The sequence below is a fragment of the Sander lucioperca genome, chromosome 18 (genome assembly GCF_008315115.2).
Source record: "Sander lucioperca isolate FBNREF2018 chromosome 18, SLUC_FBN_1.2, whole genome shotgun sequence".
Taxonomy (NCBI): Eukaryota; Metazoa; Chordata; class Actinopteri; order Perciformes; family Percidae; genus Sander; species Sander lucioperca.
In genome coordinates, this window is record NC_050190.1 from 20,173,882 (window position 1) to 20,444,770 (window position 270,889).

Genomic DNA, 270,889 nt, shown 5'->3' on the forward strand with positions numbered 1-270,889 from the left:
TCACAAAATGAGGATTTTTTTTCTGAAACACAAATCTATTCTGAGGGCTAGTTTGAAATTACGGAGTGTGTGGTATTGTTTCAGTAATGCAATAGCCTATAATGGTTAATAAAAAATGAGGCATGAGATTAACCTCCCTAACTACTAAACACAAGCAGGGGTTTTGATACAAGTAGTCATATAGTTAAAGCTGCCCCACCTTGCATCCCAAACTCTCTCTAGGCAGCTGGAGCACCCACCAAAATAAAACACCCTCAGAGACAACCAGAAAAATCCATGTATGCACCTATGAATCTTATTTGTAAATGTGTTAAAAGCCTTGCAGAGCGAATCGTTGGCCTGGTTGCGTAAGACTTAAATGCTATTGGATTTCTGTGCAGTGTGGAATGGCAAGAGATCAGACTAAATGATTCTGCCTGGTTGTCATAGTGACAGCATGTTGTGTGAGAAGTTTCTTTGTATTTCTCTGGCTTTCATGCAGCTTGTGCCACATCCTTATGTTGCAGCCATATAAAACATCCCTCTGTGTCACTGTATAGATAGCCCATGCATTCAGGACCCTGACATGTGCAGCCCTGACACATATTGTGCACTTCCTTTTGTATTTGATTAAATTTCCTGTCTGAGGTGTGTATTGCTATCCTGATGATTGCCTGAGAGCAAAGGTGAATTGTCTCTTGGGATTGTGCAACTCTAAAAAGTCATACATAGAGTAATCAAGTTACAGAACAGACTCTGTCCGCATTTTACTAAACGTGGCCACTCGTCTTCACTTCTTCTTTTTGTGAATTAGGTTATCATTGTCATGATCAAGCTCACGTCAAGTCCAAATAAAGTGGCTCTTGTTTCAAAAAGAGCAGAAAAAGCAATGACCATGAGTTTTCCCACTAGCATGTTTGAACCCTTTAGAGTATTCAGAGTTCAGGAAGTCGGCCTTCATTCTAATTTCACAAATGTGGATGGCCCGAGTGTGCATTTCCTGTGTTTTTCACACACTGAACACACTGTAGTATACTTAAACAAGGCAACAGGATGTTTGGCTAACAGAGGCATCCCTTGACTCCCCCCACTAAGTGCAATCAGGGTCATCACAATTCTCTTTAAAACGGTAAACAAGCTAACATTCCAATACTGCCAACAAGCAACCACAGCATAAAGGATGTGTTTAGCTCAAACCTCATTCAGCAGAGTCCAACACAAAAAGAACCTTACTTGACTTTCAGGAAGATGGCTGAAATGATTTGCAGATCATAGTCTGTTGTGATTTGCGTTTGGTCACATTTCTTAATTTTCACTAATGACTTTAGTACTGACACTCATATTACAAACGTATTCTTTTTCTTGGATTTTACTTTTTATTCTACTTATGAACTTGAGAGCTTTAATTTCTGACTTGAAATATGAGTTAACATTTGAAATGCATAAATTAAAGCTTACTTGTGACTGACCCCTAATTAACCTGTTTAGACCTGTAGGTGCGTAGGGTTGGAGAGGACTGTAATACTTATTTTGAGTGGCTGTTTGCAGATGATAAACAAAATGTGTTGAATAAATTGAATTACCAAATTGAAAATTCACCGAAGAACTTGATAACATGATAGTGATGATAGTATGAGATATTTTCGAAACTGGAAATTCACCATGAATAATGATGAGGGACAAACTAATCTACCTTACGGCAATAAAAACAAACAAACTCCTCCATGGCCACTTTTATTTATGATATCGCAGGAGATTCCTCACTAGAATTGGACCATGATGACTCGAATCACATGACAACCTCAAAACACAGGTGATGTGATCACCAGCTCCTATCAGCCCGGTCACAAGAGAGGAGAAGTGAGGGCCTCTCTTTGTACAGCAACTATGGAAAGGAAATCAGTCTGTGTAGTTGCCGCCATACAGTCTGCGAGACCTCAGGGCATGAAGGGAGAAAGACTGGAGATGGCTGATGAGCTCTTTGTAAATAACCTAATCTCAGGATCATCTGCCTTACATTTGTTTTACCTCCGTCTTTTTTGTCAACACGTTTAGGTTATTGTAACTTTTGTTGAATTTCCTGTGTTTCCGAGTGGTAAAAATGTTGTTTCTTTCCATTCTTAAAAAAGCATACACCTGTAGAGTGTACCTCTCCTGTTTGTCTGTGGGACTCCTCGGACAATGTCAGTGGAATCACTGCGTTCTGGGCCAAAAGGTGTGGCTTAAACAAGAGGTGCTGATTTTTAAAGGCCTGGCAGCTGAACAAAACAATGCATACCTATGATTAGTGTGGGCCTGGCCTCGGAAGCCTGGAACTTTTAGGCACGCTAATTGCAGGGTGGTGAGTAGAAAAGGTGTAGTGGCTAGAGTGGAAGGAAGTGTGAGGGCCTTCAGGCATGTTTGACTATGTGCGGTGTACTTGCACTGTCTGTCTCTCTTTCATACTGTGTGTATATGCACACGACCAGTGTGGAAGATGCAAACATTTACTATATTGCTTAATTGTCCTCAGAATACTGGTTGAGAAATCTTTTAAGTTATTTAAGCAGCATGAGGGGATTTTCTTTTTCAAGATTTAGTTTCAAGAATGTGTTGGAAGATGGATGTGGATAACTAGATGAGTAAAGTGTGTCAAGCTTAAAGAGCCGGTCTTGTGACCATGCACAAGGATGTTGGTTCAGATGGAAGGTCATTATGGTTGCAAAGCCCTTGAGAGAAACACATCTCTGGGATTGTTTAAGTTGTGTAAATGCTTAGAATTTGAACTATGTGAGCATCTAAAAACCACACTGGAGTGTGTTTTAGAGGGGGAAATACGTTGTTGTGCTTAGAATGAACAGAAACCAAAAGTGTGGCACTATACTTTCAAGTAAATTGTGTTTTATACCATATAGCTTTCTGTACATCATGCATGTGTCATGAGGGTAAGACTGACAGACTGTCACTCCATTTCAGATTTGCTGTTAGGTTTGAAACTAGGCGTGATTACAGTTAACGCTCAAGATCAGCTTGCCAGTAAATTTGTACCAGCCGCTAACATCTCAACTACAAAAATGGGAAACTAAATTGGTTTCAGCCGCAGTTAGCTTTTTCAGCGCTCAAGACTCTGTTACTTCCTATTGTTTGCATGTTGTGCGTGGGCTTGATTGAAACCTGATCTAGCTGGGGAAGCTGTGTTTAGGGTGAGGTGGACAGGCCTTTGTTGCTGCCTGAGGGGTGTTTATTTGGGCGGCTTCAGTTGGCTTCCCTGTAATCATCATCCAGCCCCACAGGATAGAAGGGATTAATGAATATGTTGGAGGGGAAGTTGCAGATGACTATTTACCATTCTCATGGGGATGAGTAGGAACAGCATCCGAGACGCGGGAGAAGTTGGCGTGCATGTGTGTGTGTGTGTGTGTGTGTGTGTGTGTGTGTGTGTGTGTGTGTGTGTGTGTGGGTACGTGCATGCTTGTGCGGTTGTGTGTGTGTACATTTATGTATATAAGAAAGAAAAATGAGGAAAAAGAGCTAGACAGCTTGTTTCTGCTACCATGATCTCATATTGGCATTGGTAAAGGAATAGTTTTGAAAATATGCTCATTCGCTTTCATGCCTAGAGTTAGGTGAGAAGATTGACACCAATCTTGTGGCTGTTAGCTTAGCACAAAGACTGAAAACAGGGGAAAACAGCTAGCGCCGCCTGGAAATAGTATCGCACATACCGTAAGACCATGTGTTATTTTTACGGTTCAGTTTTTGTACAGCTTTACCAAGTGTGACATAATGTGTTTAAAAGAGATGCTTGTAGGCAGATTTTGGTGATTTTGGTCAGAGCCAGGCTAGCTGTTTCCCCCAGTTTCCAGGCTTTGTGCTAAGCTAAGCTAACCGGCTGCTGGCTTCTTGCCATACAGACATAAGAGTGGTATCTATCCTCTCATCGAACTCCCGGCAACAAAGCAAATAAGCTAAATTCCCAAAATGACAAACTATTCCTTTAAGCAATACCTTAAATATCTACTCTTTTTTTAAACAATTGCATGCTTTATTTTCCAAAATTGCAAATATGACTTTAGCATAGAGGCTTTAATGTTTTTTCTTTGAAAATAAAAAGATGAAAAGACAATGAAAAAAACTTTTTTACTGTTTTGTTTTTACTACTATGTTTCCATTCTGCATCAAACGAGAAGCAATCAATGACTGTAAAGCCTCAGAGTCAAAACTACCTACACACACATACACATATTTTGCTATGAAAATCTAGTAACTAACAATAAGTTAGTGTGTAGCCCCCATCCCTCTCTTTCTCTCCCCTATGGCCTCCTCCACTTAATCCTCCCGCTCATCTGGGAACCACCAGCATCCCTCCATGAAGAGATGCATTGTGCCCAGATTATTTGATTGTTTTCAGATGTGTAAGCTTTCCTACACAAAAGAGGAAGGACAGGGTTTGTCCAAAGCCCGAGGCTACTTGGCCAATGGACGGACACACAGAGAGGAGGGGGGAAAGAAGTGCTCGGCGCGGGGCTCAGGGAGCGGACACACGAGTCAGGAAGTGACCCCTGCAATGCCAGATTACAAACAATGTGTTCTCTCAATTTCTGCAGTCCTCGCTGTGGAACATACCACTTCTGTGACAGCCAAAGGGGTGGCGCTTGTAGGAGGAAGGAAGGACGGTTTCAGCCCTCTCTCTCCCTCTCTCTTTAATGCTGCATCCATTCAGTGAGTGGTGGAGGGAGTAGGTGGGGTGGGGGTAGTCGGGCCAGGAAGGCACTTCACTGATGAAAAGTCGCCACATGGAAATGGATGAGAAGTGGGCTGAGGAGGGTGGGGGGTGAGTGGGAGAAGGGCGGGAATTGGCTCACGCTACCAGCAGACATGAACTGGGATGTAAAGGGGAAGAAAGGGAGGGAGGTGAAGGATGAGAGACAAGGAAGGAGAAAAAGGATAAGGATAGCGATGGGGAATGTAAGAATAGGGGAAGTAAGCGTAACGGTGAGGGAGGAATGCCAGAGAGTAATGGTCTGATTCATGGCTTGTCAAGCATGGAGTCCCGTGCCTGTCAAATAGCATGTAACCAACAACCTTTTCCTCTGTCTGATGGTGGAATAGTGTGGAAGGGAAGCAGCGCGTTTACACTGAATGGAGCTTTTGTTCTGGGGTTGTTGTGTCTTTACATTTGAACAAGCCTGCAGATTAAACTGACTTTGCATGAGGACAGCATCCCATTCTCTCTCGCATCAAGCCATCCGTCTCTCCATCTAATTTTTTCCTGCAGTTGTCTCCCAGTCACCTCTTTAATCCTCTTAACTGGCCTACCTTACCCTTGAGAAGAGGTGATTATTGTCACATTATTCCTATTGGTGCTGTGTTTGTTCACATTGACAACCTGGCATTTTCCGTTTATTCTCGTCTAAAGAGAAAAGAACCTAAGCAAATTGCCTGATAAATGAAGAAAAGACCCGGATGGGGACATGTGCACACGCACGCGCACAAACAAACACAAGCACACACACACACACACACACACACACACACACACACACACACACACACACACACACACTCCACCCCCATCTGCACTGTCATGTGTGACTCACAGTGCATCGCAGCACCGTATGAACTTCAAAAAGAGGCTGGCTGTACATTCAGTGTATTCAACCCTGCTCTTTAAATAGCTCAGCATCCTCCAAACAGAAAAGTCCATGCATTAAAAATGACTGAATCATACAGGAATTAAAGAAGCAGAGAACATATTTTCACATAATGTAGCAGCACAAGAACAGCACTGCACAGACAATGCTAGTTTGTCTTGGTTCAAGCCTACATGTATTCATGTGAGCAAGGTAACACACGTATGTATGTACAGAGAATATAGATCAGGGGTGGCGAACCTGTGGCTCTTGAGCCATATGCGGCTCTTTGCCTGCTCCTTTGAGGCTCTTACTGTGTGGCTGGGGGCTGTGTTATTGATGGATTTTTTATTTTTATTTTTTTAACTTTTTGAAACATTTCAGATAAGTACAAAAAAAAATAGAATGCACTTGCCAATACATTTGCCAATTATTTTAAAATAAAAAATAATTCAGCAGAGTTTTGAGGACAAATTCTGCAACCCGAGGAAAAAAAATCTGCCACAGATCACCTTCCTCATTAACCCTTTCACTGCTGAATCAGATTGTTTGAAAGCCCCTCTAGTGACAAACGAGTGAAAGAGTCAACCGAGTTCTAGCAAGACCTGAAAAGGATTGTGGATAACAAAGACTGTCAGATTTCCCACTGAGTCAGTCTAAGTAAGAAAACAAAACTATGAAAACTGCTATGTATTATGACTGTCATCAGATCTGGAAGTCACTGTTGCTGTTGTAGTGTGGACGTGCATGTGTTGTGTGGCTTTTTGCTATGGTGCGGGGTTTTTTGTGGCTCTTTATGCTGAACTGGTTGGCCACCCCTGATATAGATTAATGTGGGTGGTGGGTGTTTTGCAGAAGTTAATAGGTTAGTTAATATTTGGTTGCCTTTTTTTTTTAAATGCCAACATACATACACATAGATGTTCTGTATGACCACCTATGTGCTTGTATGCACACATGGGTACGAACGTACATGCCGACACATTTTTGATTGCGCTTAAATGTGTGTGTGTGTGTGTGTGTGTGTGTGTGTGTGTGTGCGCATGCTGGAATGCACCTGGCCTGATAGGCAGGCAGAGGAATGCTGAATACTGTCTCTCGCCCAGGGAGGCAGGGCTGGAATGTGGCCCAGGCCCTATTCTTCTCTCCACTGCACAGCACAGGGGAGCTGCAGGTTCACACACACACACACACACACACACACACACACACACACACACACACACACACACACACACACACACACACATGATTGCACATCCAGTCCTGAGGCCTGGTTCTGCTCGCAGCCAAGGTTCCACGTGCACCTGTGTGTCTGTGTGCATATATATGTGTGTTGGTGGGGGCTGTAAAAGTGCTATCCTGCCTGCCCATGTGTGTGTGTGTGTGTGTGTGTGTCCATGCACGTGCTTGAATGAACAGACTTCTCTAGAGTGCAACCAGAGAGCAATTAATTTTTCCTTTTGAGCAGTCGCTGTGTAATTTTCATTGCTTCACGCATTGTTATTAAGTCGTTCCATGGTGCTGCAAATTCCAACCAACAAAGTGAGCTTGTTGCTCCTTTTAAAACTTGCCAGATCTACTGTGCCTTCACTTCAACCCCCTCAAATCTAGATACACTCCACTGACGGTCAAGTCCTTAACTTAACACACAGCATCTGATTAACCCAGTTTGTGTGTTGTAATTTTATTGAATGGCACTGAAATGTAGACTTTAGATGCGACCACAATGCAGATGTTGCTGTAGAAACTAACAATCACACAATGTATCCACAGGCATAGAGCTAACTTTATATGCTGCATACAGTACAGCGATCAGTGTAAATCACGTCAACATTTCCCTGGATTTACACATAGCCAAACTAGAATCAAAGTAAAATATAAAATAAATATAAACTTTCATTTAGATCCAAACAGGAGTATGTCAGCATTTTCATTTCTTCCTGTTGTGTTGTGCTGTACATGAAATGCTATCCATTCTCTCCTTGGCCCTCGGAGCTGCCTCAGGCCTGAGCTCACTATATAGCACTCAGATCAAAGAGTTAATTAAAGAGCCTAGGAAGTATGGGGGAAGTTGGCCTCTATGGTTTATATGTCTGTCACCCGCCAGCACACATGCAGACCGGAAAACTAGGCTTCCTAATTGATCGGGAAATTAGCCTGTTTCCTACAGCAAGTATGGCTTTTCAGGGTCTTGACAAGTTTGACTATCATGATGAAATTCAACTTTCTAAGGAGTCAAATGTATAAAACGATGTGGGCATGGATTTGTCCAGAAAATTGAGTTGATTTAACAAAACTATTACTCATTCCCGTAAGCACTGTCAAAAACCACAGAAGCTTGGTTTCTGTAAGTTTGGCCACTTGGGAATGACAATACCACTAACCCAATCACATGCTTTCAGTCAAAAGTCCCTTGGCATGATTTATGAGAAAGGAAGACAACAGTTGGTCACTCTAAATTCACCAAAGTTTGCTTTTATGTATGTATATATATATATATATATATATATATATATATATATATATATATATATATATTATATTAGGCCTTTATTTGACAGGACAGCTGAAGACACGAAAGGGGAGAGAGGGGGCAACGACATGCAGCAAAGGGCCACAGGTCGGAGTCGAACCCTGGCCCGCTGTGTCGAGGAGTAAACCTCTACATATGGGCGCCTGCTCTACCAACTGAGCTATCCAGGCGCCCTTTATGTATTTTTTTAAAAAGAGGAACTATTAAAAAAGACGGTCCACATAGTGCTGTCATTCAGAGCCAATTTACTGCATGGCAGTCTTGAGACTTGCAGAGCCAATTGATTTTTTCCATTGCTTCTCTTACACAGCGCCAGGATCTCTGGACTGTTTTCTCAAATGGGACAAATAAACAGGGTCTGTATGTTTATTTGGAATGGGGCGAAGGAAGGAGAATGGGAGAAAAGGGAAGGGAGAAGACAAAAAGGATGTGGTCGAGGGTGAATGGAGGAAAGTGGGAGATGAAGGGGTAAAAGTGGTGGGAGTAATTCTACTATTAGAGCCTGTTGCATTGACTCTGACCGTGGCCTGAAAGCCAAATCAAAGCGTTTCCATTCACACTGAAAGTGGCTTTATGTGGGCTGACAGTAGTGCTGGGCTGTACGACAGAGCTCTGGTGTCACATGGACACAGCTTTTTCCGAGCACTACTGCCTGTTCTATTTGTCTATAATGATTTTTAACTATTTTTTTTTTTTATTGTTTATTGTTTATGTATGCAAAAGCCCACTGTTTATCTGCACACATGTGTTAGCGTTTGCAGATGAATAAGGTGTATGTATCAGCCTATATGCAATTGTACCTGAGCTAGTGTGCTTGCATGTACTTGTAATGGATTGTTTGCACATGTGAAAGTGGAGGGGCATCACATGTAACCATGTAGGTGTGTGAATGAACAAGCAGCAGCCCTGTTGCTAGGTGAAATTTGAACCGCTTCATTGCCAGTGCCTTCTTTTGGTCTATACTGCCATCAAGTGGGGGAAGGTAGTACATCTTGTGTTTATCATGTGCAATAAAATGTTGAGGCACAAGTCTGTGAGCCACACACAGTTTTAGTCAAGCTCTTTTCTAGAAGGAGGCCAAGTAGAGACTGAGTCATGCCCGAGACCAAAGAGAGGTTAGGTCAAGACTCAGGGGTTGTAATATATTGTGAAACTGTAATGTAACTATAGTTTCTACACTTTGCATTGGTATGGGGTTGAGGTGCATAATTTGACACAAAAATATTCATGCTAGTCCACAGTCAAGACAAGTCTGAAACATGGCTCCAGCGCAGGGCAAGAATCAGAAGAAACAAGCCGGAGAATAACAAAAGGTTCTTATCTATCTTCAAAAACAACACACAGCTGACAGTTTTGTGAAATAAGTGTGCTTGGCTCCCCCTTGTGGCTGATGATGGTCTCTGCCCAAAGTATGAGTGATGTATTTGTCTTTATCAACCTGCACTCATGTATGGCAGGCAGCACAAGAAAGTTAATGATAATCTTAGTTTGCCAGATTGTTTATTATGTTAAACATAAAATAAGCCTGTTTTCAGTTTGAAACGGGTCCAGGCCATTCTGAAATAGGACTCCAGCCCTGTAAATCTGTATGTGTGGATGGTGTGGATACGCTTTCTGTTACGTAACACAAACAAAACAAACCAAAAATGTATGGGCAACTGTTAATATCCAAACCACAAAACAAACAAAGGTTAGCACTCACACAGAAATAGAAATAAATAAAAAGAAATATAGGCTAGTACAATTCTGTAACAGAAATACACATTTAAAAGCACATTAGTTTAACTTAATTGTTTTTTAGTAGCCCCCCCCCCCCACCCCCACAATCACCAAATCTGGAGCACTATCTAGCACTAGAATAATTCTAAACATGAATAGCCATCAATTAAACACATTGATCAACATGTTTTTGTAGCAGACCAAAACAGGTCATCAACAACACCAAGTTTCCTCTCATTAATGTGGACAATATGTTATTTAGTCTTCATGTTCAACATGTCTGAAAACTTGTATTTGCAGTGCAATCCAGAACATTTTGCATTGAATGTAGGCCTACCTCATGCTTTTATATCTCTCAAAGAGCATGGTTCCTGGACAAGGTGGCTTCTGCATCACTCTCATGATTTGGAGTTATTTAATGTTAAGAAATATGTTTAACCCTCATGTTGTCCTCGGGTCAAGTTTGACCATTTTTCAAAAAGTTTCTATATCAGAACATTTGGGTTTCTTTCAACCAAATTTTCAAAAGAAATAACGTGGATGCTTCCCTACAATGCTCTTCACAAGTTTTATTCAATTTCATAGCATTTGAAATTATTATTATTTTTTTTTATAAAAGAACATTGAAAAAAGTGACAAAAATGTCGGGAAAAGCTTGAAAAACGTGGGGGAAAAAACACACAAAACGTCAAAAAGGTGCAGAAACAAATGTTGGGAAAAAAATGACAAAAACATTGGTGGAAAAGCAACAAATGTGTCAAAAAAGACGTCCAAAACGTTGAAAAAAAGTTCAAATTTTGACCCAGAAAAACAAAAAGTTGCACTGTCGACGGGAAGACAACAGAAGGGTTAAAACTGTAGGCTACCAAAACCCCCAATGATAATTTCCATATTCATCTTTTAATCTTTTAACAAGATGCCAAATATTTTGTCTAACTAAACCTTGAATTTCATTATTGCACCTATGTGTATGAGTGTGTGTGTGTGTACGGTATGGAATACAGCTATACAGAGGACAGATGGATTCACTGTGTGTGTGTGTGTGTGTATGTGTGTGTGTGTGTGTGTGTGTGTGTGTGTGTATATATATATATATACAGTGCTGCTCATAAGTATTCATACCCATGCTAAAGTTGACTAAAAAGAGGAATAAAAAAAATCATCTTTTGGAAATTGATCTTAATGCCTTAATTAAAAATTGAGGAAAAATCCAACCTTTTAAGGACACCAATTTTTTTGTGAATGAATAATGTATTGTAAATAAATAAATGTTCTTCCTTAAAATACAGGGGCCATAATTATACATATCCCTATGTTAAATTCCCATAGAGGAAGGCAGATTTTTATTTTTAAAGGCCAGTTATTTCATGGATCCAGGATACTATGCATCCTGATCCTGCCTTTGGAATTAAAATAGCCCCACATCATCACATACCCTTCACCATACCTAGAGATTGGCATGGTTTTATTTCAGTTAGCCTAATAGCTACTGAGATAAGATCCATATCAATGCAAATCAAACCAGCTATTAGACTAACTGAAATAAAACCATGCCAATCTCTAGGTATGGTGAAGGGTATGTGATGATGTGGGGCTACTTTAATTCCAAAGGCCAAGGGAACTTTAACAGGATGCATAGTATCCTGGATCCATGAAATAACTGGCCTTTAAAAATAAAAATCTGCCTGCCTCTATGGGAATTTAACATAGGGGTATGTATAATTATGGCCCCTGTATTTTAAGGAAGAACATTTATTTATTTACAATACATTATTCATTCACAAAAAAATGGTGTCCTTAAAAGGTTGGATTTTTCAGACCGCGCGTCCAACAAGTGGATCCTATGAAACGGTCTAAAAAGGATGCATTTTGTCAAAATAGTTATTACGATAGCTTTATATAGTGGCGTTCAAAACAACAAATAAGGACATTTTGAAGAAAGAAGTTTCGAAACTAAAGTTGTGTTTGATTGCCCGAACCGTCATCTGAGAGCGAAGAAAAAGATGCTAGCTACTAGTAAGACGATTCGCCGGCTAATGGTAAGTTTAATCAAATTGGCTGCAACTACTTGATTGTGTTTGGTGTGGATGCTACTCTTACGTATGAGATATGTCCCTTGTGTATACATGCAGCACCATGGATGTATTATGCAGCACCCGCCGTGGTGTTCACTTGCATGGCTTTTTATTGCTTGCACGGCAACTTCTGATACCTACCGTTAACCTTTAGCTAGTATGTTTTTGGCATTGTGCATCTCTTGGATTTTGTGAACTTTAGACAGTTGTTTTTTTGATACTTGCAGCATTAATATTTACTGTATATTTGCACTCTATTTACATTACGTTCTATTTCTTATTAAATAACCTGATAATTAGAAAATGCTTTGTTATGACCTTTACTTAGTTAATGTCAAGGGGAACACTGAGTAAGTAACCCAACATCTTTTTTTGACAATTAGTCAAAGGAAAAAGGTTAGAGATAAACCAACTACTATTGACTACGCTGAAGTTGGCATCCGATTCGCAGCTTCCGATTCGGCAGTCTACTATTGCAGAAATGGTGGCAAATAAGGAGTCAGGGTTTCCAAATATTAAACAAAGAGCTCTTACAAACAAACAATACTAATCTCCCTTACTGACCCAAAAACAGGAGAGAAAAGGGAGGCAAAATAAAGGGCAGAGAACCCCTAGAGCTTAAGGCTTTCTTAAAGTTATCTAGACTAGTCTATATCCACGACGTTCCACTTCCGAGATTGTTCAGGTGCCGCTGGAAATTCTGCCGGATGCCCCTCTTTTTAGGCCAGATGTCCGTAACCTTCCGCTTTCTTTGTGTTGGCATTCTAAACTCTGGTCGATTTATGAGGACTAGGGTTAACTGCTCCTCAGATCTCTGCAGGGTAAATCCAGACAGCTAGCTAGACTATCTGTCCAATCTCAGTTTTCTGTTGCACGACTAAAACAACTTTTGAACGTACGCTAGTTCCACCAAAACAAGTTCCTTCCTGAGGCTATTTTACAGAGGCACCGACAATTGTGATGCTATGTGGACTAGCCAGACCCTCCTCCGCAGCGCTTTGGAGGAAGGTCTGGCAATGCGAGATTGTATCTAGACTAACTGAAAAGACACTCCTACAAACTAGTCAGCAAAGACAAATGATAGGTTAAACACAACTGTATCAAGGTACTATCAAAAACAGAGTTTAACCAATAATAATAAACTCAACACCAGCAGCACCAAACAAACAGCTCTGAGAGGCCAGGAACACTGCTTCTGACAGTTGATATGCTACAGCTCCACTGACAAACCAAGGACGTTCAGGTGTGGGTGATTCAATTCAATTTTATTTGTAGTATCAAATCATAACAAGAGTTTATCTCAGGACACTTTACAGATAGAGTAGGTCTAGACCACACTCTATAATTTACAAAGACCCGTGGCGAGCCAGTGGCGAGGAAGAACTCCTTTTAGGAAGAAACCTGGGGTGGTGAGAAAAACTTCCTTTTTAGGGAGAAACCTCAGACAGACCCAGGCTCTTGGTAGGCGGTGTCTGACGGTGCCGGTTGGGGATGTGATGAACAATGGCAATAATAGTCACAATAAAGATACTGGAACAATGACCAGAAATAGTAGTTGTAGTAGTTCATGGCGTAGCAGGGCACTGCAGGACGTAGCAGGTAGGGCTGCAACTAACAATTATTTTAATAATCGATTAATCTGTTGATTATTTTTTCGATTAATCGATGAATCGGATAAAAAAACAAAAAAGCATTAATTTACATCAACTCAATACATACTTACATACATACTTGTTGTTTTAGTTAATAGTTGTGTGAAGGTAAGTAACCCAAAGAGCAGATACACACACACACACACACACACACACACACACACACACACACACACACACGTTCACTTGAAGCTTATTCATTAAATTATTACCATCATTGTAGTAAGTGCAAGTTAAGTTCATTTGTACACCACATTTAAACACAGCTTAAGATGACTAAGTGCTATAAAAGAACTTTAAAATGAAATTAAAAAGTACAACACACAAATATATTTGTCAACAATAACTGATATGGGACAAAGCACAGAATATATACATGACAATAGATTGAAAAATGAATGGGCCAAAAAAGGCGAGTGAATAAAAACGTGTCTTTAGTCCTGCTTTACTACTGTTATTAACGAGCTAACGCTAGCTTGTCAAGCTGGATAACGAGTAAACCACACCAGCACCAGAAGAGAGACGTTACGTTCCTCACTTCAAAACGGAACAAAAGTAGGATTGTGTAGTGACTTTACCCTGCTGTTGAACTCCCTTCCTCCTCATCAAGGACTCCAACATGTTTACGTTTTAGGTGCTGAATCGTCACCGTGGTGCGCCCGTGCCATGACGTGTCGCTTTTGCTTATCTTGCAATTAACACGTTTTCAATTTATTTAGTGTGAAATGTTCCCACACCTTGGATGACTTAGGTCGTACTGATTTCTCTGCCTCCGCCATGTGTTTCAGAACATTACGGGTCTCCGGTCTCTCTCCGTATTTCCTCTACCCCCGCTCTGCTCTTTTTTTTTCTTTCTTTCGCTCCGCGCCGCTCCGCACGGCACTCAACTCAATTGCTTTTATCTCCGCGACTGAGTGGCGTGTCGCGCGACACAACTAATCGATAATGAAATTCGTTGCCAACTTTTTTTATAATCGAATTTTATCGATTTTATCGATTCGTTGTTGCAGCCCTAGTAGCAGGGCACAGCAGAGCATAGCAGGGCACAGCAGAGCGTAGCAGGGCGTAGCAGGGCACTGCAGACCGTAGCGGGGTGTAACAGGGCATAGCAGGGCACGGAGCAGGACCACCAGGACAGCTGCAACCATGATTTAGGTGCCACCCTAGTCCAAGGAAACATGCTGGGCAAAAGAAACGCATAAGGACTCCGGGGAATAAGCTCCCCAGAGCTAGGTTAGATGCGTGATCCAGCCACTCAGAGAGAGGTGGCAGATGTGGGACTCTGTGTCTCTCGTTTATTGGCTGTGTCACAGGTGATCCCCAATCAGCAGCGACGTGTCTGTAAACTCGTGGTAATAAAAAGGCAGAGTGCTTGCGCACGCAGCAGGGTGTTCAATGCACCCCCGTTTCAGTTTAAAAAAACTTTTGTCGGGGGCTGAACGTGGCCCTGAAACACTGTGCGAGAGCTGGCTCCCATCAAAATAGAGGTCAGAGGAAAGTCGGGATGTATATGAAGCTGATGAAGCTTGCTTTTCTTGAAAAAATGTAAGATGTATGGCTTTTCATGTGAGAATTTAGGCCTATAGCTTTCCCCTATGTTGTAAATTGGAATAACTGAATCGATAACTAAGTGTCCATTTTTTGTTTGATACATTTTAGATTTTAAATTAGATTATATGCTTGATTTATGTTGTTTGGAGCTAGCATGACATCCGCTAGCTTTAAAGTGCCCATATTATGAAAAAAACACTTTTTCTGGGATTTGGGGTGTTATGTTGTGTCTCTGGTGCATCCACACACATACAAACTTTGAAAAAAATCCATCCATCCTGTTTAGAGTGAGATACCGTTTCTGAATGTGTCCTGCCTTCAATCTCTGGGTGAGCTGTTCAAAATCGGCACGGCTTGTGACGTCACAAGCCGAAACGAGCAGGCTAACCGCAACCATTAGCTCGTAGCGTTAGCGTTAGCATGCTAACGCTAACGCTAGCATGCTAACGCTAGCATGCTACCTCGTTCTCAATAGCAAAGCACTGCTACAACACCACACAAGTTCACCATAATCTACAAAAGAACTACTTACATGTGCGCCCTCATTTAGAAGTCTCCCAGCTACTCCTGCCTTGTAACTGACCGAAGTTGTAGAAACAGCCTTTCTTTTACTGTCTATGGAGCTAGCTAGCTGACATGATCTACATCTGAGCTACTGGGCATGTGCAGTGCAATCAAAGATGGTACAGAAGAAGAAGAAGAAAAGAGGTCTCACTCTGTAGCTAAAACAGAGACCAGCTGAAAAGAGGATCTGCAGCAGTGAGAGAGAGCACTGCAGTACAACAAAAATATGGTGTTTTTTGAAAATTAAACCATGTAAACCTATTCTGGTACAACCTTAAAATACAATTATGAACCTGAAAATGAGCATAATATGGCTGCTTTAAATGAATAGTGGCCCAGCTATGCTGGATATTTTCAGATAGCTGTTCATAGCTGTTTTATATAGGACTGACTGTAATGTAAATGTAAAAACAATCATTCAGCTGCTGTCCTCCTGGAAAAAGCAAGATACAAACTTTTCTAAGCCACTTTTTAAGGGAATTGGAATACTCAGTCCCTCAAAAGAGACTTTTTTTGTGTGGAATATTCTTTAAAAAGCCATGTCGGGAAATAATGCATTACATATTACATACATTTTTACAGCTGTTGTAGCATTGGCCTGACCTAAATAAACATAAATAATATGATATTCAATCTCTTACCTTAATGAGCTTAATGACAGTTATAGGCCCAGACTGTTGGTATGTCTTTCAGCTTCTATTTATGTGCCTGGACCTGGCCTGCACTTTAAGTGCACATGCTGTGTCTCATGTTTCACAAACAACATTTAAAGCACAAAAGTGTCCTTTAAACCAGTGGTTTCCGACTAGGGCTGGGATGGTATGGATTTTTTCTTACCGCGGTTGAAAAGCAAGAAATTCCCACAGTAGAGCGGTATACCGCAACCCCCTTAAGCGTGTTTTACAGTAACCGCAGCCCAGCTGGCGCGTGCATATGTGAATATAAATATATGAAATCGAAGATCTACGTCATTTTGACGTCACAATGGCACGCGCCAGGTTGGGAACGGCCAGTATAATTCACCTCTTACGAGAGTAGCGTAACCCCCATTTTCCACCGGCTGCAGAACGTCTGTGGATCTGCTCCGGAACGGCAGCGGAGTCAATAGGTTTCCATTAAAGTCAATGTGTGTATTTCCACTGACTGCAGAACGGCTGCGTTCCAACTCCGGCACAGCTCCGGCGATCCGCAGCCCTCCGGAGCAGATACGCAGAGCTTCTCTTTTTGCTGGACGCCGGAGAGCTCCGCAGCAATTCAGCACAGGGCAGATAGTGCAGGACAGGAAGTCGAGCACAGAAACAAAATAAAACATCCGGTTCATTTTCAAAATGAAATACACCGTGCTCACGTCCGATCATATTTCCCTACACTACACCTTGAAAACACAGCACAGAGTTGTTTCCCCTCTACTCCTCTGGATGGAAACAAACTGTTGTTGTTCCGCAGTTGGTGGAATTTCGGGGTAAATTAGAGCGAGAATGGCAGGGTGCCTTAAGTGAGTGATGTCAGTGCCCGCGTGGTCGTGCAAGGAGAGCGAGCGGTAACGGAGAGCAGCATATGAGTGCCGCTGTGAGGAAAAGAGAGAAAAAGAGATAGCAAAGATTATGTAAAGTGAGTTAAAAGTGAACAATTAAACAACAAACTAGAGCTTCTCAAGACACGGTGGCTTTATCTATTGTCAATACTGCCGGTAAAGTGAATGGCATTACTCCCGAAAAAACATCGGCTTAAACCTTACAACATCTTGCTGCCCGCGAGTGCAGTCCCTCTAGCAACTGAGCAGACAGAGAGCAGAGAGGGCGACAGACAGCTCTCTCTACCAATATAAGCTGCTCTGTTTTAGGCTACGAAACGTGCATGCAGGCTGAAATTCAACCGTGCCGTTTTATCGGGATAAAACTATAAACAGAAGGAAACTCATGTGCAATGGTAAACACTGCAGCTGTAACGTTAATGTGTCTACCTCAGCTGAGAACGGAGGAATGTCTTTGCCTTTCCTACCGTAATACACGGTATGAAAGGCAAAGACATTTCTCCGACATTACACAGGTAGGCTACTCTCGCATATAGGCCTAATAGTCAACACGAATGGAATGTTATGTGTCATGGAATATTGAGCTCCCCAACTCGAGAAAGGTCGGATTTGCTCCATCTTTTGATGATCAATTTTGTTTAGAAAACCTTGAATCCATGTAAGACACAATGTCATCAGACACAATCCATGTCATTAGAATCAATGAATCCATGTCATTAGACACAACGTGCACACATGTGCAGGCCAATGTTTTTTTGCGGTGATGACGGTGACGAGCTCAGACCCGCGGTAGTCGTCACGTGACCGCGGTATTGCGGTAATGCGGTAACCGTCCCAGCCCTATTTCCAACTAGTCCAGCTTCAGGGTCCAGATCACTCCTTAGTCATTAGTTCAAGGTTCACACATAATATTAATTAACACACATTACATTCTGTTTCACTATTAAACATGTGGGCTTAAAACACAATGAAATAAAACATATTGCAAGAAAGTGCAAAACTTAGCACTGCAACCAAAGAAGTGCATATTACAGCTTAAAGACCAGTGACATAAAAACACTGCAGCTGGACCACGACCCACCAGTTGGGAACCACTGGTTCAATATGACCCTTTTCCATCTTTGCTTTTCTGTCTGCTTTTTTCCTGATGGTTGTACCTCTGTAGGGCTGCAACAACGAATCGATAAAATAGATAAAATTCGATTATTAAAAAAGTTGGCAACGAATTTCATTATCGATTCGTTGTGTCGCGCGACACGCCACTCAGTCGCAGAGATAAAAGCAATTGAGTTGAGTGCCGTGCGGAGCGGCGCGGAGCGAAAGAAAAGAAAAAAGAGCAGAGCGGAGTGGAGGAAATACGGAGAGAGACCAGAGAGACCCGTAACGTTGTTCTGAAACACATGGCGGAGGCAGAGAAATCAGTAAGACCTAAGTCATCCAAGGTGTGGGAGCATTTCACACTAAATAAATCAAAAACGTGTTAATTGCAAGATAAGCAAAAGCGACACGTCATGGCACGGGCGCACCACGGTGATGATTCAGCACCTAAAACGTAAACATGGTGGAGTCCTTGATGAGGAGGAAGGGAGTTCAACAGCAGGGTAAAGTCACTACACAGTCCTACTTTTGTTCCGTTTTGAAGTGAGGAATGTAACGTCCCTCCAGTGGTGCTGGTGTTTACTCGTTATCCAGCTGACTAGCATGACAAGCTAGCGTTAGCTCGTTAATAACAGTAGTAAAGCAGGACTAAAGACACGTTTTTATTCACTCGCCTTTTTTGGCCCATTCATTTTTGAATATATTGTCATGTATATATTCTGTGTTTTGTCCCATATCAGTTATTGTTGACAAATATATGTGTGTGTGTTGTACTTTTTAATTTAATTTTAAAGTTCTTTTATAGCACTTGGTCATCTTAAGCTGTGTTTAAATGTGGTGTACAAATGAACTTACCTCGCACTTACTACAATGATGGTAATAATTTAATGAATAAGCTTCAAGTGAACGTTTGTGTGTGTGTGTGTGTGTGTGTGTGTGTGTGTGTGTGTGTGTTGTCTGTATCTACTCTTTGGGTTACTTACCTTTACACAACTATTAACTAAAACAACAAGTATGTATGTAAGTATGTATTGAGTTGATGTAAATTAATGCTTTTTTGTTTTTTTATCCGATTCATCGATTAATCGAAAAAATAATCGACAGATTAATCGATTATTAAAATAATCGTTAGTTGCAGCCCTATACCTCTGTATACACAACTGTTTTCATTATTTTGGATTTTGTAGCGGTTACCTAAAAGGCTGGTATTACTTATCGTTATCAGCAGTGTCGGTATCAAAACATAGTTGATATGATACCATATTGTATTTCCTAGACTTGTTTGAGTGGTACTGCTTCGTTTTGGCATGGATGGGTGAGATTTAAGATTTCTTTTTATGTTTTAAACGGATTAATCAGTTGAGTTGTGCAGCATTATGTGAAGAGCTCTCAACATGCAGTAGAAGTACACAGATACAAATAAGAGAGGGAAGAGAGTGTTAGAAAGCGCTGACCTTATCAGAGACAAACATGTTTATTGATAGTGAGTGAAAACTTTATGCGAGTTGTTTTATGGATACCAACCCCAACACATAAAGCACACATCTGTCTCCTCAAGGCGTGTCACCAGTGCTTTGATCATTGTGATGCGTTCATCCTGTCACCATGAAGGGATGAGTGTCATTGGCATTTAACACGGCAGTGTGTATCCCAGATATTTGCAGACAGAGGAACTATGATTCCACCGTCAACTCTGTCAGTTTGTGGCATCTTGGCAAAACATTCGTCCATCGCATCAACATCAACAAGTCCTTGTTAAAGCGTTAAAGCTCTCGCCAAAATGCAACCTAGGGTCTTTTTGTGAATGTACCCGAGGCAGACTTTCGTTTAAAAGCATAATTAGGACGGAAACGCCACTTTTAAGATTTCGTTTTTTTCAGTCAAATGGCCTTTTGAATGGGAGTCCTATGGGCACTTCTATGATAGCATCAAAATCACTATTTTTAAAACACTAAGAAGATTCAACACAACATTATGTTTGGGTCCTGTACAGTAAAATAGTGTTTTAGACGGCTAGCTGTAGTATCGTTAAGTCCCATGGGAATTCAGTTGTAGCAGGAAAAAGGTAAATAGCAAATTCCTCTGTACAGGTGACACAGTTTTCGTTAACTGGCTGTATGAGATCCCACTCTTTACAGCACAGGCTTTCTTCCTCGGTAGGAATTGGGTCACAACACCAACACAAACACCACCAGTTGCCCGAAATCCGTGTCCTTGAAGCAGATGCTTCATCTGCCAGTTGCCCCTCTGTCTGTCTCGTTCTTTCCAACTCTTGTGAGGCTAGTTCTTCGTCTGTATACTCGGGTTCGAATAAATAAGGACGACCATCAAACTCAAACGCCTCTTCCATGTGTTCAGTGTCTTCTATATTCTCCAGTTACGTTACTCCAAACTTCTTCCCTTGTGAACAACTCCGATCTTCACTCTTCACACACTACGCTCCTCCAACCTGCACACTACTATTTACCTTTTTCCTGCTACAACTGAATTCCCACGGGACTTAGCGAGACTACAGCTAGCCGTCTAAAACACTATTTTACTGTACAGGACCCAAACATAATTTGGTCCGTTTCCATGTAGCATAGTCACTAATATGGTCATAACCACTACAGTGCTCAATTACCTATTTTTGAGGGGGAAATAAAATACAATTTTTCGCGGCGAAGGCTTAAACGGTCTTCTGGAAGACATCCACCAGACCAGCGGGCGTTCGTTGGATTGTTGTCGGCCGCATGAAGCAGAGGCAGGGACGCCGGCCGGGCATGCTAGTCCGGCTAAGGAAACCACAATGATCGACACGGACAAGACTCCTACTCACCAACGCCAGATGGATTGCACACTAAATGGATATTTATGTTACAAATACACACGGGACTGCAGCGTGATGATTATTACCGGAGCCTGGCTGAACACACTCACTCATCCCAGACGGCAGCTAGCAGCTAACAGGGTATGTGAATTTCAACAATGGCTAAGTTGCTAAACGCATCTTGTTGTCATGTAAGCGCCCTGTTCATGTTGCACAGACATTTTAATAGCATTTTGAGTCTGTTAAGAGGCACAAAGGCACTCTTTAGCTTATGCCCCCATAACTGCCGTTTTAGCTAACGGGAGCTCTGGGCATTAGCTACAGAAGCTCCATGTTGCTAGCACCAATTCGGCTCATGGTTTTTGCTATAGACAGTACTCAAAAAAGTATAGCGATCAAGATTAACGTAAAAATTGCCCGGAGTTCTCCTTTAAGAAAATTACTATTGGCCGATATTTTATCATAGATTTTTTTTTTTAATCCCAAATATTGAACAGTAAATGCCTTTAAAAATCCAGTATCGGTCAGCATAGGGATAGGCTTCTTTTCCATCATAGAATCAGAAACACGTTTATTATACAATACAATACAATAATAGGTTTTCTCATACAAGGAATTTGCCTCGGTATTTTAGTGCACACCGGTCACAATATACAGTACATAGTAAGAGAAAAAATAAAACAGGTACTGCAAAAGTCAAGAATCATAAATATATGAAATAGACATTCACAATGTCAGCATTAACGCGTTAATCGCGATGCGATTAAGGGCCGAGCATAACGCTGGTCAACGCATTTTTTATCGCATGCCGGCATTTATTAATTTATTTTACACTTCACTCGTCTTTGCGTCGTGCCTAACAGGCCACTATTTTGACCCTTTGCAGCACCTTTATTTATCATCAAGCTGCCACTTCCTCGTAACATCCTGCTGCTGCAGGCTGCAGGCATGATGGAGAAAGACAGCAGCAATAACTCTAAATGGAGCTTTTTATTTTCCAAAACTCCCGGACGGCTCGTAGACAAGTCGAAAGCCATATGCACATTGTGTAAAGCCGAATTAAAATATCACCGAAGCACGTCAAGCTTGAGCTACCACCTACGGAGCTAAGCATATAGTTCAGTTAACGTGATGCTACCCGCTAGCATGCTACCCACTCAGGCAAAGCACTATTTTGGAGAGTGCTACTTGCCGACCTGTGGATGAAACCAAATCCCAAAAAATTACTACAGCTCTTGCGAAACGGGTGGCAACTAACTGCAGACCTGTCAGCATCGTAGAAGACTTGGGTCTTAAAGACGTACTACGGTTGGCATGTTCTGACCCGTCTCATTGCCGTCGAGGGGGACAGCAGCCCCACACAAGCCTGTATGATACGGAGAAAGCAGCCACACTGGAACAGCTGTAAGGTGCTGCACCGCTGTCTCATTAACCGGTGATCACTGGACGTCAGTGAGTAATCAAAATTATTTAGGAGTTACTAAACACTATATTGACTCTGGTAAAGATAGGGATTTTTAGTTTTTTAGTTTGGTACTTGGAGGAATTGTGCAATAATGACAGATTCACACATTTTTCTTTTGTTTACACAGTAAATAAATAATTACAAATCTTAAAATCAAGTTCATAAAGTAACTTTCTTTGCATTAATTTGATTCCCAATCAAGATACACTGGTAAGAATTGCTTTCGATTGTTAATATGTACTTAAAAACTGTTCTGAAATGCAAAATAATAGAATTTTAATCATGTGATCGTTTGACAGCCCTACAACAAAGATAATTATTTTAAATGAAAAGAGCTGCACAGTGTTTTAAACGAAGAGGATGGAATGTGAAAAAATTGACTAAAGTGTGCAATTCTTCACAGTATAAATATGTGCAATGTATGAAAATAATAACCCAAGAGAAAACAACTAGGGCTGTCAAAATAACGCGTTAATTTCGATTAATTAATCTGAGAAGAAATAACGCGTTAAAAAGAATAATGCAGATCAATCCATTCCATATTGACGTTTGAGCAGGAGCCGTTATAGCCACCATTCGACTGTAAAATGAAGGAGGGAGGCGAGAATGTGCTGCCTGGATCATTGATTGGAACATTTACTTGTAAAAATCTTCTTCCTGCCAACCCTGGCTACCGAAATCTGGTGCCACTGATATGTCTGCACTTCTCTCTGATGCTCTAAAGAAGACACAGGCAACACAAACACCGCTGCACGTGACGCTAGTTAACACTATACTCAACAGCAGCTAACGTTAGCCTACCGCTAGCTAGTAGCTGGCTTAAACACGGTTAAAATGCTGACAGCTAACGCTAAACGGTGTAAAGTTTGACTGTGTTTTACTGTAGAGGATTCAACGCCGGTATGTAACAATCTGCAGCTGCCGTCGGAGAAACAACACAGACGGTGCGTTCAATGAAACTGGTAAACTACAGCCTCCTGGTGCATTTGAAGTTATTGTAAATGTCCATTTCCCCATCTGTTGGTTGTTTTTGTCGTTCAACAGCAATTTACTAGTGAAATAAGTTATTGTTATACATTATTATTAAATTTAATTTTGACCATATGGGCTTTATAAATAAACAAGCCATTCTTTAATGTCACCGACTGTTGTTTAGTACCCTTTTTTTTTTCTTTTCTTTTTTTACTTTCTTAAAAAGTATCGGTTCAGGCACCGTTAATTATGTATGCGATTAATTTCGATTAATTAATCACAGAGTATGTAATTAATTAGATTACATTTTTTAATTGATTGACAGCCCTAAAAACAACATAAGAATTTTACTCAGACTTACTTTGGAGCTTGACTACCTTTTTTCTTTTGAGGATATCTAGTTCCAACTTGGCAGTACAGTAGTCCCTGTGACAGATTCTGGGGTTTTGTTTGCAGTGTGTTTTACATCCCTAGGTTAATTGCAAGCTTCACAATAATGTTATTAACAGAATTACAACTTTTAACGTACAACTTGCACACTTTGTTGTATTAGTACACAGAAATTGGTGACATTTAGGGCTGCATCTAACAATTATTTTCATTATTTATTAATATGCAGCTTATTTTCTTAATGAATTGATTGATTGGTCTAAAATAGGTCCTTGTGACATCATCTAATGTCTTGTTTTACCCGACCAACAGTCCAAAACTCAAAGATATTCAGTTTACAATGATATAGCCTAAAACAGCAAAAAGCAGCAAATCCTCAGTGGAGAAACTGCAACCAAGTAATGTTTGGCAGTTTTGCTCTAAAAAAAGACTTAAAACTTAAATGATTAACCAATTATCAAAGTAGTTGGCGATTCATTTTCTGTCGATCAATGAATCCACTAATCATTGCAGCTCCAGTGACATCATGCATTTCTCTGCATAGCTTTACCCAACCTCACCCTGAGCAGCTGTTTAATCAGCCACAATAAATGAAAACACCAGTGTGTGTCTGCAGGGCCTTTAGTGGAGGCCTTTTGGGATCTAACCCAGAGATCTTCAACAGGGGGTCCTCAGAAATGCTGCAGGGGGCCCACCAAATTACTGATCGATGGTTTTTTTTTAATTTGTTTTTTTTTTTAATTTTTTGGGGCTTTTCCCTTTATTATAGTGATAGTGGATAGACATGAAAGGGGGAGAGAGATGGGGGATGACACGCAGCAAAGGGCAGCAGGTTGGATTCGAACCCTGCAGGACTCAGCCAACATGTGGCAAACACTCTTACTGAGTGAGCTAAAGGCCACCCCTGATCGATGGTTTAAAGAAAAAATATATCTGAAAATATACATTAACATGAATCCAACATATTATTAGTAAAGACACATCTTTTTTAAATGTACACAACAATGATGATAGGCTTACTAGCCTATAGGTAAGGTAGCCATCAGGTTGCCTTCTACATACAGTTAAGCTTAAGTATTAAGCTGTGATAAGTATTCAATGTGCCACATTTCAACATTAAAACTTGATGTATAAATATATGAACATGCCAACAATTTTTATTTTAAAAGCTTGGTATTGTATGCACCATTTAAAAAAATAAAATAAAAAGGTATGTGTATTGGCTTTAAGCCGCCCTTCACGTTATTGTAGGCCCAGTTTAATATGCAACTCAATTTTATGCAATATATGTAGTAGGGGGTCCCTGCTTCGTCTCTAATCAGCTAGGGGTCCTTGGCCTAAAAAACGTTGAAGACCCCTGATCTAACCTATTGCCTGATGTTGAAGTACACATATTGTTGTGATGGGTGGAATCACCAGAGGACTTTGGTACATGAGCCTGCCGTTTATTTGAGTTTACTTTATAACTTAACTCATTTTGAAAAACCAACTGCATTCAGCAATACTTGCCGCTGACACCAATTATGATTGATGCAAAGCAAATGTCATGTCAGTTTATACACAACAATAAAAAATTAATCACATTAAATTAGATCAAATTCTTCCAACTTTGGCAGTAGGAGTTGTTGTGATTTCAGTTAAATTATGGTGGAGAATTTGGTTGCCAAAGAAATATGCAAATATGCTACTTGGGTGGCAGGAGTTTGGCTTCATTGTTAGCTTCTCTGTATGGGCAAGCATTTGTTTACTAGAGAGATTTGGATTTTTATGAGGCCTAAATTTGGTTTTGTTTACCCCTGCGGCATCAAGACTCAAAAGGCGACATACGTTAGTTAGATCTGCGATGTACTGAGCAATTCTTTTTGTTTAATGTTTCCACTTTTCAAATGCGGCTGGCAAAGTTTTTGTAATATTTTCCTTCTTTGTTTCAAACTTAAGTGTGTGAAATCATGTGCTTCTGCATAAAATATTACCATTTCAGTACTTGTATATGCAAACCTTTTTGTCTCATATTGTTGTGTTAAGTTTATGTTCAGTTAACGTTTTTGTTCGCAAATACTTGATTGATCCCTTTGAGGAATTTGTCATCTGCAATATAAGCTGCTGTCCGACCAAGTAGTTACAGGAACGTAGTTATAGGGAAAGTCCACTTTTAAGCAGATCTACTAACTACTCTCCCCCAAAACCGTTTTTTCCATTTGCATTCACACTGGCCAAGTGGCCATAGGGACTATAGGAGGGCGGGTAAGGGAGTGACGCAAGCACGGCAACGGTCTTTATAGCGTTAAAATCAGAAAACAAATACACCAAAAAAAGTATGAACTAAATCTAATGTATATAGCATATTTGTCATAATTTAAACAAGTCTCCCGAAGAGAAACGGGTATCTCTCTCTCCCCCGCGCGCGCGCATGTGTGTGTGTGTGTATGTGTGTGTGTGTGTGTGTGTGTGTGCGTGTGTGTGTGTGTGTGTGTGTGTGTGTGTGTGTGTGTGTGTGTGTGTGGAGTTTAACTCCGAAAAGACAGTTAAACACAGGTTCCCGTTAGTCTTATGATGGACATGTGTTGTGATATTTAAACAAACGAACCGTCAATGGCGAAATAAAAGCCTCTTATTTACGAGAGCAGTCTGAGAGACCTCCAGCTTACAGCGGGGTCTCTGAGCCAGTCATGGCCGAGGGACGAGCTAGCGGCCCCAGCAGGCGCCTGCTGGCTGTCGCCTCACTTCATGGAGCTTCTCAACTCCGAAAACTTTGAAGCAAATTGTCAATTCGGCATCAATTTTCGCAAGACTGCCTATATTAGAAGAAAACAGTTCATTTCTCGCCTAAAACGTTGTCAGAAGTGAATTTAGTGATGAATAAGATGGCGGAAATTGTTAAAATTGTCCCGTTGTTGGTCTGTCTGTATAAACCTGACCCTCGTTGACCTAGGTTCCTATGCTGAAAAGGGAACTGCGAAAAGACCCTGCCCTGAAGTAGGAGCAGTTACAGGAACTGCGGCCAGAGGAACTTAAAAATCCCCAAATTGGTCCAGTCGGAACACGAGAAAAAAAGGGTTCTAGGAATTTTATGTTCTAGGAACCGCAAAAATCCCTCTGGTCAGAAAGCGGCTATTGACTTACCTTATCATGTAGTATGAACCAGTACTGCGGTTTTGAACAATAGCAGCATTTAAGGTAATTATATTAGGTTAAGTAAAGCATTTGGTGGTGTTTGAGGGAGAACTTACATTTGTGTGGTAGTTTGACATCCTCTGATGTGTTTGTTCCTCCTTTGTAGTACCAGATCCTGTTGGTTCCTCCTAATTTTTGGATGCATTAGCGAACATACTACCATTGTGGCAGTGATGCAAAATGTCCACTAGAGAGCAACATTGGTACTGGATTTAAGTGCTCTGTTGCTGAGTCTTATCTGATGATGACAGTTGGATTAGCTCAGCACTGTTTTACATACTATTAGATCTTATATTGTTCTGTGATTAAAACATTTTGTTTGTTGATACAGAGCTGATCTGTTTTACTTATTGGGTGATCAAATAAGAAAGGTAGAGAAGCAATAACCTCGATTGCATTACATTATAACTGTTTATGAGCTATAAATGAAAAATGAGGTTTTAGTGTCAAAGTGTAAAACCTACTCGCATCACATGTTATTTTATGATTTTATGTTTTTTTTAACTTAAACCAACTTCAGTTATTTTTGAGAAAATATCAAATAGGTGAAAACCACTTTAACCACACCAATACATAGGATGCTGTTAAAAAAATATGCGACATTGTCTTGCGGAGTGCAAGGAGGGGAATTCTATCTATTAGTCTAAAAAGAGACTTAAAGGAAACAATAGGACAGGAGCAATTTAGGAGGTCAGGTATTACTTGAGATAGCCTGTGTGTAATATTAATCATATTAAATCGTAGCAAGCGATTGATGCCAACTGTCATATTGTTTTGTTCATGTTAGTGGCCCATTACAAGTTCATTATTTAATTTCCCTGGTGCAAATAATCAAGGTGGTTTCGAAGTTTCCAGTATGATATTCTATAGTTGAGTTCCCAAACACAGATACTATGTAGGCCATGCTCAAAAAATCCCTAATATTAAAGCATCATACATTCTCACTACTGTAAGTGTGCCACAGCGTCTACGCAGGGACCAAACCCTGAGCTCCCAAAACCCTGAGCTTTGTGTGACTCAGGCGACGGCTGATCCTCTTGCTCTCTGAACTCGGGTGCGTCACCTTCAGCTACATTCTAGGAGGATAGGAAGGAAAAAGGAACAGAGGGAGGAGAGAACTGGGGGGGGGGGGGGCGGGCCACATTAAAAGAGGAAGTTCATCCTCTGATAAACACATAGCTACGCATCCCACTGGACCCACTGTCTGAGATGGCAGCCAGTGCTAAATGTGAGCTTGTCTGAGCAGCACCACTACAAGGGGAGAAACCGCATGGAATTCATGTTTTGTCCCTAGGTTGTTCGTTTGAGAGCTTTAGAGGATTTTAATGTGCCTCTCTGTACCTCACAGTTTCCATTCAAGGGGCTCTCCAGACGCAGTGCAGCTCTTCACAGAAGACATGCATAATCATGGCAGAGGGGAGGGGATGAAACAAAGGAGAGATGTGTAAAGCATCATATACATATGGCACTTTATATTGTACCCCTTTCAGGTATTCTTATGGGTGTTTTGGTTTTAGGTTTGATTTTTTTGCGTTGCTACACACAAAGGAAACAGCCGTAGCTCAGTACTTCAAAGGGGCCCCGGCAATCCCACGTAGACAGACCACATTTCAGCGGAGCATGCTGTGCTGTGCTGTGCTGTGCTACAGGCAGACAAGAGCTGTTATGAAGAAGAGCAGACCATGGCTTCTCATTAAAAAAACACTACTGTTTCCTCCACAGATTACACTGCTATGGGAAAACTACACAGGGAAGACACCCTTGCCACCTCTACAGCTGAACAATGCAGTGTTACATGATTGAAACTGTCAAATAAAGCATACAGTTGGAGAAGTCTCAAAACAAGTGTTCGCAAAAAAATGACAAAACATTTTTTAATGGAAATGATTGACAGGTTGTTTACAGAGAAACCTCTGTTTTATTGATGTTGAGAAATGTCTAGCCTTTTTGTGAGGGCTGCTTACTTTCAGCTCGTTGTTGTGCCTTGCACCTGGTCAAGGCCTCGTGGCAGATCCTAATGGTTAAAAGGCCAGGAAAGTCCACAGTCTTGTATACACCAAGTACAGCATATGCACACAGCTGGTGCCCCAAGGCTGCATGACACAAAAAGTGGTAATGTGTAGCGAGGGAGTTGTGTTTGGAAATCTAATGGGATTCTGGTGCCCCTTTTCAAGGGCTCCTGATGTACACCTAAATTTGACAAAGACATTTTATACATTAGCCATGTAGGTCTGCTACTACATAGCTACATGGCAATTATGGCTGACCTTCAGTCAGCAGGCTCTGTGCTCCATTGGGTACACCTTACTTTTGTTTTAAGGCCTCATACTTCTATTTTAGACCAGTCTAGTCTTGAAACTGCAGTTTCATTGTTGCAAGTTTTGTCATATAAATTTAACTTGGGGAATAATGTATTGATGTAGATATTTAAGCTGCAAAAAAGAGTGATAGTGTGAAGGGTATTGCATGTAAGCTCTTTCAGTCATATTTTATTTGCCATACTTTACACCAAACAGTTTTTGGTGCATTACTTGAGGGGAGACATCAGAGCTAAAGTGGGATGGCCAGGGTGTATATTGTGCCTCCAGCAAGGCATTCTTTGGAAAGTGCAGAGACATTTATTAGGAAAGCCAGGGGTGGTGCTCTTTCATTTCCTGGTTTTAATGGAGAGAGTCTCTGGGTCCTCACATGGGTCAAAATTAAACTTTATTTAATGTTTTTTTTTTCTGCAGCTTTTGAGGACAGTGCAAACTGAAAATGGGACTGAAATCCCAAATTCATGCTCATTTTGAGTTTTTTTTTGCTGTGGTTATATAGTTTAAAGGTGTAATTGGTAGTTAAAGGAACATTTGTTTCTGTCATTTTTCACTGTCAGTGAGGATCAGACATTGTCATCTGATGGGACTTAAAACCTGTCTTGCATTCATTCTTTCTTGAAAGGCACAGATATCAGACAGTGTCCTAATCCCTTTGGTCACAATGCAGGTTCTCTGTATGTGAGCAGCTTACCAATTTCCGTTTTCCCTTCTACTCAGATGAGCGAGTAAAGGTTGTCTCCTGCGACTCAGGGCTGAGTCGTGCGCATAAATAAAATACTGTACCATGCCGTGACATTATCTAGGGCAGCTCCACTCTACAGCCAATGTCCTCTTACATTTACTGTGGTGCCTGCGACTCGCTGTCACACAGTGACCTGAATTGAAGGACTGCGTGTGACAATGAGGTTGGCACACAGGCATTAACTCACTGCTTTGCAATTAAGGCAGATCACACTTGTAAACACATACGTACACCTGAGACCCCACGTGCACAATACTAAAACTGGTGTGTGACTGGCCTTTTGTATAAAAGAATTCAGAAGTGAATGGTTTGTTTATCATATTTTCATTTTCTTGTCAAGATTGGTTTAAGTGCAGTTTCTCTGATAATCTGCAAGCAATGCAATTTAGTACACGTCAAAGAATCACAGAAGTGGAACAAGTGTAAACATGGTAATTGACTGCCATACCACAACTGCATTACCCAGAGTAGCCTCTGGATGGCAGTGTCAGGCTGTGTTACCCGCTGTCAGCCTCAGCTCTCTCATTAGTGAGGTCTAGCAGGCCCCCTCCGACATGTCTCATAAATGTCAACACCAATACAGCAGGAGACAGTGGGCCTGGATGTAACAAACACAGACGCCATGAAAGTCCACTCTGTCTGTCAAATCAATCACAGAGGCAAGCCACAAGCTGCATGTTCACACCTCACATGGAAACTACCTGCAAGTTGGCATTTGGTTAGTTTAAAGACACAACGAATAAATCCCTGTGGGGTTGTTAGGAATTATTTTGATCTTGAATGTAAGATGGCATTTGTCGCATAGTGCACAGGCTTTGACATTGGTCTTTGTAAATTCCTTATATGTACGTATGTGTATGCCTGTAGTGTGTTTCTTGAAGTTATTGTCACCTTGCTGTGGTCAGTAAGTCCCCTTCACTATACCCTCCATCCTACCCTCTCCCCCATCCTCGTCCCCTCTTCATTCTCCTTTACATTCTCTTCTCCTTTCCATTATCAAGCCATGTGCTGCCTGCACTCTTTTCTATTCTCTTCCAATCGGGCCACAGGAGCAGGTGGATTGGAGATAACTTGCGCTGTGCTTTGTTTTCGCCCTGACACTGTCATTAATCATTGCCCAAGCCACACTTCAACATATAATAATAAGGACTGGCTGCTGTGTGGGGGCTGCCGCCCAATTGCCTTTCATTGCGCGGATGCCAAATTGGAGGTGAACGGCCATAGCCAGACACTACTCCCCTGTCCCCAGACTGTCTCATCATTTAGGTATTTATCCATCTCAGCCTTGTCTGTAGAGCTTCTCACTGCCCTCCCAAGAGGCCCAAGATTGTTAGGGGGAGGATCAGATTTGTTGCTCAGGCTTTTTGGCTTTGATTCTGTGCCGATAAGTTAGGGATTAGAAGCAAATTTCCCACAGGGCAGTGCTGGATTTGTTGGTGTTTAACTGTTTAACCTGTCTTAGTCTTGTGTTGCATAGAGGTGTGGAAGCGTTGGTGGGGGTGAGAGGAAGCAGGGTTTGGAGAGAGACTGGTCAACAGGCCCAGAGAGACCCAGTTGGACTAAGCCAGAGCCAGGCCAGCATTGATAATACAGGCTTCCTTATCCATCACATCGCCAGTGGAGTTGTTAAGCACTAAAGTGTGTGCATGAGGCAGAGGCTGAAAATGCATAAGAGGTTGTGTGGGTTTGTGTGTGTCTGTGAGTGGCTTCCCATGGGTACATCAGACTAATAAATCAGAATCATGTTGATCCTCCCTTGGTTACAACCCTCATGCCTTGCCTATAATACACAACACGTGAGAATAGGTAGCTACGGTGTATTTTGCAAATGGGCCAGTGAGTTATCAATTATACAAGGGCCCCAGACATATTTACAGAAACTTGATCTGTGGATCAAGTTCACCTTGGTATTTATACGTAAACTAAACATAAACCTAAAATAATCTCCATGAGGAAGTCATGCACACATGTATATCAATTATTTTGTGTTGCAGATTGAGTTGTGTTACTCTGTTAATTGATATAGTGTGTACACATACTATATTAACATTTAATGTAAAATTATGCAAAATGTTAAACTCAGGCTATGTATAAAACAAGAAAGCAAGTGGTTGAAGATACTCAATCATAAAATTAATGTTTTTTTTTTTCTTCCTCAAAGCTAATTGAAATGGGAATTAGAAAAACCAAGAATTTCAGTAAATGAATACACCAGTTTAAAGGTTCATGTTCTCAAGCGTCTTATGGACGGAGGCAGGTTAGTCCGTGAGTTGGGTCTGAGGTTAGGGTTTTAGCTGTAGCCACCCTTTGTGGACTGTACCCCGGAACGGACAGGGGTGCAGACCAGCAGGAGGATCTCTGTCCTGTCAAACGTAATCCAGGCGGATTACGGTGATCTGAGGGGAATTTTGGAGCCTTGAGCATGAAGGTGTGCTCTTTGGGCGCTGCCATCTTTACTTCTACCAAAGAAGGACTAAATCCCAAGGTGTGCACATCTGGATGGCAGTTGAGGGAATGGTCTCGGCTTTGATCTCAGCCATCACCATCGCTGCTCACCTCCTTTTGCACAGTGCACAGGTGTCACAGGTGGTATCAGTAAGTGATGTTAGACAGGCGAATGTCAGCAAAGACTGGAAGATTGGCTGGACATTGTTGCTGCAACCATTAGCTCTGATCTTAATGGGTTTGTGTGTTTGGAATCAAGCTCAGACCTGCAGAAAGGTGAACCCACATTATGGCTATAAACCTAACTCAATTCATAAATATGGTGTTAATACATCTTTCACACCATCACTTTAGCAGTTTGACATACTGTATATCAACTCACTGTTCTGTACTTGCAAATGTTCTCATTTTGCACTTTGAATCTCTGTCTATACATATATTGTGAACTTCTATATCATTCTGACATGTAGACAGTAAAGAGCTCCATGTCTCCTTTGGTGCTGTAGAAATGTACTGCAAAACCGTATTGATCTTTAATTAAAGAAGCTCTTAACCTTGGCTGGGCAGAGGACCCCCAGGCCAGTGAGTTAATTAATGTACTAATAGTCATAATATTTGTGCTGTGCACGGGAGGTACATAAAAGATTATCTATTGTATGAGCAGTTTATCAGCCCAATGATGCTAGAGCCCCGTGCTGTGCATATATCAATATTATGGGCAAAAATCTGCAATACAGACAGAAGACGAGGGAGAGTCAGTCTTTTAATATCTCCCTCGGTTCATCAGCAGTTTAGCAAGACCCCATTTTACCTCCTGGGATTCTCCTCTGATCGTAAGCAGGCGGCATCGATGGGCCTTTACAGGCACGAATACCTCGCTACCTTGACAACACACAGCAGCTATAAGCCCTCTGAAAGATCCACTTCTTTTTCAGATGAGTCAGGGGTCCCACTCCACCGTTTACCCCACGCTCCCAAGGAGGGCGTCTCATCCCTGGATCAAAACCTCATACTACTGACCTTTCAGTTGCTCCCAGCAGCCACCAGACCCCCTCATAAACAGGTCCCACTGAGGGAGGGAGTGAGGCGGAGGGAGGGGGAGAATGTGTGCGTGGGGGCCCAGACGCACTGTGATATCACCCTTTATAGCTTTATTGATTTCCTCTCAGGATGCAACTATTAACATTGAGCTGCTACGGTGGCTGCTGCTGTGTTGTTCTCTGCAGGTAAGAACACTGGCTCACACCCCCGGCCTTGTGGATTGTATATAAGGGGGGAGGAAAGTGGTTGGGGGAAGCACTGGGGAGGCACATGCTTTTATAATTAAGGTCAGCTGGGATGCATTACAGCATTTGGAGGTGTTAAAACAGGCCCTCCTCAGAGAGTATGTTGGCATTGCCCACGCTCGTAAATTAGCCACACTCCCCGCTGATGTTAGGAACAGGAGGAGGTGGTGGAGGGAGGGAAAACGGGGGGGAATTGGGTAGATGACTGGATGTAGACATGAGGCTAGATTTGATTGTATTGTGTTTTTATTTGATGTCTTTTTTTTCCCCCAAATCATTGATTTTATGTGTGTGCAAACCGGAACCATAAGGAACTTTGCAATTAAAACAGGTGGAGTCCAATGAGGTCTGTTTGCTGTATGCAACCAATACATTTCAATTAATTATGCATATGGTGCTTTATTACGCTTTGTGGTTTAATCAGAAAATACTGAACCAATACTACTATATTCTGTTTACGAATATATATTTAAAGATACAATATCCTACATGTTTAAACTACAGAAAAGATGATCAAATATATATATATATATATATATATATATATATATATATATATATATATATATATATATATATATGTTTGTAAAGTGATAAAATAAGACAGCAGTGGTGCTGGCAGTTACATGATCATTCCACTTCCAAAATATTTTTATTTAAATATAATTTAGGTATGAACTAACTCTCTATAATAATGGTGTTTAATATAGTAGCACAAATTCAACAAAATGATATGCTCTGCACGTGTAACGCCCCATAACCTCCCAGAAAAGGTCATTAATAGGCAGGAAAAGTTAAATAATGGGCAGGTAAGTCAACAGATGCTCTCACAGAATGAGCAGAGGTGTGTGCAAGCTCTCTTTGGACCAACACTGGCTCCAATGAGACGGGCAAAACAAAGCAGGGCCCTTCAGATTCACAATGGGGGCACTGTCAGTAAGGACAGGGGAGGGGAGAGGGAACAAACAGAATGCAAGAGTTTCACAAACAACCTGTCATAAGGCATTCAGCAGGACAGGTCTGACTGGGACACCCAGCTCACACCCTGCACCAGGGGTGAGGCAGGGGTCACCTCTCTGATTCATAGTGGGAGAAGTATGACAAGCAGAGGGAGTGGGAGAGGTAGAGACGAGGAGGACATATCAGTGCTTGGTTACGTGGCATCTTCATATTGCTGACTTCTGACATTTAAGGTTTATTGTCTAAGGTCGGCTTTATGTAAGATGTTATTATGTCATAGTTATAGAACATGTTTTACCTGAAAGACACGGGGTGTTTAAGCTTTACTTTCTAATAAAGGTTTAAAGGGGGGACTAATGGCTTCATTAATGGTTAATAAATAAATGGGCCATTCTTTATAAATGAGTAGTAAGACATTATTAAGGACAACTTTTCCCTGGATGTAATAAAACCAATCAGTTGGTGTATATCCTATGCAAACATAATTTCTTATGTATCGACTTATGGAAGACCACTCTAACGGTTGCTTTTATTATCGCTTTATCTGCCAATTATTTTCTCTGTTAATAAATGTATCATCTGGTGTATAAAATATCAGAAAGTATGGAAAATGCCCAAGTCAGCAGAGCCCAAATTGACGTCTTCAAATGTCTTGTTTTGTTCGGCTAACAGTTTAAAACACAAAAGCGAAGAGGAAACTTACCATGACAAAAAAGTCAGCACATATTCCCTATTCAGCTGTAACCAGAGGATTTATGGCAGTCTTGATTTAAAAAAAAAAAAAAATTTAAAAAACAGCTTTTAGAAAAATGCTGCAGTGCATCTGGACCAAAATGCATTTATTAATGGCTTATTACTGATCTATAAAGCAATAATGGATGATATGTTGATGATTGATAAAGTATACTTTATTTGAAGTTACCATTAAGACAAGCAGGATTTGAAATACTGCTCGACAATTCAATTGTTTGAAAAAAGCATCTTGAAACCTCCCTATAAGTTAGCCTTTAGCAATGCCTATACACCTATATACCTATACCTATATATATATATATATAGTGTAAACTAATGCTAAATCTCCCTTTTAATGACACAGCCGTTATTGTCATTTTGATTTTGTGGCATTGATTTCAGTTTTTAGTTGATAATTCTGGCCTACTTTGACAGCTTGTAGATACCCAGTCATCACTCTCACCCTCCTGAGACTAAGCTGAGTGCCAAAAACCTGACAGAAACCGAGTAATTACAGCCTGTGCCACTGACCATTGTTATGTGTGCTAACCAGAACTGACCTAGTCTCTGAGTTTTGCTTCTTTTTTAAACAACGGACACCTCTTTGCAGAAGAGACACACTGAATCACACATGGCACAGTGACAAGTTTACGTCTTCTGAAGGTTACCTGATTACCATCTTCCCTCTATACATGCTGCATACCATTCACCTTTCAATTCAGAGTAGGACTTTGGTAGTTTTGTGATAGCATGATTTAGCAGTGTTTGCGTCTTCCTGTTTTCCTGTTGTTGTCAAATTCTTGTTTCATAAAGAACACAAATGGCTTGGTGGTGTTCGTCCTTAGTTGAGTCTAAAATTGAGACTTAAGCTGAGAAGTCATCAAGTCCTAATAGATATTCCTCTAGAGAGTAATGAGTATGCGAATGATTAGAGAGTATAATGAGGAACTAAGAGTAGAGTTTCTTATTATTTTCCCAGATCATTGCATTTCTCGTTGCATCCTTACCTAGCCAGGTTCACTGAGCTGTACTTGCACTGCATTTCCGATCCAGCATATAAAACCAGAATGCGACCCTCTGCTTTAGCAAAATGGAATGGAATCTGTTGTACACCGCTGAACTGTCACACAAAAAATATAGTAATGGGCCTCAACCTGCCACCACTGTTCACAGGTGTTTTTTTACAACAGTATTTATTTGACCATTATGTTAAATTGTCCCCATAAAGCCGCACTTGGCAGCGCCATCCTCTGAATCTCTTTGTGAGCCACTTAAGTATACCACTGGGGGTTAGTGTGTTCCATGGACCCAATATGGTCGCTTTAAACTAAATAAATAAAGCCAGTTTGGTAAGGCTGTGCCCCCTTTTTGGGAAAGCAGTATTACGGAAGAACAGCTCTCAAATTTTGTGGGTTTTCATGCAGGTTATAGGTAATGATGTGAGGTGTACCTCGAGAACATGGTTATGTTTAATGTAGTATTTGTCTCCTTGCATTCTAACTGGGTAATATTGATTACATCGCTAAGGTCAGGTTTTGAGATTTAGCGTTTAAAGCAGATAAGATCTCGTTATCTTGAACTTATTTGTAGCCACTCTTTGATATAGACTTCTGGTATGCCTTGTTAAATAGAGCATAGGGAATCAGTGTATATCACAATATATTATACCGTATATCTCCATACATTTATGTGGCAAGTTACAGGTCTGGAGTTGAGACTTTCTCTCCTTTTTGTGGTGCTGTTGTGATCTAGACCTCTGTTGACCCCAGGCAGGCAGCTATAAAAGGAGGGGGCCTGACTCTGTTGAGACCACCTCTATTCATGGCCCCAGAGCCACTGGATGCTAAGTGGCAGCCGGAAAATCACAGCTGTGGGATCAAGCACGCCACATTAGGAGAGGGAGTCCTACCCCAAACAAGGGTACAGTGCAGCACAAATAGAATACCGAAGGCAAGTTGATCTTCTCCCTGATGCTGAGTATGTATGCTCCTGCTGAGGCACCAGCACAACTTTCACAGGTTAAAAGACTTGGCGATACTTCGAGCAGTAGATCGTGATTCCCTTGCAGAAAACAGCCGTGACTTGGCTTAGTTTTTGCCCCTAAATGTTGCAATATAAGATTGGAAGTTATTGGATATACTATTGTTGGACTGTCAATTATTTTGGGAAAGGAGGGAATGGAATATTGTGTTACATTTACTTACTTTGCATCTGTTTAGTTTAAAAAAAACAACTAAAAAAACATGCCAAATAAGTTTCTCGAAATACTATTGTTGTACTGTCAATTATTTTGGGAAAGGAAGGAATGGACTATTGTGTTACATTTACTTACTTTATCTTTTTAGTTTAAAAAAACATGCCAAATAAGTTTCTCAAGTCTTTCTTTTCTGCTTACACAAAGATACACTTGGTCCTTCATTATACTCTCTGGACAGAGCCTCACCATGCATTTTCACTGAATTTCAGAGACAGGGCATTTTTCTGCAGCAACTGACACTCCTACAATTACAGCGTTCTGGTGCAGATATGGTGTCAGCCCCTCCTCCTTGACCTCTGCCCTTTGCGAAGCAGGCGAAAGTGTGTTTCCTGATTAACGGCTGGCTGAGGTACATGGCTCCAGCACCAGCACCTTGTCCTCCCAAACTGAGGTGACAGTCTCCTAGGCTCTTTATGGAAATTAACTGCAAAACATAGCCAATTAGACCTGCGTTATTTAGAACGACTCAGCTTTTCACCCTTAATAAAAGCCGGCCCAGATAAGACCTGTACACTCAGACACTGCAGCAAATTAATGTGAAGTTGGTGGCCTGCCAGTAAGCCAGTCCATCTAAAATGGGGACATTAAAAAGCATGAAGGCAAGTTTTTGTATAACCTGTAAATTACTGCTGGATAGAACACAGGAAGATTTAAAGAGCGGGGTTTGTGAATAATTTCAATTATAAATTGAATACATTACAAGTTGTAAATGGTAACATGTTTTAAAAATTAGCAAAAGATTTTGATGAAATGCTATACGATCATTTATTTATTTATTTATTTTTTTAACAGCGTAGTTCCTGGACAAAATTTTCCCAGGTTCTGCACCTTTTTATTCCAAATGTGTAACTGGGAAATTAAGCATCTGTATAACGTCTTTTCACGCCACCAGCTAAAGATAGGGCTCGTAGCCTGATACGCTGTCTTAATTTTCCCTTTCTCAGGTCACTACAGAGAGCGACGGCATTAGAGTGAGGAGGAGGGTCCTTACTCTATGTGCAAGAATACACTGTGGAAGTTGCAAAGGGCAGAGTCTCTAGGAAATCTACTCTTTCTTTGAAAAAATGTCACGGGAGAGATAGGAGATTGGCACCACAAAGAGCCCAAAATAGCACGGGCTGCTACGCATTGTCAGACAAGATTTGGGCTGAGACATTGACTTTTGTTCTGCAAAGTACTGGCCCCTGAAAGGGAGATGGGAGGTGTAAAAATTGTGATTTCTCCTCTTCCCCTGGTTATGTGCAATACATTACCCTCCTAATAATGAACGCTGCTGGGACTGAGGTTCGTTATGTCACAATTATTCCTTGTCTGCAACAAAAGATACTGTGTACTTAGGTTTGGGATAAAGTTGGGAAGTGGGTAAATATGGACACTAGCTTTTCCCTTTTTAGGTGAGTGGAATCAGTGGTTACAGAGGCAGTTATTTATCAAAGGCATAGGGCCTGGTCCAGAAGATTAGGACAGATCCCTAACCCTCCTGCTTTCCCATAACTGAAGTGCATACAACATTTCTTCCTTTTCGCCTTCCCCATGATAACAAAAGACTCATATTTTTGGCAGGTTTGCCCCTTGGCCACATAATAGGATTATGAATAATTTCTACAAATTTACAAAAACAAATCACATGGCACGGCTTATAATTTGCTTATAATTTCTCCATAGCTGATAGATCAAAGCAAGGCGCAGGGACTGCAGAGCCAAGCAGTAGATTGACCCTGGTCATGCACTTTTAATGAAAGGGTTAATCTCCTCAGAGGTGACTATTCAGGAGCAAGCAGTGTGACCAAATGAAGAATTTAGTTCTGGGATAAGAAGGAGAATAGTGGTCTTGCGGGTGCTGTTGGGTGACAGCAAGGAAGCCCTGAGCTAAAACCGTGTGATGCTGTATTTGAGCCCATCTGACCACACCTCCCCAACCCACCGCTAAAAGAAAGCGAAAGGTGGAGGGGGAAAAAAGTCAAGCTGTTTGAAGAACCTATGGCGTGTAGGCCCAATTCTATTTCATGGATGACCACAAACAAACCTGCTCTATTGGCTCTGAAAGCCCATGAAAAGAAATGCACAAAACACACACACATGCATAATGTGTGCATACTCATACATAGAGACCAATCAGGATGTACACACACACACACACACACACACACACACACACACTCGCACACACACACACACACACACACACACACACACACACACACACACACACACACACACACACACACACTCGCACATACACACGTACACTTTCCCATTAGGACAACTGCTTTTCCTCTCACAAAATACCTGAATGTACTTTGAGTCCTGGCTGTTAAACTTTGTTGTCAAGCACCTCTTGTGCCACTGTAAGCACACATGCCCTCTTGTGAGTAATTAGACTTGAATACCTTCCAAAAGGAGAGCGGGAAAGAGAGAGAGAGTACAAAAAAAAAAAAAAAAAAAAGGATGCTTTTATAAATGTATAAGCCTTGGCTGGTTAAGGGGGTTTAGAAATCTCATCATGACAGTGGCAAAATGGGCCTCTTAGTAATTAGGAACAAAAGAAATTGCTTATCACTTATCGAGTTACTGTGCCAGCCATTTGGCTGTGTTCAGAGGGATTAATCAGAAGGCTATTGGCATTACATTGTTCCACAGTTATCATTCATACGTTGAATGGTAATTGGGCATTTTTTCACTGAGGAATTAAGGTGCCTACGTATTTCCAGACAAAATGAACATACGCAAAAACAAACATTAATCAAATCCCTGAAATAACGCGGCAACATTTCAGCTGCTGATAATCACGCAACAAAGTACTGAAATGAAACGTTAAAAATGAGGGTATCAGTCGTCTCTTTGAGAGAAACTGAAATTCCATTTTAATAATTATTTTATATGCATGATAATTCTTCATATGGAGTTATATTTACTCTAGGTAATGCTATAAAATTAGCAGTTCATTTCAGATTTCTTCATAAGCCTGGTTGCCGTGTTGCATTAAGCCCTCTTATTAGGATGACAAAAAAAACGCAACGTGACATCAACCTAATAAAACCAATAAAAAAAACTCTGTTCTAAATGCAATCGAAACTTAGACGTGCAACTCCTCCCGTGTGCTCGTTTTCCAATACTTTCCCTTGCTCACCTACATGTGAAAATTACGTGCCGTTGTCTTAATGGCCTTAGGGGCAGTTGATAAAGGAAGACTTTGCCTAATGCTTCCATAAACGTGTTAGGCAAAGTCCAGCAGGATGTAATTGCATCTAATATATTTACAGAGGATTGATTTTTCCCTCCCACGACCCACCCACCAGGCAGCAACAAGCTGCGGTCAGTTCACCCAGGTCACTGTGGATGAGTTCTGTGTCCACTCTGTCCTCTTTACACCGAGCAACAAGGCCGAGCCACAGAGACCATGGGAAGTATTGGAGTGCGGCTTAATGAGGTAATTAGTCAAAGGCCGTGACGGTTCTAGGAGGCTAATACCTGTGACCTCTTGATCCTGGATTCCTGACACACGTCTCTGGAGACTGTACAGGAAAGACTGCTGCAGAATCCAAAACTGTCACCTCGGCCAGACACTCCTGCCAATTTTTTTTTACCAAGAATGTGTGATATTACACTTCAAGTAAGGAGACTTGGGATTCAAGCTGAGCAACCCCCCTATAACTCTTCTTTTTTTTTTTTTTTTTTTTTTTTTTTTGTTTAATCACTCCCACAATGCTGTAATGGGCCTGCCCTCTTTCCTTCCCTGAAGAAAAATAAACCTTAGTAAACTTAAACTACTTCACCTGTTTACTTAGAGAAAGAAGTTCTGGTGAATTGACAAAGGCAGTGAAAAAGCAAAAGAAAGGAAAAAGGATGAAGAACACAAAGCAGGCTGATATTTTTCCCCCTCTCCTATCCCTTTCTTTTCTTTTTATCAGGTTACGTGACTGGAGGCTTCATTAATCACCACCTCGACAGCCTCTGCCAGGGGGAACTAACTGCATTTGGCCCAATTAGGCGCTGTAGAGACAATAGGAGCAGCACAAGTTGTGCCTCTATGCCAGGAGCCAAGCATTGCCTCCCTGTCATTACCTACAGAAAGGGAAAAATTAACCCCTACCAGCTTCCCTGCTTTCCTCCATTGATCCGAGGCTTTTGTGGTGTCCCTGGAGCGTGGCAGACAATTAAAGATATTATTACATCTGCATTGATTTTTTTTAAAGAGAGCAGAGTGTCTCCAAGCAATTTAAAAAAATTACAGTTCGGAAGTGGGCCAATTAAAATGCCCCCGGCCCTGGAGGGTGGCTGTCGTGTTGGTGGAAATGGAGGGACAGACTTTTTTTTAAAAGACAATAATGTGCAAATTGCATTGCACTTGCATTCAAAATTCTGGTCTTGGTTAGGTCAAAGAAAACACTTAAGTTTATTTTTACAAAAAAAAAAAAAAAAGATGTTTTGAAACGGTGACTAAAGTCTGGAACATGGATAAAAATAGTGACGGTTACACAAATGTCTCATTAGCCTGCGCTGTCCATCGAGATTATCATTAGCACAAAAATAGCTGTTGAGTATTCCATCTGTATATTTCGGTCCAAGTTTAGCCTCAGATGTCTGTTTTAATCCATATAGCTATTGTGGAGAGTTCAGCATTGTCAGTTTTACTTTGTAAAAAAAGTAATCATTCACTGATTTAGTTTTTTAAAATTTCTGGACATAAAATATATCTTTCCACTCTCAAATGTAATCAAAACTCCGTTCTCATATCAAGTCTGATTCATGGTATATTTCTGGGAGTATCAGACACGTTTAGTAACTAATGAAACTTTTCAGCAGTGGCTGTATTTCTGTCTTGACATAACTGACTCTTTACTTTTGGTTGTATGAGTGTGTCTCCACACAGCTGCCTTATAAATATTCATCTGAAGTCTCTTCTGATTCATGCTGTTAAAGTATCATACCTCTGGCAATCAGCTCCTCTGTCATCTTTTATCCGTCCGACCAAACCCCGATACTCATGCACACTCTCTCACGCTTAAATTCTCCGTGTCTCTACATCTGTCTCTCGCTCTCTTCGTTTCTTTTACTTTCTCTCTCCATCCTTCTGTCACACACATGCACAAGCGCGCACACACAAACTTCCTCCTTTCCATCTTTCGCTTGGACCTTGGCGTTGATTTCCCCCACGGAGCAAAGTTGGCCTTTACCATGGCCATCTGACCAGACTTCCTGAAATCACAATGAAAGGGAGAGTGCTAATTGGAATTACGGGTAGATGGAAGACCGGCAGTGTCGAGATAAGGGATCAATGTGATGCAAATAAAGCCTGCATCCAGTGGCTGCACAGCCTCCTAAGAGCCTATTGTTTTCTTGCTCTGCAATTAGAGCTAGAGAGAGAATTACTGTGTATTATTGCAGTGTTTGGTAGTTCACAAAAGCACACACAAACACCTACCTGGCCCTTTTTTATTTTTTATTTTGGAGCGGTTTGAATTGAGCAGGTGGGCTCTGGGATTATTCAAACCAGCTTTTGACTAAGGAGGTAAACAATACCTCCAAATAAAAAAAGACCTCTATAGAGAGACACACAGACACTTGGAAACCAAAAAAGAAAGGGTAGAGTTTAAATAAACAGCATTTGGCGCAGGAGGAAAAAGGACAATGAAACTCTGGTTCTGAGCTGCAGTCGTTTTATCAGCCGACACGCTGCATGTTTTTGAAGTGGAAAATCGCAGTTTCTTTAATCCATGGAGCATTCAAATAAGTTTATTTCTTCAGGATTAAAAACAGTAACAATAGCAGGCAGTTAAAAACAAACCGCTCCAAACAAATGGTGACGAGGCTGAGGCGCTCGGCACGGGTAAGCTTCTCCATACATGGTGGTCCGTTTCATTAGCTGAAATGTATTATTATTGTTTATCTATTGAGCTTCCTGATAAAAATGAGCCATGCTTCCCCCTTTTGGATTACAGAGTTGGAAAGGTTCAGGGCTGGCTTGCCGGTGTAATCCACAGAATTCTTTTCCAACAACAACCTCCAGTAGATGGGAGAAAAAAGAGTTTTCAACACCTGAACACCGTGGCACATTTGATTAAAGAGGGCTAATTTCAGAATATCATCAAAGGGGTGTGTGTGTGTGTGTGTGTGTGTGTGTGTGTGTGTGTGTCCTGTTCATTGTGAAATTCTGGCAGCTGTTTAAAAACAATAATAAAAAAGCACAATTTTTCTGGATGTACATTTGCTGAGAAAAGCACAGTTTCAGGTTTTCTTCATCTGTTCTCTGCTATCTGAGAGCCACACAAATGTTTAATAATGTTGTCTTTAACTGTCAGAGTTGCATTCCATCAGCGGTGGTAAATGTGAAATACACAGAACAAAAAAATATCAGAAGATAACCCGATAAGCTAGGGCTGGGCCCTAGCAGATCAGACAAGCCTTACATTCCACCGGGGGCGATGGAGGGACGGGGAGGGCTGCAATGATTTTGGCAGAGTGAATATTCGGAGATATAAATGAGACAGTTGGCTCGTTAATAATGAAATATCAAAAATTCACCAGGAATTGTCGCGTTGGGTCCTTTTTAGGTGGCCAACTATGAAAGCTATTGGTTACAATTCAGCAGTTATAGATTTATGATGAAGGAAGTGATTTTAAGAGGAGCCTAACTAAAAGTGTGCAGAATATTCCTTTTGGGTTTTATTCAGACGATAAGCTGTTATCAGACAGCTATGATTTACATTTACACTTTGAGCCCACAATTATTAAAAACAGTCACCTCTGAGAAAGCCTCCCCACTGAATTGAAACGCCCCAAAAAACATGAACATGTAAATGAAATCATGGGACCTGCCTCTCCCGACAGTCAGTGTGATGACACGCTTTCAGATCCTATTGGGAAGGGTTTGAATGTGCTGAAATGTAAATGACTGGACGCATGGAGGCCCAAATGGGAAGCTAGATTCTACATGGGTCAAAGACAGGAAGACTATAGAACTAAGATAAACGGAGGGAAGAAGGAGGGAGAGATTCTCATGCGAATCATTTAGCAGTGGACACACCGTGCCACATGCATTATGGTAACTGTTGCATCAAGGGGCAATGCAAAGGGGCCCTTTTTTTCGCAGTGCACCCCAGGGTTTTTGGTCTCCTCTGAAAAAAGGAACCAACCACATTTAAGATTGAGCTGCTAACTCATGCTATGGAATCAGATATCCGATTTGCCAAGCAAAATAACCTTATACACCTTAAGTGCATAGAAATGAGCTGACTTACTAACATTTCAAGCGACGAACAAGAATATATTTTAGAATTGCTTAAGAACCAATGTCAACATAGAAAAATGTGAAAATATGCAAGTATATTAAGCATTTAGTATTAAAGTTTGGTGTCATACAAAGTATCTGATTAATGCCCGAAGCTCATGTTTATGTCATGCATCTCACCATTTTACTGCCTGTCAATGTCATTATATCTCCCTGTGCAGCTCATTCATGGTGTGTGACATGTCTTACTCTATCAGTCTGGTGAAATACACACTCTGTCCTCCTTGGAAGCTCAAAGCAGCCTTTTAATAGCAACGATGGCTTCTTGTTAGCCAAAAAAAAAAAAAAAAAAGAAGGTCGTGCAATTGGATTTCCGAGTTCTTGAAATCCCTAAATATTTACCTCCAAACATGGTGTGCGCCTTGCCCTCTCAGCTCACCTTTCATTTTGCTCTAACTGCTCTCATACTGATTTGTCAACCATTGATAGGATCAATTAATCTATTGAGTCTGAACAGCATGGAAGATTCAAATTGTCCATATACACACCCATGTGGCCAGCAAGCCCATTTTGTCTATTTATAGTCCTCGTCAGTCAGTGCAGCGGGTGCTATAGACAAAGCCTGTCAATTAAAAATACCGTCATCTTTTTTTGGAGTCTCTGGGAGAAATGTGCATCATTTACCTTGAATCTCACAGTAGCTGTTTTGTACAAGACAATACAATGACTGTTTTTCTCTCTCTCACAAAAAACCAGAGATGTACCTTAATCTTACAAAGAAACTCATTTAACTCGGCATACGTTTCAAAACTCATCCCATGTTTTTCACAGCAGTAGTAAACAACTTGCATTGTACATTGTGACTGCTTTGAATATTCAGTACTAAGACAGTAAGACTGTTGTTTCTTTCAATCTTAGAAGAGAAGATGAAGATGAAAAAGAAATCAGTGATTCTCCACTCATTCCTTTCTTCCCCCAAGAAACAGGCAGGTACTGCAGCACGAGATTCATGTAGAAGTTTCCCCTGCAGCCAGCAAGTGCCAAGCTGTGTCAAAAATGACATGCATCTCCTGTTTCCATGTCATGCCATGCATGTGATGTGATGGGCGAGTGAAGGCAGTTCCTGCATAGAATAGTAGGGGGTCATTATTAAGCCTCTTAAATTAGCGCCCCCCCACACAGCCCTTGCAATTTTCTAAGACCCACAACCACACGCACACCCGCTGAACTCAACACATTAGACTTGACAAAGAAAATCATTTCCAAAGTTTACTTGCAGCAAACTCATTTCATATGTGATTGAATTGTACCTGCATGGTATGAACCATTTAAAGTCAAAGTCACACATGGACGCTTTGAGAACCTATTTGAGCCGAACCATGCTGTTAGTTAGCTATAGACTGTGCCAATTGCATGTCCTATGCAGTGCAATTTACATGTCTCTCCATCACACTCACTTATATGGTTCAACTCACAAGAGCTACCTTTTAGATCGCTCATGGGGGAGGGGAGAGGGAGCGAGCTACTTGCACAGCGCTGGTACAACACCATATGTATGTACTGCAGTGGTATAGAGTGGGTGGCAAAAGCAGCAGAAAGCTTAACCTCTGTTGCCCCTCAACTCCATCCTCAGTGAAACACAAATGACACCATGACAAACCCGGCTCGTGCCCCCAGCCCTGGAAATGGACTGCTTCTGGTGCTTCTCCTCCCATTTTGATAGGCGGGTCCCACCACTCCAGCATCTGCCTGGCCCATCAAAAGGCTCTTAATATCCCCAGATTAAAGCGACCCCAGCCCCAAGGTCAGCCTCTGAGGAAATGACTGCCTCTTCTTGAGAGCGAACACCGTTTTTTTGTTTTGTTTTACTGCACCCTTTGTCTCACTTTGATTCCACTCCCTTTCACCCGTTCTCTCTCCCTTCCATTTCTGTCTTTCGATCTGTGCATCGCAGCCTTTTCCCTCTTTCTCTCCCGCTATCGTGTATATGTATATTTACAAGAGTGCACATAACTGGCGTCTGGGGAAGGGTAAGGAGCAGTGGGGAAGGGAAACCATTAGGGGAATAAAGAGAGGTGCTGCCTCACAGCCGAGCTTCACAGGCCAGTGAAGCAAATCAAATTGGGTCTTGTTCTGCAGCAGCGCGCGCGGACACACACACACACACACACACACACACACACACACACACACACACACACACACACACACACACACTACACTTGGTGACAGTGGTGGAGGCACACAGCTGACAGGAGGGCCTTTGGGACATAGCAGGGCTGGGCATGTCTAGTGCTGGCCCCACTAAAGGATGCATTCATGACCCCCAACTCTCCTGAGCAAACAAATTTTACGATGAGTTTATGATTAGTTAATATTGCTAATATATACAAAATAACAGTGTTTTTTTTAAATGTATGTGATTGCAAATTGTGTTGTAAATCTTTAAAAGCTTGATATAACGTATTTCTCTGTACTAAAGACTGTTGTCCAAAGGATATAAAAAACTAATTGGTGAGCCACACTGTTGCAATGGGTGACATGTTCCTTCGTTAGGATTAACATGGGCACTGTAGTTTAATTTGAGTCAATACAGTGGTTACTCCTGTTTGAGTAATGCTTCCTAATGTATCTAGTGACCAGCTGATTTGGGAAATGATTTAGCCTTTTTAAAAATGGAACTAAATATTTGTGACCTGTTAAAGATTTATATATTCAATAGGAATGAATGGGCTCGGGATTCAGAGCTACAGATAAGCTGAGGAAGTCAGAGAGTATTGAAAGACAAACGGGTTGATTTTGTTTTTTTCATCAAAAATATAGAATATCTCCGGCCTTCTCAGCTAAGTGTTGGAGCCAGAAATTTGGGTAAAAAGGTAAACAAATAGTCTCTAATGTCATAAACAAACACTGTCATATATTGTTGACTTCCCCTGTGACAGTTTTTATGGCAAGGAGCAATATCCGTCCACCCTCTCTGCACTAATACCTCATTTATAACTGCTCAAATCCTCCATTCTCATAATGTTCTGAATGAGATTTAAGTTATTAGCAGGCTCGTAGCAAAGCTGAAGAATTGGCAGAGGACTCCAGGTAAAGGGCACTAAAGCTAATGAAAAATGAGATGGAGAGTCATCCTTAAGGCTTTAGTTTTATTAGAAATACATGATAATAGCCACCAAACCTTAGTCAACATAATGTTCGCTGCCATCTATACGATACCAATGCCTATAGGGCACTATTCATCCACTGAGGAATAAAGGGAGATGGGTAAAAAATACATGCAATGCTTACACTTCATTCAGTTTCTCAAAAGGATTACCACCACAAATCACTTTTACTCAATGCATTACATGCCTGCAGAGAGGGGGCAGATAAGTGATGGATGGTTGTCTGCAAATGGACTTGTCGGTAACAGAAAAATGCACACGCTTTAATTAAAGAGGGCTGGACAAGTGTTTCCAGAGTGGATTTGGGTGTCTCTCCACATCTGTACAGGCAGGGTCATATATCAAAGGGATCTCGAGGCATGGGGCAGTAAGCACACGCTGTATATGCTCATTCTTGTATGAAAAGAAAATATTCATCATATACTATAGTTCAGTAATCGCAAAGACAAGAACATGAACCAGATTGATACAGTATATGACGAAGACTGGATATAGAATGCATTCCCTTAGTGAAGGGCAGAATAGTCGGGCAATGAAGAGTGCATTCCATACTGAGGCCGTGTTCCCACTAATACAGATTAAGTTCAGTGTTCTGTAACAGTAGCGTTATGAGATGTCGACACCTGAATTCTAAAGCAAAAGTTGCATTTTGGCCATATCAAAATGGCCAATAACATACGCCGCTTGGTTTTTAAGAGGCACATTTTTGTTTCTGTTGCTTCTAACACTCAGTGTGATTGCTTTAAACTGTAGTTGTGCTCATAGTGTAGTTGTGTGTCTAAAAGGTTAGAGTTTAAACTGAAAACAAAATGTTCCCTTTATGTTCTCACCATGCCTGTTGTTATCCTTCTATCATTCACTATAGCCCGTTGCGTTTCACTCCAATGACACAAATCCTATGCAGCTACTTTTGTTTAAAGCAGGCCATTAATGAAGAGCTCTTCACCTAAATACATCTTTATTCTGCGATTAACGGCGGTGCTTGAAGTAAGCACTAGTGTTAAAGGAGGCTGAGGCCCTTCAGCGTCCAAGCCTTTACAGCCAGTCTGCCATCAATCAAGCCTTGTGTCCAGTAAGTGCTGCTAACATTTATGAAATATTCATCAGCCATTCACTTTTGCCTTCCACTCACCCTAATCATTGCGTTTAGGCAGCATTGTGTCACTTCTCTTCTTAAAAAAAAGAAGGAAAAAGGCTACAATCATCTTGCTGAGGGGAGGTAAAATAGGGAATGTGTTCTTGCTTTTATGGCAGGCTTTCCATGGGTGGATATTTTCATTCTGGAATAAAAGTGTCAGTCCAAGGTTTTCCCCTTCTTCCTATAATGTTGCCTTATGTTTTCAAGGACAGTTTACAGTCCACGCTTTAATGAACCAACTGTGTTGACACATGCATGTAGTTTATATGACTTCAAATACACTACTTCTGTGAAAATATAACTTGTGTCTGGGTACAAATTGATAAATACATTACAATTAAGGCATGTTCACACATTAAGCTGTGGTTGAAATTAGGCCTCAAACAATTATTACATAATTGTCAATTTTTTTAAATCGCCATTTCTTTGTTTAACCGCAATCATTTGCTAACATTAGCTAAGGTCTAAGGCGTATAACTGGTAATTGTTGGTTTAGTTTAGATATGCCAAATTGTAATTACATAAGTGATTATTGGTCGGACTATTTATTTTTAATATAATTCCAACTACTATACACCTTCACAGAAACAAGAATGACAAGTGGGGAAACAGTTACAAAAAAAATTGTATGATAATAAACCGGCGTGGTTTACTTCATAGGCTGTGTATTTGTGTTATTACATTATCTGGGTCACATAACAGTGATATAAAGATAAAGATGTATCCTGGGATTCATTCAGAACTTTAATTTGTTTAAAAAAGTAATACATTAACAAAACGTTTTAAATTTGACTGAAAGAGACAATTATATTGTTAATTCGCAATTATTTGTGGGACAGTTAATTGTACAGCAAAATTTGGAATTGTTACAGCTCCAGTTGAAACACAAGTACATGCACGGTCAGGGGCGGACTGGGGCTAAAAAACAGCGCTGGACTTTCTCCCAAATAGGCCCATCATCCAGCCATTTGCCCCTAGCCGTGCGCGACAGACACTAGCCAGTATGGGTGTGCAAAAAAATCGATTCACATTCGAATCGCGATTCAAGTTCTACCGATTCAAAATCGATTCATACTTTTTAATCATTTTATTTTTTTTTTTTAATATTGTATGTCTACTGCAATCACATGGGAAAAGTACCTACATTTACATACTGTGTATTGTATTTTTTTTTTTAATCGAGAATCGTTTTTGAATCGAAAATCGATTTTGAATCGAATCTTGTCATTTTCTGAATCGTGCACCCCTACTAGCCAGGATGTCCTGATACTATGCCACAATACTGTAGCCTATCAGACAAGGTATTCACAGCAGGTAACATCTCAAAACTAATGAAGATAATTGGGGTTATGTTTATTAATGAAGCCTCAGCCTTCAAATAAAAACAAAATGTACAATGCCATTACATCTGCATTGAAAATAAATACCCCAAATTAAACAAACTTGTAATTATAAAACAGTACAGAGTATTACTGACAACACTTTCAGAGATAAAGTAGGCTACTTGCTGTACCTGAACATGGGGATTAGAGATTCTGTAGGCCTATACCAAAACTACACTGAGAGTGTTAGAGAGAAGACACACCAGCCCGATAATCGGCCGTCTGGTGAGGTCTGTGACTCGAGTCTGTTCGGTGTGTCCCGTGCCGTGTTGGGCCGACCCAACATGTTCAGTCGGAGACAGGGCAGTCGGGACTCCCCGGAAATGGCGAGCAGATGAGCCTCTCAAAATCTGACGAAAATCTTTTAAACTGACCTTTGTCAATCTGAAATGAAGATGGATTCAGAAACTGCATGGCCTATTTCTCGCTTAAAATGTTTTCAGAAACACGTTTCAGTGAACTATTTTAGTACAATATGAGATCGTATTCTGAACAAGCCGCCATGACAGTCTGGCTGTGAATTTCCGGAGAAAAAAGAACCACATGATGCGTTCGTCCAATCAGCTGCCGGTTTTCATTTTCTGGTAAATAATCAGACTGTTAATGGAAACAATACAGAGCAGCACCGCCTGCTGCTATGGAGACGTATTACGTTTCGCGCACGCGCAGAGCGTACGCTCAAGTTGGCGTCACCTCAGTGTGTTCTGAGACATTTTTTGGACCTCGGGGACCCGACTGATCAGTCTGACTGCCTTTTCTGCCGAAGATCGGCCCGTCTGGTTGGTGTGTCAGGGCCCTTAGTCTTCTTTTGTACTGCAACTATCTTCAACCTGAATAAACAAATGATTTTAAAGATAGGTTATTAGCTATTATTGATGATATATGTGTTGCTTTGTGTTAAAGAATTAGCATTGAATAACCTATTTAATACGTATTTTGTCAATGTCATATTACACTTTTGATTCATATAAAGGCTGTGAAATGATGAAAATGACTAGGCCCTATCAATTTTGTCTGTGAAGCTTTCACAAACAACCACCAGGTCTTTGCCAGTTCCACAATAGTAAATGCAAATATGAAAGACAAGGAAAAACTGCACTTCTGACGGACAGAAAGTGCAAGCTAGGATTTTTTGGTTAAACTTTTGGTTAAATTTGGTGAATTATTTAGCCCCCTTCCCTGCTTGTTAGCACGTTTAGAGTGGTACCAAAGCATGCCTGATGTTTTACCGTTTAATTCAATGCCATAGTCTTCATCCTAGCAGCAAAAGTGAGCTCACTACAACCTCTCGGTCAACCTGTGATTCATTTGTAACGCGTTTAATGTTTCAAATTAACCTAACAGAAATTATTAAACACGTTAAGTTTGACAGCACTAAATGGCACGATAATTTTCGTAATCATGATGCACACCCATGTTGATAGCTGACTATGCAATTTGCTAAGATAGGGATACAGGCAGCCTATTGTAATGTGTCCTGCTCCTGGCACTTACTAGTACCTCTTGCTGATTTGAAATTAACTCTGTGAGCTTTTTGCATTTTGCTGCATCAGTCTCCAGAGACTTTGCCCTCTTTTCTTTGAATTTTTCTCATCCACCTTTCTCCTTAAGTTTTCTACTAGCCAACTAATGATGTAGGCCTATAGACTGGGTAAACCCAGCCCGATCTGCCGGCGATTTGATTTCGCCTTGCAATGTTCAAACTTAAAAGATTGAGCTTGGTCTGGTGATAGCTAGACTAGTAGGCCAACTCTTCTTCCTTTTTTTTTTTTTTTTACATGTAGCATAATAGTGATCGTATTAGCGCCCCCCCTGCTGTTGGCTTTTAATATCGCTTTATTAGATTTTTTTTTTGTGCTGATGGCCGTCAGTTGGACGGCCGTTCTGGACTTTTCCCAAACACACAGATTGTCAGTCCATCCCTGTGCATGGTACAAGTATTACATAAAAAGCTGTACGTCAAAGGAAACTAACAGAAATATCTACTTTGACTGTTTTATATCTTTAATCAGTTTCTAATATGGCCCACTAACACAAACCAATTTTAGATGTTGCTGTTAACCTGTCTCTTTCTCTCTCTCTGTCTCTCTCTCTCTCTCTCTCTCTCTCTCTCTCTCTCTCTCTCTCTCTTTCTCTGTGGCTCACTTACCTTTGACTGTGATTAATTTCATTATAATACAATGAGTATGATGTTCCCATCACTCATGTTCAACCAATCCTAGACCCCAGCCGATGAAAGGTTGTGATATTCATCACCATCCACTGGCTGCAGTCAAACACACGTCTCACTTCACAATAGCAAAGGGAAATTCCACCGTATTCTTCACCCATTTGCAATTCTTATTGCTATGAGAAAGTTAATCTATCTCTAGCAATAACTCATTGAATGTTACAGTTTAAGCGAAGATGTCCTCAGTTGCCCATCTTGCATTTTAAACAGTGGGCAAAGGGCGTTGGTACAATTTTCTAAACACAACTGAGCTAACACTGATTTATTGCTCCAGTTTATATAACTCATATTAGGAATTCATGGACCTGGCAAAAGGGATTAGAGCGTTTATTTCAGGCAGGGAGATGATCCTGTCATTAATGGTCGATACTTTCATCATCGTTTAAACCAGAGGAATTTGCCCGGTGACGAATCGTGGCGGACATAGCTATCAGAGTTGTGCAGCTGTACTCGTTATCTGCTGAGGACCTGCTCTGCTCGGTGAACGTGGACCCGCGCCCATCAAACTTGGATTAGGCTGTCAATCAAGCGTCGGCCTCGTATATTGTGTTACAATTTCTCCCAAATGTCACCAAGATCAGAGTAATTTCTCGGCTAATTGCATTTCGTCTCCCTTTAATGCTGCACGTTTAATGGTTTTGTTACATTGCGTGACAAGATGGTGTTTCTCTCATATTGGCACGGTGATGAGCATAAAGAGGGCCACGCTTTTGTTTAGAGAAGGAAATGAAAGAATAAATGACTGTTAAAGTTCAGAGGGCGTATTTCTGAAATGGCAGCAAACAAAGAGGAGAAACTGAGAAATGATCCCAATCTTGCCATAGCGTGACATCAATTACACAAAATTCTCATTAGAAAGGGTTGCTCCAAAAGTCTGCTTGCTTTTGCCTGCGTTGTTTTATTCTGGAAGTGGCAGCACGTTATGTTGAAGATCTGTGTCAAAGCCAGCTCAGAGCAATACTGAGGATTTTCTCTCCTCTGACACCTACTTTTTTTTTTTTTTTTTTTTTTTTTTACGTGCCACTGACTTGGTTTAAACATGACAAATACAATTTCATGCATTTTGCTATGTCCATGTGCTTCGCCACAGCTAACAATAGTAGCCACAATACATCCATTAATTTCCTCCTCTCTGAAATCTCTGCTAGGGGAAATGCTATTAACCATGTTAAATAAAAATACTAATTCCACTGCACATCATCGGCAGGATTACATTTACAATACATGTCAAGTTTTACTGGAGGGAGCTGCACAAATAATTACTTAAACTCTGTTTCTCAAATTCCTCAAAGGCCAAACATGCACGGAGGAGGGCTCGATTCATTACTGTACTATTATGATGGTGTTGCAATGTAGGCAATATGAAGGTGCCATGTTCAAAATAAAGGCCACTTACGAGCCAGTTTGCACAGGAAACGACATTATAATTTCAGATATTTAGCTCACATTGAGACTTTACTGTATCGTGTATAATCCTGTGTAAATTTAAATAGTATGACTTACAGATGTCCTGTTGGATGTATTGTACATTGTACCTCTGCCGTCTTAACGCCACTTAAATTTATTGTCCATCGCACAAAACCAAAGCACTGCAAGGACAAGGTAGCTGACGAGACAATGAAGTGCACTTAACAGTACACTCCAGCGCCATTTATTATTGGATGGATGAATTAAAGAATTGCCATTAAAACATTCAAAAAAATGTACATCTACGAATACAAACCATAAATATAGAAGAGAAAAGAAATAACTGAGCAACAATAACAAACACTTAACTGCTTTCCATTAGTGCACTTAACCTCCTCTTCATGGTGAGCAATCCCACTTTACATTTCCTGTGGCTAAATGCGTGTCTCTAATTCACAAATGAGGGGACGTTTTGAGTGGCCCTCTGTCTCCCCAATGAGCAAATGCTGCAATTAACTTTTCCTCCTCTTTTCTAGGGGGAGAAGGTGTTTTTTTAAAAGACATTAGCTTTCAGTCAACAGCATCTTCTGGCTACTCTTGAATTTAAGCATATGTTTTTTTCTATTTTTCTGTCGAAGATAATAGCCCATTTATGCGGTATTATTCAAGGATGATTTAATGGAAACATCTAAAGGAAGATAGTCATTAGACATTATTACTGTCATCAATTGAAATGCATATGCAACTTTCAACTAGTTTCTATCCAAAACTATGTTATGCTTTAACATGCACCATTATTTCTTTCCTTTTTAACAGACCGCTATTTTAATACAAAAATATACTAAGACTGCCTTGTGTGAATGCTGAAATGAATCTCACGTGTACACAAGGTGTATAGGGGAGGACCTTGATAGGGATTAGTGGTCGAAATAGCAGTAATAAGCAACATCATGTCTTCCTGGTGTTACTGCTGACATGACACTTTGGTAAATAATAAGCATATGTCAGGATTAAACCTGATTTAGTCCTGTAATGGTGTCATTGTATCTGTGTGTGTGTGTGTGTGTGTGTGTGTGTGTGTGTGTGTGTGTGTGTGTGTGTGTCATTACAACAAGAGCGGGATGCATCCATGAGCAAAATGGCTGCATAATTGGAGATGTCCATGACACTGTGCTCTCTGTAGGTGTTTTTTCTGCATGTTGCCCAGACTCTAATTACTGAGGTTTCAGCAGGGAGGTAAGGCAGGCGATGAGGAGAAGGCGCCTGTACTGCCTGATTCTGTCAACTGAAGGGTTGTTCTGTCTGCGGCACAGTCAGGCAGCCCAGAATCCCTGGAGTGAGTTTGGGAAAGACCCAGGGACTGGTCATATCAACAAATCTTAATCAAAAGCCTGAAATTGTCAGCTGTCATACACTTTTTGTGATCTTTGATACCTTGCCCCTCCTCTGACCCAGACCGGCAAATAATACCTACCTACACACACGCGCACTACATGGTGGGAAATTAACTTTTTTGCCCACCAGCCACAGTGGCTGGTGGATGCCCAATTTTACCAGCCACTTATATATTTTACCTGCCACTTTTTCCGGAATTGAAATTTATAAAAGAGAGTGCACTAGCATATTTTGATTTGCTTCAATACATACTTTTTTATTATTAATACATATTTTATTAATATAAAAAAAAGCCTGCGTAGAGCAGATAGCCTTTATTGCCACAATCTGCTCCTGGGGTCCCGTCTTCGCCAGCTGTATGGTAGTGCACTTGATATGAGACTTGGATGACACCTGGTCTTTTATTGCCTCTAATTTAAGTTGTTCCTATAATGAACGAATTGCTTGCATTTTCTGACGACGCGTAGGTTCGACAGTAAGTACAGTGCATGGACTGGTCGTCGTGAAGGTAGGCTAACCATTCCCTCGTTTTCCCTTCGTCATCAATGCGCCACTTGTTCGAAAAGTACCTTCTCTTTTTCTTTACTTCGCCCTCAACAGTTTGTACATTCATAGCTACTGCTGACTCCGCGGCGGGCCTCTTGACACCGGGAATATGTCGCCACGTTTTTTTAACCGATAATTTTCCTTTCGTCTGTACCTCAGCTCAGCTATATGTGTCACGGTCCGTTCAGCGCCGTGACACACGGACTAACGCTGTGTTCACGACTCACGGACTAGCGCTGTGTCCGTGACTCATGGACTAGCGCTGAAAACCAATCAACAAAAGTGCATTATTGTTACTTAGCAACAGCATTCTTTGACAAAAGCTGTCCAATCCGTTACAAGGAATGTTTTAAGTAGTAACAAATAAAAATATGTTTTACAATCCACCTGCCACTGTGGCTGTTATACAAGGCAAAGTCACCCGCCACTTTGAAAAAGTACCCGCCATTGGCTGGTGGCGGGTGCTAATTCCCCACCCTGCGCGCACATACACAGAGAAGCACGAGCATAGAGCGCATACACACATGACTTACACATGCACCCTCTCTCTCTCTCTCTCTCTCTCTCTCTCTCTCTCTCTCTCTCTCTCTCTCTCTCTCTCTCATATACACAAACAAGACACACAGGGCACATGTGCTTTTACACTGATGGAACATATGCTTGTATACACACACACACACACACACACACACACACACACACACACACACACACACACAGAAAAGCAACAACCTGCAGTATGTTGTTTTAAAAAATGCAGACAGGCACTCAGGTTCAACATAATGTATTATTTTGATAGCACTTATGGCTCATGGCTTATGGTAAACGTTGTATGTCTAAGTGTAATCCTGGTAAAAATACAAAATATTTTCTCTGTTAAAGGAAATAAAAATGAGCTTTTCTAATTGCCCTACCATTAAGGTGGAACGGTAACACCAGTGCTCGGTTCACTGCAGTGTGCTGTCTGACTTTTTAACATAACACAATTATAGTGCAGAGTTTTGGATGACGTCCAACACTTTCAACACCAAACCTTTAGTATAATGAATGAAACCAGCACTTCTAAGTTCCAACGTGATGTGCTTTAGCCTAAGAATGGCACATTTTGGTTTACTGAGTCAGGTCAGTGGCAAACAATGCCATTTTATTTTGCACCAAGTCCCCTTTCAGACAATCTTAAACTTGTGCTTCAGTTCAGGAGAGGATGGAAAGGCTGTTTTGGCTTTGATCGACCGACTGTTACTAAGAAGCTTTATGGGGGTTTAAGGGACCTAAAAAGTATAAAATGGACGGATCAAGAGCAAGCAGAAATTTGACGGTTCAGAGGCAGGTTAAAAAAGTGAAAGCATTCCCATAGAATATATATCCAGTTAGTGCATATTAGGGGACGGCGGATGACAAATGTGGAATCCAAGAGCCGATTAGCACGGAAGTTAAACCTTCACATGAGCAGAGGGTAAATACAGCTCCATACTCTGTACTTCTCGTCTTTGAAGGGCAAGATGGAGGCCTATTTATGAGTCAAAAAAAACTTGAGAAATAAAACTATCAGATTGCCAAAAAAATAAAAGATTGGTGATTACTGTGCTCTCGATCCTTAACTAAACCATGGAACAGTGTGCACATGGAAGGAGGGAAGTGTGAACGTGTTAAAGACAATCCAGTGTGATAAGCGTAACACACAAAGCCAACCCAAATAAACAGGGTTTACAGGCTAATACTGTCCTGAACAATGTTAACCTGGACAAGTTGGCAACCGATTGCCTTAAAAAATGTAAGTAATTGATAACAGAGAAACTAATTTGTTTGAATAATATAGGTTTGAATGCTCATAGATTGGAAGTAACAATTTCAGTTTAATATACTAAAAGGTTTTTGCTTAAAGTTACAATCTTGAAGATCTCCGTTTCGTTGTCTTTGGCGGCACTCATGGCATGTAATTGCTGGTGTGTTTTTGGATCTCACTTCTCACAGATCCAAACAGGGTCTCAGGCTCAATCGCCATTGTGCTACCTCATTCGGCGATAGATAGTGACTTGATATTTATTTAAATGAAAATCTTTGAGATTTAAGTCTGCGGTAAAATCAACTTTTTGTCCAACTATTCAACTCAGCTTTTTAAGCTACAATGACTAGGTTTCCCTGTTTCATTTTGTGTTCTTTGTCACTCCTTTACATCAAATAATTAAGCTAAGAAAACTCAAAAGATGTTGTCGTTCACTAATAAACACACAATGCAGTACATTTAATGACATTTACTGTAAAATGACATTAGAGCATAAGTGGGTGTGGTCCAGGCTAAAAATTGATGTTTTTAAGTCTGTTCAACTCAAAGATGCTAGTAAAAACAATGATACCTTCATAATAGAATAATATACTAAGATTGGTGAAGTAATTCAATCAAACTCAATATTTTCAAGTAGACTTTAATTGTATTAGAAACAAATGATGGGCTAACAGTGAATAAGTACACTGTACAGCCTGACTAACATTTTAATTAACATTTTTTTCCACATTACTTAAGATCAGTTGCCGTGCCATGATTGAAAAAGAAATTATTTCTTGATTAGAAGGCATGCATGATTAAGTAATTGTTAAATTAAAAAAAATATATATATAAAAGACAGAATGTTATTAGTGTAGTTGAAAATACTATCATCACTTAATTGGCAATTCATTGATAAGGAATTACAGAAAAAACATTTCTCTTTTGTTAATGGGGACACATCAACAGAGGCCCTGCCCTCAGTAATGAAACAGGCTTGGACTGCCAATGATAACTGTTATTTATTTCACTGCTACCCAGGTTTATTTTGGCCAATGTGGCACCATGAACCTCTCTCACTTTGGTAATTAAGCGTGTTGATACTGCAGGATGCTTACCTGCAATTATGCCATTTTAATGAGCAGCAGCGGATGGAATAAGGGCAAGGCGAGGTCAGCCAGAGGCAGCAAAGCATTGGTGTTTTAATAGATACTTAAATGCTGTTAATTTAGCTCCCGGTAATGGAGAAGCCTGCTTGTAGAAAATGTCTACAGTTCCAGGCGTGGTAAGTCACGGGTGAGTGACTGAGGGGCTTTTTGAGGGAAAGATGAAAATTCTTAAAACTATTCAGAGACTTCTGTTACTGCCCAGAGGAGGATCTCCACATCTTCCGCTTGTTATCGGAGGCAGCCTTGGCATGTTTTCAACTCTCAAGACTGTTGATGGGTTTAGGCAAAGGTTTGGCAGGCCCTCACCTGTTCTCGCCTGCAAAATGTGTCAGTGTCAGGCTGAGTGCAGGATTCTTATAGAGCAGATCCAAGGTTTATGAAAAGAAGAGAAAAAATAAAGTTAAGAATGTATAACATAGGGCATAGTGTGTATATAAGAAAGAACTAAGCAAGAAAAGCATGTATGCATTTTTTTTTATATGTGGATGTTAAAAGATGATTCAACAACAGTCTCGTTTATCTAAATCTGACATGCTTTACATTTTTCATGGCTCCTCCCTGGGTTCAAGACATGGATCTGCTGGTTTTCCCTCATCCCTTGCACATGAATCAAGTATCACCTGTGCGACTGTGTAAGCACACACACACACACACACACACACACACACACACACACACACACACACACACACACACTGCAGTGCTACAGTACGCAGGTTATTATAACTCCTGAGCTGGTCTCTGCGAAGGTGGTGTGATAACAGTCATTAGGGTAGCTGTGGGAGGAAACTGAGTCTTATTAGAGGAGCGTGGAGATTCATTGGAAAAACAAGCAATTTCATTAACAGGTGTGAAGCTATGCAAATATATAAACACACCATGGTAGCCCTCCGTCCTCACACCTGCATGTGAAAAACGTCTGCTTATTAACACAACAACCCTGCAATTAGTTTAGAAGAACGTGATTAAATCAAAGTGGACCAGAATGTATGTGCAAAAAGATGCCAAATTGATCAGGTGCAAAGACATGCTGCATGGTATAGGTTATAAATACAGCGGCCTTGCTGTAATGCTGATTTGTCTGTTCAGAGGATAACTAGAAATTAATTACATTTTTTCCTTCAATGTTTATTCTTTTTTGAGAGTGAGTAATACCTGAACTAGAATGGGAGCAACAATAAAACATGTTTATTAAAGCATTTAACGAACATTTGTATTAGCTTCAGCTAACTGACTTATGATAAGTTAAAAGGGTATAGTCACAAGTAATCTTTAATGGCATAAATATTATACAGAAACGTTCTTATTACTTGTAATGATCCTAGTTAACCTAATAAGCAGTTAATAGTTAATGTTATGCATTTTCTATTCAAACGTTATGACGCTGCTATTTTCAAGTCTTTGTTTATGCTAATCTTTGTTCTTTTTCTCATCTTTTTGTTTTGTTTTAATGAAACCAGCACAAGTACAAGGCAGTAGCAGTGAGGTCTGGAATCCGATGGATCAGACGACACTTTCCTGTGTGACACATTTAATGCATAACATGCTTCCAGTGAGAGCTCTTGAATGGGTAGATTTTTGAAATGTGCCAGAGTGGCTCCCTACTGAGCAGTAAGCTAGGTCTTTGATGTATCGCGCTGTAATGTGGTTGTTATCCATAATCGGCTTGAATTCACGAGGGCCACGGCTGAAAGAGGTACAACGGTAACATGTTCTAGTGGTACATTAAAATGTGAGTCTTCCCATTAAAAATCCTCCACCCTTGCCCACTGTGACCAGAACTAAACACCCTGAAAATCCCTACTACCTCATATGCACCCAACAAAACACAAAGATTTGGTAAAAGCCAAAATACTTGTGTTTTTACAGGTTCCGACAGGATAAGGTATAAAATTAGTAACAGAACATTGTATATCATTTAAATCCTGTAAACCCGTAAGATGATGCGTGAATGGAGCTTCTTGATGCTTATGCAAATTTCCTGTTTCTGCACGTTTGTGATACCATAAGTTTAAACAAGAAATAATCCTGACGCTATCACATTAAGCTGTGCTGTGAAAGGTGGGAGGCAGACAAGAGTTTGTGATACGCATCAATGTATGCCTTGCAAGGAATATGAAGATGATATTTTGCATTGCATGAATAACAATCAACAGTTGAGAGAACAAAGAAGTGTTTTGAAATATGAACCCTATTACGAACTAAAATGAGACCCCTAGTAATGGAGTTTTAATGTTGCACCACGGAGCAGTGGATTTTGTGAAAAACAACCATGGAAGTAACTTGGACCATAGAAATCTGAACATGTAATAATCATGAGTTGCTTTGCTGTCATACATCTTCCAAATAATACGGCTGCTCTCCAAAAATCAAAAGCCATAACACTGCTCCACATTTACGCTCATGCATATGGTTCAACAGATACTAATCTACGTTACCTGTAATATACATGCTGTAATAAAGACATTTTGATGATGCTGTTAGAGCTCGTAAAAACAGTCTGCCTAGTAAAAAATAAATAAAGTTAAGCACCCAGGTTGTGATTGTTACTCTAGAGATCTACAATATTATTACCATCTAGCCCGTGCTTAGGGTTTTAATTTAGCAGTGATAATTTGCTTATGCAGGCCTCCACTGATTAGAGTTCTTTGTTGCACCAACTGTTTTTAATATAATGAGCATTACCCACTGTGCTTGTTTATGCCACCCGAACAGGACTGAAAATCAGCAGCGAGCCTTGTTGAAATTAAAGATAGTAAAGGAACCAGAGAGACAGACTGAGAGAGAGAGGTCTGGTGGAGATGGACAGCCAGACAGAGGGAAATGGATGAGATTGTGTGTGTGGTTTGGGGGGGGGTTGAGTGTTTGTAATGGAGAGTAATCAAACTGCAAAAAAGACCAAAATATAATATTGAATGCAGCTGACTCTCTGACATTTGCTAGACTATAATAGTTAGGTTTGCGAGGCCATCCTCATTGAGGCTCACGAGAGTGAATGGAAGTGTACTAGTTATGCATCATTACAGGGGGAAAAGCTGTCCACTTCCTGCTGAGACGCGGTGCCCTCTGCTTTCACACTAAGCGGAGTAGTTCACAAAATAACAGCATACCAAGTGTCTGTCCCCCCTCTCTTTGACAGAGGGCTCATATAAAGAGCCCGTGGAAAAGGATACGCCTCCATTTAAACTTAAAAGCAGGCATCTAATTCACAGCTTACAAGAGAGAAGTCATAATAGCGCACGGTCAAAAGATGGCAAAGGAGGAAAGGGTGTCAACAGTACGTAAAAATGCACAATTACAATAGTAAAACATGCAATTTGATGTTTTTCAACTGCAAAATGGCAAAGATGCAAGATTTTAAATTCAATTATGAGAAAGATTGTTAAAGAAAAAAAAAAAAGAGAGAGTTCGGTTTTCTTTTGTGTGAGCAGGCACAAGGTTGCCCTACGCATCATCAATCTGTATTGTGAAGAGCTCCTGAGGTTTTTTTTTCATCAAGGTCTTATCCACTTCAGAGGTTCAACAGATTAGCGATCCACTGGGGTGCAATGGCTTTTCAGCGCCGTGCTTTACGTCCAATTTGAAGTGTCTAAGAGCATTCTTGTCATTAGTGTTTACTCGAGACAGTTTTTTAGAGAGCCCAGATTGAGTGTGACATTACAGACAAATAAAACCACATCAGCCGTGTTGATCGTTTTCGAAGGCTCTGGAGAAACAGGCCCAACATTTTATCTTTGTAGACAGCAGTTTCAGAGGTTATAGATAGGCCAGCTAGCTGACGCTATTATTTACCAATGGAGCAGAATGTCAACCCTCCTATATAACCTCTTTGCTTTTCTCTCTGTATTGTTTGCTCCCTGCCTTTGTGAAAAGCCACTTTATGGAGGTTAGCGGTGAAAGAAAATATTTCTATCTTGCCATCAATGGATCAATGGAGATGTGTTTACCTGTCTAGGGGCCCAATGTTCACTCCATAATAATGGATATTAAACAGCTTGTTGACTGAGTGCTTTTGTCCTGGTCACTTGTCAATCCCTTAAACACTGCTGGCCAGTGGAGGGACACACACTACCGCTGTGGGGTTATCACAGACACCTCCAGCCACCAGCGTCTGTCAAACCGTTCATGGACACCCCTCCCTCGCTTGCTGGACAAAAAAGGACATGTCGGGTCAATGAGATTCTCAGTAATTAAACTGAAAGGGGTCGTTTTCAGTGCAAACTCTGAAGCCCTTTAGCTTTAAGTGGTAGGTTGAAACGTGCTGGCCTCTGCACACACTCCCTGGTCGGCCTGAGTAAGCAGACTTGCTCAAGTTTCTGAAAGGACAGATTGATCGGCACTGAATGTATATTTAAAACAATATATAATCCTCGCTACAGAAGACGGCTCATCTCTTAAGATTAGAACTTTTGATTAATTGTGCTTAAATAGCGATCAAACCATTAAGATTTCACAAGCCACCAATTATACCTCACATAAACTCAACTTTACAAATGTTAAGCTCTAGGGGAAGTATTAATATGTTGCCAGAATCATGATCAATGACAGATACCTGCTGAATATTAGCGCAGTCAGCTAAATCCTCCACCCCCCTCCAGTTAGACAGAACTCAGAATGAACCACCCCTTTGTTTTTAATCATGACTCCTTGCCTTCTCCATAATCCAAACTGTTCTTCACTGTGTAATAACTGTCTCTCATGTGGAGCGGATTTTTAGCTCATACCTCAATAAAACAGAAACCTATGGTCATTTTGTGGCTGTTGGGCTACTTTGGGGAATGCAGAGTCTGGCTTTCTAACCGCTGCGAAGTGGTGCGATGGGAGCAGCAGAATGAAAAGGCTGGGTTTGTTTTACATAAAGGCTGCAGCCATCAGGACTCAGCAGGACAGGCGGAGAGTGGCTCTCTGGGCCCGATAAATCATGACCTGCATTCATTCATTCAGCACATTCAGACCCAGACACACATTTCTCTCCTAGCCATCTCTGCTGACTCCTCATTTCTGCTCCTGTTTAATATGTGACCTTATGCTAGGATTATAGTTTCACTGTTCAGGGGGAGAAAAAGTGAGATGGCTGACGGTACAGCTGTGAGATGCTAGTTTTGGATTTACAATACTTGGAGAAAGAAAACATTAGCTCAGAGAACATCGTCACTTTTTTTAAAACGCAACACACATTTTAAGTTGTGTGTCACAAATGCTCACCAACTATTGGTGTATATTTTTCCATTCTTTCAGGTGAATGCACAGCGCTCTTTAGGTTAAATGGAATTCATAGCAGTGAGTGACAGGGTTTGAATAGGCTGGAGAAAATGGGGAGGTAAAAGGGGCATTAGGAGTAGCTAAAGAGGTGGGGGTTGGCTAAGGACTGACACCATCTTCTGCCTGTGACACGAGCACACAAACACTCACACAGATATTCAATAAAGGGTCAAGGTACAATAATTTGAATACGTTTGTGTCTTGTGTGCACTTGCGCGTGCACGTTTATGCATGTAATGTGCAAAAAATAAAAACCTTTTCACTCTTTGTTTCAGTGCCTGAAAAGATCTGCAAGGCTAAAGACGCAAAGCTATTTTAGCTACTGGTTATTCACACACACAAGACATCAACACAATTTGGTGTGACTACCGGAAAAAAAAAGAAGAAGAAAAAATGGAATGCAGAAAATAAAACTGAAAAACACTGCACTTAGAAACATAGTAGTCCAAGTAGCTCAAGTAACAGCATAAGAGCTCAATACTTTTCTTCCTCTGTATTGATGGAACATGGTTAAAGAGGTCAGGGCAGAGGTTCGTGATGCTAACAGGACAATGCTTACTTCCCATAGCACATTGGCTAATAATGTCTTCCGACTGAAGGCAGAGCTGATTACCACATGACAACCAGACTTCCTCACTTGTCATTAGCACCGCGTGATGGCAGACAACATGTGAATGCACTCGCCTTTGTCTGACTTTGGCCAGGGATAATTGTGCCACAGAAATCACCTCAGCAGCAATTTTTCTAGCAAATTAATGATGCCAATGAGACAAACAGAGGAGGAAATAAGAAAAATGCAGCAGTCAACTCCTGACCACATTCTAAATATGCTTGGAAGAGACAGACGTTTCCTTGGATGGAGCTCGTAACAACGGTTAGGTCTTAAATAAACATGTTACACTGTATGTGCAAGTGTTTAGGACTGGCAGACGTCTGTATTCCTCACACACTAAACAGACAGCAGTCTGTGATAAGCAAAGGCTTTCCATTGTTATTAATTTGTTATTTCTACTCTGTTTGGTCTCTGGCTGGATTATCGTGTTGAACACACAGTCCAACTTCCACTGTAAACATTAACAATTAATCTTCTCACCGGCTCTCCCCCCTCAAATGACTGTTTTACATAAAGCTGATCAAATTAAGTTGTTTGCAGTGTCCAAATTCTGTTGTCACTTTGTCTGGAAATGATACAACATTCGTTTGCTGATGATAGACGGTTGTGCAGTTCTTTGTTACACTACCTAACCATCATCAGAATACATTTTTTTTTCCTACTCTTGCATGTCTCATGTGTAGTCGACATTCTCAGCTGGAGCCCTAAACCAGAATGGGTGTGCATAACAGAAAACAGCCAGTGCAATTTATATTAGAGTAATCCTTTAATTGCTTCATGGCAAAATGTCTACACCATATTAAGTAATTCAATACAGCCAGTTAATGGAAAGGCAGGGAGAGATATCATGTTTTGCATAAAACCTTTAAAGCCACTGCCTCACAACGTGGTCTGCCTTTCTCATTTTGATTACATTGACGTATTCACTTCCAAGGTAATCCCCAATCTATTTTGGGGCTAGGACTCAAGATGATCAGACTCTCTGAGAAGGCTAGTGCATTACTTAACAAAACCACTGTTAGAATCACATCATGTTTATAAAAAAATACCTTATACTTTTGTTGGACTGGGAAGCTCAACATAAATAATACAATAATTCCTTGTTGAAAACCAGAGCTATGTTAACAATAAGTAACCAGTGCGCATCACATATTTTATTTTTTATTTTCAGTCAAGCATACAATCTTTTTTTTGTTTTTCACGCTACGTCCCGATTCATAATCTTTGACACAAACAAATGCAATCACAACTTCACATATGATTCATCAAGTAAGCTTAGATTTATTTGACACCATTGGGATTATTGTGACAGTATATGCGGTCATGTGTTGAAGAACAGAGAAAATTCTATATCTTCAATATTCCTATATGTTTTGAAAACTCTGTCAGTTTGTCATGTGCAGGCCCCTTGTGATGGCCTGAGGGACATTTAGAATACATGAAGACATCACGAACCCTATTGACTAATACCTGGAGTAGTATCTTTACCTCATAGCCATTTTCTGAGAATGACTGACAAAAACAAAGAATCTATGGGCGGAGAGTCTTAAAAACCATCTGACCTGCATCTGCATAGCAAACCCTTTCATGTCATAATGAAAGTTTTGACAATATTCAAAGAACACATGATGAAGAGCAGTAAACCATGAATGCTGTTTGAAGATGTGTAATGCTCTCCTGGGAGAGGGCTGTCTTGTGGTGGACCTGTCTTTGCTAACATCATTCAGAGGGACTGGTGGGCCTGGATGTTTTGGAATCATCAGCTCTTCAAATGTATGAATGCGTGGTGCATAATGAGCTCCAATTAAATTGTTTTTTCTTTACTTAACATAGAGAGCTCAGTTTCTCTTGTTGTAACGTGGGAGGATGAATTAAGTGTTGTGGAACAGTTTTTTTCTTGCTAAATGTTTCCATGTATTATATGCTAAAGCATATGTACATAGAACTCAAATTCCACCAAGACGATATACCCATATTTGCAGAATTTAGCAGTGATCATTCAAACACGAGACAATGGCATGTTTGATCAAGGCTTTAAACAAAACTAAAACAGAAAAAAGGCTGACAATGGACACTGTGAGAGCAATGGCTTGTTGACACCGTTTGACTGCTGGCACTTAAACCGTCCATTGTCAAGGCCAACAGGCAGCCATTGGCTGCATTGATCAGCATGTGAAACAAGCTTAGAACGAAGGTCCAGCGAAGCTTTCTCATCAATGGAACTCCTTCGGCCCCTGCAGGACTCAGGGTCTCAGGGGTCGCAGCTACGGGCACCCCAGTCCAAAGCTAAGGTCAGTAGGGCTGACTCAGGTTCATACTCCAACAAAAGGGTGCGGACGCAGAGAGTGAGACTTGCAGGTCAGATGGATTACTAAAGAGAGTTCAGTCCGTTTGTTGTTTGGTGTTTAATCCTCTGGGAAAAGAAAATGGCTAGTGTTGCCCTATATACAGAAAAGAAACAAGTAAATATGCCATGCAACTCAGTTAGAAGTGATTTATATGGGAATCAAACCTGTCAACCTGTCTGTAGGAGTTAAGATTCTTGAGCTGGGTTTAACAGCAGTTGATTTATAGTTGGATTTCAACAGTTGATAGCACCACTGCAACGCATGCACAATTGATCAGTCTGTCTGTGCGGCAGTGCTTTTAATTATATTATATGCACTGTTTACACTGTCTCATATACTTTATGATATAGAGCGACGGTGGGTTACACACAACCAGCCCGAGCTGACCAATCACAGTTAATTGCAGTCTCCACATGATATCCCTCTAGCTTCTGTAGCCTCTGTGTGTAGTTACGTTTTTGAGGCTTTTCACGTTGTTTATGGCATAACTTTGGCAGCTAAGTATAAACCCTCTTTACACCCTCTGATTTTGTAGACCATGATTCTGGATGCACAGGCAACGTATTTTTCTTCATTGTAACAATACTAAATGCTTACCCAAGGGCTTTTTTTCTGGCATGCACAATTTTTGTAGCTTAAAGGTAAAGATCTCAATCTGCAGTGGATGAGTAAGGACATGGAAGGCCAAGAAGACAAGGGATACAGGCCAGGGGACAGGAATCTCATATTTAGCCCGTGATTGCACTCAGGGTAGACAATAAGTAAGATTCATTAGGTCATTTTTTACATGCGTCTGCCAAGATCTGGAATGAAATGTTAAATGTTTCATGGGCTAAGAAAAGGGCAGAATTTGTCTTTGTGTTGAGAGAGAGAGAGAGAGAGAGAGAGAGAGAGAGAGAGAGAGAGAGAGAGCGAGAGAGAGAGATGGGACCAAACAGAATGTGAGGGTAATACTGCGAGAGCAAGAGTCTGAGAAGGCAGGAAATGGGAGGGAGGGTAAAAAAGAAGGGAAGTAGTGAAAAAGGGAGAGTAAGTGGCTGAGGGAGTCAGGAGAAGCAAGGAAAGGAGGGAGCATGGCTGGGTGTTTTGGGCTGTCTGATGGATGAGGGTGTAGTGGGGTTGGTGGGGGCGGTGTCTCCTGAATGATGATGGCCTAATATCATCATCCCCCTGTCAGGCCTAATAGGCTTTCCTTGGTAGAAATCACTCACACAGAGCCGCCATAATGCCCAGGCCCCTGACAGCATCATCCATCCACTCAAGCCAAGCGAACGTCTCCAAACTAATAAGGAAATATATGGTTCAAGGAGATCTGAAAAATTAAACAGGTAGCTTATGAACAATTTGTTTCACAGGGATGTTTATTATATTTATTGAATGTTGTAGCGGTTGAGGTGTCTCTCTCACTGCGGTTTCATGTTTGAGACATTGGCTCGGAGCATGATATGCTGACAAGGCAGGTCTGTAAAGTAGGAAATAAACACCCTCTCTTACACCTCCTCTACCTCAGGGCTGGCCTTGTCCTCCACTGTTGCCTGGCCTTACTTGTTGTCATTCCTAAGCGAGACAGAATAGCTCCTTCATCTTGGTAAAGCTATATTTTCCACCATTGTTGAATTAACAGTATGCGCAAGCAGGGAGGGTCATTATCAATTGGAATAAAAATACTTTTTTTTTTTAATCCTTAATCCCCTGATCTAACAGTCCATTGTTCACATCTTCTAAAATATTCTAATTTTAGCGGCAGAGCTTTAGAGGAGTCACCCATTCCTGTTTTCCTCGCAGCAAGCCTATCTACAGTACACCTGTCATTGCTTTCCCTCATGCAATGGCTGATCACAGCACACTTTAAACATGGTTACTCTTCTCTTATCTCTTCCCATACCCTACCGATCCTGCTATCTCCAATCGCTGCTTTAATAATGTGGCACCTTCTCAGCAACCCCCCCTCCCCCTCCTGCATCCACAAGAGAAAACTGCCGCCATCAATAACGACGACAACTTTTTCAAAGTCTGCTCTTAAAAGCCCCCGTTCCATCAAAATGGTCATATTTCATTATCGATTGAGCGCTATGAAAAACAGACTCTCGCTCGCACAATAGGCAATCATTGTTTTGCTATACATACATCCCTTACATGGCGATAATACATATACCTCACAAGTCCTCCACTGTCTTCCTTATGCATATAAACTAATTACTTGAATACTCTTCACTCTTTCTGACAGTCAATATTTGAAGTTGGAGGGGGATGGAGTGGTGCTTATATACAGTCACAAACATACACATTGTTTGTGTTACACTTTGCATAGAGGGATATTTTGCAGTGCTATGACTGAGAGATTTTGCGAACGAGGGTATCTTTACTGTTGTTTGAAGCTGTAATTCTTGTTTTGCTTCTCCCATTTTTGGGAATCCGATTCTGTATGTTGTTTTTGTCGTCAAACATGGCAACTGATGCTCCTACAAAGATATGGCCACAGACTCATTAGTAGCCTGCTTTTTGGTTAACATCTTATTTTAAATGAACCTCTGTGTAGTCAGCTGCATCTCAATTGTGGTCAGCTTTAATGCTGACGTACACACATCTGCAGGCATGTTATCATTGTGCACATGGCATGCAATCCACCCTCCGTACGCCCCTCTCCAGTTGTAGGTTGAACCTGCAGCATGAAGGGTGTGTGTTAATAAGAGAGGGCTCGGTGAGGTGCGTTGTGAGGCCATTGTGGTCTCCATGCTCGCTGATTTTCTTTGTGCCATGAAAGCCTGGCGATACAGTAACAGCCAGAGGCAGAAAGGAGCTGTCTGTCGTCGAGACGGCTGGTAACACTTGTTTCACCCACCCTTCCAGGGGGCCGTGGAGAATAGAGGAGAGGCAGCTGGTAGGCTTAACAGGAAATGCAATGGTAACAGTGTCAACAGCTGCCTCCATGGCCACGCAAGCCAAACGGCGGGCAACAACAGGCCATATGAAAAGCTACGTGTTTGGATAGCTGCGGGGATTTGGTTCATACTGTATCTCTGTGTAATGCTGCAATGCCAAATGAGCGCCTTTGTGTGTTTTCTCATTAGAGCTTTATACTCGGAGCTTAGTCATTTCACAGGTGATGACAACATGGACGCCAGTGAATGTTGAGTAAACAAAACAAAAAAAGACAAAAACAACAGCTGAAGGGGAGCAGGCCTCTGCTGAAGAGAGAGGCACTGCTGCTTTGTAACCTTTTAAACACAAGATTATCAGTTTAGTTTTTTGGTTTACTCATGCTAGACTGAAAGCCTGTTTTAATTTTTTTATTTAATAATTTTGACATAATGTGTAAAAGTGTAACATTTTAAAGTATAGGTCATGAGTTGTCCTGATGAGGTTTTGCATAACGCATGCTGCACAGTTTGTGTAAAGTGAAGATAAGGGCACGAAAATTCCCATTACCCGTGGCTGTCACAGTGAACTCAAACTCGGGTCAAGATGACCCCCCTGAGGAGTCAATAAATCACAATGTCACCTCTGCTGCCCAATCCCCTCTTGCTATCACTAACTTTGAGTGTCCTTAGCATTCTTTCACTTCCCCTGCTCCTTGCTTGACCCTCCCGTCCAAACAAACCGCCTGTCAGCGCCGCAGCGACAGGTACGACAGCTCCAGCTCAACGTGAGGAGTGATCTCCCCCAAAAAGTAACACTCTCCCCGTCCTCGACTTTCTGTCTCCAGCGCTGTCTCTCCTCCCTCTTCCTCCCCCTATCTCTCAGGAACAACTCAAGCCTCACTTTTTGATGTCTTTCCCTTTCTTTAAATCATAGTTGAGCTGTGAAAATATGTAATTATCACATGCACACTAAGCTATTTGAAGATGGAATTTGTTTTTAGTCTATATCCAAATTCCATATGAGAGCTTTCAAATAAGGAGGACAGCAGTATAAATTTCAGTCTACAATATCAGAGTCTTTATTTAAGTCTTAGTTACATCCAATGGCCAGGAGCTTTAATTCACCCTTACAGGATCATTGTTGGACATACGTCTTTGAATCTTGTGGTATTATCTACCATTTGCTAACTTTAATACCTTGCTGGGATTGCGCTGCATTAGAGCTTATTCTACGTCTGACTAGAAGATTTGGAGCTCCTTTTATGTACAATTCATTACTTTAATATGAAAGACTCATTGGGGTCATCTTGGAATGAATGTAGCCATCAGTTTACATTCTTACTCATCATTACACGAATAAATATCAATGAGATTACCTCATAAGCCTTGGGAAGTCGTCCCCCCCCCCGGCGACCCAATCCCTACCAAGTCTTCTCAGACATGGGGGAAGTATTAAAGGGCTATTTCAGTTTGCGTGTAAAATCTTAGCTGTGAAATAGCCTCCGTTTTTGAGCCCTGGGTGAATTATCCAAGATCTTTTTCATGTTGCAAGAGAGACCAATGCGCTTTCTCGAAACATGGTTCTGATAATAGTAAAGAGGACGACCAACAGACAGTGGAAGCTGCTTTCAATGACCTTAAATACCTTATCTGCACCTTTGAAGCCAGGGCGAGGTGATTGGCAGGTCAATTTGTGATAGTATCGGTCGATGTACTTGGCACTCTTAATGCTCTTTGCCGCAGATAAGTCTGCTTAATATGAAAACTGTCATAATTCATCCGCTTTTTCCGCAATGTACATTTTCTTGTGGAATCATCAATCCGGTCACCTGTCAGAAAAGACGTGTCAGGATTCCCATTCCACCATCCGCCCTTGTGTGATTTCACTTTATGGAGATTATCCCACACTATGAAGCATTTCGGATTATTCCTCTGGTATGTTGAATCAAAGTTAGTTTTTCCCTCCCTGAACACTGTGTGGAACAGCTATGGGGGGAGTAAGCGAGGCTCCCGGGCCCCGCAGTGTGGATGTTTTGATTGTGTCCGCTCTTTGTCCAGTCCCCTGTCAAACCCATCACAGTCCCATCCCCTCTCAGTCGGTAGTTTCCTGTGTAAATTAACAGACTCAGTGGTGAAGTAGATTCCAATTTTGAAGCAAAGTAGAGTGTGCAAATTAGCCATGTTTTTTAATTAAGCCCAGTGCACAGTGCGAAGGCAGAGCGCCATTGTTCCGGATGGACCAGGTGCAAATTTATTCTCTGGGGAAGCGCCACGATGTCCGTCCTCCAGCCGAGTCCCATCCTCAGCCTAATCAGTCCCCAGCTTGAAAAATGTCCATGTTTTGCACCCTCTTGCTGAGAGATACTGCTGAGAGTGGTCAGAAATTATTCATTATTTGAGGGCCTCATTTGTAACATTTCCATTAAAAGTTGCCACCATGCAGTCAGGATCAACATTTGAATTTTGATAATTATAGTTTGCTGGACAAATGTATCATTCAGTCTTTCCAAGTCAATTGCCTTTCTGTGTGTTTCTCTGTGGCGGCCCTTTAGGTGGGCCATCGTTTTATTAGTCCTCTGTCCTGCCAATGTCTGTCAGGTCCTAGGATGCATTCAGGGTCTCCCAGTGGGGAGGTATGTTGGAAATGTAAAGCATTGTGTTGTTTTTTCTATGTTTCAGGTGTTATGAAGACATTAAAAGAGCTAAAACAATAACTTGATAAATCAATTAGTTGATCAACAGAAAAGTAATCCTCAACTATGATAATCTATTAATACATTTTAGTAGATTTGCTGCTTTTCTTCGTCACATCATTGTGAATCGAATATCTTTTGGTTTTTGACTTTTGGTCAAACAAGACATTTGAAGAAGCCATCTTGGGCTCTTGGAAGTAGTGATGGGTTTCAAAGACTAAACAATTAATCTAAAAAGTAATCATCACATTAATAAAAAAAAATATTGATAATGAAATTGTTAGTTGCAGCCCTAGTTAACAGCAAATTAGTTATTTGAAAAAATCTTCCATTAAGAAACAAACCCCTCACTATGAATAATTAGATCATATGTTAGCCAAAATAAGTAATGAAATTTAGCATCCAACTCTGGTGTGGGTGGGACCTGAAATATGAAAAAGGCAGATTCTCTTTTGGGCGACAAGGACACAATTGTGCATCTCTTTGGGTTGCACACATTGCTCTGTGGGAGCTTGAATCAGACAGAGAGTAGCCACAGATAATGAGCTGTCTTTAATCATGGGAGACAGTACTTTGAGATGCTTTGCATCGCATTTGCAGGGAAGAAAAAAAAAAGGGGGAGAGGGGGTCTAATTACTGTACTACAGAAAAATCACAGGGCTTCCTGTCCATTGCAACTGATGCTGAGTCCTAACCAACCTTGACAGGAAGTGACATCAAAGACTGTCTCTGTTCTGAACACCACAAAACAAAGAAAAGAAAAGTAAAAGACAACAAACTGAAGACATTCATGATTGGAGGATGTAGATTAATAAATCCTTTTCTATTTCAGAGTGGAGCCACAGTGATTCTCATTTACGCTTTTCTTTGGAAATACAGATAACTATGTATGCTGATAAGATGCAATGTACTGCTTACAGTTGACAGCATATAACGTATACTTTATTTATGTTTCAAAAATGCAATTCTTGACAGCTTTGTGCGAACATTTCCAATGCATATCTGTGATGCAGTACCCTTCCTGCTGACAGAATAAAGATGAAACAGTGTACATCAAAATAGAAATGCATCAGAATGTAAGCTGAAGCTGACTTTGACTCAAACCAGGTTCTGACTGAAATTGGCAGGAGAGGATTCTTGTACAGTTCTGGATTAGTGACATAAAAACAAAGCACACTCATGTACTCCCTCAGTGTCTTAAACGCTAATTGCAAATGATACCTTAAGATGTTTTAAAAAATGAAACATGACTCACATCATTCCTCTGAGATTTTTAAACTCGGTCAGTGCATTAAATCCAAGTTTTCATCAGACCACACCGATACAAACATTTGTATAATAAAACAATCTTGATGGTAGAATCCACTTTTCTTCCTCACCACCATGTGCATTCCATTAAACTAAAATAGCTGCCTGAGATAAGTCCTCCAATCCCTCCACTATTTCATCCTTGTCCATATCCATAAGCAGCAAAAAAAGAATTGCCCCATAACCCCATGTGATCATTTGCATCTAAAACGATATTCGACATTTGTTATTCCATCAATCAATACCATCTCTCCCATTCTCTGTGTGCATAATCTCAGAACCTGCATGCAAAACGCTTAACAATAACATGTATGTTATACAAGAAGCCGTATATCATCCCTGGACGCATTTACATCCTGTTAACAATTTCTCAGGGCAGATTAGAGGGCGCTGAGACAGCAGCCTAGATCCCATGAGAGGTGGGCTTTGGGAGCTGATAAGGCCAGCCATAGGAAGGCAGGATTAATACATATGACCAGGACACATGGAGGCCCTCTGATTATTCCGGCAGAAAAACGGCCCTATCCCATCGGCCCCCGCGTGATTAAATACAGCCCGAGTGCGGACAGGGAGGCAAAGGGATGGGGAGATAACTGATTTTATTTATGCAAGCCGGTTAGCCTGGCAGATCACGTCTGAGGATTGTTCACGCTACAGGGGTGAGGGATCGCACCAGGGGAGCTCACCCCTGATCACACACAGGGCTGCTTTAGCTGTCACTTTTCCACCTTGCCTTCTTCCCTCTGTAGAATATAGATCAGGCATTTCCAAAATGTTTCATGTCAAGGATTGCCAAATAGAAACGTGTAATGCTACAGACCTCCATTTGATTTTTAGTTTTTTTGCTGCTGAGGAACAAATTGGCTTAGATTTTTTTCCCATAAAGTATTATTAGGTGGAGAATTAACATTAGAACGTTTATGGTCAAACTTAATATGTCCTATTATCAAGCAAACATTTATTTCTTTATATATGTATGTCTTATTGTCAAGGAACTTCTGAAGTTGTCAGACCCCACTTTGTTTTGGTCAATTATCACCTTTGTCAAACCTGGACATATTCCTAATAGAAATACAAGGAGGTCTGACTGTCCACTGAACATGTAGGCTACATAACACACATTCTTTTCCCATATCAAGAAGAACTATTTAGGCTACAGCCTTGACAACAACTTCAGCAAGTTTTAGCAGTAATTGTAGTTCACATTAGATTCTGTACACAAGACTTTGTGGGAGCGGGGATTACCTAATTAACTTCTTCAAAAACATGTACTCATTATAGATTGAATTCCTTTTGGTTGTTAGAGGGTGCGTAATTAATTAATTGTGTTAATGACCCATTAATGGTGGTGCACATGGAATTCTAATGAGCCACCTCAATTAAATATTATCTCACTGTTTAATCAATGCGTTTAATTATTCACATGAAATTTTCTGTGGAATCAATTTGGTCCTGGGTCGCAGGAGCAAAATGCTGATTGTGTGCTCTCTCACTGATTCATCACTGAATTAGTCATTCAGTTCAAAATCCTCTTTTAATCATGGGGGGAAATTAGCCATTTGGCTCAGATCCATACATTTTTGTGTAAGAGAGTAATTCTGATCACTTGGATATCAATTTTAATTGACCCCGGGTCACATTTTACATCTGTTTGAGAGACATGTTTTAATTAGAGATATGGGATGCAATTACATAGCCATGTGTGTTCCTAGCCATTAGAGAAGATAAATAGTAGGATTTCATATATTTTTTAAATAATAATAAACAATCTACCTGTAATGTTCTCATTGTACAGCATGCAATGTTATGTTAATGACAATTCTATATGGCTTTTTGTATTTCTCTCAGACCTTAACACAGTGTGGCTCCACCATGTAAAATCTCTATGCTTCTTCACAGACAAGCTCTGGACAGATTCCATGTGGTCTCCAAGACACATCTGCATGCAAATTCACAAAAATGTGTAATTTTTAGGGCGGGACCACATCAGTGAAAGACAATGCATGTTATCTAAAATGGGATTCATAGCCATGTCATCACCAAGTTTCTCTCCATCCGTGTCCGTGAACCTCTGCTGTTCCTCTCTCTCTCTCTCTCTCTCTCTCTCTCTCTCTCTCTCTCTCTCTCTCTCTCTCTCTCTCTCTCTCTCTCTCTCCCTCCCCCCCCACACTTCTCCAGAGCAAACTGGAAGACCTCAGTCATCATCCTCGTTTTAGTTCAAATTTGGTGGGATCAAAGGTGGCCAGCTGGGCGTGGGCGGGGAGCAGATGGTTGCATGCTCAGTGGGGACTAGGCAAAGGCCCTTCAGGTTTTAACACCTCCTCTCCCCTGGGTGCCCGGGTGGGGGGGATCCGGCTCGGGGAATTTACCTGGGCTCAGTGGCATGACCAGCAGGCTTCCACTGCACCACCCCCTACTTGGCTCACATATGGCGCCAGCCATGGGGGCCTTGAGCTGGGGTTCTGACCTGAGGAAAATAAACTGTGGAAGGGCAGGGGAAGGTAAGCCTCACTCATTAGGATGAGTGCATGAGAAGAAGTCCATTCATTAACAAGCCAAGAATGAACTTTGAGTTCAGGGAGTTGTGGATTAGAATGAGCATGAGTACATGCAGTAGCTCAAAAGTTATGTTGTTGATAAATAAATATTGTAGGCCTATATTTACATGAAACAAAAAAACATAAAGTGAAATGTTATGACACAATTTGAAATGGATTGGAATGCTTTATTTGTTGTTGATATCAGTAGTTTTACCTCTGGTAACTCGCTGTTGTGAGGTCTCAATGGGACAGGCAGTGGCTGGTTACAGAGACTGCAGGTGCTGGGGCAGATTAATCCCTTGCCAAATCAGCTCCGCCTCAGCAATCTCAAAGTTCCAGGAAAGGAGCCTGCTGGGAACGTGAAGTGGTACTTGTGGTCTGGGATTATGACTTTCAGACTAGTTGGCCTTGAGAACACAAATGTAGCCTCTTGAATTGAATTTGCAGAGGGAATAAGTTCTGTGGAGAGAGGGGGGCTGGCTGGATTCATCCTCTGACCAATGTTTTTTTGGGGATAACTATTTTTCCATAAATCCATCTTAAGTAGTCACATTCTCCCTGTGGCTAATAGGATCATGATGGGAATAATCTTTACAAATCTGACAGAAAAAAAGAATGTCCTGGCCTTCAACTTCTTCCTCTCGGTAAATGAACAATTTCAAGAGTCTTTCCTGTGGGACAAGAGGGGGGGACGGACATTGGCAATGAGACAAAAAAGTAAGGGAAAAACAACATAATTTTCTCAGGAGAAGGTTAGGCTACTATTACTGAAGCTTTATAGCTATATACTTTGTCCTTATTTCAGCTGCAAATGTGGACTATCGGTATGCAACGGTAATGGAATAAAAAAAAGTAATCAAATAACTGAAAATGTATGCCTCAACCGTAAACGCTAGCATTTTCCTGTTTTCTTGTGAAAACTATGAATGTTGAATTTTTATAGATTCATAGAAAATTAGCCTTAAGAAAAATACAAGTGACCCATAGTTGACTCCTTTTAAAATAGAACCACATCCTGTTCATAGTGGATTGAAATTAGAATGGTGCCCGATCAGACATTTGCTCCCCATTCTCATCTTGTCACTCACACACGGTTCTACATTGCCCCACAATAGCCCTGGACGCACACAATATGATCAAGCAAACCTCTTATTGTCATATCAAACTCTGACAGCGCTGGTATATGGATCTGCTCTGTATTTACCCACCTGCTCCAAAGTACAAACACAGATCATTTTTAGCCTTCACAATTCCAAACAACAAAAATGACTCCAGAGATAAATCTGTAATTTATTGCTGATATTAACGAATTTTCCCCTTACATGCCTGGCCTCTTTAAAGCAGATTAAAAGCGGTGATACTATCAGTTTTCTTTAAACATAACATGAAACAATTGCGAATGTGATTAGTCAATTAATCGATCAACGGGAAATCATCTGTCTAAATAATTTTTAAGACAAAATGCTTTTCTCAGTTTTAGACCTTTGTCAATTATGATTCCAACCAACAATTATTTTTTGTCATTGATTGATCTGATGATTGTTTTTTTTCTTGATTATTCGCTTAGTCCATGAAATGTCGAAAAATTGTGTGAGGAAAATACTCAGAGCCCAATGTGACGTCTTCAAATGTCTTATATTGTCCAACTAACAATCCAAAACCCAAAGATATTTAGTTTTAAAAAGACATAACACTGAGAAATAATAATTCTTGCAACTTTATTGTCAATTCTGTATCTTTTGGTTGTGGACAAAACAAGCAGTCTATAGACATTGAGGCTCTGGGAAATATCTATTTTAAGATATTTTTTGGGGCTTTTTAGGCCTTTATTTATATAGGACAGCTGAAGACATGAAAGGGGAGAGAGAGGGGGAATGGAGTCAAACCCGCAGCCGCTGCCTTGAGGAGTAAACCTCTATACATGGGCGCCAGCTCCACCAGGTGAGCTACCCAGGTGCCTGGAAATATAATTTTCTATAACATGGCTGTATTCTGTCATGTTATAGCGATTAATACTTACTATATTACTAACTATATACTACATAACAGAGATATTAATGACTAATAATTAATAAATAAAAGTAAAGAAATTCCTCAGCATTGATCCGGCTGGTACTGGCGTTTGGTATTTTACTTGTGTCTGACTCGAAGAAAGTGAAGGTATTGGCTGTGAGATCCACAACTTAACAAAGACCCTCATGCTGCTGGCCCTATTGCATTCTGGGACAAAGGTGACATCCCAGGACCCATCTATCATACAGGATCTCAATGAAAGCTAGCGAGTTGATTTAGCTGGCATGTGTGTTTTGTGTGTGTGTGTGTGTGTGTGTGTGTTGTGTGTGTTTTGTGTGTGTGTGTGTGTGTGTGTGTGTTTTGTGCATGTGTGTGTATCTTTGAGTGACCCATTGTGGCCAGACACCTGCCCACAGGGCTCCTTGCCTGACTGATGAATCAGTGTCTTCAAGGTGTCTTTGAAGAAGTCTATTGTATGCCTTTGTTCTACAGTCTTAAGCATCCTGTCCTGCATCTCCCTTTGCAGACTAAAGAGAAAATAAATCCACTGCTGACACCGACACAATGAATGGCCTGGGCCAGCGTCCCATCAGCCAGCTCAGAACAGAAGGAGAAAAGGATAATAGATGTTGGATCAGAGAAAAGAGAAATAACAAAATAAGAGTGTATACAGAATCTGACAATAGACCTCCATCTTTTCTCCACCTACCCATCATTTCTAAGAATAAAGTAAAAAATAAATAAATAAAAAAACTCCCCAAAAACTTTTTCTTATTTTTATTCAGTTTTCTCTCTTTACTCACTTCATTTGATTTCTCTCTTATTTGTGATGTCACACCTGCTATCATTCATGTGCTGCATGGTCTGTCAGGGCAGATTAGAAGCAGGGGCTTGTGCCTCGACAGCCATCGTGCAGTATCAATATTGTGACGGCTGAGGAGCCGCCCGTCCTCACATCTCCTCGGAGTGCAAAGACAATTGAAAAGAGGAAGCGTCACAAACCTGACACCCAAGTCACTTCAAGGAATCCCTTTCAAGAAGAAATAAAACCTCACCTGACAAAGCAAAGCTAGCCCAGGACAAGAGTAAATAGCATCAAACAGCAAGGGTATTTCCACTTTTAAGAAAAGGAAATGCACCCGCTGGAATCAATTAGGATGCAAGAAGTGAAATTAATAATATTCTTAAAAGTTTTATTTTGCTAAAGGAATTTTGATTAAGTTGCTAGTGGTCTATTGTGCATTTGCTTTTTTTTTATATATAAATAAAACTAGACAAAAGCAGTTATTGGCTCTGAACAGATGCCTAAAGTAGGTGCTATCATTGAAAAGTTGAGGTGATTTCAATGGCAAACACTAGGGGTGTGCAAAAAAATCGATTCACATTCGAATCGCGATTCAAGATCTACGATTATTATTTTTTTTAATTGTATGTCTACTGCAATCACATGGGAAAAGTAACTACATTTACATACTGAATCGTTTTTTTAATCGAGAATCGTTTTTGAATGAAAAATCGATTTTGAATCGAATCTTGAGCCTGAAAAATCGATATCTAATCGTGACATTTTCTGAATCGGGCACCCCTAGCAAACACAGTGTCATTAAGCATCATAAAGCATTTTCTATAAGGGCTAATGCATGTTGTAACATTAGGCAGAGTCGCTTTGGATTTTTCTTTGTGTAATGTCTGCCACTGACATTTTTCATTGTAGTCCAAATGTAATAATTTCCTCTAATACAGTACCACTCATTAACCCCAATTACTCTTCCAGGAGGCTATCAAAATTACTCTTTTTCCAGTGTTCTCATAACTCCAGCTGGTCTCCTCATCAACCAGTTTAATCTGGGCAAGTTAGACTGGGATGTAAGCCAAATGAAAAAATGTAACATGAGGTTAATCACCCTGAATACATTCTCCAAGTAGTGTAATTTGTCTATTTTCTGCCTTTTTCTTAGTTTGTGCACATTCCCACCCTGCTGAATGTGTCATTAAAAGTTTCCCAGTGCTTGCTTGTAGCAGATTAGCAGAGATTGTGACCCAGTGACTTCTGGGAGTTACATTTACAGTGCCAATAACAGAGCGAAGGAGAACTGTCACTGTGATTTTTATGCTTCTTTTTTTTTTGGCTTGCTGCATGTGACCAGCCTGATTTTAACCATAGACTGTAAAAACCAAATTCCCTACTTTTCACCAGAAGATTTAATTGACCCACTGTCTACCCCTGGTAGTTTTGATCCACAGTCTGCAGAGCCTGGTGAGAGATATGCAAGCAATGGAGTTTGTGCATGCCACTTAAAATCTCTCTGCAGAAAGCAACAAAGGTCCAGAAAGATTTCAACAAGATTCAACAAATAGAGAGAGAGAATGTGACAGAGAAAATAGATAAAATACCCAGCAAAAAAAAAAAATATCCCAGGGTGATTACAAGATCAGCATGCCACGGTACAATTACCATCACTTTGAATTTGAAATGGCCATTTAAAGGGCAGTAGAGCATCCTGGAAAATTAAACTGGAGCCTAATTAGCACACTCCAACCTGACAACGGAGCAGCTTTCAGCCTGGCTGAGCAAAGCAGTCAAGCAAGAGGAAGTGACTGACTGAAGGACCAAGGAGGCCCTGCCACTCCTGCTCTGAACCCATCACACACCCAACTGTGAGACACACTTACACACAGATACGCATGTGCAAACACACACATGCACACTGCACTAGCATACACACAAGCTCTCTCTTTTACAGACACACCCATCTTCATAGACAGAAATGATCTCATCTACTGTATATCTGTTTTTTTTGTGCTAAATTCATATAATTTTCTGATATTTGTGGATTACTTACACTGTAGTGTACTTTATTTTTTAACAGAATGGTGGCACTCAAGCATGTCTTATAGCCCTCTCAGTGTGCCAGCAGTGGTTGGGTCCGGCCTGTGACCCTTGACCCCTCACTGTTAAATTAACTCTGCCCCCAGTTGGGTGTTGTGCCAAATGTCAGGAGCGGCCTCTAATCCTGTCTCACTGTCTGGTTGGCCACTGAGCACCAGACTACCTTTCCTGTCCAGACCAATCTACTTAGTACATACAAACCTTAGCTCAACTCTGCTGCAGGCTCTCCTGCACGGAGAAAGGACTACCTACGACTTGGTCGTACAACTTAGATTTTTTTTATAGCACATACAAAATGATGCAGCAGAAGAGTTTTAGTTTTGAGCTGAAACTTTTGACCAACAAAGTGGAATTGCAAAATTCTGCCGGAGGGATGGAAAAGTGCTGAGGGGAGGTGAAACTAGACACTGTCAAGACAGCTCTGTGTGTGTGTGTGTGTGTGTGTATATGTGTGTGTGTGTGTGTGTGTGTGTGTGTGTGTGTGTGTGTCTCTCACCTCTGTCTTTCCTGAGCCCTGGGGTCTTTACTGAGGTCTGGTAAAAGAGAAGGAGAGCCCCATGGCTATATCTGTCACAGAGCACAACAGGTTGACTTTAACTTCCCCTGAAAACTTAGCACAGTGCAACTGAGTTTGATAGTTAGGTGTGACCCAGATAAAGTTGGAAACACAATGTGAAATAATTTAGCAGTACAAAGAATATGACTGACGAGGAATACCATCGGTGGAATGTCATGTATATCATTGTTGCGATGTACTTTTTGCCATATTGATTGTGCCTTAAGCAGGAGATAATTTCCTCCGGACAGATCAATCCAAACCTGTTCCAGAGACCTATGCGACCTCTCCATACCACAGTCATGGAGCACCGACATTGTCTGAAGGCACAGCTAATTTGATTTGAGTCAAATGTGGGGCTCAATCACTGCCTATTAGCTTAGATTTAATTAACCCAAATCGTGTTATTGTGTTTGATGACAAAGAGGTTTCTGTGCGGGAACCTCATTGTCAGATCATTGTTCTGTTGTCTCATTCAGCTCAGTCAAAGGTTGACAAAGAAAGACCAGCTGCTAATATGGTCTATAGAGGGAAACAAAGGTCATTATTGTTAATGGAGGCTGGCTACTGGATACCTGGTCAGAGAGGCCGTGTATTGACCACAAAATGAAGAGCTTGATTGTATTTTGAAGTTCTCTTTTAATGCAAATTAATCAGACAAATAGGGCATGACATCTTGAATTTAAGATAAATGGAAATTGGTTTCAACATAGAACAAGAAAAAAAAACTGTCTGTATTGCCTCACACCACTTCCTTTTTCACATTTAGTATCTTGACTTCACTGCCACTAATGAGGACAATATATATAGCATTCAAGCAGTTTTAACTTGTCTTGCTGGCTTGTCACAGAAACAACCTATATTTGAAATCAAGTTTTTGTTGCAAGTCAAATTAGCAGGAAAAAAGCCTGACATGCAAAGAATGAAAAGTGCAAATCAATCACCTTCAAATCAAATGACATAAATACCATTAGATTCCATAAGATCTTATTTTACCTCACTCTGCTCTTAATGCCTTTCTCTCATCTGGAGTGACATGATATTTTTTCCCTGTGACACACGCTGTAATTGACAAAGCCTTTGCTGCACTTTGCCAAAGCGTATTGAGGCCGCTATCTGGTTGAAGAATACAAATTCATCCTGAATCGGAGGAGCTCAACAAAACTGCTGCCAATTATCTGAAGCCCTGTAAATGATAACTCTGTGGCCACTCGAGCATAAAACAAGGAGATGAAGACGAATCTTACTATTCCCCATCATTTCATCCCATTTAATTGACAAGCTCTCACGTCGCCGTTAAATTTGGAAGATTACAAATATGAGCTGAATCTCGAGCACCCAATCCACCCGCTCTAATCACATGCAGAACCAGTCGCAAATTAATCTACATATTTTAATAAGGTGCCAGTAGCAGGGAAGGTGTGTGCAGACATTTAACGGATTATCATCTGCCATCCCAAGTTCAGAAATTGAATAAATATCTTTCATATAAATACATAGGAACCTCAGCTGATGGTGAGGAGCTTTTCTCTTTCCAACTTGCTCATATTCTCGTCTTTTTTCCCTCTTTTTCCCCTCTCACAGACAAACATATGGACTCGGCTTTCAGAGGCTTTCACTTCACTTGTGGGCCATAGTCTTATACTTGGGCCGATTAACAGTCCAAGCACTTATTGAACAAAGAAGATGTAATTTCCCCAGCCCTGCTAATACCAACTGCTCCTGGGTTTCTTACTTGCAATGTAATCTTTATGAGCACAGGAGCGAAATATGATGGCTTTATTAAGAATTAAACCTGCTCTGAAGATGAGGAAGCCTTTGAGTATAAAAATGGCCATGTGTAAAACACTATTATAACTTCCAGTTTTAAAAGTTAATAAAACTAAAAGCTTATTGGGGTTGACTCATGCCTGTGTCGAACACTGTACAGAAAATACTGCACGCAGTAGCAACAGCCTGATTAAGCTGCATCCAATGAGGTAAGACTACAGTGTTGGACTGTTCTGAACATTTTTCACAGTTTAGCTGCAAATATATTTTACTATTCCTCAGTATAGTGCAAGCTATCCACAAAAGCAGGCTGGTAATATTATATGTGTTACTGTCAACAAATCCTATGAAGTCCATCTCTCAACACTTTTAAACTTTCCCATATGTATCTCTCAGTATATAATATATTTGTAACCCAAAAATGGGTCATAAATATATACTTTTTTTTAAAGTCTAAATAATTTCCCATAACAGCTGGGCACTAGCTTTTTGCAAACGTTACCAAATGGGAGTAAATACTGCATTTCTTGGGGACTATTTTCACCTGCGGATAAATACACATTTAGTACACTTGTGGGCAGGGGCAGACTGGGACAAAAATTCGGCCCTGGCAAATTCCGTCCCTTACCGGGAAGGCTCACGTGAGATTATGGCACTAGCAGCATGAGGTGCACTTACAGGCTTTCATAATTAAATAATACACACACTGGAGCAATTCTTAAAACCTTCAAATAAACTACCATGGCACAATCTTAGAATAGAATGGAAATGCTTGCATATTTAAAACATATTACATGCTTTTATTTTGAAAAGTAGAAGCCCGATGGCACCAGATGGTTGGCTCCAGGCGGCAGCCGTAAAGTCTTGCATATTTTTGTCAAACTACTGTGATACGCCAGTGTTGCAGCATCTTTTTCTTTTTTCCAGCGGCCCAAATTCGCCTGAGTTCATCGGCACTTCTGGCATTCGCCAGAACTGCCTAAGCTTGTAGGTATTTGTGGTAGCAGAAGACTGTTATGTACAGTAGGATTGACTCAAAATAAATTACGGTGTGGCTCATTTATGTGTTTTTAATCTCTTTTCTTTGCTTTTTGGTCTTTAGTATTTTCATGGGACTTTGACAATACGATGTAGAATATCACCAGATGTATCCCTTAACATTTGCAGTTGACAATACAGCTATGTTGACCTTTATAGGTCACACGTGTGTCCATATTGTCATTACATGTTTTCATTGTGCTCATCTTTAGTCCTCGCTCTAAACAAACACAAAATCACGTACACAAGAGCCGTAAAAACACTAACCCTTAACCTGCTATTCACCCTCTTAAATATACCTATTTTCCTGGAGAAACACTGAAAATTACAAGCTTCCTCATTCACCGCAAATAAACCAGTGATGGGAGTCCTTAAGTGGCAGTACAAAGAGTTATAAATTGTTTTTTTTTCACCTTTTCACAATGCCAGGAGGAATATAGCCCCATTACACTCTTGAGGGTCACTTTTAGTGTCTGAAGGTAGTGCTTACACAGACTTTACAACGTGTATCATTATAGCTTGCCATATAAGGAAGCGGCTGGGATGTGAAAGGGAACAAAAGAGGAGGTCACCAACGCTGTCAGTTTTAAAGGGAAAGGGAGGACCAAAGATCAGCACTCAATTATCACCACTTAACTGAAGTGAATCTTCTAGTGCTTTAAAGTTCCCTTTTGTGGAGGAATTCTAAACCCAACTAACACACAAAACTCACACATATCACTCCCAACCAAACACATATTTATCCTCAATCAGTGATAGACATATCTCAGTACCAAGACAAAACGGTGATAAACCACCACCACGACAGTGATTTGTCATTTAGAAGTGATTCGTCTGGTGCTGTCCCATCTCCTGGCTGAGTAAGACATCACATGTCAGCGGTGATTGACAGATCCCAGTTCTGTCAGTTAGCTGCGGGGGAGCTGCAGGGAAAGATAAGGACATCTATCTGTGTAGTCCCCAATGGCAGGCTGGGGTCACGTGAAGGTTCCCTCCAACCATGATGATATCTGTATCTAGTAGGCCTGGATTTACTCCTACTATAACACCTGTCCTCAGTTGACCTTTAAACTACCTGACCCCTGCCACATATCGGGATCAATCTGTATGATCGCTTATTGTTAAATACAGTATGTGGATAGAGTTAACATCCCAAAGTGAAGCAGGTGTGGAACTGCAGAACATCAGTAGATGAGTTTTTTTAATTTAGAAAAAACAATTACCTATATGGCAAAGGTATATGCTTAGCAAAAACTCAAAATCTTTGGTAATTTGTAGTGTAAATTAGTCTGTCTATCACCAGACCAAGCTCAATCTTTTAAGATTGAACATAAATCTGGGGAGTCTGTTCTGTATTTTCTCTGCACAAGAGGCGTGATCAACGAGCATTGTTCAAATGACTCTGTACGCAATTGGATAGTCCTTCAACCAATCAGACCAACGATCCGGGTGATGTGGCAGCGACAGCGGCATCAACGGGTTGCTGCGCTTTGGTGGCCGTCATGTTGAATGTAAACAAAAAGCTGCTTGGTCGCTTCTCTATCGTCATCGTGTTAAACCCGCCAATAGCGCGTCAGGTGGATAAGCCAGTTTGTGATTGGTTCCCGCAAATTTGTAACGGAAGCATGATAGATAAACGTACACGTTTCCAGCCTGAGCTGCAGGGCGAAATCAAATCGCCGGCAGATTGGGCTGGGTTTACCCAGTCTAAGTATAAATCGTAAAAAATGTAAGTTTTCCTCAAATTACTCTGTTTGTGCACATCTAGGGATTGCTCTATTTATGGTTCTCAACAGAACATTGCTTTCTTCACCTCCTTCCTTCATCTGCCATGATTAACATGTAGTTAGCTGCATGTGTCAAGTCCACCATCTGTTTGTATTCACTGTCAGTTATTGTAGTAAGCAAGGTAATGCACACTAAAATCACACTGTACATGTTATTCCTATCCTTTTGAAGGTATTAAAGGAGCACCCCACCGATTTTACGCAAAGGTTCAGTTTCCTTGTTTGAGTCTTCTGTGGCTCTGAAAGGAAGCTTTTCAAAATTTGACATGTACTGCACTGTACCAGACTGCACGATACTGTTAGTGTGTTAGCAGATTTAACTTCCCTTTACTTTTATCTCTTCAAATCTCCTTATTTGGCTTTATACAACAGCAAATGGGGAATCAGGCATTGCAGGGGGTACTAGAGGTGGAGGGGCGAGCCCTGCACCTAATCTTAAATCACCTTGTATTTAAATCCCTCAACATATGTAGTCTGGACATAAGATCTGTGTCAGAGTTTGTTTAAATGTGTTTAAATGAATAGCTCTTTCATAATGTGATTGGCTCAGCATTACCATGTTGACTGTTAACAGTAAAGAGGTTTGGGTGCCCTGTACAGTAAAATACAGTACAGTGTATGCTATGCAGATAAACATGGAGCCATCTGAGGTCAAAATAATAATAATAATAATAATAATAATAATAATAATAATAATTTTATTTGATATAGCAGACAGAGTCACAAAGTGCTTCACATGATAAACATTTGTAAAAATACAGTAAAAGCCAACAGAAAATAAGCAAGCAAAAAAGAATTGAAATTGAAAGACCAATGAAAATCATTTAAAAGATTAAAACCTAAAACCCAAAGTTACAAACATGAGTCAGAAGCGAATTTAAACAAAAGACTTTACCAACGTATAAGAAGATTGGTGGGCTTTGAGAAAAACAGGACAGGAACACATTCAATTACAGTATGGGTTTCACTGTCACAATATCAAGAAAATCCTGTCTGATGGAGGTCTGTGGACATGTGTTGGCATGTTTGACTGTTTGTTTCTGAACAGGACAGCCCTCTGAGGTCAACCAGGGTACTTTAGTAAACTGACTTACCCTGTTCCTGTTCTTACGTTTCACAGGTAGTTAGAGTCACCAGACCACAGCCTCACCATGAGGTTAAAGGATATTTTGGCATTTAAAGATGCATTTATGAAATAGAATTTAAGATTAAAACTTGTAGACACACGATTCTCATATTTATACATAGTAGAAAAATGGACTGATAAGGAGTGATGCAGAAAACTACAAGCAGCAGCTCGGAATCCATAAATGACCTTGTCTGTGAAAGAAGAGAGGGCAAAATGCAAATAGCAGTGGGAAATGACAGAGTGGAACAACAGGACATTCAAAGGAGAAACGAGACAGAAAGAATCAGGGGCGGGGGGTGTAGAGGGTAAGAGAGAAAGGCTTGATTATTATCTCAATCATCGAGCGGAATAATAGGACAACAAAAAGCCTGAGTATGCCCAAACCTACCAGCCTGCTTGCCTGCCAGTCGGGCCTGATGTGGTTAAAAAGAGTTTGGCTAATCGACTAAGCTCTCCCCGTCCCCACCCCAGTGACCCATAACAGCCATCTTCCTCTCCCCGCGAGACCCCTACAGAGCAAACACTGCAGGGACATTAAACACTCATACACATTTTTAACCATTATCCTAAATGGCAAGGACTGTTCTTTTCTCCTTCCATAAGGTTTGAGCCATTGAATAAACTCAAATGACAATCCATCAATTTATTTCTACTTAGGTTGGTGAATAATGGTGCAATATCAGTCCTGGAAGGAGCATTAGGGAGTACAGATAAGTTCATGAAAAATTGACATCATTTGTTTCAGTAGGGACCTGGATTTTCTTCTCCTGCTGCACTATTTCACCCTCCTACTAAACACTCACACATGGCTATGTGGCAGTAACATGGGCAGCATGCCAGGCCCTATTGTTACTGTAAATACTCAAGGGCTAGTGGTTCCCCAGAGGAATATCATTTGAATTGTGGCTATATCTTAACCACCTGTAACATGTGAACTAAGTTTGATCCCTCAAACGTTTCCTGTCCCAGAAGAGAACATAGGGCTCGGTGGTGAAAGGAGGGTAAAATCCCCGTGTGCGGATTTCCTTTAATTACAATAACATTTGCAGTTAATTATGTAGTAAGTATTTTAACAGCACAGGTTGCCTGACCTTCTGTGTCCTAAACTATTGAAGGTTAGGCAATATGATAAAACAGCAAATGAAGACAAAAAGAACAGAGTCAATTATATACAGTATATTACAAGAATAAATAAGTCCATATATATTACAAAAGCAGCCACCGTATTATTATTATACCAAATTGTTTAAATAAAATAAGACAAACTTCCACTTTGAAGACTATTACTTTTGGTTACACTGTACAATTTTAAGGTAATTATTCTTGACTTGAGTATTTCCATTTTATAACATTATAATATATAGCATAATAAGCAGGACAATTTTTGCATTGTGGTATTGCTACTTCTACTTCCTGTTGAGTTTTTGACCACTAGTAGTGCTGTTGAGCAATGTTTTTTTGAGTGGATTCCTGTATTGTTTGTATCATGCATGGGTGTGAGTGACTTGATGTGCCAGTTTCCATCTATTCCACTGAATAGGAGAAGTTGAGAATGAATACCATTTTCTTTTGTATTGACCTTATTATGATGAGTTAAGATCACCCATCATAAATGAAATGTCTGTTCAAAATCCAGACATATTTTGGTGTACTGATGACGACAAAATGGAGCAGTTGTTTTTAATTTAATATATATAAGTTGGCGACCTTTGTCTCTAAAGCATGGGGAAAATGCCAAGGTTTATTTGTTCAATATACCTATGTCATTAGGGGTCCAAGGTTCACAGATCCAGCAGAGCTGTGGAACCCTATTGCTTTCCTAAGGATTATTATTTTTCTCCGTGTAAAACTGATGCTACAGCCTAAACCGTACATGGTGGGGGGGGGCTGAGCTGTTAAAAGCTCAGGAGTGGTCCAGAGCCCTGCACGGACCTCGGACACAAAAATTCAGCCACTTCCACCGCTATAGCAGAATAAACGCGTAGCTAGCTACAAAAACACAAACTTTGCCATATCTCAGCCAAAATAAATGCTATCAAAGCCAAACTTTAGATTCTTGTTTACCCTCTGGGGCTCCAAAACAAATTGGCCACTAGGGAGCGCTACAAGTACAAAAACTTTATATCTCATGAATGGCTCATCCGATTTTTACGAAATTTTGAGGGTACCATCGAGGGGCACTCCTGAGGCCACCCCTACAGTGGGGTACTGATTTATCAAAGTGGGCGTGGCCTATGGGACCCAGGTTTGGATTCACCAATTACACTAATGTGAGCAACTTCAAATTTACAGTGTAGATGTTCAATGGTTCATGGACCTCATATACCAAAAATTACACATATGGACCACTAGGTGGCGCTATAATGACATAAAACGTGTTTTTGCCTATAACTCCCACATTGCACATTACAAAACCTTACATCCACGTGTTCCTTCAATCGAGCTGAATCTGATGATATAGGCCACGCCCATTTCCGCTAAGAAGTTTTTTCGCAATATTGCACAATGCGCAAAACCAACTTGCGACCGATCTGCACAAAACCTGGTACGTAGCATCTGCATACCGACCTGACGAAAAGTTATCAAAAGAATTTTGCTACGTTAAAGTATGCACAATTTGGTGAAGATCGGCCATTAGGTGGTGGTATAATCAACGTAGACACGTTTTGCCAAATAAGTAAATGCATTTAAATGTTTGCGATTGATTGCAATTTCTCTGCCGTAGCAAATGCTATCGACACGAAATTTGTGATGCTCGTTCGGCATGCCGCTCTGAGGTACTGTACCAAATTTGGCAAATATCTGCCATTAGGGGGCGCTATAATGAACGTAGACGCGTTTTGGCAAATAATATTATTTAAATGTATTTAAATGGGAAAATTGCAATGACAGTATCTCTGCAGCAGTAAATGCTATCATCACAAAACTTGAGATTATTGTTCGACATGTCACTCTGCGGCTCTATACCTGATTTGGTGATGATCGGCCTTTAGGGGGCGCTATAATTGAGGTAGAAGCGTTTTGGCCTTTTACTCAATGAATGGGAAATTTGCTTTTGCATTTCACTACAGACTTTGGAGCTCGCACTTAGTCAAATTTCATGACTTCTGCCTTGCCGCCTCCGTGCTTTGGGTTCTCCTTTCGCGGGCTCCGCTTTCGTGGGCTCTTAGCGGTTTTCAGGGGCAACTTGCGCCGGGGGGGACTGGTGCCGGGGAGGCTTGGACCCCGTCATAACTGCTTACAGTTCTAGTTTATGTTGCTATTCTGGTATCTGGTCCTTTGTTGTGAATAGTGGTATCTTGTAAGCCTGTTTGGGTTGGGCAAATGTTTTTTTCTGCATGACACAATAATAAAAAATTATTCATTCATATTAATTATTTCCACTGTTTAAACGGACATTTGGAGGTAGTTATTAGGGATGTCCCGATCAGGTTTTTTTACCCTCGAGTCCGAGTCCGAGTCATTTGATTTTGAGTATCTACCGATACCGAGTCCCGATCCGATACTTCTATAATAATTCAACTTTATAATACCTCCAGACTGCAGACATACTCGCGCTTTCCACTTCAAGCTGCTTCTGTGTTCTACTTTGCCGGCATTTAACCAATAGCGTCTCTGCAACAAAGTGATGTCATGCCGCACGCGTTGCTGTTTCTGTGTGGAGTTAAAAGGGTCTAACTCTGTGCCACTGCATAACTATAGATGTGTTAAAAAATAATGAGAATATATATACATATATATCCGAGTCCTGATCGGGAGGTAACGTCCGATTCCGATCGAGTCTGAAACCACGTGATCGGGCCCGATTTCCGATCACATGATCAGATCTGGACATCCCTAGCAGTAATGCACAAAGAACCAAAGCAATGCGCTAGCAAAAGCAAGGAAGAAGAAAAATGCAAGGCAGTGCACATAAATGTAGACAAATCACAGTTTAAGATAAACCTAAAAATGTAAAAAATAACTTTTGTTTGTTGACAAGAAAACTCTACAGGGTACCTTTAACTAAAAGATCAGAATACATCTTCCACCACTGGCTGCACGTCAGGTGAAACAGTTAGCTCTTTCCAAGTGGGGCTAACTTTAAATGTCTACAGGGCAGCTAAGAAAACAATGGCCCACTTTTGTCAGATGCTCCTGTAAATCCCTATTGGCTTGACCGAGGGAGCAAGTTGGCGTGCTGACTTCCTGTGTGTGTGTGTGTGGGTGGGTGTGAGAGTGTGTGCACATACAAGTTTGTAATAGCGAGGTGATTGTTAATTTACATCCGTTCATTGCCATCCCCTGGTTTTAATTCCGCTATTAGAGCATTAAAGGCGCTGCTGGCAGAGGTCCCATTACTCTGTTACTGGGGGATGTTGGAATGAAACAGTCTTATTATATAAATACCATTGCACTTTTGACTCCAGGAAGCTACTTCCTGAGGTGTAACCCTTAGTCATTCAGGGACCTGATTTATAGTAACTAGCCAGGGGTGGACGTGCTTCTTTAACACTTTATTTCACCCCTCTGCGCTCCTTCCCTCTTCTCTCTCCTTCCTCTTCCCACCCTTCACAGACACCCAGGTTTCTTATCTAATTTTAGGACTGGAAATCTCACTCTTTGACATGTCCTGGGGTTGATTTTCACCTCGTCCACCGGCACAGCTGTCCGTCCATGTGACGTCCAGAGGCGAGATGTTCTGCTTTATTAAAAAGTGTGAATATAAAAAAAAAAAAAATAGGAGAGAGGAAAAGAGAGTGAGACACGCACACAAAAGAGGTACAATGGCAGAGACTGTTAACATGCATCTGTCCAATTTGTACATGCAGAGATACAGCCTTGCACTAGCTGAGGGCCGAGGTGTGTTTGTTTGAATTATAACTGGCCATCATGCATTTTGTGGAGTGTACAAATCTATAGAAGAAAGTGTGCTGTTGTGGATCTATTCATCTGACAAACTTCTCAGGCAATTTGAGGTAAAAGACAATAACAATTTACATGACATAGAGAGAGAGAGAAAGAGAGAGAGAGAGCGAGGGGAGAAAAAAAGATGCAAACTCCCTGCCAATCAAACTTGCTTTTGTGTACACCACAGCAGATAAAAAAAGAACCTGACTTTGGAATCAAAAGATTAAAACAAAAGCTCCCTTGTCGAGTGTCTGTAATAGCACCAACTCTCTGGCTACTGATTATATAGAAAACAACCGCAATTACATTTCTGAGCTCACAAGAGAGAGGCGAAGAGGCAAAACCAGGCCCAGGAGAGATGATTAATAATTAAATTTTCATTCAAACGCAGCCAATGCACTGACAGCCACACCATCTCACTGGTTCCCTCGTCAACCAAAAGCAAAGCATGGCCACCAGGAGAAAAAAAAAAAAATAAAGTGGCTGTGTTTTTCTGGCACAAAAAACACACTCCTTTTCTTCTCGTCTCACATTTGATGAGAGAGCAACAGTGGCGTTTTGATTTAAATGGGAAAATCCCAGTTCCGGGAAAGAGAATGATGCTATTTCCCCCCTAGTGAGTCTTTGGAGAAATCCTCAGCTCCCCTGTGCCTCCGTAACTCCTAATTTATTTCAAGAGTGTGTGTGATTAGAAAAACCCTCCTAAATTACTGTATCGCACAAAACAGTATAATTAAATTAATATTGGATGTAATAATTACTTTGTGGATTCTCATTTTTCATAGACACAGCTGCTTTGTTGCCTGAACCATTAGCATTTGTCTGCTGCAATTAACAAAGGCTCTAATGAGATTTCTGCGTATGTACGTGTGTGTATGTGAGCGTGACTTTATAGGAGCCTTGTTTGAGTGTGTGTGTGTGTGTGTGTGTGTGTGTGTGTCAATGCTTATGCATGCAGATTTGACTGCATAGTGTGGGTTAGCGGGCACTTCACCTCACACTTACAAATATATAACAGCTCGGCGTTTCGTGACACGTTAAAAGGGTTTTGTCATTGCAGGGTTTTTTACGAGTATCTTTGGACAAGTAATTTAGCTTCAATGAGAACATGAACTTTAAGGAAAAGGTGGAAAAGTTCCCACTTCTTAATGACTAAAGGTTGAAGAATCTCAGTGGTGCCAAGAAAGGTACATTACTCTCAATCTCAACTGTAATGTATTCCAGTACTTGTGAAAAATAGCTACATTTGTCTAATGCATGTCATGGAACTGACTTAATTCTGAATGATGATCCTGGCCACCGATTTCATTCACATTCTCACGCTTTCCAAGGACATGAGTCATTTTCTTTTAACTTTTATCGTTCAAATTTTATATTCACGGTTACTTGTACTAAGAGTTTGATGTTTAGGCTCGGTTAGGGAAATCCAATTCAAATACGCTCTCCCGAGTTTCACGTTGCAACAAATAAATTCCATTACATTAATAACGTGGCTAAATATGTCAGGTAGTCAATAACTGTCACATGCTGTTGGCAGGTTTGGGACCTGCTCAACCTCCTCCAGTGGTCTTTGAGATAACCCTGTCCATTTGTAATGACTACAGTGAGTGTCACAGTCATCTCTGTGGATTCTGACTGGCAGGTGAAGCTCTCTTTTCTTCAAACAGGACAACAGTCTCCTTCCCTCTCTCTCTCTCGGTCTGTCTCTCTCTCTCTCTCTCTCTTTCTCTCTCTTCTTCTGTCTACAGCACTTCTGTGCCAGTACTGTCACTGCGGATGAAAATGTCCCCTAGTTATCTGCCTGTGTAATTGCTGTCCTGTTTGGTTAGGAGATTAGAAGGCTGAAACTCTTTGTGTGGTCTTGCAGATTGAACAAACAGGCACCAGTAAGAAACCCTTGTCCAAAAACCACAAGACAGACTCTTGTCTGTGTGACGATAACGAGCCAGATGGACTGGCGCAGGTGATAATTGTAGAGGTTGGCGTGTTGATGGGCCATGTTAGGATTTGACGATGCAGCCTCATTTGAAAGCCATTCCGCTCCGTGCTATTACGTCTCCAGATATGAGAGCTGAAGTTTCTTTCTGCTCATGAATACATAAACATCACACCTGATGACTTAGACTTTTAGATTTTCTTTTTTGAAAATGATTGTTATAGTTGAATTTCTCTTTTGCGTTCTTACAGGGCAACATTCTGTCTGTTCTCTCTTCAGTGTACTGTATACAACTGCTGCACTTCTCCAAGCGGTGAAGTCTGGTTTCGTCCTCTGTGTGCTATCGCTAGTCAGAAGTGACAGCCTTTATTTCAGCAGCCTGCACTTTTCCTCCCTGTCTCTGAGGGTGGTATCCCATCAACAGCACAGAATCAGCCTCAGCCCCATACAATACGACACTCCTCACCATTAAGGCCACCTTTCCATCCCAAGCCCTTCAATCTCCTTTGGCTGAACATGCTTTTATTTCCCCTCTTCTTGCTCCTTTTCGCTTTTTCTTTCTGCTGTCCTCCCTTCTGTGAGCTGAGAGAGGATGTCAGGCTCCTCTTGTCACGGTGGTTCCAATCAGTGGGGCAAAGCTCAGGGATCATGTTTGATACTGTCAGATGGCCTGGAAAATTAAAAACCCAATTAAAGTGGCAGTCCAGAGGTCAGCTCTTCTGCATATCAAAAGCTCTCCTCTGGCTATTCTACACAAATTATATCCAGCTCACAGCTCACTTTGCTTAGGCTGCACCAGCACAGCACTTAGGGAGTAATAAGTGCTTTCCCCTCTCCCTGTTCCATTTCAAACGTAAACCCCTGCGCTTGCTCAGCCAGAAGAAATAGAGACGAACAAATAATCATTACCAAATAATTTTTCGTTGTTTCTTTCTTTGAGCAAGACACAAAGTTCTGTCGTGGGTGTGTTATTAATGTAGCAGGAGAAAGAGAAATACATCCAGGAGTTTATTTTTAGATATGTTACCACCTAACTCTTTTTCTCCTCTTTCTCCTTTGTCCACACAAGACATGCTACATTTCTGCTCGTATTTATCTTTTTGCTTTTTTGAGAAATAGCCACCGACCAAGCCCCCTCATTTCTTTCTCACTTTCTCTATCTCTCTCGTTCTTTTGTGCTCCCTGTTTTACCCACGATTCATTAATTCCTGTACAGTGGTAGGGAAAGGACAGAGAGAAATGGCCAACCAAGCTTAATGGCATACGTCTCGGGCCAGGCCATTAATATTCAGCTTAATGTTTCTGATAACAGGGCTGGGGGCCATGAGGAGCCGCTGGCCCAGACAGCCTTATTAAGCAGCTGAAGTGGAATGATGCTCGCTCACGTCAGGGATCAAATGCAAGAGTAAACACATATGCACGCACACACACATACATACATACACACACCCACTCACAGTCAAGACAATTGTGTTTGGGACTTCAGACAGCATCAGGATCTTCCCATTAAATCGCTCCCACCATCCGCCCTCTCCTTATCTGCGTGTCAGTAGCAGCCTCAAAGGTTTGGTAAGTTGCACAAGCTGTTTGTAAATGTATAGCACCGATGTTCAAATTAGTTGTCGCAGCCTGGTCATCTTATTAAATGTTTATGTTCCCACATATGAACATAGCCTTGATAGCCTTGACATTTTTCTTTTTTTATCGTAGAATTTTCGTTTCTCCCCCTCCCCTTTCTTTTTCTACAGCAAGACCCAAGTCCTCTGCATTGGGTCTTTTAGCTCCATCTCATTTACATTTAATGACATGATAATACACATTAGCAGACTATTTCAAATAATTACAGCCTTTCAATCGCTTTTTACCCTCACCTCTCTCCCCCAAATGTTCTTCTACATCCTACATGCTCTGTTCATTTTTTTTTTTCTTCTAAACTTTCATATTTTTAATGGCAATAATAGAAAATGCTTTTCCTCAGAAACAATGTATAATAATATGGCATGGGGACAGGGGGAAAAGAAAAGATTGAGCAATTTTCGAAACAGTGCAGGGCGGAGGGGTGAATAGGACATTAAATTCTTTTCTCTGATAGTGGTGGTGTTTTTTTTCTTCCTGTCAATGCTGATGGGTCTTACGTTAAAGATAACAGCGGCCGGGCAGACGGGACGGTGACAGCTCTCCTGTCAGGTCAGCCATGGCTGATGGTGAATAAGAGCTGCTGTAATTCTCCCTTAAGTTAAAAAAAAAATCCATTCAGAAAACCTTGTTATATGACGAAAGTCAGACATGCTGCGGACGATTTTAGATGGAGCAGGAGAGAAAGAGGGGAGTTGAGAGACGTTTCTGGTAAGGTGTTGAGTGCCAGAGTTTATGAGTAAACAATAAATAAAGGAATTGGTTTTGGCAAAATGTAGGTGCTACACATAATCAAAGAATAATTGTGATGTAGTACAACTATTTTTTTTTTTATAGTTTTGATCATCATTTCTATCATTTATAATCTTCACAGTAACTGCTAAGATCTGGGAACATGGCAACATGGCTTTACAACAAAGTCTAATGTGAGAGGAAACGAAACGAACAACACACGGCAGCTGTTTAGCCAACACAGGCATGCATTGTCATATACCAATAGATCGTTGAAACGTTACCACTTGGACACATGATTAGAAACTAGAAAAGGTATATTTCACTGTATCAATTAAATCTGATTATCTGACTAGAAGTAGGAATGATCACCCAAACTACAAACGTTAGACCCAAGCTGTAATAATCCAAAGTTTAATCTCTCACATTTTATCTTCATCTCTTCTTTCCAAAATGTCCAGTGTTTTCCAGGATAAAGGCTAAAACATCATTATTCTTGGCTCTAGAAACCACCCTTGAATCTATTTAGCCATGTGTATGAGGGCCTTATCAATTTTGGAAACATAATGAGAGAACAGCGTTGGCACCCAGTGGTCCCTCTAGTCCTATAAAATGGCTTCATATCCCTTTGCAGTTATGGTACCCTGCAGAGTGATCACTGGACCTAATGACTCTGAAATGTTGGCTGACCATTCCGTTACAGGCCTACACCTTGTTTAACAGACAGTGTGGACTGAGCCTAAATTCATTTGAGTTCAGGCAAAGGCGTGAAAGATGACTCATCATCAAGCCAAATTACTTTTCCTATGACTCCAGGTGTGTATATGCCAATGCATGTATTATACCGGCTAATGGCTTTAGATGCAGGTGCTTTCAGGCCATGGCATTTGTTTCTGTTTAGCATGTAATGTCATGATTTCTGAGGCTGCTGCTTCTGCCACTTTTGTAGTTTTAGTGACAGATGCATCAGCAATTTAGGCATCGACTGTTTTCAGTCTTGTGTTGCAGACGAAAGTGGTGATTGTCAGACGTCCTCAAGAGTTGACACTTTAATAACTGACATTTAACTTAACATGGGCTGCCTCTGAAGATGCTTTTTGTGATTGAGACGGACAGTATTACCTTTAAGTTATGGATTGTCTACCCCACTCAGAAGTGTTTTTTTTTTTCTTTCCGTTTGTTGTGTGCACCAGCTCTGTAAATGTCCATACTCCAGCTCCATGTCCCATATGTCACTGTGACTTCAATTCTTTTTAAGCTTCATGTCTGAGGCACATGAGCATCAGATTTTTGTTTTATATTTGAAAGCATGTCTGAATTGTCTGACGATGGATTGAAGGATTTCTAAAGTATGGAATCCAAACAAAGGGAAAACGAGAACCTGAAACATTGTAATTCTCTATTGTGTGCTGAAGTAGCTTAATATGTACATTGTCTTATTAGCATATGACAAACACACCGTTATCTTTGTATTAGCACGTGCTTATGTATGAATTAATTTGCATGTATGTGCACATGCATGTGTGCGCGTGCATCCTCGTCTTAATGTGTCTTGACCGGGAAACGGGACTTGTAAATGAAATCAAGGTTTCTATAGTGTCTCTATTTTTTCCCCTCATAATATTGTGTGAAAGAATTAGCCATGTGGAAGAGTAAGCAGAGCTCCCTCGTGGTGCATGTATGAATCTATTCCTTGCAGTTGCACTGTACCGGTCAAACAAATTAAATTACCACACCAGTATGTAAGTAATTTTATGTAAATGATGGTGTTAATGGTGTTAATGTTCTGCGTCGTGCTGTTGATGATTGGCTGGTGTGTTCCTCCTCTGGTGGCTGTAGTCTGCGGGCCCGGCAGTCACCGACTGGAAATGAACACATACATTTGCCAAGAACAGTCGACAGTCTGCCCTAATTCTTTTCTCTGTACTGTCTGTACAATCAAAAGGATTTAACATATCTTAGTTGGCTTGAGGCTAGAGAAGTAGTGGGACTTTGTAAGAACAGTGGATAGGGTGGTTAAGATGCACAGGCCTATTGCTGTCAGTACAGATATATCTACATTTGGGATTTTCTTTGGCCAGGAGGAACACTTGTATACTGTAGAGGCTTACAGCAGAATCCATTATGTTGTTAATATTATTGAACAATAAATATTACATATGATGCATTATAATGAAAAGCAATATATCTTAATTTCATACGTTTCCAAGGTGTTGTTTAGTACAACTTTCAAGCCAGGAATGCAGCAATTACAAAACCCATTCGTGGACTTTCAACACATATCTACCTCCATCTCCTTTCTCCCTCACCAAAAGTCTCCGCTGTCATCCTCCCTCCCCTTACGTTTCCTCCTCTGGCTGCTACAATTTATAGAGCCACAGAGGAGTGCAGGATTTTTGTTTCAGCCATCTATGGAATTAAGAAGTCTATCCTTGCATTTCATTAAATCCTGCCTAATGAGATGACTGTCTCTCCCCAAAGAGCAGATGATAAAGTACCCTATGCCATGGTGCATAAATTAGTATGGTGAGGTTAAATGCTGGAACTGACTCATGTTTCACAAGAGGACCCTATCCAGCAGTTAAATCAACTTGCATAAATACTGCCAACTGCAGGCTGAATTCAGCTGCCTACTTGCCGGAGCTTGCATCCAAAACTAATGGATCATTTGTTGGGTTATAATAAAATCAAAAGGCAAAAGAATGGCGTTAAGTAGAACTTGACAACTTTGCGCACTGCACCTGCACATATATAGTGTTGTGATTTTAAGTTGCTGTGTACTGTAAGGAGTAGTAAACGGTATCAGCAACAACACCACATTGTACAAATACTCCATTGCTGGTAAAAGTCTTCCATTTGAAATTTGATTTAAAAAGTGTAAGTCTTAATCTAGTAACTAGTTACTATAGCTGTTAATGAAATGTTGCAAACGTAAAATACACAATTACTCCCTTTGAAATATAGAGCAGGAAAAGTATTAAGTAGCATAAAATGTGAATACTCAAGTAAAGTACACTACTTTTCTTTTTTTTCAATGTTTTATTGTTTTTTCAGTAATACAATAATACAATTATTTTAACAAAATCTCTCTCCCAACATCGGCCGTATTACAAAAGCTAAAAAACAAAAAGCAAACTATATGACAGTATCATATGCACAGAACAATGGCACCTCCAACAAAGCTATGATAAGCACGAATACAAAAGCAAACAAGAATTGTACCTCTGCTATTACTCTCCAATACATGCCCCAGTCCTTTCCCCTTCTGGGGTTCACCACTTATTGAATTTTAGATCTCCTGTCCCGCATTTTCCCTCTGTATAAGCTCCCATATGTCTCCTTTATTTTTTTTATTTTTTTATAAATAAATTGGTCAAATGATTTCCAAATTTTCTGATGCATACATTAGTATATAGGTTAATCTCTCCATGGACATTAATTGCACCATATTCTTGATCCAAGCACCAATTGTAGGTGCCTCCATTTTCTTCCGGTTGAGAGCTATAGTCCTTTTTGCCTGTAGTATAGCGAAAATACACTACTTAGGTAAATTAAGTTAGTTGCTCACCACTGCAAGCTGTGCACGCCTCTCATTGTATTGACCCTCTTTTTGTTACTTAAACTATAGGTTAAAATATTCAGTCAGAATTTGTTACAAATCTATTTATTACATTTTTCATCCCTGTTGCTATTTCCGTGGCTACATTTTTGAGAATAAACCATGAGTGATGACAATCAGTTTGATATACATTTCAGCCAAACCTATCTTATATAATGATGTGCCCCACATGGGTCTTTGAACTTTGAAGGAGGCATTTCCAATGTATTAGTATAATTACCAGTGATGAGAAAACAAACCAAATTTCCTTTCATGAATTCATCTGAGCTGCGGGCACGCACACACACACACATGCACACACACACACACACACACACACACACACACACACACACACACACACACGTTCAGAGTGAGAGACAAAGAGAGAAAAAGAGAGAGAGAGAAACCATCAAGAAGAGGTTCATGCCTGATTTGATCATCACCTCTAATTGGAAGATCATTTTCATAAAGCCTTTAAAATAGCTGACAGCTTGTGTCCTTCATTTCTGTCTATCTCTTACAACTCTTTCACCATATTTTTCCATTTTTGAAAAGATGCCTTCGGCAGATGGGGAGTGATTGGAGGGGATGCTGGGAGTTTGCTGATATTCCAGGTATTTTAAGCTTTTGGGTCCACATGGGTGTAATGGACTTATTCTCAAGCAGTTCTTGTCTCTCTAATTAGTGGTCCCCCCTCGAGCCTTAACAAGGGCACTGACGAGAGAGGCTTTTTCCCAATGATAATGTGAATGGATACCTGCAGGGGGAGATTTCTGCACTGTTCCTCATCCTGTCAGCCACTCTGGGTAACACAGGGGCTTAATGAACCTGAAAACAAGACTGTGTGTGTGTGTGTGTGTGTGTGTGTGTGTGTGTGTGTGTGTGTGTGTGTGTGTGTGTGTGTGTGTGTGTGTGTGTGTGTGTGTGTCTGTGTGTCTGTGTGTCTGTGTGTGAAAATCCAGATGGGAACTGTACAGTACCTCAGAGTTGGCTGTGGTGTATTTTAAAAAACACAGTACATCTCTGGTGAGAAATAAGCACTCTGTGTTATGATGATGAAGTCAATTATTTGTCCGTGTGTTTCGGATTTCATGGAGTACAGTATATCAGCTGTAAAGGTGAAACAGGTGTCGTCACCTCGCCACGTTCACAGAGGCACAGTTTACCTTGCTTGAAAGAGCAAGAATCCGAGTCAAACCGTACGTGGAACACGAGCTGCCGAACATGTAATGTGATATGTATGTCCTGCCTGTGAGACAGTTTGACTGGTAAGTTGACACCGCAGAGATGCATATCTAGGATGCATGCAATGTCACAAATGTCACGTATGATCGATCGAACGCCACACTGTCTGAGTGAGAGGTCATTGCTCTCCATATACAGCCGGGGGGTGGGAACGGGACAGAATGCCTGGTCAGCACATGGTCACATTTTGGACGCACCATTTTTCCCCTCCCTCCCCTCCTGAGTGGGTAATGAGCTGAGTTGTTGTTGGTGGAGCACACGTCACTCCTTGTGACATTAGACTCACTCAGTGCTGCCAGACCCTACCCTGTGCTTTATCTTGGACACTAGGCCCTTCCAATGAGATGCTGCCACTACCTTCTCAAGCTTGCTGACATTGAATGATGTGTTTGTTTATTATGTCTGATAGGTGTCATGTTAGACATGCATTAGGTCCTTGCAAAGTGAGCCTTGCAATTTTTTTGTCTCCCTCCGGTAATAGTGCTGTGGACCAAAGCAGGAAAGCACTTGCTTGAGGACGGAGCGATGGGGAAAGTCTATGACAGACTAAGCAAAGTGAGAAAAAAAAACGGAAGGGAATAAAGTATAAAGAGGAGAAATATGGGCAGGTTGATTGTGAGGGATACAGAAAGACAAAGAGAGAAAGACTGAGAGACAGAGATAGAGGAAGGGAGCCACAGATGTGGCGGGGCCTCGGGCGATACAAGTCATTATGGTGTAAACTGCTCCAGTGGTGATGTTGTGGGGAGAGCAGAGAGGTCACCAGCTCGGGGTGTGTCAAGCAATACATGCAGGCATACACATAAGTAGGAAATTGAGACACAGAGGAAATTGAGAGAACATCTGGATATGTGCCACCTGCCTAGAGGAAGTCATCTAGTTTACACGCAGTACAGGAGGGGGTTTGTCCCTTCCTGGATGTGCAACCTTCATGCTAGCCTGAACCACTGGGAGAGGATGGAGGACGAAGTGGAGAGTGAAGAGCGTGCAAACCAAATGACACACTTTACAGGGATTAAGTGTTAAAGTAAACACGGATATCGTGAGTTGGGACAGGAAATGGGGAGAAATACACACCGCCGTCTCCTGTGCAGACCCCTATGATGTCACCACAGTTGCTTGTTTTACTCAGCTGCAAGGCCCTGTTCCAAGGTGCCGGATGGATGCTTACCGACAAGCTCCCTGCTTTATCCATTGCAAACCAATTCACAGGCATTGAGATTTTGGAGTTCAACAGCAAATATGAAATGTAGGTTAAAGAAACAAATTTACAATTGGAATTTGATTTGTTTATTGGGCTTTTTATTTCTTTATGGCTTCTTGTGCGTAAAAGCAAGAAAGAACGGAGGAAAAGAAAATGACAGGAAACACAAAACACAGCGCTAAGTATTGACCATCTGGCTCCAGCCCAAGCTAGCGTGCCACAAAACAATTGCATTCATTAGGTTAATTTATCATGGTGGTAAGCTCAATTTACTTTTGCTTGTGCGAGCGTGGCTCATTAAGATTCAGTCTGCCGTTTCCTCAGGCCGTCTTGTGATCATTCATACAGGGTTAACTCATTTTGGACCAGATAGGAAGCACTCCAGGGTTATCTGCCAGACCTAAACTGTTTAAATAAAGGCAGCAAAAGAAGAGGTGGAGAGAGGGATTACGGTGGCAAATGAGAGAATGAGAAAGGGGGGGGGGGGGGGAGGGGGAGTGTGTCAGCGGAGGAGTGATCTGAAGAAGAATGCAGTTGAAGAGAAGTGGGGAGAAAGAAAGGCTCAGCTCCTCAGTTGACAGAATGGATGTTGCGGGGCCGTGGTGGAAGAGGAATGGAGAAAGAGCGAGGGAAGGGAGGCACGTGACTAAATGTATTCTGATAACTGAACAGCAGATGTCTCGCATGGAGCTCCTTTGTTGCCTGAACAGCAGGACCCTGCACTTCAGTGGGCTCACTTCACACCGCATTCATTTGCCTGCCAGCTGCCAATTTAGTCGAGAGAGAGTGAAAAAGAAGGAGAAAGAGAGGGAGAGAGAGACAGGGAAGGGAGGGAGGCTCACACCAGTCCGTCCTTCCCCTCCCTCGCCATGTCTTGCAGAGAGGCTGCAATTCCGTTCTCTCCTTCCCCCGGTGGCCTGTACAATTAGTGATCTGCATAACCACCCACACCTCCACGCACTGCTCTCACAGAACAGAGAGGGAGCTGCCTTTGTCTTTTGGCTGCTGTACAATGGGTCGCTTTAGACTTGGCTGGAAGCCAGAAGTCGTGGCACAAAACTGCATGTTCTTGATGGATGATGAATACTCCCAGAGTCTTGTTTCCTCATGCAGCTGATTTGGCAGGTTAGAGATAAACTGCAGCAGCGGCAATCAACAGCCCTGAAGTTAAAACACTTCCTAAACTGTGGACAAGGAGAAGTTTCTGAATTGTGAACTCTTATTATCCTCCCAGGTACCTTTGCTCAATAGAAGCACGCGCTCATTAAGCCCACAAAGCCCACAGTTCATTAACGCCTGGGTGAAAACAAATTCACACCCCTCTGCTAAGTGATGCGGGCCGAGGCGTGATGGCTCGGGTGACTTAAACCACAACTTCACAGCTCACCTGATGCTCGTGACCTCGCTGAGAACCAAATCACATCTCACTGCATGCTACACATCCTCCGCCTTATGAGCAAGAAGAAAGAGACGAGTGTGAAGTTCCTGTTTTGTTCATATAATTGTGTATGAGCAGATTCCTTACGTAATATTAGAGGTAAACCTGAGGCAAAAGGCTTTATTTTTCTCTAAACTCCTTTGTCATTACGTTGTCCCTCATTGCACAGCAGCACTGTGAACTTCTGCTCTGTTTGACTTTCACCATGTCATTATCTTAATTGTAAAGGCCATTCAGTGATGGTGGGCGCTATGGAGGTTTGTAGGGATTGCAAGCCCCATTATTAAGCCTTGTGTGGTCCATCGTATGGGAGATAATGCGCGTATTGATCGACGGCCACCAGCTCATCTAAATTGTGCTCACTTGTTACAGTACAAAAGGCAGCAAGAGCAGATCCCTCTCATCACCCTCCCCAATGTCAATTCACAGGACGAGCAATGGAACGAGCATTATCCCCACTTCCTGAGTTGGAGAGAGGGGAGATGATAAAAACTTTTTGATTAAGGGAAGGGAATGTTCTATTTCATTCTGATTCGGGAAGCAGGAGAAAGAGCAGAGGATTAATCTTAAGGCCGTCGTTTTACTGCCTATCCCCACTCCTGTCTCAGAGCTGAAGAAGCGCGAGTGAATAATGGGGTGTCCATCAGCCGTGGGCTCAAACCCAGATTGGGATTTTCTCTGGGGATAATACAAAGCAGGGCGACAATTGATGATTCATAATGTACAGTTTTAGCCTGGCGATAGCGCCAGCTATTGTGGCGGGCTTGGCATTAGTATTACAGTATCTCGCAGTGAGGTGTTCCCGCCTGACAGCAATCTTTGGAAGTGTTCTTTTGCTGAGGATGGGAGAATCATAAGTTTATAAATATGGATACAGAGAATCATATATTCTGTAATTCATATATGTGACAAATTGCACTTTTAAGTCGTCTGAAGAAACATCCTCATTTAGTCATACATGCACCATATTTAAGGCTCCTTTTGAAAGGAAGGGAGGATCCAGCCATGGCAGGAATCAGCGAGGAATAATGGCGCCTTGTTGCGTTCACTTACTTGACTCCCTCATTTTGTTTCATCGCAGGTTTACCTGAACCGAGAACAATCCTGCTAACAAAGTTGTCTGGCTCTCCAGTCATGTGAGCAGCACCTGTCGTGTCAGGGAGGGGAGGCAGAGGCGGCGCTGGGGATCCATAGAGGGGACGCTATCCATCAGTGGTTCCATTTGATATTTAATTTAGACTTTTATGAGCCTTAGAGGATGGGCCATGTCATTTTTCTCTCCCAGGCTCTCTCTATAGGGATTGAGGATAAATTCCTTCCATCCGTGCAGCAGCCTAACCAAGGATCCCTCAGATTTATAACTGAATGTGATAGTGGTGGTGCTGGTGGTGGACGATGACTGGCCCACACACAGGAGATAGCACATGGGTCTCTGTCCGGGGTCATACCTCTATACTTGCTCAAACTTTGAAAGAAATTTGATAAAAAGTAAAAGACGCACTGATTCATTGCAGATTTTAGTAGTTGCCATAAAAGGTGACTGTGGACGTTATTGCATTGGCATTATATTAGTTAGAAAGAACTGTTATGATGATGTCATATCTGGCGTCTTTAGAAAATATTCTCATCTTAAAGCAGCAGAACAAAATCAATTAATTTAGCATTAATCAACAGAGTGTGATATTATGCATACATGTTTTTTATTTCCATGAGTTATGGATGGAGTAAAATACGCAATATTCTGAGAGGGTAATTTTAAGGAGCAGCAACGAGTTTTATAAACTAATCCTCTCCTAATGGTCTGTTTTAACGTAATTTATAGCTTCATTCATTACCCCTTTTGTATCAGTAATTATTTCTAAAATACCAAAGAGCCATCTTTTCGTTCCTGGTTCTTCTCTGGCTCTGATTTATCACCCCGGCTCTGGCCTGATGCTGTCTTCCCAAGGTGTGACATTTCAAAATATTTATAGCTCTGGCACATTAAAGGCCTTCCTTTGAAGGTGACCGACCGCTCTTCCACACCAGTGTAATTAATGGAATCTCAGCTTGTTCGCCTTGTGTTATTTATCCACTGTATTCTGCAGAAACACTATGGAAAACAGCAAGGTGTTGGCTTAGCTACCTCAGCTCATAAACGGGCATTTTATACCCTCCGGTACCAGGATGCATTGCACCGGGGGCGACAGGGAGACCATTCCACATCAAAGCCCCAAAAGTTTAATATTTTATTGATTAGATCTAAACCTTCTGTCCAAAGTGGCAATTAAAATTCAATTAAACTGACTGAAAGCATCATATTAAACTTCATCTCTTTATGAGCTCCAAGATAATGCTGGAGGACAAGACTTGAATATAATCACACCCTTTTTAGATTATATTATCCTTTTCAGTCACTATAAAAGTGACACTTTTAGGTATACTTTCAATATTTCTTATCTATAACATTCTAATGAACACATTTTATAGCCATTGAATCAACTATTATTGAGCATAGTAAAAAAGAGAGATGGTTACTTTTTGTTCTGCGCTGCACATTAGAAAATAATTAAGTTGCACCAAATTTCTTCACACAGGTAAATGAAATGCTATTGAACCAGTAACCTATAAACAAATTGATTTAGCATACTTTTAAAACCTCAATAATACTTACTAACATTGGATAGCTAATAAGGCGGCCTCAAACTTTTGTTTTATTGAAATGCGCACATCAATATTATTGTTTTAAGTCCATCATCAACAAGACTCAAGACTACAGCCTATGATAGTGGGCACAGCGATGCATGCTAACATATGCACACAAAGACAATATTAACATGATAATGTTTAGCAGGTATAATGCTTACCATGCTCACCATCTTTCAACATTTGCTAAATAACTTAAACACAAAGTATGCTACAGCTGAGGCTTATGGGAGTGTTAGATTTGCAGAACCAAAGTATTGGACAAAGATTTCGACCTCACTAGACGAATAATCAGAGGGACGCAATAGTTATATGCAGTCCATCCAGTAGTTCGTCGAGAAATTTCACTCTGAATCAAAAATGTCAACCTCATGGTGGCGCTGAAAGAAAAGTCAGGGTGTCAAAGTGACAAAGTCATTAGCCTCCTCCTCTGGGAACCTTGAATGTCTGTAGAAAATGTTGTGCCAACCCATCAGGTAGATGTTGAGATAATTCACAGAATAAGTCGACACTTTGACCTGCTGGTGGAGCTTCTTTTGGCATTATGGATCTCCATGACAGTCCATGCAATAGTTGTTGAAATATTTCCCAAATAAACCAAAAATGTCAACCTATAGTTAGGGCTGTGCAATTAATTGTAATTTTAATCGTGATTACGATTTTGGCTTCTAATTATCACAAAAACGATATAATAATAATATAATCGAATAATCGAGCAAAACGATTATTTTGCACATTACGATTTGCAAGTAAACTCTTATTTTGTCTTGTGTTCTGAATGGAAAAAAAAAGTTAAAATGGGAAAAGTATTAAGGGACATTTCACAGTTCAAAATGTGGATTTGTTTAACTTTTTTTTAATTTATTTTAAGTTCAATAATTGCAACATCTTTTCAAAAATCAATGAGTAATCGTGTTAAATAATCATGATTTCAATATTGACTAAAATAATCGTGATTATGATTTCTTCCATAATTGAGCAGCCCTACCTATAGTTGCGCGAAAGGAAAACAATCACCGACATCAGTAGATGTTATCCTCTGAGAAACATGAGTCTGTGTAGAAAATTTCATAGCAATCCATCAACTAGTTTTTGTGATATTTCAGTCTGGACCAAAGTGGTGGCCAGACAGACTGATATTGCCATACCTAGAGCCATGTTGCTAACATGTCTCAATTCTAACAAAAACAATAACATGTATATTCTATTTGTTGATCAAAAATAATGTCAGAACTTGTGTTGTAACTCCACCGTATATTTTCAATTTCTTCCTAGGGGCTCATTAAAGGTCGAAGGTCAGCGCTAAGCCACAGGAAGTCCATTGATCCCGCAGCATCCACTACAGTAAGCAGGCTATTTAGATGTACACAGAGAGCAGTGTGGGAGACTGAGAGAGGTTGTTATTACCGAGTGCCTTTCTGTTTCCCCAGGACTGTTTGCTCTGTGTGATTATTCTCTCCCGCTCCCTGAGCATCCAGGCTCCTGCCTCTGTGATAAAGATATTCATTTACCTGATATGAAAATCTTGTTCATGCCGATCCCAAATGACTCTAGATAGAAGAGGGAGAAAGCGGGGAGGTGAGAGACAGCAAAGTGGAGGTGATAGGCAGGAGAGTGGCTGGAAAGAATGACATGAAATATTAATACGTCCTGAGCCAGTGTGACACCTAAAGTTTGCATGATAACAAAATAAGGCTTTGTATCAAATGTGTGCCCAGGATTTCTTTTTTATTGATTTGTGGAGAAACCATTACCAAGACATACAAGTCAGTGGAAGTGGAGAGTATAAACTTCCCATAGGTTTGAATGTATTTGTCTGATAGGGATTCTGGGAGATAATGAAAACAATGTATGGATAGAGGTTGTGCATGACTGACTGTGTGCGCAATTGTAGGAATGTGTGTATGTTTTGTCTGTTCTTGACTATGTCAAGGAGTGTGCCACAGTACACTTCCTCCCCTTTCTGCTGATGAGATTCATATCGTTTTTACTGCCTCTGAATGAGGAAGCTTGGCATGCAGTGCTATCCATCCACTAACTCTTCCACCGATATGAAGTACAGAGATAGATATTTAACGCATCTTCATGGTTAAAAGGGTAAAATGAGATGCGGGCGTAGTCACTCCCCCTCATCATATAGCCAGCCATTCTTCTCTTCCTTTATTTTGTTTGAGTAAATGGCTCACTCATCTCAGGTTTTATTGTCTCTATCTCGGGGAGCGCTGCTTTCCCTATAACACGGTCACCATGCGCGGCACATCAGGCAAGTTCTTGATTCTGTACTCAGTAATTTAAAGCCTTTATGGAATTGCAATTTCAGGGCTCAGTGCTTGTTTTTCTAAAATGTACTCAAGGAATTAGCTACTCCAGCCACAAATCAGTTGAATTTATGCACAGTTGTAATACACTTTATGGGCTCATGGTACATTGCTTCAAAAACAGCAGATGTGAAATTATGATAAATATAATGAGGGATTTCTTTTTTTCCTCCTCACTCGCCTCTTTCTGTCCCTCACCCTCCTTCCCTCACTCTCTCTCTCTCTCTCTCTCTCTCTCTCTCTCTCTCTCTCTCTCTCTCTCTCTCTCGACTGTGAGAGAGAAGGATGTGAAGCGTGTTTACTTACCCCATACAATACATTTAATGTCTTAGTAAGGGCCGCCAACAAAACCTGATTAATGTCCTCATCTCTTTTATTAAAGATAAGAGTGGCACTGCAGTCAGGAGATAGAGAGAGTGCCATAAATCTCAGGCAAAATGAGCAGTCAAATAATCACTCATCAGAAATGAAATCTACATACATTAACACTCGCAGACATTCTGCGGTGAATATAAACACAGGGCTACGGGCGATGAAGCCAGCTCCATTTATCCACATATTCACAGTTAGGGGGAGGTAAAGGTGTCTGGAGAGGGTAAGCTCTCAGCTGGTGATGATGTTTAAGGGGGTCCTGTCCTGCTAAGCTGCAGTCCACCAGACTAACCATGTGTCCAGAGAAGCAGACGCACAATCATTAGGGCAATGGATGAGTTGGATGGCGGAGGCAATTAAGCATCACCCTGAATAGGACATAATGTTGCTCCATCCCTACGATTAATCAAGGCATGCATTAGACAGTGATGGGCGACCCTGTGCCTTTGTGACAAAATGATTCTTCATCCCGTGTTTGGGGATTGGGATCCTGAGGTCCCTAATGCGCCTTAGAGGCGCCCCAATGAAACCCTGTCATTTATTCTGTTTCTGCCCCTGACAACTATCAACCTGTCTTCTGCCAGCCAAGGAACATTATCTGAGCTCCCAAGGCGGTTAGCGACAGGGACTTATGAGTGGTGATAGCAGACAGGCCGATATGTAAAGCAATGATAATGGTACTTTTCTTTTGTACTATCGCGATCAGCAACCCAGGTAAATGTACAGTAATTGCTAAAAGTAACACAGTCTGATACAAAAGACCTGCAATAAATCCTCCTTTCACATTTTTTGTTGAGACTGTTTTAGATATTTATATATTCAACTGTGTGGTCATTTTGGAGGATTTAGTTTGTGCTGTTGAATTATGTTGCATTATACAGAGAGGCGTTTTTGCTATTTAGCCTACCCTCATTGATACAAATGGGGTGGACAAAAATAACACGTCAGTATAATGCAATACATTTCAACAGCACCACAAACTTGCAGCCTCCAGATTCACAATACAGTTGAATTAACACCTTTGTAAAACAGTTTCAACCAAAACAGAACAGTAAAGCCTTCATGAATCAACAGAGTGAGTGTAATTATATTCCTATATGTACCAGCATAGACAACAACAAAAAACATCTATAGATGCATGCAAACCTGTATGTACTGTACACATACAGTATACATTAGGGCTGGGCGATATGGAGAAAATCAAATATCACGATATTTTGACCAAATACCTCGATATTGATACCGCAACGATATTGTAGAGTCTATAGAGAGACTATTGGTGCTTTCACAAAATATTTACACAATGAGATTTTTGATAAATAATCATCAGTAATGTGGATATAATGACTAAGTGGGTAAAGGAAAATAATAGAACAGCTAGAGCAGTCTGGTAAGTTCAGAAAATGACAACTTTACTGTAATGTAGCCTTTAAAACCAGGAAAAGACAACACTTATGCCATATTACGATATTAGGGTCAAAATCAAAATCTAAGACGATATCTAGTCTCATATCACGTTATCGACATAATATAGATATATTGCCCAGCTCTAGTATACATGTGCAAGCAGTTATTTGTGCACACATGCATGAGGCCATATGTAAACTACTATACTACTATGCATCCACCACAAATAGAGCCACAAGTGCTTATACCATCTCACTCACATCACAGGCCTCCATGTGACAGATGTCATATGTTGTGATTTAAAAACAAAAACAAATGCCCAATTCACTATGACTGCTCTTTGTTTTGGTGTCAATCGTATCCTAATAATTAAATTTTTTTTTCTTTCTCATTTCATTTCGCTCAATCGCCACTGCTGTGGCACCTGGCAGGGACAGGCTGACGCGGTGTCTTTACGGCGGAAATTACAAGAAATGGATTTTCCATGCTTGATAGGAGTGTCAAATGACTTCATATAGAGTTGTGCAAAGTACTGCAGCTCAACTCAAAATATTGACAGGGATGCGCAGCAACGTCAGTGGTCTCACTGTGATAATGACTTGCTTACAAGCTAAAACTGTACATGTGCCTCAGTGACACGATGCCATAGCACATTTATTGTTGTTTATCCCTCAGAATTAGTCACTCGTGATCTAAATATCATGTCCTCTTTGTTTTTTGTTTAATTTTATAGTTGTCTGTGTGTTCACCCTGTAGCTTTTTGAAAAGATTCAATAGGTAGAGAATATGATAGAAAAATCTTTCATCATTTACTGTAATTTAACACATTATTTAAATGTATAAGATGTCCAGTTGTTCTGCTCCACAGTTTTCTGCCTCTCTGTAGCCTCCCTCTGTCCATATGTTACCTATTCACCTGTATTGCTGGATCATGAGAATGTCATTACCTCCATCATTAAGCCCAGGCATCTAAGAGCCTGTTAACCTGGAAAAGGCTTGGCTTTGCAGCCCTGTGCTGATGGTACAATATGCTCCTTGTTATTCTAGGATCATTGACGCTAAAGCCCCGGCAATCAAGTCAGTTTTGTCGAAGCTCATTGGCTCAGTGGGGTCTCATCTCATCTGCGAGCTTGGAATGAGGTAAGGAGTGTTCGGGTTAGTTGGGTCGTTAGGTAGAAATTCTTTGATAATGGTGCATGTTACATTAGAGCCTTACAAACCAAGGATAAGGGTTTCAGAGTCTGTGTAATGTAATTTTCAGAATGGTTACGGTAGATAAGAAATTCTCTTGAGGTGTGAAGTATGGAGATGAATAGTTCCTTATTAATCTAGACTCATCACATGCTATACAGCCAAGACACACTAGTTACAACATGAATAGATTCATGCATATCCATGACACTTTTATTGCAGATGATATATAGCCATATGCAGACCTTATGTAGTTAGTATAGGAGTGTGGTTGTTTCTGCTATTATCTTACTTGTTTAAAACAAGTGTCCAAACAACAGCTAATTTCATGTAGCATTAAAAAGACATTCATGCATGCCCAGTAGTTGTGAGCAATCTCTCAGCATTAACAGGAGACTGATGAAATGTTCACCCTGAAACAGCTGAACAGCTGAGGCCAGAGGTGTGACTTGCAGCCACCAGATCTCCCTCGTATGAAACTGTGTGGTGGTGGGACACTTTTTCATTGGTCCCCTGTGAGACCAACATCACACATGAAACTTTTGTCATGCAGCTTGGTGCAACCAAAGTTGCAGATAGCAATACCAATAGAGTACTTGATTTGATACTTTTTTTTATTCTACATTCGATACCCATCATGTGAATGGAAGCATTCAGTTGGGTAGAATGTCACCACCACTCAACCACTAGCTGCTGTGCTAGTGGGCCAGTCACATGTGAACAGCTCTAAATACTAAGAAGCAACCGCTCAGAGGTGCAAATCACAGTGGCAGCAAATTCAAAACGCTTCGTTGTTGAAGTTGTGAACAAAACATGGCACCATAGATTCTGAAGTCATCCAAAATTGACCCAGAATCCACAAGTTGATTTAAGATGCAGAATTTAAAATCCGTTTTCTCAACACCGCTAGCTTTCAGCCACCGTCAGTGGCAAAGATAATGGGATCGTAAGCTCTGTATTGGACGTTTCTTGCCAAAATGCACATTGGGAGTCGTAGTTAACTTCTCACCTTATGTTTGTATGTACACAGGCAATGTACCTGCAACTTCTTATAAAAGAACCAGGTATTTTCTTGCGCAACTGCTGTGGAGGTACTCCAATAATCACCTATATTGTCTATGGCAGGGGTCTTCAATGTGTTTTAGATCAGGGACCCCTAAGCTGAAAGAGAGACCAAGTAGGGACCCCCTACCCCATATATTGTATATAATTGAGTTGCATATTAAACTGGGCAGAATGGATGAAAAGAAATGGATATAATTTATGCATCATGTTTTAATGTTAAACATACATCTGGAAGGCACAGTGACTCCTTGAGCTCAACTGTATGGCTACTATAGTGGCTAACTTACCTATAGAAAGCTTGCCTTCATTGTGTAAATACTTTTTTTCACAAATAGGCCGATTTATCTTTGCTATTAAAATTTTGCAATCATATTAATGTATATTTTCAGACTTCATTTATTTTTTTGAAATGTTGAAATGAAATGTACATAACTCTGAGGAACCCCTAGGGGTCCCGGACCACCTGTTAAAGATATCTGGTCTATGGAGATAATTGTAATGTTTTTAAAAATGAAATTTATTGAATTCAGTTTTATTAAACTTTGTGTATGTCGAACTATTCCTAAATATGAACTTTAACTGGCAAATTGGATATATGCAGTATATGACAGTAAAATCACACAAACTTTATGAAAACCTCCACGATCAGGTTGCAGTTGCAATAGTTTTATTTTCACAGTTCAACCTATACGGCAACTTCTATGTGGTGCATGCTGGCACAACACGACTTTAAGGAATGTAAAGTAAGGATAAAATGTTACCACTATGATCGTATTTAGTATTGAGTTGTGCTGAAATCCTCAGCAGCATCTCTAGTTTATCCCTGTGGGATGTCAGCCTCTCAGAGGAAGAGGGGGCCATCTTTGAGGAGGTGGCGTCACACAGCTGCCATAGCCCAGCAAAGCTCCTCGAGGAAAGACATGTTGTCAGTGCACATTAATCATCGGGCCCACCATCGGAAACAGATTCCCCTCATAAGCAATTTCACTCATTAGAGTTACGGTGCTGATTTGCTGATTGGAGTTACGCTGAGGCTACTATACTGTGAGGGAAAGAGAGGAGAGCAGGAGTGAGAGGAGGGAAGGGGGGGGGGGGAGAGAGAAAGGGTCTGACACATTTACAGTGATGTGAAAGCTGAGATGTTGATTAATGTGCATTGTTCCTGTCACATAGACTGAATAAATAAATATCTAACAAAAGCAGAGGGAGAGACTCATTTACAAACCAGGAAATGAAAGTTCCATTTAGTTAGGGAGTAAGACAGTCTGGGATGACAGTCTGTAGACATGACTGTAAACAAGAAATCACCACAGTGTAAGTCAGGGCCATGTGTGCCCACATGCACAAAGCACCTGGTGTGGCTGTTTCAAGCATTCCTGAAAGAGACTCGGTTCAATACTTGTGGCATAGACAAAACATTAAGAGGAGAGCCCCACTGCCCTGTCAGCTCCTCTGCAGTCCACCTCTGTGATAAGTGGACTTCCTGGTTAACATCTTGCAATCAGGTTTTGAAAGCCCTTGGGCTGTGATTGGCTTCAAAGCAATCTTGCAGCTCACAATTCAAGCAGGACATGAATACTAAAAAAATACTATTTATTTATTTATTTATTATTTTACAGAATTTAAAAGCCATCTTACGTGCTCCAAGTGATGCATGGTGATAACAGAATATTCTACAACATCCCCATCCCCGTTTAGGTCATATTAAGGATAGGCTGTTTATATTGATCTTCATATCCCATTCACAAACACCCTTGTTTACATAAATAAACAACATTCTGTTTGCTGCTATGGAAACAGAGTTTACACAGGCCGCAGAAGCACCATTTAATGGAGTAAGATGTTTACATGCCTGAGAATGCTGGCTAATAATGGCATATCTCAGCTGTCATACTCTGGTTTCTCATAACTGGGATATGTGTTTATCCAGGCTATTGGCAGTGGAATATGGTGTTTACAAGCTACAACTCTTAAACGTAACACTTGTGTATTCCAAGTAATTTCAGAATATTAATGTGAACAGTGGTTCTGTGATAATCCTCTGGCAGTAATAGATATGGAAAATACCAAAGTTGTTGCTCATCATTTCATGTTAAATTCCAATTATTGTTTTTACACTTTCTGACATGAAATCCAAGCAGTTATGTTCCTCCAGTAGCAGAACTTTGTGAACAGACTGAATCCATTGTCTAACAGTGCCAACTTTGTGCCGTGTTTTGGTTTGATCCTATCCATTACATCTTCTCAGTCAAGTCCCTGCGTGACCCCCCCCCCCCACACACACACACACACACACACACCCGTTAGATCATTATTCCGTTTTAGGGCGCAGCAAACATCTGAGGCCGACTAAACTTTCCCTGTGGAGTGAAGCCAAAAACCACATGACTTAATGGTGACAAACATTAGCCAGCGCTCACTTCAGCAACATTACATGCTAACAGAGACATGGAGCAAGTTCAACCAAATAAATGGCCACTACAGGTTGTGTGTGTGTGTGTTTATATGTATTTCTGTATACTCTCCTCTGTCACGCCTGCATCATTTCTGTACTTTGATCATTTTCCTTGTCATGTCATTCTTCTTTGACTATGTACAGAGATACACAGCGTGCGCTAATTAGGCGGGTGTTTTTTTTTGTCAGGTGAACGATGGCTACCGATACACCCCTCTGTCATTTTCTTCAAGAGAAAATGCACTCGTGCAGGAATTCCTCTGTCTGCTTCCCTCGGCTCCTTTTTTCTCCCTGCATTTGCAGATTCCTCCGTCCGCCCGGGCAGCCCGGGAGAAGTCGTTTTACAGTTCAATCAGGAATTCTAATAAACTGACCTGTGCTTTAATGACTAATTCATTGTCTCCTTTACTACCTTCATGGGTATAAAGCGGATTAATGACTTGAGCAAGGTTAAAAACAGTACCACTGTGCTTTCCCTTCATCTATTATCAATCATCCTTTAGATTCTTAGGAGAGCAACGGAAATTGAAGGGAAATTAGTAATCCTTTTGATGGATGATAGCATAGGTAGGAGTGTATGCGTAAGATATAAGTGTGGCTATAGTATTAAATAGAAATCGCCTGATAAGTAGCATCGCATGAGGAGCTTGCATTTTAAGACATGCCACATATATGGAGCAAACTGTAATGCTGTATGACAGGAGAATTGTCATTCTGTGACAACAAAGCCACCACAGTTTTAGACAACCCGAGAGAGGAAAATAAGTCATATTTTTGATTATCCTCTCAACGCTGGACTCATAAATACCTGTTATCAAAATGGCCCAGAGACATAATCTCCTATATTGCACAGCACAGTTCTTTACAGTGTGTTTACAACAAAGATTTTAGGAAAGAACTCCAAGGAAAAAACTCCACAGCAGTTTAGAGAATAGAGGTTAAGAATTTCTCGCAAGTTGTTAAACTTCTTTGACAGTTTCTTTACTTTTCCTCACGCTGTACTTCTTTCTTGTTGTTCAGAAATCCCATGGAAGAGGAATATAAAAAAAGGGGAGGCAAAAGGGGAACGGAGAGGAAGAGGAAGAGCGGGTATAAGGCTGCCTCTCTTTGTTTACCATTCTATATTCCCAACATACGTACGTACGCCTCTGCTGCATCTCTGGGCTCTTCCCGTTCTTGGCCCAGTCATTTCTGACAATGTTAATGATTTAGTAGAGAGCCCTCCACAACGGATGATTTGTGACATGTAGGAAGGCTCGAAACGGGGGAGGACTAGGCAGGTTTCTGTGGGGAGTGTTTGGGATCCAGGGATGCCTTGAAGATAGTGATTCATTATATTTAAGACAAGTGTGACATCCTACTTCAAGGAAGCAGCACACATATGTATGGAGGGAGAGATTTTTCGGGTGGCCAAAGTGGGGAGGGGTAGGCAAGTACAAAGGAATGCCGCAGTGTTTTTTGAGATGACATAGGAATAGGAGGCAGGCATATGGAGACGGCAGACTGGAAAATAATGGGTAATGGAGGAATTTAGCCTCGGGCTATGTGCCTGCTTTGCCTACTTCTGTATAACTAGTATATTTATAATTCAAATACATACCTTTAATAATTAACAACCAGTGAATATTAAAGGAGAATGCAGGATATCTTTTCTACAGATGGAGTCAGGTGAAAAATAGTATTACTTTTTAAATTTGACAACAACACGGAACAAAGGCCCGAAGAGCGTAAACAAAAAAAGTTGGCTGCCATTTTGGGCCAATTCTTTATCTTGGGCTCATGCAAGAAAACAAAAGGCGGCCTTGTATGAGTGTGAGATTTATTTTTAACACATGAGTGTGTCTTTGCAATACAAAAATAACTTGATGTCACTGGATTTTAAAAGCTGGTTACATATTTGTGTTTGTCATCGATTACAGTACGTTTAAATTAAACGACATTCAGTCACTGGCTGCTTTAACAGTAGGCTTATTGTTTGTTTGGTTTCTGTCAGTGAATCATTCTGTAAGTCAGTTGAGGGCAACTCCCTGGAAACTTAAGTGTGCAGTTACACAAGCAAACATCTCACAGATTTTCCTGGAGTGTCTCGTTCAGTATTCAATTGTTGTCTGAGTCATAGAGAACTTTTTGCATGACAGCACCAGTATTAGTCTTGAGTTGACACCTTTTTGTCTGGCCAAATTGTAAATCTGCGTTGCGACATACACGTGACATGGAGTATGACATTCATGTGACTGAGTGATAATGATCCACTCTCATTATACACACCCTATACTTTACATAGAATTATGTAATTTCAGACACATTAAGGCTGTGGCGAATTAGAGCTGTGTTACCAGATGCATTGAAATTCAGTATATTTATGCAGAGCTCCAAGTGTGCCTTTTAAAATAAAATATCCCAAAGGACAGTGTGTTTTGTAGTCTGTACACAAGTGGCACAGAAAAGCTCTCATAGACTATGTCAACCCATGTTATGCAAACACCAGAGTTCAACAAAAACCAACACATTTGCATATTGTGGATCTGAAATGTGTTCCGCTTTTGTGCAGGCCTCATTTCTATCTCTACGCTTTGATGTAGCTCATACATATTGACGACCCGCCGAAGAAAACCAACCATGTTAACTAAAGCATGAGCTCAATTTGTGCATCCCGTTTATAAAAATGGTGCATTATTTTGTCCCAGTTATATTTCCAGGGTTAATTAGCAAGTGAGAGATTGGACAATTAGTTCATCCATGCTAATTGATTATAATATTACAACTAGGTGATGATAGGATGAATGTAGACTCCTCGTTCCATATTCCTCTAAGGGATTCGATAATATATACAATGCTTCTGTGTAATGAGGGTTTTAAAAGACCAACTCAGCTAGGGAAATTGTTAATTCAATTCCACTCAGATGACACTGAGTTTTTCAGGGCGCAAATGAATTGAATTGAATCGCAGGGCTTTTACGGAATGGCAGTGTCCTTTTTGATTTTGACTCATGTCAACACAATTGATGTAGATCACTGGTTCATTTCTGTCACTGGCACAATAGGATGTGAACTTTCAAAGACCTGATCGTATCTAGGTCATTTTTTCCTTCTGCTTGTAATTGGAAAGCCCATTCCGTTTCATATCTGCAACTTTCAGAGATGCGTGCAGCTTCGGAGGGAGAAATGCTGTGAATATAGAAGGAAATGAAGATGTATGTGTTTTCCTCAGGGGCAAACGTGGTGTCTTTAAACACGATGCCTCCCCGGCACAACACTGCCAGTGTCCATATTAAACCACAAGTATAGAATTACACATTCTTTCCCAATTCACTGTACCTCCCCATATCTAACTTTACAGTCATATGTAGGACCACTTCTCTCCTCGGGTGTCAGATGTGTGGAGTGTGAAGCTCAGGTATGGACCTCTAACCACCTCTCGCTGGTGGCCCCACTCCAGCTCCATCACACTGTGACAGTCTGTCATGAGGCACAGCTGCAGGAATGAGTGCTGATGTAGTTCACCTGGAAAGTTACAAAGGAAGTGCTCAAACTCCCACTTGAGATACGACAAATCAAAGGAAATTTAAAAAGTTGCAGCAGTCATGCCACTACTTTTGATATAGCAGAAGAAAAATATATTTCTGTGCTCAGTTATATATTGCCTTTTAGCTTACATGTTAATTATGTATATTCTCACACATTTCTCGTGTTCAATTTGAGAAGTATTACTTTTTATATCTTGTAAGTCATCATTCTGAAGCACTAACACCTTATACTGTATTTCCAGAGAACCATTTTGTGAAAAATGTCTCCTCGAAATGTTCATCCTCAGGTGCAGCAAATAAAAAATAAGATTCATGTTTTAAATGCTGAAGTATTGCACTTCTTTACCGTGCTTAATAATTAATAGCCCATCCCATCACCCTATGAATATTTACATGCAAAGTGTCCCTGGGAGCCTTCCACATGCCAGAGGGAGGGAAGCCTGTGTGTTTATAGCATTAAACACTTAAACATCGTCACCAACCCTATTTTGCCTCCAACCACGAAAAGCAGACACTAAAGCATTGCGAGCATTTTATTTGTTGTTGCACAATGTAACCTATTCAACTTCCATTTAGACGTGGCAAGTCAAATTACAGGTACTCTCTCTGTGCTCAAGTGAAATCCCAGGATGCCGCTTGTCTGGTTCGAACGTAAAGGGAGCAGAAATTAGGTTTTGCACGGGTTGTTTCCAGAGCGATGACATTGCTCATTGAGATCACCTTCCACTTACTGTGTCAAAGTGTCAAAGGTCTTGTTGTCAGCCCTGCTTGAATCAGGGCGTCCGCAGGAAGAAATTACATTTTATATTAGATTATGTTGTAATGCAGTGGGAGAAAAGGGGTGCACACTGAATTCAAACGTTCATTTGAGCCCTGTGCAACTTTCAGCAAGAGGAAAATAAAAATACAAACTGCAATTTATAAATGATTGCTGCGGTTATCTCAGCTAATTACGCTGAGGACTTTGGACTTTTGCAATGCCAGACATTGACGTGATATTCAAGTCTAATCTTGGCAACCAGTTTGTCTTTATTCCTCTCGTCCGATCCAGAAATATAGAATGAATGCTGTAACAGAAGTTTGGAAACATTGCATGACCGCCTTGCTTCTGACAGCTTCGGATTTCCAACCTCTAACGTTTGAGAGGGACTCAGCAGTGTGCACATCAGTAAGGAGCAGGAATATAGCAAAATCCCTCTTGTTGAAGTTGCACTGCAGCCACTATAAAGGATACCACAAGCTAATAACGGACAAGTAGAATATGTAATACAAATAAATCCGCTGTTACTAGTGAACCTGGGCATGTTTGGCTCTGTTGCTTCCATTGGTGATATTTATCTAGGAAGGGAAGGCTGAGTGTTGTTGTTGCGTCTCTGCAGGTCCCCGAGCTCTCAGATCTCCTCTCTGTCTCCTGTGTGGATAAGTAGTGGCTGCAAAGGCAATGCCGGTCTTTGATATTTCACTCCTCATTTGAATCAGTGGTCGCTTTATTTGACAATGCCAGGTAATTACCTGGGTACCTTGCTTGATCATGTGAACTCCTGCAGAACCAGAGTGGAGGGAGGGAGGGAGGGAGGGAGGGAGAGTTGGGCTGTGGGTTTCAGAGGGGAGATGGAAATGGGACCACGTAAACAGGAAGAAGAAGAAAAAAAACAAACAAACCATCTGCATTTGCTTAGCTGCATTGTTTTCGGCAAGTATTTCAAACAAGCAGAGTCATGAGTAAGGCTGTGTTGTGTTAAGCAAGTCGTGTGTGTTTTGAAACGTTCAGCAGTGGTGTTTCTGCTGGGACGGTCCCATGCTGTGAGGGGAGGTCAGACATAGACAGGTTACTACATAAATGCTTTTACCAAGAGAGAAGATACACTAAGTGCAAGTTTATTATAACTGAAATTAATAGTTTTTATCTCTTGGGTTCAGTCCTTTGATTAAGTGTGTGTGTGTGTGTGTGTGTGTGTGTGTGTGTGTGTGTGTGTGTGTGTGTGTGTGTGTGTGTGTGTGTGTGTGTGTGTGTGACTGCGTGTGTGAGAAATGATTCAGTGAATAGAGTGAAAATTGTGTCTGCACACCTTTTGAAAAAAGAGAGCAGAGGACCGGAGGGGAAAAAAGAGAGGAGCAAACCTGAAAGACAGTTTAAAAATGATTTAATGCCATTACATGAAAGCATCGGGAAATTACAAAATGTACAATCAATTTTCAGGGAACAAAGTATAATGTGTTACATGTACCTGATACATGCGAAAAAGATATTCAGATTATTTATGTTTAAACAAAAATGTAACTGTGATTTTATTCCATTCACAAATAACAAAAAATGCCGATACTGAATGAGGGTTAAGTTCAGTATTTGGAATAGTTGGATATGGAACCATGTCAATGATGTTTATTGAATAGGAGAGCAGTGTTTACTCTGTTGTGTGACTGGAATATCAAAATCCGTCACTCCATGTGAATGCAGCTGGTTCAGGCTGACTGACTGAGCTCTCCTCAGAGGAAACCAGTAGACAACTTAGGCTTGGCCCTGAAGTTTAACTGAAGCACTGTGGCAGCATTTCTTAAAGAAAACACAATATATATCTCTTCTGTACACAAATATGAAATAAAAATAAATTTTAGCATTGAAAGCATTATCTATAAAAGCCTTCTTTTTTTCCAACACATAAATAAGACTGATGTTTTAATGGCCTCCCTTTAAAGGACAAATAAAGGAGAATGACGCAAGTCACAGAAGACAGGCTAAATATATCCCAACTTTTCACAAAGACGGTTTTCTCACCTTTTAATGAATTGGACTATATGAATCAAGGAGTATCCATTCGTGTAGATAGTTTTTGCCTGGTATCTTCGGCGTGAGTTGGGATAAGATATGCAAATCTAGTGTCTTTACAGCATGTTGGATGGCTCTGACTCTCCCGAGTTTGAACGCGGCATGCATTATTTCGCATCTGGACAAGTTTAACAGTTTGCATGGCACTCGGAGGCAGCGTGCTTCAACAATTTTATTCACTTTCTAATCATAATGGAACCATGAAAACATTTTCCCCGCTTCCGGACTGGACAAAGAACACACAAGTGGAATTACTATTCATTTCAAAGTGGAGAGGGGAATTAAGACAATTTAATAAAGGCTTAAACCTTCGGGGTTGTCTCTGCAGCGCCTAAAGACATATTTTCTCTGATCAGCGGAGGAGGGCGACTTTATTGGACATGTTTCTATTTCCAAATCCGCATAACCGGCAACGATGCGTGTATTTCCTATAATGTAGATAAGGGAGAGAGGGTTTGATATGTAATAAAAGGTGGGTCTGTGCTGCCTGTTTAAGCCCCTTAAGCCTGATAAATGATGAGCGACAGAGGCACAGCAAGAGGGTCACCGCTATTAACTCCTCGCTTTCCCGGCCTCCACTTAAACTTCTCTCAATTACATCTGGTAATGTGGCTGGAAACGGGCCTTATAGGCTTCGACCTGTTCAATCTAACTGGAATAAAAAAAAGAAAAAAGAAAAGAACGGATACTCAAATCTCTACAAGCGCCTTTGTGGATGTATAGGCTGTCCCTAAAGCCACGTGTTAAAGGGGAAACACAGGGATTATCGTCTTTGGCGTTACTAACATGCACACCAGGTATTCTGGGACAAACACCCAATGCAAGCTCATTAAATCAGCATTTGGTGTATCCGCACAGGCGTTAACGACGGGCTCTAATCTCGGCGGTGACCTGCTCCAACTGAGTCACAGCCGAGCAGAGCCGAGAGGCTGCATACAGGCTGCACACAGGGCGCAGAGCACAGAGTTTGGCAAGAAAATATTTATTTTTTACACGTTAGGAAAATGCACTCAGCTTTAAAATTAGATTGGGGGGGGGGGGGGCGCAATATAGCTTTACACCTGAAATAATTTTATTGAGAAGATTAGATAGAAAGAATTTTAAGATTATTTTTAAGCATTAATATGTTATTATAACAATGTTTGTTACTTCGACGCGCTGTTTCCAAATTACAATATGAATCATTTTAATGTTTTTTTTTTTCTTTTTAAAATGTTAAGCTTCACTTGATTGATATTGTAACTCTTATATTATCGTGTAATAGCAGATAATAAAAGTCGTCCAGATTATATCAATATTAAAATAACCAATAGCCTAAACATCAGTGTGTTTTGGGGTTAGATAAGGCTGCCTATTAAATAATTATATAGGCTATCTAATTGATTTGGATTTATATATATGAAGGCAGACTTGCATTCAAAATGAATTAATTAAAAAAAACACACATAAATTCACAAATTAAAAAATAGTAATTGCACACGTCATTAAAGACAATCTACGACTAATAAAGGCCACATTTTTCTAGTTTTTGTGACATTCACAATCCTGGAACACGATCAGCTGTGAACGGTGTAAACAGTTAAACCGAATTTATGGTTGCAGCATTGCTGGCAAATAAATTAAGAATCAAAAGAAACAAATGCACGGCACGCTCGATTTGGACACTAAAACAATCTAAAAAAAAATCTGCGTTTTATAATAGATTTCTATCTTAGATGTACGTTTCTGTGTTGTCAGAAATTAATAACTTGATTGCAGTCCATTTCATTTTAATTTTAAAATACGGTTTTGTTCATATTTGTGGACATATTTTGTTTAAATTGAGTCAATATTATTTTTTATTTCGTGGGCCTTCTCTCGTTTATTACAAAGCTTTGGACAGCTCGGCCTCCGCGGCGGCCGCGAGGTGTCGCTAGAGGGCCGCATAACTCCTCGAGACTATGAAGAGAAAAGACACAGTTACATTTGGTGTTGGCCTCCTCTCTCTCCCTCTCTCCCTCTCTCTCTCTCTCTCTCTCTCTTACTCTCTCTCCCCCTCCTCCCTTTACTAACCCTCTGACACCAGACTCTGAGAATCGGTGGAGGGGAAAATGAGGCTTTGGAGCTGAAGAATTTACAGTTAGTCGCGAAACTTTTACAAGTATTTGAGTTGCTCACTCCACTTTCTGAAACCCTATAGTCACATTTCACTCGGGGAGGGGGGTCAAAAAGAGTTCAGATTTAGATGACTGAGGTAATGCGTTCTGCAAGAAGCACTGAGGAGCGAAGTTAATATAAACAAATCATAAATAAAATCATCTAAAACATGTCTGCCAAAGAGGAAAATCAAATGCAATTTGTGGAGATGATCTGACCCGTTGCCTTCTTTACAGCTGGAACAAACACAAAGCTGCATTACATTCATTTAGTGCAGAAAGTAAACTTTTAAATTACATTACGCATCAGTAGCTGTATTTCTTTCAATTTTCAAACTGCTGCTGCAAAAAAAGAAGAAGAAATGGACAGGCTGCAAGCTTTTTTACTTCCCGAGCCTCTCCAGTAGTCTATGATCCAGTCTTATCTCAGCGCCTCTGTGCATTAGCTCAGCTCATTTACATAATCTCAAACATTGAAGAGGGCCAAAGAAGAACAAAGTTACAAACAAGATTAGGGCGATTTTATTTGTTCCTGTGGTTGAGCGCCAATTGTTTCTCCAGGAGTGTTTAAGGTCACTAAGAGGATTTGAAGCTCGTTTCATATCAGTGATCTTTTTGAGGGAATTAAATCAACAATGCTTTCTCTCTCTCTCTCTCTCTCCATATTTAGCAACAGGCTTGTATGTGTGTGTGTGTGTGTGTGTGTGTGTGTGTGTGTGTCTGTGTGTGTGTGTGTGTGTGTGTGTGTGTGTGTGTGTGAACAACCGAGCCCTGCAGGGCAGGAGAGGGGGAGAGGGATTGTAAATCCTGCAAAGAGTAAACAGAGGAGTGGAAGTTCAGTGCTGGAGCTCGGTGGCATGCGGTCCTGGTGCACCTTTAGGATGTGACATGCAGTGGATCTTTAGCCTGCTGATTGTCCCAGTAGTGTTTTCCTTGAAATGGATCCTCTCCCCCCCACCCTAATGAATCCAAACGCAGCTGGCCATGTCCCACACGGACACCGAGAGCTTTAACCCTAAACTGACCTCAATTTGACACCACCAGATGAAATTTTACCGCCTGTTAATGCCATCCTCTGATTTTTTTTTTCATACGCATAAGACCTGTGTGTGCACCTGAAAAGGGTCGCAACGAGAAAGCCACTTGTGAGAAATCTAAAACTCCTTAAAAGCTGTAATTGTCTGATCGGTGTCCTCCTGGAATTAGCTGGCTTGTAAACGCGGCCAGGTTATAAGCAAAGGGAGTTTATGTTGGCACAGGTCTTGTTTATGAGCGAAATTAATTTGAATTACCTATTGAGTGAATGATAATTAAAATGAAATTAGAAAATTAAACACCGACTCGTGTAATGTCGCATCAAAAGCTGTTATTAGGCGAAATTAACCCATTTCGCAACCTAAATGTTGTTAATGATGATGTCTTGTGTGTATGGCTTCCATTAATTACTCAAATAAATAGTTCACAAAAGGAGTTTAAAAATGTCCGCGTCGTTAGTAGGAGTCGTTGCTGGAAGTTTTATAGGGAAGGATGTGTTTCTGTGGAGCCGTACATTGGACACGCATAATTAGCTTCTGCTATTTTCACGCGCTCCTCGGGTGTTTACATCACTCTCCTCGGGGGCAAATCACATATTTCCACAATAAATGCGAAATAAAACGCGGTAACATTGCAAGATCTGGAAGTATGTATATTTAACAATTCGCTGCAGCGTTTGGGTTTTTAGGATACTCTATCGTTTAAACATACATATGAGAATATGTTATATATATTTTTATAGTCGAGCTTTAAAACTTTCCCTTTACTGCGCCTGAAATGACGCGCGTTCACAACAAAGCGGTAGATACAGTATATAAGGTTCATACTACTTACCGTGGTTGTCCAAAGGAGGAGGATGAAAAAAAAGTCAAGCGTGAGTGCACAAATCAATGTGAACGATAGTATTTAGCTTATGAAAATATCAGTCTTCAATAGCAGAGTCTGCCGGACTGGTTGTGTTTACAGAGTGTAAGAGAGACTTGGAGACGGTGAATGCCTTGGCTCTCTGCGCACCGCTCAGCAGCTCCTTCCCGGGGTATTGCACGTTGAAATGTCCACACAGCCGTTTGTCAAACCCTGCAGTCCTACACTCCCCACTTTATGCCAACAAACATAACTGTTGTCACGGTTTCATTTATTGAATCGTTTTCCTTTAAAAAAAAAAAAAAAAGAAAACTGCTATTTCTGTAATCGACCTCATCAACTCTGTTTGCTATTTTGTTTGTTGGGAGAGTTTATTGACCCTCCAACAGTAGCCACAGCCCATGTCCCTGAGCGTGTGTCTACCTTAATCCTAACCATGTGAATAATTAATTTCCACCATCAAAAATGTCACGGAGCCATAAATGGAGCCTTTATGTGAGAACCTATCAATACAGCCATGATGCCATATTAGCATTGATGGAGCTAAATATTAAAGGGGATAGGTGGCCTGCTTCTGTTTTGTGCGTAAAAGTGCTCAGGCTCCAAAAAGGGCTTCACTGCAATCGATGGCCAGAGCGTTGCTCCTCCTCTAAACTTCAATCTCCTCACATGATTGATGATCTTGGGGAGCTTTGATAATTGACTACTCTGAGGTAAGGCACGGATTTCTATCAAGAGAGGGGATTGGACGAAAGAAACATACAAAATTACTTTCTCTACAAAAGCTTTTTTTTTTTTTTTTTCCTTTTGGAAAAGTTCATTCTGGGCTTAGAGGGGTGCTGTGTGTCGTTTAATTTGCTAAAAAGAGCAGAGCAATAATTAGCTGTAAGATTAGGAGGTATTACTGTGATATTAGGCACACCGGCTTATAACCACAAAACAGATAACAAGTAAGCGTCATGGTCATATATTAAACACAGCATTCATAAGATGTCCTGAAGATGTTTTATAATATTTAGTTTAATTTCTATCATTGACTGTAAGGATGGATGAAAGCTCAAATATTTGTATATTTACATTTTGCCATGCGTTAAAGTGTGCATGCGTCATGCGTAAATGTGCTTTAAAATAAACTTGTTTACCCTAAACCATGATTCATGTAGTTTAATTCAGTCAGAGTTGTGTTTGATTGTACTCAGAGGAGCTGCAGCCTAAGTGTCCGCGCTGGTAAACCTTCCTCATTGTGCCTTCTCTGCTTTTTCTTTAGGACTCTTCACGGCGAAAAGGAATTGGGTGGGAGTTGGAGCTGTGTTGGTTTGGCTTTTACCCCCAGTGTGCAGTTGAAGCCGTCCCTGTGCTTCGCATACACTCTGCATATCACAAGATTTGGTCTCTCCTCTCTCTTTTCTGGAGCTGCTGTAGGACTGGCTATGGCCACCGCTACTTCCGGGATCCGTCATTTCATTCGCCCACCGCTCAGCGCTGCGAACTGACTCTGTTTCTATAAGCAAGCTAGCAGCCAACCTGCCAACACTCGCTGACACTCACTCATCTCAGTCTCGCCAGATAGACGAAATACCTACGGGGGAAAGAAAGAAGAGATCTGAATCGCAGTCTCTTAATTTCTACTGATTTTTTTTTCCTTTTTTACAGTGATAATAAAACAAGATAGCGATCTGGAGGCATTAAAGGAGACGCGGACTTGCGGGATGAAAACGGACTAAAAAGATTCGTCCTTCTCTTGAACATCATCACCAACCGTCATTCATTCATTACCTTGACAACCTCTGGCTTTGATTGACAGCTGGAGTGGCAAAAAGCCATGAGACACGACAGTTTAGTTACATGCAGGTTGTTGATGGGCCGATTGTAACCTTCACTTTGGCGCATTTTTTTCTTTTTTTAAGAGGAAAGAGGGAAAACAAGAAAAATTGCAAAACTCCCTGATGCTACGATTTCAACTGAACCACACTGGCGAATAGGAGAAGTCGCAAAGTTGGTTGAAAAAGGAATCTTGCCTCTAAATCACTTTCTAAACGGGACTGGGATATTAAATATACGACAGATTCAGGAGTTTATTGGAGCGCAGCCTGATGGCGCAAAGGGTAGGTTTTAAATCTCCTACACTTACCTGTTCAAATCCACTGTAGGGAGGCACTCGTATCGATAACCTCTTGTCGGCTGGTGGCAAATTCACAAAGTATTCATATCAAAGCCGCTATATTTGACATTTTTGCAGCGCCCCTACTCTTCAAGCAAAGTGACAGCCTCTGCTTTTACCGACAGCCTCCACGACAGTCGTGGATCAGTTTCACAGGAGACTCCAAACTAATTCGCTCTTTTCACCCTCCAAACTCTCTTTCGAGGAGCACCTAAGTTATAATGTTTTTGGTAATGGCAAACCGTTTCATCAGATAGAATATATGACACTTTTTCTGCCCTGGCTGCAGCGCATTTTCAAAGCTTATTTCAATCTCCTTTGCGTATATTCCAAATGAGACGGCATGCTTTTTGTACTTTTCACATTTGTTTAAAAAGTAACCGGGCAGACCGCTGACTTTTGCTCTGATTTTTTATTCCCAGTACGATGAGCTGGCCCACTACGGTGGGATGGACGGAGTCTCGGCGTCGATGTACGGGGACCCGCATGCTCCCCGGCCGCTTCCCCAGGTCCACCACCTGAACCACGGACCGCCGCTGCACGCCAGCCAGCACTACGGAGCCCACGCTCCACATCCAAACGTTATGCCCACCAGCATGGGCTCTGCTGTCAACGACGTTTTAAAGAGGGATAAAGATCAAATTTACGGGTAAGGTTTGTATGAACCGAACAGGCGTGCAATTATTTTTTCCCCTAAGTTCTCAGCTTTTCATTAAGTTAGTTTTGTTGGAGTTTCTCTCCCACCACTAAATTCAAATAGTGTTTTGTGCGGAACTGGCCGCAAATTTGGAGCTCTATTGTTGGTCAGGGGAGTTCTGTTGATGTGTAATTTTATACGCATTGTACAAGGCATCGTGAAGCCTGCAGTAAGTAAGAAGTAAGCCTCGAGCTTCCAATACAAGCTATAAAATAATATGGAAGCTCTCTGTGCACAGTCCAAGCTCTAAAGTCACAGACTGCATGGAAATATAATGAAAAAAAAAGTATTTTCAACATCACAACAATTGTTCCACGTTGTAAAGTCTGCTTTAATATTACAGCCTACTATTATCCTTTAAAAAAGGTCTGGACTCATTTAAACGTCCTCGTTACTGCCTGCAAAAACTTCTCAAATGTTTTGTAAAATATTGTTTACAGTAACACACACAGCGCGTTACAACGCACCGGGTGTCTTTATAATTATACGTGCATCACCTCATTCTCAAACAATGAAATTTATGACATTAGTGGCATTTAGACGTTCTTACCGATGATTGCAAAACTTTAAAAAAAAAAAAAATGTTTCCAGACATTGCTCACTAACACACATACACAGAAAGTGCTATAATCCACAGTGTATCATTATAATCTGGGATGTAGTGCAGAGTAAATCCTCTTCATCTCTTTAACTCACGTTTTCAGACGCTTACCTTTATTTTTATTTTATACTGACACAAATAAAGAAACTATAAAGCCAGTTTTATGAAGTTAAGTTTGTTCTAGAAATAGCATTTTATTCTGAAATTATAATGTAGCTTTTAAAAATAATTTTGGTGACTGTTTTCTCGTGATGTTGATTGAACAGTAGTTAGACTTAGACTATTTTTAATCACCTCCGTCTCACTTTTAAAGCTATAGTAAACTCATCGGTGCTCCAGTAGCCTTCGTCTGTAGTGTAACTCTGCAAAAATATTATTTCATTTCAAGTTTTTTTGCAGACTATAATTTCTCTAAACCCCCACTAACTGCTGTAAAGTGTGTCAGTGTTGTTTTTTTTGTTGGGTTTTGTCGACTTCTCAGCCGTTTCTAGTTTGCACTGCAAAAAATGTCAGTCTCAACAAGTCGATTCACAACATTTTGAGTCTAAAATCCTTAATTCCCCCAAAACGAGGACTAAAATATTCCAGATGCGTGTTCCAACTCCAAACAGCGTCTAAAAAAGAATCTTGAATCCAGATTGTATTGTTTAAGTTGTTGTCTGCCTTATTTTAAAATGCGGTCATTTGTCTTGACAGAAGTGTGTAGAAACTACAGCGGGATAAAAGTAAAATAATCTCATCCAAATGTGTTATATTTATATAGATATATACAATTTGTAGGGCCCGACAGATATGCAGGTTGATTGGACATTTTTTGCAGTGGGGCATTGTGGAGCCGGTGTGCTGCTTGTACTCAGGCTGTGTTTCCCCTCTTGCAGTCACCCTTTATTCCCACTGCTCGCGCTGGTTTTTGAGAAGTGCGAGTTGGCGACGTGTACTCCGAGGGAGCCCGGCGTAGCAGGCGGCGATGTCTGCTCCTCAGACTCCTTCAATGAGGACATTGCAGTCTTTGCCAAACAGGTCAATTTCGAAATATTAAAAATAAATATGTTGGATGTTGTGGCTGCGTCAGGGCACATAGTTTAATGCCTGCTTTATATTTTCTTTTTTGCAATAAAACTTTCTTTTGATATGATTAATACATAGTGTGTGTTCTCTGCAGAATTTCCACTTAAAAACACAAGCTCATTTATGAGAATTGTTTGTATTATAGGAATAGACAACACATTTCATGCCAAACTAACTTTGACATTTGGTGTATTATTTTAGGTCCGAGCAGAAAAACCTTTATTTTCATCAAATCCAGAGTTGGACAATTTGGTAAGATCACACTTTGACCTCTCTTGTCTCTCAATAACTACCGCTTCGGCGCGGTTCTACTCTGCTTTGTTTTGGTATACTCTGGAGTGTCCGCCTCATCACACAGTAAACATGTGAACATATGATTTAAACTCCCGCACAGATGTCAGGTCAGTTCTGAAGTGAAGCTGTGTGACCACATTTGCCGCTGTCAGTGCTCAGTCTTCCCTTCTAACTGACCCAGCTGACCATTGCCTGATGACCAATTAGATTGTGAAATTCAGCTTCCTGTTAGAGTTTAAAAAAAAAATGTTTTTGCGCTTGCTGACTGTAGTGCACTCCATAGAGTTATGACGGGCGGATTATCAGCTAATACTGTACAAGTGTAAAGAAATATGAATCCTGTAAATTTTGTGATGTGAACTGTGTTTATTTTGCCATTTTTTTTCAGATGATACAAGCCATACAAGTATTACGATTTCACCTCTTGGAATTAGAAAAGGTAAATATGATAATTCTTTATAAATTGAGATTTGACGCATGACGCCATGCACCTGCACAAATGCAACTGATATTATTAAACGTGCTTCAATATTCAGTGCAGTGCTGTAGGCTAGTTATTAGCAGATATAAAAATAAATAAAAAAAATAAACCAGCATTGGGAGAAAGTTTCCGGTTTATCATTTTCATAAAATATGCTATTTTATTTAGCCAACTATTTCTGTGACTATTGATAAAAGATGATGGAGCCTGTTTGCTCACGTTGCATGTTGTTATCGATCCGCAGATTTAGTTTCAACTGCTCATTATTCCACCAGCTGACGGCATGCTGTTTATTTTTTGTCGTTCAACTTGTTGCTCCAGTCTCAGGAGAATAATAAGCACTGCAACAATTTCACTATTGTTTCCTCGACGCCGATAATGCCCCTTAATTGGAGTTATTCTTGGACTGGCTGAAGCGTTTCCCCATCCTGAAAAAAAGGTGTTTTCTTCCTTTTTTTCTATAGGTGCACGAGCTCTGCGACAATTTTTGCCACCGGTACATCAGTTGTTTGAAAGGAAAAATGCCAATAGATCTAGTTATTGACGAACGGGATGGCAGCTCAAAATCAGATCACGAAGAGCTCTCGGGATCGTCGACTAACCTCGCAGATCATGTAAGTAACAAAATTATATTCATAAGTAATGTGCTGTTTTGGTCCGTGTCTGCGTCTATTGCCACTGATAGAAAACACCCGGGCATTTGTATTTTTTTTTAATTTATTTTTTTAAACACAATGCATATGAATAATCGGCTTGGTTTAAGATAATCAGATTTGTTTCATGTGTCTCATAATGCCAACTTCTGGGCTATACGTCGCCTGTGTTCAGTGTGTGACCCTGCTGTGCCATCAGTAAATAGAGCATGCTCTGTTCTGCAAGGAAAATGTGCCGATCGATGTTCTAAGGTCAAAAGCTAGATGTGATACAATAGACTGAGTTATTGTTTTAGTCTTTTGATTAGGGGCAGTCATGTGTGCATAATGCGTCCGTGCTTGCTTGTGTGCTCCAGGATTGTGTGTGTGTGTGTGTGTGTGTGTGTGTGTGTGTGTGTGTGTGTGTGTGTGTGTGCGTGCGTGCGTGCGTGCGTGCGTGCGTGTGTGTGTGTGTGTGTGTGCGTGTGCATTAGACGGTGCGCGTGTGTAAATTGCTGTCGTGCATTATTGAGAGTTGAGAAAAAAAAAAAAACGTGAGGCAATTATCTGTTACGCAGGTTTAATGTTAAAGCAGGGTATCAGCGGTAAGCTTTAGCTTTAGGCCAATATTTAAAAAAGAAAAGGGCTTTATATTTGGGGCTGTGGGAGCTGGATATGGCCTGTGCGTAAAGCTGTGGGTTTTGCTGCAGAGGTGGAGAAAGTGGTAGCCTATTGAAATAGATCTCAGAGCTAAAGGCTTACCATCAATGTCAAGTTCACAAGGCATCTGATGGTTCGTCTGGAGGCCTTCCATTGCTGTTGATGTTAATGTGTTTAATTGTTTCGTATTGATTGCCGTGTGGTTTGCTCTGCAGTGGCTCTCTCCTCTGTTCCCCATTTTATGGCTGGAGGCTCCATAATGCTGAATTCAATTATATGCACCTGAAGTACAGTAGCTTTAAATTTGAGGATCGATTCCCTGGTTTAAATCGTGCATTTTCGGTGTAATAAACACAGCCTCTCCCCGCGATATGGATTGAGCTGACAGTGTATTATTGAGTTGATATCGGGTGAATTATTGCTTCTTGCATGTCTGTGATAAAGCTAATGTTTTGGTGGGGGTAAAAATGAGCGCGCTATTGCACGTACGTGACTAGTTAATATCGGTGTAGCACAAGGCCAAGCCTATTAGGAATTAAAGCAGATTTAAGTGTTATGCAAAGTCACTGCGATGCATCTGTTGGGTCTGGCTGTAGGCCTAAAAGCAGTGCATTTCCTTTGAAAGCCCGTCGCGTTTACATGGCCACACAGTGCACCGCACAAGGTGAATTAAAACATAGATAGACCGAATATGCCGATGTTGGTTTGAGAAACGGTCAAAACGGCAATATTGGGGTCCTCCAACACAAGTGTAGAAATGAGGCATGCTGTTGTTTATATTGTAGAGATTAGATAAACTAGCCTGTTTAGTTTCATGGCAGATGGTTGATCCTCAAGCCCATTTCCAATGGTGCCTCCAGTGCTCACTGACACTAGCTTTGTCATCAGTCCTCTTGTGAGAAATATTTTGATAATTAGAAAATTAGATATGCCAATAAAGCAAATCAGGAGCAGCAATAAACAAAGAAGGTTGCATGACAAGCCATTTATCATGAAGTCATTTGGACTGACCACCTCATTAGGTGTTTAAGTTTTGAGGGATTTATTTCACTTCTGTGGCACCAGTGAACTTTTTATTATACCAAACTGCTGGGCTAAATTTGACAAAAGCAGAAGAGAGTTTTTACCCACCTTGTTAGCTTTTAGAGCTCTGTCTGTGCTGAGAGTGATTTTAATCATGGCTGAGTAGCTACATGTTATGGAAACATACACACGCTTATAGTTATTGTTTTCATAAATAAAATTCAATGCCTTTCTACCGTGTGTGAGAGCATGTGTGCACCTCATGAGGGTTTAGTAGAAAATAATATTTGCAGAAAGTGAAACCATTGAGGTGAAAATTTGCACTGTGCTGTCATGATCTTTGTAGTAAATAGTTAACTTCTTCAGCAGTAATTTCCGTGTCTAATTGAAAGGGGTCCAGCTTTTCATGCCTAAAATGTGTTTTGAATATTGGAAACAATGCCTAAAAATGCATTTGGCTGCAAGACTGTGCCGCTGGATGGAAAACAATTTCTGTCCTACTTTTTTTTTTTTTTTTTTTTTTCGTTTGTATTTGGCTCTATTTTATTATTCATTTCTGTCCTCGCTTCTCATTGAGGAGAGGGAGGCGGTTTGATAGTTAGATATGCTAATTTATTTAGTTAGAATCTCTCACGTCCATTTTTCTTTGCTTTGATATGCATTTTTAATATATAGCCCTGGGCTACATCTCATTTGGTGAAAGTTGGTTTTTCTGGAGATGATGAGACTCTTCACTGAGAAGAAGGCTGCACATTGAGCTTGTTTGTATGTGTGTGTGTGTGTGTGTGTGTGTGTGTGTGTGTGTGTGTGTGTGAGTGTGTGTGTGTGTGTGTGTGTGTGTGTGTATGTATGTGTGTGTGTTTCCTTCCCTTTTTTTTTTACCTCTTTCTGTTTCCCTCCTCTCCCCTCTTCATACCTGACAGCCGAGCATAATAAGCACAGTTTTATTTACACTTGAATGCAGCATTGTCTTAGAGATGATTGGATTATAGTATAGTGAGAGCTGGATGAGGCCTTGCTGACACTGTTGATTTCCCTTATTCGCTTGCGGTGACTATCTCAACCATGTAGCCCACCCAAGGCTTCCTAACTCATCGCCCCTCCTCAGATCAACCCCATCCCAATTAAAAGAAAGGAAAAAAAGATGTATTACACATGAAGGGTGATGGGGAAGAGAAAAAAACAAATACAGAGAGCGGTGTAGATTTGTAAACGGTTGATACAGTGTGTGCTTGTCAATGGTTTGCTCTCTTGTCTTTTAATTAATGAATACAATTTCTGTCTCTTCTGTGCTACATCCAATTAGGGAGGCAAATAGAATTAACAGTGTCTGAATATTATCTGTTCTAATGAATTAGCCTTTGTGTCTTCTCGCGCTATTGTGCCGCTTCTCCAGTAAAGCTTACATATTAGCAGAGGGCTTTTCATTTCCTCCATGCATATGCATTACGCTTTTGAAACTTTCTTTGGATTTTGGATTTCTGCATAGTTTCAGATTTGTTACAGAGAAAGTGTGTAGGATTTGCAGGTCCCGGCGCTTTGTTTTAGAGAGCTGTCCTCAGGGAGTGATAGTGGTTCCCATAGAGGTTATGGCGTAGCTTATCTTGACCCTGCATGGCTGGAAAGGGAAAAAGGGAAAAAAGCTTTCTGTTTACATTTGATTCTCTGGTACAGTCTCTGGGCGCTGTAGACCATTGGTCAAACATAGTGATGTCACAAGTTCAGTCAAGTAATAGCAATAGTTCATCTTGTGCCCATGCAGTGATTTACTGTGTGCATCAGCAGAGATGGGTGCTCAGTAATGTCCTGTTTCTGTATGTCAGTATGCAGGGTGCAGCGCATACACAGGCTCTCTGCCTGTGGACAGAGAGCCCTCGGGCCGAGCCGGCCTGCTGAACCGTGGAATTTCTCAGTTTTGGAGGTGTTCTAATTCAACTAGCTTTGTTCTCCTCAGGGACCGACTGCGTTTGGATCCCCCCCCCCCCCTTCTTGTAAAAAACAGTGTAGCGTTGACTTGGACCGCTCTGTCTGTTCCACACAATTGTTTTGTGATGGGGGGATGTCTGGGCTTACATTTCCTATTTGATTAGTGTTCAGAGGCAGGGTCCTGTTGGCAGGCATATCTAATCATCGCTACCGTGGCTTGAGAGAGAGGCTATAGGCTCACTTGTTGCATCTCCCACACACTCCTTCCTTTAACTAAATGCATGCTGTAAATGACTGCAATGAAGAACAGTTGCTGCGCAGTCGTTTTAGGATCGTGAGATGCATGTATGTTGACTTGTACTGAAATGCAGCATACAGTCAATTTTAGTACACACATACACTTTGTAATTCAATACAACAGCTCCGCTATCAATTCTACCTTAAAAAAGATAATAATGTTCAGTTATTGTTGATATAGATGGAAATGTGTAAATTCAATTACATGTTTATTATTTATTAAGGTGTTGTACTGGACTACATGATATTGAGAAGTGTTTAAAAATGTTGACATACATGAAGGGTAAAATATTAGAAACACCTCTCAATGTAACATCATCACTAACTGACCTCAATGCTAAAACATCAAATTTAATCAACACATCTATGAGTGTCAACAAAAAAAGTTATTATAGGCATTATAAAAATAGATTTGGCAGAACAGTTGTATTGGTTTGTATTAGATTGTACAGGTGTATGTAGTAAAGTGGCCATTGAATGTATATTTACATATTTTAGGGTTATTTGCTACAAGGAATTACTGAAACAAGAATTATCTATAATGTTTTGTATTAATGCTATTTCATATTTTGGAATAGTCCTTTTGATGTGTGTTATGAAGACGGTAAAACAGGTTGTTTTTGTCTCAGAGAAAGTTTTGAAGCTTATATACAATCACTCAATCCCTGGTGTCTGTTAAAGCATGCTCTGATGAATTATTTGCTGCTAAATTAAGGACTCTTTATAATCTGGATAATTGAGGGTGTTGTAAATACTCAGTTGTTCAGTAGAGGTGCACCTACACTTTTCTAAAGAGGCTGTGTATAATTATGTGCTCAACCCAACAGAAATGTGTGAAGAGTTTTACTCTGTTTATTCCGTGTAGCAAGATGTGCCTTGAAATGTCAGCTGGCTTTATGATTTACGGCCCCTTGTGTTTCTGGTGTGTCAGCGATTCTGTACATGTTCAGCACAGGATTCCTGTAGCTGCTCTTCGCAGTGGCAGTGCAAGGCGCACACACACACACACACACACACACACACACACACACACACAGGCACAGGCACACACACACACACACACACACACACACACACACACAAGGCTAGTCATTCTCAGCCTACCTCGCGCTGCTAGTACACCAACAGATTTCTTCCCTTTCCTCCGGGTTTCAGGGGAATTTGAGGGAAATTCAATGATGCTGCTAAATCAATTTTATCTGAAATTCCTAGGGATGTAGGCAGAGTGCAGTGAGGGAAGTGAGATTGTGCCAGGCAGGTGTTTGTAAATGAGAAACGGGGGACAGGAGCAGAGGAGACGGCAGCATTCTCCTGCTCTCCTGTGGCCTGGCTCCACTACAAGCCTTCCTCCCCATATTGTCTCCTGCTTTTATATTAATTACAACTTGTATTATCAGCTGCCAGTTGCTAACCCCAGCAAATAGACACAGCTGCCCCTAGAGACCATGCTTCTTTTGTATCTTATTCTCTATCTAGTCCTATTGTGTGTGTGTGTGTGTGTGTGTGTGTGTGTGTGTGTGTGTGTGTGTGCATTCCCGCATGCACATGTATGTGCGTTTGCTTGCTAGCCTTTTTTGCTCTTCCTCCTCCTCCTGGTAACACTGCTCTTTAACACAATTAGGCAAGAGCATGGAGTGAACCATGTTTGACTCCTAATTATGCCCAGCTTTAGGGAATAGTCACATGGGCTAGAGGCCTTCTCTTCTCTTTCGCTTCTCCCTCTATTTTTTTATTTATTTGTTTTTTCCGAGGACTTCTTGTGTAGGTTGAAGAAGACTGTTTAGGTGGCATGATCCCCCCCCCCAACTTGTTTGAACTTTATCAGACCCATGAGGGTTGTGACAAAATGGTTGTGTGTGTGTTTGTGTTACGCGGTGTCTGATGATGCACCCTCCATAGCTCAGAGAGGCCCACTAAATTATTCATGGGGAGGAAAGGCTGTTCGCTTTTGTCGCCTTGTTGAGCGTGGAAAGTTTTATGCTTTTGCTGTGATATTTGTTGTCTTGTTTTGCAGACAGGGTTATGAATGAGAGGTGACTTACATGTATTAAAAAGGAGAGTGTGCTTCATTAAAGATATCCTATACTGCATATGCACTAGACGTAGTATCTACTGTATTATTATTATTATTATTATTATTATTATTATTATTATTATTATTATTATTATTATTATTATTATTATGTGATATAAAGTGCTGTGGTCTGCTTTTTGCCCATTAAGAAACAAACTAACAAAGCTTTATCTGTATCCATACAGACCCATTAAACCCACAGGGTAGCAAATCACAGCCAAATATCATTCCCTTTAACACCATTAGCTGAGGTGTCTTTGAATTTAATTTAGTGCCAGCACCATTAAAAATGACACATTACTCTGCAATGATAGCTAAATGAAGTCCTATCGATTCAGCTGTTGCATTAAAACTGTGCTGTGGCCATAGCTGTTAAGTGTTGGAGAGAGAGAGAGAGAGTGTGTGTGAGAGCAGCGAGCATAGTTTTGAGGTCTGTCTCGCATCTTGCCGGCAGTGGGAGTCTCATTGTGAGGAAGTAGAACCCAGTCATTTTCTTCTCTTGGAACAACAACGGAGAGCACAGATCCCAGCTCTGCCTAAATACACTATGTACTCTGGGAGTCTGGGATTTTTACCTCCTTCCCTCCTTGTTCCATGTGACGCTGACAGAATTAGACTGACTTTTCCCACATTAGTGATTTGACTCAGCATATGCTGTGTTGAGAATAACAGACAACAGACCTTGTTCCCATGAAGTGTACCATGTGTTGATCAGTGGCCCAGAGCGGGAACACATCACAATCATCCATCCCTCTCTAGAGCAGGGACACTTTTCCCTCCGCTCACTCTGGAGGGCTAAAACCCACGCACGGGCTATTGTTCACCCTGTCTTCGTACCCCTCTTCTGAGCAATTCTCCGAGCTCTTTATCTGATTGCCATCCGGTGAACAGCTGACGCTGAGAGGGCCTTGAGTGGAGCGGAGGGTCTGAAGGGCCTTGTGTGTTTCTGTCTGCTGTTTTCAGCTCCTAGCTGTTTGAGAAAACAGCCCTCCTTCCCCAAAAAACTTAGCAGATAAAAGGGCCTCGCTCACAGGCATAGCAGCAGCCGCGCCTCCACAGCAGAACAAGCAGCAGCACATCAGGAACGCGCACCCAAGGGAGCTCGGCAGCCGCTTGTCTTATATCCTCTTTTTCCCTGCAAACCTACACCAGTCTCCAGGCACTATCCTGTCTGTCCTCTACCAGTACAGCTCACTCTGACTGGGGCACCAAAGCAGGCAGGCAGGCTCCTCTCTGGCGGGAGCTGAGGGAAAAGAAGTTCACCAGGAACTGAAGTTAGACAAAATGGTAAAAACGGTCTCTTTCTTGGAATATTCTCTGGCGTGTACATTTTCCTTCTGCTTTCGTATGTATGTATATGTGTTTATGTGTGTTTGAGGGAGAAGAAAAAAAAAAAACCATAGCGGGAACTGAGAAGTGGGTTGAGGTTTGTGGGAAGCCCTGGTGCAGGCCTGTGTTTGTTTGGCTTGAGCTCTGCTCAAGGGGCCGCTTCTCTCAGGCCCCAGACAACGTTGGGCTTACGTCCGCCAACATTTTGTCATCATGCTCAGGTGACAGGTTAAATTGGGAAAGACTAGCTAGGGTTGTGTGAGCTATGAAGCTGTATCAACTCTGTGCGAGAGGCTGTTTGGAGCGTGCTGTTTGGATTGAGCCTGTGTCTGAGTGTAGTAAATGACGTGATCCGTCTGTCCCTCTATTGCCCGAATGGCAGAGGAAATTCCACGTCCAGCCTGCCTTCATGTGGCACTGATAAAGCCTTTCCTGTACAGTAGAAAATCCTGTTTCCCCGTGTGCACCGACAAGGCAGTAGGAATGACCAGGAAAGAGAGGAGGAGAAGGAGAAGGAGAGAAAATGAGCTGTAGAGGGAGGGAAGGAAAAAAGAAAGACGCCTTAAAAGCTATGAATTTGTTTATGGACATTTCTTTGAAGTTAGACAGCAGAGATTTAACACTTTTTTTAGCATGTGTTTGTATATATAAAAGTGAGTGTGTGCATGTGTGTTTATACTTCTTGCTCTATTATGTCATTAGCATGTGTGCGTAAGTGTATTTTCTTGCAAGCCTCTGTGGGCGTGTGTGTATGTCAGTGTGGGCGTGTACACATTTTTGGCAGATTAGCAGGAGAATCACTGTCATATCTTATTTTCATTTCTGACAGTGGTAATGATTAATGGCGGCTGTGGTGTGTTTGGACTTTTTACCTCTATATTTCTCACTTGACACGGAAGTCTCAATTGGTTATGGTATAAACGAACTCCACTGGGATCTGCCATATGTGTTTAGACAATTACTCACAAGTGCCCCACTTGCAACGTTCAAAATCAAACGCCACACCAACCGTGCTGCGTTCTGCTCTCATGCATTAATGAAACACTTTGATTACAGTGTTTTGACTTATTGCCAGCTGCTTTAGTGCATTAGTTACTTTCTATTCATCTATGATTCTAGTGGCATGGTTGATTGTCTGCTAGCATGGGGAAATAGGCGATGGGGCTCTTTGCCCTGCCAGGAGAATGTAAGCAGGCCAAGGACCTTCACAGTGCCTGTAGACTCTTACAAATGTCACTCACTTTTCCAGCATACTCATGTGGTCTCTCTCTCTTTCTGTGTCTCTCCCTCTCTACCCCCCCTCCCCCCTTCCTGCTCTCTCTGCTCCTGGTTTGCGGTTTGGATGGGGAATGTGGATGGATGCACGGATGGATGGATGGATCCCACGCTCGCTTTCTCTCTTTTCAAACCTCAGAACCCAGCTTCCTGGAGAGACCATGATGACGCCACCTCCACACACTCAGCTGGCACACCGGGGCCCTCCAGCGGGGGACATGCTTCACAGAGCGGTGACAACAGCAGTGAACAAGGTGAGACAGCACAGAAATGGGCATGCACATGCACTCTCACACACTCGTACATGCATTCACTTGTGCATTCAAGCACGAACACATAAAATAAACATACATAGATACAGGCACAAGTCTATGCGGGACATATTAATCATCATGCATTGATAGAGTTGCCAACACTACACTTTAACCCTGTCTAATGGGAGATCTACAGTGAATAGATGGCACATATGTCCCAGTCCCTCCTTTTGCACATTGGATTATCCCGCTTTTTGACTGGCATCCATGTAAACACATAGTCACACCTAAAAATGAACACGCTTATCCACTGTTACACGCACGCACAAACGCAATCAACAGCCACTGTAATTCACCAACCTAGTATAAGGGCTTTCCAAAATGTTGCTATTTAGAGAGATGAACAAAAGCTGGTGATTAATACTATATTTCTGCCAGTTCTTGCTTGCATTTAAACCATATTAACTTTGCTCACACAACAGCCCCTAATTATGTCTCAGTGAGCCTTCTGTTATCTAGTACACGACCTGCCAAACAGCAATAATGCATTTCAAAACAAATGTATTTGGAATTATTACAGATAGCTTGTGCAAGTCACAGCTATCCGCCTTGTATTTTTGTCACGGTCTGTATCAAATTTGACGTGTAAATTGTCACAAGCATATGCTGTTAGTTGAATTTAGAGGTGAGGACGAGCATCACTACATTGTGAGGTTAAAATTGTTTATGAAATGCAACTGCTGCCTGAACTAAGAGAACAGATGATGAGCTTTTGGCCTTTCTTTTCATGTCTTTCCTTGTTTTGAATGCACCACAATCTCCTTCCACTGGCGGCAGAGAGAGAGAGAGAGAGAGAGAGAGAGAGAGAGAGTTTGTGTGTGTGTGTGTGTGTGTGTGTGTGTGTGTGTGTTTTGGGTCTCTTTCTGTATCCTTGTGTGCCCTCTGGCAGTGTCCACGGGTTTTGCATGAAATTTCATCACACCGTCTACACACACACACACACACACACACACACACACACACACACAAACGTGCTCAACAGCTCACTCACAGTGAGTGAAGGCGCTTGTCGTGTCCCGTTCAAGGCTATCGTTTTGCCGATAAGCGATCACATGTATCGATGGGATGAGTGTCTGTGGTGGGGTCGTTTAAATCATCTTCTCCTCTTCAGACTGAAGCAGCAGTTGAACCATTAATGACCACAGACTGAGGGCCGCAGCAGACCTCTGTGGTTAGCTGTGTCAGGACTAGTTGGATCACAGGCTGTTGTCAGGCTAGATGATCGTAGCTAGGCCTTGGCTAAGCAACAGGATGTGTCTGTTTGACAGTGTAAGCACAATGAAGGAATGGTGTATAATAATATGACACTTAATTGATCCTGATGGGGATAATTCTATTATTCTCCTTTTGGTTGCCCCCTACATGATGAGCAAAGCAAAGGGACAGTTGCAGAAAGAGAAGAAGAGAGAGAGAGAGAGACAGAGAGAGAGAAATGAGCAAATTAGGTGTTGGATTTTTTGACATGGAAGTAATAATATTACTTAAAAACACTGTAAGATTGCAGGTCAGAAGACAGAGCATAGGTGGAGTTCTTGCAGTCATCGTTGCAATTGCAAGTAGCATGGGAGATGAAGACTGCTGGAACAACAGAGAGAGAGGAGGGGGGATGAGAGAAAGAAGTGCACTGCCTATTGATTATTTTACACACATAAGTACAAGTGACCTGTAATCCACAGAGCACTTATCGACTCCTCTCCCCACCGTATCCAGTAACAGCGGATCAATACGGGCCAAAGACAGTTACGGTACAGCACCACGCACTGGGCCTGGACTAGATCAGGGCCAGAGCCTGACCTACACTGAAGAGTGCTAAATGCTCGATCTTACATGGTTAAAACACAGTAAGCAGCATAGAATAGACGCAGAGATTTAAAAGAAGGCGAAGCAAGAGACACTGAAGTGCAGAGGTGAAAGAGTAGAGAAGGTGAAAAAGTATGCAGAGCGAGAAAAAAGGGGAAAGAGAAAAAAAGAGAGAGAGGGCAGCTGATTTAATGGTCTAATGAGGCCGTCCTCCAGCCAGTTGTTTTGTGTGAGGCATGTTCTGACCTTTCGCTCCGCTCGGGAGCCCCGCCGCCTCATTTTTCACATTCTTGCAATTACGTTAACGCTTGAAGCGCTCGCTGACTCCCGACTCTGGCTCTTCCATTCTGACAGAGCCTTCCCTCCCCAACCTCTCCACCTTTTCCCTCTCCTCTCCTCCACTCCACTCCACGCATGAACTCGCCTCCGATCTCAATACATTTCCACATAAAATCTGTAGTCCCTACTCTCGTGTCCATAGAGAAAATGTGAAATGTGTGCTTCACTTCAGTAATGGGGTCTTTAACAGCTTGGCCCCTGTTAAAAGGGGTGACAATGTGGATCAGTTGAGGAAGACAGAATAAGATGGGAGTTAGTGAGAGAGAGAGGACGGAGAAATAGTATGTGAGACCCACGGTGCTTTTTGTGTTTCAGCTGCCAAGAAAAACATCAACTTTCTTCTGCCATCTCCCATCTTGAAAGGTGTGTTGTATGCGTGCCTGTGGCTTGAAAAACATTTACCTCGAAAATTGATCCAGAAGGCGTCCCTGTGTTGAATATGTGACTCCACTTCATTTCTCCTAAAAATGGTGAAGCATGTCTCACAGTGACTAGATCCAAATGTTTTCAAGAGTAAAAGAAAAAAAAAAAGTTTGAACTTGTTTCTTCCCTTCCCTTTGGGGTCTACAGAAGAAAAAAGATCAGTATCACTCGCATACATTTTTTTAAGTACTGTATATACAGTGCATACAGGACTCAGGATCGTCGCTGTGAGCAGAATTTACTTCCACAATCTCTGGCTTGTATCTCAGCATTGAGCATTGCTCTGAACCTATGCCAAAAACTGTTTAGCATAGCAAGCGCACAAATATGTAGTAAACCAAGGTAAATTATGCTCATAGCTGTGAGTAAAGATTGCCAGTTAAGGTTCTGACACTTATTTGAAAGACCCCGCGTTTTTTTTTCTCCCTTTTTTCTCAGAATTTCCCTCCAAAAAAAAGAAAATATGAATTATCACCCTCAGGGCAAATTCTGCACTCTCACTTACTGACTCTTAGAGAGTGACTCCCTATGTTCTAGCTAGACAAACAAATATCCGCGGTTTATGGGAGATGGTTCAGAAGGTAACGCACAATAACTTCATTGGCTCTGCTCGCACATCATTTTGATTAACAGTCCTTTGGAACTCCTCCAAGCTTATCTAGAAACATCAGAGACATCAGTTGCAGGGAGTTAAACTTGATGAATGTGCGTGCCTTAAGATAGCAGTCGTTTCCAAGCAGGTGTCCGCAATATGTTAAACACCCAAAGTGTGATGGAGCAGCGTGATGAAATACTCTGCCCACACCAAACACAGTAGAGTCAAATGCACTCAGTCATGAACTGTAAATCCCCAACACTGATTCAGCACGGTAGGTAATGTTTTCCCTTCTTGCTGTATGTGCATATGTGTGTGTCTGAGTGTGCGTGCGCATGCCTTAGCTCCAGTCCACACTTGTAATTATTAGCTATGCATGAAGACCGAAATCCACGTTGACATCTTGAGTGGTGAGCAAAGAGGCTTTCTGTACAATTCTACTGTAGATGGAAAAGGCTCAACTGAAGAGAGGAGAAAGCATTTTGTACATTTTCTCAGCAATTGAACAATCCCCACACTCTGCGGATAGACAGACTCCCCAGAGAGATTGAGAGAGGCAGAGATGGAGAGAAAGGGAGGAAGAGAGGGAGAGCTTGAGTGTTCGGCTCCAAGGGACCATGCTGCGCTTGATGGTATTGTGGTACATTTGTGTGTGTGTGTGTGTGTGTGTGTGTGTGTGGGGAGTGTGGTGAGCTCCCTTGGCCCTGGCCAGGGGCCCCACTCAGCAAGGTCTTTGTGGTTGAGCTCACCAGAGGGGGGTCATTCCTGGTGGGGACACGACTCTCCGTGTCCGCCCAGAGACTCCCAGCATGAACGAAGTTGAATGTGGCATTTTCCAGACCTTTGGCTTTGCTTTTTTTTTTTTTTTTTTTTTTGACAGCTACACTTAGGGCTCAAGAAGACTCAAAAATGAGAGAAGAGAAAGAAAGAAAAAATGTAACCACAACAAAAAAGATCAGCAGAGGTGTGTCTGTGTATAGAAAATATATATGTAGTGTGTGTGTGTGTGGGTGCATGCATGTGCGTGTGTTAGCTGGTTCTCTCTAAGTGCCTGTTAGAGTTTAATTTAGTGTAGTAATTAAAGCTGAACACTGGCCCATAAACAACAGATAAACAATAAAGCAGACCCAAGCCCTGCTGTTTCATGGCTCTCACTCCCAGCTGTTGGAGCACTGATAATTTTTACACAGTGCCCCCACCTCACCACAACACAATGCTGAAGCAACAAGGGTGTGTATGTGTTGTAAATGTGTGCCTTGGTATATTTTAGTGCGTGATGGCAGAGGCTGAACAAAATAAGGCCAAAGAAACACAAACACACAGGATATGTCCACTTCCCCTCTCAAAAGAAAACACAGATAACCACAGTGAAGCAGAAAGTGTAAGCGGAGTAGTCTGCCCTCGGTAGACTCTTACAAAACTAGCTCAATGGCAACAGCGAACACATAAACATTACACCAAGTGCAGCCATTCAACCTATAACTTGCAAGATCTTGCCATCAGTGCATCAGCAAGTGAACTGCACTTAAAGGTATACCTGCTTAATGAGGATAACAATGCCACAGCGTTTGTCAATATGCTACTGTGTGCCATTTTAGCCTTGTCACTACATGTCAGCCCCATCAGTCAGGTGTCTGTTGTGAAAACAGTACAGTAGGTCTGTCTGATGGTTTGTTGGGAAGGGGCAGGGCCATTGTTGAAAGCCGAGAAGAGTTGCTGTGGAGGGGGAGAAAACATGGTACGGAGGGGATACTTTCATGATCCCATTACCATAAGAGAGGCTAAATTATTCATGTGGAGTGCTTAATCTATGGGGAAAAGTATAGTTAATGCACATAGTTTTAAAATGGATCTTTCCCTGCCTCTGCTCTAACACCACATTCTTGCTGGATTCAGCATTCACGGGCATTTACGGGAACGGCTGTCACTCTCCCCTGCATACACACGCATAGACATAATATGTGTGGGCATATGTGCACTCTTGCTTAAGCGCTGCTGCACTTCAAGCTGTTTCAAGGGGCTCTGCTCTCAGGCTCATCCCCGCTCTCCCTCTCTCCATAAGTCCCTTTCTCATCCTCTCTCACCCTCTCCTTCCATTTATTCCTTCATCTCTCTCTACCTCTCTTTCTCCCACCCCCCACCCCTCCCTCCCTCACCGTCTCCCTCACACTTTTCTCCTCTCTCACCCCTCTCAGTCTCACTGTCAGTACCGCAGACTACCTGGCCCTCATCCAAAATGTGATTAAAGAGAATGATCAGCTCCCTCAGCTCCCTCCTTCCTTCCTCCCTTCCGCTCTCTCTCTCTCTTCCTTTTTTATGTCTCTCTGTGTTTCTCCTGACCCTGTGTTACGTTCTTAGAGTCTATAGATCATGAGAGAAAAAAAACACACATGAAAACAGCGAAAGCAAAGGAACTGTAAAAGGATGCGGGCTGGCAGTGTCAGAGTCAGCTCCACTTCCAGTAACATAGTCCTCTACCCACAACATCACCACCACTCCATCCACACTGCAGCTCATGCTTTCTCCTCTTTCCCGCTCTTCCTCTTATCGTCTCCTTCTTTCCACTCCTCTTGTTCTCCCTCGGCTCTGGCTGGGGCCTGGTCCCTCTGGTCCATAATCAGGAACAGGCCCCCGGCGCGACCTGGCCTAACCCAGCCTGGCCTAGCTTGGCCAGGAACTGCGTCCTACACAGCAGGAAAGGCGCATTAACTGGGTGAACCTAATGTGCAAACTAATGTTTGGAGAACATAGGGAAAAAATTACCCAGATTATTCTGACAGCAGTTGAGGAGAATGTCTGTCTGTTTTGCGCCATTAAGGGAAAGGTTGGGGGAGACATTTTTTTTTCTTTCTTTCTTTCTTTTCTTCTCTTTCTCTGAGAAGCAGATTAAGTTTATCTGGGAGTGAGTTGAGCATAATTAAAAAGCAGAAAGGAAAAGGTGTTGCAGGGAAGTAATCATGATTGAACTACAGTAAAAGGAGGGGAGTGACTTTTTCTCCCTTTTACCCAAAGGCTTGGGCCAAAAACAAAGACAGAGTGCAGTGCTGTTGTATCAGTTCATTATACATTGGGTTTACACACCCATGTTCCTTGGCTGATTACTCCAGTGCATGTGGTGATGAGGAAGAGTGCACAGAGGTCTGATGTAATATGGCTAAAAGGGATTTGAGCGTGTGCCCCCAAGGGGCATTTCCACGTCCATTAATGCTGCCGCCGCTGTATTTTCACAAGGATGACAGTGCTTGAGTTCTTTAAAGGGAGAGTGTTTTCCCAGGAAATTTTCTGTCTTGTTTCAGCAGGCTAGCCTGAAGGGGGTCAGCCAAGAAGTCACCCTTAAGAGGTGATAATCCAATTGCTCTAGTCCTCACCAGATTTGTTTTCCCCTTGTGTGTGTGTGTCTGTGTGTCTGTGTGTCTGTGTGTCTGTGTGTGTTTACAGAGTGTAAGCATGTGTGAATGTAATAGACATAGAATGGGAAGCAGAGGCAGCAAGATGCCCGGATTCTTCTGTGTCCAACCCCGGGCCCCATTCTAGATCAGAGAGAGGTTATAGAGGCCAAGTCTGTCAAAGGCACACCTGCAGGGAAACTCCAAAAACCCTGACTGCCAGCTTACACAGGCCCGTTTAAGGTGTGCTTATTTGGAGTTTAACCCTGACTTCAAATGTCCTTCCCCTCTCTTCCCCTTTGTGTTTGACCAATGGGCCTTGTGCTCTTTTACTTTCTTTCTTTTCTTCTGCCTCCCTTGGCTCTTTAATCTCCTCCACCACCCCCACCCTCCCAGTTCTCCTCCCCCTAATACCCGAACCCCACATCACAGCAAAGGTCCCTCCCAAAAGACAGCAAGCGGTTGAGTAGAGTGGCTTAGCAAGGCCAGCTATAGCTTGTTCACTTGCTGTGTGGTTTTCTCTTGTGTAAACCAGGGTTTACACACTGAAGCACATTTGGAACTGAGCAGAGCAGCTATACCCTACAGGTAGTGCTTTAACCATGCTGCCACCGTCCAAGAGAGTGGGAGGATGATAAAGGAAGTGTGTTACAATCCGAGTTCTTCGTCTCTGCTGCTGATTTTCACGCGCACATCTTTTACGTTTATGCAAAGCTTTAGAGGGCATTATGCAAGATAAGCTCATTTTCTAGTCTGATTCCGACTCTAGTGCATGCTTTAAAGCCAAGGGCTGCTTTTTTAGGCATAATAGCAGTCCCGCGGTCTCCCAGCTTCCACGTAGCCAGAGTGCTTTTTTCACACCTGATCACTTTTGTTCACCCATTTTATGGCTATTGGGGAGCAGGCGGAGGTGAGTGATTTGACAGTGGTTAGTGCCATGAGCCCTAATGTTTATTGGAAGCAAGCGTCTAATAATTTTTGATTACCCCAGAGGAGGTATTAGTTATGTTAGTCAGCAAGGATAATTTCTTATTTACATGCCCCAAGCATTGAACACTCTGAAGGAACACCGGGGCTAAATGCGCAACAAAACGAATCAAACATGCCAAACGAGATGCTCCATCCTGGCTGGCTGCAGGGCTGAAGCTGGGAAAACCTTCATTATGCATTTACCATAATTCATTTAGAGGGTTATCAATTTGCAGAATACAGAGAAGATGTTTGGAGGGGGAAGCAAAAACATCATATCAAACGAAGGAAGAGAAAAAGGAACAAGGGAAAGCGAGATGAAAAGGAGTGAGATATTCAGGGATAGCTCAGTGCCTGGATTTTTAAAACGTTGTTCCAATTACACACTTTTCCATGTTCTGAGGCAGAACTTGCATGTTAAAAGCTGCAACCTCCTCTCTTTTACCAGTGTCACGCTCCGCCCCCTAAAAGAGCAGAAGCTGATTTCTTTTTAATGAAAGCCATTTGACACAGGAATTCTCTTCTATACATTTTTTGTTGAGATTGAGGCTGCACAGAGATGTTCTAGTTCAAATATTGTCTTTCTGTTCATTTAAGGTTGCTCTTTGTTTGACTTTTGCCCTGCTTACTCAAGGGCTTCTTGTATCTGTCTCTCAGTGTGAATTTCAGGACAGTTACTACATGTTTTCATTTTTTCTCTCCTGGCAACACACACTGAGAGAAGAAAAAGACCTTTAAAAGCATCTTTCCCTCCACCATCAGGCAAGGATGACTAAGGCCCCATTAGAACAATTGCAGGAAACTTAGGGAGACGGGGAGTGTTCAAAAGAATGAAAGCAGCCAGAAAACACCACTATCTTGTGATAACCAGAGATTGCTTTCATTATCTAAACACAAAAACCTCCACCTTGGAAAAATTGCACTCATTCCATTGCTTCATTCAAAAATAAAACAATGAAAACAGAGGGGTAGAAAAAAAGGGAGACAGAAAAAGAAAAACACATTTAACATTTTCCAAAGTGAGGGGGGGGCCTGCATTGTTTAGTACAAATGCTTACTCCCAGGGATGCAGTCCTTAGACAACTGAGTGTCTGCAGGAGACATCTGTGAAGCCTGACCTTGTGACCCCGGAAAGAATGCTCTTAAGGTGGGGGGAAAACTGCCTTTACCATTGAATCATGGCCTACAGGACAGCCCAGCAGCACAACAAACACAACCGCTACAGAAAATAACAACACAACACACCAACAGTCGATGGAAAAAAACCAGAGAATGAGGCGGGGGAAAAATGTGTAGTTAAAGTGAGACGAGCAAAAGAGAGAGAATGAGATACTGTAAACATAAAGAGAGAGAGAAAAGAAAAAGCAGTAGAAGAAAGGAGGGAGAGAAAGGCAGATAAAATGCACAGAAAACATGGACAGACTTGATCTGAATTGTACCTCACAGGCCTGGCTGTCTCTTACTCCTTTGCCCCACCCCACCCCATGAGCTCATTTTCATCCTTTATGAGTCAAAAGGAAGCCCAGTTGAAAATGAAAGGTTACACAAGCCAGAGCCCAAGCCCTCGGAGTGAGAGAGGAGAAGATCCCTGCTGTAAGGGCCCTGCTGCTATTCAAAGCACCTGCCATTGTGTGGGCGCCCATCCAGGCCTATTGTTGTGCAGAAATTAGTCGTGCTCCCTTTGGCTCCCTTCGGCTCCAGAGGCATGCGGCAGACCCCCTTGTTGTTTTGGGTTCAGATACGTGGTCGGATAGATGCGTGGCCCTGGCTACCATCACCACTGGCTGTGGCCCTTTGCCCTTTCTCCTAAAGCACAGTATCATTCTGCTTTTTTTCCTCATCTACCCTCTGTTGTGCACTTCTCTACACTTTCAGGCCAACATTCCTATAGTTTTCTCTCTCTTTCTTTTGTACTCCTACTCTCCTTTCTCCTTTGGTGTATATGCTTATTGTTCTTCGGAGCACCCTCATTATACCCATGGTTATATTTTAAGGGCCTCTCTCTTTGATTTTGGTCTCGTGGGGAGTGAGTGGTGGGCTGGTGGGAGCTGTAGGGCTGGCCCAGCTCTCCGGGCTCCCCAGCCAGCGTCTCGGAGAGTGGGCTTGGGGGTATTGTTGGGCTGGGCACCGCTGCAGAAGCTCTGGTGCTACGGCTAGTGCAGGGGGTGGATGTGAGGGGAAAATTGAAAAGTCAATAACGAAGGCCGCACAAAAAAAAAGAAAAGAGAGGGTGAAACAAAGGGAGATGGAGAGCTTCAAAAAGCTGAGAGCTATAGAACACTGCTAATTAATAGCATCAGAGGAGCAGCTTTTTTTTTCTTTCTTCTGGAACTTTAATGCTGCATATTAACTTCCAAGGCGAGGCGATTAGGAGCTCACATTGTGAGTCAGGTCCATCTCACTGCCAGGCCAGCCTACAGTGGCCATTTTATATAAGCGAGGATTGGTAACGTTGCTTTTCGAAAATGAAAAACAAACACACAAAATGCATTTAGTGGCAAACAAAAAAAAACACTTTATTGTAATGCAAGCCTACTGTACCTCTGTAACACTACTGAACCATCAATCACTGTGTTAGAGAGGTGTTGATTCAAGTCTGTGGTCATTTCTGAGGCTGTAGTTTATGGTGTTGAGTTGCATTATATTGTAAACTGTTTCTAATATGTTTGTTCCTCCATATGTAAATGAGATGGATACACTATTTGAAACACCTCTGAAATAATGTAGTCCAATACAACACCAGCACAAAGGGCGCCTCCGATGCACCATAGAACTGAATTAACCCACAAATGAGTAAGGAAGTATTTATTGTAATGCTATTGTATTCATTCATTACAGTATAATCAGTAGGCATATGTATAATTACATGCATTTGTTTCTCTGCATTTGTCAAATTGTACCCTTATTCCAAAATAGATTGCCGTGTGTTCCTACTTTTCCTTTTCATGCAGCTAATCAAAAGGTGAGGTGCAGGAACGTGACAAAAGACGAATGTTGGACGGTCAAGCGAGGCAGAGTGGCAGTAATTTGAACCAAGGCTTTGCAATTTGTATTTTTTTTCACAGCAGTAATAGGCTCTTCTCTCACTTTTCCTGCCATAGCAATTTCCACTGCCAACAGCTGTCAAGCCCCTAAAATCAAAATTAGTGCCATGGAATTGGGCCTTAATGAAATGACCTGCTGGATTTACCTTAAGGAGCAGGGCGGACAGTCAATACTAGCCTCGTCAAAACCCTCTCTCTGCATGCTGCGGCCCCATTAACCAAAGGAAATAGTCTCGAGTAAATGTATTAAGCACTACTTCCACCTTCTAATTATATATTTTTTCCTCCTCCCTTCATAATTCATTCACTCTTTCATTAGTTCCTAATATTGCAAAAGGCTTTTAACTGGCTCGTCTGTCCTCGTGGGGTCAACAATTATTTGTCACAATGTATTACAGGTATGTCAGACATGTCCATGTTGTATATTGGGGATAGATGTAGTGTCCCACCATGGCTAGGATGTGGAAACATATTTCCTTATGTGTTAGGAGCATGTTCATTGCAGAAATACAACATTATTTCCATAATATCAGCAGAATAATGTAGCATTAAGGGTTACACCATGGAATCCAGAGCTGTGCTCCCCACCGCCTCTGCTTCCTATAGAAAGACGTGAATGTGTGCCAAGGCCCAGTGGAGGACACAGGGCCCTGGTTATTGACTTGTAAAGGAGCCGGTAGGTGAGGGGTCTTGACAAGACATGAGCGTCTGACTCTCTTGTAAAGCTGTATCTGATTTCTCTGCTAGTTGGCTCCCCGGAGAGACCCGCTCTACCCTCTGTTGATCAGACTCTCACTCACAGCTGTATGGAAAAACGCAGCGATAAAAAGAATGAAAGAGTAGTTTTGTGAAAAGAGACGTTCTCGTTGTGTATGCCATGATTCCCTGTTAGGGTGAGAATGAGTGCGAGGGAGGAGGGAGAAGGAAGCAAAGGAATCAGCTACTAGGTGAAAGAGCTGTAGCCAAGAGTACATTTAGTATCTCAGTCAGTATGCCAGAAAAAAAACACTCTAAAGATAATTGTTTTGGTAAGTTGTGTTACATGGACTCGTCAATAAGGACATCTGCATTTGTGTAGGTGGGATAGTATAAAAATAAGAGACAATTGTATCAGCAAGAGGGCAGACAAAGCAAGTATCAGCTAGATCCTCACTCCTCACAGATCTGACTAATTTATGAGGGTAAACTGCGCTGACGCAGAGAGAGAGAGAGAGAGAGATGCAGGTGGAGGGAGGAAGTTTTCATTGACTCTCCAGAGCAGGCCAAGCCAAAGCCCCGGAGGGATCTCTCTCAGTTTGAACTTTATCAGGGGCTACGCTTAATCAATACACTATCGGAAAAAGAATTAATTACTAAAGCAGAATAAAACAGCTGCATTTTAAACCAAGGATTCATCAATGCTGTTCTGCTCTCTTGGTTACAGCTCAGGTGTCAGGAGGATCATTTTAGCTCCATGTAATGAGGAACTGTGGGAGTTTACCCCAACCGTCTGTCCTCCTCCTCCACCGCTCTGTTTTTGACCCCCCCTTCCAACCAACACCCAGTTCCTATCCCCTACCTCGTTCCTATCCTCTACCTCCTCACCAAGATATTTTCCTTCCCTTCTTTTTTTCATTCCATTTCCTACCTTCTCAGCTGTTTGTCATCTACCTACAATATTCTCTCTTTTTTTGTACATTTTTCCCTCTTCCCTTGCCCCATCCTTAATAGACCAACTGTATTCTACTCTCTTCCCCCCCCCCATCCGACTACATTCCCTTCCCACCAAATTCCTGTCTTTGCGGGTATGGGACGAAGGGGTATTAAACTTGAAATCTCTGGTGCGAATGCTGACTGGAACGGGACATTCCCGCTGCTGCAGCCATCAAGCCGGACATTCCTCCACTCAGGCTGGGACACCGCTGGTGTTGCGCAAAGAGGGGGGCATAACAGATGGGGGAGGTTGGTGTAGGGCGTAAAAAAACAACACACAATGCTCAAATGGTGAAAATAAATATCATTTTTTTGTGTATAAACTCAATGGAGTGTGACAATCAAAGGAGAAGATTGGTTGGAAGGAAATGAAAGGCGTATAGTAAAGACATTTAGATACTGGGGGACAAACAAGCCACATAGGAAGTATCTCGTGTGTCACAATAACCTTGGCCACGCGATTGCAACGACCAATGCCATCCACCCTTCACAGCCCTTGACCCCAGCCCAAAGCTTGTAAATGGACTGTCCTTGACTCCCCCATATTGGGGGATTTCAAGGCAGGTTGAGAAGGGGTTATGGGTGATGAATTGGGGTTTTAGTGAGCTCATTAGGAAGCCAAACAGAGTTTAGACTGGTGGAGCGGGGCAGCAGCGCAGTAATCAGTTCTGCTCGCTTTGTTCCCTGCCTCCAGGACATTTGTGTGAAAAAAAAGAGAGCGGGGAGAGAAAAAAAACTTCATGGCATTTTGGCTGATGAGAGGGCTGCTGAGCAGAGGCTACAATCTGATGGTTGACTTGTTGATTTATAAACCTTTTAATCCATTTACTCTACCAACCCCCCAGCTCTGTGTAGAAACCCCCATCTCTGCTAAACTCTACTTTGATGCCACTGTCCATCAGGTGTGGCAAAGATGTCTGCAATAAATCCAATTCGTACTTCTCTCTCAGTATGAAAACAGGGAGTTGGTTTGTTTGGTTTTGAATTGTAATTGAGGGTAGAGAATCACTGCTGATGCTGTTGTCATACATTGCCTCAAACAGTGTAGGCTGTTCTGAATCACAAAACCACACACAACCAGCACACTGGCAACCAGCACACAGATGCTCTTTCTGGTGGTTTAGGTAGAAGACTTTGATATGCAATAGTTCCTAGCGGGATTGTAAAGCCATTTTCTTTCTTCACTAGCAGATGGATCCATATGATGCATGTGCACGCTCTCCATCTCTTTGTTTTCTTTTGCTCTGTCTACTTTCTTTATTCCCTGCTTTCGCTACATTATCATTCCAAAGTAGAGCAACCCAGTCATTTTTACAAAGCACAAAGTATGGAAGCAGCTTATTTTACTAATGATCATGCTTGTTTCAATTCAACATAGCCCCACTTGCTTTTGGGAAATACCTATTCTTTAATATTTAATGCAGCATCCAACCTTAGGATTTTTAGGTATGCTTCTCTGTGGGCAACCAGCCCTGTTTTTCCACAATTGTAAATTATAGAGGGTGTAGCATCAATATGTGCAATTTTAACCACAAAGATCAAGAATAGCTCAATTGTACCATATTAAGGAAGGGATAAAAGAAGGACAAAGTCTGGGTAGACAGAAACAAGATTTGGACAGGTGCATTGGCAGGTTTGTACATTTGTTTATTAAGAAACCAGGGATGAACCGTGATTACCTGTGAGACCAATTAGCCCCATTCAATTTGGAATTTAAGAAGAGCAGTGGTAGTGTTGGAGTGCATGGGGAAGCGGGGTGGAGTTGTCAGGGAGGCAGAGAGTGTGAAATGTCTGGTGGAGACCCAAAGCCCTTCATTAGCCACTGATCCCTGTCTGCTGAGTGAGGAGCAGTCATGGGCATCACAGCTCCCTTTTAGTTCCCCCAAAAAGAGCGGGGTGGAGGGTAGCTCCCCCATCCCCTGCAATTTAGCCCTTTGCCATTCATGCAAATTGGGTCCTGACATCTGCAACAGCCTGCCTCCTTTCTTATATACATCTTTATTCCATCTCTTTTCTTTGGGTCTTTTTCCTCCTTGAATAAAGAGTCTTCTCTCAGCTGACATGCATTCTGTTATACATACTTTTTACACATCTGTGTAAAAAGTACCACTTTTTTTGTGTGTTTATATACACATATATATGTACGGAACAAAACAATCAAGATCCCAGGAGGTATAAACAATCATTGTGCAACCCTAAATGTCCCAATTTATGATGTATTAAGAAAATTGTTGCAGGTAGAAGGTTAATCGCACCAATAATTAATTCAGTATAAAGCCTTGGATGATGTGCAAACTCTGTGCACCCAGTGTTAAACTTTAGGATCATAATCTTATGAAAAGATCAAGAGAGTTCTCTTGAGTGACGACCCCCCCTTTACTCCCTCTCCCTTCTGGACGAACTACTCTTCTTTGGCTCTAGGGGAGAGGCTGAAAGGGGAGGGTGGCTTTGCTCCAGTCCTTATTTTGGATTACAAGGTAAAATAGCCTAACTGGCTGTTAAAAAACAAGTTTTACCTCCAACCCTCACCCTTCCCCTCTCTTTCTTTCTGCTCCCTCTACTTCGACCTCGCCCTCTATGGTAGGGATGTGCACAGTGGGGTCAACACTGTGCCTGTGAGAGGAGAGAGGCCTTGTATCGGTACAGAGGCGATAGTTATCTCCAGCATTCCAGGGATGACAGAGAGATATCTGCCTGATGGCAGGGTTAGGGGGCTTAGAGAAGGGGCGGAGAAGGGAGGGAGGTACAGGAGTTGTTGAGCAACTACCCCCCACCACCTCCCTCCTTCCTTCCCTCCCTGCCTTTCTTACTGCCTGACTGCCTCGCTTCCCCACACATAGAAAAAACCCATCTAATTAGAAGCTCTTATTCCACTTCATTTAAGGGAACACTTAATGATGTGTTTTTGGGGGGAGACAACTACACATTACTTCTCATGCAAAAGGAACCACTCAGTCGTTGCACTCAGGATGCAGATACAGCTGTGTTTGAGATGGAGGTTTGTCCTCATTTCTCCCGGGTGTCATGGCTATTGGAGGAAAACGTGGGAGTCCTCTCTCTTTCACCTTTAGCCGGTGTCCTGGTGGTAACAAGGGGTGGTAAAGAGGAGGCGGATAGTGACATGTGAGTTTGGCAGGGAGACTTGCTGAAGGAGAGAGTTTGTTGTAATTGCTCTGACAGATTTTAGGGCTGTTAATGACTCCGGCCTGAGCGCTACCAATTTGTCAGCATGCTTGCTGTTTACTAAGCTGTTGTTTTATGGTCCAGTGCAAGGGGCTGCTGCTTGTTTAAGCACAGATCAGGAAATAATCAGCGTAAAACACAGTGGTGCAGCCACACTAAAACAGTTCCGTTTAGAGCCCTCATCTACTGTATGGATCTGAATGAGCGCAGTAAGCCATATGGTGTGTGGTCACAATAGGACACACACAAACACACTGATGGGTTACTTACTGTTAGAAATTGGATGCTCAAGTGTGTGTTTTATCATTAAAGGGATTATGTTCTACTCGTTAGCACCCTGTATGTTACGTAAGTGCTAAGCATATTGCTAGCATGCGGTTATAGCCAGAAGATCTGTAATCCCCATCGGCACAGAGCAACAGAGGGCCGGCCATTCCACTAGTGTGAATAGAGCCTCTACGCGTTTGTGTGTATGTGAGAGAGATTGTGTGTGCGTCAAGAGCATGTGGTCCCAGAGCCGACAAAGACCCCTTCGTAAATCCAGAGTAAATAAAAGGGGTAACCAGACGGACAAAAGAGGAGCCCCCACTGCTTCTCTCATTCGCTGCCATTTGGGGGACTGAATGTGCTAAACGCCGCTTATGTTGGCTGAAAAGTTGAGGAGAAAAAGAGGGAAAAGGGAGGCTCTAAATCCCCCTCTTCTTTTCTCTTCATTCTCCGTGGCCAAGCCTGCAGGGCTAGAGGTGGTGTAATAGGAGGGTGTTGGAGGGAGGGTTGGAGGATCACTGTGGTGTGCTAAGGTGGAGAAGGCCAAAGGAGCTGCTGCTACAACAAGCCTCATAGCTCCTGTTCTCCGTCTACACCTCTTTCCTTCTCCTCGTGAGTTTCTCTTTTCTCCTCATTTGGGTGAGCTTGGGTGAACATGCCTGACTAGTTTGAGCTGACACGGGGTGTGGGGGGTATGTTGTAATTAGTCACTTTAACCACAGCTTCCATAAGCCACTGCCTCTACACTCTTGCTTCATTACCCTGAAACAAATGCCGGGGCCTCCCAGTGCAAAATCACTGCACAGCCTTTAGAATAATACACAGACAACATCTAAAGCTTGTCTAGAGGCTTTTTTCAGTAGGTGTTTTAATAGTACAGGGACCAATAAGTCTGGAGTGTTATTTGATAACTAACCGTGACTGGGTTTGAATGTTTTCCAACTATTGACAAGCCATTATTCATTCATGCATTGGTATATCGGAATGGTAGAGCAGCAAAGGGAGGGCGTACTGATGGTGCCGAAATATGTGTTACTCACGGCCATTTCCATAATGCTTCCAGGGCTGACTAGACCTTAGTGGCTCCCTGAGGGGCAGGGTGCCTCCTAGACATGAAGCATGATCTCTAGAGTCATTAGGACACCCTCTTACTCTCAGCAGACACTGTAGGACACTTTGTGCTTATACAGTTCTTTGTGCAACAAATCCTGAAGCGACCCTGAATGTGCCAACATTAGATAAGCAAGAGTTGCAGTATGTTTACAGTCCTTTCCCAATCCATTAATGAGCTCAGCCCTGAGACCAATTTACTCACAGGGAGATATATCTGAATGCATTTTTAATAACCACCCACTAGTGATGAGAGAGGGAATGTATGTGAGTGTAATGTGCTCTTGGACTTGGTGCTTGTTTGTTTGCTCGTGTTCTCGCCCTCATTGCGTCTGGTCATTGTCTTCCATCTCTCCTGATTACACCTTCTCGGTTTCTGTGCGTATTAAAATAAGCACAAACTTTCATTGCAAACACTTTAGGTCAAGATATTGATGGAGTGGGTGAGGGAGAAGGAGAGAGGGAGAAGAAGAGAGGAGGAAAGAGTGAGGGAAGACAGACAGAGACTGGGGAGAGAGTGGGAGAAAGGGGAGGGGGGCTGTCTTTTTTTCCGTCTCCAAGGGCGCTGCTTTTCCAAAAAGTGCCTGGGGCTACACTCCAGCACCTCGGCTCCCCTAGGCCTTTCGGCTGCCTCCTAATAGCCAACCCCCATCTGTGTCACATGGCCAGATGATGGGACGCTTCTACATGCTCTGCCCTGCACTTTTTTTTTTCCCCTATTTTTTTTTTTCAGAGTGCACATCCACACAGGTTAGAATGGCAGAGTTGCCAGGGAACAGTCAGAAGCCATTAGCGTTTGGGACAATTTGCCCTGCAGCGTTCCTTCTCTCGCTCATAAGAAAGGAGTGGGGGTGGATGCAAAGCACCAGCTCTCCTTTAGATGTAATGAGGTTGTGCAAGTTGGTTCTTTATTCTTTTTCTACTTCTTCTTTTCTTCCCCTCCTTGTTCCTCTTCTTTCTTTTTCTTTCTTTCTTTCTTTCTCTGTCCAAACTTGATTTTCCTATATTCTCTGAATACACATATTTCTGCATGTGTATATAAGTTCAAAACAACTATTAATACTGAACACAAGATTTGTGCTTGAATGCCACATGTATGTTTTGTGCACACATGACAGTATCCATGTGCATGTGAGAGAAAGACAGAGGGAGAGAGGAGCTGAAAGCCGCGGAGTCTGGTTTCACCCTTGCGGGCTAGGGCAGGAGGCAGCGAGCATGCTGGGTAATGAAGTGACAGGTCAGTCTGTAAATACGCACGGGTCGCTGTGGCCCTGGCCAGGGGGGAGGCTATCGCATTGCAGTGAAAATGGAAACGTCAATAAAATTAATCTGCCAGCCTTTTGGCCACTGTGTGGTTCCATTGGATGAGCCTGACTGCTCACAGCAGGAGAGGGATTTGGAGACTAGCTTGAAAAATCAACACAATCAACAACACACCTAGCGGCACACAAACAAACAACCAAACTGTGTATCAACATTATTCAGTGAAGCTCAAAAGCACAGCAACAAGGGGAGGGTGGTTAAAATTCACAGCTCACTAGTTGTTGTTATTGAAGTTTGGAAGCAAACTGGGGGAGTTAGACTTGACTTCCGTCTGGGTCGCATTTCTCAGGAAGCCCCTCACAGTCAGGGTAGGGCTATGGCCAGACCAAAGTTTATTGTTTTAGGCTTTCCTGAACAAGGATTTGTACTTAGCCTGGGATTTACGGCATTTGCCACTAATGAATGCCCATTCTACAATTACAACACCCCTAGTCTGTGTCCCCATTCCCATATGTCCTTCAGAGGGGCCGTTGCTTCTTTAACTTCACACAGGGAGCGCAAAGTCGGCACTTCTCTGTTTTCCTCTTTCGTGTGGCTCTGCGCTAATGATGTGGAAGGAAAACACTGTGCACAGAAAGAAAAGAAAGACAGAGAGAGAGAAGAAAAAAGAGAGGGAGAAACAAAGGGGGAGGAAAAAGAAAGTGGGGAAAGTAGTCAGAACTGAGGGCCCCTGCTGTCCTTGTATTCTTCATTTATTTTGCATTTGATTACGCTACCAGTCGGATCCTTTTTCTTTCCCCCTTTTTAATGTTATTAGTTCAAATATTTATGCGAGATTAAGGCTTGTATAGGTGGTTGTGATTGACGCCTCCCCAAAAACAGGAGGACATGCGAGTCTGAATTTTGAGAACATCAGGGTCCTTCTCTGCCTTAGTGAAGGAGTTTTTCAGATACATAATTTAGATGCCCTCAAGGAAGGCTTTCAAGGCATTTGTGCCTGGGGGCAAGAAAAAATAACTATGACTGTTAAAAGTAAATCATTTTTGCTAATGCACAATTAATGCTGGGGAAGAGGAACAAGAAAAAGGCAAAGGACAAAGATGGAAACTTCTATTTAAAAGAGAAATCGTGCCTGGGTTATGTGCATGTTTTCCTCTTGAAATCAAACGCTGACGGACATTAATGCAGGCGAAGCCGCCACTGGCCTGTCATGCTAATCTTGTGGCGGAATGGGGAGGGGTGGCTGCGAGGGAAGGGACTGAGAGAGGAGAACTAAGAGAGTCGGGGCTTGGGTTGGGGTGGGGGAGGCAGACGAGTCCATTATTGCATCGAAGTGCAACAATAAACCACCCCAAATCACATCCCTACTTTAATACTCATGCGTCTCAACTCCTTTGAGTTTTGTTTGTATGTGAGTGTGTGCCTGTGCACGCAACATGAATTTATGAATGTACTGTATATGTCTGCATAACTCCGTCCTGTCCCCTTTGGCTCATTTCAAAAGATGAAAAAAAAAGCTCTACATTATGTCAAGCATGCAAATTTAATTGAATTAATGGCATGAGTCCGAGCCTCTACTGTACATGAAGGCTCCTTGTCCTTTTTTTTTGTCATTTGCTCCATTTTTTACTTTCCTCCTCTTCCTACTGCAGAACTGGAATGGGGAACCTAGCGTTTCAGCATCCAACCATAACATTAGAGTCATTAACCCCTATTCCCCTCTCCCGTGCTCTGGGGTATAGAACAACTCTGCTAGGCCTCTGTGTAAACCCCTCGCTCGCTGTACAGGCCTTCCTCTAAGGCCATCTAAATCCCCCTACCTCCATATCTTCACTACACTACAACACTGGCTTTGCTGCGGCGATTCTCTAGGCCTCAGTGCAGTGCCTTTGAATTCCTTCCTGTCTGTGGTATTTGTCCATTTATCCATTTTTCATGAGCCTTAAACTCAGCTTTGACTGTTTGTACTTCTGTTTCAGCTCTGAGAATTTTTAGATCTGATTTTTTTTTTTATTGTATTCTGAGTCAGTGGTGTTGTGTGGGATGTTATTTAACCCCGGGTTTTGTTTCCGTCCAGGAGATGGCTTAGACAACAGCGTTGCATCGCCTGGCACAGGGGATGACGACGATCCGGACAAAGATAAGAAGAGGCAGAAAAAGCGTGGCATTTTCCCCAAGGTGGCCACTAACATCATGAGGGCGTGGCTGTTCCAGCATCTCACGGTAAGCACAGCCATTACTTTTTGGAGATACACATGTATGAAAGCAACCCAGGTAGAAACACACACACACACACACAAACACACACACACACACACACACACACACACACACACACACACACACACTCATACACACCTGTCACATAGTTGTTGAGTGACGGATGCGCTGCAATGCTCACCTGTCAGCCACCTGTCAGAAGGACACAGTGACCAGGTCAATCTAATCAGTTTGGACTGTTTACTCTGCTCAGCACACTCTGAGTAAGAGGGAGATGGCCCAACAATCCATCACATTTACTCCAATATGAGATGCACTGTTTGTTTGGCCTGAAGGAGAATGTTTTTTTTCTGGGGCAGATTAAGAGGAGTGGTAGTTACTGGAGGGATGATTGTGAGCGTTACGGTGTGTAAAAATTTAGATTGAGTGCACAGATTTTTTGAAATCTGATCACTTGAAATCAAACATATTTTGTCATTGTTACAGTAACTCTTGTGTAGGTGTACTGATGTTATGGGTACAAATTTCTAGGGCGGCAGCTGTAACTTGTCTTTAAAAATGCAGTTCTTTTCACTGGAATGAGCGAAATACTTCATCTATTCACCTCTTGATCAGTCTCACATTTTAGAATCTAGTTGACTTGGTGACATTCTAGGTTATGATTGACGTTGAGAGGGCACATGCTAATATATTTCTCCTCCATAGCTTGAGAGGAAATTGTTTGTTTGCCAGACAGTTCAGTCAGACAGCTCTGACATTGGCTCATTTACTTCATGGCTTGGATTAAATATTCAAATGCCACAGTAATTCAAACATACCCGTAAAATGATGGAATACTCTTATCTTAGCTGTTTTTTATGTATGTGACAGTCTGCTTTTCTGTCCGTCTGTGTGTGTATAAGGGGACGGACCACATGTCCCCCCCCACTAATGTCAGGACATTATCAGAACATCAGGCTGTATTGATTTTGCTACACAGGTCAGATTTCAGGAGGAGGTGGCCACGCCATGACACATAAGCTGCTCACTGAGCACGTGGCTCCCTGTCCCAGAGATGGAGGGACAATGTAGGGGGAAGGGTGAAGTAAAATAAAAGAGAGAGAGAGAGAGAGAGAGAGAGAGAGAGAGAGAAAGAGAAAGTAGAAGAGACATAGTTTAGAACTTTAGCCTTATGGATCATCCACACATTGTAGGAGTCTATCTCTGTGTCCAGATGCCCTCAGACTTCTTATGAAGACTGGACTGAGTGCTGGGTTTTCTGTTTGCTGTGTTTTTCCTCCTGTGTTTCTGTCCTGCGTTTCCCTCCTTTGCCCATCTACACACCTGCTCTCAATCAGCCTCGTTAGCCCTCATGCTCCCAGAGTTGTTTCCAGCCAATCAGCTCCCTGCCTGTTTTCCTGCCTAATCACCTCATTCCTCTCACCTGAGCTTCTCGCCCCATCTTTCCACCTGCACGTCATCCCCTCGTCAGAGTAGTTTGTATTTAATGCCTGGTTCACACGGCAGGATAATTAGGCCGATTTTAGCCCCGATTCACCCCTTCCGACAATCTTAAGGATGCTCCGATTATCTTAAAATAATCTGATCAGATATTCCTGCCGTGTGTGGTGTGTTAAGACTGCTCTCGTCTGCTCGGAAGGACGTCGGGACCGCTCCGATCTCAAATCGGGGATATCCAACATGTTGGATTGTTTTGGCCCGATTTCTCCTCGTGTGTGGTGTCCCCCGGGGACAAACGAGCACGCAGCCTGTGGACTGTGGCGTGTAGCCAATCAGAAAGCGAGGTGACGAGGTGGCGAGGAAAGCACCGGGAAACAAAATCAAAACAGCCAGCGGCATGGCGCACCAGAAAGTCCGGTGGACGTCGGAGATGGAGGACCAACTCGTCGACCTGTGATAACGTTATTTTCCGGTTAAAAACAAACTACAAACTATCTGCACCACTGCATCCTCTTCGTCCACCATGATTGTTTACTCTGAAGTCACGTTTGATCTTGAGGGATTTTGCGAGATTTCCCGTCTGACCTGGGAATGCTCGGGAGTCAAATCAGTTCGTGTGTGATGTGTTGATTTTGCCGTGTGCTGCGCACCACACACTGTACGACCAAAACTGTTAGACCCATGATTTTTTATCGCCGTGTGTGGAGTCTCTCAGGATTGGAAAATCGGCCGACAATTTTAAAATCGTCCCGTGTGAACCAGGCTTTAGTCCTCTGGTTTTCAGTTTAGTCTTTGACTGACCCTTGTCTTTGTTCTCCTATGATCAGTTTTGGCTTGCCACCATAAACCTTGAGTAAAAAGTTATTTCTTCAACTTCCTGTTGCCTGCAGTCCCCTGCATTTGCTTCCACCTGCTCTTCCACTCTTCGTGACACACATTTAAGAGGGTCAGGTAGCCCCTGTGCACCCTATAACCCCCCTCCCACCCCTCCCTGCCCAAAGCCCCTCTACCCTGATTACCTAACCAAATGCCCAAGTAATGTGTGGCCAGCAAATACGGCCTAATTGAAAGGGCTGTAAATCCATTACATATTGGTCAGGGATAATCAGGAGTGCTTTAATCACTTTTATCTATTCAGGAGCAGTGAAGCTGCAACAGCAAAGCCCTGAGCCTCGCAGGCCTTAGCGGCTCCACCACGCTAGTCTGCATGCTTATTATTCTCATCATTATCAAAATGACTTCACAGCTGTTCACAGCTCCATCGTTCCCTGACTGGAGACTTCTCACCAAACCGTCCAGACCAGGCTTTAATCAGATGCTGAGGGTGGGAGGGAGTAGGATGCCTTGCTTGTGTTTAAAAGGGACAAATGACAAAGGCAAAATGTTTTATTAAAGTGAAATCTAAATACACCTTATGTAAGTTAAGACTAAATATTTCCTCATGATTTGGCATCTTTCCTGTTGAAAGCCTCACACAGCTTCAATGCTCCCCTCTGCAAAAGATGCTGAGAGAAAGACAGAATGTCACATACAGAGCTTTTGGAAGAGTTGCCAACATTTTTCTTTAGAATTGTTTTAAAATTGAATTCAAAGAGTGGAAAGGAAAGGGGGTGGGGGTATCCCAATGTTGGGCACAGGCGCATTTTTCAGAGAGCTGGTTAATTCAGATAGAGCAGAGCTTTCAAGGCCCTCTGTCCCTCTCTCCTTTATCACATCCCCTGCTTGTAGATGTTCTCTCCAATCTTTATTTGTTTCTTTTGTGTAAAGCCCTGGCCAGTCTTGTACAAATTATAATCCCTCCCTTTTAACCTGCCTTCATTTCTCTACTGAGGAAGAGGACTAATTGAATTATCCCCCTTCTCACAATCCAATTCTCCCACCCATAAACTCTCTCACTCTCTCACACACACACACATTAGCCATTCTCCTTTCTTTTAATTTGTTAAGCAAATGTATTTGCCAGTGCTGGATGCGTCTGTGCAAGGGTGAATTCTTGGGGACTTTGGCCCCTGAATGGCCTATAGCGGCATTCTGCCATTCATGCATTCATTAACTGAGGGGTGAGGAGTGAAAGGAGCGGCCTTGTATTTTCCTCAAACTGCGGGGCCAGCATGGAGCTCCTCTTCTATGAGCCGCAGGGGTCTCTCTACATATGTTCTCAACATCCAGCTATTGTCACATCTTCTGAAAAGCTCAAAAGGACAGGACCCCCCTTCACACACCGAAAAACAACACAGGCCAATAGTAACAACTGTTGGCTTTTGGATTCAGTATAACAAAATTGCCCTCTCCCTCTCCCCTCCCACCCTCCCTTGCTTCACTCTGACCTCACACTCTCTTGGGAGAAATCACAAGATGGTCTTCTTGACAGTCACATATAGAAAGTTACCATCAACCCTACCATGCCAACATTCCAGCTGAGGGGAAATACAGTTTTGGTGCCATAGAGATCTCACAAAATATGCAAAGATTCCACAATTACTCTGTGGAGAAGCTGTGATAACTCTGACGTCTTTTACATTGAGCCCATATGCACATGCACTAGAGAGCACGTGAGCTGGCAACCTTAACTGCCCCATATGTAATTGGCAAACGGCAGGACAGATCAGCTGGTGTTAGCTGGCAGAAGAGGGTCAGGCCGTCTCTCCACTCACTCCTTCTATCATCCCTCCCTCTCTCTCTCTCTCTCTCTCTCTCTCTCTCTCTCTCTCTCTCTCTCTCTCTAATACCCCCTCCCTCCCCAGGAGTTTCTGGATGTCTTCCAGCCACATTAGGGGAAGGAAAATCCCAGACTGTTGGTATAGGCTTTTCAATACTACAGGGAGATTATGTTATCAGAAAGGTAAACTTCACTGTTAGGGGTAAAATGTTTTACTGCACTTCAAAAGCATGATCTACAACATTCAGGACAAGAAGAGGATAGGTAGTTAAAGGGAATAAAAGATAGTAGGAGAGAAGTTCTTTTCTTATTGTCGCTCAAGGCGATGCCCTTTTTTTTTGTTGGCCAAAGCAAACTCTAAAATTTACAATTAGCCCCTTGGCGCCCCTGGCCTTCCTTTCCTCTTACCCCCCCTGCTAGCTCCCTGCTAGCCCTTACTCACCCCTGTAAAGACAAGGGTCGGTCTCGCAATGAAAACAGGAAGCACTCCGATACAAAGATACCACTCTGGGCTATGGCCTTGTCTTTTGACTAGTGTAAACCCTCAAACACCTATGAAAATAAATAGGGGACCTCAGGAGCAAACCAGGCCAGTTGAGGGGTTGGCACACGTGTGTATGTGTTACTTAAAATGGAGGGAGGGAGGGATTGAGTGAGAGAGAGGGGGAGAGTGGTCAGTCAGATGAGTAAGTAGGTAGCCCTCTCAAGCATCAAGCGTCTCAGGTTTTGTGCCGGGCCACCCTTTGGCCTGGGTGTTTGGGGAAATTCTGTTAAGCTGCTAAGCCAGGTGTATTGGTCCCCTGGGCTCCTTGAAAGGGAAGTGATATACCCCATGGTCATTTGGAAAGTCCTTGGACTGCGAGTAGTAGAACTGTGTGTTCAGATGAGATATGAATGATTAGATGCTTTTGTAGATATATTAATTAGTACAATACATCATTGTCTTTTATCCTCCTACTGTAAGTGTAACACCAATGTGAGTATTGACTCACATAAACAGCTTTTTGACTGAATTAATAAAATGAACATTATACCTGGAAGAACGCTCACAGCGGAGCTCAAAAGATGCCCTGTTAATACAGGCGTTAACCAGAGTGGGGACACAACACACTTTGTGAGGAGATGAGTGCATTTTGCTGCAAACATCATTAGACATTACTGGCAGTGGCTACCCCCCCCCCCCCCACCACCACCACCACCACCACCACCTCCACCTCCTCTCCCAATCCCAGCCCAACATAGCATTAGTCTCCATGACAACAGGGTGTCATCGTCAGGTCGAGCCCTCCTTGCCGCTCTCTCGACCGCCCTTTATAGACGCACATAAAAGAGCCAGCTAGGGTCATTCACAAGACATGGGCGCAGGCAAGGCCAAACCCTGGCAACGGATGTTTGTCCCATACGATAAACAAGTGTACAAGTCCATCCCTCAAAAAGAGAGGGCATGTTGTTTGAGTAGACTAAACAGTCAGCTCTGTAGGATCCCCCGTTTTGTTTAAGCTACTCTAGTCCTTCTAATCCTTGTGTGTTGTTCCAGTACAAGTAGCATTTAACTGGTGGAGACACACATCTGCAAACAGTTTGAAATACCCAAGCCCTTTCTCCTTTTACACTAAACTGCTGAAATATGTTTATTCCATAGCTGCTGGTGCCTACTTTGGCTTTCCAGTATACATGGCACAATAAAAAAAATAAAAAATAAAAAATCATGCTTAGTTAGTTAGTTCACTTACATCTTGTGCGATTACATTGTTCATTTGTTTATAAAATGAACTTTTTAAAGCCATAAATATTATGAAGAAGCAACTATGTTTCAGTGATGTACATTGAAAATCTGTTTGCTTTTTACCTCCTTAGCTTGTGTGAGTTTAGATGAAGAGAGAGGGTGGAGACAAAGCAGAAGGAGGGTGAAGGGGGGTTTAGGGGTAAGAGCATGGGTAAGGAGGGGGTAAAGAGGGGGCTCCCAAAGGTCACAGAGGTGGAAGCCTGGAGGAGGCCCACACACTAATCTGTCATGTGCTCGTTTGCCTCGCAGCCCAAAAGTCAGCTCTCCAGTCACCCGTAGCAACCCAGGCGACAGTTTGGTTCACTGCTGCTGCCCAAATGTGTGACTATCAGTGGGAGACGCAGGAAAGAGTCATCACATTACTTGTGTGACAACACCCATTGCTTTGTGTGTGTGTGTTTACAAAACAGGCGTTAGTGACAATATGACAGGGTAGTTTGGTGGTGTTTAGCACTGGAGTCATTGCAAGTCTTTGATAATGACTCTGAAGGAGATCTTTGGTGGGGGGGGGGGTGAGGTTTGGTGCTTAGCTATTGTCTAGTCACTGTGTTCTAATGTTGGCTGCTCAGCGACCCTGGAAAACAGAGACACAAGCCACCTCAGCCTGCCATCTGTTCTTCGCCAGCCGGGCCACCACAGAGGGGCTACCACGGCATGGACACACACTCAAACCCAGACACTGCGACACTAATAGTGAAAAAAAAACCACAAGAAATTATTTTATTTCACACAATCTCACCTTCAATGTCAGAACTCATAAACAAATTACCCCTACATGTCAACAAGATGATTTCTTGTAGATCGAGAGAGCAGAAAACAGAAAGTTTAGAAGGGGGATCCAGTGACCACCAATTTTCACAGGCTGTATAATTATATGACGGGCCGTATCAACTTTGCCATCTCATTGCAGATCAGCTTTGTGGTAATTTACCAGTGTTTGTGTGTCACAGCTCTGTTGCTGAAGCCTTGTTTACAGTAAGCTTTAGCATAGTAGGTAGCCGTTCCAGAGGTTTAGTGTTGCTGTGCTGTATTAGAATGTAATAAGCCTTAATTCGTTTCATGCTCCGACATCCGACCTTTACACTTTGTCCCCTAATCCAGATCTGTCATAGTTCCACTTCAAAGCCAACTAACACATGGAATCCACTGTCACATAAAGCATGGCACATAAACCTAACATACAATACTGTGTGTGTGTGTGTGTGTGTGTGTGTGTGTGTGTGTGCGCGTGCGCACTTGTGAAAAGAGCAGACATGTTTGCTTGTTTATCCACAAGATGAGCATGTTATTGTGCATGTGGAAATGCAGGGATACCTGCATAACCCCAACACTTCTCTTCCCTCTACCTCATGTTCCCTCCATCTTTCCTCCCTCCCAGTTGATTTTCATTCCTGCTTGTTTGCGTCTTAATACAAGTTGTTTAATGAAGTAGCAGAAATGAGTGTTTCGCTAAGGTACTGTTTATGACACGTTCCCTCTGCATGGAGGTGATTAAGCTGTGCGAATCTCCACAGTGTTTGCCAATGAAAAAAGGAGTAACCCGCAACATATCCTCCAGTAAGACAACAGCAAGGGGAAAACAAAGGAGGAGAGTGTATGTGCATTTCATTAAAAGCCATTTTACAACAGTGGTGTCCTCATGCAAGATTGGGAGCGCAGCATGAGATTGACCGACCCCTGCAGAGGTGACTGCACGTGCCCTGACCGCAGCAGAATGCAAACAGGGCTAGGCCTGTGGAGGGCAGTCAGATTTATAAGCTCACAGCTCTGAAACAGTGAGAGACTCCTCCAAGAACACACATGCACAAAGCTGAGGAGACCTCTTTAAGGCCCTATACACCCCAGCCTGGCAACGCCTCCCTGCCTTCAGCACAGCAGCGCAGTCCTCTCCTGCTGTAGTCATAACACTGATCTGTCGGCTGGGACCTGGCTGAGCTGACTCTATGGGAATAGGGCTGAATGACGTCATGTGTAATAAAGGACCCCGCAAGGTAGTCTGTGATAGCGTACATGCCCCTGGTGGAAAACCAAGGCTATTAAGATGGTGGTAGCTGATTCTGTGCCGTTTTCCCTTTTTCTACACTTTTGGGGTTATCTTACTCATAACAAAATGTATAAGAGGATTTTGGTTTCACATCTTAGAGCGAGTTTCCTTAAATTACCCCTTACCCTTCCAGGGGTACCGCCCTGCAGGCTAGCCTCATCCCCCCCCCACGGTTGATTGTGGGGTTGTGGCAATAGCTGCTAGAACGGTGGCTGCTGCATGCTGGGGACCATTGAGGCCAATGAGATTCTGCTGCAGGCCTCCAAGCTGCCCCAGCATCGCTTTGATATTCATCTCACACCAACAGAAGAATAATGCAAAAGGGAAAAGGAGCAGCGTTGAAACAGCAAATCAGGCTAAAAAGGGAGGGAGGCAAGGAAAGAGAAAAGGTTGAGGGATGGAGGCATTGAGTAGAAATCAAAAACAGTCTGTGTGTTTCACTGTTTGGTTTGTCATGGGACCCTGGCTGCACCAAATCCCACTCCTGCCATTTTGTGTGATTTTTCTCCCCTCCCTTCCTACCCCTCTCAAATACATGCTTTTGTTTTGCCCAGCTCTCAGTCCAGGGGCAGGCAGTGGGATTCCTGCACAGTGGGGTCCTTATAACTGGGAGCCATGTCTCTTGTTCTCACCTTTTTCCCCCACTTCCTCACCTTTTCATTTTTCCCCCATTGATATCCTCTCCCTTTCCCCCTCTGAACATATGGACTGGTTTTTAAGAGAGAGCCAAGTCCACATCAAAGATTGAGGCTGAGCGGGTCAATTTGTTGCTCCTTTCCCCAACTCTTCCCCCTCCACTAGCCTCAGTGGACCCTCCCTGCACCGCAGCCATTTACCCAGAATGCTCCATTGCTCCAGCAGTTCTGCCTAGCATATATATTGAGCTGGGTGTTGTTAGTGTCTGTTCTTCAAATGGAGCCAACCATGTTTCTCTGCAGCCACATCCCCCTAAGATCATGTAAGGCTATACAAATGAGCATGTGTGAAAGATAGTAACCCCTGTATCAAAAATAGCTGTACCACATGCTGATAAGAAAAAGCAGAGGGATACAGGAAGAAGAGAATCAAAGAAAGAAAATCAAATAAAAAGAAAACATAAAGATATATAAATCCAAATCTAAGTAGAGCAGGCCTTGGCTCCAGATGTGAATCTCTCTGAATAGTGATTATCAAGAAAGCTAGTCCCCCATATCCCTAGGGCTGCAGCGACTGACACACAAAGCACCTCTCTAAAGCCCATAAACCAGCTTGCACAATTATTTAGATAAAGAGGGCGACAACAGCAGTGTATGCCTCCCAAACCAGAACCTCCTCCTTGGCTCTCATCCTCCTACTACTCCTGCTCCTCCTTTACCCCTTTCTCATCCAGCATAAAGATGAAGAAATGAAAAAGGGGGGCAAATGTGTAATTAGCCACACGTTTCTGAATCCTCCTTAATGTTCATTACTGAAACCAGGGGCAATTACAAGTTCAAAGGGGTTTAGGGCACCAGCAGCCCGCATAATCAGTTGCAAATTAAGCACAGCTCATTTGTCACAGCACAGCATGCACACTTGTATGTGCACACGGAAACACACATGCATGCACGCTGTCAGAGTTGAGTCATAGACAGGCTGACAGGCATCAATTTCCATGCAGGCACAAATCTCAGCTACCCCAAGGCACAGAGTTAGGTCGCCCAATCCTCTTATGTTCTGATTCTTTGTTTTTACTAGAGAACAGCAAACACCGCTGACACCTTCCCCTTAGCTTGCTCAACATTATACTGTATCCAACTTGCATTCATCCTCTTATAGGTGTCCTGTTTGCTCTTTCAATCCCCACCGCCACCTGTCCCGTCCGGTCTCCATTTTACAGCTTCTGTTTTTTTCAACCTCTATCTTCCTCTGTGTCTCTCTCCTCCCACCTGGCTGTGCCTCTGCAAACACGTGACAGTGTGTGTTTCATGTCTGTCCCCGGAGGTGTATCTCGGTTACCTCTGGGGCCGGGTCACAATGGCTAATCCTGTCTTCAGGTGGCTGTTTAGCACACTGAGAGGAGAGCTCGCAGAACCGGAGGTGAGCTCCTGTTACAGGACTCCCTGACCAGGGGTCACCTCCGACACTGTCAGAATACAAACACACACACACACACACACACACTCACGTACAATCTGGTACACACACCAAAGTTTTCACACACAAACACTGTCACTCAAACACATTGAGTCTGCTTATCTATCCCAGGTGGCTCAGCCTTAATGTCTATCCTCCCTTGTTCTTCTTTATCTGCCTACTGTACTACTACCCTTCTAGTCTTTCTCTGTCTTCTCTCATTCCCAGATCAGCCAGCCTCTTGTTCACATTAGGATTCCCTGATATGATCTCCATGAAGACTTGCTCTAGTGGCCATGCGTTGCCTGTCCTGCCCGGCACCCTCATTGTTTAAGCTGCTCTCACACAGGGACACAGTCAGGTCTCCAGTGAATTGAATGGAGCCCTATCATGTGTGGCTCAGCGTAGTGGGAGAGAGAACTCATTTTTCACTGGGGGAACGACATCCATCTCAGCAGCCAAACGCTGGCTGTTTCATTAAGTAGCCCATCCAGGCAGACAGATGTGTTCACCACACAGCCATGTTTGCCTATGCAAGAGCGTGTATTAAACCACAATCCTTTGGGGGAGATTAATAGGCTACCAGCCCCTTTCCATTGATTATCTCCATGCCATTTTCCCCTCCATTCCTTGGCTAGATATTAAAAACTAATGAAGCCTATTAAAAACGGGGAACCGCGAGGCTCTTCACGGATCATTTTAGGTTATTTGGATTAAAACAGAGAGGGATCTCTTCAAGGCACAGTTTGAGTCGAATTAAGAAAATAAATGTGGAGAGTAGTGTCGAAGAAATAGGAGGAATAAAGAGGAGAGAGAGGGGAGAGTGTGACTGTAAAAAGATGTGTGTTCAAGAAAAGACAACTCTACTCTGACACACAGAGCGGAGACACGGCAGATGTTAGCAATTCCAGAGCATAGCAAAGCATTCCTAGTGTTGGAACCACGTCCTAATTGCCATAATGGAGGTGGTAAGCGCTGACAGTAATGGAGTCGTGGGGATCCATCCCCAGCAACCTGAATTAGGGTCCACTTGGCAGATCCACTTCAAGATGGCCTGTATTTTTTGCCAAGATACCCTTGTTTTCACTGCTCTGCAAACTTTTTCACCATCTTACGTCACCAACTTTTTCATTCATGCCATGGTGTCAGACGTAGGGGGCTCAGGGTTGGTGGTTGGCATTGGGTTTTGTTTGTTTATTTAGGATGGGTGCAGTGTGCAGGGAGAAGGCTAGTGTGGGGAAGAGGCTGTGTGAGATAGATGGGTCAGAGAGAACTGGGCGGCGAGTGAGCAAAGAGTTAAAAGCATCCATGTGATGGGCTCACCTCTGCACCAGGCCTGGTGAAAGGCGGCAGGGTGCTGTCGGGGAAAATGACTTCCTGAGACATTACCATCAATCACCAGATAGGTCAGGCCCCCCAATCCCACCATCAGGATGGAGGAGAGGAGAGGGGGGATGGGGATGGAGGATTAGACTAGAGGGGACGAAAACAGAGAGGAAGACTGGGTTCAGGCTTGTTGGGGAACAGACTATTAACAATCTCTTTCTCTCAGTGTCTGACTGTTTTATGTCTTTCTCTTCCTCTGCCTATCTATCTCTCCATGTCTTTCTCTCTTTCTATTTTCCGGTCTTCCATAAAACGGCTACCCAGGCATTCTGGAACAGCCCCTGCTGGTCAGAGTCCTCTCCTCTGCTCAATTGCATCATTAATTATTCCACAGGCAGTTGGCTATGAGCAAATCTAAAGAGAGGAAGAGAAATAGAGAGGGAGCAAGAGTTAGATGGGGGCGATGGGGGACAGCTGTCCAACACCCCCAGTTGGTCTTGCTTTCACTCTCTTTCTATCTCTGTCTCTTTTTCTTTCTGTAAATGAAGGATGGGAGAGGGGAGGGGCTTGGGTTACCTCAGTGAGCGGTTGTGTTACATTCCTGAGAAGGGAAGGGGTAGGGGGGTGGTTCAACGAGTTGTTGAAAAGAACACAGACGCTTGTCAACAGCCTCCGAGCTGGGGAGCCATCATGCCTTGCTTTAGGCCCGGAGGTCAATGACCCTGTGTTTCACCCAGAAAGAGACCCAGGTAGAAAGAGAGAGAAAGAGAACCACCAAAAGCTACAACAAATCACCATATGGTACATGTCACTGCTTGTCTGTGGCAGAGGTCAGTCAAAAGCTTCAAAAATCTCTAAATCCTTCTCTTTCTCTCTTCACCCATAAAACACTGTACGTGACAAGTGACTGGGTGACTGTGGATTAGCTTTCTCCAAGGAAGTAGAAGGAAGAGGAGAGGCAGATAGAGAGAGACCGAGAAAACGGCAAGCGCTGGCAGTCACGGCAAAATGGCCCATTAGATTTAAGGAGTAAAAGTTCATCAGCTTTATTAATGGGAAGGTATATAAATGAAGTATGAATTACCTGACTTTTATGGAGTGGCGAGAGTGAAACTGGAGTGTCTTATGATATAATGTTTTAGTGAGCTGCTCTGAGCGCTCTGATGAGCAAGCTGCAGAGAGGAGGATGAGCGAAAGAGTGGAGAGAGAAAGAGAGAGAGACTGGAGTGTGCTGGGGTCCCCTGAGTCCAGCGGCTGGAAGGTTGCCTGATTGTTGCTAACATGCGTAGCTGATCGGGTTAGCTTGGAGACAGGGACGTCCGTAGCTTCCAGGCTTATTATTTGCGTATCATTAGCTAGCATAGTAAAAAAATTGCTGGCACGAAAAAAAAAAGGTCAGCCACATCTCTGATTTTGTCGCTCTTTTACACACATGCATGCAAACACAATTGTGCAGCTACGGTTGAACATGCATGCAGTTGCGCATGCACAAGTTATAAACAAGCATGCATGCACGCATACAGTATATACAAGGATAAGGGCACACACAGCAGTGCACAGACAGACACACACACACACACACACACACAAACACACATGCTCCCCACCATCCTGTAATAAGCGGTAAGCTGAGCTAGCTGATGGTCATCCTCCCGTGGGGCTGCTGGGTGGCTGCCAACTTCCTGCCTGCTTTGTCAGTGGATAAAGCCCCTAACAAACGAGAGGGCTGTAGCTAGGCAGGCCAGCCAGGTCAAAGGTCACCTCGGCCCCCGGGCAGGATTGAGCCTAAGAGCACTACAAGGAGAGAGAGGGAGAGGATGGAAGAATGCACTTAAAGATTGGTTGCTATTAACCAGGCCTAAAAGCTATATCCCTCCCTTACCACTCCTTCTCTTCTTTTCTCTTCCCTTCTCTTCTTTTTTTTTTGGGCGGCACTTCACAAAGGCATTTTAACTTCACCTCGCATGTCGACTCTGCTTTGAGGAACATTAAGAAAGTGAAAGATCCTGAGGGCATTTGTCAGTCCACACAACCCCGTGCAGCCAGCCGCCCCTGGGTGTTGAGCAATGACAGGAGATATCTCCTTGACTCATGCACCCTCAGATGAAAGGAGAGCTCAGAAGACGTGCATGTCTGAGAGGCAAAAACGATATTCAGTAAAAGAGAACAGACACAACAGGTAGGGACGGGGTGGTGACTGATCAGGGCTTGGCTGGCTTTGTTCCATGGAAGTACTTGTGATCTCAGATGAATGCACCTATGGTTACCATCAGCTATGCTCCTCCGTCTCACTGACAGGGACATGATCTGAAGTGTCTATCTGTCGTGGGCCTAAGAGCTTCTCTCACTGGCAGAGGATAGAGGAACAAGGAGACAGTGGACGAGAGAAGAGAAAATCCTTCCTTCCATCCCAGCTGTCCATTCAGAGGGAGAGAAAATTTGACATGGTTGACTTGAACACATTTAGCATCATTAGCAAACAGGAAGTGTCCCCTGCAGCTGTTTTTTGGCGGGGGAGGGGGTGTTCCTGCCCACACTGTAATGGACAAATGTTACCCACCATGTTTGCCTTTGATTTTTGACCTGAAAACAAAAATTGACATTACAAATGTCCTATGATATCTTCCAAATTGGCTTGACATTCCATAGCTGGCCCCGGGGGTTTCTTGTTTGTCCTCTGTAAGTGGTTGTGCTCTTGTTGTTGTGTCCTGAGGCTCGCTATTAGAATGTACTGGCCTTTCTCTCGAGAATGCAGAGTCTTAAAGAGACAGAGGGAGAGACTAGAAAGAGAGAGGGAGCGAGCTAAAAGAGGTTGTGGTTGTGTATTTGAATACTTATGCTCATTAAGTTAATGCACAATGAAAGGGAGAACCGTCAAGTGGAATCTCTCAGAAACTTCTATTTGAAGTGTGAGCACCCCCGTTTCTCTCCCTCAGTCTGTCTATCTCTCCACAAATTAATCTGTTTCTATTTCAATTGAAGATCAGCACCACTTTACTTTGACTTAGGAAGTTAAACAAAGTCAGCAGAACACAATAGAGAAAGAGGATAAACTTAAAGAGACCCTGTATGTTAATATTAAGTCCTTTTCCCAACAGACTTTATCAACAGGCTCTAGGTTGTAAGTGCTTTACTGTCTTGCCCCCTGTGCTTTCCCAGCATTTTTTTTTTAAAGTGGGCTGTAAGCTTCAGTATGCCTGAATAGTGTCTAACAACCTAGACACATTAATGCAGAACATTTACAGTATATGTATATATATATATATATATATATATATATATATATATATAGATGAAGCCTAAGGAAAAACAAAGCCACATGTCAGGAGGTAGTTATGGTAATTTTGAAAGCACAGAAACTATTTTTCTCCCCCGTAGGAAATGATAGGACCTGAAAAAGTATAAAACATTTTTTCGTGCATTTGGTTATGTCCTTTTTTGTTCTACCCATGCTAGAGGTTTTCTTAGGCCAACTCAAATTCAGTAAGTCAGTATAAAAAATAATTGCCTTTTTACAATGTGTGCATACGTCATTAAACCAGTGCCGGTGTTTATTCAGAGGCTTAGTAGGTTCACTACACTTCAGCTATAGCGTGTGCTCCCAGTGACTTTATGACTGGCAACAGTGACAAGTGGTGAGGATATGAGGTTGTCGAATGCAGGCAAAGTGGGTGGGTCTACTGCTTTGACAGGCCCACCAGGCCTCTAATGATCTGCTTATAGGCCCTAAAAGTCCCTCGCAAAGGCAGGAGACCAATTACCTCACGCTCCCAACTAGCAACATAATGGAGGATAAAAGAACGGTAGGTTCATTTGTACCGAATCATAAAACAAATCTCCCAAAGAGTTGAAAAATTAAAGTTTTTTTATTGAATTTTAATAGGAACAAAATCCTTTGTAGGAGGATGATCCTTTTGGCTCAGCTGTAGTCATTGCAACAAGATGTTTTAAAGATTTCTTTGAGAGCAAGTAGTGAGCATGGCTGTGTGTTGACATCAGGCATGCTGGAGAGCAGAGCAGAACAGAGCTGGGTGCCCCTGAGCATGCAGTTACCACAACAAAGCCAACAGACTGGTCTGATAAACCAGGCCAAATTCCTGCCCTCTAGGACCTGGCTTAAAGCTTGAGCGGAAACTTTGAAAGAGGGGGGACGAGAGGAGAGGAGAGGAGAAGAGAAAGAGGTGGAGTGAAGAGGATACGAGGCCAGACAGGTTAGCGTGTAGCGATAAAGGGATAGCTGCTGGGCCCTATGGAGTATGGCAGGAGAAGGAGAGATCGACGGAAATGAGAGAGAGGGAGGGACCGAGAGGAGACGAGGCCCCCGCTGTAAGGATGCAGGGATCGTATTCCTTCTCTTGAAAGTGGAGGGGCAGCCGTGTGGTGGAAAAAGAAGCCATGAACTCGATCTGACGATTAAATAGGCTCATCTCTATGGCTGCAGGCAACAAATGAGACCAGGTCCACAACAGAGCACACACACAGTTTGTGTATATAACCGTTGGCAAATTCCAAACGATCTATGGGTTGAGTTGATCCTTGTTCGGGAGTCTTTTACAGATTCCCGCATAGATAGTGAACACAGTTTTATTTTCTTTATCGGATAAAAGTGATACCTAAATATAATTATGCGTGATAGCATTTGGAAACGTTCCCCTAAAAACATCTCCTTTTTTGTTGGTCGATCTGCTAAGTCTGGAGGTGCATTGGGATTGTGTGGGAGTGATTGCTATTTAGCCTCATGGAGCTTGGTACAATCAGATGCCTATATCTCGCATATCCTCCAGGGCTCCTTTCTCACCCTCATCGCTCCATTCATTCCTCGCTCCTTCTGACTCCCCTCACCCACTTTACTGTTACTGTAGCTTGGCAGGCGAGCGGGGCAGTTATGCTGTAGAGCTTCTCTACAACCTTGCACCATCTCCAGTGAACATAAATTAATGGTTTAGAGCAAACAGGCTGCTGGCATTGGTCCAGGAGCTGGCTTCAGGAGCCCAGCCAGCTATTGTTGTGGCGGGCCATGGCAGCAACAGCAGTAGTAGTACTGATGCACTGCCAACCAACCAGCCAGCCAGTCAGAGAGGCTGACAGAGAGACTTCGGGACCTTTTGCTCTATAATAGATGCCGCGGGCCTCGCCAGTCCACCTTGTATTTGCAATCAACACTGTTTTACTGTCAGAGGGCAGTCCTCTGAGAGCCCTTATACTTATTGTGGAAGCGCTGGAGTCTTGTGTAGTGTAGTGGTATGTTCTGAATGCAGACCGTGTGAGGTGTAGATATGGATGTACTTTTATTTGCTGTTATCAGAGGTTGGCATGCAGTGTGTCCGGTTTTGTAGGTTGGCAAGATTCTTGTGAGTTCTGTTTATAAGTTGGCTGTTATCTGTGTGTGTGTGTGTGTGTGTGTGTGTGTGTGTGTGTGTGTGTGTGGGGTTGCGCGTGCATGCTTGCGTGCAGTCAAGAGAGAGAGAGAGAAAGGGAGCACTGCCGGGTTGAGACATTGAGTCATGTGGCATTCTTGCCTGTTTTCAGACTGTTGTCAGGAAGCAGTGTAGTTCCCAGTAAAATAAAACAAACACCCAAAAAAAACGTCTACTCCCTCCCACCTCCACCCGCCCGAAAACACACAAAGGGAGGGAGTGAGAGAGAGGGATGGAGAGAAAAATGAAGTTAAGCATAGAGATACAAATGCAGATGGTTTTGAAGTTAGTGATGAAAAGAGAACAGCATATTAAACTTTAGTTCACACGCACTGTTGAGAAGAACTTCAGCCAGTTTACTCCATTTGCAGTCCTCAGTTTGGGGTCAGCTAAGTATGAGAATAAACCAGACATTAGTGCAAAACGGATTAAATAAATTAAAAATGATCTTTGAAATCACAAAGCTGCGTTACTTATCATTTTAACTCATCATAATTGTAATGTGGTACAAATAATTATTTGTAGTTTGTACTGAAATTCATTGTCATAGAAATATGAAGCTCTTCTTTTTTTAATTGTCACTCGTAAATCTAGTTGATGTTTACAGACGGAAGTAATTCATATATATATATATCCTTCAATTTAAACCTTCAAATCTGTCAGAAAACTACAACTAAAAAGCCAGATATTGCTCTCTGCATAGTAAACACTTGTGATAGATTCAAAAACTCCACTGGATTTATTTGTTATATCTGTTTGATCTCCCGGTAATGCCGATATGCATTCAATCTCATTGTCATTTGTCAAAGAAGCCAATTGTAGCATTATTAACAACGCCAACTTGATATTTAAAATGTGCCAATCTTATGCCAGCTCAATGCAGAATCCATATTAAAATGTCATTCCTATATTTGATTGCGTTTATTTCTGACAGTGAATATTATTATCATCCTCCAGTCTCTTTGATTAAAAACAAATAAGATTCCAATCAATGTGAGGAAGGCATTTATGAAAGGAAATACTGGGAAACAATATTGCTGTAAAACTAGTCACAAACTCACAATGAAGCCCAACATAAAAGCATTACTATGCAAAAAGTTATATAGAATTGTGTCTATTTAGCATTTGACACTTTTTTTTTTATAGTACTTTAAAACAAATAGACAGATTTTTATAAATTAAAAAACTATATATGCAGATTATCTAAAAAGCCTTTCCAAGTGACAAAATAGCTGGGGCTAAATCACACGAATCATCATGAGCAAATCCTCTGTGTTGCCACGGCAACAGGGTAAACAGCCAATAGCCTGTGATTTCCTGGGAGTCATTAGCATGGAATAGGTTTGCAAGCTACTGCGACCTTGTGACCTGGCTCTATAACTCATGTCACACACTGATGATGTCATTCATCAATGGAGTCCACCAGCGGCTCAGGCAAGGGGCTGCAGGTTGGTTGAGCGGTGGGGAAGGGGCAGAGTGGGAAAAGCGGTGAGGGTTGAATTGAACGGCCGGGATAATGAGCGGGCTGTGGGGTTTGACGGCGGCAGTGAATAGGTGTCAGGAGAGTATGAATCTGATATATAGCAAGCTGGATGTTGAATGAGTAGATAGGAGTCGGTGTGGTCCAGCAGTAGATGTGGTTACTGTATATGGTGAAATGCCAAGCTGGGGCTCAGGGGGGGTTTAAGGACCAAACACAGCAGATGATGGAGCCACCTCGGCTTGTAATATTCAGCAACCACAGGGGCCATTACATCCAGCACTATCAGAGAGCACAGAACACATCACACCCTGTAATTTAGCCATCACACACACATACACACACACACACACACACACACACACACACACACACACACACACACACACACACACACAGCTCAATCCTCAGTGACTGGCAGAATGTGATCCACCTGCGTATGCGTCTGTGTTTATGTGTTTGTGGTGACATTTGGCTGTGCTTTTTCAGGTGAGATTGTAGGAGTTAGACAACATGTGTGCATCAGGAAAGTGCAGGCTTGTGCCATTAAGAGGCGTTAGCATAATTAACAGAGCTGTTTTCGATCCGGCACTGCCCGGACAACAAATTGAAGCTGCTCATTTCTGGCTCTAATTATTTATAGACTGGCTGTTTTACGTTTTGCGGTCAATTCTTTTTTTAAGGATATTGGCCTTGGTGTTTGTAACTGAACATATTGAGCGGATCCTAAGCTAGTGCAGAGATTATCAATACCATCTTTGATCTTGCTCAGTGTTTGTGTTTCATCCATTAAATAACCATGTCATACTGTCTCCTGAGGGTAGGGAAGGACATTTTCTGGAAGGAACACATTAGAACAGATTTAGCACTCTGACTGTGTCTAATATTTATTCACTGATTCATCTCACATTTACTCTTTTCATATCAGATTTTTTTTGTGCTCATTGGATGATTTACTAACATAAATTTTTACGGAGGCAATTAACATTAAGAGGTTACTCAGAGGTCTAAATAGCCAGTTCTCCAATTTCACGGCTGCTGCAGCCCTGTAACCACGAAGCCCACCATGCTGGCTTATTTCTCACATCCGTGTGTGTGTGTGTGTGTGTGTGTGTGTGTGTGTGTGTGTGTGTGTGTGTGTGTGTGTGTGTGTGTGTGTGTGTGTGTGTGTGTGTGTGTGTGTGTGTGTCACCATTGCCACCACACACCATTTTTTTGTAGCTGAGATTTCAGAGCGCCAAGTGTGGGTGGCCTGCAGTCGCAGCCATAAAAAGTGTGTGTGTGTGTGTGTGTGTGTGTGTGTGTGTGTGTGTGTGTGTGTGTGTGTGTGTGTGTGTGTGTGTGTGTGTGTGTGGGAAGGGGGTCAGCAAGTAAGGCGAGAGAGAGCTAAGGATGAAGAGAGGATGAGGAAAGGTTGTATACAGACATACTGTGTGTATGTTTGTTTGTATGTGTGTGTTTGCTTTCTTGTGTGTGTGTGTGTGTGTGTGTGTGTGTGTGTGTGTGCCTGGCGGTGCATATGTGCAAGTGCATGCAAGTCTTGGGGTTGCAGCAGAGTGATCTAGTCTGACACAGGGAGGCAAGGAGAGGGGAATGAGCGAGGGCTGGGAGGGGTATGAGATGAACAAAATAGGATTTTATTTTAGTGTCGTGTCTATGTGGTCAGAGTAAATCTCCTTACTCAGGGGTTTTGTGTGCGAGGGGGGCTTTAACGTTCCCACTCTCCTTGATGAGACATCTTTCTTGTTTGTTCAAACCATTCATTACGTGGTGGCTGCTGGACGAGCTATGCTGCTGGCCGGCGTATTTATCACCGGGCTAAAGCGCGCTCTGGCTGACAGTATGCAATTGATGACCAGGTCTGGGCTCGAGAGGCTGAGGAAGCCTTAATACAATGTAAATGACCCACTCCCATTTCCAATCTAGGCTGCTCCTCTCCCCTACACCTCCATACCACATCATCTTTAGCTCTGTCTCAATTTGTGTATATGTTTGTGCAGTGTGCGCACATAAAAAAAAAGTAGGAGGGAGTGTGTGTCCTGTTATATTTGCGAGTGTGTTCTGATTGTGACCGAGGTCATAGCTAATGTGAAAACGCCTAGGAAGCCCAGGAGGGTAAGGGGGAGGGAAAGAGAGGCTGTATTCTTATAACATGTTGTTGTCCAGAGCGGACACACACACACACACACACACACACACACACACACACAGTAACCAATAGACATTGCTCTGTCTTGCCGAGCCAAGGAAATGTCAGCACCTGGCAATCAAAAAATGTATTCCTATGCAAGCATTATCATCTTTCCTTTGTTAATAATTTTAGCATATTAAAAGGGACTACGTACACAAGTACAAATCATAGTAATCCCTCTCTGCAGCCAGGACTCATTATTTGTCCAATCTCAGCCTTGTTTGTTATTAATTGAGCACATTCCTCAAACCATTTTTTTCCCATCTCTCCTTTAATTAAAACAGACTACATTTAGACAGCCAGTACTACCTGAAACGAGAAATTGTCCTCTCTGCTGATAGGAAACCTCACTTACATCAATTAATTTCAGCAGTAAATTAGGAAATTGTTCTTGAGCAACTGTTATCGTTTCAAGTTAAAGTTGAATTCAATTAGCAGCTTCATTCACAAATTTGTTTTCTCAATGAGTGTGGAGCTGGAAAAAAGGGTACAAGTCGTGAGGTTTAAGGTCTTTTCCATTAAGGGGAAAAATGTGTGTTAATGGAGCTTGAAACCAACCGAAAACAGAGGAGGATTTAAGTGTCAGTTTTTAAAAGGAATGTGTGTGTGTTGTGATTTGCAGGTGTCATGTCTATGAATATTTGTTTGTGTGCATTTCTGTTTGCACAAGTGCGTGTGAATATGCAACTCTGTGTGCATGCATGCTCTCTGTCTGCAGTGGCTGAATGCAGCACATAGTCTCGTTTGTTTCATTTGCGTGCGCCCCAACTCCTAATCTGGCCCTTAAAGACATCTGTCACCAGCGATCACTGTTGTTTTGTCATGCTTCATAGCAAGCCCAGGGGGAGCAAGGCAGCCCAAGGTCTGCCATTTATATCAGCCCATGTTCTTGAGATTGGACCTGACACAAATAGTATCATTGCAACCGTGGTTGCAGAATTACATTTTCAGGTAGAAATCTTGGCGAGGCTGTGGAGGAGATTTCACAGCTCTCTGTTCTTTTAGCATTAGTCTGTATTCAGCTGCTCTCCATGAAAGAGCCACCACCAGGATAAATGTCAGACATTCAAGGAAAGATAAATGTATTCACTGCAAATATGCACCCACTCATTCTGTTGCTTGGTATTATAAAAGGATTCTCAGACACCACAGTACAGTATCTTCGTTTGGCTTGCTTGAAAGTCTTGTTCGTCAGCGTGTTTGTGTACTTGTGAATGTCTGTACACGCTATATTTGGTGTGTGTACACACACACACACTATATGTTGTTTGTGTGTGGGCGGGGTGGGGATAGGGAAGGGGGTTATCACAGTTGACAGTTTTGTCAAACTTGTTCGGCCAGCTCTGACAGGTTTAACACTGAATTGTGTAAGTGTGTGGTTTGACGATGTGTGGGTGGACCCGTGTAAGCTGTGAATGTCTATACAGTGCAAGGGAGGGGCAGGGTTAGGTGGAGGTCACGAGAAGGTGCAGTCTTGAGTTACACAATACAACAAACATGGGAACATATTGAATACATACAGTAATAAGCAGGAACTTGACTCAGAGCATGTGTTCCCATTATGAGTCACTTACATACATGGATATTTATGTTAATCTGTATGTCAAAGAGGCTCATTTGTGTGCGTTTCTCTCTCTCTTTTGCTCCTTACAGCACCCATACCCTTCTGAAGAGCAGAAGAAGCAGCTAGCCCAAGACACAGGACTCACCATCTTACAAGTAAACAACTGGTGAGTCAAGATTTCCGCTCGCCCTATCTCCACCACCAGCATCGCTCTGCCTTTCATTTTCAAAAGCCTTCGCCTCCCTCTCCCCACCAAGTGTGAAAACCGTTTATGTACAGCTCTCCCTGTCGCATATAGACACACACGGAGGTGCACACATTGATAAACACACAGACAACCTTTGTAACATTATTACATGTAAGCTACCAGGATGTTCCGGTGTTATCGGCGAAGTGTTCTGCGGCTAAGTCAGTGGTCTTTGTGGTTTGATGCACATGTATTCAGTGGGATATATTTAAGGGAGAAAGGCAGAGATCATAAGCTACCCCGACAGCCCCCACACCTACCCCACCCCTTCATCCAAAAACCATACCTAGCACTGCCACTGGTACCCCCACAAAAGGCAAAACTGCCTTCCACCCCCTCCCCATTTTACACAAGCTATATGCTGGATTAAGGTTTTGGTGGCCTGGCCAGCAGGGCCTTTGTAGATGGCTTAGCACATAACTGGGGGTGGTGGATTAAATAAAATGATCACAGAAGCAAAGAAATGATACAGGAATTACTTATCAAAATACTAGCCCAGGTTTTATCTGCAGCTTAATTTTGTTCAGTACATTCTCAGGGTGATGTTCAGATTAATTGAACTGACAGCTTCTTTTCAAATTTCCGGGAAGGTATTTGCACGGATTTCAGGTCTTACACAAACTTAATTACATGGAACCCCATTTTATCATTCTAATTCCATGTAGCGGGGGTTCTATTTACAAATGACAAGTCTGTGCCTTTTATTCACAGCTTTCCTTAATATATTTATCAAAGCGGGTTCATTTACAAAGTGCTCTATCTGTTGGGTACAGGCAGGCCGACATTAACGAAGCTTTTAGGTTTATCAGACTCGCAGCCTGACAAGCCACCCGAGGGTCAATTGATTTTTTGGTTCTGTGATACATTTTCTCATTTTTCCTGGATCACAATGAGAAACATGCCTAGAGAATTAGCCTGGTTTGGGTTTGTTGGCCTTATCTATCAGCCCCCTCCCTCATCCTCCCCCCTCCATCCTGACATTCTCTCTCTCTCTCTCTCTCTCTCTCTCTCTCTCTCTCTTTCTCTCTCTCTCTCACCCTTTTCTTTATTCCCTTCTAGCCAAGGGAAGTCAAGCTACTTAAATTGGCCACAGGAACTGCTGTTATCAGACTTTAATGCACCCTACAGTGTGGATAGCATTTCAATTACACCAGTAACCAAAGATTAGCCCCCGCTTGCATGTTTCATGCCTTGTGCCACCGTTTCAGGACGCCACGCACCTTACCTACAGGAGCAGAAAATTGAGTTGCCTTGCCTGTGTCATGGTGATTAATGCAGAAATAGTCTGCAAACCTGCGACGAGAGCGAGAGAAATAGACAGAGACATAGACAGAGATAGATATAAGAAGAGTCCCTGGCTTCTTAGAGCCTTCTCGTGAAATCTAAGCCTGGCACTAAAATGCCTCCGATCCATTTATAAAGAGGTCTGAAAGAATCTTGTACTGGCTAACGTCTTCATGAACCCTGTTTCCACACGCACATACACATACACATAAGTGGTCATGGAGCTGTGTATTAATGTTACACTAGCCATGTTAACAAAAACACACCAGGAATCAATTTTCACAAATAAAGTCATTAGAGAGGCTTAGACTCTGCTGGTCTATCTCTGGTACATTCTGGGTGTTGTCATCTCGCATGACGGATGATGCCACGTTAATGGCTATTTTATAGTGAGGGAAAGATGAGAGAGGGGGATAAGAGAGAAGATGCTGACGTTTTTTTCCCCCTCGAAGTGCTTAACCAGGCAGGACAGTGAGTTAGTTACAGTTGAATATTGCTTTGTTTGGCTTGCTTTTTCCTCTTTGGTTTCTGGTGGCTGCCGAGATGGTCCCCCCAAGATATGACAGAACTCTGCCACATAAAATTCCTGTTTAAAAAGAAAAAAAAAAGCTCTTCAAATTCCTGGCTGGCCTCTTGCATTGTTCTGTAGTTCCCTTTGATGCATGGCCGCTGCCACGTTACTAGCCGAAGAGAGAGAGAGAGAGAGAGAGAGAGAGAGAGAGAGACAGAGGGAGATAGAGACAGAGGGAGGGATAGACAGAAGCAGAGGATGAGTGGGGGGAAAGGGTGGGGATGGCCGCCGTCTTCGGTTTCCAGAGCTCTCCCTCGGGGAAAGGATGTGCTGAATCAGGGCTTTGTCCGCCGGCACAATCGCAGCCCAGCGAGGGCACAAGGGTGCTCTGTGTGAAAGTCAATAGACAGTACATCTCGCTCTCTCCACACTTGCTCCATCAAACCCTCCCGAATCAAACTCTCCAAACGACACCTCTCTATACGTTTACCTGCAGCTCACCTGTACACACAAAAAATAAAACTCATTGTAGACCACTTCCAGCTGGTTCGAAACATTTTGTCTCGGTAGCACAGAAGACACTCCACCTGCTTCTGTATCTAGTCTACTGTATATCATTAGCTGGGAGCTCACCTGTTTTTAGCCCACACCCCATTAGCTGTCTGATGTTAATAAGGAACAAAGGAAAAGGTTAAAGTCCAAAATCTCACTGCACTGGTATTGAGAAGATGAGGAGGCGGACTTGATTATCCAGTTAATAGTATAGTCTGTGTGTAAGTGTGTGTGTGTATGTGCACCTTTACACATTATTACTAATGGGACACTCTGCTCTCTCAGTATGTTCGGAGATGTTATGTGTGTACAGTGTGTCAGGACACCATTAGTTGAGCATTAGGTAGTGTGTTTGCTCTGGCCACATTTGAGACATCTGGCGTCATGCTAACAGAATCGGGGAGTGGAGAGTCTGACATGTAATTGCATTTGTTTAAGATTGCGGGAAAAGGTGAGGGCCGTGTCACCCACGGCATTCTGGGATAGCGAAGTAGGTGAAACGGCAGACTTAGGTGTCTATACGCTGGAGAAGCGTTCACAGTTTACAGTATCTAGCGGTATATTTGCCTGCCTCAGCAGCTCCTGGTGTCCTGCTATCAGTCTGGGCTAAATGGGGCCTGACCGAATGCTTTCATGTCTCAGCGTCAGACCCAGCACGATGCACCCTCACTCGCTGCCATAAACACACACACACACTAACTATCCTGCCGTTATTTACCACTGCAGCAGTGCACACACACACACACACACACACACACACACACACACACACACATACACACACATGCACGCAGGGATATTACATGGGCCTGAGAGATGACGCCGATGACAGATGACTGAGAGAAACAGAATCTAAAAAAAGGAAGGAAATCGTCCCCTCATTAATCCCTCATCTCACAGGCAGCCAGTTGGTCATTTCCACGGCAGAGAGAGAGAGAGAGAGAGAGAGAGAACAGAGAAGCAGAGCGAGTCAGAGAGTGAATATGTCAGTTCTTGGCATCTATGATGACTGACTGCTGTGCCACTGGAGCACTAATAACAATAAAGAGGGCACTAAGCCACACTCTATTTTTACTTCTCTGCCTCCTCTCTACAGCCCAGGGGGGAATACATGGATAGACACACACACACACACACACACAGGGGAGAGGCTCTAATTAGCGGCAGAAAGGAATACAATGAGTGAGTTATTAAGACACAGGGGCGGATCGCAGCCAACCTTTGCCCCCTGTCAGAGCACAGGTCACATGATAAGGGAAGGAAATCCGCCAGACGACGGCGCCAAGCCGCCTGTGCCCACTGAGGAGATGAAATAGGCTCAATCTCTCCGGCCATTCAGGGCAGGGCATGGTGCACTGATTGTTTTTTTGTTTTTTTTCCTCAAGAATCTGTCCTCACCAGGAGGACAATCTCCACATTTAGCAACAGTCATCATATCACTCAACGTGCATTTACTGTACGTTTACATTAATACTATATAGTATATATATTTAATTCCATTGTTTTGAGACTGTGCAACTGTAACTGAATAAGCTCATAAGACTAGACTACTAAAACTGCAGTATATACATGTCTGTGACCGATAAATGGCCGTATAAGACAGGTGTGCAGGTGAAATATATCAAATGAGAGTTGAAAAGAAAGGGCGAAAGGATACTACAGCTAAAAAGACTTACTACTAATACTTTTTAAAAGTCATTACACTCATATGTCTTTACAGGCCTCATCTACATAGAATCCAGATTCTCCTCCCAGATTGCATTTTCTGCATGCAGAAAAACTGAGTTTAGCTAACTCTAAACTGACTGCTCTGTAGCTCCCTTCAAGCATGATCCCTATTCAGATCCTCAGTTTTCCCCTCTCTCTGCCTTTCATGGATCCTTCCAGACTTCTCAAAGTTTAAATCACCCAACAGAGGTACATAGGAGCTGTACTTCAGGTTCACATGCAAAGTGTTACTAACAAGCAACATTTGTTTGTAGTATCTGAGAACAAGAGAGTAAAAAACCAAAGCCAAATTCGTTCCTCCACTTAGCTAAGCATTTCCACCCCCCATTTCTCAGTCCAATGAGATACTTAGAAACACTGGCTTTTATGATTCTTTATGATTTTTTATGATCCTCTGGTTTGGCGGGCAAGGCCATTATGAAATGCAAAATAATAACTAATATTTTCCAAATGTAACATTAAGCTGTGAAACTGGCCCAGTCGGCTCTTTTTTCCACATTCTTTATAAGTATTTAAGTCTTATGAATCTCTCACAGAGGCTTTTGAGGTGCCTTTTCCCTCTCCTCCCTACATCACTGCCTATTTCTTACTTGTGGTCCCTTCGTTTCTGCCCCATTGGTGGGCTAGTTGACTGAAGTTGCTGGTTATCTGTCTAACTTTGACCCAGATGGAAATGTCAGGCCTTTTTTTGGCTGCAACCAGGGACTCCCGGCAGTGGCCATCATATGCCCCTGGCTTTCTAAATATACAGTTGGAGTGTGGAGAGGTTGCGGCTGTGTGTGTGCTTGTGTGTCTTTCTTTTTGGTGTGTCAGTGTGTGAGAATGAGTGTATGTGTGAGTCTGACTGAGAGAGAGGGAGACTATCAGGGCACTGCCAACACAGGCATCATGATCCCTCTCATTTAGGGACCGCTAATTGGCAGTTAATTAGCAGAATTGACTCTGTTGTCAGATCCCAAGTGCCAGCCCCCCTACATACACCCCCTAACCGCTAAGTTCATTTGATCTGGCTGCTTTCTTGATGCTGTAATAATAATCCCATTTTATCTGTTTTGGATAGAGAAACAAATTTGGAAAAACATATTTTCATTATTGGCAGAGTAAAATAGAACAGGAGGAGGAGGTTTCATTTTTTTTTTTTTTCATTTTGTTCCACAGTTGTTACAGATCCAAATATCTGTTTGCGGTGCAATCTAGACACATGCCATACTTACAGGATAAGCCATGGTAGTCTTGAACAGCTGATGCTAATGTGCGCCCCTGTGTTAATGTGTGCACTCACAGTGTATGTGCTGTGTGCCAGTACATGAGCACATGCCGCTGTTGAAACGCTCAACAGGGCCCACTCGCACTTTATCAGGCACTGGGGGCACATTGGGTCATATAGCATGGTATGGACACCCACCGTGGCCATTGAGCAACCCAGTGCCCACCTTAGTGTAAGTCTAGAGTTATGAAAAACAGGTGGTGCTATAAGAAAAAAATTGGCACTGTTGGGCGATCATGCACAAAAATGAATGCTTTTTAACTTGTTTTCCCATTACAAGCTCAAGACTCTCCAAGGCTGTGGAATTCTCCCAGCAAAGACGGCATGCAAGGAGAACGAAGCCAGACGAGGCAAGATAGAGAGGCAAAGAGCTGAAAGAGGCATTACAGAGAAAGCATGAGAGAGATGGAGAGAGGTCTTTGTACTTCACTGCTCCTTTTGGCTCTTTTATTCCTCAACGGCTTGGTTTTATTGGTGGGTCGTTTAATAACAAGGGCTCTGCGTTTGAAATGAAGTCGAGCTGCGTTTGCGTGGGCGAGCCTCCTTTTTTTATTTTAAAATGGTAATTTCTGTACTACGGGTGAGAACTGGAGAGATCGAGAGAGAAAGAGAATACACGAGAGAGAGAGAGAGAGAGAGAGAGAGAGAGAGAGAGAGAGAGAGAGAGAGAGAGAGAGAGAGAGAGAGAGAGAGAGAGAGAGAGAGAGAGAGAGAGAGAGAGAGAGAGAGAGAGAGAGAGAGAGAGAGAGAGAGAGAGAGAGAGAGAGAGAGAGAGAGAGAGAGAGAGAGAGAGAGAGACTTGGAGGGAGAACAAGAGGGTGAGAATGTGGGAGAGGGATATTTCAAGGAGGAAAGTAGGTTAATTTATTTCATTTGCAGGAAGAGAAGGAACTTTAAAAAAAAAAAAAAAGGTTGGTGATAGTGAGAAAGAAAGTGTAGGATGCTGTTTTCATGAACAAGCAGCTTAATGCACACGGCTGCCACAGTAAGCCTGCCAGAATCTCCCTGTGCCTGAGGCCATCTGTGAGCAGAATAGCAATTTTATTACTTTGTCATTAAACCAATTTCACAGCAGTATTGTTTGTTAATGAGCAGCCGCAAACGAGGGAAGATGTCACGTACTAGAATAGCAGCAAGATTTGTGACCCCAGTTCTCCTCTGTCTTCATTCTGCCAACCTGTACCTCATTCTTATTCCTCTGCTCTTTGCGCCATCGTCTTCTTTCTTAACATCCTTACTGTCATCCTTACTCTCTCCCTGCCATCCTCCGATCTTGCTCATCCCTCCCTTTCTCCCCCCCTGTTATAGGGGTCCCTGGTCCATAAAAGGGGAAACTGCTGAAAGATAAAATACAAAGTCTATACAGTCAAGTCTCTGTTTATGAGCTTCCATTTGCCTTTAGAGCTCATTTGGACGAATGGTTTCTCCATGGGCTTTCAGGGCGTGCAGCTGGAAAGCCTGGGATATTGGCTTGTTATTTAGCTCTAAAGCCTGACATGGGTGCCAACGACAAGTGCCAACAGAGGGACTAGGCGTCTGAATAGGTGCATAAGTCCTTTGGATTGTATGGTAGATGATGTCATGCATTTTTTTGTGATTTTTCAAAGTTGTTTAGGGTACCAGGTTTGATCACTGCTTTAAAAAATGGATTTGATTAGTGTTGGAGTGGTGCATTTAAAGAAGATCTAAGTTCAGGTCAGTCTGGTAGTTGTTTGGAATGATCTGTTTTCTCAAAGAAAGCCATGCGCTTCAGCTGCTGTGGTGCTATATGTGTCTTTATGGCTACTCACTCTGTTTATGTTTTTACTCAGAAGGTCAGTTGGCACAGATTTTTTCTTTTTGTGGTGAGAGAGAGGGAGAGAGAGGGAGGGAGAGAGAGAGATTTAAACCGAGGCCCCAGAGGATCAGACAACCTGACAGAGTAGATTTGGAATAATTAGTTTTATCTGCTAAAGGAGATAGCCAGAGGAGCTGTGTGTTAGCCACAGGGTGCTGCTATGTGTATCTAATGTAGTGATGTGTTTAGGATTGCTGAACGTTGTGTGTGTGTGTGTGTGTGTGTGTGTGTGTGTGTGTGTGTGTGTGTGTGTGTGTGTGTGTGTGTGTGTGTGTGTGTGTGTGTTTGGAGGGAGGGGTGAGGGTGTGGGGGACTAAAAAGGATAAAGGTGACCAGGTGGAACAGAATGGCCTTGAGGGTGTGTGTGTGGGTGTGGGTGTGTGTGTTGGAGTCAGAGAGGACAGGAGCTCCTTCTTTGGCTGAGCTCCTTAAACTCTGTGAACCTCTACAAGGTATTTTCTCTCTGTCCAGGCATGCTCGTTCTCTCACTCTTTCTCTTTCTCTCTTTACCTCCCTCTTTCACACTTTGCATTCCCTCTATCCCTATGTTTGGATATACAGTAACATCATGTAAATAAGCTTCTATCTTTGCTCTGTTTGTGTGGTGTCGCATTAAAAAGAACCTCCACTGACCTCCCTGCCCTCCTTTAAGACACAATGAGAGTGAGTGTTTTTGGAAATGAAAGTGGGAAATGGTTGTAATGACATCCTTAACAATGCTCCAATGTATTATTCTTACCTGTTGTGTGTGTGTGCATGTTTTTTTCTGAAGCTGTGATTCATGGCCCGGTGCCCTATCTGGCTTTGAGGTACAGGCCAATAAGCCCATTATGGAAGACCCTATAAATCAATATAGCCCTTTGTGTAAGCCATGCTCTACCCCAGTTAAGGCCTGTTATGGATGAGATATCAGTGGAGTCAGTGCCAAGCAGAAAAGGGGAGGGAAAGGCGAGAAGGGAGGGAGTCACAGGGCCTCTCCACAAAAACAATCCAATCTTAATTGGACCGTGGCCCAAAATCTTGAAGATGTCAAATCCAGTAATTAGCAATTTGGGAGAGGTGAGAAATAAACTGTGCATCTTGCTGGCACGTTCTCTCCATGCACGCACAAACACACATGTGCTTTGATGAAGTTATCAGAGGTAGCTGGAGGAATTAGCCACTATTAGCCAACACTATTACATGCATATCAAGATTCAGAGATACGGAGGAAGAGCTGGATAAAGGAAAAGGGGAGAACAATGAGCAGTACATTACTCTAATCTAGGTTTCTATCTTCCCAGCCTTATGAATATTTATTCCTCCCATTATTGATGATGATGTTTCAATTGGGAGACTGTGAGCATGTGCGGCGAGGAGGGAGGGCGGCGGAAATATCTTTTCCCTAGTGGGGGTGGAGGGCGTCTGCCTGTAGCCCCCTCAAGACATATCTGCTTTATCATCTTCTTGTTATACTAAGACTTTCTGCCGCTTTCTCACAGGTACGATGTGAAGAAAGCAAGTCTCTAAAATGATCCATCTGCCATTTGTTAGAAAGTTACACTTTTTATGAAATAATAACAGATATTAATGTGAAACGTATCCCTGGTTAGGGATATTTTAATCTTAACCTACAAAATAAAAAACATTTTTGAGAATGGGGTCATCTGTATGAGGAAGAATCACTCATGATAGTTCACACAGGCTTACATTCAAGGACTATATTCTGCAGTGTAGGCTGAATTGAATGTCTTGAATTCAGTGGCTTTTGTGAGACACCAACATTGTTGTATTTGTTTCTGGCTGTCATATATGAAGGAGGCCAGTCAAAGCTGTACACAGTCAGAGCTGATCTAAGCGGCAGAGGGCTTGCTTTAGGCCACCAGGCACATCAGAGTCCCTGTGGTCGGCTCCACAGTGTCAGTGCTGCTTTTGCCAGCAGTCCCCTCCACAAACAACAGCTATTTATATCACTTGCCTGCTGCTGGGCTTTTTAGCCTTAAACTCTGCTCCTGACCGTGCCTGCACATGTGTGTTTGTGTGCTTATGTGTGTCAAAGCGATTATGTGCAATTGAAACTGAAGATTAAATAATTATTCAATAGGGAAGTTAGAGGCAAGCTGACAACATTTGACCGATGACTCTCGTGGTCACTAATATGTGCAAACACACTTACTCAGACACATGATGGAAACATGCTTGGTGGAAACAGTCACTCACACGCCAGAGACACAATGAAGAGAAGATGATGACATCATCACACACTGAATCCTGTGCTACCCCAGTAGTCTGGCTCTTAAAGAAGAATCTCAACAGTCTATCCACTAGGTTTAGGTGTCACTTTTTAATTGGTCAAACTGCTGTGCCCTAAATTCGTGGTTAATAGTACAGCAGTGTGAGGTGAAAGAAGTGCTTGGCAGAAGGAGAGAGAGAGCATGTGCATGTGTATATATGTTTAGGGGCGGGGTGGTAAAATGAGGGCACCCTCCCATTGGCTCTGCTTTCAGACTTCTGCTAGTGCATTTGAGATTCAGGAGCTTAAGTTAATGTCTGCAAGTGTGTGTGTACATGCATGCTCACAAGTGTACCCAAGCATGTTGCGTAAGGACGTAACTGTTGAAGCCCCTCTTGGCAGGCCCCCACTTCTTCTTCTCTTTGAGCTGAACCCATTATAGTCTTATAAAGGAGGGGGAAGAAGAGACGTTTGATATGAAGCAAAGGAAATAGATTGGCCTTATTTCCTGCTTGGCTGCTGCAGCGCAGACACTTGTGTTGCCTAGACGATGCAGGCAATTGACACTCAATTTTGTTTGAAATATCACGCCTCTATCATGCCATTATCAGCTTCCCCTGGTAATCCATAAAGCCGCCCTGTTTGATATCTGACAATAAGGGGGAGTCACAGAGTCGCGGAATCTCTCACTCGATTACCAGGCAGAGAGGGGAAAAAGGGTTGAGAATGAAAGGGAGCAGAAGACGATAGAGCAAGAGACAAAGAGAGGGTGAAAGAAATAGAGATGGAAAGATAGGAAAGGGAGGCAGAGGCAGAGGCTAAAAAAAGTCACACATTTGTATGATAGCAGCGAGAAGTGGATGGAAACGGAGATTATACCTGCCCGCCCCACAGAGACATACAAAGAAGCCCAACAGGCCTGGCATTGTGGGGAAAAAGAGAAATCTGTGCAATAGGGGTGGCACTCTTCATAACTGAGAAAATGGGGCGATCTTGTAAGCACACCCTCTCATCTCAGGAGGGCTGATGGGTAGGACGGGGTAATGATGCTGGATTCATTCTTTCTTTCTATTCTCCCCCCTCTCATCTGTGTGTGTGTGTGTGTGTGTGTGTGTGTGTGTGTGTGTGTGTGTGTGTGTGCGCCAGCCTGCCAGCATTCTATTTCTCGTTGGCCCTGCATGAAAGCAGGAAGCCCTCACCCACCCAAAAGGTGAGAAGCTGACTTATGAGGAATGAGCACTACCTTCCAGCGCTGACGACCTCTGTCATGCGCTATGTGCTGGAACCTTTAACGGGGGCGCTAATATTGACATATGTTGAATGTTTTCAGATGCTCTTCAAACAACGCAAAACACAGCTGTTGGTCCCTCAGCTCCTGGGCAGGCGGAGAATACCTTTTGTGCACCTATGCACGTTAATAAGGTGTTGTCTTAAGGGAGGGAGCCCAAGAGTAAGAGAAGAGGGGCCACGCTAACAAGGGAGATGTGGATCAACTATTTTCTTAATCCCCCTGTCTGCTGGTGATATTAAAAAAATAACAGTGTTAGTAAAAACATTCCAGGGCAGAGGTGCCAGCCTCTGCGGAAAGGGAGGTTAATGACTGGAAATATTAGGGGACTGTCTGGGAGAGAGAGAAAGAAGAGATGATTCCTCTCTCCCTCCTGACTTCAGAAAACTGGTAGAGCTAGGGCAGGTTAGCCATGTTGGGTTGCTACAATAAGGTCTCTTTCATACAGGTGTGTTGACGCCTGGGGCGGACTTGGCCTCGGTCCATTCCATTCACCCTGGCTGATTTGAACAATAACTATCATATCTCTTAAAAGAGAAGGGAGGGAGAGAAGAGAAGAAGGAGAAGGAGATGCCTGAGAGCTGTGTCGGGGCCAAGAAAAACCCCCGCTGCCGTTGTCGGAGCTTGTTGATGTTGTAGGGAGGAAAAAACGGGCAAGTTTTTTTTTAATACCCCCCCCTCCCTCCATAACCCCCACATTTTTTCCTCTTCTCCTTTCTCTCCCTCCACTTCTGCACTGGATTCAGTGTTTTTGTGCCGTAGGACAGAGTGTGGTAAGGAGACAGAGGAACAAAGTGCTGCTGTGTGGAGCAGCAGCTGCTGCTTGCTGGATCAAAGGGGCAACAAGCGTGGTCTTCCTGGCCCAACGCTGCTCTGGAGGTGTTTGACGGACAGTCAGCAGCTGGGGCCGCACAGCCCGCCATGTAGGGGTCAGGCTGTTGGACTGCTAGGCCCAGGGGTGACATGCCCTCACTGGACAGGGGGAAGAGGGGAGAAGGTGTTAGATGGGAGGGTAAATAGAGGGAGAGATGTCTATGTTTGTATCCTTTGTTGTTTGTCTTGCGGTTTTAGTTTCGAGAGTCACTTCTGGGATTATTACTGTATATTTCTAGCATACAAATTGTATATAGATAATTACTTTTCAGTGATGAGCCAGTGAGTTCTCACTCATTCATCATAATGCATGAGCGTTAGTTGAAGCCTGATTTTAAGGGTAAAACCATCACTAGGACAGCATTGCACTCCACGCTGCAGTATTCCACCTCTTTGGTGCTGACAGAAAATCAGAGCAAGAAAAGAGACAGACAGGGAGCGAGCATGCCGCAGTGCTATTGATTTATTTTAATTAGCTGCTCGTTAAATCGTGTCAGTTTGCAACACAAATATATAATTCTTTGTCTGATTTTCCACTTGAGTCTTAATGACTCGTACTCCCCGGGTTTCAGAGAGGAATGACTTCTGCAGCTAGACTGACAGAGCAATGCAAATGTTACTCATATTGGACTGAGGCGGGGGGGGGGGGGGGGGGCCACAAAAGGGCAATGAGTGGAGTAATAAAAAGGGAAAGAAAAACAGGTCAGTGAAAGTCCATGGAAGAGACGTGAAACAGTCCCCCTTTGAGAGGCAGACAAAAGAGTGTGGAGGGGGGTATGGAGGCACAGTGGATGAGAGAGAGAGGGAGAGAGAGAGAGAGAGACAGAGGTAAAACTATGTAAACACAGTGGCTGCCCTAAACGTGGGCCCTCTCTGACGTTCCTAAAAAATGATCCTGCCTCGCTTCGCTTCACATCTGCAGTAAATCAAACACGGGGGTGAGGTAATGTTCGCCCAGCTTATGTCTCTTGACTCCTGTTTTAACTTAAAGAAGGGAAGAAGGGATAAAAAAAGGGAAACTCTGTCTCTGATAGGATGAGCTTGAGGAAGCTTCCCCGTTCCTGCCCTATCTCTTTGTCCTTTATCTCCATCCCGAAGGAGGGGAGCATGTGAAAAGCTCCTTTGTAATAGTTTATGATAAATCCATAGATACTGTAGGTTCAGTCTGGTGGCAAGCTATGTGTAAACTGTTACGGGGGGCCTGTTAGGAGCATGTGAGCTGATTCAATCAGTGTTGTTGACACTACAGTAGATCAGTGTTGGAGGTTCAGTAGCCCCAGACTGCCCCACTGTCTGACTGGACCATAATTAGTGTTTGCTTATACTAAACACACCCTCCTCATGGGGTTAATTTGCATGCACTTCCTGGTCAAAGGACACTGAGTGTTTCACTCCTTTCTGCCCGTCTTTCTTTTTTTTTCTGGGGGGGCGGGGTGTGGAGAGGATCAAACTAAAGCCTTCCTCCTTTGATTCCAGTGAGTTGTGACTCAATCGCTGGGGGTTCGGAATCTTTATTTCTGTCTGAAGCAGAAGTATGGAAGCAATGAGCTCTAATAGGAACCAGAGGACAGTCATGTTTGCAAGCAGTGATCAGGGATTTAGTTCAGCACGTTCTTGTTCAGATTGTATTGCATCTAGTCTTCCTGCAAAGACAGACAGGGGGCCCAGGAATTTGACTGACAAACGGAAACTTGCCTCCATGTCCCTGGCATATGAGCTCTCAAAATGGGCATGAGTAGGTCAGCCGTGAAGGCAATAAACTGTCGATTTCTGCGTCACAATTTAAAAGCTGTCTCCTCTCTTCGCACGCTCGACGGGGCTACATTTGAAGCAGACCAGGGCTTCTTTCTTTGGAGAAGACATGTTTAGTATTTCCCTGTTCCTCTCTCCTGTCTCACTCTGGCTCTGGCTCGGTTTCTTTCTTTCATCACAAACTTGTCAAACGGGTGACCCTACTCCTGATTGGCCGAGTTCCTTTCCGATCTACACAGCAATTGGCCAGCCAAGCAGCAAGGCTCTCTCCTTCCCTCTCGCTCTCTCGCTCTCTCTCTCTCTCTCTCTCTCTCTCTCTCTCTCTCTCTCTTGGCTGTGCTCCAGGGTAGGGTGGTTTGGCATGACAATTTCTCAGGGAAGGAATGCTGACAACAGGAGCCAGTTACCAGGTGTGGCTGCAAGTCAGTTAACCAGAAACAAGGCCTTTCTGACAGATTGAGATGGGGAAACAAGACAAAAAAAAGAAAATACAAGCCATTAGACAGACAGACTGGTTTGCTGTGATTTCATCTTTAAATTTCCAGTAACCTTCCACAATATTGGTCATCTTTCTTTTATGATGATGATGCAGTTGGTTTGTTGCATTAAAGGGTCATAAAGTTGAAGGACTTTACTTCATAAAATACAGGCACATGGTATGTTTTAGGATTATGTAAGTTCCCTATTGAGTCTTTTCCTCTGTCTCTGACCACTCCTACCATCAACCCCTTGCACTCACACACACTGGGTATAGCATAACATTGTATGCTAGCCAGGGTTTTTAACACCTAAGCAGACACTCTCTGAAGCTCCCACCCCCCTGTGTGTGTGAGTAGATATTAGTAACCAAGGATGCCGTGTTGATCCAGCCTAGCGGAGACCGCGTGTCAAGTGGACTCCTGCTGCCTTGGCTCCATCATTCATATCTGCCACAATACTCAGAGCGCTAGTAAACTTAGCACTCTACATCGTCATGGAGCAGAGTTCTCTGTCTTCTAGCGGACATATTTGTATCTGCAATACACACGTGTTTATTAACACGTGTCGCCTTATAAACACGTGTCGCTAACGCCATGTCAGCGGGAAGTGCTGCTTTAGGCCAATTGGCAGTAACGTGTGAAGAATGCGCAGACGCGCATATACACACATGTTGACTGACGCGTGCATACGTATTCACATGCACGCTCCAGCGCATTATTAGCACTGCAAGAGCAGTTTTTGATATGCAACCTGAAAATGTGTTTAAGGTTTATTGGCTTGAAGAGAGCAGTTGCCCACATTAAACAGCAGTGGACCGTTGCCCCCACCAGCCCTCTTTCTCCTGGGGTAATGTACACATTCTGAGCTGTATCCCAAGGAATGACCTGCACACGACCCCCTAACCTTGCCTTTAATTATTTGTTTGAAGACAGCATGGAGTTCCCATGCTGAGAGGTACTCTGTGTACTGTGTGTGTGTGTGTGTGTGTGTGTGTGTGTGTGTGTGTGTGTGTGTGTGTGTGTGTGTGTGTGTGTATTTCTGTGCTCTAACATTGAGCAGAGGCAGGCCATAATAAGCTAGACCACCAGATGTAGATAATAAAACATGGGCTTTGGGTTGGAGGTTTTTAGCTAGTGTCCCCTGTGAGCCTCCTGTGTTCTGGTTGGCCTACAGACACACTGGCGGTGGTTGTGGTCATGTCCACGGTGTCGATGTGTAGATTTACAGCGTGCATGTATGTTTTAGTGAGTGGTTGGGAATTCAGAGTCCCTGTGGTCAACCTCTGTGTCTCTCTCAGGGCCTTGGGTCCGTCCATCTATCCGTTCATCCCAGTTTGACTGGCCTTCATCTCTGGAGGATTCCTGGTTGTGTTGTTCTAAGCACACACCATTAGCAGCTCACGGGTCGAGGGAAAACAGTGTTATCAGGCCCGGCTCTGATAATCTCAATTGGCTTTACTCAGACTGATAAAAGGTGCTCTAAGGCCAAAAGAGGGGCCCTCGATCACCCCCCGTTCCCTCCAGTACACCACATCGCCCCCTGGTTACTGTGGCAACTTGTTTGGCGTACAAAAACAGACCCTTTGTGTGAGGGGGAGTGTGTGATATGGTGGTGGTTGGCCAATAGGGAATGTTGACAAGAAGCAGGTCCATCTCAGAAGCAGCTTGGAGGGAAAATATTTGAATATCTATGTTTGTGTACACAGCAATGAGCTGTTTTCAGACTCAAACATTACCATTTCAATGAGAGCAACTACTCTGATAGCTAAACATTTTCCTGTATACTTTATGTCATACATTTCTGGTAAGAAACAAGACGAACATCTAGAATAAAAAAAAAAAAGAAAAGAAATCTGAAAACGACACTTTTAAAGGATACTTTTAGCATACTCTCCAGTACATAACATTTTTCCTGGAAGCCAAATTTAGCACCTGGGAAGAACATTCCTAATATTATGTGTTTATGGTTATGTCCCAGAATAGGTAAGAATGCACATGGTTGTGATTTTGAGCCCCTTGGTGCGTCTAGGAAGGGAGAAAGCAGGACATACATTTTGGCAGGCCTTGCACTCTGAGCTTAAAGCAGGGAGTGTGATACCAGGAATTTCTTACTGTTTACTTGCTCAGCTGGTTTTGATGCTGAAAGCGTCTTTCTGTCTTAAGAATTGCAGGCATTTCTGACTGCATAGCTTTTTAAGAATGCTTTGTCCCCATTGTTCTATCGAAAAACTACTTTCACAGTTAATAAACCTTAACCCTCATTCCTCCCTTAAATCACAAATCATGCATTACAATCATATAATTTCCAATCCGACTCTCATTGGCGTACCCCACCTCCCTTCCTCCTCCTTCGTTCTTCCTCATTCTCATATGGATGCGTTTCATCTTTTTCTCTCAGGGGCCCGCAGCACCCCTGCGTACATGCACTCTGGATGCCCCCTGGCAAATGAGCACCGTGTCTCTCTTTTCCCAACCGTGCATTTTGTACGTTTAACCATGTCACTTTGAGCCGGGCAGATTACAGGCGTTTAAGTTCATTGGAGAAGGTAAAGGCAGGTATCAGGGCTTCATGGGGGATTAGGAGCCCAAATTGGTTCCAGCTCTCCCTTCCTTCTAATGACCAGTTCTTTACCGTACTGATGGTGGCGTGGCCCGAACGTTAGAAGAGGGCGGTGGGGCCTTTTTTTTCTCTCTCTCTCTCTCTCTCCTCTGCTTTTTGGAACCAGCAAAGGACTCCATGCTGGACAGCTCCAATGTGATTTGAAACCACTCTTTAATATCAACCACATGGTGGTACCTGTAGTGCTAAGTCCACGCTACGTTTTTAGTATGATTGAGTAGGAAAGTGAATGAGACAAAGACAGAGAGAAAAAGGGGGTAAAAGAAGAAGAACGAGAAAAGGTGGAGAGCTTGCTTGGCCTGAGTAGCCAGCTTGCATTTGACACAGCCCAAGGCATCTCTGTTATAAAGGTTGCCCCTGGCTGGCAGTCACCTCCAGATGACCTGGGTTCTCCACTGGAAAAGCCACAGGAGCAAGGCCGGCTGGGGAGGCTTTGTGGAGCTGCACTTATTCGCTGCTGTGGTGGTGATAAAACTTCAGACAGCCTAATTGATGGGCTCGCTGACATAACAATACCTTGTGAAAGCATGGAGTGGCCCATGCCTGGTCCTCATTTCTAGACAGCTGGAAGGGGAGCAGAACCCCCTACAATGCAGCCAGAGTGGGGGTCCCACAGAGGGTAAGGGTGTAGGTGGGGGTGGAATGGTGGGGAGTAATGAAAGGAACCATTTGTACCCTCCACTTTGCTAACTTAAAGTTTACTTTGAAATTCCAATGGGTGATAACACTCCAGAAATAACGTTGTTTTGGAGAAGGAACTGTAGACATGATACTGGACACTATGTATAAAGTTGCAGTGTCCAACTGGCTGCAGGAAAGAGAGAGGGAAAGAGGGATGTGCCACGGTGAGGGTTCTTCTGTGCCCAAGCTGCACTTAATACTTGAGGAATGTGTCCCTGGTGCCCATAGCAACCAAACGTAATCAAAAGCTTTATTAAAAGAGGGGGGAATAGATCATAAGGAACATTAAAAGTATCCCTCGCTGGGTTCCCAAGTCAGCACACAATTGCCCTTTTGTTTGTTGCTGTTTTGTTGTGAGCGCCTCTCTCAAGGACTCGGTGGCTAATGTTGCCATTAAGTCATGCAAAACTGCTTTGTCTTTGTGGTGGCCTGTGATGAATCTTTCTGTGTGTGAATGCAGGGTGATTTAACGTTTGTTTTTCTCCTCTGTCCTTTTTTCTTCTCTCTGCCAGGTTCATTAACGCCAGGAGAAGAATAGTACAGCCCATGATTGACCAGTCCAATCGAGCAGGTAAAAAAAAAAAAAATGATAAAGAACAACCCAGCCAAACTACAGCAGCAAAGTGCTGCTACTCTCTCTTGTCTCCCCCAGCATGAAGACACCCTTCCCAAATCCTTTACCGGCATGCACATCATGCCTGGAGCCCATATTTTTTAAACGGGCACCCTACATCTTACCCCCTCCCCGCCAAAAAAATCCCATCTACTTCCTCTCCCTCCCTTCATCCCCTGTTCCGTTTTCTGTATGAGATGCGTTCAGCAGTGGTACAACACATTTGCTGATTGACTCTAATTGGTGATTTCCCAGTCTAAGTGAAGAGAGAGGTATATTAGCACTCTCTCTGTGAATTACTAATTGGACACAAGAGGAGTGCCAGAAATGCTAGCAGCAATTTATGAGTTATCTTTTTTTTTTGTGCTGTTTTGTTTTGAAGATTTTTCCAGTCCAGGGTTAGTGGGGGATTCCCCTCACTCTTTCTGCTGCGTTTTTTTTTTCATTCCCTCAAGAATCCCTGTTCTGAATTTTGATATTAAGTAGTCATTCAGCACATTTCCCATATCAAGTCCGCTAAATAGCTACTTAGTCAAATTTTTTGTTTAACAGTATTCAGTAATGTATTTTCATGAAAACTGCCCTTAGGAGGGAGACTGAGTTTAATACGATGCATAGATTAAATCAGATCTGATGTTTTGATTTCACGCCAACGCAGGGAGAGATTTTCATATCTTTAAAACAGATTATGGAAAGCTTCATGTTGTTAATTGATAACAGATTTTATTGTCCGTATCTATTGTGGTCAGGTTACAAAAAACACTAACTGAGTAGTAAACACGCCAATCTGTGATCCCATGGAATGATTCAGTCACCCTAAGCTTCATTGACTTTGGCATTACCAAAAAGAAACCAAGTAATTTGTCTCAGGGTGGGAAAAGCTGTTTCTGTTGATTAGCAAGCTCCCCATCTTAAAAAGGTCCCCACACACACCGGGGTGGAGATTGTTCAAAACGAACATGAGCCATGATTAAAATGAGATGCACTTCCAAATGTGGGTGACTCTTTGTACAATTACTGTGCTTTTGTTTGGAATATTTGTGGGCATGCAACAGTTGTGGGCCAATCAGCAATCTCTACAAAAACAGCATGACTAACATCTCCCCCTAATCGTTACGAATTCCAGATTATCCAAGATAATACTGTTATAGTCCTGGAATACACTGTTTTCTACAGATTCCAAAGAGCATTAGTTCTTTAGAGCTAATAGTAGACAAAACAAGATACAACTGAGCAAATTGATTGCTACTGTAACTTCCGTATTATAACAGATAATTAGGTAAATCATTCAGAATATTCAGTAATGTTCAATTAGGATTGTATGTTAGTGCAAGTACTGACTTGAGTACTGACTGGGTAAATTGCCTGCCATGGCAGAAATTCTTCTCATCTTGTCAAACTGCATGCTTTCTTCTTAGAGAACAATGTATCTCCTGTGAGTGTGGTTTTGAATGACACTTGTGTGTGTGTGTGTGTGTGTGTGTGTGTGTGTGTGTGTTTGCCACTGTGTGTGTGTATGTTGTGTGCTTGCATGCATGGGGACCCACTGTATGCGTGTTTGCATGCCACGTGTCAGTCAATACGGTCCACAAACATGAGCACAATGTCTTACAGTATGTTTGGGCTGGAGCTAGGACAATTGCTGATTGTCTGGTGTGTTTTCTCTTCTTCTTCCCCCCCTCCCTTTTTCATGTCCACGTTTTGACTACAATCAGGTTTTCTTCTTGATCCTTCAGTGAGCCAAGGAGCAGCATACAGTCCAGAGGGCCAGCCAATGGGCAGCTTCGTGCTGGATGGTCAGCAACACATGGGGATCCGACCAGCCGGTAAGTCGGTCCTCCTCTTCATCCCTCCGTCATGCCTGCTTTACCAGACACCAGTTTCACCCTCAGTTATCGCACAGCTGATCAACACTGATCCTCTTTGTCTGTAGCATGAGATTTAGTCACCTCAGCACGGAGCAGGTCCCCGTAAACCTAATACTAACAAGTGCTACACAGCCATAATGACACTTCTCTTTAAAACTCCCCTCACCATTCCCCAGACTGTCTGCTGCCTGTCTTGCTTGTTTTTTCTCTCTAATCTAACACATCTGGGGAAACCCCTCACAAATGATAATAACAAATGGGGGATGCAATGCAAAATTAAAAAAACACTTACTCCACTTCTTTACATCTTTCACTTCCCCTTCCCTCATAATTTTCCATCTAACGCTAACCAACCTCATCCTCTCTGTCAGTGGTTCTCCTCTGACCTCTGTGATTCAAACTCCTGCTGACCCTTTTCTGGCGTTTATCTTCTCTTTCTAGGGCCTATGAGTGGAATGGGGATGAATATGGGCATGGATGGGCAATGGCACTACATGTAACCTCCATCTTGTAAAACAAAAGGCAAAGAAAAAGGGGGAAGTAAGTACTGGGCACTTTTCCTTGGGGTTTTTTACACTTTGGGGCTGTGGGTTTTATTTTTTTCACCCACAATTCCCAGCACTACCCCTTCTTACCCTGGCCATAATTTTGCAGCAAGCTCCGACCCCCTTCTCCCTAGCATCAACAACTGTGAGCCAGCATCCATGGCTGTTATAGCAAGATGGGGGGGTGTAGGAGACTTGGGAAAAAGGGGGAACTGTCCTGGGACAGGGAGGACCCGCCGACTTGTGGCGCCAGACAACAGGAACAACAACAGAAGAAGGGGGGAAGAAACAACCTGGCATGGCATGCACAAATTTATTTATCACAACAGCACCATCGCTCTCTCCATCCCGGACAGCCAATGCAAATGTTGGACATTTAGGGAAAAAATAACATCTCCTGGGGAAGGGGCTGACGGGGAGAAATTAAGCAGGCTCCAGTGAAGCGATAAAGAAGGAGAAGTGAAACTGTCCTCCGAGTGACATAAATCTGTCTGGGGAAGGATTGATGCCCAAATTATCTTATATGCAAAGACGGGAACACCGCAGTACATTACGGCCCCTGAGCGAGATATACGGGCCGTGGGTGACATGGCCGATCCTTCACTGGGGGTTTGGTTTGAGCTGTGTAAAGGGAGGAATGAGTGTGGGGGGGGCCTGTGTGTTTTGATTATTTTTTACTGGAGGGAGACGATTTAAGGGGGGGCGGGAGCCAGTGACTAGCCTGACCTGAGACTCACAGACAAGAGCATGGAGACATTGAGATACATTTATAAGGTTGTAGACACAAGCATGACTGCATCTAAAAGGAGGGGATCTCTTTCACACATACAGATACAGTCTATGTCACTGTCTCTCTCTCTCTCTCTCTCTCTCTCTCTCTCTCTCTCTCTCTCTCTCACACACACACATAGACACACACAATCCCTATACAACTAAATGGCAGCAGTCTGATTAAGCTGGCCATTCCACCTCCCGCTAGTGCCACAGTGCTGACATTTGAAAAATCAAGACATATCACATCACAAAGGCGGCAGGGCATAAGAGATTTTATTTTAACACCTAAACTCCCTTGCCCAATGAGGCACAATATAATAACACTTACCTTGATTAAAAGAACCCTTTATATGTAAATGGAGACTGGATTTTCCAAAGGGTCACAGCAGCAATTCTGCCGACAGAGATCATTTCACCCCTCTAGTCCTTACTTCCTCTCTCTCTCTCTCTCTCTCTCTCTCTCTCTCTCTCTCTCTCTCTCTCTCTCTATCTCTCTCTCTCTCTCTCTTCCTCTATTACTCTCTGTCTATCGCTCGTTTTCTCTCATCCCCTCCTGTCTTTGCTAATGGCAGCAGAAAAAAAAAATCAGGAAGCAATGTTCCCTAAAACAGCCACACAGAGACAACATTTGCTCAGGTTGGCTAATTCTTAATATAGGGCTATATAATTTTGAGACTATTTAATTACGTAACATACTTTATGCTTCATGACCAATTACATTAATAGCTTAATACAGAGGAATATTATCCTCTCTTGATTTGATTACACAGCCACACAATATGGTATATTTGGTACTTAATTATGGCCAGCCATTGAGCAGGACCACTGTGCCATAACAGAAGTGCACACCCAGCCAGAGAGGCAGGCATGCAGAGAGAGTGAGTGAGAGAGAGAGAGAGAGAGAGAGGCCCAGTCTGTCGTCAGTTATTGTCTTCAGATGGTTTTACCACTCTTGTTAATAAAGGAGGGGGGTCTCAGATCTACTTACCAGAATGACTGCAGCTTACAAGACTGGAGATTACCAGCTTACAGTGTCAGAAACATCTGCTGGGCCTTTTAACAGGAGCTGCTCTAGGTTATATGGAGGTGAGGGCACCCATCATACCCCAACACCCTGAATGATTTATTTATTTTATGACCCCAGTAGTGAGGTTTTAAGAGACCTGCTCTGACAAACATGTGCATTTCAAATGAACTGACATGGAAAGGGAGTATTAGAAAATGGCACAGCTTTCAACCAATGAGACTGGTCATTAATCTTGCCCTTTGCTGTCCCTTTTTTTTCCTTTCTCCTTTCTGTCCTCCTCCTCCTCTTCCCCTCACCGGGGCCCTCCAGTGTAATTTCTTAATTGCAGTGTACTAAGGTGGAGGAATGCAGAGAGTGAGCATGCCTAGTGACCTTGTGGCAACCTCTCCCCTCCTATTACAGCTTCTAATCCCCCAGGGGTTCACATTACAAAGCAGGTCGGCCCAGACCCAGGCCCCCTGGCTCCAGCAGGACCCCCTGCTCTCACTCCCCTCTCCCCAAGGTCCAGGCCTCTGGACCAGCCATGTTCCCATACTCCAGTCCCAGGCTCCAGGAGAAACCCCCCACATCTTCCTTTTTTCTTTCTGATTACAACAAACAGCCGTGTGAAAAGCCAAACAGTGGCACTGCTGAGCCAGCTCTGTGTCCTGGGTCCTGTCACAGTGTGAGAGATGCCAGCATGCTGAGGTCTCTACATATATGGAGTGGAGTCCACCTTAAGGGACATCAATATACCCCACCTTGTTTTTCCCTTCTTTTCTCTTTTAACTTCCTTCCCTTTTATCTTTGCTACTTTTCAAAACCTACACTCCATGCATTTAAGAGCAGTACTTTGTTTTGCTTAAAATACTTTCATTCAGGGGTGGAACCGAGCCTTTAATGCTTTCTGTCTTGGTGATACAGCTAACTGAGTCTACACCTAAATTATTTAATAACTTGTGTAAGGGATTCTAAATCAAATATGTTCACAGAGGCTCGTCCCCATGAGAGAATGCCTGTTCGGTTTGTCACTTAAGTCAGCTGGGGAATTGACTGTTCCACTTGTAAAAGTATTAGCACTTCTCCACATCAATACGGCTGGTTGGTTTTCCTCACATCCTCCAGGACTGCAGTGTCTGTGGATGACTGAGGATCACTTTCCAACCTGAGACCTGACCACAACACTATTGGGCATTGTAAACCACTCACCATAGCCTAAAATAGTCCATTGCAAAAATGTCTCTCTTTACTCGTTGAAGCTGAAAAGCGCTGTAGTCACAGACGTGGTGTCATAAAATACGCTAAGCCCTTTTTTTGTTGAAGTTGTGTTTAAATTGAATTAAAGGCCTGTTAATGGAGAAGGAGCATGTCAAAGAAATAAAAAGTTTCATTGAGTCTCTCTTTCTGTCTTTCCCTTAAGGTCTGCCAGGCATGCCAGGAGAGTACGTACCTCAGAGCGGTCCTATGGGCATGAGCATGGCCCCACCTACTTACACCAACCCTCATCAGATGACTTCTCACCCTTCCCAGCTCCGACACGGACCCCCTCTCCATGCGTACCTGCCCGACCACCCCCACGCCCACCACCCTCATCACCATCCCCACCACGCCATGCTGATGCATGGAGGACCCTCGTCGCACCCAGGAATGACCATGTCTGCACAGAGACCCCCTTTGCTCACTCCCATCGACCCCAGTACTGGAGGACAAGGCCTGGACATCCATGCCCAATAGTATAAGGGAACTTTGCTACCATGACAACAGCAGCTACTACAAGAAACCAGTTTTTAAAAAAAAAAAAAGAAAGCAGCAGCCCACAATAAATCCTATTTTGAGACTATTTTTAAGAATAAAAAGCGAACCCTTTTGACCAGAATTTGACACTAAAGAAACAGAATTCCAGATGAGCTGTGATAAATCTTTTTTTGTTTTTGGTTTTTTTAGACTTGTCAATTTTGTTACTTTCATCCAAACGGAGGACCAAGCTGACAAGAACACTTTGTAAAGTCTTGGGCTTTTGGTAAAGATCAACAGAGGATGTTTCGACGTACACGTGTGCCAAGAACGGACAAATGCACACGCTCAAAAACACACACTTTTCGCACACTCACTCACTCACTCACACACCATCATAAACACGTTCAGTACACTTTCATGTGACGTGCTCAAACACTTCTAAAATAAAAATCACTCTGGAAGATTTAAAAAAGAAACAACAGACTCCAAGAGTTATAACTACTGTAGTATAAAAAGTATAGATAAATAAGTTAAAACTTGTGCATTTTTTTCGTTGATCACACGGTTTATGTTTCTTGAGCTAGTTTTAGAATTAAAGGTTAACCTTTTCTCTCTCACACTGTGTGTGCTCCTTCCTGGAGGAGAAACTGTCTCGCAGCACAGCACTATAAAAGAAAAAGAAAAAAACAAGAAGATGGAACATCTCAAACCATAGAGGGCAATCAGGTCCTGTCCCCCATAAGAACAGGGCATGATGGGAAAAGGCTGCTAAATGACACCGGATCTCTCCAGAAGATTCAGTTTGAACATTTGTCATGCCCCTCTTTTTTTTTGGTTCATGAATGAATGTTGCCCTGTAGGTTTTAAAGGAGAAAAAAAAGTTCTTTGTTTGAATTGCCCAAGCACTGGATTGTGTTGGTTTTATACATTTTTATTTTAATATTATTTTATTTTTTTGTACCCTGGACTCTCATTGGTTAGAGCCTATTGAAGGAAGCTTAATAGTGGAAAAGCAACATCCTACGGCGCTTCTTTATCTGCGGATCAACATTCTTGCCATAAGGACAATACTGACACAAACGTTGATTTTGCGGCACTGGAGAAGCATTTGATGGTTGATGCACCAAAAAACCTAAAACTAAAAAAAATAAAAAAAGGAAAAAAAAAAACTTAAATTATGAACTCAATGCTTTTGGGGGAAAAAAGCTGAGAGAATATTGTAACAAACTTCGTACAGAGTTCAGTCTATTAATTGTTTCATGTTAGATATTCTATGTGTTTACCTCAATTGAAAAAGAATGTTTTTGCTAGTTTCAGATCTGCTGTGGCATTGATATTGTATGTCCATGAATTCCTTCCTTTTTCAGCACGTGTTCCTCACTAGATGATAAGATGCCGTCTCCCTTAAGCTTTGTCAAAAATACATTAAATACTTGTATGAGGACTGTGACGTAATGTTTAAAAGGTGTTCAGTCACAAATGCTGTAATAAATATTTCATTTTTGATTTTTGTTAGATTTTTGTGTGATTAACTGTGTTATAAACAGAGTCTTTATCCACATTTCCATTTTTTTTATAGTCATAAGATTAATTGCTTTATTATTATTTAGAAAATGTGTTTTGGGTGCATTGTTGCCTGTCAACAAGGTCTTATTTTTCTGTGTGTGCAAATGGTCAAAAAAAATACAATGGTCCCACTTTTTCCAGCACTCTATTTGCAGTGGCTTGTTTTACCAGACTGCCCATTTGGTTATCGAATGCCCTTTTATAATGACAACAGCAAATTCTAGTTGAAATATATCTTGCCATGGCAATTTATTTAGACACACAAAGATGTCCTCTTAATGATAAAGAACTGTCAAATGTTAATGAAGGGTACAAATTATCCAGCAAAATCACCACCAACACATCATAGTTTTAGACCAAAAGATAAACTGTCAGCAGTCATGTGGCCCTGAACAAAAACAAGTTACATTTATTAGGAACATGTTATCCTTTTTTGTGCGAAAAAAAAAAAATACCCCAAATTAACTATTTACAGAAATAAATACAAATTAATAAAATGAAGATGATATAATATCTTAGATGTAGTGTAACCTTAATTTGGAATGAAAAAAAAGAAGTTAATTTAGTTTAGGTGGATTCAGCCTTCACTCTTTTCCTGGCGTTCAAACAATAGAGCGAGGATTGTCCCCCAGTGTAAAAGTGCTCCTACAGTGAGAGCCGTGTGTGTGTGTGTGTGTGTGTGTGTGTGTGTGTGTGTGTGTGTGTGTGTGTGTGTGTGTGTGCGTGTGTGTTTGTGTGTGTGCGCGCTCGCTCTGCTTGTTTCTGCCTGTTTCTGCCGTTTTGCAGCGCCGCCTGTCGGCCTAATGTGGCACTGCCGTACAGGAGTACACAGATGGGCTTTGATGGCTATCTCTCTTTTCTCTATCTATTTGCCTGTGTTTGCCCGCGGCCAACCAACTCATAGCCTAAAACCAGAAACGACAACATCGCTTTGGCTGAAATATGTTCTGCCCTTCACATAGAAGTTTAAACTTCTGCTATGTTGGATTCAAGGCCTTAAATATTTTGTTCTTCAGTTTTGTTTATTTTCTTTAATTTTTTTTACGAACACTGCTGACTTTGTCCTATGTGTGAATCAACAAATATAAGTGGCACAATATAATAATAATAATAATAATAATAATAATAATAATAATAATAATAATAATAATGTAGCCTATAATTTTGCATTTAGGCCAATCAAACATTTTCGTTTATAAAGTCAGCTGTTTATGAGTATTTCGTCTCATGTGGCCTTCTGAACGTCTCTTTTTTTCTTACTGGGATTATTGGGATAAAAAAAAAAAAAATCTGACGTTGGCCTAAATATGACCTGATCCTTTATTTAGATATTTATTAATTTGCTATTCATCTGAATGATCTTAAATTATTATTTCTGATTATCGAGCAGCTATAGGCATATTCGTGTATTTATTTAACTGGTATAACTGTTGGCTTTTGGACGTTTCTGTTAAAAAAGAAAATGAAACGGAAAAAAAGATGAAAAACAATGACTTGTATTTGTGATTTTAATCACTATCACATACTAAATATTTCCAGTAGCCTACCATCCCGCATGGAAAGCCATTTAAACATCTTAAAATGAATATCAAGTTTATTCAAAATTCGTATCTGTTAGCCTAGTTTATAGATGATTTCCTTTAAGTTATTTTAGCATTTGGTTTGAATGTTACACAGGCTGTTTTTTTTTTTTTTTAAATTCCGGACGTAATACCTGCACAGTTCATGTTGGTTTAACAATTTCTCCAAACACAGAGGGGCCTTAACCAGGTTGGAAAATAATATAGTTATTTACTGATTTTACACCAGAGTCTGGTTAATGATGCATCTTCTTCCCTCAACTCTTCAAAACCTAGAAGTCTTTTTTGTTGTTTTTCTAGCGCTCTATTATTCTGTGGATAAAACGGAAGGAAGAAGCCCTCCGTTTTGTGCGGAGATTATCAGATGAAAAAGAGAGAAAACGTGAGGATTACTGTGGATGGAGAGGATTTTAATATTAATAGTTTTTTTTTCTTTTCTTTTCCCCCCCACCCCTCCCCTCCCCCTTCCTCCTCCTCCTCCTCCCCCCCTTCTTCCCCGATGAGACAGAAGGTAGATTGCCTCTGCTGCTTTCCTTTTGCCGATTCGGTGTGACAGGGATGATGGATGATCCAGCCGAGCTAAACAACTCCTCCCCTTCATCTCCTCCCTGTCAAAGCCAGTCCGGGCTGCTGCTGCAGGAATAAAATAAGGAATATATTCCCTCTGCACTGCTGCACAATGCAGCCCGGTCCTCAGGAAGACGCCCGTGCAACAATATTAAAAGTCCACACACAGTTTACCCGCTAGAAACACTGTGCGCGCGTGTGTGCTTCACAGACGCAACATGTTAATAATGCTATGTTATTGGCTCTCTGTGTTTTTCTCTGCAGAGCTGCTGGCAAAGTGTATGATGTGAGAGAGAGAGAGAGAGAGAGAGAGAGAGAGAGAGAGAGAGAGAGAGAGAGGCCCGCAAATATGTATTTTTAGATACACAAGTGCATCTGCTGGCAGCGAGGGAGAAACGCATTTTTAAAAAAAAGTTTAGTTTCTGCTTTGCTTTTCTTTCAAATTGCTGATTTGGATAGTGGTCATAAAAATGGACGCGCACGAGGGGCTGAGTGTCCTTCGCTTTGCAGCTGGCTCTCCCCGAAATGGCTTGCTCTGGGGGACAGTTTTTAGGTTTTGTGTATGTAGGTCTGTGTGTGTGTGTGTGTGTGTGTGTGTGTGTGTGTGTGTGTGTGTGTGTGTGTGTGTGTGTGTGTGTGTGTGTGTGTGTGTGTGTGTGTGTGTGTGTGCGCTGTCCTCCTTTTTTTAAACATTTCAGCAGTTTTCTCTCCTCTTGCCATAAGGTGTTTCTATGACTACGTTATGTAGGCCTGTGTGAGCGGGTCAGAGGCGGGGGTCCCTGGGAGAAAAGGGCCGCATTTGGCTGATCATTTATCAATGTCAACCGCATAATGATTCTCCCTGCAGTCCCCCTATTGATGAGGATAATTACATTAGCTCAGAGTGACTGATCAATAAAGCCCAGGGAAAATGGTTTATTATAGCACCACAGAAAAGGCTTTCTTTAAAAGGGCTGGCTGTTTTGTTTTTTTCATAGAATTTAAAAGGCAGGGTGGATGTGCGCAATCTAAACTCCGGAAAGATAATCGAGTGAGAGGCAAACTTTATCTGCACGCACATTTCATGACCCTGAGTGTTTTTCTTTTTCAGGATTGTGTTGCATTTCCTTATTTTCATTTCTCTTTTGTTGTTTGTTGCTTGAAGCGAATCATAGTTTATTTTTTCTTCATTGGGAAAATCCAAAAACGCACTATTAGCCTACATCCGTCTTTAACACATGAGGAAATAGGACAGAAAGAGTGCAGCTTTACAATCAACAGTCAAATAGACTTAAGGTCTACATGAAGCCACATCAATTCACTTGGTTTTGTTGTGAAAAATCAAAAGTCAAACTGGAAGTCACACAATACCTAAAGCCTACCAACCACCCTATAGCCACTTGAGGTGTGATTTCAGATACAAAAATATTTTTTGTTGCCGGCAAAACGACGTTCAAAGGGCAGCAACAACTGATGCAGTGTCAATCCAAGCCGGCATTGAAGAGAAAGCCCTAAAATGAACATTTTTTTGTTCAAATGGCAAAGATACTATACCGGAATAAACAAAAAAGTCCCAACAGACTAAATGCATGTTTGACCTCTCTCTTACTTCCACTCTCTCCGCACGCGTGCGTGCGTGTGTGTGTGTGTGTGTGTGTGTGTGTGTGTGTGTGTGTGTGTGTGTGTGTGTGTGTGTTCTTTAATTGTCAACAACTTATCCCCTGCAGGAATGTTGCAAACTCTTTCGCCTTAATTCTCCGTGGTGCTCCGCGCCAGCTCCCATTTAACGCTGATGAACGTGTCTGCAGGAGACAGCTCCATTATCTATTTATCATTTATGATAGTATTTTCTCAGACAATGGAGGAAGGAACGCGCCTGCGGATAGTTCCACTGATGGCTCTTCACTGCCCTTTCACAAACGCGCACTTCCTTATTTAGGCCATTTTGATCAATAGAAAATTAGAATCTTCTCTCAAAGATAAAGACTTGACATGTTGGAATATTACACAAGTACATGTAGGATTAGGTTTAAGATTAAAACAATTTTAGTTTTTATATTTTTAGAAAAATATTCAGCCTTATTTTAGAAAAGACAAATCACGAAAAAAAGATCGAACAGGGAAAATGTGCATTATTAATCTTCATGTCAGACGGATTGGAAAAAAAATTAAAGTGTGGTTTTAGGGGAAATATTGAAAATAAATCTCTCAGATGGGTGATATCAGGACATTTTGCGCTTGGCCGCGACTACTTGAAATAGAGGCGATTTTGTTCACACTTCAGCGGTGCTTGTCTTCTTAAAAATGAGTGACATTCACACTCCCCACTACACACACACAGTCTTAATGATGTTAAAAAAAAATTATAATTAGTCAAAGAATGTAGCTATAGGGGTTTAGAAGGAGCAGAAATTGCAGTTAGCCTGTGTGAAGAAGCAGAGAAAGAGGGCATGTGAGTGCAGAATAAATAAAGCGCAATAAAAAGGGAAATAGCCGGAGTTTAGTCAAGCCTTGAGGTACTCAAACCTTTATTTCAATCAGTTAAGATTTAATCAGGCAAGCCTCAGGCCCGGCCGTCTCCTTTTTTCTCATTATGTTGCCATCTCCAGCGCTGTGTTACAATGCCCCTAGGTTGTCAACATTTGACCGGTTTCTCCAGTGAAATAATCACGCTTTATGGCTTGAGAACCCATAAGATTCGCAAATAAATCTGGCATTATTCCATTGTGAGGCGGAAGTCCTAATAGTGAACTGCGAAAATAACGATTCCTTTAATTTATGGGTTGCTGTCCTAAGTTGATTTTTTTTTTTATTATTCTTAATTTCCTTCGGTTATTTTGAGAGCTTAAGAAAAGGTTGGAAATAACTTGCGGGTAGCCGAGGGCAGCAAAGTGAGACATTTCACAAGAACTGTAAATAACAGAACAGGGCTGAGAGAGAGAGAGAGAGAGAGAGAGAGAGAGAGAGAGAGAGAGAGAGAGAGGAAGACACAGAGAGAGCTTATCTAAAATATGAAATTTCCCCAGGTTATTGATTAATGTGCACATATAGGCCCAGTGCACGTTCCAAATCAATTAATGAATAACTCCAATATAATAGATTTTTAGTTTTTTTTATGAGATCTGAGCTGGAGACCCCCTCCCCACCACACCCTTGGGCGCACTGTTATTACATGATGGCGACCCCTTCTGGAGGCCAAAGTAAATGTGTTTATGGAAAGAGAAGAAGAAGAAGAAGAAGAGGCCTGTTGTGACAGCAGCTCCCGAGAAGCTTTCATTCACATGTGCTTTAAATATCGAGAAGACTGATCAGCTCTCTCACATCCTGCACTCAAAGGAATCATACAAAAAAGGCCTCCCGCCATTTTAATCATATTCCATCCTCTAGTCTAAGATGATAAGACCCTGCAGTAAACGTGACCTCCAAAGACTTTCATTTCATATTTACTCACAGGTATAGAACTCCTTATGCATGTATTAGGCGGCCACGTTGATGGTAAAATCAATGAAGATGGATTGTAGGGTCAATATTATGCCTCGCACCTGGGGACTTGTTGCCCGACTCCCCTTCCTGAGAGTGTGCGTGTGACAGAGAGAGAGAAACGAGCAATTCATAGCGTGCGACCGCAACATCTACGCAAGAGCTGTGCACGAGCGAGACTATGCGTGCGTTTAAAGGAAAGAGAGAAAGCTTAAAGAGCAGGGCAGCAGGGCTCAAGTCATCCATCCAGGGGCGAACACTGACATCATTAATCACGGCCCACTTGAAGATTATGACTGAAAGTATATAGACTCAGTAACCATTATCGTCTCCAATGGCAGTTAAAACCTCTCCTTATTTTTCAAAACAAGGTGATGGCATAGAGGTCTATACGGAAAAGACAGGGGAAGGAGGACGAAGAGAGGGAGACTGGTGTCACTGGGATGGAGTTACAGGCTAGCGTTTCCTCTGGAGGAAAAATCAAGGAGACACAGAGGTGGTCCACTTCATTATGTAGCCTAGACTGCTTTAATAATGATTAGAATAACGCTCATAGACTCATCATTCTACAAAACAAACAACAATCGGCTACCAATGCTTTAAAAATGCATAAGAAATCATTTACAAATAATAATAATAGTAATAATAATAATGATACTAACAGCCTACTAATAATAATGATCATAATGATAGCATAAGTAGGCTACAGGCTACGGATTATTTTTTATGACTTAGAATTTGTCTTCCATATTCTTTTAGCGTGTCTACATTAGGCCTATATACACATGTTATATTAGAATTCTATTAAAATAAAATAAAAACAAATACAATAATTTCGTTTGGAAATTTAATTGAACGTATTTGTATTGCCTTTAAAGTAAATAATATAATAATAATAAAATGGCTGTCAACGTCTTAAAATCGATTTAAAAAAAAAAAGAAAGAAAAGAAAACAAGAACACGGCTTTGTCAATAACGACAACATTTCATTTCCGGGTGACAAGTTGTGAACAAGTAGCAACTTCGGGGGATTGTAACTTTAAATGTATCGGTTATAAGGCAAAAAGTGGTCGTCTAAAATTAATGTTTAAAAAAATTCAACCGTATTTATTTTTTTTTTTTAACTTACTCTTTTTTGGCAAGGACTGATATCGTGCCATTTTGTAGACATACCCCACTGATATCAAAAGAGCAAAATAAATTCATAAAAACGTTCAAGATGTGTAACGACTGAAAATGAAGGCACTGAATTTGTCTTCGGATTACAACACAAACTGTAACAAAGAATGCAAACGCATCCACGTCACAGTTAGAGAACCGTCAGCGTGAAGCAGCATCATGTTTTCTTTATTTTTGGTCAGACTGACCACCGTTTTAGTTTGGCATTTCCGGTGTCGATGCATAATAAGTCAATGATTGATGCTGTGAGGATTCGTAAGAAATACATTTCATATGTCTTACAATTTCTCTGTGATAACTTTGATGTGTTCCTCCGGCACACAGCCAGTGACAGAGGCAGGAAACTAGCAAGGTCCCTGTTAGCAGTCGGAAGCTGCAGTGATGAAAAGCAATAGCTGGTGTCAAGAACTTTTTTAGCACATCACTACAGCTGGTGGGAATAAATAGTAGCCAACCGAAGAGGAGCTGGAGCAGGAGGACGAGGGGGGGGGGGGGGGTGCAGGCTGTGACATAAGTCTATTTGGGTGTGTGACCACAGGGAACCTGGGCTTTCAAATCTCCTCTACACAATACAAGCCCTGTGTGCCACTGTCTCACAAGTCCAACTTTGTTTCTCAACAAGGAGTGTAAACTGTTGTCAATATTCTGATAGCCTTCATCTGCCAATAATGACAGGCAGCCGGCTTCCTATCTTATCTGTGGGCCAGGTAGCGCCGTACCTGGGGGAAATAACTGCTGCGATAAAGAGTGTCTGGGCCAATAGAAAGGTTCTTGTCTGTCTGTGAGGAGTTAATGGAGAACGCCACTGGAGACAGGAAGTCCTCAGAAAGTGAAAAGCACTTTATTGCGTACCTGAATGGCCTGGCGTAGGGTTTCTCTCAAACCCAATGGGAAAACCACATTACAGGTCCTTACACAGGGTCATTACAACAGGGCAATGGAGTTCAAGTGATCCATTGCATTAGAATGACAACATCACATCGCTCCATTCATTCTTCCCTCTTGTGTGACCTGACGATGATCCCTGTGGGACTGGGAAGTTGTCAGTGGAATGATGTGCTGAAGTTACAGTAGAGAGTGTGCAAGATTGGGTTTATTCAAGTTTTTTCCTCAAAGTGTGCGTGAAAATCCACCGCAGCACACGTGTTGCCTCATGCACTCCTCACTGACTCTGAGTTAAGACAGTTGGGTGAGTGACTGTTGCTTTTTTTGCAGCAACAGGTTCATGGACCCATAACCCACAGTACACCGCAACATGACATCATCAAGCCTCTAAAAATGAACTGCAACATCGATCCATCACAGGCTGACCTCCCATAAGTCACATATAGACGATGTGGGACATGTGTTTGAATGGAAGTGTATATTTAACTGTCACCAGGAACTCAAGGACATGGCAGCAGCGAGGTTGTATCCAGCCCAAGAGGGGAGTGTTTTGGGGGTGAAAATGAGTTGTAAAAGTGATAAATGGCCCACATTTCTCTAGCTGAGGAGCACTGGAGCTGGCATGGTGCTTTCAGCCAAACAGTTAATTGCTCAGCACAGTGAAGGCCCTACAAAATACTTGTAAAGCATCACAAAAAAGAAAAGAAAAAAGTTTAGTCCACTATTCCTCTCTTCTCCCTCTCTGCCTCTTCCTTTTCTCGACTCCTCCGGCTAAACGGGTGCTTTCATCCCCGCCCTTCAAAATTTCCCAGCACAAAAAAATATTTTGTTGCCAGTGGCAACAATTGAATAAAATAAGCAATCACAAGTGCTCTTTCACATATTTCCAAAATTAAGCTGAGTCTGTACATAATGGAGGACTCTCATCTATGCATCAGGATTTCGAGCCAGGATTTTTTGCGGTGTGATAAATGATTGTGAGGCTTGTTTTGACAAATGCAAGGGTACTTATGAATGAGCGTGGTGTGCAGTGCCAGATCAACCATATTAGACTCTCTGATTATGCCCTGGATTTAAGCATTGCTCTCAGCACCAATCAAAACCTGTGGTCGATGCATCCCATAATAGCTATGCTCGTCTCCATGGTCACCGCCGCCTGTGTACAGTAGCCCCACCTCCTCCTAAGTGCACTTATTTCATAATAACAAGCTTGCGACAGCTCTCATCAGGCAACTCGCAAATAGAGGACAAGGGAAAGGGTGAGCCAGGGTTTGTATTGACTCAATCACATTTTGTCTCCAACCCTCCCCCCGTCCCCGTCCCCGTCCCCGTCCCTACAACACAGCTCTAATCCTTTCGAATGTCACTAGTGCTCATACGTCTACAGCTGCCTCTTCTTCCTCTGTCACTCCTCTTCCCTGCTGTTCTTCTCACCCCCCGCCCGTCCCCATGCTGGCCTGTACCTGTACCTGTGGATGTTACTGGGCCTCCCCTGGACCCCTTGCTGAGAACAGGAGATGACACAGTTTCTGGGTCACTTCTGTCACAGTACAAATGCCACTCAGGGGGGCTGACCTTTCCCGTGGCCGATGCTAGAGCAGGCATCCTCCATGCAGGTTGTCACCCCTGTGGTTGCAACCACAAACGCACGCTCCCTCCATTTCGCTGACAGACCTTTTTCCCTCCAAACTCCCCACGTTCCTCTGTGGTATTCACCTCCTCCTTTTTATCCATGACAATACATGTTAAAACATTGGGGATGAATCAAAGATGACAGCAAAAATAGCCACTGTAAAAGTTGGCTGATGTTTGACATCTTGGCTAAATTCAGGACGTCACAGGCCTCAGCGATGGCCACAGACACATGGTGTATCAGGTCTCACTGGAAGGAACTCCAAATATGCTTCCTGGATTTATTTGAAGGCGTAGGTTACACCGAGAGCGCCGCTGTTTTTACAAATGGGAGCTTGGCTCTAAATGGAATACCTCAATTAGCAAGAATCCCAGTCAACACCTTACTGTTTAATATAGAATACCATGGAAGATATTTAGGTTTCCACAACCATGCTGTTACTTTTAACAGACAGTGACTTGAGTTGCTCATTTAGGGCTGTCAGAAATGGCATATTTCAATGGCCAGGCCCTGGGTGCATGTGATCCCACGTCACATCAGTGTCAGGAGTGATTTTTGCAGGGTGTTCAGAGCTCTGAATTTTTAGTTTTTTTGAAGCTCTCGGCTGTGCCTCTGCTTGTCCCGCGCTACCAGTGACTCATACATCACTAAACTAAACTAACCCCCCCACCACCACTCTGAGTGGATTACTGTGTCATAGTTGTTCAGTTTTCCCTCAAACATACCATCTGCCCTCCATACTGTCAATCAAACATCCACTGCTTTGCCATTTAAAATCCCCCAGACCATTTTCTCACGATCCATTGTTGTTTTTAAATAACCTCTGATTAGCAGGCAGAGCTCCCTAAAAAATAAATGAAATCACTTCGTATCTGCTTCAGCTCAGGGCAGAGAGGCTACTTCCCCACATATCCACCCACCCACCCCAGTGCTGTTATTCAAGCCCTCTTAAAAAATCCTTTTTTAATTTCAAACTGGCTGCTCTGACTCTACCAGGAGAACTTTTATTTATTTCCACCCTGTGATGTCTTGCTGGCTGAGGGAGGCTGAGAGGATCCCTACTAAAAGCACTATGCTGCCTTGGGCAGAAACAGGCCAGAGCTCTCTCCACATAAATAACACAGGAGCATGCCGTAAGTCCGTTTGGTGGTCTGCTGGAGAGATCGAACCTACCCTTCAGTCTGTATGGTTCTGTCCTTCATTCTCATTCCCTGTGTCTATCTAGCAGCTTGTCTGAAGAGGCATTAAACAGCAGGATGTGGAAGAGATTGGGCCAAGATGTACATTTGAGTGGATAGTGGACTTCCAATAGCCTGCTGGCCCAGGCCAGACAGAGTGGATGCTGTGAACTGCATCAAACTAATCTGACACATGGGAGTCACAGATTTAAGAGTTGTAACCAATATTATAATATGGAACAAAATGTGTAACCAAATAGTTCTGCATGTTTCTTGGCAATACTATAACAGGAAAATTGTTATAAAATTTAAATTGCTGGCATTATTGCGTAAGAAGAATGTGAAGTAGTGAGAATAGTTGGAAAAGTGGGAATGGTTTTAATTAGTATGAATTTCATTGAAATGTTGAATAATATCTATAATGTATCAAACAAAAGTGTTATTTTTTTTAAAAGCTGTCACTACACTGAATTGCTGGTTAAAATGTGTAAAAGGGGAAGATATAGGGAAATTTGGAAATGATTCTAATTAATAAAAATGTCTTAAAGCGGAATAATACCAATATGGTATTAACGTTTTTGTAAAAGCTGATGCTAAACTGAATTGCCGGCTTTACTTTGGATGAAGAAGTAACTGAAAGAGTAATGAATGAGTTGGTAAAATGGGAAATTGGTGGGTCAAATTAGGAAATCTCAATCAGCTGTGTTCAATATTTTCAAAAACTACAAAAATAATGTATACATTGTATAAATCTCCTAATGAGTGAAAGATGTGGAACATTTTTAGGCTTGAATTAAGTATGAATCCCTAAATAAGACTTGGTCAAGCATGGAAAGCAGCTGAAGCAGTATAAATAGATAAAAACATGAGAAAGGGACAGGTGTAAATGCATTCAGGAAACTCAATCAATTGTAATATTGTGTTATTGGTTATTTTTCTGTCTGGGGAAAAGTGCAGTGTCATGGTATAGGAGAATAGCAGCTGGTCCTTATAGCAGTAATCAAGCCTTGCCCTGGCTTTGATGTTCAATCATCACGCCTGTTTTTTTAAAAACTGCTTGCTACTGAGATTAACTGAAAGAGTCGTGGTAAACTTCCCATCGAAGAAGCCTAAAAAAAGCCTAAACAATACGGTGTATCGATATAATGACCTCACCGTCAGCAACTGAAAGCATTTGTGAACATATTGATATATAATTTGTGCGATAAAGTTGAAAAATGTGGGCATATCAGCGATTGGAAAAACTGGTACTCTGTGCTTTCGTCCAGAAATGTCGAGGACGTTTAACAAGGGCTATCAATCAAGGAATGCTTGTGGCTCTTGTCATTTGGTGGCTCACAGAGCCACATGTATATGTCCTATTGCTTAAATTAGCACATTGGTTGACAGTAGACAAGTATATCTACGTTTTGACATATAAATGGTGTATGAGAAGTAAGAAATGTGGCCGTGAGAGCAAGTTAAAGAGAGAGTTTTAAAACAATGTTCTCTATCTACTGCACCGTAGCTGTGTGCAGCCCTTAAAAATGCAGAAAAGGCATAAAGAAGCACTAAACTTAAACAGTAACAACAAACAACAAAACTGTAAAAGATATCAATAGCTGAATCATCAGTATCTGAAGGTTTTGGGAATAGTTTAAAATTTGAATGAAGTCTGTAGGTGAAATTATGTGGGAGTAGTAGCATTTTGAAGTGCAAGAAGCCTGAAGAGGATTTGTAGACTGCTCCATTGACTTTCAATGTAAAACGAAAAAAGCTTAATATTTAAAAAAAAGTATGAATGGAAGCATAAAGTTGAATACAAGCACAACTGTCTGTTTAATGAACTGAACATTTTGATATTTCTCATTAAAAGGTCACAGTGTAGTATGTCAAAAAAAGTTGTAGTATAGTATGTCGAAAAAACGCAAAAAAGTCATAGTATAGTATGTCAAATAAATTCATAGTATCGGATGTTGAAAAAAGTGATAAAAAAGTCATATGTCGAAAAAAGTCATAGTATAGTATGTTGAAAAAAAGTGATAAAAAAGTAATAGTATAGTATGTTGAAAAAAATGAAAAAAGTCATAGTATAGTATGTCTGAAAAAGTGATTAAAAAGTCATAATATAGTATGTAAAATAAACTGAAAAAAGTCATAATATAGTATGTGGAAAAAAGTCATAGTATTGTACGTCAATAAAAGAAGTGATAAAAAAGTCATAGTATAGTGTGTCGAAAAAACTGAAAAAAGTCATAGTATAGTATGTCAAAAAAAGTCATTGCATGGTATGTCGAAGAAAAGTGATGAAAAAGTTATAATATAGTATGTCAAAAACAGTCATAGTGTAGTATGTCGAAAAAAGTGAAAAAAGTCATAGTATAGTATGTCGAAAAAAGTGATAAAAAAATCATAGTATAGTATGTCGAAAAAAGTCATTGTATAGTATGTCGAAGAAAAGTGATAAAACGTTATAGTATAAAATGTCGAAAAAAGTCATAGTATTGTATATCGAAAAAAGTGAAAAGTCATAGTATAGTATGTCGAAGAAAAGTGCTAAAAAAGTCATATGTCTTAGTATAATATGTCACAAAAGGTGCTTAAAAGTCATAGTATAATATATTGAAAAAAGTGGTAAAAAGTCATAGTATAGTAAGTCGAAAAAAGTGATTAAAAAAAAAGTCATGGTATAGCGTGTCGAAAAAGTGAAAACATTTTTTTAGATTGTCTTACAGTGCATTTATCTCTTTAAAGCAACCAGTTGGGACAGAGAGTGACGGACACAACCTTTATACTAAAGGTTTCTTAACCTTTCTCTTCATCTGTTTTATTTCTTCATTCCTGCAAAGTAGGTCTTGAAAGTAAGAGCACCTTGTAAGATTTGAACACGCAACCTTCTGTCGTCCAAACATTCGCTTATCACCCTATGCTATTTGAGCTTACACCCAAGTCTATGTTTAAGTATAGCTGACCTCAAAAAGGTGATAAATAAGTCATACTATAGTATGTCGAAAAAAGTCATAGTATAGCATGTCAAAAAAGTGATAAAAAAGTCATAGTATAGTATTTCGAAAAAAGTCAGTATAGTATGTTGAAAGAAATGATAAAATAAGACGTATTATAATACGTCAAAAAAGTGACAATAAAGTCATAGCATGTTGCTTCTTCTATTTCATTTCTCAATTCCTGTAAAGTAGGTCTTGAAACTAAGTGCACCCTGTAAGATTTGAACACTCAACCTTCTGTCTTCCAGTCAGTCTCTTATCACCCTATGCTATTTAACCTGACAGCCAAGACTATTTTTTCATCATATTTGTCTCTTTCATGTAGTATATTAGCCCTAAACAAAGTGATAAAAAAGTCATAGTATAGCATGTTGAAAAAAGTCATAGTATAGTATGTCGAAAAAAGTAATTGTATAGTATGTCGGAAAAATGGGTTAAAAAAAGTCATAGTATAGTATGTCGAAAAAAGTGATAGTATATTTTGTCGATAAAAGTGATAAAAAAGTCATAGTGTTGCATGTTGAAAAAAGTCTAAGTATAGCATGTCAAAAAAAGTCATGTATAGTATGTCGAGAAAAGTGATAAAAAGTCAAAGTATAGTATGTCGAAAAAAGTAATAAAAAGTCATAGTGTTGTATGTCAAAAAAGTCATAGTATAGTATGTCGAGAAAAGTGATAAAAAGTCAAAGTATAGTAAGTCGAAAAAGTGATAAAAAAGTTATAGTAAAGTTAAAAAAAAGTCAAAGTATAGTGTGTCGAAAACAGTGATAAACAAGTCATACTAGAGTATGTAGAAAAAAGTAGTATGTCCAAAAAAGTCATAGTATAGTATGTTGAAAAAAGTGATGAAAAAGTCATAGTATAGTATGTCAAAAATAGTCGTAGTATAGTATGTCAAAAAAGTGATAAAAGGTCATAGTATAGTATGTTAAGAAAATCTCCACACAAAAAGGCTGAGCCCAGAATGGGTACTGAACCATGGTCCCAGTCTCCTCTACTTACTGGTGTAGTTGGAGCATTGCTGACCACCGAGCCACCATGCCACCAAATAGAGTATGTTGAAAGCATAGTATAGTATGTCGAAAAAAAACATTAAAAAGTCAATGTATAATATATAATAAAATAATAGTTTGCTATATAGTATATAGCAAATCAATATTTTTTTCTATAATGAGTCTTGTTTTTACTGGATGCTTCTTGAGGATGAAATTGCTTCACACCACTGGTGTTCCTGGCCCCAGGAAACAACCTCTCCAATCTGGCCTTATTTGGAGAACACTCGAGTGCCCCATTGTTGTGACAAGAACAATGAATCTAAAAGAAGTGGGAGACAAGGGCTAGGAAAACACAAAATAATGATGTCTGGCTCCTAAAAATTATCAGATGGAAGTTTTTTTTTCTATATTTGCACTCACATCATGGAAATACTGTCAGCTGACGCCGATGTCGGCCCTCGCCTTTGAAGTAGATTTAAAAAAGCTGTATTTAGTTTGCATTGTGTGCAGAACCTAATTTATAGGAGTTGACCCTGACTCCTCTTTTGTGTGACAGCCATCTTGGAAAACAATGGCAGGAAGGCTTGAAACTTGAGAGGAACTGAATCTGCTGTTTTCCATTTTTTTATGTTCTTGCTCAATGGAGAATTTTCCCTCCCTGAGTAAAATAGCTCTGTTTTTGTGTCCAACAGGAGCCATAAACTGATGTCTAAGCATTCCATGGCCAGGCAATAGGGCTGAATTTAACTGGACACATGGGGACAGTTGTTTTGTACCACATGGAGCAGGGGGGGCCTGACAGAGGAAGCCATGGCCGCCTGGTGACCCCGCAGTGACCCACTGGCCTCCTCATGGAGGGATCAAGGCCTATATGGGAGCCGGCTGAGGGTTAGAGGTTTAAGGGTAACAAATCAAGCAACACTTTAGTGGTATTTAACCCCCACATACCATATCTCTCTAACTGTGTGAGCGATGCATGACTGTGCAGAACAAACATAGAAGGGCTTATTTTGATTCTATATAAGGGGAGTTCTTCTCAGCAACATAACTGGAGTGGCTCAGGTTTGGGAATGATTTCACTGTTGTGAAGACATGGAGAATATCATTTCATGCCCTATACCTTTCACCTGAGGTCTGCTTTAAATTCATCTCTCTGCAGGCAAGCACTGATGGACAGCTATACAAAGTCTCTGTACTGAAAGATCTGTGCATTAGAAAACAAATCCTTTTCTTTACTCGGTTTCAATACTGCAACAGTTAGGGAGCACAACACATACACACATCTTGTTATAAGATGCATTCTCCGAGGTGGTGGCAGGGTTCTTCAACCTTTCACTTTCTTTCGTCTTATCGTTTTGTGTGCCATAAAGAAGCGGACAGGACAGGGACCCCCTATAGGCAGTGCATATCTGCCTCTTAAAGCATCACTCAACTTTATGTTCACTTCTGGTTCCCCTAGCCCGGCTGTGTTTCTTCCATTGGTATCTGCTCATAAAAAGGTTCTGAGGTTGTAAAGAAGTGCAACAGACAACTGCTGGATAGTCACACACCTTTACACGGAAATCAGGTGTTTCTAATGTACGTACCTTGAGGCACTCACAAAGCTTATTAAGTATATAACAAACATTCATGACAAGAGCATATTCAAAATCAAGAATCAAAACATATTTATTAATAATAACATACACATACAATACAAACCCTTACAGATGTTCTTTTAAATGATCACAGCGTAAAGTATAGAACGTAACAAGAACTGAATTTTTTTATTACAGTCCTGCAAAGCACTCAGGGAGGTGACACAGAGACCTAATCACTTTGCATTTTATTAGACTGTGACCTCAGATCTCTTGCTCAACAGACACCCAAATTCATTGTGTACAGAAGACTGTAACTTCAGGCTACTTGACTTGCTATGATGTTAGCAAATGTTAGCTAACACAGCTTATAAGATATATATTTAGTACAGACTTTAGGCCAATAAAATAACCCTAGTGAACTATGATCAGTGTTGAAACGATGAATCAGTCAGTCGATAGAAAGAAAGAAAATGTATAGACTATACATAATGATATTTATATCACTGCAAATTTAATATCTTTGGGTTTTGGACTGTTGGTTTGGAAATTGTGATGGCCATTGTTTTTTTTTTCTCCAACTTTTATACACTTAGCGATTAACCAATTAATCGAAAAAATATTCAACAGTAATCGATGATGACAAAAAGTACAATTTAAAACGAGTATTATTCAACCGTACCTTTATTCAACACCTTACAAGCTGGCCAAGCAGAAAAACTGAAACACCTGTTATGTATAGCATCAAAAGCGTTGCCACTTGAGATTAGTGGGAGCTATGTGAAAATTTGTACCTAAAATATGAAGATTTATAGTTCATTTATTATAGTTAATTAAGACAACACTAAAAAAGTGGATAATAATAATGTGATGAAATTTAGTTGCAGTGTGAACCCCTGTTTCAACCCAATGTGCTAAAAAAACAACAACCTCAATACATTTAGTAGAAAAGGTCACAGTGAGGCCATTTTTAAAACAGAAATGATTCTGTTTACCCCCTGAAGAGTGACTGAGAGGGCACTGAGTGACGCAGGTGAGAGACAGGCCTCCACCCAGCCCCCAGACCGCACCTCTCTTATCTGCCTATGGAGTGGAGGAGGAAGGAGTGACAAAGGCCAGGGCTTTGGGTGTGATAAGGAAGGGCCTTATGTCCTGCTTTGGCCCTGGCTCTCACCCAGGCTGTCCGTTACTAGAGGCCATCCAGGGGCCAGGAGCTGACCAACAACTAGGAAAGCCTCCAAGACGGTGTTTTCGCACACAGGTATGAATCTGACCCCGTGCTGTCAGATATACAGAAAGATGGTGTGTGTTTACATGTGGTAGCTTTGGGGCAGTGAAAGAGAGGAAGGGAGAGACAGACAGAGACGGAGGGTCAGGTGGAGTTCAGGGCAGATTTCGTCTCACACTGCAGGAAAGCCAAATTGCTTCCGGATCTAGATATCCACTCCTGTTCCTACAATTCCCGCCTCCTTGTCTTCCTCTTTCTTTCCTTCCATCTTTGTTTTGCTTTTCTCACTCTTTGTCTTTATTCTGGCTCTTGTGGCAGTCGGTCCTGCTGGGCGGCATGGCACAGGGTGACGATGTCTGTAGGGAAGCTGTCTTTGAGCAGGATACCTCTGTCTCTCTGGCAGTCCAGCTCTCCTATGAAACCATACCAGTAGATCACAAGGCCGGGACCAAACCTGTGGTGCAAAACAAAAGAAACAAAGCCCGTCTTTTGTTAGTACATCATGTCTAAGAGTTCTGAAGTAGCTATGAATGAGTTGCACAGTATCTTTTAAACTCATATCTGCAAAATGCTTATGGCTGTTGACTTTGGATTTGGAAGGCAAAACTAAAAAAAGCAGTAATAAGTCAAGTAAAAAGACAGAAAGATGGGACACAAGCAAGACTGATATATGAGAGATAAGGTCCTTAGGTATTTTCCTTTGATCACCATCCAGGAAACGTGTGCTGAATCAAACAAAAAAGCCGCCGAGTGATACACACTTGATCACATTACAATGGCAGTGAAAAAACAATTATCGGAGAAATAACAAAGCTCTACACCAAGGCCTCCAGATCCTGTCATCCGAAGCCTTTGGCACATAGCAGAGCACACAGAGTTCATCACAAAGTCTGAGACTTAAACACACTGTATCTGGCGGCTAATGTTAGCCAATCCAGTCTCTAGCTGTTTCATTCACAGCCACTTTGAAAGCCAGAACAACTTTGCCTAAGTTGGCAAGCACTGCGGTTCCTAAAAGCTATAAATAATGACTTGCCAAGCAACTGAGAAGTCAAGTTCAGACTATTTAAATATAAGACTTTTTTCTTCTTCTTTCTATCTTTTGTTCTCTCCCTCACATCACTTTGCTGCTATTGTGTCTTATTGACACTGTAGCTACTGTACACCCGAAGGTCTGCTAAAAGGTGCAGAAACAATTAAAATAGAGTTCTTCACAGGGAATGTGCAATGTTATTTCACTACCTCTCCTCACAAAGGCAATAAATCATCTTTCAAGCTATTTATTATGCCCCAAAGAGCTACCGGTGGCCCCTCTCTGCCTCATATAGATCATACCTATTCTTTGAACGTTAGCTGCCATGCATAAAGACATGTCACAGTTGAACTCTGAGCGGAGAGCACCTCAGCCCCCACATGCAAGACCAGATTCAAGGGGGCTGACAGTGCTCTGGTCCCAGACACTCTATCCTCAGACAGTTAACAATGTTGTGAAGCCTCTGGAGACCTAGACAGGAAGCTAGGCAAAAGGCCACAGAGAGCAACAGAAGTTCAGCTCCAAGGTAAAGTGCATAAAACCTTGAACCTGTGAGCAATCATTTCATATTAAAATACAGACTCAAACACCTTATGGTGTTATTTTAATAATAATTATGTGAATCTTTAGTTTTTTATATGGTTATAATTTATGAGCTTATTATAAATACTTAGATGTTTGACCCTTGCAACTTCGGCAGGGTATTCTAACCACATAAATCATAAATGCGAGTGCAAGAATCAGTTGTCGTGACATTGACAACTATGTATGTCTACTGTTGACTGAGCCTTGAGACAGAGACATGCAGGAAAATATATGCTACTATACACGCACACACCGCTCCCTCCAAGAGGCCCTTGCAGCAGTACATGCTTCTGCACCCCATCCCCTGATTCTACATTGTACAGTGTGTGATTTACGGTGCTGTATCTATAAGCAAGTAGGCCAAAGCTAACAGCCCTGGAGAAAGCCCACAGATGCACACTGAAAGTTCACCACAATGTCACACTCATAGCTCAGCCTCTCAGCACTGCACAAAGCTCAAGCCCCCAAACTCTCATCGTTTCCATGGTCCACTGCTGCACATGGCCGCCAACTCTTAATATGGAAATGTTATGGAAACAAAACCTAAACATTTACATTAGATGACTTTGGAAAAGGGGTTATGCTCTTCTTTTTATTCAGCCGCCGTGCTGTATGTATTTCCTGTGCTCTGGATGGGGAGGTGAGGCTGAAAAGGGGAGAAAAGGGAGACTCGTCTGCACAGAGTGGAGAGAGGCAACCTTCTGAAAAGGTTAAAACTGTACATCAACAGATAAGGGAGCAGTGTACAATACATCATGTCCCGGCTCTGTCAGGGGAGGCCGAGCACAAATTGAAACAAGCAAAATTATAAACACAGGGGAGCCATGTCACCAAGGCCTTTCCATACCATAAAGAAAATAAATGGACTTTGAATCCTACTCAGAATTAATACAAGTCAATACTACAGGGAGCTTGAGGTAAAAATCTAAGACTGGGAATACAAACAACACGGAGGAGGAAGGGAATGGTCAGGAGGCCAAGACTGAGCCTGATGAGCAGAAAAAGTTCCATTGTAAAGAGCAATTATAAACATACAGTATATGATGCCATATATAATTTACAGCCCCTGTGAAGTTAGTGTTTATAACGGCTGACAAAGTGACTAGAGGTTAAGTTTAAATTTATCTGCAAATTATGGTTTATTATGTGGGCTCGGCTGGCTCATCTTAACATGCCGTGTGCTTATTACACACAGCACCTCTAAGTCAGAGTCAGCCTTCAAATAAACACCTAACTATGTAACGAGTTGGTGAAATTGTTTGTGAAACGTAGCTAATTTCAGCGAGGGGGCCCACTTGACGAGCCTGGGCGTGGATTGCGACTGCCAGCCACGCTTTCGTTAGTGTTAATGAGCGGGTGGTGGTCGCATTTAAAGCAGGTGCCAAGCAGCTTACTACGGCAGCTTAATGAGAGCAAGGCACTCAGGGAACAAAAACTCTCGAATGGAGGAGAGGGAGTGTTATTAGTGTCTGCCTGCCTGCACACACACACACACACACACACACACACACACACACACACACACACACACACACACACACACACACACACACACACACACACACACACAGCGAGTCATGCAGCGATGCCTCACACAGAGCTGGAGCACTGAATTAAGTCTCTGCATCTTTATATGCACAAGGCATACACACACAGAGCACCAGTAAAAATATGAACTGCAAAATCTATTAAAAATACAGTGAAATACAAACTGTACACTTCAAAGAATGTGCAAACTTGCTCTCTTGATTGTATGTATGCCCTTCTCATTTTCTGAGAAGTCTAAGGTTGATAAAGGTCATACAGCCCCCCCCCCAAAAAAAACTTGCCGTTTAACATTTCTACCGAACAAACAGGTAGGCTAATTTGATCTGCCACATTTGGTGAGAAAAAGCTTTACAAAAAACTGGCAGCCGAGCACTTCTGCCAAAGCACATTACACAATATGACGAATTATCAATAAAATCAAGATGAATTTACGCTCGACTTTAAAACACCGTCACTTCATTTTACATACCGCGCAGACCCATTTTAAACAAATGTCCCAGCAATGGTTTAGACAGCGTAAGCCTCTACCTGAGCATGAACTCTATGTCTCTGAGGTTTCCCCACAAAGACCTCTTTGTTTTCAGCATCCATACATCAGGTCATAAGGTAGGCCCACTAAAGCACTGCCAAACATCAGCTTTAGTCAGTCTTTTCTCTGCTCCCTGAAATTCAGGTATAGAACCTGCTCAACTTCTTTTGAGACAGAAAACATTAAGAGTAATTGGGGTGAGATGTATAAAGGGATAAAAGTCCCTGTGTTGGAGACAGAAGGACTATGTACAACAACAGCAAAAGAAAGATAAAATGTGTGCATTAGTGACAAATGACCTGCTCTTTACCAGTGAGTCCATGCTAAACAGACAACTGCCTATAGGAGTTTATTTATAGGGTCAGATAATGGTTGTGTGATGTGTTTGTACGTGTGGAGGTTTAGAGGGGGGCAGTGACCCAGGGCCTGCATGCCAGGTGATATGGCCCCGTAGCTGATCACTGTACATCCAGCATGTGTATTTTAATGGCCTTGCAGTAGCTGTTTGTTGCAAGTCAGCCAGACTTATGATGAAGACGCCCTGATAACACAAGCTTCCGTGCACATAAATAGGATATTTAAAGGCTGGCTCTGCCCGGAGGGGCCTCCACGAACAAGGAGGTAAATAATCCCCTGCTCCAAACTATACATCCTCCTGTCCATAAATAACACAAAGTTGAATGGAAGAGTTAACCTCCCAGAGACAAGTTATTAACATGACTAGAGCTAAGAATAGAACACCTTCTTTTCTCTCACCGCCGCCCCCTTCATCTTTGTGGGCAAGGAAAAGTTTTAATTCTGCTCAGGTATGTAAAACATAAATACAAGGCCTACACAAGCATCGCAATTAAGGTGGAATAGAAGGCAATAAAAAATAAAACATCTTCCGCCAGATGTAATTCTCCCCGACATTTTTATGTTTTCTGTTGATGTGGTATGGAAATGAAACGTGGCGCGGATGTGGTTTGTCTTTATCACTGCTGGAGGTAGAGAGAGTGTTCTACATGAATGTATGTTTGTGTAGTGTATAGTGTTAGGTTTAACATAGAGGTGTGGAGGCTTAATGTGTGAGTATGAAGGGTGTGGGATGCCAGGTCGAGTCGGTGTGTTGTGAGTTGTATGTTGCACAAGGAGATAATTCCCCCTCACTGATGCGTGACACCAACACCAGAACTGAGACTAGAGGATTCCAGTGCTTTATCTGGTAACCATAGCGACCAACCTCTGTGGAAAGACATGCTCTCTGACCCACCACAAAATTAGTCAATGCCACCGTTAGCTCAGGAACACTTTATTGTACAGTAAGACACACCAGCTCTAATATTTGCATTAGGAGGTGGAAGCCATGTTAAATAATGTATAACCTCAGGGAGAATATCATCCAAACCCTTCATGTAATACTGACAAAATCAAATATAATGATATTATGGGACAATATTTGTGAGATGACTATTGGTGTTTTCAGAAGATATTTAAATACATAAAACATTGAGAAATAAAACTAAAAAATAATGTGGATTTGATGACAAAATAGGTATTTGATGTCAATTTCACCTATAATATTAAAATAAATTCTGTAAGTTAAATCACTTTACTGTAATGCAGCCTTAAGAAAAAATGTAGTAATTTAATACTGATATCTTGCCTCAAATCATGACACAGTACAGTGTTCTAACAATATATCACCCAACTCAATAGACTCTATATAATTCTCATTACAGTGGTGGGTCATATGTGTCAACCTACTGCATTAGGACAATTGTTTTTATGTACTCTGAAGAGGGATACACAGAACTTAGTTAACATACACAACTGAGATGACTGTTTACTTTTGGTACTCATATTAAAATCCACAGAGTTGTAGATAAAACAAACTATAATAAGCATTTTAATTTTACCAATTAATTTAAGCTTTGCACTTACGGAATGATAAATGGTACAAATCATTGATATAATTTTATTAATAACCTTTAAGTCCTAACACAGTTAAGCTCCCCCAACATTGCTATGGGACTCTGCAGTCTTTATCTCCCGCTAACAAATTATCACTTTCTCTGACCTCAGTCTCCCTGACGACCTCCTATCACCTCAGCCACCTTCTCACATTAACCTAAATCTTATCTCCACACACACACACACACACACACACACACACACACACACACACACACACACACACACACAATCTGACAGACTCTATATCAATCAGCTGATTGATAACCTGGCTAACACATGATTATGTGAATGAGCACATGAGCTAATACAATTAGCCTTATTTCTATTTCAATAGCACAATAGCAAGACATAGAGAGAGCACCACCTCACAGTGCCATTTGGTCCTGGTTAGGATCCGTTTGTACAATAACATGCTTCCCAAACATCCTCCAGCCAAAGGGAGGAGTCTTAATCAGTGTTTGGAACTCATTAAGTCCCTTAACTGAGCATGTCGCCGACCGCATTAGCAACACATATCTGAGGGACAAGTGTGCGTTGTGTGTGTAATGTGTGCTGGTCCCCTCTAAGATCTACGGCGTCACGGTCCAACGCACTTTGACACACTCTGGTCTGCTTTGGATGTGGAGCGAAACCAAACAAGGTGTGGTCTGGCTTTGGCTTTGTCTGTTTAGTGTTCCGAAGTTGGTCCAAACAGTATCGAGGACACTGCATACGACAAAACAACCTACTGATGACAGCTCTATGATGACACCAGACCAATCTACATTAAAGTTATGTTAGAGTTATGGAACAACTTATAGACTTTCAGACAAAACCTTTCCTCTTTTTTCATCATCCTCTTTCACAAACAGTACCATGTTAAAATGCTGCCTTGGTAATATGAATGTTATAATAAGAATGCTCCATCTGTGTGTTATTCCCTGGCTGTTTAAGGGTTAACATTCAGTCGGTCAGAGCTCACCTGATCATTTCTCAGATATCGACTCTCATCCTCTATAATGACCCTCTACATCATGAAAATGGCTTGAACTCTTCAGTTATGACACACTGAGCGGGTATTCATTAACACTTGATGCTGATATTATTAAATTCTATTATGGCGATGGCTTCACAGGGTGTCTCCTATGCAAGTACTGTACTGAAATCAGTCGGCAATAATCTGTCTGTGAGTCTGAGTAAATACATTTTAAATGCACATGGAAATGAGCTTTTTTAAATTTGATAAGGGAAGTAAAACTAAAATGTCTCTGAGGCTTTCACTGTTTTCAGATGAGGCTATTTAGTCTCCAAAGCCAAACACTGGCCGCAGTGCTAATTTGGAGTCCCCTCTGGCCTTTGATGAGTCCCCATGTCTGTAAGTTCTGCTTGGAGACAGGAAGCTCCCCGCGGTGGCAGGCGAGCAAGCTGGGGGCTGGGAGCCTGTTCAGACGGAGAGGACTACGGCGTCAAGGGGATACATGCTCCTTTAACCTGTTATTGTGAACTCCCAGCAGCCCTGGTCGATAATTGCCACCTGTCTCTAGGGAAACACAGTCAAAGGCAGGCAGAGGGACGGCCATTTTGTGTCTGCCGCTGCTCCTCGCCCCACGCAGCCATGGTCCTAATCCTGTCCTTAACCCTGGCGGCTAACGTGTTTTCAATTAAGGATGATCCCCCACTACAGGCACAGCCCTAATCAACAACAGTTTGTACTGTAACCCTATCTGGCCTTGCGAGGGCAGCGTCAGCCTGACCGGGCGCCTGCAAACCTGGTGTGTCCAGCACAGAAACAGTGTTATGTGTGTATATGCATGGGTGATATCTTGTTTATATGTGAGATCATAGGATGTGTGCCTGTTTGTCTTCCACATCTGGTTATGCTATTGAAACAAACATATAAACATCCATACACACGCAATGAAACAGCACAATTGAGTGCTCTTTTTTAAAACATACATCAATTTGGGAACCGCTAACATAAAAAGTGAAAATATTCTATTTTCCTCATTTTTTTGATAAATAAAGTTGTTATGCCTATGTTTAATTTTTATGTAATGTTTAACCAAGGGACAAATGCACATGTTTGTGTCACTCCTAATTGTTCATTAGGAACTTGCATTTCCATTCTGAAAAAGCCATACTCTCCAGTGGATCGATCTCTCCGTCAAGTCTTATATCTTAAATTCTGCTGCCACTCCAGTGAAGGCTGAATCAAAATTTAGGAATGGATAGGCAGGTGTGAATGTTTGTTGTGTAGGGCCCCTGGCCTCTGCATCCATGAGTAGAACCCTGCCCCAAAATTAGAGTGAGGCCTCTAATGTCTCCCTGGGAGAAAAAGAGGCCTGGCTTTCGTCCAAGTCAGCACCTTTGGAAGTGCAGTCGTGTTACCACCACTAAATCAACATGTCAGCGCCCGGCCCAGTGAACTTCTTCACCCAGACTCCACCGCTTACAGCTACCCCACACACCTAATGAATTGGTGTGAATGCCCATCTGTCTGCTACAATGAAAAGGGGAAAGGAGATATGAGGATAAACAGTAAAAAAAAAAAAAAAAAAAGATATTTCTTTTTCAGCTGTAGCATAGAACATTTTCAGTCTGCCAATATAATTATCATCACAGAAACACTGTACTAGTCCTCTTGAACAGAAGAACTGCTCTGACAACACAGAAGACGGCAGGTTAAAGGTATCCTCACCATCAACCTTGGCCTCTGAGTCCAAAATGGAACTGTCCCAGTTAGGGGGGCGAGTTTGGAAACGGACGCGGGCGAAGGGCCACAGAAAGCCGTGTGCTTACTCGGCAGTTTGTTTACATTCCTGAGGGTAATTTTAGCCCCTGGGGGTGAGCAGAGCAGGGGAGGCCGACATGTCGTTGGGGCTTGTCAGTAGTCGACCGGCCAGCCGGCGCAGTGGCGGCACCTGGACATGTGGGTGGTACATTAAAACACACACACACACACACACACACACACACACACACACACACACACACACACACACACACACACACACACACACACACACACACACACACACACACACACAGACCTCCAGCGGATAAATCACTGGTTTGTCTGTATTTGTTCAAATCAATTATTTACTAGGTTTAGTAATATAGGAAATTTACGAGTATCTTCTACATAATATCAATGGCTACTCTGTCTGTGACTGGAGAACTCACAGAGACACAAGCTAACGAGGAGGCAGAGTGGAAAACCACAGATGGAGGGTGTAGTCTTGCTAACAGGCCCACCACAGAGCACCATTAGCCTTTGGACAACACAGGATATCCCCAGTGTTTGCACTGATGATCTGGGGTGCAAATCTAATTTCATTGTAGTTTTAAAAAATTTGCTATGCAAACAAAAAAATAATCCTAGTTCAAGAATCGCTGAGGGCTTCCGTGCGCGTGTTTGGGATTTGTCCTTTTATTACTCCCAGCCCAGAGTGTCCCTTCAAAGGGCAAGAAAGCAAAAATGCCCGTGTGTGTTTGTGGTGCTTCTGTGTGGGTGCACGTACTGTATACGTGAGAAGGAGGGAGAGAGAGGGAGAGGGAGGGAGAGACTCTGAGCTTATCGAAACTAATTAGGCGAGGGATGAGGATGGAAGTTAAATACTAGGCTACATGTAATGAAAGAAGCAGAGTGGGGGACATCTAGGGGTCAGGCCCACACCAAACAGTGGTCCTCAGGCAATCTGGTATTGATTTTCACTCGTTTGGGGATGAAGGTGGACAGGGGGGAGCCGTGGAGAGAGAACGAGACGGGGAGAGGCAGTAGTGCTAGAGTCTAAAGGTCTTGTGAGTTGTCAACTTGACAGTTTAACCCCTTTTGGAGGAGAATAAACAAACAGAGGGATCTCCTGGGCTGACAGCGTTGATCTGTCATAGCGACAACGCTGCAAAGCCACACACAATGCCCACACAGGAGAGGAGAGTGGGGAGGAAAACAAGGGAGGGTTGATACAAATATGCAGAGGCACATTCCTTAAGCCTGAAGAAGATAGGACCGTGCTCTGCTCAATATCTGGCAACCCTGATCTATGAATATCTGCACCTCAGATCAGAGAAGGAAAACATTAAATTACTAGACCTCATTTCCATTGAAAAGGTTTAAGAACAAATATAGACTACACTAAATATAAATATAGTATGTGCAATATATTTCTTATTTATGGTGTTCTGTAACTCTGAATGACTGAACGCACACATGTAAAATTCAACCAAAGTGGGCCCGTCAGTTACATTTAGGTCTTTCCACATATCAAAAAGTTTGTGTTTCTCTGATAAAGGAGTATGGCTGACCGTCCACAACCACACAGACACACAGATGTCAGCGCTCCTCTCTTGTCACTCAATCTGTGAAGGCCGTCACCCCGAGCACCTTCCCCTCTCATGTCCTTAAACACATGAAGACCCCTTTCACTTTTCCCCTCAGACTGCCTCATCGCTTTGTCACATTGCCAAGGGGGACTCCATTAGCCTGGCCATGCACAGAGCCCCCAACTCTCACTTATACTTAACACACACACATAGACACACACACACACACACACACACACACTGATCCGTGCAGCAAAGGCTGTCCACATCAAATTAGAGTGGCCCCTATTGTCCCTATTACGGCCTGGGAATGCTCCATCATGACGGATGCTACGGGGTCCCTCACTTGTCAGGAGTTGTCAGACAGATAGGGAGTCTGGATACACACAGCTGACAGGTAATCTTAATGTCTTCAATTAGCCCAATTAGGCCTGTCATAAACAATTCGATAAGTGCTCGACCAACACAAACAGATAGACGCACGCACAAGCACACACGGACGCACACACACTCACACGCCGAGGTCTGAAGGGTATTAATGAGAAGGGTAATGGGTATATCAGCGGACGGTTGACTTGTCTTTTGTTTCAAGGAGGGGTGTGTCCCCATCCCTTGCTCTCAGCTGTGCACTGCTGGCTGCTACCTGGTCAGTTCAAATTGTACCATCTCCTTTCATTAGCGCATCGCTGGCTGAGAATCTAAAAGGCTGTGACAAAATTCATTTGAGACGAGTGGGAGCAGATTGCCTGAAGCAGGTGCTATAAGGGAGATAAAACAAAAGCTGCACCTTTGAGAAGCTCTGTGTGTGCATGCATGTGTTTTCTATCTGTGTGTGTGTGTGTGTGTGTGTGTGTGTGTGTGTGTGTGTGTGTGTGTGAGAGAGAGGCTTTTCCTTGGTCTTCACATTCTGTTCTTTTCCTTGCTATGGTAAATGGGTAATGACACAAAAGTGTTTTGTAAAAAAAGACAGAAATAAAGAACATAGAGGAATGGGGCCAGCGCACACTTGGAGCATTTACAAAGCTGTGGTGAAATCTAAATATTGTTTCTAGCATGACTAAACAGGCCAACACCTTTTCTATAGAGAGGATGTGCGATAACTAACACTTGAGTTTGAGTTGGTCTCTCCTTTATATCTTATCACAGAACAATAGTGACACCCACACTACATCCCCTCCTTTTGTCCTCTTTAAATTCATATATTTGCATTCGCTATCAATTTCTTTTTTCTCCAGGTACGCGGGACACGTTTCAGCAACCGTGAAGCATAAGCTTATGTTTAAAGTGCCCATATTATGAAAAAATCACTTTTTCTGGGATTTGGGGTGTTATGTTGTGTCTCTGGTGCTTCCACACACATACAAACTTTGAAAAAAATCCACCCATGCTGTTTAGAGTGAGATACGGTTTCTGAATGTGTCCTGCCTTCAGTCTCTGGGTGAGCTGTTCAAAATCGGCACGGCTTGTGACGTCACAAGCCGAAACGAGCAGGCTAACTGCAACCATTAGCTCGTAGCGTTAGCATGCTAACGCTAGCATGCTAACGCTAGCATGCTACCTCGTTCTCAATAGCAAAGCACTGCTACAACACACACAAGTTCACCATAATCTACCAAAGAACTACTTACATGTGCGCCCTCATTTAGAAGTCTCCCAGCTAATCCTGCTTTGTAACTGACCGAAGTTGTAGAAACAGCCTTTCTTTTACTGTCTATGGAGCTAGCTAGCTGACATGATCTACATCTGAGCTACTGGGCATGTGCAGTGCAATCAAAGATAGTACAGAAGAAGAAGAAGAAGAAAAGAGGTCTCACTCTGTAGCTAAAACAGAGACCAGCTGAAAAGAGGATCTGCAGCAGTGAGAGAGAGCACTGCAGTACAACAAAAATATGGTGTTTTTTGAAAATTAAACCATGTAAACCTATTCTGGTACAACCTTAAAATACAATTATGAACCTGAAAATGAGCATAATATGGCTGCTTTAAGATTCCACAGTTTGCAAACACAAGACCTGTGCAAAGTTAGCATCAATATTTGAGCAAGAACTTTACAGCACTGCCTTGATCTTATGTACAGAGGCCCAGAAATGCCCCACATGAAGCAACAGTGCTGACACTTTCAATGCTATACGCTTGTATACTAGTCTCTGGGCATTCCAGGCAGTGTTGTACAAAGGCAGGGGAAAAAAGGACAAAATACAATCAACACTGAAGATTTTAGTTAAAACCCAGGCAATAGGCTTAATAGTGAAATCCCAAGGATCATTTTCATTCAAGGAGTCAAACTGGGACCAGAAGACAAAACCAACTGCTATCAGCGAGGTCCGTGATGGACATCTACCTCTACTTCTGATCTTTACCTTAAGTGACGGCTGGAATGCCATCTGAGGAAAAAAAGGAAAAAAAATGAAAGAAAGAGAAAAGCTGTCACCGGGAAGTTGTAATAGGAAATTGCTCTTGGCAACTATTTGTTCAAGCACCAGATTTTTTTTCATCTTTATGCCAACCCAGCGAGCCCCCATTGGAAAACAGGGCAGGTCCCCCTAATGAGTAATCTATTTCAAAGCAGTCGTGTCTGGGCATGACAGTTTACTGAGAGGCTTGAAGAACTGGTAATTACCAGTGTTACGGGGCAATTAATGCATATTACACTGCGGCACTCATGGCGGTGACTGTCAGCTCCCCAATAAAAATGAGCACTCTTCAGCTAAAGGGTGACATTAATTGGGCCCTTAATGACTATGCAGAGGAACCAAGCCAAATAGGAACAAAACAGGGGACTCGCTCTGACTCCAACAGAGGGCTGGAAATTGGACTAAAAATGAGATTAATTGCTGTTTAGAAAAAAAAGAAGGGAAAAAATGTGGTGAGGGGAAGGGGGAGAAAGAGGTTGGAATTATAGGGTGCAGAGAGCAAGGGCTGCTCATACAAATGACAATTCAATTAATTATTTTATACTGTATTTTCAATACCTTAAGGAGTGCAGACAGGCCTAAGGCCCATTTCGAGGGCTTTGTCTTGATATGTTGCTCATTGCATAAACATGTACATTTCCCAAAGCTCCCACACACTGCATCATTGTGCATACTGTATGTTCAATATAATGCATACATCTAAAATCTTCATTAAAGTAAAAAGAGACTTTTTTCTACACAACATGAAGAAGGCATAGGCCTATGTATATAGCTGTGGTTAATGTAAATGAGATCAGGTAGTTAGGTCTTCCATGATGTGCAATAGAGAAACATCATATTAGGAGGGAAGTATTGAGAGATTCTGGGTTACACACTTTCCTATGAAGCCTAAGGTCTTAAGTATGTCTTTCCACTTAAAACAGTCCGTTAAAACATTAGGCACAGATTTCTTAAAAGTAAATCTGCCAAATTGCAGCCCTTCAACCCCCAGGAATGTTTGTTTAGAAGGAGATCAAGGATGTGGTGAAGACATAAAGTAATTCTGATTAATGTTGCTAAAGCTAGGCACGTAGTGAACACCACCTGAATATGCAAGCTCCAAATCATAAAAATATCAGCATGCAAAACATGCCGCCATTTGCATACATTTTTGATTCTGGATTTCCTTGCTATTTAAATATGCAGTTAGAAATAGTCCAGCACTGCCTCTTGCGCTGTCACGCTGCACACTCACACTGTCATTGGTCCTGATAGAACTCTTCCGCTTCAAAGGGAGCTTTGCAATGGAGAAGAGAATGAGCAAATATTTGAATTGCAAAAACATATCATCTTGCGAGGGGAGAAAATTGAAGACAACTTTTTAGAGTTAAAGACACCCCCAACCCCCAGCAAGCTAACCCTCTGCACACAGCACAAAAAAGTCAACATATTCATAGCGTAAGCACTCTCCTTGCTAATTAACCGTATCCAAATTTGCGTAATGGGATATGACACATTTTAGAGGGGATTGTGGAAATAAACTTTAATTTAAGGAGAGAACCATAAAATGTTTAAGCTGCCCCTGTATTTAACTGAAATCCACCACACAAATCCAGGTTCTCAGACAGCCTGACATGGATTTGATTACAGACTGAAGTGTAATTAGCTACTTAAGTTATCCTCTGGCAGGTTGGAGTGAGCAGTACCACCACTGTAGCTCGCTATTTCAGCATAACTCAAGATACAGGAATACCTTCCTTTAAGGATTCTGCACAGCCAGTTTACAGCCACAACATTTGCTTGCAATCACTGCAGGAGAATCTCTGACAGCTTCCAACTTTTGCAGAAGTTAGTGAAAAAAAACGCAATAAATAATCTTCATGACAAATCAATAATATGACTCATGGCATATTTGTAAATTCGAGCTCCCCAATTTGAAGCCAGGATAAATAGAACATTTAAGCCAAAAGTTACAAGTCTAGCCATGAAGGCCACTAACAACATTAACAGCAATAAATACCCATCTTCAGACATCTGAAAAAATACCCCTGCAAAGAGGGAAAAATTGTTTTTATGATTGCAAATTTATTTACCACAGGCTGAGAACTGCCTTCAATTTTTTTAATCGGGGAAAATGTGAGCAAACACATACAGAGAAATTGTCTAGGACACATGGAGAATTACAGCGAGTGGCAAGATAAACAGTGGAAAGAATCAGCTACCGGCGGAAAAACAAATTCAAGGCTATATTTTTTGATAAGCATCCAAAGCTTTAAATGTAAGACAAATAGTATGCAGATTCCACACAATAATTAGAGGATCAAATTAAGTTTACACAGTTACCTTAATTCTAACTTATATCTAAATATAATTCTTAAATATGAGTCAACCTGTAATAACAGTCTCAAAATGATGACTTCTTGTCATCTCTTAACACAGCCTTATCCAGAGCTCCTCAATATACCGTCACACCTCCCAACGGTCTAACCCTCCTGTGGCCTCTACTCCTTGTGACTCGCCTACGTGTAGACAACTTGCAGACAGGTCAGAGCAGAAATCAAACCTGAATGATGGATAGCTTTACTGCACAATGACCTCTGTCACTGGGTTCTTGCCCTAAATCAATGCTGGAGATAAGGGCCCTGCGCCAGCGCTCACCTTGGTATGTTCACCAGCAGACCTTATCTATGGCAGGAGGAAGTATGAGTAATAACTAAAGACAAGCCACGACAAAAACACTAACCCCACCTTGTCAAACATAATTTACAATGTATATCCCTCTACCCCCCACCCCACTGCTGCTGTTAAAACAGTAATTATAAGAGCCAAATAGATTTGGGACTGTGTGTTTGGAAGATTAACCTGTTGTAGGATGGTGGGAGAGCTGTGCACGTATCTTTGGTCATATCTTAACAAGAAAACTGGGAGATGGATTGTAGACTGAGGACTGACATATCCTACTTTTTATACACTAGCATTCCCATGCACATTCATTCACAAAGTCATGAATAAGATCCGTAACTCTCAGCACTGTCAGGTCTGTGTAGAGCAGTGATGCAGGAGAGGAGAGGTTGAAGGTTGAAGTTGAGAGAAGGGCTGACAGGAAGTAAAAGCAAAGACTTTATGAAGATTACAGCATTGAGAACTCTCGAACCTTTCAGTAGTTTTTCATTTGACTGTGTGTGATAAAGTGTGTGTGTGTGTGTGTGTGTGTGTGTGTGTGTGTGTGTGTCAGACATAGAGACACGGACAGCGGAGCGAGCATGCTTTCAGGCAATCGCATCAAAATGGAGAGAGAGAGCCAACATGACATCAAACGTTGCAATTAGCTGACCCCTTTCTCCTAGAGTCACAGTTTGAAAAGCCCTGCCTTTAAAACCCTGATTAAAATAGGTTTGCTTTCTCATTCAAAATGGCATTTGACAAGGTTAGTAATATTTCAACTAACTGCAAAAACATTCTTGTGGCCGTAATCCTTTTTTTTCCATCACTTTTCAGGGGCGCAGGTAACCCCGGAGTGAGTTTCCCATGAACTCAGCACTACAATTTGAAAACAAAACGGCTGTGGGAGAAAAAAAAAGGAAAAGTAGTTCAAAGTTTTACTCAAGCGTGTTTTGTTTCACCCGGGCAGCTGAAGCTAAATGTTTTGCGATCATTATTCAGAGAATTTATCCCCTTTCTAATTCAAACCACAACGAATATTTAAAACAGAGCCAGTAGTCTTTCTCTAACCGCGAGCTCCATCCTTAGCTGGGACTCAGGGGGGCTGAGGACTGTCAGCAGCTCTGGGGATAGAGTTCCTCAAACCGTTAAACCCCCTCATCACCAAATTAGTAGATGTGTAGTCTGTAGTCCAATGGCCTCTCCAGTGGAAAAGTGATATAAAAAGTAATGTAAGATGTAATTTAATGGTGCATGACAGTATATATATATATATATATATATATATATATATATATATATATATATATATATATGTGTGATGTTTTTTTTTCCCAATTAAAAACCAAGTCCAAGTTTTAAGAAAGGCTTCTAAGAGTCAGCAAACTTGAATAAACAAAATGTAAATGGTGTCTGAGACAGTCTTTGTCAGTGTGCAATCCTGACAAAACAAGCCGAAGATAAGCCATGAATAAGGGGAAGGGATCCGAACTGGTCAGGCCAGAACTCTGTCTTAAGTTAACAGTTTTCACATCTATTCCAGTCGCTGGAGAAGAGAATGTGAAGTGTCGGGCTGGACAGTGAGCCAGGCCAGGCTTAACTGCAGCTGTGCTCAAATTGAAGTGGCACTTTCTATCAGAGGCCTTTCACCAGACAGCTCTATTCTGTCCTTTCACTTGTAACCTCCATGACACAAAGATGGCCATTACAAAAAATAAGAGTGGTCATTTTAAACACTCTAGCCGTCATTGAAGAGACAGATTCAGGGTTTAACATGGGGGAAGATTCATGGTGCGAACGTGCCAGCTGATGGAGATATCACTCAAAATGAGAAATAGATTTCTCCGACATCTCTGTGGTGGCCGTTCAAAGTGTGTGTGTGTGTGTGTGTGTGTGTGTGTGTGTGTGTGTGTGTGTGTGTGTGTGGGGGGGGGGGGGGTCTCAAAGCCCCAAACTCTGTGCTGAGTTTATATTTCACTTGTTCAGAAATGTATGCCTCTGTTATCTCGCATCAGTCCAAAAGGAAAAGGATTGAGTATCGCCCGTTTCAACTTCCCGCCTATGATGAAACGTTACATCGACAGCGGACGGAGTTGGAATTTGGATCATATTGTTACCCTGTTAACTCCTTAAGCCCTTGTCACAAAGGTTTGGTTTATGGTGCTCATTTAAAATACATAATAGAGAGAAAAAAAACACATATTAGCATTATTAACACAAGAGAGTGGAAAGAATATATTAGTCATATTGAGTGCACATTTATTCTAAGAAGTTTTAATAGGGTTCAGTGGCCAAAAGCATTTCTTTTCCCCCCTAATCATTTATAGACCTGACAGAGCTTGTGGATACAAATCTGTTGACCTGATAGATCTTGTACATTAACCCTCAGAATTGATGAGCAAAATCAGAAGGTCAGCCCTTGGACACAGGCTCCTCATGTGTCTTTGATTACACACTCCCACTAAGGGATAGGCAGGCAGAGATGTTTAAGCTATCAGGCAATCAGACCGCCGCGAGACGTGAAACTCAAACCAGAGACGGGAGAGGCCTGCCTGGGAACAAAGATGGGGGAAGAGAGTCCTGACGAAGCTCTTTAACAAATGCCAGGCCGGTGAAGAGAGACTCAGATGTACTTGTATCTCTTTCAGTGTTTCTGGCAACAACACAATGAAGTGAATTAATACTGAAATATAAAAGCAAAAGTTCACAAAAACAAATACCTCTTCATCTGGTATTTAAATCCAGTTACTTACGGTACGTCAATCAAACTGACTGCCATGAGGTACAATCAGGTGTACGTCTTACATAGTGAAACAAACAATTTAAACCGTTATTCTGCGAGATGGATGAGGTCAGATGGTGAATGGATTTTTTTTTTTTTTTAAATCCCTACCTAACTAAATGTAGAATAAAGGGTGCAAATTCAGAACAGCATTGCTGCTTTTGACGTCATTTAATGTGGAACAGATACAGAAGCTGATTGGTGTTTTGGTGATGCTGGCTTATACAGATTTGTTTACATAGACTGTATGTCTGTTATTCTCTAAAATCATCTCATCTTATTAACTATATCCAGGTAAAGAGTTCAGGTAAAATGAGGAGAACCTTGCCACCTTGGTTCAGGATATCAAAAGCTTTGTTATAGACGGGTATAAATCACCAAAAGCTTCTTATCAGGATCTCTCTGCAGTCAATACACACAGAGGTCAAACTGAGCCAGCATAGCACTCCATGCTGGTTACCACAGTACAACAAACGCAAGTGTATGCACATGTACTGTTTGCATTTCTGCCAGTAATATATTAGCTCCCGATTACCATTGTTTACACAGAAATGTAATCAGTACTTGTTACAAGACTATGAAAAGATTTAAATGTACAGAGAGGATAAACAAGAAGGTGAAATCAGGTGGGAAAATAAGGAAAATGGGAATGGGCGGTAAAAAACAAACAAGGTTACGTGAGGGACAGTGGGCCTATAAAAAGAAGCCCACTGTCTAGATTATCTATAAGGAACCACTTATCACAAGCGACCAGCTCCACACGGTGACTGATGGGCCTCCACGGACCATGAGTACCAGCACATTATCTGGTACACACAGAGCTGCTCTTTAAACACAAAGGCAGAAATATGAAGCACTGTTTCCTTTGCTGTCATTTGGTAAAAATATTATATTTATTTTTGTTCTAAAATAGAAAGAGTGTTCTCAGAAATACACAAGACAATGCTGGCCGACATATAAATTATAAAGATAAAACGGCTAAACTGTAATAAATAAAATGTAAAACACCACTGATTTAAATCCAAGTAGCTCTTAAAAAGGTTCAATTAAATCTTGAAATATACTATTAAAAACAAACACAAGTAACCTATATGATACATGGAGCAATGCTACTCGCAGTGAGACAAATCAACCTAACAAAATCAAAAATCTGGAAAAAAACAAGGAAATCTAAATCTTCCCAAAAAGCTGCGTGCCATGCCATGAAATTGCACATCCAGAACCAAAATATGCATTCCTTTCGTATCCATGTGAACCATGGAAAAATAAAAGCCCTCTTTCTCTATACCAAATGCCATTCCTTAAAACACAATGTCAGAACAATATTGGTTAATAGAAGAACAAAAGACCAGCTTGTTTCCATTCAATTGGGATTTTTTTCTTTTCTTTTTTTCTTGGTCGCATTCATTTCCTGTGACAGGCTACGGGACTCATGGTCCAATGCTCTCCTTAGGCCTTGGGAGGACACTGGAGGAATCATCTGATGACTCCTGGCCTCCCTCATCCCGCACTACAGAAGGGGTTAAGACACAATTAAGCCCTTATTTGGGCGGTGTTAAGATGCTCTTGAAGCAGCTGTGGAGGTGCATGAAATGAAATACTTAAAAAGGCCTCATTAAAGAAGGTCCTTGAAAGCATTAAATATTTGTGTGGTAGCTTTATGTCTACAGAGCTTAAATGTGTGTGTATATGTGGCTAGAATGAGGCTATAAAAATCCTCTTAAATTACTTTTAGCCTTTGATATGATAGATTCAGCAAAATGCAAGAGCACAACCTTTGTTTGATAACTACATACCTATAAGTATATTCCTATTTCCCCTGTTATCTCTCTTTAACTTTCTACAGATGTGAAGATATCCAGCAGCAATAAGTGTGCCCAAAGGCCCGTGTTTGATGCACAGCAAGTGCCGTGTGTATAGAAAATCTTTTTGTCCAGGCTATCTCTGTGTCAAGAAAATATCACTGCAAGTTTAATGTCACATTGAATGTAATGTGGGCCCGAATGTCTTTTGGTTCCCGGCAGCCATCGGAATTCTCCTGTTAGATTGAGTTTTACAAAGAGCCATTTTAATCATTGCCCACCATTCTCTGGGCTTTTGACAAATGCTGCTGACTTTTTCCTGGAATAAAACCCAGGAGGTCACTGTAGTGGAAAAAGAAGAAGGGGAAAAAGGCAGCGAGGCTGAAAAAAATAAGGGGGCGGGGTGGTGGCGTCGGGGGACGTGTGTCTCTGTAGGTCTGATGACATACATGGTGAAAGCTGACAAAAAATGTACGTTAATCTTTTAAAAAGTTCCATGGCAAAACAGGAATTCATGGAGTAGACATGCTTGCACCTCATTTCACTCGAGGCTTTCTTCTCCATCTGACAGTGTCACAGGCAAGCAGAGAGACAGGAGAAGGGTTATATATCGCTGGGGTGCCGCTTTCTGTCCCGCTTCTCGTTTATACACACAGCAGCCGTGTCAAAGCTGCTCTCGCACTCAATGGTAAATGACAAATTTGGATAATGCACACATACAACCCTACAAAAATAAATAGGAGACATAGAGGCTTAACCAGAGTTAAATCCTGAGGCTGCTGGAGACCTGAGAGTGCGGATTACACCCCAGACACCTTAAACAATGCACCCAAATGTGCATCCTTAAAAGCATGAAATCCTTGAAGCATCACAGCCGACTTGTCATTTGCCATTAATATTCCAAGTTGCTTGTGCTTTGGGGGCCAGCATTGCACTTCTGTGTGCCGATGTGCCCTAAAACAAACACTCGCAAAGCCCTAAAGGAACCACCATTGTGGATAGCGATTTTTCTAGCTGTGGAATATTCTACGAGAGGATGTCATAACAAAGGAAACAATAAAAGGGGCCACGTTCCTACACTGCATGGGGTATCCATAACTATAAATAAGAGGAAGGCAATGTCAGAGGCGCTTTCACTTTACCAGGAAAACTGATATTTGTGCTATCAAAAAACTGAGGAAATTAAGCTCTAACTAGAATTTCCGTGCATATTAAGTAACTAAAAACTTCACAACCTTAAAACCTGTAACCCTGAAAAGCCACCTCATCAAAATCACAATAACAATAATGAAATACACTGCTGGTAGGTGCACATCAGCCACTGTTGCAATGGAGATTTTTTTATTTTCCCCCTTTCTTTGTTGTGCACATCTCTGACGGAAGGTGAGGTAAAGCGTGGCAGGGTACAGGTCTTGGAGGTGTCACATTGTCACCCCAGAAGCGCCAGTACCTGTCCTCGGGGATGGCCTTGTAATGTCCAGCCTCATTGGATCAGCAGCAGCGCGGCCTGTGGGCGCCCTCTCTCAGGTGACATCCCCTATCTGCTCTGGCTCTATGATGGCCCTGCTGCTGCTGCTGCTTATATTACTCTTATGCTACTGTTGCACATTCAAGCATTTATAAATATAAGAAAATGCCTTTATTCCTATTTAACAAGTTATACGTGTAAAAGCAAACTATCTGCACATCTTAAGGTTCGAGGCACACAGTAAAACCTTTTTTAAAGATGAAGGTAAAATCAGTTGAATGCAATAAGGGTTTTCCACAACACCGTGTGTCATTAATTAAGCATTCCTGTCGTTACTGCTTTTGAAAGTTCAACAAAAAAATGATGGACATGTCCATTAAAAAAGGACGGCAATCTGCAATATCTTGAATCAAAAAATTAATTTGATGTTGCAAATGGATTGACGGTTCTGCGAAATATAACAGAATTACCATGCAATTTCAGCTGTAAAATCTACAGCGTACAGTTCCACAGATAATTGGAAAAAGTTCACAAAGAACTCAAGAGATGTCTAATTGCAGCTGTGTCAACTAATATAAAACATCACATAAATCAGATTCTTGTCTATTCATTAGCCAATGTGTCAGCGAGCAGATTAGTGATGTTGTAGGAACAGTCTGGTTTGAGAGTCTACAGAATTATGACTTCCTCATTAATTGTAGTTTTGCTTCCATTATGTGCGTGCAAAAAAAGTCTTGCAACAAAGGACAAGCACTAATCTAATTTGCACAAAAACACATTTGAATGGAGATCGATAAGCACTTTTGGAGCATGAGAATTTTCTGCCTGTAATTACTGGAGGACATAAATTATCTACATTACAACGGGGCATGACTTTCAAAATGACTAAAACAAAAGAGCCAGATGAAACACAATGCATGTGCGTGCATTCAAGTCTCAACAAATTTCCAAGTGGTCAAGCCAGATGATGTATAATAGCAAACCCAAAAGTCTTAACCCCCATTTCATATGAGGGAGAAATGAGGCATACTGTCCCATTATATTGCTATAAATCATTTTTTGTAGACGGCTGACAGCTTTTTATCAGATTTAACCTTTTCAAGCCTCCATTAAGAGTGCTAACATTTTCAACTCTGACACATTTGCAGTTTACGAATCTCACAGCTGATTTACTTTTGGGGGGGGGGACACGCTGGCATCAATGCTCATTTCCACACAGGCTGTCCATTGTGTTGGATTGGGTGGAATGGGGGAGGGAAAATAGCAAACAGCGAAGAAAAAGAAATAGCAAACAGCGAAGAAGTTCTGAATCTATTAATTTAACTCCACATTTACCCTTTTAATCTGCTATACCACAGTGCAAAATAATGTTGTTGCTGAAAAGCTATTTTGTGGTAAACATTACATTCTGATTCACTCTATTGATCCTTTCATGTTACACAACTGCTGCATGGTGGGCAATTAAGGACCACAATGATCCCTCATAATCTGACAAATGAATAGAGTGGACTTTCAGAGAAGAGATGTTGTGAGACTATGAAACAAGCAAAGACTAGACAAATAAAGCATGATATCAATTTAAGAGGAACCGTTGTAGCCCTTTTTGTCAGATGTTTGCTTTGTAACTGCTTTGATGTGAAAGGCTGTAATGTTAATGTTTTGACTGATTGTTTTTTTTAGTATGTTTTGTACAAGCTGTGATACACACTCTCCTGACAATGAGCAATTGAACGAACAACCATTGATCCATAGATCCATCTATTTATCCATCCATCAAGTATCAAAACTTCTCTGGTGTCTTTTGTCCTCCATTCCAGATACACAGCTTTTTACAAAAGGACTCTACAGACTGACAACAACATATTAAGGACCACTACAGTAGCATGGTCAAAGATTGAATGTCAAAGCAATGAAAAAAAATCTGTATTTCTACATAATTTCCAAATCCAACAGTTATTCAAGTGCACAAATATTCAGGTATATTTAAATGTTTTCGGGATTAAGTATTTGATGATCTAAACTAATCACACAAATACAAGGGCGGAACATCAATTGCTCGGAGAGTCATTGAAAGAACTTTGCCAACCATAATTGATTTAAGTACGCCATAATCAAGGCGGGGCAGTTAAGGTGGCACCAAAGAAGGGTCCATATTTTATTACATGCTGTGGTTAACCTTACCCACTTCTCCTAAAACACACAAGAGGCTCATTATGTGTTTAATATTCATCAGCAGGTGAATAATTTTTATGCAACTCTGATAGTTGGGCTAGATGGATAACTCAATTATGTGAACATCCGTCAGAGCAGAGGGCTCGCTGGCGCTGGAATGCCACCAGCTAAGATTGATGGCTGGAAGACACCAATAGCTGCTGCTTCGCCATCTCATCCAGGCACTGGGCCTGAACACGCCGTTTGATTCTGCAAGAAGACCGTTTTTCTCTCCATTTTTTTTCTTCTTTTTTTTTCTTGGGAGCATTGTAGGTGAAGCGTCATTACCCCTCACTCCACTGAAGAGGGGTTCATTATGGGGTTAGTGTGTTGGCAAGACTATTGTTTGGATGATAAATGCAGTTGGTGAGGGCTTTGGAGGGAAAATTAGTTATGTTTTTTTTCTTTCCGTCTACAAAAACATGTCCCCATAGCTCACTCTGCAATGCTTGAGGGCAAACTGAGAACAATTAACACAAGCAATGGGTGAAGCAGCTCAGTTAAAGCAAAGAGGGGAATTCATGAAAAATAAGCAAATCACTGGAAATGTCAATCAGGGGCAATGAAGTAATTACAAACACCGCTGTGCGATTCCAAGGCCAGTCGAAAAGAAAACCGAAAGGTTTAGAGTCAAGCGCTGAAATGTGAGTTTGAGGAATGAAGGAATGAAACACCCTAAACATCAGCCCTTCAGGGCCTGTCTCATAAACTGAAATCAACTAATGAGAAGTGAAAGGAGGATGATGTCACCCCATCACTCTCTCGTACCCTATTTCTCTATTGGTTTATGTTTTTGCGACTACAAAGCGATGACCCCAAATCCACTGCTATTACACACAAACATGCACATGTGCGCACACACTTGTACCTCAGACGATAATGCACAAGGTCTAACAATAAGAGAAAGATGAGGCACATTTTCAAATGTCAGCAGTAAATGTCAATTAAAAATTACAAGGGTGCTGAAAAAGGTAGGGTCTGAAGGGACTGACATTTTTTCTTTTGTGACACAACAATGTTTATCTGACCGGGCTGTTGGCTGACATGATGGAATCTACTTTGTCAGTTCCTTAATACACTCGGACAAGGACGCCCCAGTGAATATCAATGCAAGACACCCGTGGGCAAATATGTAAGGCTCAGACTAACTCTACCGTCCAATCAGCCTGTTAGTATTCTGATATTTTGACCTACTGTAAACTAATGCCACGAGGACCAAAGAGGAAGACAGATTAATGCCACTTTCTTCAATCCAAACTAAGAAAGAACACAGACTTACACAGTGAAATATTTATGAAGACATCTGATCTTCATGTCATGCTAATCAAATAAGCTCTCTTCTTTATTTATTGCATTATTTTAAGTTAGACTGACTGAGACATGACGTCATTTAAGTACTTTCTCATTAAACATTGTCTGGGAATGTTTTGGAGCTTAAGCAAAGCCTTTTACTGTCACTAACTTTCTAAGCGATAGTTAATGATGCCTAACAAAGATAGTAACCATCAAAGATTGCCCCTTTTTAAATTCACACCTCAGTGACTTTTAGTTCCTGACGTCAACAATAGTAAAAAAGAAAAGAAATGACAAAGCCTTTGTCTTAAGCAGGCCATTTCCAAATAAAACTATGTTACTCTGAGAAAATAAAACACACCATTGATTATGACCTTGAACTCATTGCCCACATTTTAACTGCTCAATGATACTGGATGAGTCATCTTCTCTTAAAATCAAATGGTTGCTCTGCTGGTAGCTTCTGAGTGACATCAGTAGGTCATTCATCTATTGGCAGGTGTAACACTTTTTGAATGTGGAACCATTATTTCTCTTTCATTTTCTTTTCAGTCTTTACATAGCTGTATCTGGTGCTGCACATGCACCAAGAAAACAACAACAAAGAGAGAAAGAGAGAGTCCGGCTGTGCCTGGGGTCTGGAACCTCCTGGCGCTCCAGCACCATGTCACAACATGTCAGCTGGCCGTCACGGCTGAGGAGGGCCGGGGCCGCAGCGAGGGGAATGGAGGCAGTGTGGGCGACTTTTCAACCTGGTGACTGGAACCCCGTGCCAAGGGAGGCAGGGATGTGAAGACCATGTGCGAGTGACCCCTACTCTTCTCTCTCTCTGTGTGGGCCTGAACATATATACTTCAGTTTGAGATTAAGCCTAGATAACACTTGACTATTGTGCTAAATCCTTTGATAATGGCTGAAGGCACTTTGTATGACAGGTGCATATAGCTAATATCTTTATTGCTGGCATTTAATAGGGTTAACGTTAATGTATCCAATGGTTGGGACACTATAGGACATGTTAAAACTAAGAACTAGCACATGAATGACCAAATAAAAAGGGGCATAACCTTATATGCCCTTGTAAGCCCTATGCTTTTGCAGTGATGAGAAAAAAACAAAGCTGTTGTTTCCTGTTTGTTGACTGTGTATAGATAATCTAGATAAAAATGTTGTTCTCTCAAGAGACAATGACATAAGTATGAATGTTATGAGCCTTATTCATTTCTGGCATTTAGACACACACATTCCTATGTACACACATACACATACACACACCTCTGTTCTCCCAGGGTTAGACCACGAGGGGCTGTTCCTGTCTAAAGGTTCTCATGACAACAGATGCAACGGATTCATCACCCATTTCCCAGCTTCCCTTCCAAAACAATGTGTGTACTCTGGAAAACAATCAAGCTCACAGGCAGACCCTTCAGGCTGTAAAAGGCTCCATTGATAGGAGGGATGTGGAAGTAGTGTGATGTACAGATGTACCATATGGAAGTGTGGTGTTAGTGTGGCCTATGCCAGGGAGGAAGTGGTTAGCGTTGTTAGACAGAGATATGAGCTGCCTTTGTAATACTGAGAAATACTGATTGTGGTTTGTGGTCAAAAAAGGAGAAGTGGTTTACAACTTCTCCTTTTTTGACCACAAACCAAACTGGGAAAATAGGAGTAGCAGAATGATATGTTTAATTAATATAAGATAGGCATATGAAAACAGAATAAAAGGAGGTGAGCATACGAAGAGAAGACTCACCTGTTCCAGTAGCTCCAGAACTGTTCGTTGAGATAGGTGCGATGACTGTGGTCATCTCCGAATGAAGCTTTGCTCTCGATCCAGTGTACAATGTGTCCCTCCACGGCTGTTCACAAACAGAAAAACACAGCAACACTCAGAAAAACAGCGACAAGAAAGCCACACAAGCAAGATCCAGAAGGGACAAGTGACATTTTCTTTGATTTTTCCCCTCGTCATTCACAAAAACCAAAGAAAATCTGGTGTTGACATGACAATATTTTGACAACTGTATAATCCACTTTGAAACAAGGTAGCTAAGGTTAACAGGCAGTTATTTCAGATATGAAATATTGTTCTATTATATATGTAAATACTAACCAATGGGAACCTCCAGGATGATGTCGGGTGTTTTATCATAGCCCATAACTCTCAGTTGGTTTTCATCTACAGGAGACAAAGTGCAACATTTTACCATCTGACTCTTACTTTGCAAGCATTTGTACTCTTCACCAAACAAGTTCTGTTGCATTAATCACAGACAGGTAACCTAACAGCCTTCACCAAGGTGCTGGTAACAAAACCCCTCAGTAGCAAAGCAGAAGAAATACCAGTAGAGGACAGCAAGCACAGTAAAACCATTAACTACATCTGCCACGTATTCGCTGTCGTTGCACAAAAAAACCCTGTAAAGCCCAGTTACAGAGCTGCTCTCCAGTTTGCAGTTTGGCAGAGCTTTATAAAATATACAGCAAGGGGACAAGGTTGGCATTATAGCCTGTGTAAGCCTGACCCCTGCCTGCACAGGCCGCAGCCATTGTCCTTGACTTCTGGTGCGCTTCAGCCATTATCCCTACAACACCTGATTTCTCCATTAAATCTCAGGCTGACCAGGTCATTCAGTTCCAAGGGCCTGCCTCTTTGTCTCCAGCCAAGCTCAACTAATGGGGCATGGAAGTGAATTGAGAAGAGATGGAGGGTGGCGGTGTCAGTGGTGGTGAGGAGGTAGCGTCAGCCAAGGGGGGACAAAGAGAGCTCAGTGAGGTCAGAGAGCCTGCCAGAGGCCTGTGGTACAGAGGGGCACACTGGGTGTGGTAATGTGGGTGTAGATGTGTATGTGGTGGGATGGGAGCCTCTATTCAAACCTACTGGGCTGTTGACATTGTCATGTGGCTCTGATCGCCTTTTTACATCACCTTTGATTAAAATTAATGGGCCATCCCTGCTGTTGGGGAGCTCATTTCCAATCCATTTATCAGATGGTGTAGGGCTGCCTGAGTGGCCCTTGTGCCGCCCGAACTCTGACAGTTTTAGAACAGTCCTCTGTACAGCTCTGGAGAAAGGTCAGCACTCCAGGTTCAAATAAATGATATGGTCTTAATGACAGTGGGAATGACTTTTATCCTCCATCGCTCATCTGACCTAGGGGATGGTGATGGGATGGAGGTGATGGGAGGAAGGGAGGGTTAAAAATCCTGTTTCACAATTTCACACCTGGACACATACCTTGATTTAATATTGTTGGAACAAGATAATGGTGTTAGGAAAGTAGAAAATGAGAACAAAGATATAAATCCAGAACCAGAAAACCGGCCTTTTTTTTTTAAATTCAATTTAGAAAAACAACTGACAACAACATTACAACTAACAAAACATTAAAATGAGATTATGCTGAGAAGGTCAAGAGATGGCTTACCAAGAAAGGAAAGGTTCCTCTCCTTCAGTTTGTCACAGAGCAGCACCTCATGCTCTTGGCCAATAGCGCTGAGAAAAGAGAGTCAAGGATTCCAATATATAGCAAAAACAGTATTTTATATATGTAACAGAAACATGAAACTAAGTAAAAAGTCATATTTACGAGAAAACCTGCTCACAAAAGAATCAGGCAATGTACCTGTAAAATTGGTTACTATGGAAACCAAAGTACAGCAGTTTGCTATGGTAACAAGATAGGTGCATAGACGTGAAGTGATGCGGTGTGTATGCTTGACATCAGTTAAAGTTAAGAATCTGCCTTTCCGCCACTATTGGCTTACTATGCAAAGTGAAAGCTACTTCTCTTTTGTTTTGCCGATGTAAAGAAAGAGTCTTCATCTCAACCTTAATCTGCTTTCACAACAAATCTCCAAAGTGCATTACCTAAATGAGGAAGAAACAAATGCCAATTTGGCAAAATGCATAGAGCGGCTGCACTGGCTGCTCCACTCATTCCCCTAAAATATTTGAAGTAAAATGCTTTTAGAATAAATGCCATGTTGCATCAGGATGCATGCTGCTTGATGCCACAGAAAGGAATCCTGCATTTACAGAAGCCGGATATCATATATGCAAAACTTGCTTTTTCGAAAAGAGAGAAAAAAAGTTCTTATGCCATTATACTGCCCTCGACAAACACTAATCTCTCAAAATGCATTCTAATTAATACATCCAAATGGTGATTGGAACAAATGCATTAAGAGCTATTCCTCTCATGTTAGGATGGAGCTCTTTCAAAGCACATAGTGGGGCGGTTATAATGAACTCTCAGTGGCGGAGTAACTGACTCTAAGTTGACACTGCTGAGAGAGCAGCAAACGAAAGGTAAAAAGGGGGGATGTGGAAGGAGGGCATGGTGGGACAGGGTTGACTGGCTATGAACAACAACCTAGCCCCACCACCACACACGAAAGCTTGGACAGACACAATAACATACAGATGTACCCATGTACACTCATTTAAATAAGTCTCCTCCTCCAGGAAATAGTTGGTCTGCTATCCAGCTGCTTGCCCCTAAATAACCTGGAGTCCCATTCTGCCCCTATAGTCAAGGCCAGGCCCCTGTTAGATAAAGAGGGGCATGCGTAGTTGGGCAAAGAAAGGGAAGAAAACATTGAACATATAAGAAGTATGACTGAAATGCGAATAAATAAAATACGACGAATGTGCGATTAAAATGAATAGTTCAGGTTAGACCGATGTGCCCAGAACTCTCCATGGTGCTGAACGGCATAAGATTCATCAGAACTAAATATAATTGAATTAAAAAGGATTTAAAAAATCAGCATGTAAGACATTTTTTGTAATTAAGGTCAAATAAAAAAACATCTGCGTTAACTGAAATACCAAACAAAAAACACATTAACCATCACAAGGCTTATGAATGATCTTTTTTTTTTTTATCATAGAACATTGGGTCTGATCCACTGTGTGCACATGGAGATGCATTTAGATCAGCCAATCCTCTCCTCCTTCTTTTCCCTCCATCGCCTTCCAGCCGCTGTACCGGTGATAGTGGGATGGCAGGCAGGATGAAACACTTCCTCTGTGAAGCAGAACTTTTATGTCAGGTGAAGCCAGACACATCTCATCCCCTTCAATAGCTCCTCGTCAATTTCAGGCTTAAAATTTTATGGGATAGGATACTGTTTGATGCAGTCTACCAGCGGTCCATAACAGCAGTCATTTATTGTGCACTGAAAAGAGGGGGAAGAAATATTATGGCGTGCGAAAAGGGTGGGTGGGTGGGTGGGTGGTTGGGTGTAAGGGAGGTGAGGGAAGGAAGCCTGGGAAAGGAGAAAACACAGGACATGCTGGCAGATTGGCAGGCATGACCGCCGGCTCTCACGTGACCTCATCAGCAAACATGAGCGGCTGATGCCGTCTGTCAGCCAGGTGGTACAATAACACTTAAAAACTCACTGTACCTAAGAAGGAGATTTGTTACATGGGAAAAGGGCAACAAACTTTTTTTAAATAGTATAAAATTAAATTGTAGTAATCAAAAGAAATATAGAATTCCATGACACAAAACAATTTTAAATAAATCCTTATAATATTTCAGTTTAACTTTAAAAGTAAACACTTACCTGGTAGATGTTATTCGCCAAAATTTGGTCTGGAATTAATGACGGCTCCTTAAGCATGCTGTTGAGGACTGTTTTAGAAGCTGGGAACAAGACAGAAAGGCACAAGATGGACGGAAACAATTACATATAAATATTAGTATGCAAATGACATTAAACATTATAGCTTGTCTAACCTACACATATAAATAAATTCTAATTGCTGCATCAAATTGAGAGCAAACAGTGATAACAGAGACAAAAGACAGGCGTGACATACTGTAATTCACCATGCCACTGTTAGTGCAGTATTTCCACACTAGTCCATTAGATGGCTGCTTGGTGTCTATACAGATTTTCTATAGATACATGTTTCAGTCCAGAGCACAGGAGCCCCATGTAGTTTATCTATGTTATGAACGCTGACTATTCTGCATCTCTCATCCCCATTCTTGCTCTACTAACATTATAAATCAGAAAGGAAAGCCTGCTGGATTGATTCGCTGGTACTGCAACAGCAAAAAAAAATCCTTAAATCATTTCTTAAAAAGATATGGATTAAATGGATTGTATCATTGTGTGACGAAATGGTTGAGGCACGCCATTTTAGTGATACATGGTGCTGACAGACTTGCAGCATTGCAGACAATACAAGGAATGTTTCTATTCACATTTCAGGCATGGCTGGTGCCTGTACCAACACTGAAAATAGAGCTCCCAGCTCATCTAATAAACTGTGCACAGTACATAACGGTTAAAAAACAAGACAGCTTTTCTGAAGATTTATGAAAATGGGTAAAAAAAGGGAGCTTAAAAAAAAAAGGATCAATTGAAAAAGACTGGGGTGTACATTTACAAATGCTGACTGGATCATTAAGCGTCTCTTAAATTAATTTCATTAATAGAAATGCATTTAGAGGAACATTTAGAAAGACCCTTGTCTGCCTGTCTTACCCTTTGCATTTCTTTCATAGGCATTACTCCTTGAGAAAACTATCAGAGATGGGACAAACAGTGCTGTGATCCCTCATCTACCTTAAGATGAAATAAACAGGGAGGAGGGTGCAAGAAGAACAAAGCCCATTCAGCTCTCCTTCCTCTCTTTCCGTTTCTTCTTCTTTGTCTCCATCTTTTATTTTTTTGCTACCTCCTCTCTGTTTCAGTCTCTCCCAGTCACGGTACTCCCCCAGCCCACCTCATAACCTCACACTCCCTCTTAGAGCTGCAAGGCACAGAGCTGTGCTTTATTTCTTTGCTCATTTTTCTCAGAGATTGGTACCTTCACACGCAGATCCATACCATGCTCCTGTGCAGAGCGGGCGGCTGTGAAGAAAGAGGGTTATATTTTCCCCTTGAGTTAGGACACCTCATGACAAATGATAATGGATAATCAATAAAGCGGGAAATATGAGGCAGCAAACTTTATGAAGCCAGGAGACATATTACTCCCCAACAACACTGGTTTCCCTTAACAAAGTCACTACTCGACTGTGCCTAATAATCTGAAGGAAAATCAAAGGACCCGCAACCACATCAGCAATATTGGCAACTTATTCCACTTTAATGGCATTTTGATTGATTTTTTCCCTCTTCCTAATGGTCATTTTATAGATTTGACGCTGCTTCTGCAAAACAGTAGTGTGTAATAAACCTCCCCGAAGGCAAACGGCAGCCATTAAAGCTCTTGTCTTACTAGCGCTCATAATTGGGGGTTGACCACTACCACATTTTGGTCTCTCACATAACACACACAAACACACACTTCCAAGATTCTCTCTCTCTCTCTCTCTCTCTCTCTGATATTTTTGGTAGATGGCCATAATAAGTGATAGGATCCCTTCCTCCTGCTCTTTTTGAGCGATGGGGTTAAAAATAGCCATAAAGAGATGACCTTGGCGCTGACATTGTGGAATTTCAGCCAAGCATTGACCTGATGAAAATGGAAGGCCAGCCTGCTAATAAATCAGGATGCTTTTAAAATGAGTTTACCCTAATGCTCATTCATCACAGGCTGTAATGCCATTTGTGGGCCCAGGATTCGCTGCTGTGCACAAACACAGCAGTAAATAACAACAGGGCCCTTGCATCCCTCGCATCGTTGCAGCCTCCAACATCAGCATACATTTATTAAAGACGCCCCCGCCTTGCACGGCAGCAATCCTCTATGACACCCTGAGCTCCTCTCTGCCACACACACACACACACACACACACACACACACACACACACACACACACACACACACACACACACACACACACACACACACACACACACACACGCCATGCTCTTTAAATACACACACACTCAAGGCACACACAGACGCACACATAAAACATGTGCAGGAAAATAAAAAGCATAATCTGAAGAACACCAGACACAGAGAACAAAGCCCTGCAGCGCGACTTTGCACCTTGTAAACATTCAACAAATTTACTGTAATTGTACCATGTTGGTATAAATTCTGACTAAGGCACGGTATCACACCGTCAACATCTGAACAGAAAAGAAAAGAGAAGAGGAGAATAATAGATGTGAATCGCTACGCCTCCATTGGGATTTGCTAAAGAAAACAACCACTGTAAACAAATCACAAGCCTGTTTTCATATGCAACTCCAAAACAAGATCAACTATATAAAAGCAAGGTAACAGCATCATAACCTTGGGTTGATTTCGTATTGCATACTTTTGTCATTTGTAACTACTCATCCTTTCTCCAAGAGGGTGAAAAAGTCATTATCTCAAACACAAGAAAATGTTGAGAAACCTCATTAGATAGCAACATTTGTTGAGGGAGGACCGTAATAAACAATAACGGATGACGAATGTTATTGCCCCTGACACTGATGAGCTCCTCTGCAAGTTTGTTTATTAATTAAAAATCCACTTTTTTTTTTCCACGGATGGGGGGGCGGCGCTTATCCATTTCCTCTATACCCCCCAGCGGCCCCCCCCCCCCCACACACACACACACACACTCCCCATGCAGAAGCCATTGAGCTGTGGAGGGGCACTCGTTCATCAAACTTCATGGAGCAAGGGAGAGACAGGTCCTGATAATGTGCGCCGCTAAAGCTGATTTTCCATGATGAATCTCGGAGCATATAAATTGGCTAATATCTGAAAACATTTACAGATACTAGAGGAATTGACTACTTGTGGGACATGATGGATGAGGCTCTGCGACGCTGGCCGACAGCTCTGCAAATCTCTGCGGCTGCCTAAAGCCCTCATTTGATTTTCCAATTTACTCCTTTTAAATTTATCCTCCTGTATTGAAAAAAAAAAAAAACAGAAGATGGGAAGGAGAGAGAAAGTGGGAGATGAGAAGAAGGGAGAAAAAAATGTGTGTGTGTGTTTTTTTTTATCTGTGGTGGTGTGTAGGTGCTAGTTGATGATATGAGGTGGTATCTCCTGTGCAGGAGGAGCCCAGTCCCTGAAGAGGTTACTGGGGCAGAACTGATCTGCTTCCACCTGATTCTCCCTGATAGCGGTGAGATGAGACTCTACATTTCGGTGTGTGTGTGTGTGTGTGTGTGTGTGTGTGTGTGTGTGTGTAGCAGTAGTAATGGTAGATCTGGGGAGGCTCTGCTATGGAGAGATGCTTCGTAGGTCAGGCCATTAGACTGTGGCAGAGGCTGACTGGAGCTTCTCTGCTGAAAAGGAGTAATTAGTATACTTGTCAAGTGAAGTGCCACGCTGCTGCTTACCTCTCTTGCACCCACCCCTTACATGCATACACACAAACGCACAGAAACACTCATCCTGCCTTTGCCTCCTTACTCTCTCCCTTCCTGCTAATGAAGTGCCCTTGCTCTCATTATTTGAAAAAAAGGCTACATATACACACCAGCTCCACCACAGTGGAGAGGTGAGAGAGAGAGAGAGAGAGAGAGAGAGAGAGAGAAAAGAGGAGCACTTGAAGACAAGAGAGGAGGAAGCATAAATCTTAGTGGATACCAAAGTTGAGATTTTACTGGATAGAACAGAATAGAATATTCAGTTATCAACATGCCTGATCTGCAAAACACAGAAGCTATTATGAGTTCTGTCAAAGAACCAAAGGATCATATTAGACGCCAACATTCTCACAGTGTTAACATCAAACACAGGGCATTTATAACCTTGCGTACAAGGATTCTGTAAAGGAATGTGACAATAAATCTTAAAGGCGGTCGAATCACATAGTTACAAAACATGGAGCAGCAATCTAATCTGGAGCTGGGCCTTGGGAAAATGGAAAAGGTCAAATAGCTAGCAAAATTGCCTCCTCAAAAAAAGTATGTCTAAATCTAGAGCTGCTGTCAAAGGAGGAATAGAGGGAAAGATGAAGAGATAGCAGGAGATGGAAAAGAAAGAGCATGAGCTCCCCCAATGTGAGGCAATACGAGGTAGTATCTACCAACATAGAGTTGGAATGACAATATGGCAGTTTACAATTGTCTCATTTACAGAACCTCAGTGGGCTGAGACACATTCTGTGCACACATGATGTAGGTTGAATCCAGTTTATATCTTTCCATGCTAACCATCTTTTCCTCAACGTGAACATTTTAAACTGTTTTAAAATATTATTCTTGTTGCAGTACAGTTACTGCATCAGTTACGTATGTAATTATTTATATTACAGAGTTCATTGCATTTTTAGTTTAGTTTTCAAGTAATCAATTTCAAGTAATTTCAGCAAACAGCTTGTTTAAGCCTTTCAAATTTGAAGTTTTTTTTTACTACGTCTCGGACTCGAGTCGCACTTAAGTTGCACAAATAGCTGACTTCAGACTTGACTTGCGACTCGACCCAAAAGACTTCAGACTTGACTCGGACTTCAGCTTCGAGACTCGTCAACAACCTGTTTTCATGTAATTATTGCTTTTTAAATCTAAATTGTATTGTATGTATTTCTATTTTCTTTTGCATATATGTTGGGGAAACGTACGACGAGCTGCATGTCCCCTGCCCTTTGCCATAATGTGCAACGTAACACATGCGCTATGCCTATGTGCGCACACTCACATATAAAAGAAATGCATTGACGATGGCGACACCAAGTCCTCCCGGAGTTGTGCCTTTTGTCATTAGTTCTGCTTTCAATAACTTGGTAAACAGTGGCAGTAAATCAACAGCTACATGCAAGGTGTGTGGCACCAAGATAAATGATGACGGATCAACAACGTCGAACTTCATCAGGCATCTCAAAACGCACCCAGATAGGTCAGTCACTTGCTAATGTGACAGAGACGTTACATTTAGCATATATCGTCACAGGTAACAAGCTAACCATCGCAAAGTGTTGTGCTAATGCTGATAATAGGCAAATTGTATCTTTATAGTTAGTAGTTGCGGAGGCTCAGACATCCATGGCGCACAGGAGGCGGGACGCACGGATCCATCTCCCCAGGAACAAACGCTGTGTCGGGTGGGCAAACTCATGTGATACGTAATTGATCCCGTGGCTGATTTGTAGACTATTAAGTGAACAAGGTGTACCCGATCCACCAAACACTGGGCCGTCTTGACTGTCTTAATTCTGCACATATTTCTGTTACTGTAGTCCTATTTACTATTTCATTATTTCATCCATGCGTGGCACAGCGGATCCGTGCACACTGTCACCTGCTGTGGAGAAGCTGGCCTCACTAACCTCTCCTCCTCTGAGTCGGATCTCCCTCGCGCTGGACTCAGTTTCACTGAGCGTACTAACACTTGAATATAATATAATATAATAAATGGCATTACATCAGTGAGTTCAAACTGCTTATTGTGCGTAATTTGGACTGACTCTGAGATGCGTGTTGTTCTGTAACTGTATTCTCTTGATTTCAACTTCGACATTAGACATTTTTTTGAGTGAAAGAGACGTTACATTTAGCATATATCATCACAGGTAACAAGCTAACCATCGCAAAGTGTTGTGCTAATGCTGGGAACAGGCAAATTGTATCTTTATAGTTGTATCCATATGATGTGACAGACTTAGGTTAATATTTCACCAGGTTCAAAACTGTTCCCCTCCCTAGATCCGTTATGCGAAAAATGTCAAAGTGCTCCAGCTAGCTTAATACACATGTACTGGGCCTGCCCTCGCTTACAAACATTCTGGGAGGCGGTATTTACATCACTTAGGGACGCTTTAGGCATTGCTATTGAAATCCATCCAGTCACAGACCTATTTGGGACCAAGCCTGTTGACTCCCACTCCCGGTGGTCAGGAAAATCTCACACAGTGGTGACATTTACAACTTTACTAGCCCGACGTCTTATCTTGCTGAATTGGAAAGGCCCAAAATCTCCATCCCACACCAGGTGGCTTAAAGACGTCATGTATCATTTAAAGTTAGAAAAGATGAAATACTCACTCAGAGGAACCGTGAGAGAATTCTATTCTACCTGGGGATCTTTCATGGACTATTTTGATGAGGTTTCTGCAGTGGACTGGGAAGAGGTGTAGTTCTACCTTGAGGATAACTAAATGACTTGCCTGTATTTAATTATCTATTTTTTTTTTTTTTTTTTTTTTAATTTAACTTTTTCATTTTATATGTTTTTTTTTTCTTCTTATGCTTCTTTATGTAGCATTTTGTCTGTATGTAGGATATACCCTACCTTGTCTTTTTGTTTGTGGGTGGCAAAATGTAGGCTCACTTTACTCCAAATGTATACTTGTACAGATAGGTTATGAGGATGCATGGGGATTGGGGAGGGTGGGGAGTGGGTAGAAGACGTTTGTGTAGGTAATGTATATTGTGCTGTATATTTGTGTATTTATGTACATAGCAGCACAGTTGCGCTATGTACAATTGTATAGAAAACGTGTGAAAAAAAAAAAAATATATATATATATATATATATATATATATATTTCACCAGTTTCGAGGGCTAGAGGGATGTGTTAAGTAGATCCCATGAAGTTATCCTAGAACTGATTTTGATACTGTACTGTATGGATGGTAGCTACAGGACATGCTTTGAATTCATAAGATTTAAAGGTCTCATGGCATGAAAATTTCACTTTATGAGGTTTTTTAACATTAATATGAGTTCACCCAGCCTGCCTATGGTCCCCCAGTGGCTAGAAATGGCGATAGGTGTAAACCGAGCCCTGGGTATCCTGCTCTGCTTTTGAGAAAATGAAAGCTCAGATGGGCCGATCTGGAATCTCCTCCTTATGACATCATAAGGAGGAAGGTTACCTCCCCTTTCTCTGCTTTGCCCGCCCAGAGAATTTGGCCCCCCATGAGAGAGAGAGACATCATGGCTTTCAAACGAGCAAAGTGGCAGTTGGTCAAGGCCACACCCCCACCCTCCATCTTGCCCGCCCCTCTCTCCTCCTCAATAGCTACAGACACAGAAATGGCACATCCTAAGGAAAGCTCATTGTGGGACTGGCTCTAGTGGCTGTAATTCTGCACCAAGGCTGAATTTCGGGAAAGAGACTTCAGATACAGTATTAGGGGACCACTAAGGTCTATATGAAAGCATCCAAAGAACAGCATGTCATAGGACCTTTAACAATACAGTGTTAGGGACAGATCAGATGGCCAGAGAGACTTGACTTGGACTCGTGGCAAAAGACTTGAGACTTGACTTGAACTAGCCCCTCAAAGACTTGAGACTTGACTTGAACTAGCCCCTCAAAGACTTGAGACTTGACTTGAACTAGCCCCTCAAAGACTTGAGACTTGACTTGGACTCGAGCTCAAAGACTTGAGACTCAACTTGGACTTCCAAAAAATGACTTGTGAACATCTCTGTTTTAAAGCGAATCACTTTTAGTTGAGTTTGGTTGAGTTCAGTTCAATTCAATTCATTTAACTTTATTGGCATAATATAATCTAATATAATGAGTCGTAGTCCTGTCATTCCAGTATGAAAATTAAAAAAAAGAAGACAGTGGCAATAAAACATAAAATTAAAATGTATAACATCATTTTTTGATAACCAATTTGAATACATGAAAAATAAGCAATTCAATATCACAATGATGGAATCATATGCAATAAAATATATGTTTTGCTGCCTTAGTTGTGTTTCTATTTTATTGTCATCAAATTTAATATTTTCATATAGTGCCTTACATGTGCCTTATAAACTTAATTATCACATTCATTTCCCCTATTTAGGCCATTAGTCCACAACAACCCTGAGAGGAATTCTGGCATATACATTGAAGCGGTCTCAACTGGTTCAGAACGCTGTAATTCTTTCTAAAAAAATAAAACAGGGCAGCTTTGGGTGACTTAAATTAGTGGATATAAACAGTGTAAAAGTGCCCATGACCTTTCCTCCCCAACTGCCTAGTCTGTTTTCATGAGACAAGGAGCATTATGGATGTTGATATCATATTCAATATGTGATAAAACTGCTTTGAATGTATTGATTTATTTACAAGCGCCACCAGATAGTCTTTCATTCTGCTTGACTGATGCTCTCTCCAATACTTCTGCTGCAAAGAGAGGAGAGGGGGCAGCTTGTTGGTGGTGTCGTCATGTTGAGGTGTTGTGGTGGTGTGTGCAGCTAGTGAGAAGGGAGAGGAGGGGTGGTGCTGGGTGGGCAACAACAAGCGAGCAAAACAAAACAAGGAAGGGACAGAAAACAATTTAAAACTCTGTATTGATCCAGTACTAGTGATTGTACATATATTCCACAGTCCCAAAGGCCCCATTCCTGTGTCTCTTAAATGCAAAGGGACAGAGAAGGGGAATAAAACAAAACGATGGTGCTAGGCAAAGGCAAGCCACTCACCCAGTTGGGGGTAATGTCCCTTATATAGAAGTCTATTGATCTTTGCAATGTGCCTGCCCGCCCTCCCTCTGGAGTCCGACAAAAACACACAAATACACACACACACGCACACTGGAGCGCACTCTGGGGCTGGAGGGGGGGCATGACGGATATACCTGACAATAGCACTGAACCAACCTGTTAGCTAATTGCCAGCAAAGACAATTATCCTTGCGTTGTTTAATAATGGAAACACATTACTGGAGTCTAATATACACACGGGGAGATTGGACGATTTGACCGCGCAGCCCATGCGGACAGCAATTCATTTGCAAAGGCCGAGCAGGTCATGAGGAGATTGCAGAAGAGCTATGTCAAAACAGAAGTCACCCTCAAAGCAACTTAGCTGGCTACAGTAGAAAGGTACAGTATAATGACATCATCATTTGGGAATATATATATATTATAGCAGGAAGCCGTCAAACTCTTTTACCATATAAAACATTAGATATTAATCTGATCTAAATCATAGTGTCACAGCGTGTAGGCTTAGTTAGGCTGATTGGAATCTATGATTATCCTGTAAAAGCCATCTAGCTCCTGTGAAATCACTTTCTCAAAGAAGGAGAACTACGACCATGACATTCCTCGCTCGCCTGCGAACGCTAAGATACAGCACGGTTACAACACTATTTTGAAATTAAACAATGATCATCCATAAAGTTTCATCTGCTACAAATCTATTCTGAGCAATAATAAAGCATGTTTTCACTGTATGGAGATGGAGGGATGCAGTGTGCTATTATCTGAGACAGAGTGCTTCTCCTGGATGAATGCCCTGTTCTACAAGCTGCGCAGACTAGTATTTTGACAGGCAGTGGATAACGGTGGGTCCAAAGCAATCACATGTTTGACTTTGACAAATGGCTGTGCTGTGGCGAAGTTGAAAATAACACACATCCACTTTAATCTCTTTCTTGATTAAATTGGAATCAAGTCTTTTTGACATCACACGATTCACTCTCGAAGAACTGACTGCTGCGCGCGCACACACACACACACACACACACACACACACGGTATGTATGATAGGATGTGATATTGGGAGATCCTGAGAAAAGCTGTTTGCATGAATTAACAAATGTCACATGTAAAAACTGCAAAAGTATGGCAGTATTTGTGCCAAAAAATAATATGATAGATGACGTAAGAAAGTTCTATAGAGGAAGAAAAAAAAAAAAAGACACTAACCAGTGTACATGGTAATTATTCACACAATTTCTGGACAATCTCTTTGACAACAAAAATATTTGCATCTGGAATTTTGTCCACAGCGTGTCCATCGGCGCTACCTACGAATGGTTTGCTTTCTCTGCCACACTTTTCCTCAACTCAATTTCCTCAGAGGAGCCCAGTAGGGACGGAGAAAGAGAAGGGGATGAGGGAAGAGGAGAAGGTAGGGGGTAGATGGATGCATTGGGGGATGAAGGAGGGCGAGGAAAGAAATCAGGGGTGTTATAAATAACACTGATGAGGTGAGCTAGAATTGATCCACACTGCAGTTGAGAGGTGGGTGGTCCACCCAGTGCTTAATTGCTAGTCATGTGCCCTGGGATGCAGCTAGTACTAAATGTGGTCTGTCTCTCATTAAGCTTGGACAGGCTGAAAATACAGCAGCAGGAACTGGAATTGGGACTCAAAGTGAAAGGGATTCAAAAGACAAAGTGCTACAATTAAGACTGATGGGGGGGAATGATAGAAAGGACAGAGTGGAAAATGGAAAAGTGTTACTCACGCATTCCACCCTCCAGGCCCTGAAGGAACCTGTCCAGGATGATACGAGCCATCAGTGCAGGAGACAGATCCACCTTTACGTAGATTGGAAAAAAAGAGAATTTGCCTTAAAAAAACAGGCTATGACGTCAACGGGGAGTTAATGCTACTTTAAAGCGTAGGTATAGTGGAAATGTTATTCCTCTCTGGAGAATCACTCCATTTACAAACCTTCAGACTAAATCCCACATATCCAGTTGGAGGTGCAAACATTTTTCAAAGAGCTTAAGAATTACGGCGCTGAAATTACACGGCCAGTCTACCTTCGGCTGATGTCACATAGATAATAATGATTGCAATGGCTCTAAATGATATTATTGCGTTTCCAAACCTTGACCTAACTTTTCGACAATCCCTGTGCAAATTGGTCTTTGAAAGCGTTACTCTGCAATAACCTTTCCCACAGGAACAAGAGTTGGCCAATTACGCAGCCAAGCTACACAGCTGAATTGCATTCACCTCTGTCAAACGGACAAGCGTAGTCTCTCATCTTGTATGAAAAAGCAGCACACACTATGCCCGAGCAAGACACAATGGGGAGCTTTAATCATAGGATGATCACCAAGGCAAAACTTGCAGAACCAACAGGACACACCGGAGGGACTGTGGGAATGCAGTCCTTAATAGGAAGGATAGAACCTATGGCTGCAAAACTCTTTGAACAGAAAGACACCTTGAGAGGTGTGCAATGTTTTTAGTTTGAGTGCAGGGAGATGCCCTGACAGGTAAGGGAGCACTAATGATACAGAAGGTGTCTATCTGACCCCATAAACACAATGCCTTCCCACACATTTTTAAATGACATTACCATGAAAGTGTTAGTATGGTATGTAATGAAAAACCAACAGCATCGTTTTATTATTCAGTTCAATTAACAGGCAGCATCCATAAAAAGGTCCCAAATGTTCAGACGCATGTATAAGCTTTAAAAGGTTAACTAAGTGTATGGAGCCAATTTATCTTTAAAAAAACATAGCATTTTGACTGCAAATAATAAGACACATTAAGTCATTCACTGCCAAATCTCGCAGCCACTTCAGTATGGAGGGTACTAAAACATTGCTTGAAGATTAGCCATTCCTAGCACGCTCGTTATGAAACACAATGTTCTTGCAGCATCATTTTTTCTCTTGTTAGCATAATTGGGGACCAAAAGTGAATTTGCCCTCAGCCTGTACTGAGAATGGTCTGTTTCATCTTTTCTCTGATGCTTCCTGGTATCGCTGGGAGCAGAGAGGCTTCTGTCTAAACAATGTCTTTTTACCCGCAGTAGTATTTGTTAACATCTCCATAATATTGCACTAAGAAGGCAGCTTGTAAAAAAGCCAAACATGTCTATAATAATTAAGGGAAGAGCACAGAGTTTATATCTTCATTAAGACCTCTGACAGTGTTTTAAACTTTGCATTTGTAGCTTGCAGCTACTGTAGCTCCCTTTATTCTCCCCAGCCCTTCTCATTTTCTCTCCCTTTCTTCTCTTTCTCTCAATCCTATCCTCTTTGTGCGCATTAGCCAGCTCTCCATTCACACCTTTGGATAACGAGAGAGCATCAGATTCCTGGTAACCTGCATCAGGGCTGACACATGAAAAATGGCAACATTACCAACGCTGGCCCAGCCTGAATAAGGACCACCTGATTAGTTCAGGTACTTGCATCTCCCTAATTTTCATATTAATCATGAGTCCATCTACATTCTCAAGTCAGACTGCAGCACTTCATGAGTTTAACATGTGACTAAGAATCACAGAACCTTGAATTCCTGCAGAAAACAATTATTGTTCAGTAAAACCCTGTATGTTTAAGTAACCTTTACATAAAGCACCATATAAAGCATGCAAAAAAACAGCAAATGTCGAGTTTAGGACCCTCATTCATGGGAGACTTCTAGGGGCAGAAAAAAAAAGAAAGAAATCCATGAACAGTTTTCATCATTGTTAATCATTTCCCTCTGTTAGAGATATATTGTCTCATAAAGGGATGAAACTACATCAATTAGCGGTCTGGGAGACCATGAGTGCTTGGTTTAAATGTTAAGTAGCATATTAAAATGACAGTTAAATGGTTCATAGACAGTTATCTCTGAGCTGAATTTAATCCTTTGGAGAAAAAAAAAAAATCACGTGTCAATTAAATGGAGAATGAATAATGGCGGTTAGCTTTGAGGTGCCACTGATGCATATGAACTACTCTGATTTTAGATTAAGAAACCCTCAAATCTCGTTGCCTGGTGTAAGCACCAATAAAAATTGAAATGCGCATTTAAATGTTTTAAAAGGTTACACAGCCTATTCTAACAATCAAAATAGGAGGAAACTGCAAGACTAACAATGTGATCAAATGACAAACAAAATAAAATAAATAAGTGTAAAAACAATGCAGTATCTGGCGCTAAAAAAAATAGCCTAATAATCTAAAACGTCAATTCCTAAATTATTCAGCCACATTAGCTGCATTTTGTTTACAGAGTAGGAACTGTTGGTTGATTTTTTGGTACTACCCTAACGGAAAGGCTAATCTACTGACTAGGTACAAAATGTAAGACACATTAGAGGCCACTGAGCAAATTAATTTTACTAATGTGAAATACAGAAACTTGGTCATGTGAATAATTTAAGTGCTGAAGCACTGTGCTATTTTATAACAAGCACACAAACACCCACTACAGTCTATTTTAGTTATGTACCAAGTTCACATATAATACATTGTATGAATACCATTTGCTCAACCAGAGTCCAACTCCTACACTGACCTAAAGTAAACAAATGATGAAGAGAAGCATTAACCAATGACCCAGCCCTCACCTGTCCGCAGTTTGCGGCAACTTTGTCTGAAGTGCAATTTGGTAAATTACATAATAAAACACAAAAAGTATTTTCACATCTGCTTAATGGAGGTGAGAGCTAATTACATTAAATAATTGATAATGGAGCGGACCAATTTACCAATTTTGATAATGACTAACAGACAAGAGAGAAAATCTAAAAACTGCAGCCACTTTCTATCTATCCATTTATAAAAAAAAAAGCAGATTTTCAAAGATAAGAAAAGAGAGCGAGAGAGAGAGAAAACTAAAGGTTATGTTATTACCTCATTGGCCAACTCTAGCAGGACAGGAGCAGTGGGATGTGCCTTTGCTTCACTCAGATACCTTCATTATAACAAAGAACAGCAGTGAAAAAAACATGGACCACAAAGGCAGACAGAAGGGTAGAGGGGACGAGACCAGGCTAGCCAAGACATGCTAATGTCCCTGATGACTTTGCCCTAGGTGGCATATGGCAGGCTCGGTGTGGTTAAAACAGCACTGCTTGAAGGGCTTCAAATTTCCTTGAAGCCAGATGATGGTGATAGTTAGTTAGTTAACCCCTGCCACCCAAAAAGCCTTTTTTCCCTCGCCAGCTAAAACTGCAGCTCCCCTCTGAGCTTACCCAGATCATCTCTGAGGTTTGTTGTTGTAAGTGGATTAGAAGTGCATTATCCAGCCTTGTTTTCCCCAGAACAATGGCCTAATATGCTAGATAAAGGCTAATTGCAATATGCAAACAGGGTTTCCCCCTGCAGCCTGTTTTTCTTTTTTTATTTATTTATCCGTATTCATTGAATTACAGATAATCATCCCATCATATGCCTGTGTAAGGCAAATGTCCAATGGCTGGTTATTTATTTATTTTTCTGCTTTCAATTTGACATGGAGAACAGAGCTTTAGCTTAGCA

At 41.9% G+C, this 270,889-nt stretch overlaps 2 protein-coding genes and 2 long non-coding RNA genes across 12 annotated transcripts in view; 2 read left to right on the forward strand and 2 right to left on the reverse strand.

Annotated features, from left to right (window-relative positions):
- The first annotated feature begins 11,664 nt into the window (after nt 1–11,664).
- LOC118493722 lies at nt 11,665–120,249 on the forward strand. The gene is made up of 3 exons (XR_004895686.1): nt 11,665–11,885; nt 112,622–112,714; nt 119,626–120,249. It is a non-coding gene; the product is annotated as an uncharacterized LOC118493722 (long non-coding RNA).
- LOC118493724 lies at nt 105,271–126,886 on the reverse strand. Its single transcript, XR_004895687.1, has 3 exons — nt 124,994–126,886; nt 110,761–110,770; nt 105,271–105,284 (listed from the first exon to the last, which is right to left on the reverse strand). It is a non-coding gene; the product is annotated as an uncharacterized LOC118493724 (long non-coding RNA).
- A 1,069-nt stretch (nt 126,887–127,955) lies between these two features.
- On the forward strand, nt 127,956–209,186 carry meis2a (Meis homeobox 2a). Of its 8 annotated transcripts, none has more exons than XM_035994547.1 (13): nt 127,959–128,778; nt 129,257–129,483; nt 131,011–131,152; nt 131,402–131,452; nt 131,883–131,933; nt 132,440–132,589; nt 141,331–141,445; nt 161,654–161,799; nt 183,887–183,963; nt 201,641–201,699; nt 203,457–203,567; nt 204,051–204,149; nt 207,355–207,608. In XM_035994547.1, exons 1-12 carry the CDS (start codon nt 128,767–128,769, stop codon nt 204,107–204,109), a joined length of 1,200 nt encoding a protein of 399 aa, XP_035850440.1. In that variant the 5' UTR covers nt 127,959–128,766; the 3' UTR covers nt 204,110–204,149; nt 207,355–207,608. The 8 variants fall into 8 exon arrangements, with proteins under 8 accessions (XP_035850437.1, XP_035850439.1, XP_031165842.2 ...); XM_035994549.1 differs by having other exon boundaries at nt 127,960–128,778; nt 203,478–203,567; XM_035994548.1 differs by lacking the exon at nt 127,959–128,778 and adding an exon at nt 128,817–129,064.
- Nucleotides 209,187–225,940: 16,754 nt separating this feature from the next.
- The window catches only part of cdin1 (CDAN1 interacting nuclease 1), a 56,942-nt gene continuing 11,993 nt past the window's right edge, over nt 225,941–270,889 (reverse strand). For both annotated transcript variants that reach the window (XM_031310040.2, XM_031310039.2), the window contains 8 exons: nt 270,263–270,323; nt 267,136–267,208; nt 256,643–256,722; nt 256,200–256,249; nt 254,494–254,561; nt 253,179–253,244; nt 252,819–252,924; nt 225,941–226,956 (listed from right to left, as the gene is read on the reverse strand). In XM_031310040.2, coding sequence (XP_031165900.1) covers nt 226,800–226,956; nt 252,819–252,924; nt 253,179–253,244; nt 254,494–254,561; nt 256,200–256,249; nt 256,643–256,722; nt 267,136–267,208; nt 270,263–270,323 — 661 coding nt within the window. In that variant the 3' untranslated portion in view covers nt 225,941–226,799. The remainder of the gene's footprint in view (nt 226,957–252,818; nt 252,925–253,178; nt 253,245–254,493; nt 254,562–256,199; nt 256,250–256,642; nt 256,723–267,135; nt 267,209–270,262; nt 270,324–270,889) is intronic.

Bases quoted from the DNA above. Each gene is read 5' to 3' on its own strand.
- meis2a (XM_035994544.1), top strand. The intron at 132,590-141,330 runs GTAAGTAACAAA...TTCAAACCTCAG, and splicing joins CGACTAACCTCGCAGATCAT to AACCCAGCTTCCTGGAGAGA. The intron at 141,446-161,653 runs GTGAGACAGCAC...GTTTCCGTCCAG, and splicing joins TGACAACAGCAGTGAACAAG to GAGATGGCTTAGACAACAGC.